Below are 264,146 nucleotides of genomic sequence, written 5' to 3' on the forward strand. Positions count from 1 at the left end.
TTGGCCCGGACGTTTTTGGGCTAGGCTCCCGAAAATGGATGGGCCACCCCTATCGTGTTCCCCGCCACCCGAGAACGACGATTTCAGCGCTTCCGCGTCGAAGACCACGCCAGGAAACCATCCGGATGCGTCGGATACGCCTACCGCCGAAGACGCCAACATGGCTCCACAGCAGCCCCGGCAAGACGCCGCGGCAACATCGCTATGCAGTGGCACAGATAACGCGGCCCAACCTGACGCCGTGCTGGACGCAGACGAAAACATGACGGATCACGAATCCAGCCCAGTGGTTGCGACTATACCTGTCTCCAACCCTTTCTCTGTTCTTTCCACGGAGAACAAGCCGGGAAGCACCCCTGCTCAGGTAGGATCTTGCACTTTTCCGTTTTCGAAATTTGCCAAGCAACCTAGGATGGGGTTAAGCATAGCTCAAGAAAGCACTCGCTTTGTGAACACACGACACGGCTTAAAACAGGGCCACTCGCAGACAGCTACAAACGCTCGCTTCGCGGACGCGCATTATCGAACGCAAGGCGTTGCCTCAGCGCCCATAGTCACCACAATGGGTGGAAACTATCACTTGGCTGATAAGGAACATGCTGAAGATGATTGGCAGTTGGTTAGACGAAAGAACAAAGCCACAGCCGCCGATTCAATCAGTGTTAAATACACTGTGATAATTAAGCCACCTCACCTGGACAACTAGGCACACTCCCCGCACACTGGCTGCACGAAGCTGTTGCCAATGAGCTTCGAAAAATCCATTTTCACTCAGGATTTCAAGTACGGCCACTTGAGCGAAGCAATCAGTTTGCAGTCGACATACCGCATGTACATGCCAGAGACCACCTTATTGGACTGCAGTCTCTCGTCATTGCTGGAAAGGATACACCTATTCAAGCTTATGAAACCATACGTCCCGGCCAGATCCGCGGGGTCATTTATCGCGCCAACGGGTTAACAAGCGAACAGCTCATGGCAAACCTCAAGTGCTACTCGTGCAGGATAATAAACGCCAGGCCTATGGGCAAGAACGGAACAGCTCTAATCACGTTTGAGGGCTCCAGACTTCCCCGCAAAATTCATCTGTACAGCATACTCCTTCCGGTGACACCTTATCACCCGAAGTCTGTCATATGTGAGACCTGTCACAAAATCGGACACAGGGCAAATTCGTGTCCATTAGTCGACCAACGACGATGCTCGTATTGCGGTCGCCTCGCGCATGGAAACCTCGAGGTTTGTCCGACAGAACCACTCTGCCGCAATTGCAGAGGTCCGCATGTAGCCACGGACCCAAGGTGTCCTGCTCGGCAGCAGGCCACAAGAACCTTGAGGAATGACATCTTCCGCCGTATACGAGTGTCGCGACGAAAAGAGCGCAAACAACAAGCCGAGATTCTACGTGGTAACCAAACGGCGGCGACGACGGCGCACAACAGCCCTGTCAGCATACAGCAATCAACCTCGGAGGCAACTGTGCTTGATAATCAGGATTTCCCTCCCCTACAAAGTCAGCCGTTGCCGAAGACACGAGACAATGAACGTAAAACTAAACGGCAAGACGCGCATAAATCCTCTACACAATCTGATAGCAATAGTCAAAGGAACGCCACCTCATCCCTAGCCACAGTTTCTGAGCATACCGCGACGGCACCAAAGCAAGTGCGCGTACATCGGGCTTACGCTGAATCTCCCCGTGATACGCAACGCGGCGCACAAATGAATCTTGCGAAAGAACGTTCGCATACGCTACACTTAGATGAAAACCAGCTCACGCACATTATTGAACTGGTCACCGCCGAGGTGATCAAGCGTATGCTGCCACTCTTGGGAATGTCACAGGTTTCTCCTAATCAAGAGTCCAAAATTGGGCACACATCTTCTCCAGTTCCGCGTACCTTTCAGTTTAAAAATGGCAGGCATTAGCGCGAAACCATATGACATTTTTGCTTCGGACTCTCCTACATGGTTATTGCAATGGAATTGTCGGGGAATCCGTCGCAAACAAGCGGAACTTCAGAGGAGACTGTCCATCACGTCAACGCCTCCTATAGCTATCCTGCTTCAGGAGACCGCCATTAATAAGCCCAATTTAATAGGGTACAATTCTTACTGCACCCCTTCCATAGAGTACCGACGCCCCGGGCCAGGATCGCGAACAGCGGCTCCAATGGCCAATGGGCAGGCATGCGTCCTTGTTCTGTCGCGTACTGCCCATACTGAACTAGATACTTCCGCGTGGTGCACACAGACGCAGGAGGTAGCGGGAGTACGCCTTAGCTTAGATAGCGACCAACAAGCCTTAGTTTTTTCAGTTTATGCGAGATCATTCGGTACTACGACATATCGAGTGGATATGTCTTTTTTAGAGCACTTCTTAAGGATATATCCCCAGGATCGTGTTGTGGTTGGGGGCGATTTTAACGCCATGCACACCAGCTGGGGATATAATCGCTCAGATGCTAGAGGAAGGCACCTTTGGCAGCAAATTGTCAGAGCGAAATTGACCATAGCCAACGACCTCACTCTACCCACTCGCTTTGGCCAGCACAAAGGTCAACAAGACACTTCCCCAGACTTGACACTAGTGTCTCATCCCAGTGAGATCCTATGGTCACGGGCTGATGATGTCATGGGCAGTGATCATTATCCCGTGGTGGTCTCATGGGCTCCTCGAAGGCGAAAGTCATTACAGCGACAACAAGGCTGTCGAATAGAGGAGCACGTCTCATGGGACGATTTCCGTAGGATGCTCGGTGAGATGAACGTTCCCACAGGATTAGACGAGCTCGTCACTCAGATCACCGATGCCAAGAAGAAAGCTACAACGAAGCTTTCAGTCAAATTTGATGCCCCAAAGCCGGACTCTCACCTTTTGCGTCTGTGGAATCGTAGGCTTCGTGCTCTCAAGGCGTATCGCCGATCAGGCCGGACATCCCATCGGAGGCGTGCTCTCGCTCGCATTATCCAAGAAGCTGAGAAGTATACTTTGCACCTCGCTCTCCAAGACTGGCAGCTGCTGTGCCACTCACTCAATGAAAAAGTTAACTTGTCGAAGGCCTGGCACATATTTCGAGCTATCCTTGGACGCAAGAAGCCGATTTCCCCTGCCCAAAGTATGGCCCTGAAATTGAACGTCTCCCCGGCAGAGTTAGCTATACAAGCAGGGAAGGTATTTTTTCCCCAACCTGAAAATGCGGATGCCTTGCCTGCGGACCCCTTATCAGGTACATTAAACGAATACGACGTTCCCTTCACATTAGACGAACTGAAGGCAGCACTTTATGACTCCAATCACAATAGCGCCCCAGGACCGGACGGTATAAGCTACTCAACACTTCTGAACCTTCCCAAGTCACACAAACTTGCCCTGCTGAAAGAGATGAACAAATACTGGGCCGACGGTGATCTTCCTCTTGCTTGGAAGAAGTCAGTGGTAATACCAATTCCAAAACCTGGCAAGCCAAGTCGAACATTACAAGACCTCAGGCCGATATCGCTGACGTCCAACCTATGTAAGGTCATGGAACGTATGGCTCTAAGAAGACTTGAATGGTACTTAGACAAGTACAACGTCCTGTCTCCTATGCAAGTAGGTTTTCGTCGAGGACTCTGCGCCCAAGATATCCTCAGAAGGCTTCATAGCGACGTTCTCGCATACCCTAGCAGCGCACAGCTCCGAGTGGTTGTTGGGGTCGACGTCAAAAAGGCGTTTGATTCCGTGCCCCACTCGACCATACTTCGCCGGCTCCAGGAAGTGGGGGTAGGCGGCAACCTCTACCGCTTCGTAAAAGCCTTTCTTGCAGAAAGAACCTTTTCAGTAATGGTTGGAGATACTCAGGGTGGTTGGCAACGCAACCAAACAGGTGTCCCCCAAGGCGCTGTCTTATCACCGGCTCTCTTCAATATAGCTATGTCAGGTCTCCCGCCAATGCTGTCGTTGATACCCGGTCTCAATTTCGCCGTGTATGCGGACGATATAACGCTGTGGACCAATTCAGGGTCCCCTGCAGAGCAAGAACAAGCCCTACAGACAGGCCTCAATGCCGTCCATGAATACATCGAGAAGTGGGGAATGAAAACCTCTCCGGAAAAAAACGAGTACGTGGTTGTCATAAACGGCCAGCGGGTACGAGCCGAGGCAGAACGCAAACTTATCTCTCTTCATTTAGGGCACTCGGTTATTTGCCGGAAACCAACAATCCGTATACTAGGCATGCTTATTGACGAGGATGGAGGAGCCAAAAGCTGGCTTCATAACACGATGCTTAGCTGTCATCAGGCTTTACACCTAATGCGCCGCGTCTCCGCGCGTGGATGGGGAATCAAGGAGGTGGGGCTCCGTCAGATGGCATTAGCACTCATAACATCGAAAATCCTGTACGCATATCCGTACATGCGACTTAACGCGACCCAACGCCTTCAGCTTGAGCGAATCAATCGCAAGGCCATGCGCTTAGTTACTGGTCTGCCACAGTACTGCCCAGTAGTGAACCTACACGCATGCAGCAATATTAATGCCCTTCAGGATCTGGCAGAGCAGCAATCGCAAGCCCAGCGAGTCCGTCTCTCCACAACGGCGGCTGGCCGACAGATCCTGCGGGCATTAGGCTACAATGTTGACAATTTAGAGCCACTTTCGTCCGCCGCCCCACCATGGGAGTTGATTGACTTAGTAGATGGTATACCATTACCAAAGAATATGAGTTCGGCTAATCCTCAAAGGCGCAAAGCTGCCGCCAAACGTCATAGGAAGATGTCACACAAGCTAGCCCAGGAAGGAGCTATCCAACTATACACAGACGCCGCTCAGTTTCAACACTGCGCAGCTATAGCTTGTCACGACTCTGTGTCAGATACCTCGGTAGTTCAACGGCTTTCCGAGGAACACACTGTTACCAATCTCGAACTCATTGCCATACGACTTGCCATTACTCGAATAGTAGCAAGACAGGATCAGGCTCCGTGCACCTACCATGTTTACACAGATTCACAAGCAGCGTACACTGCATGCCGCGCAGGGGGAGCAGACTATGCCATTCTGAACACTATTCGAACACAAGCCCGTCGCCTGAGAGAGGAGGGCTACACCTTAATTATCAAATGGATTCCTGCACACAAAGGAATCACTGGAAACGAAAAGGCACACCAGGCAGCGCGCGCAGCAGCTCTTTCCGCACCTTTGCCTGGATCCACATTCGTTTCCGCTTCGTGGCCCCCTGAGGACGTTACGCATCCGTCGTCGCCTCATATGGATAGGGCGGAGACATGGCATCGAGCACAACGCTATCGTCGAAGCATACTCCAGCACTTGGCCAACCCTGAGCAACTATATCGCCGCCCCGATAGCTCATTCCGGAGAGTGGAGGCAGTACTCCTTCGCCGAGCCCAGACTGGTCAGCTTCTGTCACCCGCGAAGCTGCACCTCATAAACCCGCAGGTATACCCTTCTCCTCAGTGCCCGACATGCCCGGCCAGAGGCACGGCCGAACATCTCCTGTGGAGCTGCCCTACTTTTGACGCAATACTGGAGAGAGCACTCAAGTCCCTGGGCGGGCTTCGACCTGCAACCCTGCAGGCATGGGTCGATCCCCCATCGCACATCGGGCTATCAGACGCAACCCGGCTCTGGCGAACTTTTCTTTCTTACTTCAAGGAAGAAGAAGGACCAGGCCATTACTTCGCGGAGCCGACCTCGGGAAGACCCTACCTCGAGGAAGAAGTGGACACCGGTCCCTCATATCTATCCCAACCTTCACCCCCACCCCCACCCTTAACCGCTCCCCCACCCCTACATCCATGAAGCAACTTAGTTCTGCCGCAAGGTAAATGCCTACCGCAAGCAGAAATAAAGACGTAATAAAAAAAAAAAAAAAGCTGCTATACACTCGGTATATCAGCACGTGAACAATATATGCGCCCAATGGCCGCGCGTAAACATGCCATAAAATAAAATGTGAATATCCGAAAAACTGTCGCTTAGAGTTTATTGCCCTTTAATGCGGCAAGTTGAGTAAATCGGGCCTTCCAAAGCACCGTCGAGCGGCGCTGCTGCTCCTGACAGGGAGCGCCATCTCTGACAGAAAAATAGAAACTGGGGATAAACGCGGCGGCACCATCTAGGCATCCCGTGCAAGTTTTCTCCTTTCGCTCGCTCGCTTCTGCGTACGTGCAGACGTCTCGCGCTGCTTTGTCGCGCGGGCACTCACTGGACGCCGCCGGCTCGCTCGCTGCCTTCACGGCGTGCGCCGTGCGCTTTCTCTCGCACGAGCACGCGCATTGACGCGCCCCCGCAGGTGCACCGCGACATGCAACCCGCATTCCGTCTTCATTGGGCAACCTGACGCGTACTTCCATGAAGAATACTTTATTATAAGCGGGAAACTTTTTATTCACGTCTGCACTGTAGAGCAGACGACAGACGGGGATGAGTAAATATTGATTGTGAACGCTTCCCACGTTTGCAAAAAGGTATACGAATGCATCTCGAGGTAAGTCCGCTATGTAATTATATTGTCGTACATAATATATCTTTAAAAACTGCTAAAGTATCATCCGTACTGTGGAATAAAGTGGCCCGCTCGTTGACCATCGTTTTGGCCTGTAGCATGCGATCTATATACGGATTTGTTTTTTTCATTATTACGACGTTACCAAAGGAAATTTCGCAGTAGAAGAATAAGTATATAGTCCGAAGGAGGTGTTTCTTCAAAGACAAGAACGCTAGCAATCTCATAAGCACATGCGTGCTCCGTGCGCTACACGCGATATAACCAGCTCGCTGGCTCGGAAGGCAGGTGAAATCCAAGCTTGTACTACACAGTGTTTTATTTTGGTTCTTATTAAATGGTTGTGCTTCATTTATGATAATATTTGGTTTGCACTCACGAACCCTGAGACGCGAATGGGGTGCTCCGTGCGAGTAGTGTAAGCCGAGCCATAGCTAGGATCACTTTTGTACTGCAATTCCGGCATATCTTCGTTAATAATAATAATAATAATAATAATAATAATAATAATAATAATAATAATAATAATAATAATAATAATAATTGGTTGACGTATTGGCCAATTTGCGAAAATCTGTAAAAGCGTCTCAGCAAGGCATGTTTTCCAACGCCGCCCCCACCCCCGAAAAAAAAAAAAAAAAGGCCTCGTTCCTAGATATTTTCTTGGTCAATCTAAAAATGAAAAGGCAGCTGTGGACACTTAGGGCACATTTACACATCAGTCTCGATTGCGGACGTCACATCTGTTGATTTGGTTGCTTTCAGAGCACTCACAAAGCAGGGAGAGAGCACAAAAAATCGGCAAAACTAGACACACGGGGAGCGACGAGCAGGATAATCTTTCATCCTCTTCACTTTTTATGCATGGTGTTTAACCACTGTACTTTTTTGATGGCTCTCCAAGACGTCTTTGTCAACTGTCAACATTTCTGAGTTTACGAAGAAAGGGGAAATTGGCTCTTTTCGTTTCCACAAAGAACGCGAGACTTCTCAGAACGCTGTCATATGGGGTTGGAAAACAGGTTTTACGGACACGCTTCCAAAGGAATCTGCAACGTTTCACACGTGAGCCTCGAATTTTGGTGCTTCGCCTACTATTGTGGCTTCCCATGGCACTATGCTACTTAGTACATCCGTTCCGCATCAGCGGAAGCGTTTTTGTATCGCCAAATAACCGCCAGGCGCAATGCGATCGCCGCGCGTGCACAGGAATCTAGCGGAGCGTCTGCTCCGACGAAGCCCCATCGTTTCACATTTCGCCACCACGCCAGGAATGCGGCGCTGCCGTCGCGCGGCGAAACTTGAGCTTGGGTTCCCTATACTGAGTTTTCTCCAGCGAGCTAGCAAATCCATGCGCACTCATATCGACGAACATTTATTTTGAAACTATAGCCGAACTCATAGATAACTCCGTATTTATGACTGATATATGACATACTGCTGCTCATCAAAACGCCATATCTCACGCGAAGGATGCCACAATATCAAGGCCCGCTTCCTAAATTTAAGCATGTTGGTGATAAGCCCTTGAGGTGGTTTCTAGCGATTTGCACCTTCGGTGTGTCACCCCCAAAACGATTCATGTGTGCTTTTGGTTGATGGGCTTTGCACACTTGTTACTGATAAGCAGGCTTAATGGTGGAGTACCTTCCTGCTTTCACAGAAAGACTAAAACTCAGTTTTATGCAGCTGGACAAGTTTCCAAACGACTCGTGGTAATTTGCAGTAATTGCATCACTTCTATCTCGACAGGCGATTGAAAAGGCTGGGAGGAGATATGCTATGTCACATGAACAGCCCTTTTTTTTTCACATTTCCCTCCAATTGCTTGAGCCTCTTAATCTCATCCGCCAACCTAACTTTCTGCCGCCCCCTGCTACGCTTTCCTTCCCTTGGAATCCAGTTTGTTACACTCAGCGACCATCGGTTATCCTCTCTTCGCACATGTCCTGCCCATGTCCATTCCTTCTTCTTAATTTCTACTAGAATGTCGGTAACTTGAGTTATTTCTCTGACCCACTCTGCACGCTTTCTATCTCTTAATGTTACCCCTACCATTTTTCGTTCCATAGCCCTCTGGGTTGTCCTCAACTTAAGTAGAACTCTCTTGGTTATCCTCCACGTTTCAGCACCATAGGTGATTAGGCACTAGACATAATCTGCGAGTGCTTGCCAAATGTGCTCCATCGCAATCTTATTCTTCTTGTTATTTCCTTTTCATGGTCCGGATCTGCGGTTACTACCTGTCCTAAGTAGACATATTCACCCACTACTTCCAGTATTTCGCTACCTAATGCAAACTGCTGTTCCTTCCCGAGGCTGTTGAACATTACCTTAGTCTTCTGCATATTGATTTTCAAGCCTACCTTTCTACTTTTCCTGTCTAGGTCATCAATTATTTGCAGTTCATTCCCCGAGTTGCTTAGCAAGGCAATGTCATCAGCAAATCGCAGATTACTGAGGTATTCTCCATCTACCCTTGTCCTTAACTGCTCCCATTCCAATTCTCTGAATACTTACTCTAAACAAGCTGTGAATAGTACTGGGGAGATTGTGTCTCCTTGCCTAACACCTTTCTTTATGGGAATTTTGTTACTTTCTTTATGCAGAACTATGGTTGCTGTGCAGCCACTGTATATATATCTTCCAGCACTTTCACGTACGGCTCGTCTACCCCCTGATTTCGCAATGCCTGCATCACCGCCGAGGTTTCAACTGAGTCAAATGCTTTTTCGTAATCAATGAATGCTATGTATAAGGGCTGGTTATATTCCGAGCATTTTTCTATCACTTGATTGATGGTATGGTATGGATATGATCGATAGTAGAGTACCGTTTCCGAAACCTTGCTCGATCCTTTGCCTGATTAGGTTGTCCTGATTCTATTAGCGATTACCTTAGTAAATACCTTATACGTAACAGACAGTAAGCTGATTGGTCTGTAATTTTTAAGGTCCTTAGAGTCCCCTTTCTTGTGAATGAGGATAATGTTTGCATTCTTCCATGGTTCCGGTACCGTCGATGACACCAGGCACTGGATGGATGGTATATAGGAGCGTCCCCTTTGAAACGGGGTGGTAGCAGTAGCTATCATGCTCATTTTTCTCCATATATCTTAATTATTGACTTAGAATGGTTAACTAAACCATCATTCTATTTATTAAATTTTGCTCCTACATTACTAACATTATGTCACTTCTCTGCTTTTAAGCCACCAATCTTCCAGCCGTTTTTTGCTAGTTTCCACCGCCGGTTTATTCACCCGGCCATTGTTATCTCTAAACCCCAGAGCTTCAGGAACAGTGATTGCGCCTGCATCAACTGGCTACCGCACCGGAGCTTCATAATAGATTAGCTGTGCCAAGCTGCCTGCATCAATTGGACACCGAATTCCGTGTTTGTACTTACATCCGATAAAGGCAACGAAAATGGCAAAACAATTGCCCTGCGGATACACTAACCGACCTCTTGAAATCCAGGATAGAGAGGCAATTTTGTCTCCAACCGGCCTTTTTATACTGGTATTTCCAGGTGATTAAAGTTTACCACTGCTACTAAATAGTGGTGTCGAAGTCGAGGACAACGATAAAAATGACAGCGAGATTCCATGTTTTTTCGCATCCCATGTGTTGCGTAACTTGCGCTGTACACCTCAGTCCGATTGTATACGTACTTTCGGATGATCCAAAGGCAGTGACTCGTATAAATTTCGGGAAATGCAAGTAAGTATATGGAATGCTGAATACACCAGTTACTTGCAACATACTGCAGGCATGTATCATCGACAAGGGCGGGCTGACACGCATTGCAGAACTAGCGTCGCAGAGTCCACAGGTCGGAGACGGTGCTATCACAGCATGCCGCTTGACGAACAGCAGTACGCGAGGCCGAAGCTCAAGGAGTATTATCGTATTATAACAAGTGGAAAGGAACACCTGGGAACACGGCCACACACGGCCACTCGGCTACGATATTCAAACTACGATGCCAAGAAACCCGTCCGCCACCATCGCCACAGTCAAGTCCGGCTTGCGAGCGATCACGGACTCGGAGCCGGCGACACATGGCTACCATCTGTCGGCCTATCGCTAGAAACGGCGACGAGAAGCGGCAGACATTTTACAAACAAAACATAAAACAAGTTTTACGTCACGTCCGGCAAGTTATTCCTCCTCACTTCTTTCAGCTGGCGCATGCGCAGAAGCGACGGAGCATTCCAATAAAGAAGGTCTGGTCTGAGCAACGTATCTATAAACGTTGGGACTGCGTATAGGCACGCGCGCCCCTCGCGGCGGGAAGAACAGTTTGGTAGGGAGACTGGGGAGACGTGCGCCCGGCCGTGCAGCGGAGACGCGGCGGATCTGCTGTGCATGGGGCGCATTCGCCGTTCGTTCTTTCGATTCGCGGCATTCTATGGTCACAAATGAATTGCTAGATTGCAGACCTTGGATTGCTGCTGTTGCACACATTTCCACTGGCCTGATCAAATAGTTTTAGCGTCACCGAATAAGCTTTACGAAGCGAAGCGACGCTAAGGCGAATCGCTGCCTTCCAACGTTGGAAGGCAGCAATCATGCCCGGGTATTGCCGCGTCCAGATTTACCGCGAAGCATTTTTCCCGAAAGAGGACAGACTATAGCATCCTTTCTCAACCCGCAAAAAAAAAAAAATAATATTTAAAGAAATTGGGCAACTTGCATCAGCGCTACTGGGCCGCCGTGCGCGCCTGTGGGCCGCGCTCGTGGATGCAGTTGTTCATTGCATAATTTTTATTTATGCTGTCCTGTGGTCTATATTTCCCTGTTTACGATAGCCTGCATAAGCACCAGTACAATGCAGAGAGTAATCAACAGGAATGGAGTGTTTAAATGACGCATTTATATGTCTTGCGCATTAGTTTCGCGAATTTGCCTTGGCAACTTTTTTTGCTTGCTTGCTTTCATTATTTTTTTCCTCCTCTCAGCTCGTTCCTTTTCTTCTTTCCACACCCTTTCCTTCCACGCTTATGCCGCTACTTTCCTTCTCCTCTTGGGCGGCTTCCTTTGTCCGTCCCCCAGCCTGATATTTTTTTTCCTCGCCATCCTTCGCTGTCCACTTTGCCCTCCTCTGTAGATGTGATTCAGGTTGTTGTTGTTGAAAACTTTTATTGTCCAACAGAGAAGGACCACACCGCCTGGACCGCTCTGTCTCACCCCCCCCCCCCCCCCCAGGAGGTGCCATTCCATATGCTTTATTCATTTAGTTGTGTTAACGACATTTCGATGTCTACTGAGTTGTTGAACCTCGAATGATAAGCTGTTTCTCATGCGACACTGCTCAATCAAAACTATAATAAAAAATAAGTAAAAAATTTTTTTTTACTTATTTTAAATCTGCCATCCTGCTCCCAACAAGTTGTCGCGCGGCTGGCTGCCACCTGTTACCTTCCCCTGTCAAAACTTAATTTTGTGGCGGAGGACTTGAAAGTACCGTTAAAGAGGCAGTAAGGATCGTTAAAAAAAAAAAAACAAAAAACGAAAGAAAACTAGCATTCAAGTCGAGATGAGGCAGGACGTTCTTTCAACGAAAAAGAAAATTAAGCATGCTACAATTCTGACATGTGACAGAGAGGAAGACATGAATGTGCATTAGAAACTGTAGATCGTTTGCGTGGTGCTGTAAGGCAGTTTCCATTCTCATAGTTGTGTCACTGTATCAGCGACCGCGTGCCATCTGCCATTCTTTCCTTTATCGTCGAGAAAAGTGGCAACCGTCTCACCAGAAAACAGCTTAAGCTCTTCAAAATCCGTCTGCGTAATGTAAGTGCCTGCGGCATCTTCAGGTCGCGTTCTCGAGTTTTCAGGCTTGTCCCTTTTTTTTAGGCTTTTTTCTCTTCTTCGACTACAGCTTCATTCATTCTTATTCTTCTCCCATACTCGTTCCACCCTTCTCGGCCGCTCCCGCAGCTTTTTTTTTTTTTTTTTTTTTAATCTCTCTCACCCACCCCAGCTTGGGGCGTTCGAGCTGGCCTTTGTGAAGCTGTACCACACTTGGGAGGAGGGGCGTTCGCCACAAATGTTTTTTGTATTTTTTACATTTTTACCGTTTTTTACGCCCCCCCCCCCCCCCCTTCGTTTTTTGCTCGGCCTTTTCTAACTGCGCGCGCTTCTGTCGTCTGCCGTTTTGCGCGTTTCCAGCCTAGAAATAAACGCCCAGCGGGCGGCCAGGGCTCGTCTCTGTCTCTGCGTCTTGTGGTTCTCGCATAGTTTGTGCTTCGCTACGTCGCTCGAGCTGGCTGAAACTGCTACCATTTCGTTGCGCAGGCAGCCTTTTCAAGCGCGCGCCCTGCCTAGGCGGCCGCGCGTCTCCCTATCAAACTGTTCCGGCGCTCACTCGTGGCGCTGCCTGTCCGCCGCGAGTGCTGCCCCCTGGGTTTCTGCACGGTGACTATACAGGGTGGCCAGTTTTTCTAGCACGATATCCCCCCCGTCCTTCAGCAAATCTGTAGTTATCTGATCCTCTCCAGCTGATTTCCCCTTTTCATAGTTTCTAGTGCTTTCTTGACCTCGTCCTTCGTCACTAGTGGAACGTCTGTTTTTCCCTACCGCCAATCTCATTACGGTCCCGACTACTTTGGCTACTGTAGAGATCTGTATAGAACTCCTCGGCTACTTTTACTATCTTTTCCATATTAGTGATTACGTTGCCCGCCTAGTCCCTTATCGCATACATCTGGTTTTTGCCTATGCCCAATTTCTTTACCGGGGGGGGGGGGGGGGGGGGGGGGGGGGAAGTTCTTTACAGCATGCTCAATTTTCTCCATTAATTTAAGTATGCTTCTCTAATTTGAAAATTGTATTCGTATTAGCTCCCAAATCGAGGGCATGCCATCAGCCTGCCGTGCTTCTCCCGGTGTACTGCATTACTGCGGCTGGTTAACTGGATATCTCATTATCTGGTTCACTGGGCAGCAAAAACCAGCCCTCCGCTTAATTCGAGGTTTGGAGCAAATGGAGCAGTGCTTCCACCGTGTGCCTCATTCCCCCAGGCCCTTAATGTCAACTCTGTGGCCGATGGCAGTTGCTAGACAAGAAGAACTTATTTACGCTCAATGTTGGATGTGGTAAATGAGGTATGGCAAGGAGAAGACATTCCACTTGGCTGGAAACAGTGGTGGTCCCAATACCAAAGGCTGGGAAACCTCCAACAAGCCTAGAATCTTTGCGGCCTATCTCGCTAACACCCACAATTTGCAAGATCTATGAAAAAATGATAGCCATCCCGCCTGTCATGGTGGTTGGAAAGTAATAAAAAATCCCATGCTCGACAAATTGGGTTCCAAACAAACTTTGGCACAGAAAATGGACTGGCCATGCTCGCTGAAGAGGTCATACACGTGTCGCCTTAACCTAGTGCGCACTGTAGTGGCTACCGACGTGGCGAAGGCATACAACAACGTGTTACATGCCAAGATTCTTAGCAACATGGAATGTATGGCATTCCCTTGCAGGTCATAAAAGCAGTACATAATCTGCTTAAGGACAGGACATTTTCTATCCGGATAAACGGAAAACAAATTGGCAATTACACCTCGAACAGAGGCGTGCCACAAGGGTCAGTGTTAGCACCTTTGCTATTTAATATCGCACTGATCCCATTGGCATGGAAATTAGCTGAAATACCAGAAGTGCGGCTCATGATATACGCAGATGATGTCACGATTTGGTCTGTTCATAAACAACTTGAGAGACAGAATCGGTATCTGCAAGAGGCTTTAAATACCATTGCTGAGTACGTCCAATATGCAGGTCTGGAATTGTCACCTCGAAAGTCCAGTTACATTCATGTTGCAAACAAGAATGGAAGAAAACAACTGGCAACGCAAAGAGTCACCCTAAAAATTGGAGATCAGACATTGGAAGAGGTGGACAAGTTGAGAGGGCCTAGAAATTCACAAATCCGGCAAAGGAACACAATGGCTCCATAAGGTGAAAAAAGTAGTTGCGACTTCCTTAAACTTGATAAAACGCATTTCGTCTAGGGGAGGAGGAGCTCGAGCGGACATGGCAAGACTTCTTGTACAATCGGTGTTACAGCCGAGGATACTATACCAGGCCCAATTCCAAAGACTCACGAGGCGGCAGTGGGCCAAATTAGAAACAATAAATAGAAACGCAATGCGCACTATCACGGCCTTATCAAAACTTACTCCTATCCCTATTCTGCAAGAGTTTGCACAGATAAATACGTTGACAGAATTGAACGAGAGGCAACAAGGGATATGAAGCGAAAGTATGTTATGCCCATAGCATCTTTGTACAACGAAGTGGCAGTTCAAACACCACCAATGGCTGACCCCCCTCCGTGGGAATTCAGGACTATTACGACAAACAAGACCACTCGGCTTCGTCGCAAAGAAAAGCTGGCATCTCGACCTCTGGTTGATGCACTTCCAGGTGCCTGCATTGCATACACGGACGCATCATTATAGAAAATGGTGGTAGAACAGTACGTTTCGGAATACCCGGACCCACTTGTGATGGAACTCTATGCAATCCGCAATGCTATGGAGGCCATAAATAAAATAGATTCCATAACAGAAGCCCACATCTATACAGACTTCTGAGCCGCCATAAAACAACTGAAGAAAGTGACAAACACGCTATGTGTAACCCAGGAAATCCACGCACTCAATAAAAAAACAGATATGCATCCAGATACATTGGACACAAGACTATGTTGAGAACGCTGAGCAGAGAAAAGTTGACCACCTCACACACGAACTTCCAAACACTAATGCGCCCCCCACCAGGCTCCCTTTTGATGCCCACTCTGCTGTTCCCATCTTAGTATCCTCCTTAAGGAAAAGTACATGTGCCCTCATTCCCCCGTGTAGATTCCCCCTCCCTCATAACTTAACGAGACTGGAGGTGGTTTCCCTTAGAAGGATAAGAGCTGCAGCGGCCCTTACCCCGTCGGTAACCTGCCGATGGGAATCTCAAGCAGACATCGGACCAACCACATGCCCGAAGTATTCCACACCGGATGTAGAAGTGGATGTTCGCCACCTGCTGTGGACTTGTGCAGGGACAAGGGCATCAAGGACAGATTCTACGCGAAGTGAGACTAACCACAACAAGGGAAGAGGACTTCTCTAAATGGCTCACAGATGACAAGAGTGGGAGCCTGCTCCGGTTCCGAACCGAAAATAAGTTACAAGAGTTTCTATAATATGCCTTATGGCAAGCTTGCGTAAAAAAAAAAAGAAAAAAAAAAAAAAAAAAAAAAAAAAACACTCTTCTCGCGGGACTTTTAATTGTCATAGCTGCAGTCGTGTGGTTGTTTCATTGAGAAAAAACAATTATTTGCTATCTTTTTTGCGCTATCCACACTGCTATTTATGCTTAGTAAGGTTGGTTGGTTGGTTTGTGGGGTTTAATGTCACAAAGACTCAAGCTATGAGACACGCCGTAGTGGAGGACTCCGGAAATTTCGACCACCTGGGGTTCTTTAAAGTGGTGGGGCTGCAAACCATTCTAGAAAGTACACAGGAAAATTTAATGTCTGCACTAAGCCTTTATGGCCAAGACACTTCATAAGTGACATCACCAAGTATCTGTGTTCAACACATGCAGCTAATCATAGAAACCCGAAAAACCTGGAAAGGGTGCTGGTATGGCACATGGTATGGTTTTGGGTTTTCACTGCATATGCGAATACCAATTCAGCCCATTTGAAAAACATGCACTTCTTAACAGGTCTTCGATTTTAAGGTGAAAGCCGTTTCCAAGAACATGTCCACAAAACGTCACAAACGCCATAAATTCTTACCCATCAGTCCCTCTCATGAGTGTGAAATCATGTCTCAAGCCAGAAAACAAAACAATAGTTCAGTAATTGTTTATTGGCATACACGTTTATGCCTGCTTATCCAGCAGCATGCATGAGTAGCATTTCTGCCAGCGCCAAACTAAGAATGTCTTTCACACATGGGAACACATCGTTAGGAATGCCACCCTTTTCTTTGCAGTTGCCTATTTAGATAGGAGAAAAAAGTAATCGAGAGGAACAATCACTGAACAGCCACAAGTGCACCAAATTCAGTAGAATTTCTTGAAAATTTGGCTTGTCAGTCGTCAGCATTCCCCTTTCCAACACCCTGCTGTTGCATATGCTGTTGGGCAAGAGATAATGAACAAGCTGAGCAGAGATACTTGAGACACTTGAGGTGTGCCCAGGAGCTTGGCACGCATTCACGCAGACGCACGCACGCGCACACACACACACACACACACAAGCAGCAGCAGCAAATATCTGCTGTCTCGATGGTAGTACTAACGGTCAATTTCTTAAACCTGAAAAACAAAAAACAAAAGGGGGTACAGTGGCCTGAACTAATTATATACGAAAAACAGTTGGCAGAGCCACTACTGTGGCAAAAGATCTGTTCTCTGGCCTTCAGCAATGGCCTGCTGTTGTGCATTTGAGTGAACAAAGGCACCTCAAATGAGGGTAGCCATTTCGAAATATATCAAGTGTTCGGATCTTAACTGAACTGATATTGTGCCTTTATTCAACTGCACTCAGCAAACTGCTCTGCACACAGAATGGTATAAGCTGGGCTCCACACTCTTCTTAAGACGAGGATTTCAGCCACACCCTCTCTAAACCCTTAAATGACTGATGCACAGGCTCAAGAGGCGCACACAATATAATGGATCTGCATGCTCTAACCTGGATGGCCGACAGTTCAAGGCTTCACAGCACAAAAAGGTCCTGCTAAAAATTCTTGAAAACGTCCATGAGAGTGCTTGCCCTGGTCTACTGCTAAGCCTTTCTGAACAAGCTGAACGATACGTTTGGAGAGAGAGTGACAGGTGCAGACAAAGCAGCATGCCAAGACGAGCACCCTTCCCCAACTTGCAACAGAATCAAGCAACTTCATGACAACCAGCATACTTTAAAATGTAAACAGTCTGTGTTTTGTAGGGTTAAGCTGCACAGTTAGGATTATATTGTTATGAGGATAACGAAGCTCACACTTTGAGGATGAAGTCATGCCCCAACTGTGCCTCCTCCGTTCCTTGTTGCAATGAAGGCTCTAATTCCTAAATATATATCATACGTTTGGTTGAAGTTCACTGTAGAGTTGTACATGGACAAGGGGACATGAAAAAAAGTTGACCCTAATTTTTCTTTTTGCTTGTTATTCGCAGGTTTCGTAATAAAAAAGCGAGATCTGCAACAGAAGTCAACAAAAGTTTGTTTTGTTATCGAAAACTGATGGCCATGCATTGTAGCAGATTTTATGAGTAATATCATTAAAAAAAACTGATTAAAAGTAACAGAATATGAAGCAGTAAACGGGGGCAAACGAGTAGCAAACACTGATTTTCTCTGCTTTTGCTAGCCTTTGTAAAAGCGCCAACTTATGTCCTATAGACATGCCTTTAAGAGAATGTAAAATAACTACAAGAGCCAACTTGAAATAAAATACAGCTCTAAAAGCAGCATAGAAAGTTAAGTATATGAAGCATCACCACTTAAGTTATAAACAATTTACCCCAAAAGTCTCCCCCCCATCATAAATACAAGATAACGGCAACAAGTCCAAACCATCCATCTACATGCTTCTATACATGTTCGGTCTGGACCTAATGAATCTGTGAACCTCTGGTTGAAAGAAAGAAAAACCTTTTATACGGTTGCAATTCAGGAATGAATGTCACAAAGATCATTCAACCTGCCATGTTGCAGTGTTACCAAGTGAGTGCAGCCAATGCACATGCTTCCACATTTCTCTAATCTCTGCAGTGCTCACAAAGCTTTTATTGATGCTTAACTAGTGCATGCCACACATTCTTACCCATCAGTGCGAAATCATCATGAAGAGAAAGAAGCAGATAGCACCCTCCTAATATCCAAGGAAAGGTACACCTCAATGCACAGCCCTTCCATAATAAGCCACAGTTCTCAATTCCCATCACATAAATGAAATTCAAACAGCCACAACTTAAAGATAGGGCCATGAAGGAAAATATATTGGTGCCCTCTCCACGCAAACAACGCTGCTCAGCAGTGGACTATGTCTGTAGGTGTACATCATTTTGCTTACTTCAGCATGCGCTTTTTATATACTCAAATGCTATCCTGCAACAATAGGATGCCTTGGCTTTTCTTCATTCATGGTATGCATTTTTATTACATTTTTCCCGCACTTACATGTTTCAATGCTAGAAAAATATTTCCCCAACCAATAAGCATTAGTCGCAAATGCTGCAATACAATTTTTTCAAATCATGCAGCTTGCATGAATGAACCTAATCAATGCCTAAGACAATTCCAAACATTACCTGGTCTTTCCAGATCCATTCACTGGCTGCACTCAAAACTGAGCTAGATGCAGACACAAACTGTCTGAAATGCCAAGACATGCAGGCCAGCCGAATCTCTATAGTGGAGGACTGATTTCGGCCACCTATTCATTCTCCCAACAGTGCACTAACTAACAGTGCCTCCTGTCAAACTTAATCTAAGGAGCATAAAGCCAGATGCTTATTTGATTTTTTTTGTGCTATGCAGTATTCCTGTCTGGGCACACTGAAAACCTGAGAACATTGCAAGGTGACCCACAATCCAACTACATGCCTGCCAAGCCTGACACGAACAGGCCTGAGACCACATGCATCAAATGCACAACACAAATAGATGATATATAGGAAACAACGTCCCAACGAAACATTGGCTTCGTGGAGCACCATACCGGGAGGCTCCAGACTAATACGTGCATATTGAAGTACACCGGTGCCTTCTCCAAAATGTGGGTTGGGAGAGCCATTGGTACAGCTTTCATTGCAGAGACACAGCACAAATGCCTGCCCACACCACAGAGTTGTATGCCGTGCACTCGAAGAAACACTTTCATAGCTGGTTCTTTGTAGCAACAGCCGGAGGCTTACCAAAAGAACTGACCGAGCCATGTGAAACAACAATGCTCAAAATCAAGACAAGTAATCCCAGCTACAGCTCCTTCCTGTGTGGCACTGAGACAACTGAGGAAAGAGATTCCCATCTCTTGCCTCATACAAGTTGTAACCTTTACAGATAATGAAAGAAAAAAAAAAGAAAAAGTGCACCCAAAACTTGGTTTCAGAGGTTGGACATAGTAATCAGACAGGTAGGAGGAGGTAAGCTTCCTTTCACAGTCCGCTTCTGTTTTATCTCATCCTGGTACTTCTGTTTACAAAAGCAGCTACTAGGAGACCAAACTTGGGACAACTCAAGTTTAACTGCCTAACACGGTCAGGGCCAGACAGATTATTTGAAGCCGCATATGACCTCTGGTGGCCTGTGTGAGTGGGCGCCAGTGTCACTGGGTAGCAATGAAGAGAAAGAAGCACTCTAGAAAAGCAGACAGTATAGAACTTTATGCAAAAGCATGGGTTACATACTAAACAAGGGAGGCAAGAGAAAAAAACAAATGCAGGGGGCCTAGTACGACGTGAACTCACAGGCCGTGCTGACTGCGGTGGCAGCAGCAGCAACAACAACAACAAGTAACAAACAAACAGTTAGGAAGGAGACAAGAAAAACACTACACCGGAGACGCGTCAGCAGCAGCAGCAGCACGTAGCAGAAGTCCTGGGCAAAAGAAAATCCCACGACAGTGGTCCCTGGCCTGTGTCGCACGCACCCTATCATCATTGCACGAGGAAGAAGAAGCAGCCGGAGCGTGGCGGAATGGAAAGCACTCCATGCCCAGTCTGGGCGGGCTGGTGGTGTGAGCTCTACTTTTTGTTTGATGACCCCTGTGGGCAGAAGAAGAAGCAAAGTGACCCCTCCATAAACTGTTGTTCTAGAGCAACACCAGCTAGAGCAACGTAAAGAGGGCACAATTCAGGCACAAGATCCAGCCCATGCAGCTCCCTCACATTCAACTGGAAAGCCAAGTCTGCACTGTTTTTTCTCTTTCACTTGCTGTTAAGAGCCTCCTTTTGCACTTTAAGAGAGTTAATTCCTGAGCTAGTTGGTTGTCAGACGGGCAGACATCAGACTCTGCGAGCCTTTTATATGAAAAATGCAGGTTTGAGCTGTGCCAGCGACACCTCTGTTTTCCTTTACGAGGCTGAGAAAACATTAGTCATGCCTTCTTTGGTAAGTTTGGTGCCCCAATGCCTTGTGCACATTAGCCAAGAAGGCTACTGTATATTTCACCTGATTAAACAGTTGGTGTCCTTTTTCTTGTGTGTAGCGCTGAATACCCTCCTTTTAACCAGGGATACTTTAGGTCCCCGTTTGCCAAACCCACCCTTTTTTCACATTACAGCAGTGGTGAGACACAGCAATAGAAAAACATTAACTACCTTTGAAACTACAGTTGGATATGTCCAGCTGAAAGGGGGCAGCATGGCAGTAGATGAGCTCATCTATAACGTCAGACTGCAGCCACATTGACCATTGGCCCTGGAACTAGCTACTGTTTATGCCAATTCTGTTACCGTATATATATATCTATATATATATATATATATATATATATATATATATATATATATATATATATATATATATATATATGAAATAATCGCTCATTAAAGTAGTGGTCTGAAGATAGTCAAGCAGCCCACACATGCAAAGGTCACGCTTCAGTTGGCTTCACTGCACAACAATATTGAGTACCAAGGTAAGAGTAACTGCAACAGTAACTTGCAACAGTGGGCAGTTTTCCCATCCCTTTACACAGGACTTTTCCGAGGGATTGTTCAACTCTAGTTACTCTGTGCACCTTCTCTGACAGTTTAAACCAAGGGATGAATCCAAAGCGTACTGCATTCACAGGCAGGATCTAAGAGATCTTGCCACCCATCGTATAAAAACTGGCACCTCTTAAAAATGAGGTTTTCGGCCATTTCATCAAGTTCGCTAACAAAACAGAATATTCCAAGCTGACAACTCTGTTACTAAGGGCAACGTTTTCAGGTCCCTAGAGTAAATCCTTCACTATTTAGAAGAGACACAACCCAGGTATGCTCATGCAATGCAGCTGAAGCGTACCAACTCGTACATGCTGCACTTCAGATTTCTTTAGCTAAATTATGGTCCATATCAGCATTCTTTTCTTTTTGTAATATGTTAGGAACTGAGAAGGAGTGCTTCCCCATAACTGGAAAGCCAAAACGACCCCGTTTCAGCCACTGGCACTGCATTATTGTCACCTACAAAGCAAACCGAAATGCATGAATGACATCCAGCATTTTTAACTCCTCTCTTAAAATTTGATCACAAGATGAAAGCTCAGAATCCTAATGCCTTTCTCTTTGTGGTAAATGCTTCTAGCAGCATCAAAGTTCTCGTGCTCAAAGCCACCAAAGTTATTTTTTTCCCTCCAAACTCTAGCCAATAGAAAAAGGGATTATGCACTCTGCCAAGTTGCTGTACAAAACAAGGTTGGTAGAATGCCTGTTGTTCAAGAGGCAGCAAGACTGTACAATAGTAATTGAAGCAAAGATTGCTGTTCAGGTGATTTCAGGTGTATGGAATGGCCCGAGAAGTGAAGCTGTGAAAAACTGTTTCAGACAAGCAGGCTTTAAATTATATGATAACTCAAATTTTCGTGCTGCTTTAGCTAACATTGTATACTGACAGGATTTTTTTGCACTGCTTCTTATTGTATATAATGTTTTGTATTTATTGTTGTATTTTAGATATTTTTGAAATTCATATCCTTGTAAACGATACGTTTATGCTTATTTTGTTTTGTTATTAACCCACTCCCCTCTTCAATGACTTTACGGGCCCCGAGGTTATTGTAAATAAATAAATAAATGTGGCGATATGATGTAAGAGGGCCCATATACGGATACTGTGATTGTTTTTTAACCCACTTTGCGGATATCTTTGTATTTGTCCCCCTTTGCACAATGCTTCTCTGGAGGCCTGTAAGATATATGTAAATAAATAAATAAATACTGTGGAAAGCTTCCTTGAGGATGAAGCTGAGGTAGCAGAATTTTTTCGAGGAATTCTTATCTGCAGATGCAGATCTTGTGAGCTCCTGAAGAGCTTACAGATTGTGCAATTCTCACGCAAGTAAATGGCACATGTGCCATAGAGGATGACTACGAGGACATTTCAGAGGAAAAGGTGTCAGCATCTGAGAGTGACGAGCATGTAAGAGTGCTTCAAAGGTACTGTGAGCAACAGGAAGGTTTGCAAAGTGAAGTGCTTTACCTCCAGAATTTGGGGAGGAATACACTCTGCACTCACAAAAAGACACTAGCATGAAGGACATCTTTAAGCTTTCCAGAGCAATTTCCTGTTAATGCTTGTTGGTTTGTGGGGTTTAACGTCCCAAAGCAACTCAGGCTATGAGAGACGCCGTAGTGGAGGACTCCGGAAATTGACCACCTGGGGTTCTTTAACGTGCACTGACATCGCACAGCACACGAGCACCTTGCTTTTCGCCTCCATTGAAAAGTGGCCGCCGAGGCCGGGACTTGATCCCGCGTCTTTGGGAACAGTAGTCGAGCGCCGTAACCACTGCGCCACCCCGGCGGGGTTGTTAATGCATGCGAATGTGAATGAATTTATATGCTGATGTGCAGTCCAGTGATCAACACAATGCTTTTAGAACTTTTGGTTACAAGAGACCTCGCTTATAAGAGATCTTTTTCAGGTCCCTTGAGTGTCACTTGTAACGCGGTTTTACTGTATTACTTGAACACTAATACATCTGTCACAAGAACACTAACTCAATCTGCATCAAGTTTTCAAGAAGGACTGAAGTAAATGGTGCGACACGGCTGTTTTGAATGACCACTGAGAAGTTTCCTTTGGGTGTGTTAGGTGACATCGATGGTGTCAACATCCGCTCTCGAATGTGCTTGAAAACTCGAGAGCACTTGAGGAAGTGGCTTTGAGCCAAGCAGGTTTGGGCTTGATTGCCATGTGACATTCAGTTGAATGCAGATCGAGTTCAATGAGGATCAAAAGTGCCCGTGTGACAAGACACTGAAAAGATGTGCTATAGTTTACGAGGTCCGTTAGAAAAGTATTCGACCTTTGGCCAAAGAAAAAAAACTGGCATAACTGGAGCGTCGGAAACCTAATCACCCAGTAGTCTCCTTGGGACTCCACACACCTCGCCCAGTCCATTGTTGGAAGCCTCTTCAGAATGGAGTTTAGCTCAGCTGTCATTGCAGCCATAATGTCCTCTCTTGTTTGAAGTTGCGCTCCTTTCAATGGCCTCTTAATTTGGGAAACAGCCAGAAGTCGCAGGGGGCCATATCAGGTGAGTAAGGAGCCTTTAGAACTAAAGGAGTCTGGCTTTTCACCCAAAAAGTCTGAATCAAGTGCGAGGAATGTGCACGAGTATTGTCGTGATGGATGTACCAATTCCTGTTGACCACAACTCAGACCTCTTGCGCCGCACAGCATCACGTAGGCGATGAAGGACATCCCGTAGCACACTTTGGTGATTGTTTGATGCTGTGGTGCGTACTCGTGGTGTACCACACCACGGGAGTCAAAGAAAGGAGTCACTGTCGCTTTGATGTCGCTGTGTACTTGGCGCTTTGATCATGGTGACATGAAATGCTTTCAATGTGATGAATCGGATTTGGTTTCCGGGTCGTACCCGTACACCCAAGACTCGTTATTCATGAAGTCGGGGTGACTGTTAGCGGAATCCAGGATGTCTTGGGAGACTTAAACCACAAGGCTGCTTTGCTCCACCGTGAGCAGATCCGGCACGAATTTTGCCGAAACTCTCTTTATGGCCAAACCTTTGGTGATAATGGAATGTGCGAAAAAAGTGCCGATTCCCACCTCTTCTGCAATTTCTCGGATAGTCACACGATGGTCCCGCACCACCACAACATTCACTTCCGCAATGACCTGGCCATTCAGCATGTTGATGGCCAACTGGAGTGTGGCTCGCTCTCCACCAATGTGTGGCCATCTTCAAGTTAAACCGGCTGTACCATTGCTTAATCTGTGTGCTGCTCATAGCATCGTCACCGAAAGCCGCCTGAATCTTTCAAATGGTTTCCGCTTGGTTGTTGCCCAGTTTCTGGCAAAATTTGATGCAGTAGCGCTGCTCCAGTCGCTCCGTCATTTTCCTTGAAATAAAAACCCAACGAAAGCTCTGCGCACTACCTCACTCAGACACTGCATCCCAGCGAAAGACACTATCGGCAGGCGGAAAAAAAAAATGGGCATGCGTATGAAGGTTCAAAGTCGGCTGATGCACTTCTTTCATACCCATAAGATGTTCGCAAAAAAAAAAAGAAAAAAAAAAAAAGTAAGGTCGACTACTTTTTTAACAGACCTTGTACAATACCCCATATGCAACTGAATCTAGGCCAACCATTCTTACTTTAGGAACATGCTATCAAATTATTAGATCAGTTTAAGTATTTAAAAGCACATTTTGTAATACACGATTCACTGAAATTAAAAAGCAGTATGCATGTGAACACCCACCAACTAGGCTTTGTAAACGACAGCATGCCTAAGCTGCAAAACATGGTTTCATGCCTAAGCTGCCAGAGATTAGGAACACTGATAACGTCTGGACGTTGGGTTAGCTGTTCGTAACATGCTTGACAGCTTCCAACTATCATGTGGCAAAAGCTTAAACCTCACAGAACTATTTTCTGCACTTAAAACACAGCACTGCCACTGGCCATGAACACCCAAGACAGCCCAACAAGCAAAACCTTCCAAAGAGGTCAATGGGAAGGGCACTTACCTTTCGTGTCTGGTGTTGTTAGGGGGAAAGAGAAACAGTGGACACAAAATGTCAGCAAACAAAAGAGAGAAATGTGCAGGTTAGTGAAGCTGTCACTTGAGCAGCTTAGTTAGTAGAGCCATACAGAACAGTAAGTGCATTACAGCAGAGACACTCCACCAAAAGTCCCAATCACCTCCACAGCAAGACCGGAGGGTATTCACGGTTGTATGCAATGCAGAGTAAAGGGAGGACATTGCACAAAGCCCACACTTTCGTTAGGTTCAAAACTTTCGCACCCAAACCTTGGACCAGCGCAGAAAAAGAAGAGGTATGTAAGCCTGCTACTGGCTGGCACGGCCAAAATGCAAGTTGCTGCCATACCAAGCCAACACTGTACAGAAACAATGCCGCACGAGTTCCAACTTGGGAGGGGAAAAGAAAGAACAAGGCCATGAGCTACGATGACTTCAGCAAGAAGCCACATTATAGCTGGTACTTGTGTGCCAACACCTGCGGTCCAGGCACAGCTCAACATCTGTCCCGTTCCTTTTTGTTCTTAATTGAAAGCTCTTCGATTTGAACGAGCCCAATTTTTGTGTAAGATTTTCGCTAACTGGGCAGCCCAAAGCATGAAGCTTTAGTTTGCCCCAGGTACCCTGCATGTAGATGATTACCAACAGACAGGAATTACTCATAATCCAGACAAACCAAGAAAAAAAAAAAAAACTGCAACAGCTGCAATCTCCTGGCTTACCTACCCCAGGTGTTTGGAGGCCGATAACTGCAAAGCACTGAAGCTTTGGGCCTTCCATTCAGTGAACAAAGCTTCCGTACAAAAGTCGAAATTGTTGCCATCTCGTCGAGGCTACCTTTCTTTTCAACTCAAGAGACAAAGAAAAAATGCCAAGCCCTCATGCCACAAACCAAAACCGTCCACATTCCAACTGCCACTTGGGATTCGCCTGAACGCTGCACACATTAATCACAATACCATCCTGTAGATGCAATTGGAATGTGCGGATTAGCACTGACACGACTTGCCTACAACACTGAGTCAACCCAAGAATGATGCAAGGAGGTTATACAAAAACTGCTGGAATGGAAGTGGCACCCAGAAGCTGAAGCCACCAAGATAGGAAGGGGCAGAACGGCAGTGCCCAAGGTTGGCTTCATTTAAATGTTGCATATGTGACGTGCCCAATTGTTTTGCATTTGTCTGAATATTATCACACTCTTGTATCTGGTAAAGAAAATATCAGTTTGCCGCAGATATTCTTTGAAGCGACGTTTTTGCCATTTAGCCCAATTCAGAGTTTACAGCTTGGCACTAAGCAATTAAGCAATTGATCAAAGCTCTTTGGGCCAGTTGGTTCATACTAGCTCATACAAAGACCAGCACAAAACACAGGGACAAAGGAACAGAAAAACGAAAGGACGGACACTGATTACTACCAACTGTTTAACTAGCACAACATAAGCCAAAACGCTGACCATGTGACCACTGTGAGGGGTGAAAAGAAAACACAGTAAATCATGTCATATGTGTCCAGCGCTATCTGTTTATAAACCGTATCAAGACTCCTTCCACACCAATCTTCGTGGCACCAGCGCCAGAAAGCAAAAAACAGACGACACCATGGCATCACTGCACGACACATGAAGGATAACCAAGATGAAGTAGGGGGATCAAAAAAGCATCAAGACAAACCAGGTTACGGTTTGATAAATAAGAGGATGGACAGGCAGAAATTTACAACATGCACATTCAAAGAAACTTAAAACAATGAACAAAGGGGTTTAACTATGATCCAGGTAACACATTTCTTTTCCGTGCAATGAAATTGATGGAGTGCTGACACAAGAGTCGCCCACCTTAGCAATGAAACAAGCCTCGATCACCCCCTTTTCAGTTTTGCTTTTAGCCGTCCCCAGGAGCCTCGTGCTCGCTAATATCGGTTCCCATTTGTGGCCAGACTGGTTGCAGGATCTGAAAGGTTTCCCCGCGTCAGTTTTTTACATTGAGGAAGTGCTCCCTGGCTTTAACATTAAAACACCCTACCTTGGGTATATTTTAAGCTTGTACATCCAGCTGGTGCCGCTAATGAAAAAAAATGGCCGTCTTACTCTGGTTAGACGAGCTCTGCTTTACATGGCTTTTGTGTTGTTTAGTTTTGGATTCTATTTGAGAGTATTCAACGATATAGGACTTCCAAGTTGTAGCATAAGGTTCAATTTTAATCACAATTACTAACCATCAGAAGTTAAGACCTCAATGACACTAGCCAAGCAACAATACACGACTTGAAAGTATAGCCTATACTTCAATTTTAGTCAATTAATTAGCACTAATTAATTAGGACGTGCAGTTACGCCAGTGCAATTACACTTGGCATAGGCAATCCAAGGATATAAGACTTGAAGCTATAGCATAATTTTGCATTTACAATAAACTAATTAGCAGTAATTAATTAGGACCTAGAATTACACTAGTACAATTACACTCTACACAAGCTATCTAACGATATATGACTCGATGTCGCATGAAGTGCAAAGTTAAATGGCAGTTATTTAACCACGTTTAAGACCTACAATAATATAGTGCTTTTAAATCTGATAACCTACACAACTATATAACATTTGCATTGATATGGACTGCCTAAAAGGTTTAACATTGAGTTTGAGATGTGACTATTGCAATGAGTAGAGCTAAAAACACCCCACTCAGATATCGTCGACATTTTCGAAAATCCAAATGGTTCCAATAGATTCGGAGACGTCCAGTATGGCGTGCCTGATAGCCCACAGTATTGCAAAAGAACGTGAAAATCTTAAGCAGTCGAAACACGCTGGCAACGCCGACGAACTACGTTCCCAAGTGCATTGGCAGGCCGTTTCTGGACCTTCTCAAACTGGCTGCCACAGGCTTCATCCTGGTTGTGTGCTAGTTGTGTGCACGCGTGTTTATCTTGGATCGCTTTGATATCTGATTTCACATTGTTATATATATTGTGGGTATTGTAGGTAATATGTAGATACAGTTTCTCTAATAAAACCAGTTGGCAGTTTGTGCTCTGTCCTGTCGTCATGCCTCTTTCTTCTTCTACCTACTGCGCAAGTTTATTCCTTTTGCTAATATGAACCAACTCGCCCAGAATAAAGTACTAACTGTATAGGAGACTTCCACTCCAGCAGTTTTTTTTTTTTATAGCCCACTTGGTGACACGTCGAAAGAAGTCTCCGAAAATCTTGTTCTATCCTCCCACATACAAGCAAGTGATGAGTGCAAGCACAGTGAAGCTCTCTCCACGTCACTGTGTTTAGGAAGGAGTCCTCCACCAAAATTCCTGTGGTAAAAAAGTGTGTGCCTCCATCTTGGCCATTATCAAGTGAGACACCCCTTAAGCACAGCACACGCTAATGCTGCAGGGACCAGACACTCACGCCTGTCCAAATGAGTTAACGAGCGCAATTTAATAAGCCCAGACACTAGCGTCAAACAGCATATGCTTCTTTCCAATAGGTGCCACTAGGAACATATTCTTGCTTAGTGCAACTAAGAAAAAAATGGAAGAGCCAAACTGTCCACCGACACTTTGTACACTGTGCTGCAGGCTGGCAGCTCTTACGTCTGTCTCAACCCTAATGTGCCAAAAAATGGAGACACAGTTTGGACCCTCCCCTGTCTCCCATGGAGGCAGACTGAAATGCTGGGCCAAATCGAACCTGCACAATGTGTGCAAGGACAATGGCAACCCCAGAAAAAGAGGTCACGAAAAGGAAGGTGCAGTCAGCTCCAAACATATACCAACACAATGCTGAATGCACTATGACAACCCCTTTTGACATTAGTAGAGACTTCCATGTTTCCCCGGGCAGAACATTGATGAATGTTTGCACTCTCAGAATGAGGCCTTGGAACCTGGGACCACATAACCTATGAAAACCCCTGGAAAGACCTTAAGCAAGACCGAGTAGATTATTGCTATGGTCTGATACAACTGAACTGTGCTGTAACAAACATATACAATTCCTCAGACAGGAAATAAAAAAGCTAACCATCAGAAAAAATTAAAAGCCCATTAAATTAAAATTAAAAGTGGAGTAACACATATGCTGCATACCATCGCTGTTTTTTCAAGTTGTATCCTACCACAGAATCCGTGCAGATGCCGTAATGCAAGTACTAACAGCTCGGTGATTTAAGAGAATCACTACTTGTGAAATGCTACAGCAGCAGATGACTTGCATGGTTGCGAAGTGCCGGCCATGTTCACATCTAGTGCCAAAGTAGAGATTTGAAATAAGGCAGCGCTCACCAGCATACACCCAAGTGCAGCCACCCTACAGTTTGTGCCCCAAAGGACGTTGCAGCGGAGGCTCTGGAGGTTGTAACCACCTGGGGTTCTCTATCGTGCAGTGACATGACAGGGGTTAAGGTTTGTGCAAAAGCTTTCCTTTTTCTGTCCACATTATGGATAAAAAAACCCACTCAAGCTTTGGCCTTAAGGGCGACACCAGGCCACATATAAAGCCTGCTTTAACCGAGCCGTATGAATGCGTGGCCTAGGGATAACGTGAATGCAAGGGTCTTGGCAGGCTGATTCTGCTATCCCACATGACAGGAGAGTTGGCCTGCCAAACACAAGGTCGGTGCTCGGCTATGTCAGCTGCCAGCACCATGATTTCTTGCTCACAATGCCAGCGTCAATAAATGGCTGTAGACTGCCAATGCCAGATTTTCGGTGAACAGGGTTTTCAATCCTATTGTGTTAAAAAAAAAAAACGCTTTTGCACAGCCTTGCCTTATCATCCACACAACTTTCCTTTGGCAGCCAAATGTCTGCACTTGGGTGGACCAATGCCAGGCATGCTGTGCAAACACCACAGGCCAGACCGCAAGCCCCCAAGCGAGCCAAATCCAAAGCAAAAGGCGAAGTTGCATCAGCAGCCCAGTGTTGCCAAAACCACACAGCAAAGCAGTGTGTGGAGCAAACTGATATACTAACATCAGCAGAGAGGGGGGGGCGCACACAGCTGGCATCCCGACGGCGCCTCATTTTTTGCTCTTCTTCCAAAATTTCAGCCGTAACTGAGGGAGAGCAAAAATGAAAAAAAAAGAAAAAAAAAGACAGTGGTGTGTTGTGTGCATGATGCCACCAATGCAAACAGGCAGCCGCGCCTGTCGCAAACAACATATTTGAGGAAGGAATTTAAGAAAGGAAAGAACATTCTCATTAGTTGATCACATATACGTATAGCTTATGAAAAAAAAAAGTTAACCTTCATTGGCTGCCTATTCACAAACCTGAAGGAAGTGGAGGCATCAGCCCCGGCAGACTATAGGCTGAATGAAAGGCATCACCTGTATTTACAAAAAAAGAAAATTGCTGCCACGGACTCAGCACTGTACCAATGATAAACCTGCACTGTGAGCACTACAGATCAACTGTGTGAGCAACATATCTTTAAAAAGTGTGTATATATATATATAATATGTATTTCAGCAAACTAGCAGCACCTGCCCCTACATTTCAATGCACATGCCTGCGCTTCACCTGTGAAGGCAGCAGAGTGAGAACTGCACGACATAATCCTCTATGCAGCCCACAGGAAGACAGTACACCTCCTCTTCCCAATTCATTATCTAAAGTCACTAACACTTTTGGTTCCACCAGTTGGATGACTTGAGGTCTTGCAACAAGATGCAAAATTGGAATAAGGAGCATGCCGACACATTCTAGGTGAGCTGAACTATGTCCCAGTGAAAACTGTACTTCCAAAGTGACCATGCCCTTTAAATGCAGCCAGTACGCAAGGAGGTTTCACAGGCGCCAAAGAAAATGTTGTAAGAGCACAAACTGAGCTCTGCCCAAAACTCTGGCAATGAAGCGAAAGCTGAAACACTCACTCCCTGTCTATGCAGTGCTTCGGCAGAACACAAGGAAGAGTATCTGACACCATTTTGACAACACTGGGCTCCACCATTAGACACCATGACATGCACAGTGCTGCATTTTTCCCAAACATCATGCAGCTCCCATGCAAGGCATCCATTTCAATGACATCAATCTTGAGCCCATTCATGAGAAACCACACACAGGGAGGAGTGCAATGCAATCCTTATGAGCTGGCCTTTCTCTTTCCTCTCCAAGAGCTCGCATTTATTATGTTTGCACTGCACTTGTATTTCATTACTTGCCAAGATGCATAGCAGAGAATGTTCTGTAAAACAGTAATCTGGGTGCTTTGAACAAGAATAAGCACCATTAAGGTTGCTATCATCAGCTGCTTTTCTTTCTTGATGCCATCCCTTTGCAAGCAATAACCAAGCGTATCCTAGAACCAACTGTGAATATCATTCAGAAGGGATGAAAACGAAACCTATCAAGGCATTTTTCTCGTTTCATGGAATGCTGAACATTTTGCAAGAGCTTTGAAGAAAAGTATGTTACACCATTTCAAAGCTATCTTATTAAAATGCAGCCCCAAGGAAAGTGCCTCCAACATGCTGTGTTCAAGCTAGGCAGTTAAACATGAACACAGTAGCAGCTGCTCGTTCAAACCCACAGGTCTGCAACAATGCGCATAATGCTGTTCAGGCAAGCATTGATGACTACATCTGTGAGCAATGTAGCAGGATCGACTAAATGGTAAGCCTGTGTCTTTGGGGCTATGTCCAGAGTCACATCGCACCATTTACAGGTTGCCTTCAATATGACACTGACTTTTGCTCAAACAACTAGCCAAACACTAACAAACGCTGCCTCCATAGTTACCTAGTGAAAGGAGAAAAAAATTATCTCAAAGCTTTGTTACCATGTTTGGTTTTGGTTTGTGGGCTTTAACGTCCCAAAGCGGCTCAGGCTAAGAGAGACGCCGTAGAGGGAGGACTCCGGAAATTTCGACCACCTGGGGTTCTTTAACATGCACTGACATCGCACAGCACACGGGCGTCTTGCTTTTCGCCTCCATCGAAAAGCGGCATGTATTTCTATGGGTTTCACTCCCAGCTTCTAGTCCCTAATGTGGGTAAACCCCACGCATACAAAATAAAACACCTTTTGAAAATACCGTATTTGCATGATTCTAACGCGAACCCTTTTTTTCTCCTGAAAATAAGCTTTCTGCACGTTAAATCAGACTCAAAACCCGAAACGAAGCAGCTCAATAAACCATGGCCAGCCACATTGCCATCAGTATCAGCAAGCATCCGGCATGGGCTCTTCCGGTAAGCCAATTCCGTTTTTTGGTTGTGTTTGTCCAACTACTTGATGTCTGCTTAAATCATGGTATCATGGCTTAAATAAGCCCGTAAAGGATCGCGTGCGTGCAGCGACCGGCTCTGTGAGCAAGCCCTCGCATGATCTCAAGATAGTGATGCTCGAGGACATTGAAAGAGGGATTCAGAGCGTGTTGGTAATGCATGCACAAGATGACCTTTTGTGGTCGATGAACAGCGAGAAAGAGCTGTTTTCTGAGTGATGGCCTACGGTGCCGATTTTGTTCCATTAAATGTTACCAGCGATTTTCAGACGTTTGTTTACTGCATTATTTCTTGTGCGTGGTAGAATCGGCGCCATGTTATTTCCAGGTTTCGAGGTGTTAAATATTGCCGCGCGATTCTATCAGGGGCGTGTTATAATATCCAAATATGGCACACTGCCTTTGAAATCAAGTTTCATATTTTGAGAATCTGGTCCAGTATGCACTTGGTTATTCTACACGAAGGGGGAACATCATAGGCATGCTGCAAAATCAGAAAACTAAGCACTTGGAGAACTTTAGTATACACATATTTTCATGAGTGCAAACCCTACTTCACAACCCCCGTGTTTGCAAACAGGACCCTAGTACCCCAGTTACACAGACAAGGCTAGGCGAAACCGTGGTTAGCCCATGTTACACGGCAGACCAAACCGTGGTAACACCACTAACCGCGGTTATCGCAAACCGAGCTTGGCGACCTTGGTTTGCGTCGTTAACTGAGGTTTTGGCGGCGTCCGTTGACGGAGGCTGCTTGTTGCCGCCCGATTGCGTGAAGCGTACGAGCCGGTCTGCTTCAACAATGCACTCATTTGCCTACTATATCACCGATGTATGGAATAGCTGTTGCCTACTGTGCAACCTGACGTGTTCAGTTAGGGCCGACAGAGCGAAGCAACTGCCTGCTGAAGTTCCGTCCTGTCTCTGCAGAATTGTTTGCGGGGCTTATCGCTGAGCGGAGCATAAAAAAAACAATTTGCGTGGCCTTAGCTGTAAGTACGCAAGTTCGCAACGCTTTCAGCACTGGATGCTGCGAGCAGTCCGAGCTTCGTATTACCGTGGCGGTGGAGCGTGCTAGCACAGCGAACGTCGTCGTCGCTAGGGCTAAATGGTTTCGCTTCAAAGCCGCAGTGGTCGGCGCTTATGAACTGATCGACGTTTCGTAATTGGTCTACTCATGAAAGTACTTTTGTGAATCCTAATCTGCCATAGTAAAAGGATGGTATGCTTAACTTTGGCAAAGCATTAATCGCAGAGCTAGTACAAGCAGGGCGTTTGAGCCCAATTTGCACTGGCGGCAGCTGGCTTAGCTTGAGCAGAAACTTGCTTGTTACGCGGTTATCGTTCTTATCAGCAATCTGTCACTGGTCAGCGATTCTCAAGAGTGATTCATTCTTGATAATCTGCTCAGTATTCCAGACATCAACAAATTTCGCTCGCTTTATTTCAGACATCGGTGCTAGCAATATACCGTGTTGTTCGCGTATGGTTTGCGGGAGGACGGGCTACCAAGGCGGTGTTTACGACGGTCGAGGAGGTGCTGCCATCGTGCGGTGCTTGACAGTGCTGTTGACGCTTTGTCGTTGGACGACACTCCGGGAACCATTTATAAATAAGATATTTGTAAATGCAGCTTCGTTACGCCGATCACCGCATCGCTTCGGCTGTTGTACTTAACGGGCAATGGCCCCGTAACCGAGAACGGCAGTGAGCTGTGTAACAGCAGCGAACCGCGATTGGCGGTTAACCATGGTTAAGTTCGGTAACATCGGTTAAGCGTAACTGTGGTTAAGCCAGCCGTGGAACTAGGTATAAGACAACTCTGGATTACGCTTGATCACTGTCATGCAGCACCAGAACTATTCAGGCTCTAGGCTACTGACAAGAACAAAACAGGGTGTGCATAACAAGAAGAGGCACACACGACAAGGAGTGGTCAAAGCTCATACCAGCTTCAAGGAACTGACTGATTTGGACATCAGTTGCCTATTTTCTTGCTCAAGAAAAAAATTAATGTAAACCTTGGAAGACTAGACTACATACAGAAGGAACGCTACACTCACACATAGTGCAATTCCAGTTGCAATATTTTCTGGCCACGCTACAGATGCACTTCCCCTGCGAGTTCAATAAGTTCAGCTTCTTCATCTTTAAAGCAATCTTTCCTCCCAGAAAAATGTCTGTGTTCCCTTGAAGACTAGTCGAATGACAGCCTGCGTGCAAAATTGGGGCACCGTAACCCAGCGCGAGGTTAGGCACGCAGGAAGCAAACGATTCAGCGCCAGAAGCAGAGATGCAAGCACCCAGATGGACAAGCAAGCAGCGTTCATAATGGTCCTGCCCTCCACCCAAGACAAGGGAGACTGTGTGTGCCAACCAGCAAGAACAAAGGTAATGATGGCATGACAAGGTTTCTTCTAATGCACAATAATATGGACATGTCTCTGGAACATGGCAATTTCAGACTGTAGGTACAACATGTTTTCTAGCACACAGGAGAGAACTGCAGTCAAACTTTGACGGCAACAAGTGTGGTTTGAAGTAATTGACTGATATGAAAGCTATGTAGCTTAAGAGAGCTTCTTGTTGGGCTAGTTGGTGTCTATTCATTATAAATTAAAGGCGTGAAAATATGCACACACAGAAGAACAGAACGGGACAAAGCGCCACTCACAACTGATTTATAGTGCAGAACAAAGTATATATATACATCTCACTGCCGGCGCATGCACAAGGAACACATTCAGCCTCATGTGATATAAGATAAGCTATGTTCAAGAAACGCTTTCTCAGCATTATACAGATTGATCGATGTGTCACTGACGCACAAATTACCTTTCTTTCCGATATAAAACGCTTAAATTAGCTCTCTGGCCATCGTATTGCCACTCCTTGCAAGAATGCGCACATCAGAAAAACATGGTTCACAAGTGCCTGAAGGGCAGGATCTGATATGCTTCGAAATATTGGGACCATCTTTATTTTTATCTACGTTACGTTCATGTTCCTGGATTCGCCCATTAACACATCTCCCGGTTTGTCCGATGTAGGAGCAACCACACGAGAGGGGAACTTCATACACAACCCCTTCAGCACATTTTATGAATTGTCGCCCATGCCTCGTACCACAGCCTCTTTTCTTTTCTTTTTTCTTCCTTGTCGCTATTCGAGGGCAAAGGCTTCCAAGCTTCAGGGGAGCCGAAAAGACTAGTGGCACCTTATGCCTACTCGCAACTTTCTTCAAGTTGTGGGCCAACTTGTGCACATACGGCATGGCCGCCGGTCTCACCTCTTCTCAAGGAACCTTCTCCCTTACTCCCTTTGCCTTCAACTTCTGTAGAAGGCTCTCGGCTACCTGTGCCACGACCGAACCAGGGAACCCGGCTGAAGCCAGCCTAGCCAACTGGTTTTCAAAACTCCGACGCATCTTGTGAACACATGACGCATTGCAAGGAGTGGCAATACGATGGCCAGAGAGCTAATTGAAGCGCTTTATAGTGGAAAGAAAGGTAATCTGTGAGTCAGTGACACGTCGACCAATCTGTATAATGCAGAGAAAGCGTTTCTTGAACACAGCCTATCTTATACTACATGATGCTGAATGTGTTCCTTGCGCATGCACCGGCAGTGAGATATATCTGTACTTTGTTCTGCACAATAAATCAGTTGAGTGGCGCTCTGTCCCATTCTTCTTTTATTGTATGTGTGCATTTTGTTCTGGCGCCTTTAATTTATAATGAAAGCCATGTGCTTTACTTGCAGTTCACATACTCCAGAGACTTTCAACCCTGATGGTGCAGTTGGCTCAACTGGGCCGAGAGAGAGAGAGAGAGAGTGCTCTGCAGCAAGGCATAGTGGCAATGGGTGTGAGGAGAAGAGAAGGTAACTCACCCGCACCCGCTTCTTAGTTCGGTTGCTGTTAGAGTTTTTAGAGCAAGGTGTGTCTGCCGACGGGCGCCCACTCTCGTCAGGCCCACAAGGGTCCAGCTTCAAAGCGGGTTAGGTTAGGTTAGGCGGCAGCGGAGGAGAGAAAGAGGGGCACAAGCAGCCAGGCGTTAGCAACAGCAAGACAGAGCACCCTTAGCAACGATGAAAGGAGATGGAAAAGCACAGGGACATTTCACCCTTTCTTGCCCATGTAACAGAGAAGCCAGTCACGCAAAAAGCTGGTCACACAGCTCATTGACCCCAGTCTGCCCCAGCTTTCTGAGGCTGTTCACACAGGGTTGGAATCGGTTCTCTCTTCCAACAAGACTTTCTGAGAGTCTTTTTCCTTTCTTTCATTAAAACATTAGTGCCTCTCATCTGCTGTGACATCAAGTCACTATCGAAGCTTTCTTGGGTTGGAACTAGAGCACTGCACTGGTCCGGGCTTACCTGAAAGCCCAGGCCTGGCCACGAAAAGCCCTTTCTTGCCAGGCCTGGGCTGGGAATGAAGCATGTACACCGCCTGTCACACAATCTTAAAAATGTGGCAAAACGATACGGCATGAGGAAAAAACTTATGTTGTGTGTTAGTAAGCCATCAATTTATCTACATGAAAGTGAAATTGCGTGCCTGCATCCCACGTAGCTTCACGTTTATTCTTTTTTCCATGTATTGTGTTCCCTCTTTAATAAACTTTCAGTTGTGAGTCAGCGCTCGTCTTGTTTTCCTTTTCTGTCGTGTTTGTCTGTCGCGCTGTTTTTCCATCCAGTATGCTCCACCAACTCGCCCGTTTGGCTATAGGTTTGAAGAGTTGGTGGCAAACTTTTTTTTTTTCCGTTCTGTAACCATTAATTTCTGAGGAGTGTCGCCAGTTATTTCACTGGTTGCTGGCCCTGTTAAATGCGGCGAAAGAGGGTTCAGAAGTAAGCACTCTGGTTTTAACGAGGGCTGAATTCGACTATCAATTGTTTAGTCAAGTTGTAAGTACTGTTATCCTTGCTTGTTATTTGTTGTATTTCTTTTCATGTTGTAAATAAATAGCTAACTTACCTGCCCTCGAATAAAGTGAATGTCTGCAGCTTTGAACCAGCAAGGCATCACAAACCCCAATTGCAACATCAAGATAGTGAAAGCTCGTTAATTGAAACCTCGATAATTCAAACTACACTACTTGGTCCGGCCAAGGTCCATAGAAATCTGTGTACAAAAAAGCCCGTTAATTTGAAACAGAGTCGGTTCCGCAATGGATAATTCGAACTACGTGCTGCCTCGTCTGGGCGGATTGGCGCTCAGCACATGGCAAAAAAATATCGCCCCCAGCAAAAGAGCTGCAGAAGAACGGAAATCTGAGCTAGTTGGTGCATTGCAAGATCAAAAAACAGCGCAGCTAATTGGGACCTCGGCTACTTGGGCTACTTGATCTAGCAAAAGAGCTCTATAGAGGCTGCGCACGTCCAAAACGGGGACAGAAGATGAAACCAGGTAAAACCATGGAAGAGTGAGTGAGGCCTAAATGGCGCGGCGGCGCCAAAGGGTAGGGGTTGGCGGCCACGGCAGCCTGCTCTCTTCTGCTCAACCTCTGAAACTCATCTAAATAGTCGTTAATCGAGCCCTGTTAATTCGGAAATACGGATAAGCACTGTCGGTGTGGTCCCAGCCAACACACATGACAGGCTATGGCCTTCGGACGGGCGCTACGGATTACACGGATTTTTTTTTGTTCTTGCGAGTCATTCATTCTTCCACTCATAGGTCATCAACGAGAGCACGCAGTCAGCCGCGATCATGACGCTGGTTCCAGACAAGCACTGGCACTCTGCCAAGATCAAGATCCCCCTGCTAGAGCCCAAAAGGTAAACACATCCTGATGTTATTGCTGCGGCATCTTGGTGCACTGCCAAGAAATGCGTTGTGGACCATGACGGCGTGAAATGGAGGGACACGCTAACAACCCACGCCTTTTTTTTTTTTTTTCCAGTTCTTAGGCAAAAATTGAGTTCATTACCCGAGTAAATATGAGTAAATGTACCGCAGTGGAAGTGGTCCTTGCCAGTTTTGTTGAGGCCATTCGATAATTCGAACATCGGACAATTTGAATTTCCCCTGGTCCTGTGAAGTTCGAATTAACAAACTTTTACTGTACTTTCTCTCACCGCCACCTGAAGGGAAAAGTCAACTACATAGAATTTTGGTCAGTCAGTGCTCATTTGCTACCACTGCTTTGTAATCACCTCAAATTCTGTACCACTGAAATTATTGCAAACAGCCAGAGGTCTAGACGGCCTTCAGAGACATTATGGGGAAAAACAATACAGTCGAACCCGGTTATATCGAACCCGGATATATCGAATTTTGGTTATATCAACTCACGGAATATCCCCTTGAAAATCCCATGTACAAGTATAGGAAAGCCGCGTCATATATCGAACTTAATTTCACCGGTCGTTCGATATATCGAACTCCGCACCAGGCACTGGAAAGTGTGCCTTCCCCAAAGACGATCGGATTACCCTTGGCTTTTTTCAAGCCACGCGCAGAAGGAATGAGAGGGGACAGTTCGGCGACGGCTGGTCTGGGCAGCGCCGGCCCGCCCATTCCCCGAAGGCGCGCGCATCTGCAGTTATCGTTTCCCGCGCGCCAACACATGACGTTTGCAAGCTGCAAGCCATGTGCGTAGGTGTGCCCATCCTTTTGCCGAGCTATCTCTCCTTCAGCACGCGCTACGCATGCGCCAAGCCAGCTCAGCCCGTTTTCAGACAGGCGCCGGACGCTTTCTCCAGCGTGTGTTGTGAGCTCTCTATGGCGCCTGCGGACATTAAAAAGCGGCAGCTTTTTTTTTTTCTTTTTGCGAGTCATCCTTTCTTATCGTTGTGCTGTTCGGACAATAAGAAACGGCAGCATTTTTTTTTTGTGGGAGTAGTTTATTCTTGCATGCATGAATCAACGAAAGCACGCGGTCAGCTGCTGCAATCATGACGCCCGCCCCAAGCGCGGAGTGATAAATCGAACCAGGCTTGTGCAATCAAGCCATCACGGGCACTTTGCCAAGTTCGCTCCCCGCCACCGCAGGAGCTATCAAAAGATAAACGCGCCGGATGTTATCGCTGCGCAGTATCTTGGCACGCTGCCAAGAAATGAGCTGTGTATGAGACGACCGAAACGGAGTGACGCGCGCCATGGACATGCAAGCGAAAGCGCTCGCGTGATTTTGGCACGGCGACACGGAAATCTGGTTTTTGAGCTGCCGCGGTGGCTCGAGCAGCGAGAGGGACGCAGTTCCAACAAGTTTGAAATCTTTCGCTCTGTCGCTAACCTTAACTCATTTTTTTTTTTTTTCAAATTCTCGGTGCAAATGTGGAGGGTGGGTTCATTATGCGAGTGGGTTGATTACGCGACAAATACGCTACCGTTTTTTCGCATCGTAAGTGCCGTCACAAGCAGATTTCTGTATATCGAATTATCGATATATCGAACTATTTCGCGATCCCCTCAGAGTTCGATATTTTATTTATTATTTATTAATACTGCAATCCCAGGAAGGGATTTTCGCAGGGTGAGCATACAGAAAATAGGTAAGTACAAATATTAAGAAAAAAAAAAGTACAAAGGCCACAAATTAATAATAAGAAACAAAACACAACAGCAAAAATGAAAGGCTCAATGACGTAACACAACAAAAAGTTACACTAAGGTTTGGGGCATATAAATACACTACTATCAAGTCATCAGTGAACATGGTCAACAGGGAATTAATTAAATGAAGAAAGAGCACCAGAACGATCACAATATTAAATTCAGTTCAAAAATGGGAACCGGGAATGCATGACAGAGGACATTATTGTGCACTGAGGTTGCCGATGAATGATGTTACAGATAGCTGTAAGACTTCGTCGTTAGTAAGTTGATTCCACTGATATATCCGGGTTCGACTGTAATGACCTCCATTTTTAAATTAACCTTTTCATAAAATACTATAATGTTTCAAACGGGACACTCCCTATCCATCTCATAGAGTGACACAAAATCCACTGCTGTAGACATCCTACTCTGGCATGACAGTAAGCGTACGAGTACATCCGTAGGCGATTTGAAGGAGAATCTGTATTAATCAATTTAGCATAGATCAGCTGTTAGATCTCCTGAAAGCGAGAACTAGCTCCTATAAAGACAGCAGCAAGATAAAATCTGGAGTATATGAAATTTGAATAACTGTGCCAGAAGAACTAGCCTAGTCTTACCCCAATTAAACAGACAGCCCCTGTGGACCGGATAGCCTTAGGTACTGGTGCTTAGTTGTTGATCAGCGAATATATCTTTTATAACAAGGTGTTCGTAGTGTGTCGCATGACATTGACCTGATGTTTTGACAATGTGAGACCACATTAAATATAGCTGAAATACACTAAGTTGTGCTTTTTGATACATGCTGCTGACTCAAAGAATAATCTAAGCTTATACTATCAGAACAGGGAACTTGCGCAGCACCTATTGGAGTGTATATAGGCCAAAAATAGAGTATTTTGCAACAATTTTTGCTAGATAACAACAGAGCTTGTTAGTACAGTAAAAGCTCGCTAATTCGACTCCCGTTAATTTGGAAAATCGGATAATTCGACCTTCGCGCCTGGTTCCCAGAATTATGTATAGGAGCCTATGGGACGAAACTCTCGTTAATTCGGACAGATTTAACCGCACAACGGATAATTCGGACAACTTTGGGCAACTACCGAGGCTCGAAAACGAAAATAAGACGAACGCGGCGCTATAGCGATACCCAAAAGCAGCATCGCCATGGACATCAATTCTTCAACTTGGCTTGACTTGTGGCCGGATGGGCGCTTTTTTTTGTTTTTTCACGAGTCGACCTTACTGGTGGTGCCATTTTGTTGTTTTGCTGCTGTCGGTGCGCTACGCTGTTGTATTGAAGACTGCTCGCTTTAGTGCGGCTCATTGCTTCTCTGTTGTGCGCTGGTATCACCGCACTCGCCCCCGATGGCAACATCGGCGAAACGGCCGAAGAGCTACGAGGCCATGGACTTGGCTACCAAAGTGGAAATTTTTCGGGCCCTTAAGAACGGGCTCTCCCGACAAGAAGCAATGAAAAAATATGACGTTAAAAGGAGTACTTTAAGCACATTGTTACGTTTCTCCACCGACAAGTGGGACAGCTGATGCGGCCACCGCATAGCAACAGGCAGAACCGCGACCGGATCGGCCACTTCGGCGCTGTTCATTGGCCGCGAAACGCTTCCTCCCGCGGGCAAGTCTCGGCATGATCTTGCCACGCGCCAAATGTGTGTGCGTGCGTGTGTGTGCGAACGCTGGCCAAGCCTGGAGCTCGTGAGAGAATGCGCCGTCTTCGCCCGTCTGTAGGAGGTGGAGGAGATGCGGTCGGACCACCTGCTATTGAGTCATCCCTTCGTGCCCAGACTTGTCGGGCTCTCCATTTCCTGTGAGGGTTTACCCTTTCCCTGTGAACTGGAAAACCTATAAAAAGCAGCGGCCGACTCCGCTGAGAGAGAGACTAGTTTGACGCGCCGTTGAGACAACGCTAGACACCAGCTGTGTGAACGTGTCTGTATTCTCTCCGGGTCAGCTTCTCTGCCCGATCCTTCATGATGTTTTAGTAAAGGTTGTTTCGTTAGTAGACGCCTCGTCTTTGCTGGGACCGTTGATGCCGTCCGCCGTCCACCGAGCCGCCAGGCCAACGCTACTGAGGGGCCGCGCGCCGCATGTAACAACGGGTGTCAGCGGTGGGCTGAGCACGCGAGCAACGCACTTACCGTAAAAACCCGCGTATAATACGAGTTTTTTTTCCAACTTTCAGCGTTCCAAATTTCCGCCTCGTATTATTTGCGGATCCCAACCAAAATGTCAAAGTTTTGCGAGAAGTTTTGGTTTCGTTGTTGCCGCGTGGCTACGGCTTGGCTTTGTTATCGATGTGCGGCTACGGCTTGGCTTCGTTGCCCTAACGTGGCCGCACCCCGCAGTGGCCACGACGTCGAGGTGTCGTCTCTTTGTTGTTGAGTCGTCGAGTGCGCACAGCATCAGCGCATGTGCTCTCGTGCAAACCACGGTTCGCGAAAAAGTGCACGCTTTTTTCTTTAAGTGAACGAGCAGGATGCCAGGGTCTCGGAAACAGTACTCGGCTGCTTTTAAGAGAAAGGTGATTTTAGTTGCTGAAAACATCGGCAACAGTGCGGCCGGGAGGCAGTTTGGCGTCACCGAGGGAAGCATTCGCGGATGGCGACGACAGAAAGAAGCCCTTTTCGCGTGCAAGGGAATGCGAAGAAGCTTTCGCGGGCCAAAGAATGGCGCATTCCCGGAAATTGAACTCGCTCTGACGGAGTTCGTACGAGAACAGCGAGCATCGCATCTAGCTGTGAGCGTAGAGCTTATGCAAGCAAAAGCTAGGGAGCTTGCAAGGGAAAAGGGAATTCCGAGCTCCGCCTTCAAAGCAAGCAAGCACTGGATACATCGCTATATGTGCCGTGCTGGATTCTCGCTACGCCGGCGAACCTCGATTTCACAAAAGCTGCCCGAATCCTTCGAAGAGCTGCTGGTGGCTTTTCAGCGCCACGTGATTTCTTTGCGAAAGACCAAAAACTTTCAGCTGGGGCAAATAGGCAATGCTGACCAGACGCCGGTTTACCTGGACATGCCATCGCCCCTCACCGTCCATGAGAAAGGCTCTAAACAAGTTTGTATCCGGTCTACTGGAAACGAGAAGACGCGGGTTACAGTCATGCTATCGTGCACGGCAGACGGCCGCAAGCTCCCGCCCTATGTCATCTTCAAGCGCAAGACAATGCCGAAAGGTGAGGAGCTGCTGAAGAATGTCATCGTGAGATGCCACGAAAAAGGTTGGATGAACGAGGATCTTGTCCTCGACTGGGTGAAGTCAGTGTGGTGCAAACGGCCCGGTGCACTGTTGTCCTTTCCATCCATCCTCGTGCTGGACGCGTTTCGTTGCCATTTGGCCGACTCGGTGAAAAGGCTGCTAAGCGACTGCCGCACAGAACTTGTTGTGATTCCGGGTGGGATGACCTCACAACTTCAGCCTCTCGACGTTTGTGTCAACAAACCCTTCAAGGACGCAGTCAAGCGATGCTACGCGGAATGGATGCGGTCAGGTGAGCCTGCAGTGACGCCGGCCGGGCGGCTGAAGCGAGCATCGCCAGCCACGCTGTGCAAATGGATTGTGGACGCGTGGGCAAGCATCCCAGAGGAGCTTGTGCGCCGTTCGTTTAAGAAGTGCGGCATCTCAAACGCCCTCGATGGCACAGAAGATGAGTACCTGTGGGATGATTTGTCCGACAAAGAAATTTCCGAGGAAAGCGCTGCTGAAGATGAAAGTGATTGAAGTGTGAGGTCCGATTTCAATAAATGTCTTGTTTTTTCTCTCTCGTATTATATGCGGTAAAAACTTTTTTTTTCCATTTCGCGTCTCCAGAATTTCACCTCGTATTATATTCGGGTTCGTATTATACGCGGGTTTTTACGGTAATAACCGGTGGCAGCGGTACGCTACTCAGGCGCACGCTGCCCCAAACCTAATAACTGGTGGCAGTGGTGCGATACCACAGGCACGCGCGATCCAAAACCTAACAACATAAGTAAAAAATGAAGAACAGATTCTTCAGGCGTTCGAAAGCGAGAAGTTTTAAGCGTCAAGAAAGCGTCTGCGAACAGCAGCTCATCCGGAGTTGGAAGAAGCCTTGCTTCGGTGGGTGGTCAACTCGCGTGATGCAAACCTCCCATTGAGTGGACCCCTCATCATGGCGCAGGCCGAGAGGTTTGCACTGATGATGCATATCGATGGATTCAAAGCGTCAGAAGGATGGTGTGCGCGCTTTAGAGACAGACATGGTCTCGTTTTCAAGACAGTGTGTGGCGAAAGAGGTGCCGTCAACGAAGATGTTGCCAACAACTGGAAGAACGCTCAGCTGCTGGAACATATCGCAGCATATGATCCAAATGACATTTTTAATGCTGATGAATAAGGCATTGCCTGACAAGACTGTGACAATGAAAGGAGATCCCTGCATCGGAGGAAAAAGGAGTAAAGAACGATTCACCGTTCTTTTAGCCGCAAACATGACGGGGACAGAGCGCTTGCCGCTTGTCGTCATTGGAAAGGCACAAAAGCCACGGTGCTTTAAGAACGTGCCTGCTCTTCCGGTGGAGTACCGGGCTAATAAAAAGGCCTGGATGACATCAGAAATTTTTCGCGGCTGGATACAAAAGTTAGACCGACAGTTTTCCGCGAAGAACCGCAAGGTGTTGATTGTTCTTGACAACTGTAGTGCATATAACAGTGCCACCGGACTGAACAACATTGAAGTTGTTTTTTTGCCGCCCAACACTACATCGGTCCTCCAACCGATCGACCAAGGTATACAGTCGAACCTCGTTATAACGAACACGGATACAGCGAATTATCGGATATAACGAAGTAAAAGCAAAGTTTGGTTGGCTGTGCTTTATTTCTATGGGAGTTCTATCTGTATAACGAAATGAAAAACTGAAAATTTGACACTAAATCGGTTATAACGAAGCATATTTCGTATTCATACGACTCAAAATCTGCAAAGAAGCAAAAAAAAAAAAATTTTTCAAAACGCTAAATTTCGGTTTTATCAATCGCTTCCACCTAAAATGTGTTTGAATCACCCGCGCTTTCGCACGCCACGGCATCTAGGGACCGCGAATGAATCTAGCATCAACGGCTGTCTGGCATGTGACCGGCATGTGATCGAACCACCGCCCGCGTCGCCTCCACCTAAAATGTGTTTGAGTCACCCGTGCTTTCGCATGCCACGCCATCTAGGGACCGCGAGTGAATCTAGCATCAACGGCTGCCTGGCATGTGACCTGCACGTGATCGAACCACCGCTCGCGTGCCCCTGCCCCTACTTTTTGCCGACCTGCGCGTGTGCTCACTTTCCTCGAGGTCGTGCCGTCGTCTTGCAGCATGGCGGCGCCGAAACGCAAAGCAATTTCTCTTGAAACAAAGATAAAAATATTCAGGGCGGTCGACAGCGGGCGCAAGAAGAAAGAGATTGCCGCAGACTTCGGCGCTGCGCCTAGCACTCTGTCAACCATACTGAGCACAAGGCAGAAGATAGAAAACGTGCACTCTGCAGGCGCCGTGAAGAACGACAGGAAGCGCGTCAGGTATTGTCACCACCAGGATGTTGAAGATGCCTTGTTCGTGTGGTTCAAGGACGTTAGAGCGCGCAACCTGCCTGTGTCTGGTGCCGTGCTTCAAATGAAGGCAAGAAGTCTCGCTTGCGTCTTAGGCCACGATGACTTCTGTGCAAGCAGTGGCTGGCTGCAGCGATTTAAAGACCGCCACCAGATTGTTTGCCACACCTTGTCGGGCGAAGAAGCAGCCGTCGATGTAGAGAACTGCGAGAAGTGGGCAGAAATCTTCCGCATGCAACTGGATGGCTACGAGATGCGTGATGTCTACAACTTGGGCGAGACTGCGCTTTTTTTTAAGCTGCTCCCAGAAAGGTCACTCGTTGCGAGGAACGAACTGTGCCGAGGAGGCAAGAAAAGCAAAGACTGCGTCACCGTTGTTGTTTGTGTCAACATGGATGGGTCAGATAAAAGGCGACTAACTGTTATTGGTAAATCTGCTCGCCCCAGGTTCCTGCGCAACGCCCGGAATGTCCAAGCGGACTATCGCTCGAACAAAAAGGCGTGGATGACGTCGTCACTCTTTGAAGCATGGCTGAAGGCCTTCGACTAAGACATGGCAGAGCAGCGCAGGAAAGTGCTCCTTATATTGGACAACTGCTCTGCCCATAAGGTGTCTACCACTTGAGGCGGTCCGCCTAGTTTTTTTGCCGCCAAACTCGACCTCAGTGCTGCAGCCATTAGACAGGGGCATCATTCACTCACTAAAATGCTGCTACCGAAAGCGATTGGTTACGCAGCTCGTATTTGACATAGACAGGGGCATATCAATGGCCATAAACCTCAAAACTACGCTGGACATGCTGTATGGTGCATGGAACGAAGTGGCACAGTCGACAATAAGAAATTGCTTTGTTGATGCTGGCCTAGCCCCATCCACCAGCGAGACTGAGCCCAACGACGCCCACGATTCTGAAGGTGAAGCGGACAATTTCGACGAGACGACATGGCGTCAACTGGCGGTTCCGAATGTTACGTTCGAGAACTTTATTGCTGCTGATGACAACTTGGCTGTGGCGCCCGAATTGACCGACCAAGAAATTGTCGATCAGCTGCTTCCTACAGATGATGCTACGAGCAGCGATGAGAGTGAAGAAGAAGGCGAAGAGCGAGCTCTCAGCTGCACCGAGGCCGCCGATATGGCGAGGAAATTGAGAAGGTACCTTGAGAACCTACCTGTGGCCAAATCGGCTGACATTGGGAAAGCACTGCACAGTGTCGATTTCGTTGAGAAATTTATTCTATCGAATAGTATGAAGTGTCGCCAAATGAAGATTACGTCGTTTTTTAAATAAATCAGTTCTGCGTGGCCTAAATCCCGATTTGTGTGCTCATTTTTGCTTAGCAGTGCAAAATGAAAGGTAAGGTTTCGCGTGCTTATATCACGCTTTAAAGAAAAAAAAATGCTTTTTTTCAGCTCTGTGCTTTCCATTTTAGGGTAGTCTTTACTTGGGTTTATGAACAGAATTTTTTTTGTAGGAATTTGTGTGTACTTTTACAACGAATATCGGATATAACGAACGAATTTCCGCGCAAAATGAGACTTCGTTATAACGAGGTTTGACTGTAATTCAGTATGTGAAGACTAAATACCGCAGGCGCGTGCTGGAATGCATGCTACTGTGCACTGAAGTCGGTAAGCAGTACGACGTGGATCTTCTGAGCGCGGTCAACATTCTTGCCTATGTTTGGAAGAACACGCCTGCGCACGTCATCGCTAACTGTTTTCGACACAGTGGCTTCGTTTTGCCTGAGCCCTGCAATGACACAGTGGCAGAAGTGTCGCCAGACGACAATGCAGATGACTGCCCGGATTTCGGAGGTGTGCTGCCAGATGCAGTGACACTCGCCGATTACATCAGCATTGATGACGGCGTTGCTACAGCCGGCTCTCTAACTGAGGAAGAAATTGTCCGGGACGTACTGTACGGCAAAGATTCGGAGGAGGAAGAGGGGCTACGAGAGGAGCAGCCTCGGCCCCCTCGCACTGTGAAGGAAGCAGCAGAGGCCCTCATTGTGTTAGAGGAATTTTGTTGGGGCACTGCAGATGGCATGCGCGCTGCTGAGCACCTGGAAGGACTGAGGAAAATAGCATCCGCGCGGGTTTCAGCGGGAAAGCAGACAAGCATCCGTGATTACTTTAAGTAATAAAGGTATGTTGAGATAAAATCGCGTTTTTTTTTTTGTTCTCTCGATAATTCGGACATTCGGTTAATTTGGACATATCTTACGGTCCCTAGAAGTCCGAATTAACGAGCTTTTACTGTACAATTTTGGTTTCAGCATGCTTTTCTGACGTTTTTAATTACTTCGTTTTTGAGAAGGCTAATTATTAAGAGCGAGAACTTCCTTCAGCTCCCTCCCTCACCCCTTTTCAATGCAGCAATGAGCACGGCTATCGTAGGCTTCTAGGCTCACGCGATAGCGTAATCTTCAGCGGTGAGCCTATTCTGAATCAGAATGTGCTTACATACTCGTTAGGACTTTGATGCCAAAAATAATATACAGTATCGTAAGGAAAACATAAGGTAGCATTACTTTCGAGAAATTTGTATCCATGGAATGTAAGCCACTGTACTAGAGCAAATGGCATTGTACTAAAAACGAGGGCCTTTTATCAGGGAAATTTGAAGTAGCAAGAACATCTACAGTAGTGAAGCGTGCTTAGCTCAAGAATTTTTTTTTTTTTTCGGGCTGGGTCAGGTAGGCCAGAATTTCCTCGGGTGCAGGCCGGGCATCTGTGTATAACAGGAAAGGCAGACGGGCCAATAATTACGGCCCATGCAGTGCTCTAGTTGGAACCTATTTGACAGGCAAGCCACCTGTTCAGACAGGTGCAGCATAATCTAAACCTAGGGCAGAAATGTGACCAGATGGCAAAAGAAGACTTGTAGGAGCCCATTAAGGTCCCACATCACATTCCATCCTGCATGTGTGATAGAGGTGCACAGACAACCCTTCATGACTTGCCTGCTGGGTCATGCTCTCGATTCTTGGCCTGAATGATTTCTGTCACTATGACAGCAGTACACACAGGCAAGCACTTAATGAAGTAACAAAAGCAACATAACCTGGAATGTCTGACCAGTCAGGCGTTAGAATGAAATCATGCGAAATGAGAGCAAAAGTACCAGGGCAACAATGCAGTGGTCACTCCACAACCACATACAAAGCACCCAACTTGCCCTGTTCAGAGGCCCTCCTTTACTTCTAGAGATGGGCGTATTGTATTCGACAGACAAGGAACATGGTGGATGATCTAATCACCTTGTCCTCCTTCTCTGCTGCAGGTGTTGGGGAAGGTGCCATTGCCGAGGGGCCATTGGTGGCGGGTGATGATGTGTCCACCTTGGTGGAATGTGGGGGGCTGTGGTTGGCCACTTCCTCCTGCTGGGCTGCACGAGCGTCTGCCAACTGGGCCTTCACCTCGGCCAGTTCCTGTAAAGAGCCTACATTAAGCCACTTTCATACTGTCACCATCCATTAGACTGATTAGCTAACAGACTTCACCCTTTATCACAACCCTCTGGCATCTCTGCATTAAGCAACTCCATCAACAGACAAGGCTGCAATCAACTGAAGTAGAGCAGAGAAAAGTTGGGCATGTTGGTACTGGTTCATATTGAAGGAAAAATAGTGCAGTGATATGATCGGAAGACCGGGGCCTATAGGGCTTCACCGCAAGGCGTTGAGGAAGGCAGAAGACTGCAGGAGTTGTTAGGAGAGCAAACTGAAGATTTATTTTACATATTTACAATGCAAACGTGCAAGCACGTGAAAGGGAGCGAGGTAGCTCTTAACTAAGAGCACAGCCGAGTCACACTGAAGCAGCCCTCATAGACTGCTTAAATCACTTTTCAGTCCCACTGTGGAACCCGCAGCTTCCCAAACGTCCAATAGGCGCTGCGCCGCTTCTTTTGGCTCCGCCCAGCTGTTCTACCAGCACCTCATGCACAAACACGCACACATACACAGTCCTCCTTGCACTTGAACAGGGAATACTGTAGACCGCTGCAGAAAAGCCAGGCCGTCCCCATTGCTCTCTATGATGCAGCGATGTACCATCTGGCTCCAGGCCTCTTCAATGGCGCCGGCCAGGCGATGAAGCACACATCCTCAGCAGCACAAAGCCTTGTCCAAGCCCATACGTCTTAAAGGCCTTCGAGCGGTGCGTGCATCAGCTCCTTTGAATTCACCGCAGCCTCCCTGAGAGCAATTAAGGAAGCAAGCTTCCGCAGTGAAGTCACAATACGACGAGTGCAGCTGCTCCATTTTGTCCCGCTGACCTGGTCCATTGTCCAGAAGTTTCCAGTCACAAAACAAAGTCTTGCTGCAATGGTGCCAGCCAGGTGATAGGGCACCCATCTCCCCGCCGCCAAACTGGAGCCTGAGAGAACTACACCCTGGCCCAAGCCAGTTTGCCTTAATGATCACGTGTTGACACAAGCAGCATCTTTGAGTCAGCAGTCGCTTCCTTAAGAACGGCTAAGAAAGCCATCTCCCGCTGCTGGGTCACAACACGACGGTGTGCCGCGGCTCCTAGTTCACCCCGCCACTGTGGTCCATTGTACAGAAGAGGGGTGCCGGAGATCAAAGGACGTCCATTTCGGTTGCCGACAAAAGCACTTGACTTCAATTAGCTTGTACAAGACGCGCCTCTCCATGTCGGGAAGATAAGGATCCGTGCTCCTTTGTCCTGATGTCCCCGGTCAACACGCCTCGTTCCGCTGCCGCATTCTCGAAAAACCACATCCGGCTCTCCAGCGGCGCTCTCCAAATGCGCGGACTCTCCGGGACATTTATGGCCGATTGCTCGGGCATAACAGCAGAAAAGGACTAGACACTAGAAGGAACACACCACAAGCACTTACTAACAACAAAGGCGTTTATTCACTCATCAGAATAAATATGAAGGAAGGAAAAAAAAAATCAGAAAATTAGCCATGACAATCTAGAAAAGAAGTTTCTTATCCCTTGCGCTGAGTGAGAAAGAAACTTATGTCATTGCTAATCACCTGATTTTGTTCCTTATTTCTTTGTCTTGTTTTTTCCTCCGTATTTATTCTGATGAGTGAATAAACGCCTTTTTTTGTTAGTAAGCGCTCGTGGTGTGTTCAAGTGTCTCGTCTTTTTCTGCGCTATTTTTCCTTGAAGATGCTGCAATCTAATATCTAGCCCGAGAAAGTATCTATCATCCTTCATCAGCAAATCCGCATTCAATACAAGGTGCAAGAAAGTCTTCGTCTATGTATAATGTGAGCGAGGAAATATCCCCAAAGTATAGATCTGCACTAAATTTCACGGTTGCACGGTTGTTCCCTTTTGACGTTCTTAATCTGATAATTTCGCGCACAGTAAAAAGAGCAGCTGCATGTGGTCCTCCGGTTGTTCTAAAACTAGTAGGTCGCTTCCAGCTTGGACACGGGGCGGCAGCGCATGAGCCATCATGCGCTGCACCTGTTTGCGTCAAACAAGGAAGTGTTCTCATATTCAGGGTTTTCGCGGTCCTCATCATCTGCTGAGATTCCCTTGCTGGACATTGTTTCGCAGAAACTTTTTCTGCTTCATTTTTCAGAACAGACATAGGCTGTAGGGCGTGGCCAGCACGACTGGAGAGGCACGTGAGAGACCTGTCCAACGTGCTATATTAACAAGGCGCAGTTTGTTGTTTATTTCATTGCACCACGAAGTCTGCCATTTTTCTCTGTTTTCTTTGTATAAATTTCGTGACATATTTATGCAGCACATTTACTTTTTCCATTTTTGCATTCCAAGCCGCTGCTGCCCACGCATCAGCTGATTCCAACACTGCTAAGTATCCAGCAGAATTTAATTTTCTTATGCAATTAATTACATTTTCCACTAAAGGTTAAAGCGAAGACAAGGAAGATGAAGGGATGTCTTAATGAGCATTCATTCCTGCATGATCATGACATGCCCAGATACCTTCTTGAGGAGGTCGTAGTCGTCCCGTGTCAACTTGATCTCCTCCAGCTCCCGCACTCTGCTCTCGAGGTGTGTGCGCACATCCTGTGCATTGCGGCTCACCTGCAGCGGGAGAAGAGATCAATGGGCTATAGTGCAGCTAGAGCACCCACTGGACTTTGTGGTTGCAGCAAGCCCACTAAGCTCTCTCCACCATTTCTTTATGGTAGTTCAACAAATTGGGACCCTGGCACAAATAATTAACAAAAGAGAGAGGTAAGGGGACAACGAACAAGTGCCAGTGTGGATGACTGTCTTCCGCAACTGCTGCCATATTTACCATACCTAACTAGCCAGGCGGATTCAGGGCCAACTGGAAGTGATGGTCGACAAGGCTGTCTCAAATGTGTGTGAGGCTTCATCGGCTAATTTGAAAAAAAAAGAGGATATGTCTTCTAGTCTAACTTTCCTGAACAAGCCTTTGGAAACATGCAAGCCGAAAATGCTAAGTTGAAGGCTATCCACAAAAACTTGACCACATAACAAAACACTTGCATGGAATATTGCTCGCATAAAAGCAACGTTGAATTCAAGGCAATTTCATGCACCATGGGCAAAGATTACACGGCCATCCTAAAAACACAAAGACTGGATGCCCTGTTACCACCAAAGATGGTCCACCGGATATCCACAAAGGACTACTATAGGAACCTGATTGCTCAATTCCACTCACGAGCAAAGAAGACTGAATTCATCAAGGTAGCTGGAAAGACATGCTAAAAACTGCTCTTCGAGTCTAATCAGTCAATTGCAATCTTCATCAATGACCACCCGAAACACAAGAAAACAAGCGCTTGTTTGTGCAGGCACCTGAACGAAAAAAAAAAAAAAAGTTAAGAGTAATGGTAGTTTCTCTGCACTGCCGACTGCATGATCAAAGCCAGGAAATTTAATGACAGCCATGCCATTTGAATCCACAAAGAATTTGATACAGAGGTATTTGAATAAGCTATTGCTTTTCACTTATCACAGTGTTTTACACCTTTGTAGCGAGAACTACAGTGGCCAGTCTCGCCATTTCATTGTGCCTGTCCAGAGAGCAAAGAAAGAAGAAGAAAAAAAAATTAGAGGGTCTCTTAGATGCCTCTTAAGAGGAGAATGGCGAAAGCCTACCCTTCCTGTTCTATAATTTACCTCCCATCGTTAGCCTCTTGTCGGCATTCGTTGCAGTGCTACATGTAATTGGTTTACAGGAAAGGATAGGCGCAGTATCTATCACACTTCCTTCGGCAAGTGGGCGTTTGGACGGTACACCATCGCTTCTGTCGCGTGGCATGCCTTGGCGCGTGTTCAAGTGTGGCATTGCAGATGGCAGGGACGCATCTCGCTTCGGCCAATCAGAACGCCGCAAAAGCGGGACACACTTTGTCCACGACAGTATGAGCCATTAAAGGCTTTTGCCTTGAAAGAAGCAAGAAAGAGAAAAAAAAGAAGACAGAGGCTAACGAAAACAGTGAGCTGCTAGGACAGAAGGTTCTTTCGAATGCTGCGACTGCAGTTTGCTCCGGAGTTTGACGTAGAGACAATGTCACACCACTACAAGTCTTCTACATCTGTATGAGAATGGTCAACAACGAGAGGCAAGGGATGCTCATATGTGATGCGATTCCTCTATGGCATAAATAAGCTGAAACCATAGAGTAAACTACTATGTGCAAAAGCCATGTCGTTACTTTCAAGCCGAACCTAAGCATAGCCATGTAGATTGCTTTAACTAACTCCATGCTTAACCACAAGCTAATTTTTTCCAACCAGAGCGACCTCACTTTTGTTTTTGTTTTTTCACAATCTCACCCTTTTGCTATTCATTTCCACTCACGCAGCATCCGCAAACATCACATCGAATTTTAAATGCTCTTATCGTCAGTGCATTTCCATCGTATCCATGTCTGAGAGTTGGCTCAGTGGTTGCGACAGAAATCTAAGCTTTTTCACCATATTCCGCTCAGTATTCACATCGCGCTTCATCATACTATGGTGGTTTGGCATTTTTTTTTTCTAACAGAAATCCCATATATATGAAGAAATGACATTCATTTTACAGTGCCTGACTGCGAATCTGTTTGGATCGAGGTCGATAAATCAGAATTTAACATCAATAATAGAAGTGCCATATTCATACCTGCCAGGTTCATAGAAAAGGCATTAGGGAGATTATTTGGACCAAGGAAGGAAGGGGGGGGGGGGGGGGGGGGGGGGGGGGGATGAAGGAGTTACTGGGCATTTATATTGAATGAGTTGATTTTTTTGGTTCAAAAGAGCGGGAATTGGGTGGTTTTTGTTTGAAAACCACTGACATGCCACATAACTGTTCGGGAATCTTCGATATGGCAGATGCTGCCCTTTTCAGAAATTCCTTTGAGTACTGCCGAGAGTAAAAGTGTTCACCCCTGCGGCATTTAGTCAAAAGAATGTGACCGAGGGTTGTGTCGGACATGGATGATCTGAACTAGGTGCGAATTTTTTTTTACAATACTGAACTGCCTCTCACATTCAGCATTGCTGTGTGGTATACAGAGGGTTCCAAGCATTACTGCTGAGATATGGCTGAATTTCTTGCTGGAAGATGGCGCTCCACTGCCTGTCAGCACGTACCTCTTGCAGCATATCTTGGGGAATGTCAAACGCCTGAAGTTTGACAAAATTCCATTTCCAAAGAATTCAAAGCTTGGTCTTTCGACTCTTGCTGCTTTAGTGGCAGTAAGACCGGAAACCGCTCCACAAAGAAAAGCACATTCTGAAAGGACATAGTGTTGATTGATTTCAGATCTGCGACTCTAGAATTAATTACTGCATTGTCAGCCAAAGAAAATTTGAGGTGAATATAATCGCAGGCAGCGATCATGTACTTCCGAACAGCTTCATAAAATTGTTCTTGCTCACTTGGCTTGAGCTTCTGAACAATGCATTTGGCTTCCAGTCCCACCACAATGTCTTCATCATCCTTCTGTCCATCTTTGTCATGGTAATCAACTGTAAGTAGGTCCTTGTGTTCATTTAGAAGGCGTAGCTGCACAAACCTTGAAAGGAGGTCTTCAAGAAGCCCAAAGCGTAAAAATTGCAATGCGTGTATTTGAGGAGCTTGAGACTGCAGCCAACAGTTCAATGTCTCAAAGACAGGAATGGTGTAATTAAAAAAAAAGGCGGCACACTTTGTTGAGGTCCGAGCTCAAAAACTGAAACAGCCTCTCTTCACGTATTATGCATGGTGGCCTACTCTGGTCCACCATATCAGTGGCCTTAGCCTTTTTCACTGCCACTGGTGCAGCACCTGCTGTCTTCTTTCTCTTCAATTTGCACGGCATGTGTTCCAGTTCTGTACTTTGTGCAGACAATACTAGAGTCTGGAATTTGGTAGTATGACAGAAATTGCGCACTTGCGGCTTCTTTTTTCACCTCATGAAGGAAAGAACTTAACAGAGGTCCCCATTGATTCATTAACCTTTCCAGGCATCTCCCAAGCGACAGCCATCAGGTTGGCACGTGCTTCAGAATTTTTCGGTACTCAACGTTATGCATTTCTTGGAAATGCTTAAGGGCAGCTTTTCTTTCACACTTTTTTTCAAATAAAAAAAAATATCTACGAGGACTTCGTCCACCTTCGCTGGGAGACAACATGCCAGCTTTTTCTGGTGCAATGTTGTTTAAATGGTACGGACAGCCAATTATGATAATGTTTTCATGGGCTTCAGTCAGCGCTACCGCTATGCCATTTTTCTTTCCCAGCATGACATTGGCGATGTCAGAGCGAAAAGCTATGCAGTTAGATAATGGTATGTCCAAGGAATTCAGAGTATCTATCAGCAATTTGGCGATATTACGCCCAGTTGACAGGTTCTCTAAGGTGCTCAGCGCAAGAAGTTTGCTATTGATCATGCCCAATTCTTCAACAAAATATGTAACCACGATCGGGTACAGCTGCACTTTGGCTGTCGTTGCAGCCATCAACGGCAACTGAAAACACACTCTTTTTCAGGGCACTCACCGTGCTCTCTTGTGCGTGACGCGTCATTTCACCAACAATAGCTGTCGCCTTCGTTCTAGAACATGCGTAGCGCTTCGCAACGTCAGACTTTGAAAAAATTTTGCGCAAGAGAGGTCCCACGTGCTCAGAGGCGCTCAGTGGGACGTTATGCTCCAACAAGAAGCACTCCGCTCGGATGACATCACTGTCGTCTTGCGCACCAAAGAAATCTTGGAGACGCTGTTGCTTGTCTTGGCACTGAAGGTTGCTTGAGTGCTTCTTTCACGAAATGTGCGTAGCCAAGTCCGTTCTGCCGCCGTGCGAGATGCTGATGTCACAATTGCAAACTGTACAAAACGCTTGATGCTTGCCTTTCAGAGACGGCACAATACATCCAAACTCAGCAGTATACTGCCTTAGGAAGACGTGAAGATATTTCTTGCGCTCTTCGCTTAGCGTCATGGCCGAAGACTACATTAATGCGGCACTAAACAACACACAACGCACGCCTTTTGGAAACTGCACTAGACCATGCAACTGAGCAGCCAAAGGTAACAAAGAACACAAGTAAACATGGAAGTTGCCTAAGCAAAAACCGGTGTTAGTGTAGAAACATTATAGGCAGAAATTAAGCTACTGGAACTTTAGACAAAACCAGACCTTAGCGCCACGCCTGAACCGCCCCAAGCGGTGGCAGCGCTACAGTCTCGAACAGCAAAATGAAAGTAGTTCTGGCAGTTTTAACTACTGCGCTTGGCCGACTATGCTCTTTAGACATTTCACTGATCACGATGTCAATCGGTGTCAAGCGGTAGATAGCCTTGGAGCTATGTGGTCAGACTAGAAAAAGGGTTTGGCCAAACGTGGGAGCGTTTCCGGGAGATTTCTGTTTTAGCGGTACAATCGCACAAAAGCATCAAGATTCGGGAGTCTGCATATTTATCGGTCTCCAAGATCATTGCTCACTTTTCCAAAGCAATCGATAACGTTCTTAGCATTATTATTAAATAAGATAAATCACATAATACTGGGCGACGTCAGCATAAATTTTCTACACGCCAACCACTCTCAAGTCGCTGCTTATACTAACTGCTTTAAGGGCTATGGCTTTGAATTATTAATTGCTCAGCCTACATGTACTGTTAATAATTCTGGTATTGTAGATCAAACTATATGTAACCTTCTTTCATGCCCAGATGCTTTATTCTTTAAACAAGCATTACTGATCATTTTCCTTTAGCATTGTATTTTAATAACACGTTTCTCTAAATCGATATATTGATCACAATATCTTCGAACGATCGCAGAAGTCAACTGCAGCGTTTTCTTCAACCATTTCTAGCTGCATAGCCTCCTGCACCCAACATGTACAATGCCATAAAAATATGCAGTGCATCTGATAACCTTTGGTTATCTGATGGGTTGTGCTTCAAAGCCTACAAAAAAGTCAACGTATGCCTAAAAATAAGACATACCAGAACACTCAAAATTTTGCTAAACAATGCCAAGAGAAGCTATTATGAGGGCGAAATACTATGTACCGGAAGTGACAGCTCCAAACGCTGGAAATCAATTAATTTGCTTCTTAACAACACAACTGTTATACTTCTATAATGCAAATAGTTTACAAGGACAATACAATGACAATTCTTAAAGACATAGCTAATGCATTCGGCACACTTTTTCTGCTCCCAACCCCGTCCGTTCACGAAGTCCATAGATACCATTCGCAATGCATGCAATCATTTTTTAATTCTCTCTTGGAGGTCATGAATGCCATGGTGCCATGGCCGGACTCAAGCGGCGCCGCCGAAGTGTGTTTAGATCGTCCGTGAATTCACGTGCCGCGTCATCTAGCGGCAGCGGCAAAAACTGGCGCCAACGGCCCACGGCCTCAGAGATCACACCTCCATGCGCGGCGATCTCGGAGGTCATGAACGGTCATGGCCAGACTCGAGCGTCGTTGCCGCTGCCGTCGCTAGAGTCCGGCAATGCAACGGCTGACAGGCATGTGATTGGCATGCCATCCCCTTTGCCTCATCATTGGCGTGAGCCCCTGCCGCACCTCTGGCACTGCGGCTGACCTGTGCGCGCGCGCTACACTCTCCCCCCCCGAGTCCTTTGGCTCCGTTGAGCAAATTTTGCACAGAGGCAACATCCCAAATTAATATTCAATTTTGTTACCGAGATTTCATGCTTATACCCAGTTCAAAATTTTAAGAATTGTGCATTTTCGCACCTTCGTGTTCTCCATATTAGTGCACATTTTGTTTAGTTTTATTAGAAAATGTATTTAGAAGAATTTGGGCGCGCACTTTTATAACAAATGTCTGATATAACAAACAAATTTTCGCGCCCCGTACTACTTCGTTAAAATGAGGTGCGACTGTACGCTCCACTGCCATCATTCTGGTTTTGCTGAAAGACTGTGATCTCAATTGGCATCCATGAGCAAACACCCAAAGTGGCAAACAAAGGGACAAGAAAATTACGATGGACTTTAGCGACTAAAGTAGTGAAAGACGAAAGCTTGAGTGCCGCATTCTGCTGCGCAACTAGCACTAATGAGTAATTACTTTGTTTATTAATTAGTCATTAATAATTATTATGTTATTATTTAGTCCTTAATTATTATTATTATTAGTCATTAATTGGCAATTGCTCATTGATCGAAATATGGCCCATATAAGGCACGCATTCGCGCATACTGTGGTGGTGCTCTTTGATTGCTGGAGACCTCTATGACATCATCCCGTCTCGGCCAGTCAGAGCCGCCGTAAAAGCGGGACACATTTTGTCCACGACAGAGTGAGCCATTAAAGGCTTTCGCCTTAAAATTGCACATGACACATACTGCTACTGAGCTCTGAAAGCAGGAGACCAAACTGATCACTTCTGGTTGCAGGCTGGTGCCATTTAAAAAGGCCATGCAGTTAGACCTAGCCAGCTTAGCACTGCTCTGTCATCCAACTGCACAAAACGAAAAAAAAAAAAAATTAAATTCGAGCGTCGTAATAGCCTAAAAAGAAACAAAGGTAGAGCCAAGAGGCAGTAGTGATGCAGCATCGCGTCTCGTTATCTACAATCAGCGATTCTTGCGTAACCTGCATCATGGTACAGATGAGAAACTGATACCTAAGCCGGTTTCATGCGAGCACCAAAACAAGCACTCGAAAAACTGCATGGCATGGCAGCAGCGGCGGTTGCAAAATGGTATCAAGTGTGGCATGTGGAATCACAAACCTTCTTGAAATAAACTTGCTTCTGAGTTGCAGGGGCAATTATTTCACCCACACCACTAGAAACCAGTCGGAACTCACTTGAACGAGTTGCCGTTAACCTTGGCGATTAAAAAGTATGGAAAAAACATTTCTCTACAATTTATTACATTTTGGGCACAGCATATCAGCTATCTCTGGGATTCTTAAATAAACTCATAAGCTCTGCAATAACACTAATTTTTAAACACTGCATGTTTACTGAAATTATCAAAATAGTTTTTTCCTTGGCAAGTTTGACAAGCCGTACTGTTCGTTCTAATCATCCTAGAATGTTCATTTAGGCCTTACTACAGTACACTGATTCTGGGTCACTTGAAGACAAATTTCCACAAGGCCCGACGTTTACAAACCGTGCTTCCTCCAAACACAAGACTAGCTTTCCTTAATATATTTAAAACTACCAGGTGTAGGTGAAAACAGTCTGCCCTTTGGAATCAAGTGTGGTGCAAATTTGCCTTTAATGCACCACCAGTCTCCTCCTCCTAAAGCTTTCTGCATTTGGTAAAAATGGCCCTGCACTAGAGCTCCTCCGTAGTTATTTATGCATTGTGAAAACTATTAGTATATCAGGAATTTTATGTAACACTGAAATAAAATTACGAGAGCACTGCAGAAATGCAAAAGCCTGAGCGCTGCTGCTGCACACTGTGTATCCCTTGTATAGCCTTTGCTAGCAAGGCCAGGGCTGGTGCCACACAGTGGAAATTTTATTTGCCTGTCCCGACCGCTGGTGGTTGAGTATCGGCTGCAGCCCTGCACCATGGCACCCCTTTCCCTCTTTCCGCTTTCACTCCCACCTTCCTCCCTTCCCTTATGGCATGGTTCAGGTGTCTACAGAAAGTGCGACAGATAATGCGCCTTTTCCTTTCCTGACAACCAATAATTAACCACATCCACTTCCAGTTGGCGTGTCATCACATCCACTGGATGTCGAGATTGGTTGGTTGATGAGGTCCCAAAGCAACTCAGGGACGCTGTAGTGGAGGACTGCCTCCTGGGGTTCTTTAACATGCACTGACATCCCACCTCTGTATTTTGCTGCCACTGAAAAGCGGCCGGGATTCCATCCCATGTCTTATGGCACAGTAGTCGAGCGCGTTAACCACTGCACCGCTACGGCAGGTGGACACAGAGATTAGTCTAAGGATTGTCGATGTCTGGTTTTACTTTTACTTTTGTGGCTATAATTAATGAACTAACTGACCTATCATTATAATTTTCTTATGCAGAATCCTCATATCATCCTCTTTCGATCAAAGCCATTTGTTTGGTCTTATCCCTTCTGACAAAGACACAGCAGCAGCAAAACAACTTAATAAACATATGGTGCCTGAAGACTCCCATTCTAGGACCCCTAAAATTTCTAATCTATATTGAAGACTTCACATATTGCCTTCAGTCTTCTGAATCTTTCTTATATGCTGATGATATGACTATACTAATTCCTACCTTCATACCATTACATCGAATCTCAATGACAACATTGAGAAAACGCAATTCATAATCTTTTTGTTTGCACCCCTCTGCTTATGGCAGTAATGCTGCTATCATCTTCATTGAACCTCATCATATTATTCCTGCAAAACAGTGTTTTCGAAAATACTAATTTATGTCTCCCTAACATTTCACCTTTATGTTGCTGTTAAAAAAAAACTGCTTATAGCATCAGGCTGCTCTTATAGGCTCTTATAACTCTGCCCAGGATGCGCGATCGAATCCCGGCCTTTGCGGCTGCTTTACGATGGAAGCGAAAAGCGAGGCACTCGTATGCTGTGCGATGCCAGCTAGTGCACATTAAAGAACCAGGTGGTCGAAATTGCCGGCATTCTCCACTACGCCGCCTCTCATAGCCCGAGCCGCTTTGGGGCGTTAAACTCCAGAAACCAAACCATTACTTCCATCTGTCTCAATTACTGCATTACAGCCTGGGCTGTTTTGCAGCCTCACATATTCACAAATCGCCCCACTACAACATGTGCAAAACCAGTTACATAAAGTCCATACAGTGCAAATACAGGTTGTCGACCAAGTTTATGTTTCCAAATCCCAAGAATTCTCCAGGTTTTCCCCGAGTGCATTTGTAAAATTTCCTGGGTGATACTGTACTTAACGGGCTGACGCAATTTCACCTGATGGCATCGCTCTCCAGTAAGCATGTTAAATAATAAAAACCAAAATATAATCTGTTTTGAAAGGTAAAGAGTAGAGTATTTAATTTAAAAACAAAGCAGAAGGCAGACATTAGTAAAATGCATAACAAATTGACTACCTTCAAATAAATGCAATACCTGACTGCAAATCAAATCGGGCATAGCTGACCGATTTCTCGCCAATTATTTGGACTTGTACAATACTTCAGACTTTATTCAGGTACTGTCATCACATACCCAATAGAAACGTGTATATTTTCACAACTGATATTTCGGACTCTATAATGTCCAAAAGTTCAATTTTTTTGGACCAAATTTGGTGCCATCATTACTATGGAGGATGTGAAAAAACCAGCGCAAATGAAATAGCCCGAAGGCAAAAAATCTCCCTTTCGCCTTCAGGCTATCTCATTTGCGCTGAAGTTTTTTCACATCGTTATGGACCAACTAACTAGCCCAACAAAAAGTTTTACCTAATTACTATGGAGATAACCTTTTTTGGCCGAAGCCTCGTTTTTGCGGCATGACACAGATGCGAGCGGGCATCCTTGCTGCAAACAACAGATTTTGCACATTCGGATGGACTAGCTTGGCTCTCTGCTCATCACTGCCTTTGAGGTAATGGCAATAAGGGAACGCTTGTCATCACGGTGGTCTACGAACGAGCGTAATCAGAAAATGAAACGTGACCACTGTTTGCCATGGCTTCACTCCGACGCTTCACTCCGAGCCGCCGCTCGTGGAGACACTTGGGGATGGGGGAATTTACAGAGGATCCTATTCCGCTGGCTTTTTCCCCTGAGAGTCATCTTGCACTATTTGCTACTCTCGTTAAACATGGCAACTGACTGCTATCGCATCGTGTGGCGTGTGCATCCAGTCGCGGCATAAGCATGACCTGCAGCTGCGTCACAGTACGTCGTGAAATGACACGGACATGAAACAGTGGGCAGAGATATTCTAACCAGAGTAATATAACATCTTAGCAGTTTAGTATGATCCGCTTCTGCGGGGCACCACTGCAGTGATTGTCTTGATCATGAGTTGCATGCTTGCGCACACGCCTGCCACATTAACAGCAATCAACGCGCATGCACTGGAGCCTGCGTGTGCACATGGACGGTGCGCGGAAGCTGATCACCGTAGCAGATTGCGCTATGCTACAACTCCCATTTATCGGCATACAGACAAAACATGTCTCAAAATTCATCTTGTTTAGCGCAAAAGGACAGGACACACAGTAAGAAGACATGTACACCACAGGTGCTACTCACAACTGATTTATTGAAGTCTAAAATACGCATATATATACTCGCAGGCCTGCGCGCGCACAGCCTAGCAAGTAATCTGAGTACAGCACTCAGAAAGTGGTTGCACGCGGCGCGAAAGAAATTCCATCTCTGCATTGTACAGAGCAACTGAGGTGTCACTAACGCAATCTTGACTCGCTTTTCTGATAAATAATGCCTCCAAAGTTTCACGGGCGGTTTTTTGCATACTTCTGTGTTGATCGCGTTCCGTATCACGCCCTGTTCCACAGTTTGCAAACACTCAACAAGGGCAAACCCACTGCCCTCAACAGCACCGCAGTGGCGGCACAGTAAATCCAATGCAGCAAGCGCTTCTTGTGAAGTCGGAATGTTCTCATCGTCTGCAGGGTCAGCCTGAGCTTCGTCTGCGGGATGTTCAGAAACTTCCACAGCGATTTCGGCATCCGTCAGTACAGCAGTGGTCGCCACGATGTCGTCGCCGTCTGCAAAGTCCTATACAGTCATTGTTGCTGGCATGTCACCAACAAAACGCGAAAAATCGTTCCAGGCTCATCGAGCTTGCGGAGCTCTGCTTCTGCTTCGTCGGGATCGTCCCCATCGTCACTTGATGCACGGGCCTCTGCTGGAACAAAACCTGTGTGCCGAATGTAGCTGGCAATCGTTTCGCTTTCACGCTGTCCGATGCCGCTTCAATGCTCTCAGCAAGTCTATATTCAAGTCCTGCTTCATAAGAAGCTTCACGAGAAGAGTGTCAATCAGTCTCCTCTTGTAAACTGCCTTGAAGGCCCCGATTTTATCTTGAGTGCTGCTCCTTTCGTCAGTGCTGCTCCTTTTTTCACGTTCACCGCCATCACAGCACTACGCACACCCGCGGACCACACTCGACGCCGTGACGCCGCTGCTAATCTGCTAACACTAAAAACGCGAAAGACGCAAAAACCAAAAAAGCAAAAGCAACCTTCGATCGCGCCGCTGCCGCCGCTGCTGAAGCAGCGCTGTCACCGATTGTGAGATGCGAACGATTTCTTATCGCCTCAGAGATCACGGGAGGTAATCTCGGAGGCCATAGATTACTTTGGCTGTCAACTCCCAATGCCGTCGTGGCATCTGTGGCGCTGTCAGCGCCTGCAAGGTAGTCTTGAACGTTTGCTGCGCCGCACAACACACATGTAGTGCAACGAAACCTGCCTCCTGCTACTAAAGTGAGGTAGTACTTGGCGTTGCGAAGTTCAAAATATCCGTTTTATGCCAAACCACGTTCGCTATGGGAAGTTAAAAATACATGCGTTTGACAAAATAATTTCGGAAAAGTTCGATATATTCAATAATTCGTAATATGCGTGTTCGTTATATCGAGGTTTGACTGTACTTGATCCAAGGGGCTCTCTATTGTTGAGTACAGGACACAGTCGTCTGCATATAATCTTATTTTTACAGAAATACCTTTTACAACATCGCTGATATAAAGGAGAAAAAGAAGAAGCCCAACAACCGAGCCCTGGGCAACGCCAGAGTCAACGAAAGTTTTTCAGAGTCGTTTTAAAACTAACGAACTGCTTGCTTGCAGTAAGGTAAACCGTTATCCAGTTACAGTAAGATGTGTTGTCGGCCTAGTTGGTGCAGTACTTCAGACATCTTATAATAGCGCGAAGAAAACACACACATGACAGGGTACAGGACAAGCGCTACTTGTACCCTGTCCAGGATAGCGCTTGTCCTGTACCCTGTCCTGTGTGGGTTTTGTTCGCGCTATTATAAGATGTCTGAAGTTATCCAGTTAATGAGCTGAAAATTTTTAGAATTTTGTTTAATTTATGCATTAGTTTATAATGATGACAGACTTTGCCAAAAGCTTTAGAAAAATCCATAAAAATACAGTTGTGTACGGTATTTGCAAAATCATGTATTGTTTGAACCAATTGAGTTATTGCCTTTCCGAAATCCATGCTGGTGAGTTATTAGATGTTCCTCAAGAAATACCAAAATATGTTTGTAAATTGTGCTCCAAGATTTTATGAGCAGTTGAGGCTAATGAAATGGGGTGGTAGTTATGAATGCGCTGCTTAATTCCTGCTTTATGGAGTGGCTTGACTCTGGCGGTCCTCCAGTCGTCCGGCACCTGACCAAGGCGCAAGGATTCTACATACTGTTGGGCCTTCGGTCCTCGGCCGCGGCAATGCAATCACTTAAAACTCGCGCCAACAGCAGGCGTGGCAGCACATGCGCGTGAGAGCAAATCCGCGCGTTGGAAGCCGGGATAGTGGTTTCCCGATAAGAAGGCCGCGCGACAGGGGGGCAGGACTTTTTTGCTTCGTCCGGCGTGGACTGCGTTTGGCGAGGCGTTCCTGGACGGAGCGCTTTTTCGTCGTTGCAGTGTTTGGACGCTGATTCCGGACATTCGGCGTGAGTGCCTGATTGTGCTTTTGTTCCTTGCAACTTTTCTGTTTGGTGAAGATTGCTAACTTCACACTTTCGCGGTCTTTATTGTTTCTGTTTATCGCGAAAGTAGCGACTTTGTTATTCTCCTAGTGTTTGCCCAAAGTAAAATCGATTCGTCCAATTTGGTCTGTGGTTGTCCGTCGTACGGATTGCGCCTTGCGGACCCTCCTCCTTTCCGAGGCGAAGGCAGTGGCCTTCAATACAAAACATGTAAATATTTTGATACCCATTCAGCACATTGTTTAAGAAATCCATTCGGAATATCATCTGGGCCGCAAGTTTTCGGACGTCGAGGTTGAGGAGCATATTGAAAATGCCCTCTTTAGTTATCTTAACATCAGGTATAGGAGGCAGGTATGTATCGTCGTACCACTACCTTGAGTAAATACAGACTTAAAAGTGTGCATTAAAAAGATTTGCTATTTTTTTGCAGTCATGAACCATCGTGCCATTCACATCAAACACTCACACTGTTCTGTAATGGGGCTAATGCTTCTCCAAAATTTCTCTTACATTACACCTACCATTTTTCATTCCATAGCCCTCTGCGTTGTCCTCAACTTAAGTAGAAACCTCTTTGATAGCCTCCAGTCTTCATCCCCATAGGTGAGTACAGGTAAAATGCAACTTATTATACTTTCGTCTTGAGCAATACCAGTAAGCTGCTAGTCAGAGTACTTGCCAAATGCGCTCCATCCCAATCTTTTACTCTCCTAGCTATTTTCCTTTCATGACCTGTATCTGCGGTTACTACCTGTTTTAAGTAGACATATTCACCTACCACTTCCACTGCTTTGCTACCTATTGTGAACTGCTGTTTGTTCAAAAGGCTGCATATTGATTGAAAGTGTTCTGCATATTGATTTTCAAAACTATCTTTCTGTAGGCCACCAATTATTCTTTGCAGTGCATGAGTTATTTAGCAAGGCAAGGCAATGTTATCAGTGACAAAACACCATAATACTGTATTTACTCTAATTTAACACCAGGGGCGACTCTGCATATCATATAACGAGAAAAAATAAAACCACGAACGTAATGCGAGATCGGAAACAAGAATTTTGAATGCCCTGGACACAACTGAAGACCACCTGGTGTGGGACGACAATGAGGCGTCAGAAAAAGCTGAATGTGGAGCGGAGACTGCAGTGTCGACACGAACTCTGATCAAGAGTACAACCGTATGGTCTGCTGTGAACATTATACCATGAAACACATGGAGTTATGATGAGGCTGCGTGCAGCAAGTAAGGTGATTTAGTAAGTTGTGCTTTTGGTGACCCTGTACTTTGTAGCAACGTTCTGCTTGAAAGTAATGTTTTGGTTATATTTACATTACCTGGCCTAACAATCCCGATTCAAACCTATTTAAATTAGCTTTTAGTGTTCAACAAAACATTTGCTCAAAAGTTTTCTCCGCAGAGTTATTGCACCCCCTAGCTTCGCAACACTTTTCCGTGAAAAGAAGTGCGAGCATTACGCCAGTACAAACTGGTATGTATGCATGTTCAATATGTGCACAATAAACCTGAATGAATGGAAGCCGAAAAAGGACTCAAGTAGGTCCCCACTCTTACGGCCCAACTGGAGCAAAATTTGTGCTCGGAATACGAAATGCCCAGTGAGTCCAGAGTGCATTCCACAGGACAATGGGGATGCACAAAACCACCACACAAAGAAGTGTTGCTACCTCAACCATGAGTTAAATGGCTATTTTGGCACACAGCCCAAACGAACTTTATTCTGAAGATGAACCAGAATACTTTTGAGCCTTGAATAGCCTTAACTCATGCATTTTTCCATCTGCAGCAGTCCTCATTTGAAATCAGAATAGTGTGAAAAGAGTAAGACCGAAGAACATGAGCGCTATTCCTCAACACTGACAACTAAGTTTCATTTCAAGCTTCTGTCGTGGACATAGGTATGCTTGCATAGGGCTAAACAGTGCAGCTGAAATGCTGAAAACACTCAGTGGCATTTATTTCTTATAGGTTGCTAAAAAAATCCTGTTACAATCATTGCATTCTCACCAAAGGCTTCAAAGCGGTGAAGCCAAAATACTACATCCATTCTGCCCTCAGGTTGCACTATGTGCTCCACAAAATCCACACAAAACAGTCTGCCTACACCAATGACCTCTAAAGCTGAAAATTGTGACATGCCTGATTATTCCTAATTTTTCGCAGCACAGCGACATGCTGCTGCACAGAGCTAAAGTATGTGTTGCCTTATACAGTGAAAGCTCGTTAATTCAAACCTCGATAATTTGAATTTTCGAAGAATTCGAACTGCACTACTTGGTCCGGCCAAGCTCCAAGAGATCTGTGTATAAAAGCCCGTTAATTCGAACGCGAGTTGGTTCCGCTACGGATAATTCGAACGATGCGCCACCGTGTCTGGGTGGCTTGACGCACATCAAGCGGAAACAAAATAAGTAGAGAAACACCTTTGCGATCGGAAGGCATAATTAGAGGCTGCGCACGTCCAAAACCAGTACAAACCAGGTAAAACTAAACGGCGCCATGACTGGCGCGGCGGCCGGCGGCATTGCAGGGAGGGGATGGCGGCCACGACAAGGTCAGTGCGTGGCCATGGCGGCGTCTGCCTGCTCTCTTCTGCGCAACCTCCGTAGCTAGCAACTAAATACTCGTTAATTCCAACCCTGTTAATTTGGAAATACGGATATAAGTCCTGTCGGCACGGACCCAGCCAACGCTCATGAAAGGCTATGATCTCAGAAGGGCACTATGAGTTAAACTTTTTTCTTTTTTTTTTGCAATAGCCATCCATCCTTCCACCCATTAGTTGTCAACGGAAGCACGCGAGTCAGCCACGATCATACTGCCGGCTTTTAGCACCATTCGCTGATATCGCGCATTCAGATGATTGGAGTGGCATTAGATGGTGCCCGTCCCAGTCGTTCATAGCATGATAAAGCAAACATACTGAAAAGGAGGCTTGCACAACCGGACAAGCGCTGGAACTTTGCCAAGTTCACTTCCCCCCTCCCCCCTGTTGGAGCTAAAGTAAAAAAATAAACACGCCGTTATCGCTGCGCAGCATATTGGCGCACTGTCAAGAAATGTGTTGTGGACCATGGCGGCGCGAAACGGAGGGACACGCTAAAGACTGACGCCTTCATTTTTTTTTTTTCCAGATTCATAGGCACGAATCTGGGCTGGGTGGGTTCATTATGCCAACGAGTTCGTTATGCTACTGTAATACAAATGGTTCGTGTCAGTTTTTCTGAGGCCATTCGATAATTCGAACATCAAAAAATTCGAACCTTTTTCCTGGTCCCGTAAAGTTCGAATTAACGAGCTTTTACTGTACACCCAAGGTGAAAACTGTGTCTAGACATTTTTTTTTTGTAGTTTTGTAAAATGCACACTACCTGGAAAGCCCAAGAAGTGATGATGCAACCTCAAAATTGAATCTGCAGAAGCAGGTCCACTTTTGCGCCTGAATTTCGTCTAAGCCGTGCAGAGTACAGCCATACAGCGTCAAGAATTGGCACAAAACTGCTAATCCCCTTCTCCACCACATCACAACTTGATATAATGTAATTTTTGCTATAGAAAAAACGTTTTCGTAGTTCCTAGAAAGTCTGAAAAATTGGTTTCTAGTCACAATTCTAGTCACAAAGCCATGCCAGAGAATCATAGCAGGCAAAAGAGGCAGAGCAGGGGTTACCTTTTCAAGAAACTCCCCATAAAGATTGGCCTACAGTGGTGCAGGGAATGGGTAGGGGGTGAGGAAGAAAGTGTCTTAGTGCAAGCCCCAATACCAACACGCACTCCACTGTAAACCCAAAAAGAGGTAAAGAAAAGCACACGAGCATTGCTCCGGAGGGGCTCCGATACTTCTAACAAATGCCACAACGTGGTGAAATCATGGTGGCAGCAGTTATCCAACAGGGTTACCCATTATAGAGAAGGGTGCACAGGTTGCAGCCAACGTAAAAACCAAAGAAACAGCAGGGCAATGCAGTCGAAATTTGATGATCATCAGATTCCATTGTTTTTTCTTCCACTTTTTAATCATTTCCACGGCTACATTATTTCACATTTGATCAACACTTTGGGCTTTCCGCGGCTGTCTTTTGCGCAGCAGTCGCTCGCTCCCCTGTTGTTCTCTTTCCCTTTCTCCTGCCTTAGGTGGCAAAAAGATGTCCGGACAACTTGTCACTGTCGTTCGGCCACAGCTCCGCCCTGGCGTCCCAGTGGCTGTTCTCATCCGCCTTTTGCGCGAGTTTTCTGCGCATGCGCGAAGTCGTAGCGGCGACCGATGGAAACACATTGGACGGCGTCGACGGCGTTTCTCGGCGCCGCCAGTGCACGGGGGCTGGCGGCACCGGGCGGCACGGTGACCGTCACAGGCTTGGCCAAGCGATGCCAACCACATTTGCTGTGTACGGTTGCCACTCTCTAGGCGTGCAGAGGTGCAAGACGCGGTTTTTCAGGTCTCCTTCGAAGAGCCGCGACCAACAACGACGTGATGAAGCTTGAATTAGGGCCACCAAGCATCAAGATGTGAATGGCTGACCTTAGCAACCGACTGCGTACTGTCGACTGTGCGAAAAACACTTCGTTGCAGGTACGCATGCATCTAAAGGAAATGTGCATGATGAAAAGAATCTACCGGAGTTTGCACCAAGCCTGTAACCCACCAGTGATAGCCGCAATGAGCATTTGTTCGGCGCGTCTTTACTTTTTGTGCGACGAAGCCTGATGGCGATGTATTTTGTCGTTTGTTTTCTTTATGTGCGAAGGGGCCGGGTAGCGCAGATATCACAGGTGGCTGTGTGCGCTAGAACGTAATATTTAGCATGTTTTATCGCGACTGCCGCCCGACTAAAAAGAAAAACAAAATTGAACGTCTGCTGTGATGCACCGCCGTTCGCGAGCCGAGTGGTTGAGCTGGTCATGAGGCTCGCGAACGGCAGTGCATTAAAACTGTGTATTTTTTTCTTGTTAGTCAGGTGGCAATCACGATAAAACATGCTAAATATTACGACCTAGCGCACACACCCATCCATGATATCTACACTACCTAGCCCTTTCGCACATAAAGAAAAGACAAAATACATCTCTTTGAGGCCCCGGCGCAACTAAAGCAAACACGCACCGAAGAAATCCTCATTGCAGCTATCACTGGTGCATTACAGGCTGGGTGCAAATTCCAGTAGGTACTTTTCATCATGCATATTTCCTTTAGATGCCTACATACCTGTAGTATCTGCCGCTCGGAGCATATGACTCACTTGACACACTTGCACGACGCACAGTATTTTTTTTTTACCTTAAAGGCTCGCCTTCATGCACGCCAAAGCATTCGGATTTTGTTCCTTCGGTGTACGCAATCAGATGCACTTCGTTAGGGAGCTTGATAATCGTCGTCTACGTCCAACCGTTTCCAACGGCAAGGAAACCGCCCGGCACAATAAATGAGTCTCCTGGAGGGTTCATGCTCGTTCACTTGCAGAGTGGATCGCTCTGGACGTAGAACAGTGTTGGTTCCTGACCGAGATGCGCATCCGATATGTAGGAGATGCACATGTGTAACCAAATCGTTAATTCCACAGAAATCGCAGCGGAGGCAGAAAGGTAGTGGATCTTTTCACAACAGAATGACCATTCTCTGTGCACCGAGAATATTTTCACCACTGCAACCACATCCGTTCTGACTCCTGAGGGCAGAAACCAGCTAAAGCGCTGAATCATCCATTGCATCCATTGCCAGAAAAATGCCGCTCGTTTCCTGCAGGTGTGCATGCCGGCCGGGACAATGCCCTTTTCAGGGGGGGGTGTGTATAAGCGCCTCTCTGCAGAGCTTCGTAGATGAAATCCTATAGCTGCACGCTTGAAGATGACGCGAGGAGGAAGCGACGCCCATTGCACCATGCCGACGCCGCGGTGACTGCATTGTGCTCGTAACTCGACACCCCGCGCATATGCGCCGCTCGTCACAGGAGACGATTCCACCTAGCTCTGCAGCATCAACAAACCCTTTGCCCTTTGAGATCCCTCTCTCTCTCTGCCTCCGCGCTCTCCTGTCTACCAAGAACCTGCACGGTGAGAGCGTCTCATTCTGTCATGTCCACACGGCCCGCGCTACACGCTCTTACAATACGAAGATAGTATATGCGTGTGTTATGAGTGGATTGTGAAAACGCTGTAACATTCCCCCATACTGCGTGAACATGATATACTGCAATCACTGTCACTACTTTCTGCCCCAAGGTCAAAAAAGGGGGGAGCTTTCGCTTTATAACTGCGTTGGCATGGCCATTTCGTACGGCGCGCTTTCGAGTCTGCTACACTGCCGTCCAAGGTGTTTCTCGCCTGCTCCTGCATGATGGCGCCACATCCTCTTGCAAAAGGCGGATTGGCGTCTTTTGGCAGGAACACGGCACCGCTTCGACGGCCGCGCTCATGCGACTGTCCGAGCGGGGCTGAGAGAGAGACCACTCCGAGAAGTAAACAAACAAGTAGGCGGCGACACCACTCAAAATGTGTGGCAGTTCACCTGGCTGACGCTTGAAATGTCCGAAAAATCGAATAGCCCTCCCTAGAGTGTGAAATTTTGAGCCGCGTAATACATTGACTTTATAAGACATGTCCTCGGGCCAGCAAAAAGTCAGAATAATCAAGCGTGTCCGAAAAATTGTTCGTCGACCGTACTTGTACTGAGCGGGCGCAGGGGGGGGTATGAACCAGCATGTGTCGCGGCGTGCCCCGGGGATTCATATTTGCTAGACCATGACGGGCTCTCGCTGAAATACATAGCCACGGATCCACGAACCATTTGAAGTCGCTATGCCCCCAACGTCCGAGCGGTGCTATGTTGAGTTTTTCTCGCGACAAATCATTGGCTGGTCATCTGAGTGGCTCTAACGTTTTAAGAAACTGAGTCAATCGGTGACAAGCCTGGCATGAAGTGCGACATTTTCCGCTGTTGCCGTTCCTGCCATCTGTCAAATGGGGAAGTTGAGGGGTGGCAAACCACCGGGCATGACGAAACCAACTGACAGTGTGTGTTCGTGGCAGATGGCCACCTGCGATTGCATGGGGCATTTCCCCAGTAACAAGCAGGGGCTCATTGGTGGAGATGGGGAAAGCCAGCCGTGCCTACATCGCAGGCCTGAAGGCCTATGCGTAACGGTCTGACGAGCTTGCGCTGGTGCCCACTGTCACCACAGGCAAACGCCGAGGCTCACCCGATGCGGTGGAATGCAAGCGTGCCCCCTACCGGTACAAGGTGAGGCGACATTCACCTGTGTGATTGATGCCGGACGGCGAGCGTTTTCTGCAACCGAAGGTAGACCGCCTCAGCTGGTGAGCTTTCTCATCAGATCCTACCCGGAGGCAAGGTTGGTCCCCCCCTTTTCTGGCTCCCTCAGTGCCGGCCTCCGTGTGTTATTTTATTTTTGTCTTTTGTTGTTTGTCTCTTCTAGCATCTTTCGCTTTCTTCTGTTTCCGTTCTTGCTTCCTGTCTTGTAAATATTGTAAAGTGAGTGTCTTCTTTTGTACAGCACGTCTCTCCTCTTTCTTCTTGAAATTGCGAGGGCTGCTTATTAGGCGGCCCTGCTGCGTGGCTGTTCCGGCGTGCGTGGAGGGGAAGTTGGGCTCGTTTGGGGAGTGTGGACGATGACCCCTTTCATCCAAGGCCGCCGCGGCTGCGAAGGTGTCAATCCTTGTCACTTCGTGCACGCAGGGCAACCTTGCTCCTCGCGCGCTTCCGGGGCACTGTGACTGAGTATGTGTATGTGTGCGTGTGCATATACCGGGTGTCCCAGCTAACTTGAGCCAAGGGTTACAAAATAATATATTTGGTCAGTGAAACCAGTTGCATACAATTGCCAGCCTCCTTGTGCACCACAGGCAATTTTTTGTTTAGCAATAACTTAATTAGCCAATTACATTACTTTTTCAAACTTACTAAATATTCAACTTAGACCAAAAATGTGAATTAGAAAGTTGTAGAGCACCTTCAGCAACCCTCATTCTATTATATGCGATAAAGAAATTCCCACATGTACCTTTTTTGCCAAGCTCAAAAGAAAGCCCGCGAAATACAAATAATACCACGTGACTAGCGCATTTGAGCGCTATGATTGTGATGCTCTCGGTCATGGTTTGAGCGAACGAAATCAGCTGCGGCTGTGACCCGATGGTCCCGTTGCAGCGGCAGGCTGAAATGTTGGCGATGGTTGGAGCGAGCTCGAGCTCACCCGTCACCGAGATCGTAGCCTGCGCACCCCAGCAGCCTACGTCACGACAGGCGGATGGCGATTAAGTACCAGCAAATGTAGGTGCGAGCGTGAATCTGAGTCGAGTCACATGCATGATGATGCTGATGGGAGAGGTGATGCATAGGCCTTGTTAGAATCTCGGTCGTGACGGCTCGCAGCGTTCGCTGCTACATGCACCATTACGTGCGCCGGCTGGCTGACGCAGGCGAAGGAACCATCACAAGCATATCAGCCTACCACTGCAACATGGCCGATGAGGCCCGGTCGCAGGTGATTTCGTTCACTCAAACCACGACTGAGGGCACCACAATCGCTGCGCGCAAATGTGCTAGTCACGTGATTTTATTTGTATTTTGCGGGCTTTCTTTTGAGCCTGGAAAAAAAGATACACCTGACGCCTTCTTTATCGCAGTTAATGGAATGGGAGTTTCTGAAGGTGCTCTCCAATTTTGCAATTAACATTTACGGTCTAAAGTCATAATTTAGTAAATTAGAAAAAGTAACATTTAGTTAATTAGGTAATTGCAAAACAAAAAAATGCCTGTGGTGCGTAAAGTGGCTGGCAGTTTCATGCAACTGGTTTCCCTGGCCTACCTCGCATATTTTATTTTTTATCCCTTGGTTCTAGTTAGCTGGGACACCCGGTATATGTGTGTGTGTGCATGTGTATGCATGTGTGTGCCGCTGGAGGATGGCGTTTCAATAAATGTCTCCTTTGTGAACTTGGAGGCTTGTCTCCTTGCAGCGAAGTGCTCTCCTCCCTGTGGAGGTTGAGTGCACCCGGTGACAGCTGATCGGGGCTTTGGCTCGCACTACGCTCGAACCCGTGGTGGTTGGTGGCCTATGACCACGTAGAAACCACAACTATGCTGCTTGCATTGGTCAGCTTGCTTCAATGTACAGCTGTTGCACCGCATCTTGTTTCATTCAGTTGCAAAAACAAGCATGCCTTTAGCATTGTTCTGCATCCAATCCTCCTATGCTTACAAGCATACTTTCAAAGTGAACTCTTTTTGCTTCAAACCCTGCATCAACCCTTTCGGAGCCTTACTCGCATCTCCGTAATGGCAGCACCACCTTCATAATTCGAGGCCCCTTACCACTACAGGCAAATCAACCAAGAGTTTCCTCATAGTCTTGGACTGAAGGCCATCATCATGAATTCTCTGGTTTGAAGACAGCCTGAATTCAACCACCATGCACTGTTAGTGTTGTTACTAACCAACCGTGGAACTGAGCAAGCAGAACACGCACCTCGTCGTACTTCTGCTCCAGCACCTTCTTTTCGCCCTCCTCGTCTTGCAGCTTCTCCTGCAGCTCCTTCAGCTTGGCCTGCATCTGAAAGGGAGCACAGGACAGCCGCTGACTCAAGGCAGCAAAGCACAATCCCATAGGCCCAACACATGCTGTCACCTTTTCAGTCTTGCACAAATTTAATGAGACCAGACTGTTACCTCAATTTCTGTGCCGCTGGGTTAGTAATGCTGGAATCCTGAATGCAGCCAATTACCAGACCCACTAGCAGGCCTCTCTCAAGTGCAACTGAGACCAACCTTTACAAATAAGAAAAATACCCTCCCACTTGAGAGCACAGTTTCCTCCCCTATAACTGCACACAGAGCCCAAACAGCCCAGTGTACCCAACACATGAGGCTCAAGGGCAGTTCATAAGAGAGGAGTGAAAGAGTGCACCATAGCACCAAAGATGAGACACTGTTATGCTGCGCAGAAAGAAACTGACATAACCCACTCCACATGTGCAAGCATGCCACCAGCTAGGCCACACCACCAGACCAGATCGCCACTCATTTCACTGGTGCGGGTACCCAGCAAGATGCCCCCAACAACATGCCACACGACGACGCAGAATCCTTCCGACCACAGACCAGCAAGACGCAGATACCTCCTTTAGTGAACATGGCCCAGCCACGCTTATTATTTCTAAGGGTTGAACTTTTCAGTTTAAACAGAAAAAAAAAAAAAAAAAAAAAAAGTCTGCTTAAAGAGGTCATGCCATGGTCATCCAATATATTACAGTTTTGCAGTCTGGTATATACACTTATAACAAGACCGGTCTTCACAATATATCGAATATAACATGGGCAGCCGCTGCGCCATCAGGTTTGCCATGTTTTCTATGGTAAAATAAACCGCTTATTACAATAATGTCATATTGTGGTTCGTGGGGTTTAACGTCCCAAAGTGAATAAGGCTATGAGAGACGCGTAGTGGAGGACTCCGGAAATTTCAATCACCTGGGGTTCTTTAACGTGCACTGACATCGCACATATTATATTATTATATTATAATGTCATTATATATTATTGGTTATAACAATGAAATATGGTCACCAAAAGTCAACAAAAACGCAGAAATGCGGCGAATACAAAACTGCATGTGAACGTGGAGACGCCGACAACGCTGATGCAATGAAAAAAATGATAAAAAAAAAGGAAGTCGGGACAGAGCGCGTCGAGCCATTGCATTGGTCAGGTGAGCTGGGGAAGCTTCCATGCCACTGAGACGCAGGGGAGGACGGAGCACTTCCTTGTGCGGAGGAGGAAAGGCGCTGCTAGGCACGGCCGTTATGAGGGACAGCTTCCCCTCGCATTCCGACGGTGGAGCAGTCCATTCAGAGGGTGCGCTGCACTATCCTCCCCTATCTGCTTTCTCCTCGCTTGGCAGTTGCACGTTTTGTGGCAGGTGTGCAGCAGCGTTCATGCACACGTCTTTCTAGCGTGGTTCTCCCAGTGTGCCATCATGCTGGCTATGAATTTTTCATTAACAGCAATGGAGGATCCTCCTTCAAGAAGCGTGACACAACCGGGGCAGAAGACTAACCGAAGGGCAATACCGCTAGAAGTTAAGCCAAACATTGCATGTGAGCACAAGGATGGTGTAAAAGTGTGCAACTTGGTGCGCAAGTACGGCCTGACGCAACCAACAGTATCGACAATCGTCCGCAGAGCACAAGATTGAGAACGAAAGCGATGCCACTGCAATGGACGACGGTCAGAAAAGGGTTCAACCCAGGGCCTACAAAGAATAGGAACTTAGAAAAAGTGGTTCTTGAATACCTGTGCAGCGAACCTGCCGATTAGTGGCCCGATTTTAGTGGAGAAGGCAAAGCAATTTGCATACCTCCTGCGCAATACTTATTTCCAGACTGGTGGTGGTTGGATTCAACGGTTCAAGGAGAGACATGGAATCGTCTACAAGGCAGTCGTGGGCGAGGCAGGATCGCTCGACGTCGACACTAGGCAGAAGTGGCTTAAGGAAACACTGCCCTGCACCCGAAAAGCATATGCAGATCAGGACTTGTACAATGGGAACGAGACTGGGTTGTTTTTCCAGATGCTAGTCAAAAATGCACGCTGTCAAAGGCGATTCCTGTAAGGGCAGCAAGCAAAGGAAATTGCACATATTTTCTTCTGTGCTAACATGGATGGCAGCGACAAGTGCCTCGCCGTTCTTATGGTGCTGCGAGGATCCCGGTTCACTACAGTCATAACGGGAAAGCATGGATGACTTTTCCGCAAGTGGCTGGTCGAGTTTGAAAGCATGGAAGACGCGCAAACTGTTCCGTATGTGGCTGGTCGAGTTTGATCAGCGAATGCAATTCGAAGGCAGGAAGGTGGCATTGGTGCTCGACAATTGCGCTGCGCACTAAACAGCCCAGAAGCTCTCGCATGTGGAAGTTTTTTTCCTCCCACTTAACACCACTGCAGGGTCTATGGATGCAGGCGTGATTGCTTGCTTCAAGGCACTGTATCGCAGGCTTGCACTGAATCTCGACATTTTTGTCAAAGAACTCCGACCAGCACCAGACTTGAGATCTCGCTCCTGATGGCAGTGCAGTTAATTTTTGGAACATGGGCAAAACAAAGCTCCTCCACCATCATGATCTGCTTCAGGAAGGCGGGCTTCGCTGGGGATGCCGACAACACAGCAGGTTGTAAAGCTCCTGCCGACACAGCAATGGCCGAACTTTGGTTCACAGTGATCGGTAGCGATGGCGGTGCGTTGGGACTTGAGAATTTTTACATACCGTCGATACAGTTGCGACAGATGAAGAGCTAGCTGACAGACAAGGCTATCGTCGCAGCAATCACTGACGCGGATGACAGTGGCAGTAGCGACGACAATGAATTGGAACCTGTGCAGGTCGTGTCTCACCAGCAGGCTTTGAGAATGATCAACTCCCTGTGGAACTTTCGCCCGTATTCACAAACGTGCCTCGACTCGACGCTCCACCTCCACTCGTTGGAGCGGAGAATACAGCCGCTACTCCACTCCAGGGCCGATTCGGATTCATGAACGACCCTCGGTGTTTCCTCCGACAAGTTCTCCTCGAAAATACCTCCTCCACTCGGAGCAGCGCATATGGGGCATATGGGGACGAGATTAAGATGAACTTTTCGCCCGAGAACTGCGTGCTGAACTGCGCAACATACTCAGTTTTTCATGTCAAGTCTTCTAAACAACTTTCGCAACCGACCTCGACGTTAACAGCATAGTGTAACTTGTTTTGTGGGCTGGATGAAAAGGGTGGCTGTAAAAAATGGCTGAAAATGTTTTCGCATCTGGCAACAGTCGTTGCTGGTGACGTAAGCTTCGAGAAATGGTGTGAATACTTCGGTTTATTTTTTGGTGTGAGATCTACGCTCGGCCTTTGCCGCTCTGCCTTTTTTTTTATTGACAGGCTTGACCGACTTTTTTTTTTTTTTACCAGGCTTTTTTTTTATTGCCGGGCGTCAAAATACATTGCAGGAAAAAAAAGAGTACAAGCCGCGAACTCCTACGAGCATGGCTCTGGCCTGTTCAGAGGCGAGCTAAACATGCGTGCTGCTTCGCAGCGCATTGCAGCTCATGCACGCTGAATTCGACCCTCCACAAGAAAATGCCGCGTGCGGTTTCCAAACAAGTACGGAGCCCTAATTGAAAACGTGCTTGAAAAGCCATGCTCTTCGTCGGCCGCGAATATCCCTCCGTAGGAAGAGCACACCAACGCGCTCCCTCGACAGGCCGCGCCGGCCACGCATCCGCAGACGTACTACGTACCCTCGGGCGACGGGCAAGCCATTTATGTCCGCACAGTCCCACCGCTCCTCTGGTGCTCGCCAGCTTACTGGATACAACACGCTGTTCCCCCACAAGTTCGGCGCCGTCTGCGGAAGCGCGCGGGGCGAGCCACGGAAAGTGCACCGCCACAGCTCGACTCCGGCCGCGGGCGAGCTCACCATTTGGCCAAATCGCGCCCCAACTCTGCACTCGGTGGGCTCCGAAAAGGTTATCCATTTATCCAGTGACGACTTGTGCCCACGCCACACACGCACAATGTGACGATCAAACAACACAGACGTCGGTGGCTGATCACGGTTATCCATGTTCGGCGTGAGCGGCAGGGACGGCCGGAGGCTGGCCATGACCACATTCGTAAAACGATAGCGTGCCAGAAGTCCCGGGTCACAGCTGATGCTTTAGAGAAAGGTTCGGTGCATCCTTGTCGTATCTTCTTTTGTGAAACTTTTGGTATAATGGTAGAACGAATTCCACACAGCGAGCGAGCGATGCAATGTCGGCCATGTTTACAAGCGGAGTGGCGATCGAGGAGCAGCCAAGGTAGCGTCGTCGCAGACTCGAGATTCTTGAGAAAACTCAAGTTTTCTCCGCCACTGGAGGAGCGATTCGAGTGGAGATTGCTTTGTGAAACGAAAAACAGGCCTCGAGGGCCGCTTGGAGTAGAAGTTCGAGTGAAGGCGTGTTTGTGAATACGGCGGTTTGTTTTTGCTAAGAACCTTCCACTGCACTGTGTTCAAAAGTTGGATGCTATGCAGAAAGATGATGGCTAGATTGCTGTGAAACGGAAAACGCTTACATACTACGGGTTTCTTCCCGCTAGGAAATAATAAGTGCAAGCTACCTTGTTCTCATTAAATGTGCAGTTTATATATATATTTTAATTTGCTTAACCCGGTTATAACAATTATTGGTTATACAGTCAAACCTGGATATATCGAACTCGAAAGAGATCGCAAAATAGTTTGATATATTGATAATTCGATATACAAAAATCGGCTTGTGACGGCACTTATGATGCGAAAAAACGATACCATATTTGTCGCGTAATCAACCCACTCGCATAATGAACCCACCATCCACCTTTGCACCTGAGAATTAAAAAAAAAAAAAAAGAACCCGTCAAGGCCAGCTTGTTCACATGCAAGATATTGAGCGATCTTAGCGACGAGCGGCAGCGACAGAACGAAAAATTTAAAACTTGTTGGAACTGCGTCCCTCTCACCGCTCGAGCCACCGCAGCAGCTCAAAACAAGGTTTCTGTGTAGCCGCGGCAGAAATCGAGAGTGTTTCCGCTTGCATGTCGATGGCGCGCGTCACTCCGTTTCGGTCGTCTCATCTGCAGCTCATTCCTAGGCAGCATGCCAAGATGCTGCACAGCGATTACGTCATGGCGTGTTTATCTTTTGATAGCTCCTGTGGTGGCGGGGAGAAAACTTGCAGGAGTGCCCGTGATGGCTTGATTACACAAGCCTGGTTCGATTTATCACGCCGCGCTTGGGGCGGGCGTCATGGTCGCAGCAGCTGACCACGTGATTCATACTTGCAAGAATAAACGACTCCTCCCTCCGCCCCAAAACCCCCAAAAAGAAAAAAAAAGCAACCTTCCGCTTCTTAACGTCCGCAGCCGCTATAATGCGCAATCTTATGCTACGCCGCGCGTATAGCACAACAATAATGGACTGAAAAAAAAAATAGACAAATAGGGAGAGAGAGATCAGCAGCTTCTTAACGTCCGCAGGCGCCATAGCCACGTCAGCCGCCGCGAGCAGAGGTTCGCAACACACGCTGGAGAAAGCGTCAGACGTCTGTCTGAAAACGGGCCGAGCTGGCATGGCGCATGTGTAGCGCGTGTTGAAGGAGAGAGCTAGCTCGTCAAAAGAATGGGCACACCCACGCACATGGCTTGCAAACGTCATGTGCTAGTGCGCGGGAAACGATAACTGCAGATGCGCGCACCTTTGGGGAATGGGCGCGGCGCTTCCCAGACCAGCCGTCGTCGAACTGCCCTTCTCATTCCTTCCGCGCGTGGCTTGAAACATCCCGCGGGAAACGGCCAAGGGTAATGCAATCGTCTTTGGGGAAGGCCCACTTTCCAGTGCGTGTTGCGGAGTTTGATATATCGAACGACCGGTGAAATTGAGTTCGATATATGATGCGGCTTTCCTATAATTTTACATGGGATTTTCAAGGGAATATTCCATAAGTTCGCTATAGCCAAAATTCGATTATCCGGGTTTGATATAACAGGGTTCGACTGTAACTGATATTTCCATGGCACTTCAATATTGTTATAAATGGGTTTGCCTGTATAAAGGGGTTCTACTATATGCACCATGTTATGCGGCTATGAGTGCTAAATTGTCTCCGACCGATATTTCGGACGCCCAATTTTACGGACATGCCTGAAAATCCAGACCTTGCCATGACACTGCCACGCACTCCATAGAGTCATGCATAACACCAACCAAAATTTCGGACGTTTGAAATCCTTCTCGTTCGATTTTTCGGACCTATTCGTTCGATTCGCGACTTGAGAGCTATCGAAAACGCAAACAACGCCGGTTGCCATTTTGCTTTTCTGCAACCTCGAACCCACGTGCCATAACGTTTGCTGATCACGCCCGGTATAGCCTTGACAGCAGGCACCGCTTGCTGCACTGTCCCACCAGCTCTGCCGTGTTGCCGTTGTGCGCAGTCATCAGTCGCATGTGTGGTGTGTTGTGCTGTACGATGTCCCTACTACAACCCATGGACCAAGGCATTATCCGGACACTCAAGCACCTCTATCGATCATGCGTGCTCAGTCGCATGGTGTTATGCGTGGACAGCGGCAAAACCTAGTGTCGACTTGTCTGCAATGCTTTCCGATGCATGGAAGGCGGTGACCGAGGAGACACTGCAAAATTGCTTCCGTCACGCGGGTTTCACGATCAGAGATGAAGTGCCGTCGTCATTCGATGACAGCGCCAGTGAATCCCACAGCCGTCTTCATGTGCTGACCTCATCGAGCACTTGCGCGCTGCAGGAGCCGTCCCCATGGAAGTGACGCTGGAGCAGTTTGCTAACACACTGACAGCGAGCTCTGCGCTGCACTCACCGACGACGAAATTGCTTGCCATGTGCTGGAAGGTGATGACTCGGGCTCCGACACTGAGGAGCCAGAGGCTGTGCTGCCAACTAGCAGTGAACTAACCCGAGCTCTGATGGTGCTTTTGGCTGTGTGCAGCGAGAACGTCACCCTTGTTGAAGTGCAAGCCAACTTACTTGTACGGCAACGCAGTGCCCCGCAGTGGCATACTGACCACTTTTTCAAGCCGCTCACTAAATGAAGTGGCTTTTTTTGAGTGAATTCGTTTTTTCGAACTGCCCAATTTTCCGGACGCTATCTCGGCCCCTTGAGGGTGTGAAAAATCTGTCGGCGACTGTATAATAGCATATCTTCCTTTACCTGTTTTGGTTTCAACAGCCAAACAATGTCTGCAATGTAGATGTGAAGTTTATGTCACGTCAGGGATGGAAATAACTGCTATCTACTATATTTACTCGCATAATGCTAAAAAATTTCCCCCTCATATTTATCGCACCCCCCCCCCCCCTTCACATCCATATTCCGTGAAGAAAGTGAGAGCATTATGCGAGTAAATACGGTAATTGCTGCTCCTTCACTCACTGGAGTTTCTCCTCTTGGGTCACTGGCTTCGCAGTGAAACCGAGAAGTGAATATCAACCTGCACATGACCTAACTCTGACATCATAGCCACTGCTTAGGCAAGGGAAGAAATTGGATCATAAATTATTTGACAGTCATAGAAAAAAAGTCACATAGTCTATAGTAGCCTTTTACACATCATTACAAAGAATGAAACACGAACCCCAGAAATCTGGTGTCGGATGGAGCTTTGGCATGGCTAGACAGTGCCTGTTAGATTAAAAAACACATGTCCGATATTTCTCTGTAGCAAAAACAGGATAACCTTAGTTTGTGTCTAATAGTTCCATCATTTCCACTGGCTTCTTTAAATGCAGATATCTAACAGCGCATGCGTCTGTTGTTCATGTGTTTCGTCTCCCCTAGCGCTGTTTTACTCGATTCTTAAGCATGTACCAACCAGCCCGTATTTGCCCTCTTCTGGATATCTTCATCACCCCTTCATGTATGACTACTAGTGCTGTCAAAAAAAGCTACTGTCAGAAACTTGACTGTACATGAGTGTTACATTATACCAATGTAAAAAACGAAAGAAAAAAAAAGAAAGACATTACCTCGGTTATGCAAAACAACTTGCTAAAAAAAAAAAAAAAAAAAGAAAGATGTTCTGAAATGAACATAGCAAAAAATACTGTAAAGTCCAACCCCTAGTTGCATGCCAACGTAAAAAAATGAAAGATGGGCCAGACCAGATTGTTAATAGACAGTTTAACAGAGTGCCAATTAGTATGATTTGTGGGGAGTCCCCTTTAACCCATTCCTTTGCCTTACACAGTAACGGAGGCAGTGCACAATCAACATGCACAATTGATGGTTGTTTGTGCACGTTGTCTCGCCCCTTTCAATATGGCACATACACTTTCAACATCTGCACCCACTTTTCATTGCCTTCCCTCTGTGTCCAGTGGTTTCCTTTAGGTTATACTGACAGTGCTTGCCAGGTTACTTTGGCCTGCAAAAAATATTACACACTGTCTCTGTGAGAGCCCAAATTGAGCCAAAATAAAGAAAAGGCAACAATTGGCAGCAGCTGCTACCAGTGACACCACTGCCAATTCGGTGCCTCTGCCTAGATGTTTGTCTGGCAAGCACAGCGAGGAAATGTCTTTTCCCGTCCTGCATGTGTTGTGGTGAATGCAGTGCGGTGGCCCCCATCCGTGTGATGACCAGCAGGCACCCTCTGTGCTGGAAAGCCCAACCATGGTGGCACAGCAGAGGCTGCTACTACCTCGTTCACTATGCTGGGCAACGTCCGCTCAATGCAGGAGAAGGCAAACCGCATGCCACATACCTCCGACGTCGTCTGCACACAGAGAGAGAGAGAGAGAACAAGCCACCCGTCAATATGCAGCTCAGCAAGCCAGCCAACATGTGGCACACACTCGCCAAAGAGAGTTCCGACACTTTGCAGGGCACCACAGCTGGGGCCATCTCTGCCAAATTTCATTATTCTAGAATAGGTATGAAGGGCATTATGACCATGCTTGCTCAGAAAAATTATTCAACAAAAAAAAAAAAAATTCAGCTGTCGAATTATTTGCTTAGTTTTTCTATATGGTAAAGAAATGCTACCATATAAATAATGGCACTGATTTTTTCATTACCCCCATTCTTTAAGGTTTTTCAGGAAGAAAAAGAAAATACATTGAACATCCAGCTGTCACAAAATTTTCCACCAGAAAGCCCGCCATGATAATATTACCAAGTATTGATGGATGGAGAGTATGAGAAAACTGCATTGACCCCACTATAATTATCCAGTGCTCAAGAAACCCTCCCAGCAGCAGTGGCTTTAGCTTTTCTTCTAATATATCAAGATGGTCTTGCAAGAGTGGTGTTCCCTTGGTAAATTGCTACAGCTGTGCACACAGTTATTCTCGTGAAGTGGCTTCACCTACCTAAACGTGGCCCGCATGGAGCGTTTTTTGCACGCGAAAACGCGTCGCACGCCCGACGCCTGCGCCGATGATTTTACTCCCGCATGGTCAGCAGCCGAGCGGCGTTTTTTTTTTGCTGCCCAGTTGCGCGACGCACGCGCCCCCGTGCATCGAGGTCGCGCACATCATGTTTTCCCTGTCGCCACGAGCTTCAAGTTGTGGTTTTCTCTCTTTCTTGTGGGTCAGGTGTGTCAAGAAAACAGGCACAGGCATCACTTCCAACAGCTATGGATTTAAATACAGAAGCCATAGCACAAGGGAGGTATCTGAGGGCAAGGCTAGCAGCTCATAAACCTCCGAGCTCAGCGTAGACACTCGTGGCCCCAGCGGCCAGCCCACCTTCACCCAACTCTTCCTCCTGCAACAAACTTATGCGACTGAGACTTCAAAATGCCATAGAACTGACCCATCGACAATGCGTCGAGGATGCGATGCACTGTTCTCCGGAAGGGAAAAAAGGGCACAATATCACACACCAACAAAACTGCTCGTCGCTTTGGCTAGCTAACCTAAAAAAAAAAAAAAAAGGAAATGCACGGTGCCCGATGCCCGGACCTTGCTGTTGTCTAGTGCTCGGAACGAATCCGAAAGACAACATTGCTGCTCGGCCGTTTCGGCCGAGAAACCCTAAACCCTCGGTGCCGTCGGAGCGCCAAACCCCCGTCTTTCCGCTCTCGCGAGGTTGCTCGCGAGAGTCTTTCTCGGCCGCGTGGGCGTGGCTCCGACCGGAATCATGCGACAGCTGCTCCAGCTCTCATTGGTCCTCTGCCGCTGTCCACTTCCGATGTCGGCGCATCGTTGGTGTTTTTATCTGTTCAGCCAGATCCCGACGATTTGGCAAAATCGTCCTCTCCGGCGGCAAAAAAACGCTCCGCTGCCGTCGACGCCGGCGAATCGCCCGGAAAAACGCTCCATGCGGGTCACGCTTAAGGCTTGATGTGGCTCCCAACAAGAAACCAGAATAGCAAGGCAACTGGAATCAAACATGGCCTGACAAAGTGAGCCCCCTTGCATCTCAAGTTTCTGTTGTGTAGCCAATCCATTTTTGTTCTTCAATTTTCAGCAACTTGGGCGAGTGGGGCCCCTCATGAAGTTAAGAAATTCTGCCCCAAATGCAGCGTTCAAGACAACACACAGCGTCCCATCCTTTGTGGGCCAAGGAAAACTTTTCTTTGCATGCACTTCTACCCTGCTCGCTTCTTCCCCTGGACACATGGCTACATCATACAATCTGGCATGACATCCGATCCAATACCACAAAAAGGGAAGCAATAAAGTCTGAAATTAGATTATCTGGACCATTTTTTAGATGCGACAGCACAAGCCCACATATAAAGCCCTGCTGTAACCAAGGGTCCTGATATCCCATGTAGAGAGAGCTCCTGCCGCCATCCAGTCACATGTCAGTTACCACCTGCCAGATACCACGCTGTTGCCAGCTCAGACCTTGTGGGGTCCTCAAAATGTGCCCTCAGCAGCAGGGTTCACAAACAGATCCTGCATCATCTGTTGCCAAAGCCAGCGAGCAAGTAAGAGTGAACAGTGCCAGGAATGCTCAACAGATATTTTATGCAAAATGTGCATAAAAAAAGAAAACATGTCTCCTTTTCTCCCTGTCCGCTTTATGCCTGCTTGAACATTCTGCACTCACGTAGCCTCCCTTTTTCCAAACTGCTGCTCAGAAAGAAGGTCTTGAAATTAACATTTTAACAGAAATTAACAAAATCTCTCCCCCACCAGAAAAGACAAGCACAGTAGAGTTGAATCTACATTAAGCCTCTCATATGAATTGGTTTGCTTCATTCAAGCAGCAGCCTATCTCTGGGTTTAACATTACACCGACATTCTACAGCTTCTTGGCAGCACCTCAGTATTCCCCAAGGTAAACCTCAATGTAACAAAATTCACTGGAACGAAATCCTCAATGTAACATAGTATTTTGGTTTTCAGTGTCCATAGAACAGCATGTATTTTAAGCCACAGTATAATGAAGCAAACTTTACTGCACTTTCAATACAGCAAAACTCCGTTGCTGCTTCAAAATGAACCAGCAGCAAAATTGTGCTGCGAGCGGTTGAGCGCGTATCGAAGCACGTGCGTGAAGGTTTGTTGCCTGGAAGACTGATAAGGAGTGAGTGCCAACAGAGCCATCTGGGGCAGCAGAGGTAAGATTCCTGAACGCAGGAAAGCACTAGGCAGCACAAGCATCCAGGAAGAGTGGAGACATTCCTGGCACAATGTTGCAATCTGTCGCAAGCTTGCCCAAACTGGGCGCCAAATGCAGTGCAGAGCTTGTACTCAAAGGGACCTGTGCTGTGATTATTGAGTTTACCAATAAAGCTCGGTTAAAACAACGAAAGGTGCCCTCCATTCGGTCACTGTGCGTGCACGCGAGCAAAGATGAGCATGTTCTCGCTTGTGGCGCAAAGCTACCATCAATCTGAAATGGGTTGATCAGGTGTGATGAAGGAACGAAATGTGGAACAAATGAATGAAGCCATCCATTTGCCAAAGAACATTACAAAGTGCTTGTCTTGTGATTGACAGCCATGCTATTCTGACGCGAGAATTCTTGGTAAAAGAGAACTGATTGAAGCATTCTACAGTAAAAGCTCGTTAGTTCGAATTACACGGGACCACTAAGCCAGTTCAAATTACCCAAAATTCAAATTAATGAAAATGAGCAAAAATGAACGCGCTTGAAATGCGGAAGATACGAAAAACATTTGCCAAAAAAATCAGTTATTACCTTCTGCCTCTTTTCTTTGAGGGCAACCGTCGCCACTCTATCTTCCAGGATGCGAATGCAACGCAGGGAGTCTTCTTCCCCCTCTTCAAAATTGAAGAAAAGCACTTCCACTGCTTCCGCCACAGACGGCCGCATGAGCGCACGAGCGCCTCTTCTTCTTCGTCTTCCGCATCTTCTGGGACAGACCACTCACCAACAACTGCAGCAATAATGCCCTCATCAGATAGGGCACCGCACACTGCTGCATCGCAGTCGACTTCAACGTAGTCATCAAAACTGAAGCGCAGCACGCATCGCCGCAGGCAGGGGTTCCTGACTCTTGTCGTCGCCACTTTCCTCCATTCCAGCAACAAAGCCACAGTGGTGGAAGCAGTTCGACATCTTAGACGGCGTTACCTGCTCCCATGCACGTACCAACATGTGCATTGCTGAGAGCAATGTGATGCTGTGGCTTCTTTGGTTGCTGCGCACAAAATCATGCTTTCGAGCATATGGCGCCTGTAGAAACACTTAATGTTTCTAATGACGCCCTGATCCATCAGCTGCAGGGTTGGCGGGCAGAAACACCAATCTGGTAGCTTTCCGCTCGGCGTTGACCTTGTGCGCCGAGCAATTATCTACGATGAGCAAAACATTTTGGTTGCTTAGCTCCATCTTCCAGTCAAATTTCAGCAGCCACTTCTTGAACAACTCGCCCGTCATCCATGCCTTGCTGTTGGCGGTGTATTCGGTTGACAGTGTTCGAATGTTTTTGGAACACCGGGGCTTATGCGACTTCCCAATCACAAAAAGTGGAACATTCTCCGTCCCGGTCATATTCGCAGCGACCAAAACGATAATCCGATCTTTGCTGCACTTACTTCTGTCCGGTTGAAGCTTGCAGAACAAAGCTGTTTCATCGGCATTAAATATGTCCTCTGCCGAGAAACTGTCCATTACCGCCGCAGGGAACCGCATCGCCATGTCACGCAAGTCTCCGCATCTACTTCTTTTGCTTCATCGGACAGCACCCGGAAGACGGTGGAACCATCCTTTGGAGGCAACAAAATCTTGCATATTCATGCGCAGGGCGAAATCAGCTGCCTTTGCCAAGATGATTGGGTCACCACTCAGGGGTATATTATTGCTTCTCATTTCCTTCACCCATGTGATGACGGCGGTCTCAACCTCGGGGTACTTTGCTGATTGTAGCCTTTTTCTGTTGCTGGATAAATCTGATTCGTATGCATCCTCGATGGCCTTTCTATTGCGTACATCGAAACCGTGCTTGGCGGAATACCATGCTTTTTCCCAATTTGCACTTTGCTGATCTTTCCTTGGTCCATTTAATGCAAAATATCCACTTTCTCCTGCACCGTTTTCGCGCAGTATTTTCCGCACCAACACATCTCACGGACACAAGCTCAAGGCAAGCAGCGTGCAAAACTAGCACTCCCAACACCAAGCGTCTCTTAGAGTCGCTCGCTGCATAAAGGCCTAGCCTGCCCAGTCTCCCAGCTATGCCAGTGTGTCTACGGTTCTGCCACCTGTCATTCAGCCGTGAAAGCTTCGAATGGTGGTTTTCAACAATGACGCTTGGCGGCGCCCAGTTCGAATTATCGGTGGCAGCGCCAATCCTTGATTTAATTAACGAGCTGTTATACGCATTGACTTCTATACAGTGCGGACCGGACCAGGACGACTAGTTCAAATTATACAAAATTTAGAATTAACGAGTTGTGAATTAACGAGCTTTTACTGTATATCAAAAAGAAAGCCAGCTCGTGCATGAGTGATACATCAATTTTTCTGTATACAGCGGAAAAGGAATTTCTTGAGCGTGGGTAATGACATTAAGGGGAGATGCTACTCGAAAACATTTTTTTTAAATATTGATGCTAGGTGAATACAAATTGCACCACTTATAGGTATTGATCTCTTCCAAATACCATTTTAGTTTTAAGATAGCATGGTGCCTTCATGTTCTAAATGCCATGCATAAGTGAAAAACAATACATGTTTGTGCAGCTGCTGTACATAACTGCATGCACGATAGGGCAGTGCCAACTTCCGTATATTGCCGCATATAAGTCGACCTTTTTTTTTAAAATGTCCTTCCAAAAGTTGGAGGGTCGACTTATAATCGGGGTCGACGTATGTACGGAGTCGTAAAGTTGGCTTATATGCGGGGTCAAAAGTAATTTCGATCGAGTCTCGGATAATATCACGTCCCATGCGCTCGTAATTCCATAAAAGTTGTTAGACACAATGCGAAAGTGGATCTGCTTTAAAAAAAAAAACTAATTTCAATCGAGATTTGCACCAAAGGTTTGTTTTAATGTGATAACTTGTTATCGACAAACCGTGGGCGTTCCATTGAAAAACGGCCAAAGCCGGGCAAGCTGGCAATGTCTGATACAAATGGGACAGCTACTAATCCAATCCAATCCAAAATAACTACACGCGACCAGCCACATGAGCCGAGAAGCATTTTCGCATGTTGTGCATTTTGCCATTTCTTCTCGTCGCACCACCTGGACTCAAGCCGACGTGACAGCTAACAGCAGTGTATGTCACTCGACGGACGCCTCGCAAGACGCCGCCACAACCTCGGCAACAGTACAGCGCTTCTTTCAAGTGGCAAGTCACCCTCTACGCAGAGTCGGAAAACAACGTCGAAGCAGGGCAGAAGTTCGACGTTTCAGAAAAGTGCACGAGAGGCTGGAGAAAACAAAGAAGTCAGCTTTTTGCGTGTGCTGCTAACGCCGTTCCTTTCGCGGGCCGAAGTCCGAACAATACCCTGCCGTTGAGGAGGCGGTTCGAGATTGGGTTCACGACCAGAGAAGCAAGAGCCTGAATGTTTGCTACAATGACATTGAAACAAAGGCACGCGCTGTCGCGGAGGAGATGTGCAACCCGCGTACCGAGTTTAAGGGGGGACGCGGGTCTTAAACTGGTCAAAAATGGGCGAAAAATGGATTTTGAGAAAAATGCATTTTCGGAATGTCTGTACCTTTGAGCACTAGCCTTCAAAATATCAACACTGAATTCAATCGGGAAATACGGTAAAATCGACTTTAAAACGCCACGGGAGCCTCGAAATGGCCAAAAAAGGGGTGAAAATTGTTCGAACTTCCCGCGCGCGCCGCGGGTGAAGCAGCCGGCTGACCGCCGCCATCTTGGACTTGTTTTCAAGCTTGTTTCTTTGTGCGCATTTTGCGACATCTCCAAATGACGTCGCTCAAACAGAACGACCACCGTCGCGGGTTTTCCGAAAGCCGTTTCCGGTCCGCTGATTGGCTGGAGCGCGCGCTCGCGAAGCGAGCCCCTTGTCTCGCGCTTCCCATTGGCCAGCGCGACTGACGCCATTTTTTTTTTTTTTTAACGTTCTTCGTCGCGGCTGCTGCTTCGCTCGTTTATGATGCGCTTTCGCGATCGTTATCAGTCGTTCCCGCAGCCGGTGCTGGTCTTTAAACGTAGCTCGGTAGACTATCAGGAGTGTATTGAAAACGGAAGCGCCTAGCGAGTGCGCGTCGAAGAACGAGTGCGGCGGCGCGCTGCCAGCGTCGCGCGGCGTGTTCTCGACCTAGCTGCAGCACGTCCGGCGGCATATAATCGTTTGCGAGCGGTTCAGAGGCATCAAAGATAGCATCGATAGATTGAACTGTTCAGCTGATACTCATGGTCCTCACCGACGCTACCACTTCGTTGCGTTTTTATCGCGTCGCTTCAGACGACAGGCGAGCCTGACATCGCGCCGTTGCCCGCGTTCATTTTCCGCGGACGGTTTCGCTTTTTTTTTTTTTCTTTTCGCTTTTTTTTTTTTTTTCAAATTGTCTAAGCAATTGCGTCGCTGCGCTCAAGGGGTGTGAAAGCAAGTTTGAGCTTTAGCTCCAGCAAGGGACTCCGCGTGCGGCCCTGCATGCGCTGTACAGCAAAGTAGCAAAGTTTCATTCTGCAACATTAGCCAATTTATTAGGTCATTCCAGTATGCCGCTGTGCTTTAGCCTTAAACTTTGTGCAGGTTTATTAATATTGCAAGACCGTTTTATCGTAATTTTGAGTATCTGTTTGCCTTGAAGGGCACTGCCACAGGCATATGAAGTTGTAAATAACGCTTCTCCCGCTGGTTCTAGTGGCGGTATATTTAGACTTTGTGGCAAGCTTTTACCAGTATTTGGGGAGGGTACTGTTATATGTTTAGTATATAGCCTTCCTCATAAAGAACAAAGCCTCACAACGATTCCATTTATATTACCATAGCTGCAGTGTAGCAAAAGTTAAAAGTTGTCTCAAAATGCAAATACGTTTTTCTCAGTGCTGTTTCTGGACACTGCACTCAGCCTTACTGTGCTTTTTCTCTACATTGTCGCCGAGTGACACTGACAAATTTAGCACCACTGCAGTCATATTGAAAAGATCAGGGGGTGATCCAACACTTACATCACTCTATCGAGATTTTTTCAAATTGCCATTAAAATAATATTGCATGTCAAAAAATTTTGCTGATTTCCTAATGGCATACACTACCTTGGCCATGGGTAATGGTGATAGTTTCAGTTTTATTTGACATAATCAAAATCCAAAGACAGTTTTGGAAATGGGAAGAGCACGACATTTTTGGTGAGAAATATCACTGTGAGGCTACTGATTGTTCAAGTTATAACATGTGGTCAAACTTCAAATGCCGTTTTCTCAGTTTCATATTTTTGGTCGATCTCTACAGTCTTACGCAGGGTTTTGATAACTTCTTTTTAGTTCACACAAATAACTTTGGTACCATTTTCTTCAGAGAGAAATGAAGTACCCGATGACATTTTTAGTTTTTTAGTTTAGGCAATGGATAAATGTCAATTTGAGATTAGCTTAATGAGTTCGTTTCAAATAATGCAGCCTTTTACTCTCACCATAGTATGTGAGAATGACATGCCTTTTTGAGGAAAACGAAGGATGTCATCGGGCATGGGAAGACTTTGGCTATCAATCTATGTAATTAAAAGCAACGAAATGCAATGAGAAAGTTCATTAAAGCTGCGTAAGAAATTCACTAATTATGCTCTGGACTTTGTTAGATAACTTTTGATCTAATACCACCAGCTCAATTATAATTACATTTTTGAAATCAGGAGAGAAAACCACATCTGTGTGCAAAGTTTCGTGAGATTCTAGCCATAACTAAAAAAGTTAGTTTTAAGACCCTCGTCCCCCCTTAAAGTGTCTAAGAAATGGGTGACGAATTTCATGAAGAGGAATGGCCTAAGCCTAAGGCGACGAACAACCGTATGCGAACGGTGGCACGAAGCCTATGAAGAAAAACGGAACGCCTTTCTGCGCTACGTGAATGACCTGCGAGCAACACATTCATTCCTGCTAGGTCAAATAGGCAACGGTGATCAGACTCCAGTCTGGTTTGATATGCCTAGCAATAGGGCCGTGTTCGCAAAAGGGGAGCGCCAGGTCCGCCTGCTGACGACAGGCAACACGCACAACAGTTTCACGGTTATGTTATGCTGTACGGCAGACGGGCACAAGTTACCGCCATTCCTTCTGTTCAAGAGGAAAACGATCCCGACGAAAGAAAAGTTCTCGCCAAAAGTCATCATGCGGGTGAATGAGAAGGGATTTTTTGATGATGAAATGGTCCTCAAATGGTTTCCTCTCGTGTGGTGCAGGCATCCGCGGGCACTGCTGAAGCCGCGCAGCATGCTCATCCTGGACTCTTTCCGCAGCCACATATCCGACCATGTGAAAAAAGTGGTAGCGGACGCGGGATGCGACCTGGTCATTATTCCGGGCGGATTGATACCACCTATTCTTCAGCGACTGGATGTGGCACTGAACAAGCCATTCAAAGACCGCATCGGTGAATTCTACGAGTGGCTCCAGCAAGAGAACCCAAAGACACCAACAGGACGGCTGAAGAGAGCTTCTTTGGGCGAAGTGGCTCAGTGGGTCAACGATGCCTGGTATGGACTACCAATAGACATGGTCTCTGCGGCATTCTTCACGCGCGGCATCTCGGCACTGCTTCCGACGACCAGCTGCAGCAGTGGCTCATAAGACGATGATTGCGACTGTGCCCTCACAAGCGACGACAGATGTCTCGTGAATGAATAAATGTTTCTTTGACTCGGCCTTCTGAAATACGTTTTGGGTGAGCTAGGACCGCAGGGTGCGGCAGCGTCGACCTAAATTCGGAGTGTAACTTTTTTTGCCCAAAGGGGGTCGCGAGTTGGGGGTTCGACTTATAATCGGCAATATACGGTAGTCCTTCTTGTCCCCAACACTCCACTGAGTACAAGTAAGCAACATAGCAACATTCCCTTGGTATGCAATGTTTTGAGACAATTTTATATCTGGTGCCTGTTTTTTAGTGGCTAGAGCCAGAGAATTTCCTTAATTTTCATGCCCAAAAATACTGCTGATTGCATTTGAACCCAGATACAGCCGAACCCGGATATATCGAACTCGAAGGGGATCGCGAAATAGTTCGATATATAGATAATTCGATACACAGAAATCGGCTTGTGACGGCACTTACGATGCGAAAAAACGATACCGTATTTATCACGTAATCAACCCACTCGCATAATGAACCCACCCTCCACTTTTGCACCCGAGAATTTGAAAAAAAAAAAAAAAAAAAAAAGCGTTAAGGGGGCTCGCTCACATGCAAGCGACTGAGCGATCTCAGCGACGAGCGGCAACGACAGAGCGAAAATTTTCAAACTTGTTGGAACTGCGTCCCTCTCGTCGCTCGAGCCACCGCGGCAGCTCAAAACTCAAAACAAGGTTTCTGTGTCACCGCGGCGGCAGAACAGAAATCAACAGAAATCACGAGCATTTTCGCTTGCATGTCGATGGCGCGCGTCAGTCCGCTTCGGTCGTCTCATCCACAGTTCATTGGCAGCGTGCCAAGATGCTGCGCAGCGATAACGTCGGGGCGCGTTTATCTTTTGACAGCTCCTGCGGTGGCGGGGAGCGAACTTGGCAGAGTGCCCGTGATGGCTTGATTGCGCAAGCCTGGTTCGATTTATCACGTCGCGCTTGGGGCAGGCGTCATGATCGCAGCAGCTGACCGCGTGCTTTCGCTGATTCATACATGCAAGGATAAACGATAAAAAAAATAAAATAAACATCCCCGCAAAAAAAAAAAAAAAACCTGCCGCTTCTTAACGTCTGCAGTCGCCATACCTTGCGCTACGCCGCGCATACAGCACAACGATAAGAAAAAATGACTCTCACAAAAAAAAAAAAAAAAAAAAAAAAAACTGCTGCTTCTTAACATCCGCAGGCGCCATAGCCACGTCCGCCGCCGCGCCGCCGCACGCAGAGGGTTCGCAACACACGCTGGAGAAAGCGTCCGACGTCTGTCTGAAAACGGCTGAGCTGGCTTGGCGCATGCGTTGCGCGTGCTGAAGGAGAGAGATAGCTCAGCAAAAGAATGGGCACACCCACGCACATGGCTTGCAAACGTCATGTGTTGGCGCGCAGGAAACGACAACTGCAGATGCGCGCGCCTTTGGGGAATGGGCGCGGCGCTGCCCAGGCCAGCCGTCGCCGAACTGTTCCTTCTCATTCCTTCCGCGCGTGGCTTGAAAACGTCACGCGGCAAACGGCCACGGGTAATGCGATCGACTTTGGGGAAGGCACACTTTCCAGTGCGTGGTGTGGAGTTCGATATATCGAACGACCGGTGAATTTGAGTTCGATATACGACGCGGCTTTCCTATACTTTTACATGGGATTTTCAAGGGGATATTTCGTGAGTTCGATATAACCAAAATTCGATATATCCGGGTTTGATATAACCGGGTTCGACTGTACTTGCATTCTCCCCTTCATGGATCACTGCCTTGTTGTGGCGGAGGGGGCTTGTGAAACTCAATGAAGTCGTGAGCTCTGCTGTGTAGGGCCACCCAAGATAGACAGGTCACGGCAGAGTTCTTGGTTTAGTTTTTGGTTTTGTGGGATTTAACGTCCCTATGTGACTCAGGCTATGAGAGACTCCATAGTGGAGGACTCCGGAAATTTCGACCCCCTGGGGTTCTTTAACGTGTACTGGCATTGCACAGCACACGGACGCCTCTTCGTTTCGCCTCCATCAAAAGAGAGTTCTGACAAAATGTGATTCACTGGAGAAGGTAATAGCAACCTACTCCCGTATTTCCTGCCAAGAAAACCCTATGGCCAGTCACAATAGCATTAGCGGATTAATACCGTTTCTTGGGCTAGTTGGTTCATACTTGTACTGTGAAAAAACTGCGCCGAACTTAACGCCTTTAACAACAAGCGCCTTTGTCTCGTCTTCTTTCTTGTGGTGTGTTAAGTTCGGCACAGTTTTTCACAGTACAAGCATTAGCGAATGATACTACTTTAATAGCAGAAAGTGAAGTGGAACTCAAGAGACTTCCGACGCGCGTACAAGAAGAGAGTGATAAGTTTGGGCTTAAACTGAACATTAAAAAGACAAAGATCATGGTGTCTTGCCTTATCAAGTCCTGGAGCATCAAGGGACAAGAAGTGGAAGCTGTGACAGATTTTCTCTTCTTGGGCTCCAAGATTACCCCGGAAGGAGACTGCAGCCATGAAATTAGGAGACGCCTGCTTCTGGGAAAGAGAGCCATGGCTAGCCTTGACCGCCTAGTAAAGAGCAGAGACATTAGTCTGCCAACCAAGATCCGTATAACTCGTGCTATGGTCTTTCCAGTTGTGATGTATGGATGACCGCCGAAGAATTGACGCGTTTGAATTGTGGTGCTGGCGGAGACTCTTGAGAGTTCCTTGGACTGCCAGAAGATCAAATCAGTCTATATTATCGACCATAAACCCTGACTGCTCACTGAAGGGTCAAATTCTAAAGTTAAAGCTCAGCTACTTTGGTCATCTGATGAGAAGAGAGGTGTCGCTGGAGAAAGATTTGATGTTGGGAAAGGTTGAGGGTCAACGGAGAAGGGGTAGGCAGTGAACGCCATGGTTAGATGGCATCCTCGAGGGGCTGCAGATGAAGTTATGTGATGTTAGGAAGATAGTGAGAGACCGGAAAGCATGGCGTGGTATGGTCCATAGGGTCACGAAGAGTCGGACACGACTGAACGACTGGAGTGAACTGAACTTGCATTCTACACACCCTAAAGATTATGCATGCCAAATTTGGTGTTGATTGGACTAAAATAAAGACATAAAATTTTGTGCACAAAAGCCATTTTCGGCTGAATATAAGAATTAGAGAAAAATGCTATTGAAAGTTACAAAAGCTGTTTATTGCTGTTGTAGCAGCACTATCTGCATGAAAATTGCACACAATGCAGGCCAGGCTATCAAGATACAGTGCACAATTTTAGAATTCCCCAGCACCATATGTTGCTCCCTCAGACACCTTGTGAGCAACATTCTCAAGACGTGCTTTCTTGGCTAGTCAGCGATGCTGAGACCTTACTTCTGCTGTCAGCCACTGCTTTTGTAACCACAAGGTGCACTTTCTTTGTTATGTTATTAAACTCCTTATGGTGCACTTATTTCGGCAAACCAAAAACCGCACAAAATCGGGCAAGTCGATAGTATCCAGCACCAATAACGCATGCCGCAACCACTGCCTTGACATTCACGGCGAAACTCTCCCTCCGGCTGGCTGAAGGGCATCATCCACCATAGCTGCGCACCGTGACGACTATGACACAACGGATGCGGGACACGGTTCACTGCTGCAACACAGCTTCAGAAACAACGAGAGTCCTTTTCGCTTCTCGGCCAACTCGCAACGGAAAGTTAGCACCATCCACGCTCCCTACATGCTGCCCCGCTTCCCAGTACGTTCGCAGCACCGATCTAGCCGATAAAGGTACTCGCCATCTCCTCAACGTTGCCATCTCCATTCTCGAAGACCCTTATTTTATCCGAAGCACTGACGAAATCGTCTAAGCTGTCAATGAAACTTGCGCGCCCGACCGGCTCCAATCCATCGAAAGTGTCGCCTCCGCCGAGGTTTGACCTAGCTGCCGCGGATGCCTCCACAGCACGCAGTTTAACCTTGGTGGTGGCTTCCCTTGAACGCATGGTTTGACCGGTACTTTCGTCACCGAAAATCAAGCTTCTTCTCGGCTTCCATGCGTGAAATCTTTAAAACACGCGGAGAGAAAACTAGCGGGGAAGCGTGACCGTCAGCTGCGTATCGCATGAAGAGCAGACAAGCTATGGCTGCTTCCCGCGCTGACCGCCAATGACGTGGCCGAAATCGTACCACGTGATTTAAATGACAGGTGAGAACACTAGGTTTGGGCGGCGAAACTTTTTTTATTACCTGCTGGGCATTTGTGAAGCGGCAAAGGCGGCTTTAGGGAGAAAAAGCATAGGCCTACCGCCTTGCAAAATTCCAATGGCATGCGAAGCCGCGATTTGACGTGTCACATGCTTAAAAATGGGCCATATCTGCCCCTTCTCTAGCCACCTTGAGTGCTTTAACAGTTTTTAAATAATTTCGCAAATTGTTTTCGGCTCCGATTTTTTTATATGTGAGAGAGGAAGGATCAATGTTGCTCAAACAGTCAAAAACACAAAAGTGACTTTTAGTTTTTCGACCCGCGTCTCCCCTTAAATTTTATCTTTGGTGACGTGTCTGTGAGTGCCAATAAAGCCAACCGTATAAACGCATCTAAGGGCTGAATCTGTGTATGGGCTGCACCCCTTATTTCCTGAAACAAATATTTAAAAAAGAAAAATCCGCGTAAGGGCCGCACCCAAGCTTTCCATGACCCACACTTCAAAATGCAAGCACACAGGAGCTTCCAGATGCTGCCCACAAATGGTGCCCGAAGTCGCGGGTCGTCATTACTATATTTTCCTTCTGCCACGAGCTTCCGCAATCCATATCAGCATCGCAAGCACCGGCCACCCCAGCTTTGTTTTGCCGACTGTCAAAAGGCACGTGAGTAGTGGTAGCGTGGTTGGCGTGGTCACGTGACATAGTTGCGGCTCTTGTGTGCCCTCTGCTTTATTTTTTGTGAATTGCCGTTCGTCAATTGCCGCTCGTGAGTGTGCCTGTGGCCAAGGACATTGTACTCCGTAGCTAGTTTCAAGATGACCGGAATTTCAAACAGTTTAGACAGGACTGAAGACGACTTGTGGGGAGAATGTGCACAAGAGCACAGCAGCAGCTCAGAGTTTGAAGACTCTGCGAGCGACAACTGAAAGGTAAATAAACGCCACATTTACTGATAGTGTGCTTTTACTCGAAATTTTTTTTTTATTGCATGTCACATGTATGGGCCACACCCCGAAAATCGGCCCTAAAATCTGAGGAAAAAAATGCGGCCCTTACACACTTTTATCGTTATGTACAGTGCGGTCCACTTATAACGATACCAGATATAACGATATATCGCTTATAGCGATCAAATTCTTGTGATTTATCGTTTTTTTCCATTGCGACTATGTAAAAATAAACCAGATACAGTAGAATCTCGGTGATACAAACTCTGCTGATACGAAATTCGGTGTGATACGAATTCATAAAATTCCCCGGCCGAATTACATTGCGTTCAGTGGGCAAAAAAGTCGGATGTTCCGAACACTTTTTCTTTTCTCTACGGGTGATACGAACTTCGGTATCACGACCGGTCAAGGCCCACGCACACACGCACAGTGAGAAAAGAGTGCACAGCGGCGCAGCACTGATAGCACGGATCACGCACACGCACGCGAAAGAAGAAAAAAAAATACAGCAGGAAAAAACCGGCTTGGCAACCTGTGTCAGCAGCGAAGTTGGCGAAGGAAGGCGGCGATATATTATCGGTGGTACATCGGATACAATGAAAGATTTATCGCTGCCCGGTAGGTGTTTACCATGAAAATTTGACTGAATATTCAATAAAATATAAAATATTTAGAAGACAATGACGTGAGAACTCTGCATATGCGGCAAACGGTGATATGCGACGAAAACGGAATAAAATGAGCCCTATCATCATCGCAATCGCAGCCGTGCAAAAGATGCTGCTGCGGCTGTATCGTCATCGCCATCACCGATTCCGTGTCCGTGGAAGATGGCGACAACCACATAGACGGACGGCGCGATAGCTCACGAGATGAAATGGCAGATTCATCAGGATTTTTGGCATGGTTTCAAGGTTGGAAGCCTCGTGAAAAAATACGGACATTTGCACTTAACGATTTTAACGATCATCAAGGCTAGAGATGTCCTTCAGTTCATTCAGCCGCTAATCTGTTTCGTGCAAGCAAAAGGACTGCCGCCAGCGTACATGCTACTGGATGCTCAAAGCGATTGTCAAGCTTCAGCTGCTGCTCAAGCGAGTGTGAATTTCAGACTGCTTTAGATATGCTTAAGTTACTTTATGGCTACTATGTATTCTGTAACAAAGTGTTTAGTGCTCTTTATGATGATTAGCATTGTTCAACCTAATTACTCATCGTTAGTAAGTAGGCAAGCCTACAGCATGGAAAAATACGTGGGAGTGACTTTTTTTTTCGCCGGTCCAGATATAACGATCGGATTTTCAGGTTTTTCTCAATATCGTTATAAGTGGACTGCATTGTATGCATGTTTCATCTACAGTCGACGACTGATTTTTCGGACACCCAATTTTTCGGACATACAGTCTCCGACCGATTACAGTGGAGACCACTTATAACGTAACCGCTTTTAGCGCGGAACCGGTTATAACGCGGGTTTTTCTGACTCCCGGTATTCGTACCATAGAACTCAATGTATAGGCAGACCGCATAATACGCAGGCGCGCGAACCAGAATACCGGTTATAGCGCGGTATTTGGGAGGTTGAAGGGCGCACTCCGCGCCCTTCGAGGGAGCGCAGTCCGCGGTGGAGAGCAGTGGCCACAGTGGCTGTTGGGCGGAGGCGCGCGACGAAAACAGAGGGAGAAGGCAACCCCGAAGCACCCGACGAAAGGCAGGCGCCTACATCACCATGGTAACCATGGAGCATGTACGTATCCGAGCGTGCGCGGCACGGAGTGCGGGGTAGAAGCAGTAGCGCAGCCTTTTTTTTTTTTCCGGCCCGCCAGTCTTTTCGTTGTGTCCGTCGTCGTGACTTGTGCTACTTGTGCTGTTGATTCTGCTGTCATGGCGTCGGCGTCTGCGGCTTCAAGCGACGTGAAAAAGCGGCATGCTTTATCGCTCGAAACGAAGGAATGCATTATAAAGGACGTCGAGAGCGGGTTGAAGAAAGTGTCGGTTGCGGCAAAGTATGGCATATCCGACACAACCGTGTCGACTATTTACAAGAATCGGGAGAAGGTGCGGCAGCAACTGCAGCAAGATTCTTCTTCGCTGTCGCGAAAGAGAATTCGTGCGTCGAAGTATGAGGACGTGGACGCAGCACTTTTCAGATGCTTTCGAGAAGTGAGGGCTCAGAGCATACCAGTAAGTGGCCCCCTGCTCCAGCAAAAAGCTAGGTGCCTCGGTGCTCTTCTAGGCCATGACGACTTTAATCCACTTAATCGGTGGATCCAACGTTTCAAAGACTGCCATGGCATCAGCTGCAAAGTTGTTTGCGGCGAAAGCGGCGAAGTGAACGACGAGTCCATCGCAGCCTGGCTCCGTTTAAATTTGGAACCTATGTTCTCGTCGTATGCGGACAGGGACATCTACAATGCTGACGAAGCTGGCTTATTTTACAACCTCCTGCCCAACCGCAGTCTCGCGCTGAGAGGCGAACCCTGCTCTGGCCTCAAGGCTTCGAAGGAGCGCATCACAGTGTTGTTTTGCGCAAATATGGACGGCACCGATAAGCGTCGCTTGTTCGTAATTGGCAAATCGGCGAGGCCGCGTTGCTTCAAAAAGAGTGAGTACCTGCCAGTGACATATAAAGCGAACAAAAAAGCGTGGATGACGCAAGAGCTTTTTACAAGCTGGCTTTGTAAGTTTGATGAAGATATGGTGGCAGAGAAGCGGCGGGTTGTGCTTATCCTTGACAATTGCACAGCTCATAACATCCAGCCAAAGTTGACTGCAGTCAACTTGAAAATTTTGCCTGCTAACACTACCGCTAAAAGTCAGCCCCTTGACCAGGGCGTCATCGCCACTGTAAAGGCACTGTACAAGAAACGCCTTTGCGAGAGAGTTCTGCTGAACATACAGCAGCAGCATAAGGGGCGCAATTGACATGGTTGCTGCTTCGTGGTGGCAGTTGAAGGCCACAACGATAAGCAAATGCTTTCAGAAGGCTGGCTTCATGTGCAATGCCGAGGCTCTTGAAGCTGAGGAGCAGGGCGACGTTGTCGATGAGGCAGTCGACGCTGACGACGTGTGGTCCGGCCTCATTGAGAGCAACTTTGTTTCCGCGACAGAAACTTTTAAAGAATATGTCGATGCTGACGAAAATGAACTGGCTGTCTGCGAGGAAGTGAGCACGGACGATGCGATTGTCGAAGCGGTGCGCAGTGGCGCGGAGCTTGCGACCGAAGATGAATCTGACGACGACGATGTAGGCCCGATGCCTGATGTGCCTTGCAAGGACGCGCTCGATTGCCTGAACAAAGTTAAAATTTACTGCGCGAAAAACAGCTTGAGCGATAAGGCGCTTCAGTGCTTAAGCTTTGTTGAAGACGAGATCGTTCGGAGTGCAGTGAAAAAACGCCACCAGACGAAGATCACCGCATTTTTCTGCAGATAATTCACTTGTGACAAACATCGTTCCTGCTGAGTTGCAATTGTTTTGTGTGTGTGTGTGTGTGTGTGTATGTGAAATGTGCAATAAATTGTGTTTAAAAGGTAAGCTGCTCGATTTCACATGCGTAACAGCCTAAAAACGCGATGTTTTGGTTACAACGCGGTACCGCTTATAGCGCAGATTTTCGCAACTCCCGCGAGTTGCGTTATAAGCGGTCTACACTGTATTTGGACCTCACGGGGACTGCCGAAAAATCTGAATAAACAGGAGTTAAAAAAAAAAAAAAAAAAGAATCAGAAAAAAAAAAAGGGAAACTTTATTTCTATGCACTGGCATGCCTTATGCCGTTATTCAGGCCCCGCAATTGGCTGGAAAAAATCGTGAATACGCCGCTGGACGCTCCTACGTTCGCGAGCAATCAGATCAGCTTGAATCTCTGAAAGGGTCGTGCTGTCACTGTAGGCAGCTGCAAGCATCATCGCTTTCACAAGGTCCGCGTGCGATGACAGTGGAACAGGTAGTGCGTCATCCTCTTACTCAGATTCGTCGTCAGGTGGGACAGCAGACACCTGGCAAATTATCTCGTCATCGTCCAGCTCCGTGCATGTGAGTGCTGCACTGTCGGCATTTAAAAAGTTCTCAAAGATGACTGCGTCTGGGATCACCCTACCGCCACTGCGCAAGTCTTGCAGCACATGCTCGCCATCTGTGGGAAGCATGTCAGACGGGAGATCCTGGGCCGCGGCATCCACTTCACCAACTCCAACAAATTCAGCATGAAGAAAGCAGTTTCGGAGTATGGCTGCCGTCACTGCCTTCCAGGCGTCAGCAAGCATGCTAATCGCCAACAGCAGAGTTACAGCATACTGCTTCCCGGCGTCAATGCACAGAACCATGCGGCTCAGCAAGCGTGCTCTGTATAGCACCTTCAAATTTTTTATCACATCTTGGTCAATGGGTTGAAGGACGCTTGTTGTGCTTGGTGGCAGGAATTCCAACTGAATGGATTCCAGGTCATCAATGTGGCCATGTGCACCGCAATTCTCCACAAAGAGTAACACCTTGCGATTTTGGGCCTTGAATTTCCGGTCCAGCTTGCGTACATAGGCAGCGAAAAGATGCTGCGTAATCCAAGCCTTCGAGTTGGCTTCATACCACACAGGCAATGTTTTTACTCCCTTGAAGCATCTCGGGCTCTTTGATTTTCCAATCACAAGAATCGGGAGCTTTTAGTTTCCTGGCATGTTGCTTCCAACCATCACTGTGACCCGGTCTTTGCTATGCCTTCCGCCATGGCAGGGGTTGCCAGACACGGACAGTGTCTTTTCAGGTGACAGCTTATAAAAAAGACCTGTTTCATCACAATTTAAGACATCATCAGGCGAAAATCAGTCCAGCAGCGACTCCACTCTGTCGGAACGGTAATTTGTTACAAGAGTCTGGTCCATGGCCCCACTCTCGCCGCACATCTTCTTGAAAGAGAGGTCGTACCTCTTCTTAAAATTACGGAGGTAGCCATCGCTAAACTTAAAGCCTTCGATGTTCATTTGCAGTGTGAGGGCCTCCGCCTTTTGTTTCAGAAGATCGCCCAACACTGGGATCCACTTTGCAACTGTCGCACACAGCCATATGTGGAGCGCTTCTTCGAACTTCGGGTGGCTGCCCTCTCTGAAATTTTTTTTTTCCAGCACTGGAAGAAGACTTCAATGATTCGTTCAAAATCTTGATTTTGTTCTTCATATAGTCCAACACAGTCTGCTTCGAGATGCCCAACTCCCGGGCAACTTTGCTGTGCAGGCGGCCATTCTGCACTTGATGGATCATGGCGATCTTCTTCGCCATTGTCAACGTTGCGTATCTGCCGTGCTTCTTAGCTGAATTCCCCGGCGCTGACTGCCCCGATGTTGGCGCCATTCCCGTATGCTTCGTTGGTCCCACTGCTAGGCGTACACAACACGCAAGCAACACAAGTAGAATGAACACTGCACACTATAACTGCACCGCAAGCTGTCACAAAGAACAAAGAAGAGACGACCGGGCCAGCAGCTACTGGATTTGACCTGGATTTGGATAGGCGAGACCGAAACTAGCCATTGCGCCGGAACACAAAAACGATGATGAGCGCACTCCGCCCCTACTGCCACCTCGTGGGGCGGTAAGCAGGCTCATTCCAAAACAGAAATGGCGTTTCATGCTTCAGTCAGCGTCAGTGTGGGTAGCTGCTGTCGATCGAGTTGGCTCGAGTAGGGTCCGAAAAATCAAATGAGAGGTTGCAGGTGTCCGAAATTTTGGTATTTGTTATGCATTACAGCCTATGGGAAGGGTGACGGTGCTGCGAAGCAGTTTGAATAATTGAGTATGTCTAAAGTTTTGGAGTCTGAAAAATCAGTCGGCGACTGTGTTTGATTGTTCGGACTTTTTCCCAGCCCCGGGACAAACCTTATAAAGTCAATGTATTATGCGGCACAAAATTTCGGACACTCTAGGGAGGGCTATTCGATTTTTTGAACATTCCACGCGTCAGACGGGCCAACTGCAGCACATTTTGAGCGGTGTCGCCGCCATCTTGTTTGTTTACTTTTTCCTTCGATAGCCTCGAAACCGGTGTCGGCCTTGCGTGCCACTCCTCAGGTAAACAGACGCTGGATCGAGACTATATTATTTGCTTAGTAGCTTCCATTCCCGTAACAACCTCGCTGCTCGCTGTTGGAGTGTTTTTTTTTTCCTTTTAGCTTGATCGCTTTGACTGCTTGTTCCTCTGTGTGTTTGCCGTGCATTCTCGTGTGCGTTGCTGAGCATAGAGAGAGGCCTAGCTGTGGTCGTGCTGATGCGGGAACTATGTTTATGTCGCTACTGTGGCTCGCATTTAATTGAATCTGCTTCAGTTCAAGAAGCAAGAAGCGGCAGCGAGAAGGCACTCAACGGAGCCTGTGCCGTGATCCAGTGGTTGGTGGTGGTGGTGTGCCTCGACAGTGGAAAAACCTACGCTGCACAATTGCTTCCGCTACGCGGGATTTGTGCTGAATGACGAGTCTGCTGTCTTGGACGAGGAGAGCGTCATTAAGCAGCTATCAGGCAGTGAGCAGCTCACTGACGGCCTTCGCACTGCAGGTGTCGAAATTTTATCGACCATCAGAGTTCACCATGAGTTCACCAGAGTGGACCAAGAGTTGGAACTGTGCGCTGCGCTCACAGATGCACAAATTATTCACCAAGTGCTTGCGGAATCTGAGAGCGATGACGACGATGACTCATCTGCAGCAGCGCAGCCAACGCAAACTAAGCTGATGCAAGCGGTCGCAACCCTTTCGTCAGCTTATGGTGACACTACGACTCTCGCCGAAATTCAGGTGGACCTGTTAGCATGGAAGCGGAGCGTGGTGCAGAAAAGCATTCATAACTTTTTCCGGCCTCAAAGTCAATAATAGGCAATAAATTGAGCTTTTTTGGTGCACATTTGTTTTTTCGTACTGCGCGATTTTTCGGACATTTTCGCCATCCGTTGAGAGTCTGAAAAATCTATCGCCGACTCTACTTGGGGCAGGTATTGACCGCAGATCCGGACCACAAAAGGGAAATGACTAAGAGAATAAGATTGGGATGGAGCGTATTTTGAAGGTACTCAAACATTCCGACTAGCAGCTTACTAGTATCCCTCAAGAGGAAAGTGTATATTACAGTAAAACCTCGTTAATTCGAACTCGGATAATTCGACATGGCCCTATGTATTTCAATAGGAGAAAACGCCCGATAACTCGAACATGCCAGTATCCACAACGGTTAATTCGAACTAGGAGCCCGTGGCTCACACAGCTCCTCGCAGACAGAAGTCGGCCCATACCGTGTACAATGCACAGAAAGATTACTAAAGACGCAAAAAAACAAAATCTTTCAAATCTGCCCGCGCGCGCGAGACGAGGTGCGCACTCGACAGTCACAGCGAGCATTCCGGTGTATGCCGTAGCAGGTTTTCGCTGCCGGGTGCCGCCAGGCTCCATCACACCAACGGTCCGGCGCAAGCCGTTGCAGGTTTTGGCTGCACCGCGGTTGCTGGGTGCGCTTTTGACAAGCCTTTCTTATTGTCCTGCGATCACGTTGTGTGCACAATGCAGTTGTCGGTGTCGTGCATTTGTTCGTGCCGCGGTGGTCCAAGTTTTACCGTTTTCGTTGCCTCACCGCTTTGCCAGCGACGACTCATCGATTGTGACAGCCATGGCAAACCGCGGTAAATACACGGCAAAGGACCTCAAGACGAAAATGGAGATTTTGAGTGAGGTGGAACGTGGTGTCCTATCGAAGACTGATATAGCCAAAAAGTACGACATCAAGAAGAGCACGCTGTCAACGTATCTCAGGAACAAGGAATCGATCAGTGCTGCCTTTCGTAAAAACGTTATGGAGCCCTCTCGCAAAAGGCTACGGACGTCGGCCCATCCCGAAGTGGAGAGTGCCGTAATGGCATGAATAAAAGAAGTTCCCAGCCGGAACATTTCGTTAAGCGGCCCATAATTGCTGCGAAGGCTGCAGTCTTTGCCAGCCAAATGGGCATCAACGAGTTCGGCGCGTCGGAAGGCTGGCTGTCGCGTTTCAAGGCGCGTCACAGGCTGACATTTAGAAACGTTTGTGGGGAGTCAGCTGAAGTCTACAAGGAAACGTGTGAACAGTGGGTCTCCAGTGAACTGAAGGAACTCCTCACTGATTATGCGCTCAGCGGTGTATTTAATGCTGACGAGACGGCGCTGTATTTCAAATTACTCCCCAACAAGACAGTCACTTACAAAGGCGACACTTGTGCTGGCGGAAGGAGAAGCAAAGAAAGAATCACCGTCATGATGTGCGAAAATGCGACGGGCACGTAACGGTGCTGTTTGCTGGTGATCGGCAAGGCAGAGAAGCCTCGCTGTTTTAAAGGCATCAAGACGCTTCCTGTTGATTACACCGCAAACAAAGAGTCGTGGATGACACGGGAAATTTTCACCGACTGGCTGGGCAAGCTAGACAGGAAATTTGCTGCACAGAACAGGAATGTTCTCATGTTCGTGGACAACTGTACAGCTCATTGTGACGTGAGTGGACTGACAGCAATCCGCTTGGCATCTTTGCCTAAAAACACGACTTCTGTGCTCCAGCCTAGATCTTGGAGTTATTCAGAACTTAAAAACGCTTTACAGGCGCCACCTCCTAGAGAGACTTTTTTGTTTGGACAGTGGCAAGTCGTACGACATCGATTTGCTTGGAGCTGTCCACATGCTGGCATCATCGTGGAATACCGTCAAGCCGGAAACTACCAAAAATTGTTTCCGCAAGTGTGGCTTCGGTGACGCCCCAGAAGCATGCAGCACGGAGGTAGCGGAGGCTTCGTCTGATGATGACTCCGTCGTGCTCGACCGTGGCTACGCGGCTTTGTCGGAGGGTGTCGCCTTTGAAGCCTACGTTGACGTTGACAACGGTGTGGAGACGTCTGGGCCCTTGAGTGATGAGGATATAATCGCGGCTGCATGTGCTCCACAGGGCTCATGGGTGGCGAACACGGCTGAAAGCGATGAAGAGTCCGACGAAGGCGACGATCCGGTGCCACCCCCTAGTGCATGTGAAGTAGCGTCAGCCCTCGATCTCGCTGCACGATACTTCTCCGCCGATGAGAATTCGGATCCTGCGCTGGAACTCTTGGGCAAGCTGCAGTCGATGCTTGTGGAGTCGCGGCACAAGAAACGCAAGCAAACGCACATTACCGATTATTTTTCCGTGTAAATAAACATGTTTTGAAGCTCGCTACTCACACGAATGCATTCCGGTTCTTGTTTGCGGCGCATGACTGACCGATTAGTCCCGTTCATTCGCCGTTGCGGCTAGATTGCAAAAATTATCGGAATCGCCCTCTGTAAACGTGCAGTAGCGCCTAGCCCTCTTTACCCATGGTAATGAGTCAACATGTGGGCTCGGCCAGCACGGTGGGCCACGATGGCGCTCATTCCAGTGCCCGACTGTTAATTCGAACAATTTTCTCGGCCCCTTCGAGTTTGAATTAACGAGCTTTTACTGTAGTTGCATCCTACGGGTACTCACCTATGGGGCTGAAACATGGAGGTTAACGAAAAGGGTTCTAATTAAGTTGAGGACAACGCAGAGGGCCATGAAACGATAAATGGCAGGTGTAACGTTAAGAGATAGGAAGTGGGTTAGGGAAACAACTCAAGTTACTGACATTCTAGTCGAAAATGAGAACCGGAAATCAGCATGGACAGGACACGTAGTTCGAAGAGAAGATGACCGATGGTCTCCAAGAGTAACCAATTGGATTCAGAGCGCAGAAAATTAGGTGGGTGGATGAGATTAAGAAATTCGCAGGGGTTAAGTGGATGCAGCTAGCGCAGGACCGGGTTAATTGGAATATAATGGGACAGGCCTTCGCCTTGCAGTGGATATAGTGCGGCTGATGATTATGATGCATGTTTCGTGTGTTTAATAAAGTAGTTGGAAGTGGAACTTCGTCCTATGTATTTTGTGCCTTAAAATATTAAGAATCCACTGTAACCAACTTGCGGGTCTTTGGAGCCGAAAATCGGCCATAAAATCGGATTTCCTATTTCTATTTCATTTTCGCGACCCTGAGATTTTTCCGCAGCTATCTCCAAAGTTTCGTTGAAAAATTTCGCCTAATTTGCGTGTTACAGCATTCCAAAGACGAGAATCTGCGCGTGCGGCCCTTTAAGGGGAGACACTGCTCTATTAACTAATTTTGTTAGTTTTTGTCGCACATAGATGAAAAATGTATGCCTGATGTATTTTTGTATGCTGAACACAAATATGCAATCTGTTTTTATCTATCTTGTGTCAATTTAGAAATATTCGTTAATTAATGACTAATCAATGTGCCCAAGTTTTTAATAAGTTCCTGATCAAAAAAATGATTAAAATTTGATATCTGTGTGTTCTGCAAGAGCCAGAGTGTGCAACCATACCATTCTTGTAATTTTGGCCTCCCTGGCATAGAAGTTATAGCCATGCCAAATACATCCATCAAAAATTGAGAAAATTTCAACAAATAACTTACTAATTTAATTAAATTTCAAAGAGGAATTGTTATGCTTTTTAGATCTTATTGCAGAGAACAATTCATAAGCTTCAAAATACAACAAGAATTGTTCCAATCTGACCACCACATCTGGAGATATCTTGGGCAACAGTATGTGGAGTGGTTAAAAAATCCATTTTGAGAAAACAAGAAAAGAAGTTTGATAACAAGGCCGGAGTTTATTTGCTCCAAATCAAGGCTTGGACTTCATTGCAAACTGTGTTAGAAGCCTCCAGGAACATAATCATTATCAACAGTTTTCCCTTGCTTTCTTTTCATGGCACTCCGGAAGTTTTCAGCACCTGCATGCTTCCTGTCCGATGCAGCCAGCCGGCGCTGGTCCTTCTCAGCACATCTTTGTACAGTAGAATTTCGGTGATACGAAATTCAAACGGAGACGAAAATTTTCGTATCACCCGAAATTTCGTATCACCAAAAAACGAGCAAAATCCGTTTTCAAGCCTTCCAACAGGTACAAAATATTTATTTTCGTTGAAAGAAATCGCGTATATCCTTCTGCACCTTTTTTTCCGCGAGATCTGATAACAGAGAGTTTTGAAAACTGAAAAATTGGGCCGCTGTCTTCTCCCGCACAGACTCTGAGGTCACGGCGCGCCGCAGAACATCGATGGCGTGCATCGTTTCTGCTGCCGTCGGCGGTGGGTCATCAACGCTTTGGCCGTCGTCATCTTTGTCACTGCATGGAATGCCAGGCTGTGATGACGCTCCCTCCGCAATATCTTCAACCGTGCGGAGACCACAGGTGGCGAGGTCGTCGTCCGCGGTGACGAAATCGTCGACGCAACAGTCGACGTCAAGTTGATTCCAGACATTGATAGGAATCGGGTCTGGCACTTGCGAGGCAGTAGCCACAGCGGATTTGAAAACCCCACACTTCGCGAAACAATTGGCGATGGTCGTAGGAACGACGCGATCCCAGGCAATTGCAAGAAAATGCATAGCGTCCAGAAGAGTGATCTGGAGATTAGAGTCCTTCCTTTTTGATCTTCGTGAGGAGGCGGCGCACCAACAAAGCTTTAAAATGGTGCTTAACATTCCTTATAATCCCAGCATCCAGTGGTAGCAAATGACTTGTTGCGTTCGGGGGCAGAAACAACACCTTAACACTCTGTAGTGTCATTTGTTTTGGATGGGCGGTGCACTGGTCCACCAGCAAAACTGTTTTTCTGTTGTGGCAAGACATCTTGCGGTCGAGGTACGTGAAAAATTCCATAAACAAAGAAGTCGCCATCCATGCTTTTTTGTTCGCCTTGTAGACGCAAGGCAATCGACCGGCTGCCTTAAGGCATCGGGGCTTTTGATATTTGCCAATGACTAACTTTTCCGATCCGTCGGCGTTGCAACAAAACAAAACTAATGCGCTGCTTGCTCTTTTGTCCGCCTCGGCAGGCATCGCCTTTAATACAAAGTGTGCTATTTTATGCCCAAGTTTGCAGTAAATAAGTTCAGGCTATGTTTTGAAACTTCTTTCCTCAGAAGTGTTTTTCTTATGACATACGGTGTTGACCAAGGTATCTCTTGATGTAGTGGTCGGATTTCAAACATTCTTGATGTACATGAAAGCTTATACATCCTTCAGTGAAACTAAAAAAAAAAAAAAAAAAAAAAAGACTACTAGTTTTTTTTTTGGCAAAATTGAATTAACTTAGCACTTCCATAGAATAAAAATATGACAAATTTATGCGCGCTCATGACAGGTTACAGCCCTTGAACTGCTGCTGCTAAAATTATGCTGATGGTATAGTTGCACTCTGGGGTTACAGTAGAACAATTAGACAAAAATTTTGCCAGTCATTAACTTATGAATTATTAAAACTTGGGCTGATTAATAAAAAAATTGAAATCTTAGAATCTATCAGAGAGGCAAATATGGATTGCATATTTATTTTTAGGATGCCAAAATACACTAGCCACGAAGGTTCATCTTTTTAAGTTAAATATTAACAAAATTTGGTCAAAGACCAGGGTTTCCCCTTAATAAAGTAAACGGCGTTTCTTTGCCAGCTTAATGATACTGAGGTTTAATTCCGCACCGTGAGTGGGCAGTCCAAATGACACTGACTGCTCCCTCATGCAGCGGCTTCTTCCTACACAGAACTCACCTCTTGCAGCCCCTGCAGCTGCCTCAGGTCTGCCTCAAGCGCTGCGCAGCGGGCCTCAAGCTGCCGCTCCCGTTCCGTGGGGCCCGACTCCTTCGGCACAGATGCTGCCTGGGCCTGCCCAACAACATGCGGAGAGAGGTCACACTGACTGTCCGTCACAGCCAGATCCCCAGTTGCATCCCGGCAAAAAGCACCCTGGTTTCTGCTGTGGGCAACAATGGGCGTGAGCTTTGCGAATGCACTTTGCTGGCCACATTCACAGTGCTCTGCTGTTGGTGAACCATTGCTGGCACCACAAACGACTGCCCTCATCACCACCCAGACCACTGCCAGAATCCTCCCTTCCACCGACCTGTTGCAGCTGCTCCTGCCAGTGCAGGCGTTCTTTCTGGTGGTTCTCCTCCCGCGTGCGCCACTTCTTCTCCTCCTGCTCCACCGACCGTTGGAGGTTCTGCAGAATCTCCTCTGTCTGCGAGAGCACCTGCTGGTAGTGGGCAACCTGCACGTGCCGTCAGACCTTACTCTGGCTGCACTGTTACCATCCCTAAAACATTTCGTATAACCACAAATCCAGAAGTACAGTATGAAGTGTTCAAAGGGATGCTCTACCCCTGATAGCCAACAGAGCCGGAAACGTAAGGGCATAGTGTATGCTTCAATGCCAATCAGCAAATGACACAAGTGACTGCAAGCCCAACCTATACCACACTGCTTGCACACACCCCACTCATTAGAGAGAAAAAAAGTAACAACCAAAATGAGCTTTTCCTTTGTCAACAAGCCATGCCATAACTCATGTACATCGTGCTAGAATCCCTAAATGCCTTTAGCAGTCCATTGTAGCCCTAAACCATTTAAAAATAAAAATCCTCTCTTCAAGAATGTTATCTTTACTAACCATGCCTTTTCAAGCTGCAGATGAAAAATGTTTGAAGTTTTGGAACACGAAAACACAGAACAGTGAAAATTTGTCGCATATCTCCAATTTAAATAAAAGAAGCTGTGCCTCGCATTCACACTTTTCAAGAGTGAAGAGACCTCTTTGTCCAGCCGTGCGTTGGTCTTGGTGAGCTGCTGCAGGCGCTCGACATCCGCAGCAGAGGAACCGTTGCTCTGCTGTGTGAGGTGGTCGCCCGTGCCATGTTGCAGCTGCTGCTCCTGCTGCTTCTTGAGGCAGTGCCGCAGCTCCCGCTCAAAGCACACCAGCCACTCCGAGTGGCCCAGACCCCCATCCACCTGAAAGTGCCATAGTCCACTCTGTCCCATTTGCACTACCAATAATGCCATTCGGGACTAAGTGGTTTTTCTACCATCCAACTCGCCCAGCCATGCACTCACCTTGACCGTGGGTAGCAAGCGCTCCAGCAGCTCCCGTTCCTTCTGCTCACATTCAGACAGCAACCGCTGCTCCAGGCTCTGCAAAACACACCACTGCTGTACTGGCCACAGTGAGGGACAGAACCAAAAAGCATGGCATGCACTTCCCTCACTGCTTTTCCCACCACCTGCCCAACCACATGGTCTCGACCACCCTAATGTCTGACCGAAGCCACCATGAAGCACCCAAGCAAATCTTTTGGCCCTGACCTAGTTCTCCGATGAGGGGTTGTCTGGCCCATCCTCTTCGCTGTGGTATGGTGGGGGCCAAAATGACATCACAATACGACACAATGCTCGCACCAGTGAGCTTACCTGGATCTCTTTCGCGTGGCTGGCTTTGAGCGCCTCCAGCTCCTTGCTGAGCTCCTTCGCTTGGGCTTCAGCCTTGCGTTCATATGCCTGCATCACAAAAACATCAGAGAGGGTACCCTGTTGGGAATCGGACCAGCCTCAAAGTCCATACTGAGATAGGAACCGTTTCGCCAGGCCTGGGCTTACATTTGCACAGGGGAGTAAAGCACGGCAAAGAGCATGTACTACACTCGTGCAGTACCATCTTGGTACTTCCACGGTCGCCTGTACCCCTTAATGGGACTTTCCTAATAAAATTAGCCCATTATTTCCACTTTACTCACACTACAGACGCTAAAAAGTGAACCCATAAAACCCACCTTTATCGGCCTATAAAGGCCGATAAAGGTGTTCAGTTCAGTTCAGTCCTGTCCGACTCTTCGTGACCCCTATGGACCATATCACACCACGCTTTCCAGTCTCTCACCATCATCATAGGGTTTTCTTGGCAGGAAATACCGGAGTGGGTTGCCATTACCTTCTCCAGTGAATCGCATTTTGTCAGAACTCTCCACCATGACCTGTCTATCTTGGGTGGCCCTACACAGCAGACCTCACGACTTCACACCTACACCTTCGTGTAGGCGTGAAGTCGCGAGCTCTGCTGTGTAAGACCAACATAACCGAAACTGAAGTGGGCACCTGTGGCGCCTCCAAGTATATTTTTGTATTTGCCTTACAACGTTTACGTTTACGCCGTCATTTACGCATGATAAAAGAGTATTGTCATATCTGAGACAAAACCTACGACCACATTCAAACGGGCAACGCAATTCGCATTTGTCAGCCTCTGGGATCCCTAGAGCGTCACGTGATTTGTAGTTGAGAGTTTCAGGATTTGGAGTTGCGAGAAAGCAGCATGCTCAATGTGCACGCTCCAAATGTCATTTGAGACTGAGCCTTTGTAGGCATCTTATGTGTACATTGCGAAGCTCTGTATGCATTTGATGTACCGTATACATGCGTGTAATGGCCGCACTTTTTTTTCAGAGATTGGAGTGAAAATCAGGGGGTGCGGCGATTACATAAGAAAAAAAGACAGCGAAAAAATTATTTGCAGTGGTACCTGCCTTTATTGTCAAAAAACTCCTCGTCCTCCTCCGCTAAACTCGTCGGGATTTCAGGCTCGTCCCGTGTCCAAAACATCACTCCTCGTCGTCGTCCTCCTCCTCCTCCGAACTCATCGGGACTTCAGGCTCGTCCTTATCCCAGATGAGGTCATCCTCCGTACCGTCCAGACTGTTTGAAATCCCTGTCGCCCTGAAACTTTTTTCCACAGTCTCGAACGAAACCGTGGCCCACACTTCGAGTATCCAGTGGCAAACGGCCACAAGCGATGCCCGTTTCAGTCGGCCGGTTGGAGTCTTCTGGTGGAGGGCCGTTGCCATCCACTCACTGTACGCACGGCGAAATCCACACTTAAAAGGACGGTTTACGGAGACGTCCAGCGGCTGAAGCATGCCGGTCATGCCTCCAGGTATGACGGCCAAGTCCATGTTAGATGCGCGGAGCTGTTGCCGCACGCTCTCCGTCAGGTGCCCCCTGAAGCTGTCTAGGACGAGTAGAGAACGCGTCGCAAAATTCGCCCCTGGTCGCTTCTCCCAAACACACTTCAACCAGTCTGTCACCAGCTCATCCGTCATCCATCCTTCGTCCTGCGCACGAACAAAGATGCCATCACGGAATTTCTGCGCAGGTAGACGTTTCCGCTTAAAAACTACGTAAGGCGGTAGTTTTCATCCATCCGCTGTGATGCAAAGCATGACCGTGCATCGCTGCCTTTCGCGCCCCAATGTAAGCACACTCAAGCTCTTCTTCCCCTTCGTCTCGACTGTCACATTCTGGGGTGCGTCAAACCAAATCGGGGTTTGATCGGCGTTACCAATCTGAGAGAGAAGGTGCGCGTGTTCTCTGCGCTTGTTGATAACAAACTTGTGGAGTTGCAGAAGCTTTTCACCCTACTCCTCGGGTAGACGTTGACACATTGTCGTGCGACGGCGAATGGACAGGTTTTTTCGCTTCATAAAGCGCGAAATCCACCCTTAAACACGGTAGCCGCAATCCCCTTGCTGCGTGCAATGTCTAGTGCTTTCATGCGCAACATCTCAGTCGAAACAGCAAAGCCGTTGCGCCGCGTCTCCGTCACGTACTCGAGAAGTGAGTCTTCAACTTCCGGAAACATGCTCTGCTTCCCTCGGAAAGCGCGCCTCTGAACATTTGTTTTCCTGAGGGCATCTTCTTGGGTGCACCATCGCTGTACACATTTTTCGTCAACGCCGAACTTTCATCCAGCCGCTCTTTTTCCTTCTTTCGCGTAGTGAATCACTTTCAGCTTAAAGTGAGCGGTACAACTAATATATTTTCCCATCGAGGAACATCTTCAGCTCACAAGCGCAGAACAAATCAGGGCAGCGAAGCGTTCCGATTGCAAGATGGCACGTGATATGCCTCGGGCGATCGAGGAAATTGCTGTAAAACGGAGGAGTAAACAGACTTGGATTGGATTGGATTGGATTTGCTGGCCTCACCCTTTGTAACGTGCGGGCATCGCTGCGGCAAGGAGCGCCCCCTTTGTAACGGAGGTGGTGGCCGCTGCCCCCATGCTCGACTTTTTTTTTTCCTCAAATATTTTGTTCTTAATTCTTAGTGGCAATTCTACTTCTAACCTTACGCTTCATTTTGGCTTTCACTTGATTTTTGGGCCCCACCTGGTGGCAGTAACCACAAAACGTTCCTTATTTCTTGCACCACACAGTACACGGCACTGCCCAACTTCCTGAAACTCATGGTGCGGCTTTTATTCGGGAAATTTTTTAAAAGTTTTTTTTCCCAATTTTCTTTTAAAGTTCGGGGTGCGGCCATTACAGTAGACTCCCGTTAAGACGAACTCGCTTAAGATGAACAGTCGTTTGTTTGGTTCCCCATAGAGTCAATGCAAAAAAATCCGCTTAAGATGAACACTCTGCAATCGCTAATCGGTTAAGATGAATTTTCACGGCCGGCCGCACCTCACCCGCGCAGCTTACTCGACCGTCCGAGCAGCGCTTCAGCGGAAAGAAAAACAAAAATATTTTCAGTGCCACGACCATCCGTGCCGCCGACGCACGCAGACCCAAGCACGTCGGCGTCAGAAATTCGATTCTACGAAGGCGGAAGAGTGCTGCTGCTCGTCCTCTCCCACCGTTCCCCCGCTCACTCCTTTTGTCCCCGCAGTAGGAGTAGGCTCGCATTTCGCGTCGCGCCGGCTGTCTTGGTACGATCTCGGGCAAGGACGAAACAGAGCGCAGAGAGGAAGAGAGAGAGAAAAAACAAAAGAGCATGCACGGCTCGGCCAGCAAAACTAGCGAAACGCGGGAAAAAAAAACGGTGAGAAGAAAAAGCAGCCAATGACGTTACCCAATGGTGATCACGTGATAGTGTCATGCCAGTGCTACTGAGCTCCGTGCCTTTGCTGACCGCCAACGACGCCTACTACGCAGTGCACAGATCCATTGTTCGTGGCGGGTGTGCGCGTCGTGTCCCGCAATTTTCTACCAGGCTGTACACTGTCACCTCGTGGTGTGCGCTGTTTGTTTTCGTGCGCGCCGTGTTCGCCATGTTGCTACTATGGCTAGTCGGCCAACAACTCGAAAAAAGCCGCTTGAGCTTCGGGAGAAGGCCGAAGTTTTGATCGAAGTTCGCGCCGGCCGGCTTTCAAAGACTGAAATAGCGCACAAGTTCGGCATCGTGACAAGTACCGTGAGCGGTATCGTGAAGGACGAAGTGCGGATTACCAGTGCTTTGGAAGATGGTGAGTTTGCGCCGAAGTGGAAGAGGATGCGCACAGCTATGCACAAAGACCTTGAAGACGCTCTGCTTGCCTGGGTGAAGAGAGCGTGCAGTGCGAATTTGCCAGTGAATGGAGTGCTACTGAAAGCTAAGGCAGAAGAAATTGCCCTGTGACTGAATGTCGAGTTTGCGTGCAGCGATGGGTGGCTCGACCGTTTTCGGAAAAGGCATGGACTGGCCTTTAGTTGTGTTGTCGGCGAGGCCGCTGCAGTGGATGAAGCGGTCTGCAGCGATTGGAGGCAGAACAAGATGAATGAACTCATGGACGAATATGACCCTCAAGACATATACAATGTGGACGAAACTGCGCTTTTCTACCAGCTACTCCCAAATAAAACGCTCGCATTTGCTGGTGATGACTGCGTGCAGAATGACTGCGATACTACGAATGAGGACCACACTGCGAACTTGGAGGATAGAAGCACTGTTTCTGCGCTGAGCAGTAAGGGTGTGTTTATTGACATCAGTGCGTATGTCAGCATTGACGAAAGTGTGGAAACGTGTAGGGCTGACACACTAGACACTCTGATTGAAGAAAGGCTTGACCTACCATCGGAAACTGCTGCTGAAAATGACAGCTTGAATGTTATGCCTGAATCTGCACTAGTTACCTGTGATGCAGCTGATGCCTGCCTAGACACTTTAGTGCAGCTTTTTGAACAGTGTGAGAGCACTGTAGGGTATCTTCAAAAGTTAAGCGAGATGTCTGCTTTTGTAGCAGGCCATCGATTTTCACGACAGACAAAAAAAAAAAATAACAGACTGGGTAACAGTCAACAATGCCTGATGCCTTACCACTGCAAAGTGCAGTAGACAATCATTAGTCCAATAAATGCTTGTATTGCAGTTTATTTTCCTGAAAGGCCATTTTATTCATTTGTTCTCATATACGAGGTATTTGGATACACTCTGCATGCTCAAACATCATTTTTGGAAGCACTCCTAATTAGACGAACTTCTGATAAGACGAACAACTTTCATGGTCCCTTGCAGTTCGTCTTAAAGGGAGTCTACTGTACATGCGTGCAGCCATTACACGCGTGTATACGGTATTTCTCTGACTCACGCTGCACGCTTCCTATCTCTTAATGTTACCCCTACCATTTTTCGTTCCATAGCCCTCTGGGTTGTCCTCAACTTCAGTAGAACTCTCTTGGTTAGCCTCCACGTTTCAGCCCCATAGGTGAGTACAGGTAAGATGCACTAGTAAATATACTGCAATATTGAACTGCACCCCAGCACCATTCCACGCACCGCACTGAATGTACTACGTAAAAAGTGCTGGCTACCATGCGTGAAGTACCATGATGGTTACGAGCATGATTAGCAAAAGAGAGGATTAACATGGGAGCACCGCTTTCGCTCTATACTCCGTTTCATACATCAAATGCAACACTGCCAAAGCTACAGCTCTTGTTTGCATGCTTCGAATCCGCACTGAAAAATAGTGCCTGCTCTTTACGAGAGGAAATAATAGTTATTTTGTCTGCAAGCTTAATAAATCTTACATTTGCCATCAACTTCATAAAGAGCACCTTTTTTAGGGAGAAAGGATCAGATTCGGTGAATTCGTATGTTTTTTATGTCGTTTTTGTTCGTGTCGCGTTTTCGCTGCCCCGCAACCTTGCCAGCTGTGCCACTAGATGGCACTGGCTGCGCCCTCCGTGCTGTGCATCTTTTTTTGAGAAAATGGTTCTTCGGTGCGCATTTTTTCTATAAGATCCGCACTGCGCAGATGTCTAGGCATGCGAACCAAGTTATTGCAAACGTGTATGTTCGGAACAGAGCCCGTTTCCGCAGGAACCACTTGGCCACAAAACGAGTGCGTAGTGATACGCCTCTTTTTTTTTTCTTGCGGACTACTTGCGTAGCTTTCGCTGCGTTGCACCTGATGTATGAAACGGAGTATAGTCTTGGGCCCAGGTCGGGCTTCGACTGATGTGCGGCTTACGATCCCCTATTGTAGAGTGAACAGAGAGCTTGCTGGAGACGTGCTGATGTAGACGTATACCGCTTTGCTACTGGACCTCCCCTGCGTATGTGCATTGACAGAGGTGAGTACAATCACGGCCACTGCACCTGCGCTATGGTAAACGTGCATATGTTTACGTCAGTACGTCTCTAACTACACTTTGGGCGTTACAGCGGCAACACATATGAAATACCGTATGAGCATGTGTAAAGGCACCTATTTCCTGCAGCAAATATTAAAAAAAAAAATTCGGGAATAACTTTCAAAATGCAAGCGCACAGGAGCTTCCAGGTGCCACCTACGGATGGCGGCAAAAGTCGCAGGTAATCGTCACCATACTTAAAAAAGGGAATTGCGCTAAAAAAAGACACGGACGAGGAGAGGACATGGACGGGCGCAAGCTTGATAAGCTCCATTGTGTCTGCGACCTGCCGTGCCCGATTTTTTGGCTATTGCCTCAAGAAGAATCTAGTGCCGATAGAATTCACAGCTCTTTTTGGCCACGTTTTGCCGTCTGTTGGTCATTTGAAGCGCCTCTGCAAGATATTTTGCGCCCGTCCATGTCCTCTCCTCGTCCGTGTCTTTTTTTAGCGCAATTCCCTTTTTTAAGTATGTATGACCGACTAGCCCAACAACGTGCTCTCTTAAATTACGTTTCTTCTGCAGTGGGCCCTTTCTTTTGTGTTTCTCCGTCAAGCTGTAATGTACCTACTTTGATAAGCTCCATTGTGTCTGCGACCTGCCGTGCCCGATTTTTTGGCTATTGCCTCAAGAAGAATCTAGTGCCGATAGAATTCACAGCTCTTTTTGGCCACGTTTTGCCGTCTGTTGGTCATTTGAAGCGCCTCTGCAAGATATTTTGCGCCCGTCCATGTCCTCTCCTCGTCCGTGTCTTTTTTTAGCGCAATTCCCTTTTTTAAGTACCGTAAAAACCCGCGTATAATACGAACCCGAATATAATACGAGGTGAAATTCTGGAGACGCGAAATGGAAAAAAAAAGTTTTTACCGCATATAATACGAGAGAGAAAAAACAAGACATTTATTGAAATCGGACCTCACACTTCAATCACTTTCATCTTCAGCAGCGCTTTCCTCGGAAATTTCTTTGTCGGACAAATCATCCCACAGGTACTCATCTTCTGTGCCATCGAGGGCGTTTGAGATGCCGCACTTCTTAAACGAACGGCGCACAAGCTCCTCTGGGATGCTTGCCCACGCGTCCACAATCCATTTGCACAGCGTGGCTGGCGATGCTCGCTTCAGCCGCCCGGCCGGCGTCACTGCAGGCTCACCTGACCGCATCCATTCCGCGTAGCATCGCTTGACTGCGTCCTTGAAGGGTTTGTTGACACAAACGTCGAGAGGCTGAAGTTGTGAGGTCATCCCACCCGGAATCACAACAAGTTCTGTGCGGCAGTCGCTTAGCAGCCTTTTCACCGAGTCGGCCAAATGGCAACGAAACGCGTCCAGCACGAGGATGGATGGAAAGGACAACAGTGCACCGGGCCGTTTGCACCACACTGACTTCACCCAGTCGAGGACAAGATCCTCGTTCATCCAACCTTTTTCGTGGCATCTCACGATGACATTCTTCGGCAGCTCCTCACCTTTCGGCATTGTCTTGCGCTTGAAGATGACATAGGGCGGGAGCTTGCGGCCGTCTGCCGTGCACGATAGCATGACTGTAACCCGCGTCTTCTCGTTTCCAGTAGACCGGATACAAACTTGTTTAGAGCCTTTCTCATGGACGGTGAGGGGCGATGGCATGTCCAGGTAAACCGGCGTCTGGTCAGCATTGCCTATTTGCCCCAGCTGAAAGTTTTTGGTCTTTCGCAAAGAAATCACGTGGCGCTGAAAAGCCACCAGCAGCTCTTCGAAGGATTCGGGCAGCTTTTGTGAAATCGAGGTTCGCCGGCGTAGCGAGAATCCAGCACGGCACATATAGCGATGTATCCAGTGCTTGCTTGCTTTGAAGGCGGAGCTCGGAATTCCCTTTTCCCTTGCAAGCTCCCTAGCTTTTGCTTGCATAAGCTCTACGCTCACAGCTAGATGCGATGCTCGCTGTTCTCGTACGAACTCCGTCAGAGCGAGTTCAATTTCCGGGAATGCGCCATTCTTTGGCCCGCGAAAGCTTCTTCGCATTCCCTTGCACGCGAAAAGGGCTTCTTTCTGTCGTCGCCATCCGCGAATGCTTCCCTCGGTGACGCCAAACTGCCTCCCGGCCGCACTGTTGCCGATGTTTTCAGCAACTAAAATCACCTTTCTCTTAAAAGCAGCCGAGTACTGTTTCCGAGACCCTGGCATCCTGCTCGTTCACTTAAAGAAAAAAGCGTGCACTTTTTCGCGAACCGTGGTTTGCACGAGAGCACATGCGCTGATGCTGTGCGCACTCGACGACTCAACAACAAAGAGACGACACCTCGACGTCGTGGCCACTGCGGGGTGCGGCCACGTTAGGGCAACGAAGCCAAGCCGTAGCCGCACATCGATAACAAAGCCAAGCCGTAGCCACGCGGCAACAACGAAACCAAAACTTCTCGCAAAACTTTGACATTTTGGTTGGGATCCGCAAATAATACGAGGCGGAAATTTGGAACGCTGAAAGTTGGAAAAAAAACTCGTATTATACGCGGGTTTTTACGGTATGTATGACCGACTAGCCCAACAACGTGCTCTCTTAAATTACGTTTCTTCTGCAGTGGGCCCTTTCTTTTGTGTTTCTCCGTCAAGCTGTAATGTACCTACTTTGATAAGCTCCATTGTGTCTGCGACCTGCCGTGCCCGATTTTTTGGCTATTGCCTCAAGAAGAATCTAGTGCCGATAGAATTCACAGCTCTTTTTGGCCACGTTTTGCCGTCTGTTGGTCATTTGAAGCGCCTCTGCAAGATATTTTGCGCCCGTCCATGTCCTCTCCTCGTCCGTGTCTTTTTTTTGCGCAATTCCCTTTTTTAAGTATGTATGACCGACTAGCCCAACAACGTGCTCTCTTAAAATCGTCACCATATTATTCCCTCTGCCGCGAGCTTCCACAATCCATATCAGCATTGGTATCGCCAGCCCCAGCCGTCCCAGCTTTGTTTTACCGACTGTCAAAGGCACGAGTAACGGTAGCAGTAGCGTGGTTGGCGTGGTCACACACTGCAGTTGCAGCTCGTATGTCTCTGCTTTATTTTTCGTGAATTGCCGTCCAGTGTCGCCGTTCTAGCACGATGGGCAAGCATATTGGTTGCTACACGGAAGGTTCTAAACTGAAAGTAATGGAGTTTGCCCTTGAACACAGCAAGCTTGCGGCTGGCGGGAAACTTGACGTGCACGAGAAATGTGTCGGATAGCGCAACCAGAAGGATGCAACCAGTTACAAAAGGCATTTTGAGGCAAGCCGTGCAAGTATCCCGAGCTGGAAGAAGAGCTGTTCTGCTATGCAATTGAAGTGCGGAACAATGGCTATGCATTAACAACTAACATGCTGTGCATGGAGACACAAGCCTTGGCCCATGCGAGCAGTATACCGCACGAGGACTTCAAGGCTAGTGTTGGCTGGTTACTAAGATTTCGAAAGAGGAAGGGCCTATCTTTTCGGCAAGGGACCATGCTGTGCCAACAGCTTCTATTATAGCACTGAATGCGTCCTCAGTCTTCTGGGGCATTGAAGTTGTCCCCGCTGTTATGCTGTCAATGGAAGCTGATCGTTGCACAGACAACCTGCGTTTTGGTATGTGCGCATGACCTTATTACTTATTGTGTTTGCACTAACCCCTGTGTAAACCACCTAGCAGCTCACCCGCATGGCCTCCACCACCTCCCAGTTCTTGGTGCGCAGGTCGTTGTTCTTGGCCCGCTGGTCGTCCAGCTCACGTCGCAGCTCCTCCACAGCAGCCTCGTGTGCCTGGGCAAGCCGCTGCTCAGCCCCCTCGGCCGCGGCCTCCGCCTCTGCCTTCTTGCGCGACAGCTCGCTCACCTGCCAGAAAGACACAAGTGATACTCTTCACCTTTCGAAAGCCCCCTTCAAGCACAGGGGTTTAACTCTTTGTGTGAAAAAATCACAAAAAATTACATTCTTGACCTCTTTATTTTGTTAACAAAATTCGCAATGCAAAGAATTTTGTTATTTCCGAATCTGCCCCATTGAAAACCATAATATATTTTTGTGATTTAACGAAGTAATTTTATACCGCACTCTTGATTTCACGAAGTCCTCGCACATCGCATGCATGTACCAGTAGCCACCTTGACAATTGGATGAGAACTTCACACCACATTTTGCATCTGCCCTTTTCCGAGCCAATTTTGCCGGCAGCCTGGAAATTGCAAGCGAAACAAAATCCGTTGTGTGCATACAAAACCCACGGTGCGGAAGTTTTAGGACACGTCATGCCATGGCGTAACTGGCCAGTTAATGAAAAAGCGCTAACCGGAAATACTGTATTTACTCGCGTAATGAACCCATTTCTTTTTTTCAGGAAAAATTCACGAGAGCTTGAGGAGAGGGCTAACGAGTCCATCCCAGCCATCAATCATCAAAGAAAGCATGCGGTCAGCCACAATCATGACGCTGGCTCTTTGCATTTTTCCCATCAAAAGGTGCGTGCGCAACGCAACGAGCAGAGCAGGCCACCGCAGGCACTCCTCTCAAGGCTGATGGCACTCTGCCAAGTTTGCACCCCTCCCCCCTTGCCCCACCACTAAAGGTAAGGACCCACCGGCGCAGCGCACTGCCAAGAAATAGAAAGGAATGGGCTGATGGTTTTTTTTTTTCCTTATTTTGCCAAGTTCTCAGTGGCAAAGTGAGAGGTGGGCTCTTATGCAAGTAAATATGGTACGTGCACATGAAGCCTGAACGAAGATTGCCTCACCCAAGGTGCGATACATACATACGACTAAATCTAGTTCACTATAATAGGGCAATGTCCCGTTAAACAAAACATCCGGTGCACTTGTTAGCTATTATTGATAGAATTTCTTATTTTCTGAATTCGTAATTTACATGTTCCCATAAGTGTTCCACAAACATGTTGTACTTCAATTGGGCAGCTAAAACATAGCGGCCTCGACGTAATGAAGTTCGCAATTTAACGGAATTTTCAGCTGGATGTAGGACTTCGTTATAGCGAAGTTCAACTGTACCTATACATAGCTACATCCAAAGTTTCCCTGAAAAATACTGCCTAATTTGCTCATTACAGCATTCAAAAGACTCGAATCTGTGCATGTGACCCGTTAATTTAAAGAGAAATCATGCCAAACTTTGAAGGCTTTAAGTTCGAGAAATATTGGCTCCGTAGACAGTCTTGATCTCATTTGAAACATTGCGATTCAGGTTATTACTATATTTCAGCTCACAATCGAGAATAAGCCCATCAGAGCATAAAACAAAACAAGAGAACAGCGCAAAACATGAGCTGCTATTGGTTTCCCGACACACATGACCAAAATGGCAAACTGACTTGTTCGCGACGTGGACTGCTTGTGGTTAGGCACCATTTTGAGAAAGTCACGCCGCTAGACCTCATTGGCCTAGTGCCGCTCCCTAGCCGTGAAAATGTTGCCAGAGATAAGAAAGAAAGTTGCATCACCACATCCTGTCATCTATTTACGGGCATCATAATCGTGGCAGCATATGAAAAAATTATGTCTAAGCAACAGTAGGATGTGTTGTCTGGCAATATTTCAGACATGACAGTTGTGCGAAAAAGACATGCACAAGACGGTACGGGTCATCCCGTACCCTGTCTTTTTCGAGTCTTTTTCGGGCAACTATCATGTCTGAAAGGTGCCCAAGCAACATTTAATGCCACAATAGATGTCATGCAGAATTGGTGGCACAGTGGCAGTCGTGAAACGGCATCCCACGACACACGAAATCCCAAACCTTGCCTAAATAAACTTGCTTCTGAATGTTACACGGTGCAAGATATCACTAGTTATGCGCTGACAGCGATTACAGTGTGACCGTCAGAATGACAATCCCATGCCACGACTTCAGCGCCAACTACACGGAGGTTGCAAAGCGAATGCACTCATTTTGGTATCAGTATATCAGGACCACACATTATGTTCACTGACATATTTGTTCTTGCAAGGACAATTGCAGTAAATGCTCGTTACAGTCCAGCCCACTTATAACAGCCACAGATATAACGAACACTCACTTAGTAAGAACGAGGGCGGTGCTACCGTCAAAATATATATTGGGGCAATGGCACAGTGTCTCACATAGAATGAACTGTTGCGGCCTTAACACTCGGTTAGAGCGAACGCGAAGCTGTCGGGCCCCCATAGTTGCCGCGGGTGAATTTCGCGCACTTTGTGTTCCCCTGACACGACGCGAACACAGAGTGCACAAAGCGTCCCCCAGCGCTCCTTTGCGGGTAAAATAAAGTAAAAAAAAAAGAAAAAGCGCGCGTTGAGAAATGAAAACGAAAAAGCGCGCACGGTGACGAAAGAGAAAGTGGCGCCGCCCGCGTTACTGTGATGCATCCACGTGATCTGCGTCGCCCAATTCGGAAAGTGAGGCGCCTGCTCTACCGGCTCGAACCGGTTCTCCATTTGTTGCTCCATTGCCACCCCGCGCTGAGGGCATTGCGCCGTCGATTCTTTCTGTGCGATGGCACTGCGTTGACATCGTTGCCGCATCCGTGCCTTTCCCGGATCGGGGAGTTGAAGGCTGCCTCAACGCGCGAGCCCAAGGGCTTGACTTGCGCCTGGTGCGATGGAGGACTGTACGCCGACCCCTTCAGGTGCTAAAAGGAAAGCTGTCGACATCGCAACGAAGATGGCCATTGTTAATGAACTTGCTCAAGGTGCAAAAAACTGCGAACTGGTCAAGAAGTACGGACTGTCGAAATCGACCATTTCAACCATTGCTAAGGGCAAGGAAAAGATTCTTGCTGCTACCGTGAATGCCGACCCGACGACTAGAAAGCGCCTTCGGAAGGCGACCTACGCGGACGAGGACGCACTGCTGAAGTGGTTCGCTGTCTCGCAACGTTCCGATCAGTGGACCGCTGATGCTCTCCAAGGCTAAAGACTTCGCCTTCCTTTTGGACTTTCCCGATTTCCGCCCAGGCAATGGATGGCTCCACCGGTTTAAGGCTCGCCACGGAATTGTTTTCAAGGCGGTCGTCGGCGAGGCCGCGTCTGTGAGCAACGAGGGCGTCGATGCGTGGCTTTCCGACAACCTCCCAACAATCACGAGCTATGCTCCACGGGACGTTTACAACGCTGCCATCGCATAGCGACTCATCAAGCCTACTCTCATCACTTCGAGGTGAGAGGCATTGCAGGCGCTTACGACTGCATCGGTGTATCTTGCCGTTGAGCAGTTTCAAGAAAGCGGTGCTGCCGCCTAGCCACGATGGTATCTCAAATGGCGGTCGTCGTGATTCTCGATTGAAAAATAACTTCTAATTAAGAGTTACTCTAAGCTTTTCAACTTCGAATTACTGAGTGATATTTCTACTGGATTGAATACAAAACAGCCAGGACCATATCATCACTTCTAATTAATCGAAAATTCCAATTAAGCGACTTCTAATTATCGGGAGCGGACTATATCATGATGGTTTACATAGGTCCCTTGGGGCAGGCCTGAAGAATTTGCAAAACGTGCTGGCACTATGAAATTCATTATGGTCATTCCTGGATAGTTACCCCAGGGCAAGACAATTCTTTTTTTCCAAATTTCCTCACAGAGACATTTTAGCAGTCTCAAAATCAATGTTATTAATCAGACGTGCACCAACCAAATTTTCATTGTTTCTAGACACAATATTTTGAAAAACGAAAACTGTCTTGCCCTCGGAAAATTATTGAGGTATGGAATGAAAGAAACCTCATGAAAATCTGATCCGTGGTTCCCGAGATACGGCTGTCCTACGCAGCTACACTAGGCAAAAAAGTGATTCTGAGAAAATGGCCTTAGAGGTTGAGAGAACACTAGCTTTTTGTTTGTCAAGATATCGCAATGAAATTCTTAGGAAAGGCTCATAGCATGGACATTTCAATAACTATTAAGTTTCATAAAACTGTGTTTGCTGGTTCTCAAGTTAGAGAAGTATATGCAGTAGAACCCCGTTGTTACGTTCCTCACTGCTGCGTTTTCCCGGCTGTTACGTCGCTTTCATCCGGTCCCGGCATTGCTACCGTAGGATCCAATGTATTGGGATCCTCGTTATGTTATAGCTGTGAAAACGTTCCCGCATGATACGTCGCAACTGGTCACCGCGAGCCCGCCTGAGGCAACGCACGCCGACCACCATTTTGACTTTTGAAGAGTCTTGGCTAGGCTTGGCTATGGAACTAACTTCAAGAAGCCGTACGCGAGTTGGAGAGGCCGCCAAAGATGGCCATCTGCATCGTGAACGTCAGCTAGGTGGCATGCACTGCCACCGCCCGATTCAAAGGGTTCAGCTTCATTCATCCATTCTTCCGTCGAACCAGTCCACGACAAAGCCGGTCATGAACCGGTCGAACTAACCCTTGTCCTTTGTATCAGACGATCGTGATCTGACGTTCTTCGATGGCGTCGCGCAAGCGGAAGGCCGGCATTGCTACAGTAGGATCCAATGTATTGGGATCCTCGTTATGTTGTAGCTGTGAAAACGTTCCCGCATGATACGTCGCAACTGGTCACCGCGAGCCCGCCTGAGGCAACGCACGCCGACCACCATTTTGACTTTTGAAGAGTCTTGGCTAGGCTTGGCTATGGAACTAACTTCAAGAAGCCGTACGCGAGTTGGAGAGGCCGCCAAAGATGGCCATCTGCCTCGTGAACGTCAGCTAGGTGGCATGCACCGCCACCGCCCGATTCAAAGGGTTCAGCTTCATTCATCCATTCTTCCGTCGAACCAGTCCACGACAAAGCCGGTTATGAACCGGTCGAACTAACCCTTGTCCTTTGTATCAGACGATCGTGATCTGACGTTCTTCGATGGCGTCGCGCAAGCGGAAGGCGCTTTCCCTCCAGGAAAAGCTGGACGCACTCAACGCTGTCAACAGGCAGCCAGCGCGGAAAAGAATTGATATTGCCAAAGATCTTGGTCTGCCACCATCGACGCTTAACAGCATCGTCTCAAAGCGTCCCGAGATTGAAGGCAATGCAGCGCTTTTCGGCCCGAAAGCTAAGCAGGCTCGTGGGGCCAAGTATGGAAACCTCGACAAGGCTCTTCTGACCTGATTCAAGCAAGCTCGCGCTGCCAGCGTCAACTTTGATGGCAGCATTTTGCGCAAGAAGGCAGTGGACATCACCGACAGACTGGGCATCACGAACTTTGCGGCGTCGAATGGCTGGTTCGACCGTTTCCGGAAGAGGCACGGCATCGCGTACAAGACAGTAAGCGGTGAATCAGCAAGTGTGAACTTGGCAACAGTTGACGATTGGAAGGCCACACTATCTGCTATACTAATTAAGGACTATGCGCCTCGTGACATCTACAACGCCGATGAAACAGGCTTTTTTTTTTCGGGTGCAGCCGTCGAAGTCCCTAAGCCTGAAAGGAGAAGAGTGTCACGGAGGCAAAAACAGCAAAGAGCGATTGACGGTGCTCCTTTGCTGCAACATGGATGGTTCCGTAATAAGCAAATATCGGAACCCGCAGTGCTTGAAGAACACTCGCCTGCTGCCATGTCACTACAGAAGTAACAGTCGCGCGTGGATGACGTGTTCGTTGTTCGAAGAATTTCTTCGCTACTTCGACAACAAGATGGGATCCCAGTGCAGGAGTGTTCTCCTTTTTCTAGACAATTGTGCTGCCCACCCAAGAGATCCGCAGTTTCTTCGGAACGTCAAGCTTGTGTTCTTCCCACCGAACACTACAAGCCATCTGCAGCCGCTAGATGCCGGCATCATAAAGAACCTGAAGCATTCCTACCGGAAGTGTGTTGTGAAGCGCTGTCTTGCGCGTATTGATCATGGACAGCAGCCTACGACCATTTCGGTGCTTGACGCTATGCACTATGTCGCTTCAGCGTGGGCTGCAGTGGCCGCATCAACTGCACACCACTGCTTCGCGCAGTGTGGCTTTCGCACTGACGGCAAAGGAGAATTTCCTGGCACAGATGCTGGGGAGTTGGAAGCAGCCTCTTGCGATCAAGAGCTCACTGAGGCGATGGATGCGCTGGGTGCCACGGGACTCACATACGATGACTATGTCATAGTGGATGCTGCCATCGTGACATCGGATTGCCAGAGTATCGGTGATATTGTTGCGAGCTCGGTCGCGAGTGAAGCCGCAGATTCTGATGATGAGCTCGAGCCACACGATTCCGAGCATTTGTCGGATCCGAGCTTTGGAGAAGCGGTCGCGGCTCTGGACCTCCTCTGTAGGTATGTCGCACCTCAAAGCGACGCGGACAGCAATGCGGCTTTCCAGGCTATTGAGAAGCGCCTGGTGTTTTCTAGCGAGCAAAAGAAACGTCACTTTGCGGAAATAAATTGTTTGTAAGTGAAAGCTGCACAGTTCTCGTTCCTTTTCGGGGCCTTCCTCACTGTTGCGTTTTCCCGGCTGTTACGTTTTTTGTTTTCTCGGACCAGTGAAAAACGTATGAACGGGGTTCTACTGTAATATGGGTCGCATGAATCCAGGCCTGTAGAATTTGCGGAATGTATTGGCATTGCGAAATTCATTGAGGTAATTTATGGATATGTGTCATGGGGCAAGACTAGGGCATTTTTTTTATTTTCTTGCTTTCCAAGTTCCACTGTAACAGATGCTAGGACACTGCAGGTGTCGATGCAGTAGTCGTCGTCGGCACGCCTAGCCAGGAGGATGGCCTTCACTTCTGTGCACTGAACGCGCGTTGTATCTCGAGGCATCGTGAGCGACCACGCAACGTTTAACACGTTGCTCGAAACTGTTCAGAGGGCACGACTAGAGATCTTAAATCCGGCGATCGCAGAAATGGCAAAGGCGAAGAAGTACAAAGATAGCCAACAACGGCAGCAAAGAGCCAGAGCAGGCGATGCGGGGAGGTAGCCGGCGCAGACCGACGTGTCAGTGGGTACATTCGATTATCAATCCCGGACTGTCCAGGACTGCTTGCCGACAGCTGTTTGTGTTCGTTTTTCCTCGGGCAGCCCAGAAGCCCTGCCCACAAGTAAAGCTCCTGAGTCGGCGGCCATATTCAGTTAGACTCCAAGTGCATTCTGGGTACTTTTCGTGATCCTGCAGACGATATTGCGCGCTAAATAATGATATAAGCTCCAGCTTCACATCTTCGCTTTGAAGCGTCCAGAGCCCCAGAACACTGATTTTTGTTCGCGCTGTGAAGTTCTTCTCAACGCACAGGTCTGAAAGCGTCGCAAGCAAAACGCCGAGTACTAAAGCAGCTAATGCTAATTGTAAATGTCGTTTCAAATGCAATAAGCTGGGAGGAACTTCGCTAATGTATGGCAAACCATTGCAAAAATCACCATCTTTATAGTGTTACACAGAAGATAAACGTGTGTGCGACGTTACTGGCGTTACTGCGAAAGAACCGAGTCCTGTGACATGATCGTCCGCTGAAAGCAAACGCTGGAAGGAGTTTGCAAGGTCATGTGACCATAACGCTGCGTCAGCAAGTAATCAGAGACTGGAAAATCTAATGTACTGTGGGGATACACGTATATCGCACTGTCCTTTCTAACCAGCCCGTTACACCTAGTGGCACGGGCAGAGGCATATTATTTTCTGGTTTTTTTTTTGGTAGCCTCACCATAATATACCGTAAAAACCCGCGTATAATACGAGTTTTTTTTCCAACTTTCAGCGTTCCAAATTTCCGCCTCGTATTATTTGCGGATCCCAACCAAAATGTCAAAGTTTTGCGAGAAGTTTTGGTTTCGTTGTTGCCGCGTGGCTACGGCTTGGCTTTGTTATCGATGTGCGGCTACGGCTTGGCTTCGTTGCCCTAACGTGGCCGCACCCCGCAGTGGCCACGACGTCGAGGTGTCGTCTCTTTGTTGTTGAGTCGTCGAGTGCGCACAGCATCAGCGCATGTGCTCTCGTGCAAACCACGGTTCGCGAAAAAGTGCACGCTTTTTTCTTTAAGTGAACGAGCAGGATGCCAGGGTCTCGGAAACAGTACTCGGCTGCTTTTAAGAGAAAGGTGATTTTAGTTGCTGAAAACATCGGCAACAGTGCGGCCGGGAGGCAGTTTGGCGTCACCGAGGGAAGCATTCGCGGATGGCGACGACAGAAAGAAGCCCTTTTCGCGTGCAAGGGAATGCGAAGAAGCTTTCGCGGGCCAAAGAATGGCGCATTCCCGGAAATTGAACTCGCTCTGACGGAGTTCGTACGAGAACAGCGAGCATCGCATCTAGCTGTGAGCGTAGAGCTTATGCAAGCAAAAGCTAGGGAGCTTGCAAGGGAAAAGGGAATTCCGAGCTCCGCCTTCAAAGCAAGCAAGCACTGGATACATCGCTATATGTGCCGTGCTGGATTCTCGCTACGCCGGCGAACCTCGATTTCACAAAAGCTGCCCGAATCCTTCGAAGAGCTGCTGGTGGCTTTTCAGCGCCACGTGATTTCTTTGCGAAAGACCAAAAACTTTCAGCTGGGGCAAATAGGCAATGCTGACCAGACGCCGGTTTACCTGGACATGCCATCGCCCCTCACCGTCCATGAGAAAGGCTCTAAACAAGTTTGTATCCGGTCTACTGGAAACGAGAAGACGCGGGTTACAGTCATGCTATCGTGCACGGCAGACGGCCGCAAGCTCCCGCCCTATGTCATCTTCAAGCGCAAGACAATGCCGAAAGGTGAGGAGCTGCCGAAGAATGTCATCGTGAGATGCCACGAAAAAGGTTGGATGAACGAGGATCTTGTCCTCGACTGGGTGAAGTCAGTGTGGTGCAAACGGCCCGGTGCACTGTTGTCCTTTCCATCCATCCTCGTGCTGGACGCGTTTCGTTGCCATTTGGCCGACTCGGTGAAAAGGCTGCTAAGCGACTGCCGCACAGAACTTGTTGTGATTCCGGGTGGGATGACCTCACAACTTCAGCCTCTCGACGTTTGTGTCAACAAACCCTTCAAGGACGCAGTCAAGCGATGCTACGCGGAATGGATGCGGTCAGGTGAGCCTGCAGTGACGCCGGCCGGGCGGCTGAAGCGAGCATCGCCAGCCACGCTGTGCAAATGGATTGTGGACGCGTGGGCAAGCATCCCAGAGGAGCTTGTGCGCCGTTCGTTTAAGAAGTGCGGCATCTCAAACGCCCTCGATGGCACAGAAGATGAGTACCTGTGGGATGATTTGTCCGACAAAGAAATTTCCGAGGAAAGCGCTGCTGAAGATGAAAGTGATTGGAGTGTGAGGTCCGATTTCAATAAATGTCTTGTTTTTTCTCTCTCGTATTATATGCGGTAAAAACTTTTTTTTTTCCATTTCGCGTCTCCAGAATTTCACCTCGTATTATATTCGGGTTCGTATTATACGCGGGTTTTTACGGTATGTCCTTTCTAACAAGCGACGAGCACGGCTGAGTCAAGAGACGACGGACGCTCGCCAGGAGAGGGTGGGAGAGAAGGCACTTAGCGTTTCCCTCACTGCCCATAAAATGCTGCGACACCACAGCATCGCGCTGGTAACCTAGGGAAGGGTAACATTCCAAACACGAGGAGGAACGACTTGCTTCTCGAGACCAGTTCTCTCGTCTGGTCTCGAGAAGCAACCGATTACTTCTCGGTATGAAATACCGAGAAGGATAAAACCGCGGTGCCCGGGAGAGGAAGGGCTTTTGCCTCGCTTGCACCCGGAGACCCTGGTCAGATCTTGACCTTCCCAACCAGCGGACGACTACGACAAACCGGTGAGCGCCCCCCGAACTCTTATGTTATCGGATAGAACATTCTTCCACAGTGTGTGTTGTTGCCTTGCGTTAGGGTTAATAAACTGTTACCTAGCATGCCCAGTTCGTTGCCTATTTCGTCCGGACCTGCCGTGGCTGCGACTTTGCGTCACGAGTTGGGGACACGTGTCGCGTACGAGTAACGCCTGTGTGCAGTTGGTACGAGAGCTCGCCTACCACGCCGGCTGTGCGTAGGTGTGATCCCATAAGTACCCAGTGAGCACTGCAGCCAATAGCAATCGCCCGATGCTCCGCGTTCTCGCGGAGCGTGCGCTTTGCCCAAACGCAGCCCTGAATTTGAGCGCGGGAAACTCGAAAGCCGCTGCCGCCGCAAGCCTCCCAATCGGAAGCAAGCCACGCCTATTCGAACCAATTTGATATGCTTCTGTAACTTGAGAACTAGCATGCACAATTCTATGAAACTTGGTGGTTTTTCATTTGTTAATGTCATGAGCCCGTCCTGAAAAACAAAAAGTTATTGTTCTCTCAACCTTTAAGAGAAGTTTTCTCAGAATCAATTTTTGCACGGTGTGGCTGCTAGGGCAAGTCATATCTCAAGAACCGCTTATTGGATTCTCATGAGTTTTTTTTTGTTACATACCTAAGTAAATTTCTGAAGGCAAGACAATTTGTTTTTTTCAAAATCTTTCATGTGTAATTAGGGGCAGTCAATTAAAATATTGTTAAGTCAGGTGTAAATTTTAACGCTAAATTTGGGGCTGTACTAAAATTTTTCAGAGAGGAAATTTGGAAAAAGGGAATTGCCTTGCCCTGGGGAAACTATCCAGGAATGACCATAACAAATTTCACACTGCTAGCACATTTTGCAAATTCTCCAGGCCTGCCCCTAGGGACCCATGTAAACTATCTTGATATACTCCTCTAATTTGAGAACCGATTACCCAACTCCATGAAACTTGGTAGTTCTTCAAATGTGTGTACTATGAGCATACCCTGAAAATTTCATTCAAATATCCCAAGAAATTAAAGGGCCAAGCATTCAGATGCGCAACTTTGGAATGCTATAACATGCGAAATGGGTGGTATTTTTCCACGAACATTTGCAGATAAACGTCTCAGGATATCAAAAATGAACGAATTTTAGACAGGTTTTAGTGTTCCACCTTAACACCATCCCTCAAAGGGGAAAGGTTTGATTTTTACTTATGAATTGCATCCAGATTTTGGACCTAGAACAACAGTTTGCCGGTGCCCACATTTGTTGACCGTACGACCCAAGGTCTAACAAAAGCCTTTTACCCTATAAAACTAGGTATCATGTTCACATGCAGCATCATCCAGTTTCCAAAGTCGGCCGACTACTGTCTGCTGGCTACCCGCATGTGACAGCATGCTTCCAAAGCTCACTGCAACTTCTCATGGCATATTTTCATTGCCGCCCCCCCCCCCCCCCCCCCTCCTTTGAACTGTAAGGTTATATTTGCATTAGATATCATGGGACCGCCGAAATTCAATCATTTTGAACTGTGTGAGTTTGAACGATTGAGGTTTTACTGTAGCTGGAAGCCTGTGCTCCGTCTTCTTGGTGCGGCTTAAATCTGTACATGAAATGACCATAGAAAAAGAGACCTACCTCACGGCTGTGGGTCTGGACGGCCTCGGACAGGCGGGCCCGCAGCTCCTCGGCCAGGTGGGCCTGCTCCTGGCAGCGCTGCTCCAGAGCATCCAGGCGGCGCTGGTGCTCCGCCCGCTCCGCCTCCAGCTCCAGCTGGTGCACCTTGCTCAGCTCCTTGACCTTGCCCTCGGAGGCATTGCGCTGGGCCGCCAGGCTCTGGGCTTCCTGGTCCAGCCGCTGACGCAGCTGGGCGCACACCGCCTCCAGGGCATCGGCCTGCTCCCGGGCCTGGGAGAGGCGGGCCTCGGCCTCCTGCCGCTCCCGGTCCAGAGCCTCCCGATGGGCTTGCTCCAGCTCCTCTTCCCGTGAGCGCACACGCTCGCAAACAGACGCCGAGGCCTGCTGCAGCTCCGCCTCCAGCTGGTGCACCCGCTGCTGCAGCAGCCGAGACTCATCGCGAAACCGCTGCAGCTGGGCCGCCTGCTCTTCACCGAGCTTCTGCTGGGCCTGCATATGGTTACATTTCAAAGTTAGTCTCATTGGTCAGGGCTCCTCCCAAAACCACCACCCATCCTCAATTCCGTTGCCCCACACAATCCGCCTTTTGCGCGAGTTTTCTGCGCATGCGCGAAGTCGTAGCGGCGACCGATGGAAACACATTGAGCGGCGTCGACGGCGTTTCTCGGCGCCGCCAGTGCACGGGGGCTGGCGGCACCGGGCGGCACGGTGGCCGTCACAGGCTTGGCAAAGCGATGCCAACCACATCTGCCGCGTACGGTTGCCACTCTCTAAGCGCGCCAAGATGCAAGACGCGGTTTTTCAGGTTTCCTTTGCAGAGCCGCGGCCAACAACGACGTGAAGCTACAATTAGGGCCACCAAGCGTCAAGATGTGAATGGCCGACCTTAGCTACCTACTGCGTACTTTCGACTGTGCGAAAAACACTTCGTTACAGGTATGTATGCATCTAAAGGAAATGTGCATAATGGAAAGTATCTACCGGAGTTTGCACCAAGCCTGTAACCCACCAGTGATAGCCGCAATGAGCATTTGTTCGGCGCGTTTGATGGCGATGTATTTTGTCGTTTGTTTTCTTTATGTGCGAAGGGGCCGGGTAGCGCAGATATCACAGGTGGCTGTGTGCGCTAGACCGTAATATTTAGCATGTTTTATCGCGACTGCCGCTTGACTAAAAAGAAAAGAAAAATTGGGCGTTTGTTGTGATGCACCGCCGTTAGCGAGCCGAGTGGTTGAGCTGGTCATGAGGCTCGCGAACGGCCGTGCATTAAAACGCCGTATTTTTTTTCTTGTTAGGCAGACACGATAAAACATGCTAAATATTACGGCCTAGCGCACAGAGCCGCCTGTGATATCTAAGCTACCTAGCCCTTTCGCACATAAAGAAAAGAAAGGACAAAATACATCGCCTCCAGGCCCCGGCGCAACTAAAGCAATCACGCACCGAAAAAATCCTCATTGCAGCTATCCCTGGTGCGCTACAGCCTGGGTGAAAATTCCAGTAGGTACTTTTCATCATGCATATTTCGTTTAGATGCATACATACCTGTAGTATCTGTGTTTTTGCCGCTCGGAGCATATGACGCACTTGACACTCTTGCACAACGCACAGTATTTTTTTTTAATTAAAGGCTCGCCTTCGTGCACGCCAAAGCATCCGGATTTTGTTCCTTTGGCGTACGCAATCAGATGCACTTAGTTAGGGAGCTTGATACTCGTCGTCTACGTCCAACCGTTTGCAACGGCAAGGAAACCGCCCGGCACAATAAATGAGTCTCCTGGAGGGTTCATGCTCGTTCACTTGCAGAGTGGATCGCTCTGGACGTAGAACAGGGTTGGTTCCTGACCGAGATGCGCATCCGATATGTAGGAGATTCACACGTGTCACCAAGTTGTTGATTCCGCAGAAATCGCGGCGGAGGCAGAAATGAACGTTGGAGATCCTTTCACAACAGAATGACCATTCCCTGCGCACCGAGAACCTTTCCACCACTGCGACCACATCCGTTCTGACTCCTGAGGCCAGAAACCGGCTACAGCTCTGAATCATCCATTGCCAGAAAAATGCAGCGCGTTTCCTGCAGGTGTGCATTCCGGCCGGGACAATGCCCTTTTCACAGGGTGTGCATACGTGCCTCTCTGCCGATCTTCGTGGATGAAATCCTATAGCTGCACGGTTGTAGATGACGCGAGGAGGAAGCGACGCCCATTGCGCCATGCCGGCGCCGCGGTGACCGCATTGTGCTCGGTAACTCAAGATATGCGCCGCTCAAAGTCACAGGAGACTATTCCACCTAGCTCTGCAGCATCAACAAACCCCTGGCTGCTTTGCCCTTTGAGATCCCTCTCTCTCTCTCTGCCCCCACGCTCTCCTGTCTGCCGAAAACCTGCACGCTGAGAGCGTCTCATTCTGTCACGTCGAACACAGCCCACGCTACACGCTCTTACAATACGAAGATAGTATATGCGTACGTGCGTTATGAGTGGATTGTGAAAACGCTCTACCTTCCCCCATACTGCGTGAACATGATATGCTGCAATCACTGTCACTACTTTCCGCTCCGAGGCCAAAAAAGGGGGGAAGCTTTCGCTTTCTACCAGCGTTGGCGTGGCCATTTCGTATGGTGGGCCTTCGCGTCGTCTGCTACACTGCCGCTCAATGTGTTTCCCGCCCGCTCCCGCATGATGGCGCCACATCCTCGCGCAAAAGGCGGATTGAAGAGTGAAGCAATGAATGCTTTGTCAGAAAAACATACTTCAATTATACCTTGAACCCACCAGCCTCAAGGCAAGGGGATGGTTTCATTTCTTTTCTAGAGTTTAACGTCCCCAAGTGACTCAGGCTTTTCAATCACCAGGGGTGGTCGTGCACAGATATCGCACAGCCCACAGGCCCCACCCCGTTTCACCTATATCGAAATGCAGCCGCCGGCAGTTGGCTTCAAACCAGGGTACTCCGGCACAGTAGTAAGAATCTTAACCATTGCGGGGCGGTTTGGCCGTGATGTCATGGCAATCATGAAAGGAGACCAAGCTGCCAGGCTAGTTGGTGTTGCATGATGTAGAGAAGTACGGACAAAAGACAAAAGAGCATGGGATGTTCACGGTTGCAGAGTTGGGTGAGATGGTAGTAATTCATTTTAGATAAAAAACAAGGGGTGAGTGTTTCCTGTTCCTTTGTCCTTCGTCCCTTACGCTATTACCAACTGTTTGTTACAGCTAACAAGTACAGTCTGACCTCAAAATAAAGAACCTCAAAGTACAACAAATTCACGATGTAATGCATTTTTATTTCCCAACTTGTGTCTATTGAAAACCACAGATTGAACATTTAATGCCGCACTTTCGATTTAATGAAGTCCTCTCGCATTCCATGCATCAACAGCCACCTTGACAATCAGATGAGAACTAAAACTTGGGCCAAGACAAGCCACATTTTGCAGTTGCCCTTTTACGTGCCAATTTAGATGGCAATAGCGAAACAAAATGTGCGATGTCAGTGCATGTTGAAGAACCCCAGGTGGTCGAAAATTCGGAGTCTTCCACTACGATGCCTCTCATAGTCTGAGTCGCTTTGGGAAGTTAAACCACACAAACCAAACCAAAATGATGATAGGGCCGCACCGCCACGCCATGTGATTTATGCATACAAAAACCATGGTGCGGAAGTTTCAGGATTCATCACGCCACATCACTAGCCAGCCGGAAATGCAAGGGCTAGCTGGAAATACCGCATTTACTCAGCACTTCTTTCAAGAAAAATATAAGTCACTTTGAAAGGAGGGTCTAATATATAAGAAAAAGTTGAGATTTTTCTTTTTTTTTTCGAAAGTCGTCCATCTTTCCACCCATCAAATCATCAAAGAAAGCAGCTGTAATCATGGCGTTGGCTTTTAGTATCGTCCGCTTCAAAAGGTGCTTGCTGCTATCACACATTCCAATGATTTTGTGGCAGCGGACGGCGCCCACCCCAATTGTGTGATAAAGCAAAACTACACAAATGACATACTACACCATACGTCATCAGTGGTATAGTATGTCGTACTTTGAAATTATTGATGACGTCATCAGTGGTTTAGTATGTCATGCCTTGAAACTAATGATGACGTAATCAGTGATGTAGTATGCTGCACCTTGAAATAAATGTCATCGGTGGTGCAGGATGTCGTACCTTGAAATTGATGATGTCATCAGTGGTGTAGTACCGTATTTACTCGCATAATCCTCGCACTTTTTTTCGCAGAAAATCGGTGCGAAGTTAGGGGGTGCGATAATTACGCGGGGAAAATTTTTGAACAATGGTTTGGAGTGCTGAAAGCAAATGTAAATAGGCTGTGAACCGGGGTTCTCAAGCCAGCTATTGTAAATTTAACCAAAACTTTAATTGCAAGCAGGACTTACGTTTGTAATAAAACCACAGAGACGACAAACACTAGCTGCAGAAACACTTTATTTGCGAAGGCTGGCCGCCCGCAACATCACCATCACTCAGAGTCCGCGGAGTCCACGTCGACATTGCCATCGCTATCGCTGGTCGCTGCTTCGTCGGCTTCCTCAGCTTCACCCTCTTCATCTTCGTCCCACACCAAGTGGTCTTCTGTCGCTTCCAGGGCGTTGGAAATGCCAGTTTTCTTGAAACTCCTCACGACCACATCAGCGCCAATCATGCTCCATGCATCTGCTACCCAGCTGCACAGCAGCTCCACAGATGAACCGCGTGGCCCACCCGTTACTTGCCCGGAAATCTTGCGCCGAGATGCCTTCTTTCCTTGCAATTACGCGCGCCTGGTTCCGCATCTATTGACACGGCGCAACCATCCGCCCGTAGAGCCTTAATGTAGTCCAGAAGTGCAGTTTCAACCCCAGGAAACTTTCCCGTCTTCGGACCACGGAAGGCACGCCGTCTTGCTGGTTGCCTTGAGCTTGTCGTGCTGCCGTCTCCAGTAGCGGACACAAAACTCGTTGACTCCGAAGTGTCTGCTGGCAGCGCGGTTGCCGTGCTCCAAAGCGTACTCGACAGCTTTTAGCTTAAAGGCAGCGGTGTAGCTTGCGTATCGCCCCATGGCGAAGCGGCACAGAGAGCACGGTGACAAAAGTAACACGCACTGAGCGAGGCCTACGAAAGTCTTCGCAAAATGGCAGAACTATGCGCGGAACTCTGGAGAACGTGCGGCGGTACCAGCGGAACAAAACTGACGAAACACCTTGACGTTTCCTTCTCGAGGCGCTCGGAGTGGTCGGAGCTGGTGATGATGATCGTCGGTTGGGTGGGGTAGCGCCTCCTGGTAGCGCACGCACCTAACGGGGCCAGCTAGTTTCAGTAGCACTTGAAAGATGGCGCTCGCTACGCGTAGTTGACTGCCGCGGTGCAACATGTCGACTCTCGCGGCAGTGATGTTGGGGATGCGATGATTATGCGAGGAAAAAAAAAAATTCCAATTTTCGATAGGCAATGTGGAAGGTGCGAGCATTATGCGAGTGCGAGCATTATGCGAGTAAATACGGTATGTCATACCTTGACTAGTCACTAACCTGTACCAATGACTTACTAGTCACTGACTAGTACTAATTACCGTATATTGCCACGTATAAGTCGACATTTTTTTATAAAATGTCCTTCCAAAGTTGGGGGGTCGACTTATAATCGAAGTCGACTAAAGTCTGCCTATATGCAGGGTCAGAAGTAAATTCGACCGATTTGTGGATAATATCACGACCCGTGCGTTTGTAATTCCATAATAGTTGTCAGACACAGTGCGAAAGTAGATCTGCTTAAAAAAACTTTAATTGAGATATGCACCAAAGGTTTGTTTTCATACGATGGCAACGTATCGACAAACTGTGGGAGTTTTACGAAAAAACAGCCAAAGCCGGGCGGGCTATTTGATACAAATGGGACAGCTACAAATCCAATCCAAAAATAGACTACACGTGACCAGTCACATGTGCTGAGAAGCATTTTCGCGTGTTGTGCATGGTTGTGCAACCGTGCAACGTTCAACGTTGTTGTGTGTGCGTTTCGCCATTTCTGCACGTCGCACCGCTACGTGACAGCTAACAGTGGTGTATGTGGTTTGTGTCGCTGCCCGATGGACGCCTTGCAAGATGCCGCTGCAACCTCTGCAACAGCGTGGCTTTCAAGCGGCAAGTCATCCTCTACGCCGAGTCTGAAAACAATGTCGCAGCGGGGCGGAAGTTTGATGTCTCAGAAAAGTGCGCGAGAGGCTGGAGAAAACAAAGAAGCAAGCTTTATGCTTGCGCTGCTACACGCCGTTCTTTTCGCTGGCCGAAGTTTGGACAATACCCTGTCGTTGAGGAGGCGGTTCGAGATTGGGTTCACGACCAGAGAGCTTCTTTGGGTGAAGTGGCGCATGGGTCAACGATGCCTACTATGGACTACCAACCGACATGGTCTCAGCGGCGTTTTCCACGTGCGGCATCTCGGCACTGCTTCCGACGACCAGCGGCAGAAGTGGCTCATAAGATGATGATCGCGACTGTGTCCTCACAAGCAACGACGGTCAGACATGTCTCGTGAACGAATAAATGTTTCTTTATGACTCTGCCTTCCGAAAAACTTTTTGGCCGAGCTAGAACCGCAGGGTGCGGCAGCGTCGACCTTAATTCGGAGTCTAAATTAACTTTTCTAACTTTTTTTGCCCAAAGGGGGTCGAGAGTTGGGGGGTCGACTTATAATCGGTAATATATGGTAGTCATGAGTAATGACAGAGATGACTGTGACTATGATGTAATTGTATAGTGATGTCACTGGCCCTGACGCCATGACAGGATGCAACGTCATTATGACGGATGATGTCACATCCGGCCATCAGGAAGTGACGTCATAATGTTACATCAGATCATGACGTCACGACTGGTGATGGTGTCACCAGGCAACTCACGCTTATTCGAAGCTAACCTCGCTGGGCGTTCGATCCTGGCGTCTATGCGGCACCTTTGGCGCTTCCTCGAACGCCATACCACAAAGCATATAGAAATAAACGCAGTACAGCAGGCATCAGCAGTGTTTCAAATCGGTTTACAGGAAAGAAAAGGCACAGTATGTCACAATGCTCTGCGGACACTTTAACCGAGCCATAAGGAAAAGGAGGAAGTGAAAAAAATTACGGGAGACTTTAGCGACTAAAGTAGTGAAAGGCGAAAGCCTGATTGCCGCATTCTGCTAGGCAACTTGCGCATGTAGCGATAAATGCTGCTACAAGTGAGCGACTGCTGTTTCACATTCTGCTAGTGCACTAAGCTGTCAAGTGGTGCCATGTTTTTAGAAGGTTCCAAGCATTGTCTGCACAACGTCTAGAAATGTAAGTTTAGATTATTAACGAGTCATTGATTAGGCATTCATTAAAATAATTAGTCATTAGTAATTGAGCATTAGTCAATGGTAATTGATGATTGGTCATTAATAATAATTTATTAGGTTTTACATTATTTACACATTGATTAGTCAGTAATGTATAATTAAACCATTAATTGGCCATTAATGAATTTATTAACCATTAATTAGTAATCAATCATAAGTCATTGACAATTTATAATTAGTCGTTAATTATTTCAATCAATCAGTCAAATTAGTAACTGATCATTGATTGGCATATGACCATATAAAGACTCATTTGTGCATACTGTAGTGGTGCTCTGATTGGTTGAGACCTCCATGACGTCATCCCATCTCGACCAATCACAGTCGCCGCAAAAACGGGACACTTTGTCCACGACAGTATGAGCCATCAAAAGGCTTTCGCCTTAAAAAGAGTAAATATGGTACTTGTGAGATTAATGGCTCCCACAGATTGGCTTACTGCTACAATGAATCCAATCCTTTTCAAAAACAATGCCATTAGGACAGCTGCTTTCTTAACAAGAGACAAATGATCGCCATCAGCTGGATTATACCCACTGCAGGGCGAAGGCCTCTCCCATATTCCTCCAATTAGCCTGGTCCTGTGCTAGCTGCATCCACTTGTTCTTAACCTCATCATCCACCCAATTTTCTGCCCCTCCCTGCTAAGCTTTCCTTCCCTTGGTAACCAATTGGTTACTCTTAGGGACTATCGATTATCTTGTCTTTGCACTCAAGTCCTGCCCATTTCTTCTTGATTTCCACTAGACTGTCAGTAACTCAAGTAATTTCTCTGACCCACTCTGTATCTCCAAACGTTACACCTACCATTTTTCATTCCATAGCCCTCCGTGCTCTCAACTTAAGTAGAGCCCTTTTCGTTAGCCACCATGTTTCAGCCCCACAGGCGAATACCAGTAAGATGCAACTATTATACTTTCCTCTTGAGGGATACCAGTAAGCTGCTAGGCATGATGTTTGAGTACCTTCAAAATGCACTCGATCGCAACCTTATTCTCCTAGTTATTTTCCTTTTGGGGTCCGGATCTGCACTCACTACTTGTCCTAAGTAGACATATTCGCCTACCACTTCCAACACTTCGTTACCCATTTCAACACTTTCCTGTCTGCGCCTACCCCACATTGACAGCCCGCTATCGATAATTTCAAGATTCAAATTTTCCGCTTTCAAAGCACTCCTTGACAAGTGTGGTCATCCAGTGGGAAATAGAGGAACCCTTCTTTCAATTTCGCTTTTGGTTTTATTTTTCCACTGCGCTGCGCCCGTCCAGATGGTCTCCGGAGTCAGGTGATTGGCGCTCCTTGTTTACATCATCGCGTCGACATCACGCGCTCCTGCTGCTCGGAAACGGTGCATTTCCTCAGAAGTTGATGCATCAGAGAACTTGTTTTTGGATGCGAACAGCAGCAGTGATGACTCTGAAGACGAATTCAGCTCTTCAGACTTTAGCACTGACTGCGAAACTATGTAAAACCAACCCGGAACATCAACAGCCATGCCCCAATAAGTTCCACTTTTGCTGCGTGATGATCGAAAAAAATCACTGTTCTGAAGGTTAGAACTGTTATCTGCAGGGTGACGTCTTTTGGGTGGTATTACTTGCTGCCGGCAGTGCAGGGAGTCGTGCTTTCCGCTAGAGGACAGCCAGGGGCCGACCTCTACTACTGCTTTCCTTCCCAACTCGGCGAATACTGTACACAGAAAGCTAGAACTTGCTGCAATGTTGCATTAGTCCCTGTTGTAAAAAATGTATATTTTGAAAATTGTTTATGTTTTATACGTATCAAGAAACTGACAATTTTGTGCGTTTTTTAACTACCAATTTTTCACTGATAGTTCTTTTTTACATCACTTATAAAATAAATATGTGAATTGTCACTAATACTATTGTGAAGAGGAATTCCTTCTCTACAATTTGATACTACGCTCCTGTACCAAGCACGTTTAATTAAAGAAAAAAAATATTAATGATACCACCCAAAAGCCACCCTTTTTCCTGCTGACAGGAAAGTGCTAAACTGCTGTTCCTTTCCCAGGCTGTTAGAGAGAGAAAGCTAGAGACAGAAAGAAGTGAGGCTCACCTTGAGGCTCTTCTCTTGCTGCTGTACCCTGGTCAGCTGCAGATTTAGCTCCTGCCTCAACTCCTTCACCTGCACACAGGAGCACCTCTCTTACAATCCCGGGCACAGAACATCTTGTGTCTGGGACTGCTCAGCAATAAAAGAGTTTTAGGAGTGGCTTTCCACGAGTCTAGCTACTTAACCTGTACAGTCTCACAATTCTTGGCTTCAAAAGATTTTACCTACAACTAGAACATGCCACAGCATGTTCCTGCTGTCACTGCAAAGAAAAAAAAAAAAAAAAAGAGTGAGCGAACTAGAACGTGCATCCATTACACAAACCCTAAAAAGTAAGGAAGCAAAGCTTGATCTTCAAGTTGGAAAGACCACCTGCACACAGGTCCCCAGCGAGCCAAGGAAACACATTGCCCTCCCTGCAAGTCAGGTTGGCAAGCCAATTAAATTCTTAGGTGTAGCCCGTGAGGGTTTCATCATTATCATCATCAGCCTGACTATACCCACTGCAGTGCGAAGGCCTCTCCCATATTTCTCCACTTAACCCGGTTCTGTGCTAGCTGCATCCACTTTACCCATGCGAACTTCTTAATCTCATCCGCCCACCTAACTTTCTGCCGCCCCCTGCTACGCTTTCCTTCCCTTGGAAAACAGTTTGTTACCCTAAGCGACCATCGGTTATCCTCTCTTCGCACTACGTGTCCTGCCCATGTCCATTTCTTCTTAATTTCCACTAGAATGTTGGTAACTTGAGTTATTTCTCTGACCCACTCTGCACGCTTCCTATTTATCTCTTAATGTGAGGGTTTGGTACCAGCTAGCTAGGATACTTTCTAGAATGTCAGTAACTTGAGTTATTTCTCTGACCCACTCTGCACGCTTCCTATATCTTAATGTGAGGGTTTGGTACCAGCTAGCTAGGATACTTTCCTCTTGCCCTAGATTACCAGAGTGAAATGCTTTGCGAGGCCCACATTGCAGCCCCGTCTCTTGGCCACAGCTGTGTTGCTCCTGGTGCTAAATGGCTTCCATCACTGTAACCGGGATGCTGCACTATAAGGCATGTTTACTACTTGATCTCAGATCGTGGAATGCAGGCCCTCACCTGCATTCTGAGTCGTGCCATAAATGCATCGCTCAGACTCTTGAAGACCGGCTCCAAAGCTTCGCAGACAAAGTTTCGCAGACTGTCTTTGTTGGGTGAGAGCTTACCACCTTTTGCCATAAGTTCAACATGATTCTGGCCCCTCAGGGCACAGGGTCATCATCAGTTGATGAGATGCCTCACATAACCTCAGGTTATCTTCTTGACCCTGTCTTGCAAAAGCCACCCACTTACTTTGGGACTTTCATTTTGTCAAAAAGCTCACATAAAGGCTGGTTCCATGAGCATATGTACATAAATATGTACCCAACACAGTGACACCAACACAATTTTTTCTGTCAAGGTCCTCCTGTCTCTATCGAAAAACATCACAGTGTTACGCAGCTTCCATTTCCATTTGCTAGGTCTACAGCACTAAGGGCAGACCGAGGACACTTGCACTCTATGTCACACAGGCATGCTTAACCCTTTTGCTGGTTGTGACGCACCCCCAGTGTCGGCTTGGTTTCAGGTAACGAGCATGGCGATTCAGGTTTGATTATGATTGCTATACGAATAACATAGTCAATGGAATATGCACATTTCAGAGTTCTGCTAGTGTCATTAATAAACATCATTATCAGCCTGTTTATAAATTTGATAAATGAGGACGTAAGAAAAAAAACTGGTCGATACTTCTTAAGAGACCAAATCCGAGCAACTTATAATCAAAAGAGCTACTGCTCCAGTCGAAGCAGTCCAGTTTAGCAGTCAAAGGTCCCACGCGGTCAGCCATCCGAAAGTAACTGCGTGCACGGAGGGCGCACTTTCGGTGATCCGCACAGCGAAGATAAATCCTACGTGAAATCAAGATGAGAGAGGGAGATGGAAAGAGGCTAAAACAACCTCGTTTGCTGCTGCTAGCCGCAAGCAAGGGCGCGGCAAGAGAGAGCGAAAGCAGCAATCGGGTCATGTGTCAACCTACTGCAGAGACAACTGCGCGAGCCCCTGAACGTGACGCGGCGTAGAAGACACGCCAACAGAATAAAAATAAAAGCCTGCAAACCTGCGGCAGATGGCAGAACAACCCTTGAACCCGTAACTGCACGCACACACCGCAAGGTCGCTAAGCGCGATAGAGTTTGTAGAGTATGAAAACGTCATCTGGTGATGCCTGGTTTGCAGACTTCCGGTTGTCGCGCAGATTTTCCTGAGCGTACAATTTCTCCTTCCCACACCGCCCACACATTCATCGATCTCTGCCTTTCCCTTCTCGTCTGCTCTTGCAATGCTTACAACCTGGTTTTCCTCGACCACTGGCTTCTGCAGTTTCTTGACCTCTCCAAATTGTGTGCAAAAGCAGCCTGAACAACCCGGATTGATTGCGAGCGCAAGCATGCAGGTGGGCAGGCTGGTGCAGGCCGTGGAGAAGCACTTCCCTGCATATCTCTGCCCCACTGAGCGCAAATTAGCATGCACTCCTGGAGAGCAGGGCTTTCCAAAAGACCCCTTTCTTCTCTCTTACTTACTGTCCCGTGTCTGTAGCGTTGGTAGTCTTCTGTGGTTGGACCAATGGTGGCCGGTACCTTCGCGGAGTTGGCGCAATGGCCAGCAACGACTCTGCATGGATGCTAGCAGACGAGCGTGCCAGTTGCACGCATGCAACCATGCCATCGTTGTTTTTAGCCAGAGTGAGCACTTTCAGGATGGTCGGCAAGAGCTGCCTCTCTTGTGGTGCATAACGAATGGAAAGTACAGTATACAGTCGAGCCCACTTATAACGGCGCCACTTAAGACGAACTTTCGCTTATAACGAACGAGACCGGAGCGACCGCCAAAATATACATTACTTCAATGGCACAAGATCGCACGTATAACGAACGTCCATGAGCGCTGCCGATCGGTTACAGCAAACGAACGGCGTAAACCCGGCGCCCCGATACGAGATAACGATGGGCTCCCATCCCTTTTGGTCTGTTTTCGCAATCCTCCTCGCAAGCGAGCTACCCTTTGCTCGCCGACGCGCGCTGCCTACGAGTGTCGGCACGTGGTGTGGCCTCCAAGGCCACGCTGCCGCCCCTCCTCGCAACTCCGCTCCCCTCTCCTCTCGCCATTTCCTCGTCTTCACCTGTCTCCACGGCGCCGGCCGCCGGCATAGTCTTCAAAGTTTCGTCGTTTCGTTTCCTGGCTGTTCCATTGAGCGGCCGTGCCAGGGGCGCGAGGCGCCAGGAGGCAGGCCTCTCCATACGCTAGCGGTTGTACTGTTTGCACGGGCAAACTGAATGCGCAGCGGCGCGCGCGCGCCGCTGCATTCAGTATGGCGGTGACGGTTCGTGGCCTCCGAGATTTGCGGAGGTAATCTCTGAGGCCATGGGCAGTTGAAAGCAACTACGGCTGGAGCCAACAGGTGGCAGCACTTACGCTCAGGGATGCCTCTCATTGGTCTCCCCGCTGCATACCATGCCCCGCTGTGTGTCCGTTCCGTTCCGTTCCATTCCTTAGGCACTTCCTCGCTTGCCTCGCGTGATTGTCGCACGTGCGCACGTGCTCCGTCAGTTGCGGCGCTTTGTTGTCATTTTCGTGTGTGTGGTGTGAGCGCTTCGTCTGTCGGGCCTGAGTCGTATAATTCGGGATGGCGGACGGGAATTGCCTGCAAAAAAAAACATGGCAACGAAGCGAGCAATTGTGACGGAACTGTCTCAAGGTGCTAAAAATTGCGAGCTGGTGAAAAAGTACAACGTGTCGAAATCAACCATCTCGACAATTCTGAAGAATAAGGAAAAGATCGCCAGCTCCGACGCCAGCACAGCGGACAGAAAGCGCCTGCGGAAGGCCACCTATGCGGACGTAGAGGATGTGCTGCTGAAGTGGTTCGTCGACACACGGGCTCGCAACATTCCGATAAGTGGACCAATGATGCTGGGCAAAGCCAAAGACTTCGCATTCCTACTAGATTTTCCCGACTTCTGCCCAGGCAATGGCTGGCTACATCGGTTCAAAGTGCGGCATGGGATTGTTTTTAAATCGATTGTCGGTGAGGCGCGTTCGGTAAGTGACCAGGACGTTGCCAATTGGCTTGCAACAAACCGAGCCATTATTGCAAGCTATGCGGAGCAGGATGTGTATAACGCAGATGAAACTGCATTATTTTATCAGATGCTTCCAGACAAGACGCACTCCATGAAAGGGGAGTCATGCGCTGGTGGTAAACACAGTAAAGTGCGCGTTACAGTTCTTCTGTGTACTAATATGAATGGCAGCGACCGGCACATGCCGTTTGTAATCTGAAAACCCAAGAAGCCACGTTGCTTTCGGAGCCATGTACCCGTGCGCTACAGGCACAATACTAAGTCCTGGATGACACGGGATTTATTCGCAGAGTGGCTGGGCGAGTTTGACCGCGACATGCAGAGGCAAAGCAGGCGGTGCCGCTGTTGCTCGACAATTGCTCAGCGCACCACGTGCAAACGTCTCTGACGGCAGTGACTGTACTTTTCCTGCCGCCCAATACCACTTCTAAAGTGCAGCCTCTTGATTTGGGCATAATAGGCTCCTTTAAGGCATCGTATAGGCGCCGCATTGTGCAGCGCTTGCTCATCGCCGTTGACCGTCTGGCTGCTAACTTGCCGCTCCGAGTTTCATTGTATTCAGCCCTTGAGATGGTGAAGGCGGGCTGGGCGGAGGTGACGACCGCTTGCGTGCGAAACTGTTTCCGCAAGGCCGGCTTTGTCGACGCTATAGTGCCTAGAATATACTGACTAGTGTGTTGAGCGCGCCGGCTGGGATGGCTCGGGCAGCAATGAAAGCCGCCCGCGGCCGCCTAGCGGCGCTGTGGTGCGAGAGGGTGCGAGCCGGTTTCTCGCGCACATTGCGCCGCGCTGCTGAGAGTTGGAAAGGGAGCTGCGCGTTGCTTTGGCTCACGTTTAATACTTTGTTTTAGAGCTCTTTCAGGAGCTTAGGATTGATATAACGTTTTAACATGCTAATGTTAATATCGAATTGCTTTGTGCAGATTGCTCGAACTTGAAAGCTCAATCGGTACGGGAGCCACACGCTAACCCGGTAAACGCACATGAGAGCTTTCGCGTTTGGAGGAATTCAAACTCAAAGAATACAAGTCACAAAACACAGATTCGGTTTAATGGCAGCATGTTTAATCAAAGGTGACAATGCGAGTGGAAGGCAATGCTGGCATGTTCTTCCCACTTGTCCAGATATCCTAAAAAGGCTTCCCAGAAACGCATGTCTGGGCTACCCGGCTTAAGTGCACGCTTGGTTATCCTGGAGGTCATTACTCGTATAAGGCGATTGATTAGCTTGACGAAGTCTTCTGTTGGTTGCACCCGAGTGTATATAGTCTCCACATGCCGCCGGTGCAAAAAAAAGTCCTTTAATAACCTCATCTCCAAAAAGTTGGAATGCAAGGTCAACCTTCATCTTTTCAAAGTTATTGGGTCTTAAGCATAAGCTAGGCTGTCATCCACGGAAGGTATCCGCATCCATGTAACCGGAATGAGAATGTCCTCAAACGGATGACGGCCTCCGTGGTGGTTAGGTGTCTGCAGTGTAGTCTGGCTGCCACTCTGTTCACCCACAATGCCCGCTTCACTGGAGCCGGAGGAGTCGTTGCAGTCTTGAAAGCCAGCTTCGAGAAAACAGGAGCCATCGTTGATTTCCGAGCCCGAATCGCCGGGTCCAGTCCCTGCGTCCCGCTTATGGCGTTTACGAGCTGGTTGCTGCTCGCATATGTTTCTTTCCTTCCTTTTTGGTGCCGTTTTGGGCACAAGGTGTGGAGGGTATAATGTTAACGTTTTGAAAATAACGATGTTAAAATAACCATCTTCTACATGCTTCTGTTTCGCACCCCAGTTATGTAACCCCACTCACATAATACTCCAATCGGAGCCCATGAGGTATTTGAATAAAAAAAAATAAAAAAAACAGCAGAACACAAACGAGGAACCTTTACTTACAGCGGCTAATTAAGGTACATCGCGGCCTGCGATTGCACAAGGTTTTGCCGAAGTCACCATCTTTTGAATGAAGAAGCTGACGAAGCTTTTTTTTTTTTTCTCAGATACACAATATGCACGAGACACGGCCGGTTAATCGCGATGAAGCTCGTTGGTAATGCCGCGCTTACGGTGAAACATGCGCCTAATATATAACTGCATCCATATGACATATGTGTAGCGCAAAAAGACAATCGAGGGACACAGAAAAGGTACGCAACACAGGTGCTGTCTGTAGCGCCTGATTGTGTGCACTCTTTGTGCTACACACTGCCATGGAGCACCGTTACCGACTCGCCCAGGTTTGCATCCTTGTGAATATAACTGCATGCTCTAAAAATGTTTCTCGCCAACAAAAGCAGTTGCCGTTTACCTTCCGTCATTTCTATCGATGCTTCGTTCCCATTGTACAGAATGCGTACTTACGTAGCATCAGATAGCGCAGTAATACGTACGCTCCTTGTTCTAGCGGTAGCCCCGTTTGCCAAAAAAGCAAGTCTTCTCTGTGCACCACCGCTTTCTCTTTGGCATTTTTCTCTGCAGTCTAGTGAGAGGCACTTGGGAAACAACAATCGGGAACCGCGCTTCACCACTGGCGACACAGTAAAAAAAGAAGGGATACAGGCGAGCACAGAACGCGCGCACAAAACGAGAAAAATAAACCGATGCAATCGTCGCCGAGCAGGTAGAAGTGCGGAACGACTCGCATGAGCGAACACCTACATCGTAAATAAACTACTGCACCTTCGTGAAAGCAAAAGACGCGCAGAAGCAGGTTTAACACGCACGCACAACAGATTGCCATATTCTGAAGAGAGAAAACTGCGTCGTCTGCTCAGGTGGCACCCTCCCGACAAGCAGCGCTCTCTGCCGCTAACGATTGGCTTTCATTGCAAATAGCGCCATCCTCGCCCATAGGGAAGCGCGGGCGCTTGTCACACTAGCCAGTATATTCTAGGCACTATATCGACGCAGTACCGGACGTCGGGCCTGATGCCTCCGATGATGATGATTTTGGCGGCGATTTGTGGCAGCGCGTAGTCGACTCCGACATGGGAGGCCCTGGCATTGGTTGGCAGGATTTTATTTCTGCGGATGAAGACGCGGATATTGCGAAACCGTGCACGGACGAAGGCATCGTTTCTGAAGTGCGGGCCGAGAGCGACGCGGAAGAATCAGATGAAGATGAAACGTCTGAGCCAGCACCCATAAGCACATCTGTAGCAATGGGCTATATAGAGGGCCTCAGACAACTTGTCTATGCCAAGGGACTCTGCGAAGAGCACGCTAGTGCTTTAAATAAACTGGAGACCGCCCTCATCGCATCTGCACTGCAGAAACAGACGAGCATCACAGACTTTTTTGCTAAGAAATAAATTTCGTGTTTTGACCGCCAATTTTTCTTTTTTCTCTTCTTTAGTTTGTGGTCCAGTTACTACGAACTTCGGGATATAACGAACGGACGCCGCGTGACGCTCGGGTTCGTTATAAGCGGGCTCGACTGTAGCCCGGTTTATAGCGAAGCCACCTACAGCGAAATAGCGGTTATAACGAAGGACATTCAATTTCCCATTTTTGCATTTTGAATACAATTTGGGTACAGTTTTAACGAAGGAAATAAGCGCATGTCAGCGGATATAGCAAAGTGATTTTGTATGAAATGAAAAAAATAATGTATCGATCAGGAGATTTTTACGCTTTCAGGCACATTTTTGTGCGAAAATAAGGACAACATTTGGCTGACGCCGCATTTGCAGCGTTGTCTGCTCTCTCGCGAAGTGAAAGGTTGCGTCATTGAATCACTTGGCTTGTAGACTTCGCAATGCGGCGTCCAGTCGTGCCGTTGAGCCAGTTGCGCGGGAGGTAAAAAAAGTAAGAAAATAAAAGGCAATTTCTGGTGACGTCACGGAGCAGCGGTAGACTTGGCTAATCGCGGTTCTTGAATGTCTCTCTGGGGCTTCTCTCCTCTCCGTTCTGGGCCCGGGAAAGAGAGAGTCGGGGAGAAAGTGTCGGGGGAGTGAGAGAGGGAGAGAGAAGCAAGAGTGTTTCCTCCGCTTTCGTGGATCTTTGCATTCGCTTCTTTCACCCCATTACGCCTTCCTGCTTCATTTCGCTGCTTACCTTTGATATCTCGTGACCCCCGACATTGCCTGGACAATTTCTAGACAACGGACCTACTCAGTTATCCCCTTTCTCGGACCCGACCCTTCGATTTCTCGGCAATATTGAGTCTCGCGAGCCCCAGCACCTCAACGGGAAAGAGAAAAGTTGTTTTTGAATTTTGAAGACGACGTGCGCCGAAATGTGAAGAAAAGTGATATTGCACAGAAGTATGACATCGCACAGTCCACACTCAACGATAATCAAGAACGGCAGCAAGATTGACGCCGTTCTCAACGATGACGTTGGCAGCAGGGACCGAAAGAGGATCCGGTGTGCCAGGTACACTGATATAGAAGCGCACTTTACAGGTGGTTCTTGGATGCCCGATCAAAGTACATCCCGCTCAGTGGACCCATCATGCTAGTTAAGGCTAAGGACTTGGGCTTTGCACTCGGTCACGATGACTTCCAGCCGGGAAATGGGTGGTTCCAGAGGTCCAAGGAAACGCACAACATTACATGTAAAAACATTGTTGGGGAGGCCGCATCCGTTGACGAGGGAACGCTCCAGTAGTGGATGGCCAAGCATCGCGATCAGAGTCTTGCGTATTCCGACAGGGACATATACAACGCAGACGAAATGGGTCTGTTCTTCCAACTGCTGCCATCAAAGACTCTCGCGGCCAAGACGGACAAATGCGTGGGAGGAAGAGCCAGCAAAAACCGAATCAAAGTGCTGATCTGCTCTAATATGAATAGTTCAGACAAGTGAGACTTGTTGGCAAAGCTAAGAAACCATGCGGCTTCGCCAAGGTGCTCTCTACGCCGGTCACTTGAGTAAGCAACAAGAAAGCATGGATGACGACAGCCGTTTTCGGCAAGTAGCTCGCAGACTTCGACAAAGAGATGGTCCGGAGGAAGTGCAAAGTGCTGATGTTGATTGACAACTGCACTGCACATCACGTCAATGCACACTTGAGAGCTGCCGAGATTTTGTTCCTGCCGCCAACTACTACTCCCAAGCTGAAACCCATGGACCGCAGGTTTTTGCTAACTTCAAGGTCAACTACCGGCGCCGAGTGATCGGGCGCCTTCTGATCGATGCTCGCTTTGCCAGCAACGTGGCAGAGATGAAGGTCCCTACGATGAAGGCCATCTATTTTGCAAGCGGAGCCTGGAGGGACGTGAAGCACCTGACTATCGCTCATTGCTTTAAGAAAGCTGGCTTCTCCCGAAGCAGCAGCGTGGACACACTGAGGATGAAGCTGCCGCGGTTAACATCGCTTCTGCAGCTGATAGTGCCGCCACGACAGCCTGCTTGGGGCTGCTATGGGAGTCCGCTAATGAGTTGAACCTTGCGCCTCCAGGTCTGTCCCACATAGATTTCATTTCCGCCGCTGCCAAACTTGTTGCCATGGAGGACTTCACAATTGGGTTGGTTTGTGGGGTTTAACGTCCCAAAGCGACTCATTAACGAAGTTGACGGGAACATCATGGAAGGGACGGATAGCGCCTCCGAGAGTGACTGCGACGACACTGGTTGTGCCCCTAAGCCGGTGACCTCCGCAGCAGCCATCGCAGCTGTTGACATATTACGGATGTACCTTGAGAGTTCGAAGCAGAACTTCGGCTCGCAGTTGGACGGTGCAAAACGTGTTCAGGTAACACTGGACCACTTCGTCCAGCGACGATAAAACAATTCACTCAAATTTGTCTTTTTTTCACAGTCCAGATACAACGAAATAGCGAATATAGTGAAGCGATTTCCCATTCCCGCCGACTTCGTTATAACCGGGCTAGACTATACATATGATTGGCGTGAGCATAGATTTATCATTTCGAGAAATCCTATAAAGTATTTGCATATCGGATTACAGCTGAGCACAAATTATTCGTCCGCGAGTTTTAAGAATCGAGATTAACAAAAAGGTAGTATTGCTTTTTTTTTCTTGAATTTTTTTCACGTGATGAATTCAGCGTTTAGGAAGTGCTAAGCCGTAACGTATGTGCACACGTGTTATCTCGCGTGTATGCATCGTCAGAGCCAGAATTGAGAGCGCAAAACATCAGCAAAGCAGCTCAATCGGTACATGCAGTTCGGCAGCGCAGGGTGTCGCCTATTTCCATGGCTTCATACAAGAATCGCACACAAAAGAGCACGTGAGCACCTTTAAATGTGCAGTGGAGGAGCTTTGCCAAAATGCTTTTCCGGCATAGCAAGGAGTTCACCAACTGTTCGTGCAGAAGCTTACATAATGCCGGAAGAAAGAGAAATGTTTCCAGAGAGTTTGTTCATACTTGTTCATCCATATGTTATGGCCAGCCTACATGCCTACATTTTTTGGTGAATGAGGAATGTTACAGAAGTATGTTTACATTGTTGCCACGTGTTGTTTCTTTCTGCCAATGCTGTAAATATGTTGTTAAAAATTTTCCTCCCAAGAGCATGTCACTCCGTCTTTATGCCTTGCTAAGACGTGCTAACATTACTGATGGCTCCGCTTCACTGGCATCCGTCAAAATATATCATGTGCATGTCAGACTGTGCCACTTGCCTAATATCCTCTGCGTGGCATAATAGCAGCTTGTCTGCCTTCACACAAGTGCCAGCCTAAAATAAAAATAGTTTAGGTTGATGAAAAATATGAAAATACAACAGTTGCATCTTGCCTGTACTCACTTATGGGGCTGAAACGTGGAGGCTAACCAAGGGAGTTCTACTTAAGTTGAGGACAACCCAGAGGGCTATGGAACGAAAAATGGTAGGGGTAACATTAAGAGATAGAAAGCGTGCAGAGTGGGTCAGAGAAATAACTCAAGTTACCGACATTCTAGTGGAAATTAAGAAGAAGAAATGGACATGGGCAGGACATGTAGTGCGAAGAGAGGATAACCGATGGTCACTGAGAGTAACAAATTGGATTCCAAGGGAAGGAAAGCGTAGCAGGGGGCGGCAGAAAGTTAGGTGGGCGGATGAGATTAAGAAGTTCGCAGGGGTCAAGTGGATGCAGCTAGCACAGGACCGGGTTAAGTGGAGAAATATGGGAGAGGCCTTCGCCCTGCAGTGGGTATAATCAGGCTGATGATGATGATGATGATTTTAGCCTCATGAAACTGAGTGGGAGGCACTGGGCAGTCACGATGCACCACCCCTGCAGCATATGATCGTGCCGGCTTCGCGTTTAAATCTGCCAACATCTTTTGCCATGCAAACCAAGGTGTCAGTAATGATATCATTGCCATGTAGCGGTAAGTAAATCAGCACCGCAGCTCCAGAATTCACAGGAATAGTGTTTCAACATATGCCTAAGATGTAAAAGTCCGGCCGAGTAAAGTGCTGAACACAGTTTTTATTAAGCGGCTTTGTTCAGCAGACTGGCGGGCAAGTGAGAGAGCGCCTGCTTCCTTCAGGAAGACACAGAAAAACAAAAAAGTTAGGGGCAAATATTTCTCACGTATCACCTCACATGCTGTTTGTCTTCTCACGCTGTGCGCACTGCCGAACACATGCACACAATCCATGAAACACATAGGACACAATGTCAGCGGGCACAGTTGGCCCAATTCCCGCTAGAGCTATTTCGAGGCGGACAAGGGAAGTTGTGGCAAATGTGTCTCCTGTGGAGGCGTCGTATCACCTACTCTACTCCCACGAGTCATTGCCATTATCATATTTTCCCTCTACTGCGAGCTTCCGCAATCCATATCAGCATCGGTATCACCAGCCCCGGTCACCACGGCTTTGTTTTGAGACTTCTGCAGTCACTTGCCGAATACGGTTAAAAAACATCTGTGCAGAACCCATACTGACATGGCCATTATTCTGGGCGGCCTCATCAGCATGCTGCAACCTCAGGGCGTCAGCATCAACCGGCCTTTTAAGGTTGAATTCCGAAGAGAGTACACAGAATAGATAGTAAACGGCAATCAGGACTAGTTGCTGACCAGCGGCTCAAGAGGGCACTGCTCGCAACTGTGCTTGGCTGGATTTTCTCTGCATGGAACTCCGTGTCTAGGGATATTGTATCCCGTAACTTCAAGATGACCGGGATTTCAAACAGTTTAGATCAGACTGAAGACTACTTGTGGGGTGAACGTGCACCAGAGCACAGCACCAGCTCTGAGTCTGAAGACTCCGCGAGTGACGAATGAAAGGTAAATAGTCACTGATTGCTCTGTTTTCATTTGGAATGTTTTTTTTTTTTTTTTTTTTTGCACGTCGCATGTACGGGTCGCACACAGAAAATTGGCCCTCTATTCTAGAAGAAGAGCGGCCCTTACAGGCCGGTATTTGAGACATTATAGCCCTTCAAAGGTGCAGTAGATAAGTACTGCACATGATCACTGTATGAGCTGACACAATTAGCACACACTGATGGGTCAGTGATTCATTTCACCATCCCACTGCCTAATGCGGCTGAAGCCCATATGAGGCCTCCCCCTTCCTTCTTGGTCAATGACCTTTTCCGAAGCATTTTACCCCAGAAGAGCTAAGCAACAGGCAGGGGGAAGCTTTTACCCACTGGAAACCACCAAATGATGCAGCGGCTGTTGCCAACATTTTTTTCTGATGCTGCGGCGGCTGTGCACACTGTTTACAGTGAGATGGACCTTGCATTTAACAATAACAAATAACATAACATAACCCCCTCATAAGTACCAGCTTGCAAGGCATGTTGCAAATGCATTGCTACCTGCGTACCAGCGGCGTTCCGATGTCCAGCTCTTCAGCAACTGTCTTGGGAAAAAAACGCAAAATGCTGCTGAGAGCCTGCATCGAGTTCATCTGGTCTCTGCTGCCAGAAAATGAAAACATGTACTTGATTGTAATAGAGACTGCCGTCAACGTGGCAGTATGCAAATATAATGCAGGGACCCGCCGTGCTTATGCAGAATACTGTGCCACACTTTGTCTTCAAACTGGCCAGCATGCTCTTCACAGAGCAGCGGAAAAGAAAGGCAGCAAAAGCACTTCAATCCCGAGGCAAGGCATCCAAGAAACCCCGTGTTGAAAAGGACAACCCTGTGCCTTTTGATAAAGTGCAATAAGAGGCAAAACTTTGGAAGCTATTTTCTCAGAATTGCTTTTTGTCACCTGGTCTGACCATTCCGATGGTCGTGCAGAAATCATTGGGTCTATCTAAATGTAGTTTTTCTTGCTGCATTCCTTGAGAAAGGCTGCGGGTCATAAATACTTGCTTTCTTGATTCAGTGTTTGCAGACTTTTTGATTCAACTGGTTGTTCCGAGTCTAGATGCCTGTTGTACGGTCACCTTGCAAAAAATGAAAACTGAAAACCCTTATGTTGTAAAGAAAGAAATCTGAGAATGTCACGACCTTCTTCATGCATATTGGAATGCAAAGAAAAAGAATTGGAAGAGAAATTCTAGAGGGCACTTCAGACTACTAAAGTGAGTGAGGCGAAAGCCATTATAGTGCGGTGGATCATAGCCCTCCACTATAGCACCTCTATCTCCTCTTTCACTCCCACCTTCCTCCCTTCCTTTACGGCGTGGTATGTGTGTCCGTGGAGAATTGCGACAGATACCGCCGTTTCTAACCTGCAAATCAATTTCAAATGCAGCTGATGCCTTCTGTACTAACGCCTCCTAGACATCTGAGTCTGTGTGGTGCGGCGTTCCATTGCTGTGTGGTGCGGCGTTCGAGGAAGCGGCAAATGAAAGGCGCCACACGGACACCTGAATCGGACGCCAGGCGGGGTGTCAGCTTCGCATATGCACGATCACCTGGTGACGTCATGACCTGCTGCGACGGTACACTGCGCGCCCCTTGTCAAACGCAACAGCATTTCATTGAATACATCAAATTTCACCGGCGTTCCTATAAATTGTTTACAGGAAAGGAAAGGCGCAGTTATCTATCCCTCGATGAATCCCGCTATCATCGTCACGGCAGATAAAGGGAATTATGAAGAGCGTTTCACAATCCGGGGCATGGCGCAGTTGGTAAAGCACTGGGCTGGGGATTCTCAGTGGAGACTAGGTTTATTCATTTATTTTTAACTCTTGTTCTCGAAAGTATGACACCTCTGCTGCAAAATTCTGTCGACAACAATGAGGCATTAAAGGTTTTCGCCTTAAAAAGCTTACAATCCACCGACAAGAGCAATGCCCCGCCGGTGACTCGCTAAATGTCAGATTTCAGGCGTGGCCCCCTGGAAGCGGAGGTTCTCTATCTGGGCAAACGCTAGCTTTGCGGGCTGTGCCCCGACGTGCCTGTCCCAATTGATCAGTGCGATGTCCAACACTAGAGACATACATGGCACTTAGTCCTAGTTCGAATTCTCCAAATTAATGGGTTTGAATTAACGACACTTCACTGTGCCTACAAAAAATGTGTCACGTGACGCTGTATACATTTACTTCTCAATGAAAAATAAAGTCAGAATTGAAGCACCCGCCTGTGTGGACTTTCTGCTGTACCATCTTCATCAGCCGCACTATGTCCACTGCAGGGCAAAGGCCTATCCCACCCACCTGACCCGGCAAACGTCCCAATCTCATTCCTAGCAGCCCCCTGCCACACTTGCCTTCCCTTGGAATCCAGTATCTGTCACGTGTTCTTGATCCAACCAAAGCAAAAGGCCTCACCTTGGTAGCGTGCGAGAGAGTATCCTGGCGCTCTGCCTCCAGGTCGCGTTCCCGCTCGGCCAGCTGCCGCCGCAGGTGCGCCTCCGGGTCGGGACCCCGCTTGCGCCATTCCCCAGCCGCACCTGGCTGCCCTGCACGGTTGAGCAGCTCCTCCACGAGCTGCTGCTGCAACTCCTCTTCCTCTGCCGAGAAGCGGGCACCTCGCACCAGGGCCAGCAGCTCCCGCACACCAATCTCCCCCATCCGCACGTCACCTGCTGCGAATGAAGCTGCTGTTTTCTTAACCAAGTCCAGTCAGTCCACTTGTCCAGAATTTTTCAACGATGTAGCGTAAAGAAGTTCCATTGTTAATCACAATGATTATCATATAAGGCCTGCAATCCTTGTGCTGCAATTATACTCTGCATAAGCTATCTGACGATATGACTCAATGAGGAGATAAAAAATTTAAATTTATGCCACAATTATTATTTATTTGTGCCTCACAGGCCTCAAAAAGCATTGGGTGTGAGGGGACATATAAAAAAAATGAACATAAAGAAATAATAATCCAGTACAACGGTACATCGGACGCGGTACACAGCAAGCACAAGATAGGAGCATAGTAGTATAGATCCAAAACAGGATAAGAATGAAAACGATCACAAAAAATGTAAAGAACGAAACGAAAGAAAGAAGAACAGGTATAAGGGCCATTCCATGCGAAACGTCCCAGGCCCCAAAACCGACCATTCCCAATTCTCTTGAAAAAAAATTGGGGCAATTGTAGATCGTGTGAATACAGTTTTGGTAAAATATTTTGGCAAAGAAAAAATTTTGTTTTAACGTAAGCAAGTTTCGGGTGAGAATGCAGACAAATACAAATTCTATTTTATATTATCAAATCTTCGTCGTCTATGAATGGCATGTGTCAATATTATATTAATCTGAAATGAAACAGATGAGAGGATAAGAAAACAGAAGGCAGAGAAGACGAATGTAGTGAAATTTCCTGTTTGTAGATTGGCCCTTGTTCTATATGTGTTCATGAGCAAGTTCGAGCCATCATTTCGCTCTGCTGTGAAACAGGAAAAAAAAAATGTCCACATGATTCTTCTGCCTCTGCAAAGTTGACTGTCACACAATGGGCGCCAAAATGAATGTCTAGATGAATTTTTGCTGGCATCAGATAATTTAATCCCAAAAAGCACAAGTGTTACCCAGACAAAGGTTCTAAGTTTGTGTGTTTAATCAGCAATGTCTTTATCTCGAGGGCCTTTAGGCCTAATTTACGTCTCAATTTAGCAAAAGTTGCTTTTTGCCAACTTTGGGACTGATTTTCTCAAAAAGTGCTTGTTAAAGAAAGTTTTTATTTTTTGGCATCAACTCCACCAAAGGGCGAACGCTGTAAAAATTTATTGCGACCGAACAAAGTTTACGATAAAAAAATACTGAAAACGCACAATTTTTCACTTCTTTATTAAATCAAGGAGACACAGAATAGCCTTATATGGAGGCAGTAATGATGTTACATTAAGGAACAACCTATATGCGATAATATAAAATAGAATTTGTTATTTTATCTGCTTTCTCACCTAATTTTAAAATATTTAACTGCAAACGACTTTTGCGTGTTTGCAAAAACTTCGAAAGTCACTTACGTAAAAACAAAATTTTTTCTTCGCCAAAATATTTTACCAAAACTGTATTCACACGATCGACAATTTCAAGAGAATTGGGAATGGTCGGTTTTGGTGCCTGGAGCGTTTCGCATGGAATGACCCATAACTGAAACAGTGGTACAGCATTAGGAACAACTGAAACTGATGCATTATTTCGAACAATACTATTACCAAGATACTTTGTTGGTAAACATCCATGGTTAATTTAAACAGCGCGAACAGGAAGCTACAGGACAAGCGTATGTCCTGTGGCTTCCTTTTACCTTGTCCTGTGTCTTCCTGTTCGCGCTGTTTAAATTAACTGAAGTGATAAATGCATACACAAGTGCTTTTTAAATTATCCAGGGTCAGATATTCAAACTGTTGTCGGGAAGATCATTCCAGAGCCTAATTGCTCTGGAATGTAAAGCAGATTAATTAAATGAACGAGTTTTGTCATATATGCGGTTCAAGCTAAGATGCTTACGCAAGCGCTGTGAAGAGCGGGAACATATTTATGAAATAAACACAGAAGGGAAACTGAACGAAAAATTTCAAGTAGCTGAATATCCTTATGGCTTTTAAGCTGGGAGGTACTGGCGAGGGGACTATGAACGCCACAGATGTACAGCCTTTGCCAAAAGCTTTTGAGCCATATAGCAGCGCTGACTGAGCGTTAATGGAGGTTTTTACCATTGGAGAGGGTAGGACAAAAAATCTTACTATCAAGAGATTCGGCGGCTCAGAAGCAGACCCCCTGGGCTCTACACTGCAGCTCTGTTTTGAATGGATTCAAAGCATTTCTATGAGGTATTTTTGACCATACAGATGAGACGAATTCCAACTGTATGTTAGATAGGAGAGTCCGCGAATGGAGCTGGGGAAGTTTCACAGGTTTCCTTGATGCTTTGCTGCCGACTGGTGAAATGTGAGAAGACCATGAAAGATTGGATGTGAACTAAGACATAACCTTGGACAGGAAAGTGTTATTTATAGAGTAGTCCAAGTTAGAAATAACATGCTTACTGCTGAAGCTCATAGATTTACATTTAGTAATGTTTAGAATCATGCGCCTGCTTTTACACCAACCAACAATGGTATGAAGATCAGTTTGAAGGATAAGGTGGTCAGTCTCTGAAGTGATCTTACGGTACACAACACAGCCATCTGCGAAAAGACGTAAACGAGATGAAATGTTATTGGGAAGGTCATTAGTGCAAACGAGAAAAAGTAAGGGTACACTTCCTTGTGGTACGCCTGAGGTTATGTCACATAGCGGTGAAGAAGAGCCGTTGACAACTGTGAACTGTTGATAAAGTTACGAACCCAAGATAATGTTAGTGAACCAAGGCAATGTAGGAATTATTACAGTGCAATTTAATTCGACATAAGCTGGCTAACAACATAACACTATTATACTGCGCATCAGCTACACAGCCACTGCGCAGAGCATTGCATGCATAAAAAATAAATGACAGGTCAGAAAGAAGGCCCTGCAGTTCTTTTTCAGCGCTGCACATTCACTCCCGGGCCTTCTGCAGCGGACTCTAACCTTGGGTGCAACGGTGAGCCCAACAAGCTTTTTGCGTTGGTTTGCTGGCAACTGCTCTGATGCATGTTTAAGCAACAGCACAAAAGGACAGAGACGAGTGGAAGGAGGTACACAACCACGGCGCTGAACTTACAACTGTCTTTATTGGGAAAAGCACACATCAATTTATACTCTACTCAATCAGCGCACGTGCGCAATGTCGAAAACATGCGTCAAACCCAGATGTACTTATCAGGATAAAAACAATTACAAATCCCATGTGTGTGCACTGAGCCTTTCTTCTCTGTGAAGTAGGCTCATTTCTCTGGCTGATGTCAAGGATGGTGTGCTGACACTACCGTCTGCTTTTCTGATGATATGGAAAGCCTCTCTTGTGTGCCGGTCATTATGCACAAAGAATGAAACACATTTACATGAAAAGCAATGTTTGGCTAGGTTTGTGGTTTGTTTGTCTAATGCATTACAATGCTCCATAAGCCTAACATTGATACATCGGCCTGTTTGGCCGAAGTACGTGCGGCCACAAGAGAGCGGAATTCGGTACACTACACCCTTGTGGCACAGAACGTACCCACTTACGTGCTTAATGCCTTTGCGTCCTTTACTCCTCCTTTGAACGTCAGCCCCCAATTTTTCTAGTTTATTAAGGGCTGAGAATAAAGCATGCACTCCATGCCTAGCCCCCACTTTTTCTAATCTGTGAGATAAGGCATGTACATATGGAATAACCGCCACCTTCCTGCATTCTTTAGGAGTCTTTTGCATTTCCGAATCGCGTTCTAAATATTTATCAATCAAATAACTGTCTAGTCTGTGTCCTTTTGCACTGTTGCTTAAACATGAATGATCACCATTTAGGCCAAACCTCCGTGCTCCGTGATACAGTGGCACTGTATACTGAATTACAGTAGGAACTGAAGTTAAAAAAATACGTATTGTGAATGTGGCACAGTGAAAAGCCCGGCATTCTATCCAGGTTTCTCGTACTAATTACCACAGAATTCAATGAAGAGAGAAAAGATGTCATTGTTAGTGGTAACAGTACCTCCTGGGGTCAACATTATTAGATAGGCAGGACTTTTAATCCACTTCTGCTGCTCATTTCAGTATGAAATTTTAAAGATACATTGTTGAGATGTACTAGTTTTTGATGGCAAAATTAAAAATTAAAAAAAAAAAAAGGAATTCAGGACGTATTTGCATTGTCCTAAGGGAATAGAATTAGCAATAGACCTGGTTCGTAGAAGGAATGACGGGCCAGGATCGCTTCTTCAATTGGTTCAGGATTCTTTGCTCCCTTACACCAGTGATAGATGGAAAACCCATTGTGATGGCTTACAGTCCCTGCAATTTTTCTCATGCTGCTTCCCCCAGACCCCGCCTGCTCGTATGCAAGCAAATACAGTAAAAGCTCGTTAACTTGAACTTCAGGGGACCAGGAAAAAAGTTTGAATTATCGACTGGCCTCAAAAATTGACAAGAACCATCTGCATTATGGTAAATTTACTGCATTTACTCCCACAACAACCTCCTCGCATAATGACCCCCCTCCCCACTTTTGGCACTGAGAGTTCAAAACAAACAAGTGTTCGCGTCACCATCGCATTCCGCCATGCATTTCTTAGCAGTGTGCCAAGCAATAACATCACAGTGTGTTTCCCTTTTCATGCTTTGGGGAAAATGGGGGCGACAGGGGGAGGGGGGGAAACTTGGCAGTGTGCCAGTACTCGTACGGTTGTGTAGGCGCAGTCCTCACTTTCTCGCGTCATGTCCGGTTGTGCACCGTCCATTGTCTGCAACACAATCATTGGAAGTGGAAGGATCATCATCATCATCAGCCTGATTATACCCACTGCAGGGCGAAGGCCTCTCCCATATTTCTCCACTTAACCCGGTTCTGTGCTAGCTGCATCCACTTGACCCCTGCGAACTTCTTAATCTCATCCGCCCACCTAACTTTCTGCCGCCCCCTGCTACGCTTTCCTTCCCTTGGAATCCAGTTTGTTACCCTCAGCGACCATCGGTTATCCTCTCTTCGCACTACATGTCCTGCCCATGTCCATTTCTTCTTCTTAATTTCTACTAGAATGTCGGTAACTTGAGTTATTTCTCTGACCCACTCTGCACGCTTTCTATCTCAATGTTACCCCTACCATTTTTCGTTCCATAGCCCTCTGGGTTGTCCTCAACTTAAGTAGAACTCTCTTGGTTAGCCTCCACGTTTCAGCCCCATAGGTGAGTACAGGCAAGATGCAACTGTTGTATACTTTCCTCTTGAGCGATACCGGTAAGCTGCTAGTCATAATCTGCGAGTGCTTGCCAAATGCGCTCCATCCCAATCGTATTGTCGCGTCTCGGTAGAAGACCAAGGAGAACCTAGCGATAGATGGTTTGAATGGTCGACCAGAACAAGTCTTGTGTTCAAGCTTCTTTCACTTCCAGGCTCGCGCTTGTCGTCATCTTTTGCGTCGTCTTCTATGCGGCATTTGCCCCCCTCCTTAGGAAGCATCGTCCCGATGAGAACAAAAGGAAGTAGGAGGTTGAGGTCAGACTGAGTGGTATGGCTTCATACGCACGACGTGGACGACGTCAGCTTGGTGCTGGCGTCGCTTTGATGTCGACACCCCGTCTGGCATCACCTCATAAGTGACGTCGGTTAAACGTCGCTGAACAACATAGGGTCCAAAGTATCGTCGCAATAGTTTTTCGGAGAGTCCACGGCGGCGAATAGGTGTCCAGACCCACACTTTGTCGCCAGGTTCGTACATTACATGCCGGTGTCTCTGATTGTAGCGTTGTGCATCGTGCTCCTGCTGATTTTGAATCCGCACACGAGCTAGTTGGCGAGCTTCCTCTGCACGCTGAGCGAATTCCTCGGCGTCCTGGTCGAGATCATCGGTGTCGGCATTCGGGAGCAACATTGCATCCAGCATAGTTGTTACTGGTCGCCCGTGAAGGAGGCTGAATGGTGTCATGCGAGTGGTGTCTTGGCGGGCCGTATTGTAGGCGAACGTAACGTAGGGAAGTATTTCGTCCCAATTCTTGTGGTTTACGTCGACGTACATGCAAAGCATGTCTGCGAGGGTCTTATTGAGGCGTTCCGTCAACCCATTGGTTTGAGGGTGATAGGCAGTACTTTTACGGTGACTGGTACCACTGAGGCGAAGAACGATTTCCAAAAGTTCGGCCGTAAATGTAGTTCCTCGGTCAGTTATAATAAGTGCCGGAGCGCCATGCCTCAGGACAATGTTCTCAACGAAGAACCTAGCTGCTTCGGCGGCGGTACCCCTTGGCAGAGCCTTGGTCTCCGCGTAGCGGGTCAGATAATCAGTGGCGACAATTATCCATTTATTCCCGGCTGTAGACGTCGGAAATGGTCCCAGGAGGTCCATGCCAATTTGCTTAAAAGGTGTCGCTGGCACTTGAAGAGGGTGGAGTAGGCCAGCTGGTTTTACAGGGGGTGATTTACGGCGCTGGCAGTCAATGCACGTACGTACATAGCGTTTCACTGTCGCCGGCAGTTTTGGCCAGTAGTATCCGTGCTGTACTCTAGCCAACGTGCGGGTGTAGCCTAGGTGACCGGCGGTTGGCTCGTCGTGGCACGCTTGCAAAACTTCAGTGCGGAGAACCGATGGGACGACGAGCAGAAGACTGTTTCCCCCAGGACGGAAGTTCTTCTTGTAAAGGACGTTGTTGCGAATAAAAAATGAAGAGATTACTCGGGCGAAAATCTTCGGCACAACCGTAGTTCGCTTCTCCAAGAAATCAATAAGAGGGAGCAATTCCTGATCCTCTCGCTGCTGTTGGGAAAGCGTTGCGTCATCTATGACACCTAAAAACGCAGTGTCTTCATCGGTCATAGTGGAAGGTTCGACCGGCGCTCGCGAAAGGCAATCTGCATCTGTGTGCTTCTTTCCAGATTTGTAAATAACTGCCATGTCAAATTCTTGCAATCGAAGGCTCCAACGCGCGAGTCTCCCTGAAGGGTCCTTTAAGTTCGTCAGCCAACAGAGAGAGTGATGGTCGCTGACGACTTGAAAAGGGCGAGCGTACAAATAAGGGCGGAATTTCATAACCGCCCATACCACTGCAAGACATTCTTTTTCGGTTGCCGAGTAGTTCGCTTCTGCTTTAGATAGGGTCCTGCTGGCGTAAGCAATTACCTTTTCCACACCATCCTGGCGCTGCACTAACACAGCACCTAAGCCCACGTTGCTGGCATCCGTATGAAGCAGTGTAGGGGCGTCGTCATCAAAGTGCGCCAGGACAGGTGGTGTCTGTAGACGCCTCCTCAGCTCATTGAAAGCTTGTTGCTGTTCTTCACCCCAGCGAAAGACAGCGTTGTCACGAGTCAGTGAAGTTAATGGCCAGGCTATTCGTGAGAAGCCAGCAATAAACCGACGGTAATAGGCGCAAAGACCCAAGAAGCGCCGCAATGTCTTTTTGTCCGTAGGTGTTGGGAACTTGGCGACTGCGGAGAGCTTTTCAGGATCCGGCCGAACACCTTCTTGGCTGACGACGTGGCCTAAGAACTGCAGCTCCTCGTAACCGAAGTGGCACTTCTCGGGTTTTAATGTGAGGCCCGCAGATTGTATGGCCTGAAACACAGCTAGCAAACGGAGTAGATGCTCTTCAAATGTAGCCGAAAACACTATCACGTCGTCAAGATACACCAAGCATGTTTGCCACTTAAGTCCCGAAAGCACAGTGTCCATCAGTCTCTGAAATGTTGCTGGCGCCGAGCATAAACCGAACGGAAGGACTTTAAACTCATACAATCCGTCGGGAGTGATGAATGCTGTCTTCTCCCGATCCCTCTCATCCACTTCGATTTGCCAATATCCACTTTTCAAGTCCATCGACGAGAAGTAACGTGCATTTCGTAGGCGATCCAAGGAGTCGTCGATGCGAGGGAGAGGGTACACGTCTTTTTTGGTCACTTGGTTGAGCTTGCGATAGTCTATGCAAAATCGTAAGCTGCCGTCTTTCTTTTTAACAAGTACCACGGGGGAAGCCCAGGGACTCTGTGACGGCTGGATAACGTCGTCTCTAAGCATTTCGGCCACTTGGCGCTGAATGGCTTCACGTTCTTTCGGAGCCACACGGTAAGGATTTTGTCGAATCGGGCGAATCGAGTCATCCGTGATAATTCGATGTTTTGTCAAAGGCGTTTGGCCGATCCGCGATTCTGAAGCAAAACAGTCTCGAAATTGATCTATGAGATCCAAAAGGCGGTCCCGCTCTGAAGAAGACAGATTTGGGCTCACATCAACGATGGTTACGGGTGTCTTGCACACTGATCCTCTCTGTTGCAGTAAGCAACAGTGCTGCGCATTTGGGAGGCTGTCGAAAAAGGCCACAGTTGTGCCTTTCGGAATTTGCTGACGCTCGTCGCTGAAGTTTGTCAGCAGCAGTTCGGTATGCCCATTGGTCAAGTTGACCAGCCCTCGAGCTATAGAAACGCCTCGGCTGAGTACCAGGGTAACTGCCCGTTCGGCGACGCCATCGCCTGTATGCGCCACGTCGCATTTCACTTCAACAAGAGAACATGATCTCGGAGGTAATGTCACCGTCTCATTGGCGACGCGTAAGGGCAATAGTGGTACTTGCGCATAACCAAGGTCTTCATGGTTATTGGTGAAGGCAACGATGCTGTCACGGATGCTGATTACAGCCCCATGAAGACGCAGAAAGTCCATGCCCAAGATGAGGTCTTTGCAGCAGTCAGGGAGAATAACGAAGCTGCCAACAAACACCGCGTTTCCTATTCCTATCCGGGCAGTGCATTTCCCTGTCGGTGCCAGTAGCTGACCCCCAGCACTTCTTATTACTGGCCCAGTCCATTCAGTTTTTACTTTGCGCAGGGTGTCGGCCAGTTTCTGGCTAATAATTGAAAAATCTGCCCCGGTATCCACCAGAGCATGTACCGCCAGCCCATCAATGGAAACGGCGAGGTCAGCGCTAACAAAATTATCTGGGTTGATCGTCCCTTTCGGCATTTGCGGCGGAAGCGCGGCAAGGTCGGCGCTGTCTGCTTCGTCGTCATGGCTGATCATCTGGTACGGCATTTTCGGCGGTAGTGCGGAAATGTCAATGTTAGCGGCGGAGTCAGAAGCCCGGGTTGTCGGCAATTGCGGCGGTGGTGAGGGTTTCGACACTTTTAGACTGGTTGCAACCTCCCCTCGCGAGGTTGCAGCTCTTAGTTTCCCCGGTGAGGGCTAGGAGACCGCCGTCCGCTAACGCCATTAGTGGTGCGACGCGTCGGCGAATAACGCTGTGGCGATGGGGAGGAGCGGCGGCGGAAGCCCGGGGATTCGGTTTCCCTGCTGACCGGAGGGACGTCGTCGATTTGGGCAGAATCAGTGTCGAAGCGGCGGCGAGCAGAAGCAAGCGGAAAGGACTGCCCCTCTTCGCGGTGGCGGCAGTACCGATACACATGGCCAGGTTGTCCGCAGTAGAAACAAAGTGGTCGGCTGTCATAACTGCGCCACCTGTCAGTTCGGCGCAGTTGAGAGCGCCTGGGAGGCGCCCACTGAGGCCCCTGGAGGAACCGAATCTCCTGACGGTTCGGTGAGCTCGGTGGGGCGTGGTCTGGAGGTGGGCGACGAAGGACCGCAGCATAGCTCTCGGGCTGCGGCTCGAGGTAAGCTGCAGGAATGTTGGCCGTGCAGGTGATCGGTTTTGGAGCGTGGTATGGGTCGGAAAGGGGTGCCGCGTTGTCGACTGGATGAGACTCGTTGCATGGTGTAGACGGTGATAGGGCGTATCGAATTTCATTCCTCACTGTTTCCATGAGGGCCCCTGACGACTGAGCCTTCGTAGTCGTAATTCGCTGCAGCTCCTCAAGGACAATGCCTCTAATGATGTCTCGAAGAGTGGTCGTATCTGTTGCAGTCAGCGCCGCCGCAGTCGTCGGGGCACAGTTGACCGGTCGGTTGTACTGGCGGCACCGGTCTTGGAGGGCTCGTTCGATAGCCGTGGCGTCCTTAACGAACTCACTCACGGTTTTAGGGGGGTTGCGGACCAAGCCTGCAAACACCTGTTCTTTGACGCCATGCATGAGATGCCGTAGCTTTTTTGGTTCACTCATATCAGGGTCGGCACGGCGAAAAAGGCGAGCCATGTCTTCCGCAAACATAGCCACGCTCTCATTTGGCTTCTGGATGCGCACTTCAAGCAGGCGCAGCGCATTGTCCCGTCGGTCAGTTCTCGCGAAAGTGTCGACCAGCTGGCAGCGGAAGTCATCCCATGTGGATAAGCTGGCCTCATGGTTTTCAAACCACGTTCTAGCATTATCCTGAAGGGCAAAATAAACATTACAAAGCTTCTGGTCTGCGCTCCACTGGTTGATCTTTGACACTCGCTCAAACTGGTCGAGCCAGTCTTCCACATCTTCAAACGCTTCCCCGCGAAAGCACTCTGGCACCTTGGTGTTCTGTAGAGTCACCGGTGTAGGATTGGTATGTGCCATGGCTTGAGAGGTCTTAGGAACTTGGGCGTTTGAGGAGTCGTTCGGCAGATGACTGTACTCCGGCGCTAGGCCTAGAAGGCGGCGGCTAGCACGATGGACAGGCGTGTCGATGTTTGGGATCCGCTGTGGACTGCCGGAAGGAGTCCTATGCATACCCCAGCGCGCTCCACCAGTGTCGCGTCTCGGTAGAAGACCAAGGAGAACCTAGCGATAGATGGTTTGAATGGTCGACCAGAACAAGTCTTGTGTTCAAGCTTCTTTCACTTCCAGGCTTTCACTTCTATGCGGCAGTATTCTTCTTGTTATTTCCTTTTCGTGGTCCGGGTCTGCGGTTACTACCTGTCCTAAGTAGACATATTCGCCTACTACTTCCAGTATTTCGCTACCTAATGTAAACTGCTGTTCCTTCCCGAGGCTGTTGAACATTACCTTAGTCTTCTGCATATTGATTTTCAAGCCTACCTTTCTACTTTTCCTGTCTAGGTCATCAATCATTATTTGCAGTCATTTCCCGAGTTGCTTAGCAAGGCAATGTCATCAGCAAATCGCAGATTACTGAGGTATTCTCCATCTACCCTTATCCCTAACTGCTCCCATTCCAAGTCTCTGAATACTTCCTCTAAACAAGCTGTGAATAGTACTGGGGAGATTGTGTCTCCTTGCCTAACACCTCTCTTTATGGGAATTTTGTTACTTTCTTTATGCAGAACTATTGTTGCTGTGCAGCCGCTATATATATCTTCCTTGGAAGGTGGAAGGATGGGCTGTTGCAAAAAAAGTTTTCTCCGTGTAATGATTTGGTTTATTATGTGGAAACCCGGAGCACCTGTAGCCACTGGCTGGGACAGTATACTTATCTGTATTTCCTAATTAACGAGGGTAGAATTATTGAGTATTGAAAGTTTTTGAGGTTGCGCAGAAGAGAAGGGTTGGAACCCATAACCAGGTTGGAACCCCTAACCTCCGGTCATGGCATCATTTCGAATTAAAGGGCCCCCGAAATGTTACTTGTGGTAATATTCTAGTGCAAGAAATTCATGGAGGTGGTCCTTATGGGTATTCGAGACAAATTTGAAACCTTTGTGTGGAGCATATAATTTGGAAATAATTTTAAAGAGTGCTTCTGGGGACCGCTCGCGAGCGACTGGGGCGACTCACCTCCACACGCAAACCTCCCATATGACGTCTCATGGGCTTACTGGGGGGTCGCCCGCCTTTTCGACGCTCCTAAGATATACGCGGGCATGGCGAGGCACCGTGGCCACCTGTTTACTTCTCTTCTTGGGCGTCGGCTGAATTGAGGGGGAAAGGAGAAACACCATTTTCGATCACTCAAATCTTAAGTGCTAATAAAGTTAGCGTAAAAATTGTGTTGCTGTGAAGATTGATGGGATACATATTGCTTGTGCACGTTTTATGATTTTAGTAAATAACTTTGGGCCCTTTAATGCACTTTCACTGTAGCTGCTATCAAATGGTTCATCCCTAAGGCACCACAAAAAAAGCCACCACGTTTCTCCTCATGAGGTCATGTTTCCGAGCAAACAGGTGCCTCATAGGTTGGCTCGCTGGCTTTCTTTGACGCTTTGCCCCGTTGTACCTAGGCACTGCAGGAAAGCAACTGTAGCCAGTGATTGCTGCCGATCAACTTTTCAAGTCACGAGCACTCGTTAGCATATGTCCAGTTAATCACAAAAACTTATACGACCACAGTCTGCCAAAAATTCGAACGCAGTAACCCGGAAATCGTGTTATCCAGGAACGTATCAACCGGGAGAAAAATGGTGTAACTATATGGGAAATGTTTTACTGCCTGCAATTTTGAACGTATCAAATTGGAAAATGTATGAACCGGAAACGTACCAATGATGTTCTACTTGCACACTAGGGACTGAAAAAAATTCCAGCAATTGCAGGATGTCCATTTGCGAGCAGGCACACCACATCTTGCAAGACTGTGCCTCAAATTCTGCTAAAGACTGCTACATAGCACAAGGGGCGACTTTAGCTACCTTTCTCAAAGAAAAAATCTCTACCTATATTCAGTTTATATGGTACCATCCCCCTTGAATTCAAAAATATTTCCAGCCATTTAATGTTTTTACTTTGCAATAGATGGTGCCGTCAGGGTTACGTTTCTATTGCATATGATTTAAGCTGCCGATGCCTTGCTTGGACATTTTGACAGTGGAAATGAATGTCATTATGTAATAACTGGCTCTAAACGACTCTGATGTATATTAGTTTTTCATCTCAGTAGCTCTAAACCACTAGTAAAGGGTATTTTGCCTTCATGAAAAGGAAATCGCATTTAACTGTTTCTCTCTGGAGATAGGTTGCTAACAGCACTTCTATCATGCTAACCATATGCTAAATCTTTTTACTAATCAAATGTTCCTCTCAAACATTCCATAATGTTCAAAGGAACAATTTAATCGAAGACAGGAGTCATAAATGCAAAAAAAAGTGAGAAAGTATTTTCAAAAAGCAAATTTCTGGCACTCTTATACATTTCCATTTTCTCCATTCAAAATATCACAGCCGGAATAAAACTACAAATATCATAAAATTTATTTAAGTTTTACGAGTCTGCATGGCCAAAAGCAATCTCAAATGATAGACAAAGCTTAAGTTTGCTCCTCTCGCTCTGTTGCTTGTGGAAAACCAGTTTCCTCCCCCTTAGCCTCGACCGACCACCACCACCCCAACGAGCTTCATGGCAGCGCCGGCTGGGAGAGGAGGTAAATACCTCCCCTTGGGGGAAGGAGACCAGCGATGGGAGCGCCACCAAGACGTCTACGCGGGTTCCCGCGAGAAGACAAGAGGAGATTCTGGATCCAGCCGGCAACGAGAACGGTCGTCTCCCGCCGCCTCTCCCGGCAAATGCCGGGGGATAGCGGGCACGGAGTACGCTGCGCACACGGGAGGACCCGTCGTGCACGACCGCCCATCTTCTGGTTCCCAACGGCGAAGCGACCGGTAAATACCGCACGCTCTCGCCGCCTCCCGCGGCAAACGCCGTGGTATGGCTTTGTCCGAAGAATGCGGCGCGCACGGGAGAACCCGGCCGCCATATTCACGGCGCGTGCAAATGTCTGCCGCCGAAGTCGCACCCCCATTCCCCAGCCGGTGAGTCAAAAGTCCTTCTTACGTAGCCTTGCCCTTCCAAGGAATACCTTGTTGATGTATAGCTAGCCGGCATGCTCTGTATTATTTGCAAGTGCAATAAATAGCATTCGAGTATTGACTAAGTGTCCTCCCCGTCCTTTGTCCCCTTTGTGCCCCTCCGCGGGTCGCTAGCGAGGACGCAGCACCTGCGGAGTAGGAGCGGGGCGGAAGACCGTTCCCCCTTATCCCCACAATGGCGCCTCAACGTGGTTCTCTCGTGCAGAAGCACTTGAGCTACTTACCCCTCCCTAGGGACAAAGGACGATAGTCAGTTCGCGGCGTGGAGTGCCTGCCCGGACTTTTAACATTAGGCCTGACCCGACATCGCTATGCTAGCAAGGCTAATATGCTTTCTTGACGGCGAGGTGGGAGGAGTTGCAGCGAGAACAAATGGTCGTGCGTGTATTTGTGTGTGTGCGTGTGTTTATGTGTGTGGAGCATTTTTTATTTGTGAGTGTGTGTGTGCGTGTGTTTTTGTGTGTGCCGACTTCCGAGGCCTTTGAGAGGTACAGCCACGAGGTCCGTACATGGAGCACGAGACCGAGCCGGCCACGGAGAACAGCACGCCGGAAGCGAGTGAGTGCCTCAGCCGGGACGGTGGCCCTACTTTTCTTGTATATAGTTGTAAATATTTCCTCTTCTGTCTCTTTGGCTCTGGGAGCCAGGTGCCGCAATCGGCTGACTGGTATTGCAGCCGTGATTGCCGGAAAGCACCGGGGTGCTCCGACACCGCTGGACGCGGTGGGCGCCGTTCGCTCAGAAGTTGCCTTTGGATGGCAGCGAGCGAGTAGGGCCACCCTGGGTTCCTTGGCGGAGATGCACATCCTCGCGGCGCTGCGTTCTAGCTATTGTCCTTAGCGCTAGAGCGAGTAGGCTTAAGGCTCTTTTTGGGAGCTGCCTGTCGCACATCGGAGGACAGGCTAACCGTGGCATACAGCATGCGCAAAAGCGTTTTGCTTGTTTTATATTGACCTCGCTGTAGCCGAATATCTCGCTGAATTAGAGAAAGCTAACTTCGTTCAAATGAACTTGGTATTTTTGGACTGAGAAGGAGAATCGGAAATTTCGTGGAACCAGATTATTATGCCGGCAAACGAACCGCGGATGCCCGGGCTTCGTTCGGATTAACGGAACGCAGTGCGGTGCCGGATAAAATTGTTTGGCACTCGCATTGGCCCGCATTTTACCAAATGGTCATTTTGCTGAATTTATTCAACCTTTTTGGAGATCCGGAGGGTTGTGCAGATATCAAGTGAAGCCGCCTGGACCTGCTGCCAATGTTTACGTTCCTGCCTGTTGCCCTGCGGCCGTGAATCACCGAAGCTCGGAGTCTCACGGAACCAGTCCGGCTTGACGGGAGAGGAGGCCAACCCCTACCTGCCAACAAAGGCGCGCCAGCGGGAACAACACCCTCCAGTCACGCTGACTTCTGGGACCTGCCGATGGACAGCGGGGGCCCCTTCACCTTGCTGCTCGTCGGATGACACCTACGTTTGGATCGCCCTGCTAAGCCTGGTGTTTACCTCGCAGCTCTCGACAACCATAGGTGAACATTTAAGGAGGGAGGGATGTGGAAAACCAGTTTCCTCCCCCTTAGCCTCGACCGACCACCACCACCCCAACGAGCTTCATGGCAGCGCCGGCTGGGAGAGGAGGTAAATACCTCCCCTTGGGGGAAGGAGACCAGCGATGGGAGCGCCACCAAGACGTCTACGCGGGTTCCCGCGAGAAGACAAGAGGAGATTCTGGATCCAGCCGGCAACGAGAACGGTCGTCTCCCGCCGCCTCTCCCGGCAAATGCCGGGGGATAGCGGGCACGGAGTACGCTGCGCACACGGGAGGACCCGTCGTGCACGACCGCCCATCTTCTGGTTCCCAACGGCGAAGCGACCGGTAAATACCGCACGCTCTCGCCGCCTCCCGCGGCAAACGCCGTGGTATGGCTTTGTCCGAAGAATGCGGCGCGCACGGGAGAGCCCGGCCGCCATATTCACGGCGCGTGCAAATGTCTGCCGCCGAAGTCGCACCCCCATTCCCCAGCCGGTGAGTCAAAAGTCCTTCTTACGTAGCCTTGCCCTTCCAAGGAATACCTTGTTGATGTATAGCTAGCCGGCATGCTCTGTATTAGTTGCAAGTGCAATAAATAGCATTCGAGTAGTAACTATGTGCTGTCCCCGTCCTTTGTCTCTTTGTTCCCCTCCGCGGGTCGCTAGCGAGGACGCAGCACCTGCGGAGTAGGAGCGGGGCGGAAGACCGTCCCCCTCATATTACCACATGCTTCATAAGATAACGGCCATTTCGGTGCTTGTTGGAAAGCTCGCTTCCTCTATCGCATTTGAATGCTCAAGGACACCAAACAACCATGTACAACTGACTATTTTGTGCCTTTTTCATTTGGCAGAGCAGCAGCAGATACCTTTCATGGCAGCAGATGCCTTCCCTGCCAGGTTCTCCGTTGTCCACGCCATTAGAAATGCTTAAAGCTTTTGGCTAAGTTTAGGTAAGCCTATAAAAACGTTATAAAAATGAGAAATTACTCATAGGAATTTACAGAATTACAGTAATTGCCTCATCCTTCCTGGTGATATATTTGAAATCTAAACGCGTATGCAAATCGGCATTCTATGCTACACCTAGCTAATTTTCAGTAAGATATGCTGACAAAAAGGAAAATACAGTTGAACCCCTTTATAAGAGAGACGTACGGGAGAGCAGTTTTTGTCTCTTATATGAGAGATCTCTTATAAGCAGGGTACCATTTTTTTATTCTCTGATCAGCCCTTATTTCAAAGTAGGTACCTTACGACTAAAAGAAGCACAAAAGACTGGTATAGCCTGTTGCAAAAAGTTTATTATCATTTGGATTCATATTATGACCTGCTAGGTCGACAGCCACACACTGAATGCAATCCACATTCCTTCCAACAGAACTTTCTCAGACTGCTTTGCGGGTGAAATAGCTCTCAATCTTGCTCTGTTCCATGGCTGCATTTACAGTGTTTTTTAGCACAGCTTATTCCAGCTTTGTGACAAGGCCAAGAGCTTCATACCCACTGGGCCAAAGCTGTATGTGATGGCGCACTTGCCCGAGTACTGACATGAACTCACCAGAAGTCAGCGGTGGTGCAGAATCAGTTTCATAGTCGGACTCATCCGTTGCACTATTCTCTTGATCCTCTTCCTGCACCATTCTGACTATGTTCTCATCTGCGAGGTCTTCTTCAACAAGAATAATGTCATCGGCTTCAACAAAGCTTTGGAATGTGCCGCACTCTTCAAATTTACTTTGAATGACTGGCCAAGTTTCCTCATCTCCACATTCCATGTCTTCATCTTCGGTGTCCCCTTCCTGCTGCAGATTAAAACCCGCTTTTTGGAAGCACCCTCTCACTGTGCTCGTTTTGATGTCACTCCAAGAGCCAGTCAGCATTTCAATTGCTGTCCTCACATTGATAGTTGTTTCCCGCTTCTGCAGCATGTTAAAGAGCAGTCGTTCAACCTTTAACAGCTCTTATGACCCCCTGGTCCAGAGGCTGTAGTAGATAGGTGCAGGCTGGAGGGAAATAGCTGAGCTGAACAGCTTTCAACGGCGGGGTTTTCATATGTGCCGAACAGCTGTCCAAAAACATCAAGATCTTCCTGTTTTTTCTCGCCATCTTCTCATCAAAGCTTGTCAGCCATTTATTGAAAATGTCTGCCGTCATCCATGCAGCCTTATTAGCTGTGTACTCCACATTGATGGAGTAGTTTTTTTAAGCATCTTGGGTTTTTAGCTTTGCCAATATCCAAAATTCTTTCTTTCTCAGTTCCGTCCATGTTAGTGCAGAACATAGCAGTAAGGCGCTCTTTGGATTTTTTGCCTCTCATGCAGTTTCGGTTTGCGAAGGCAAATGTTTTGCCGGGGAGCATTTTGAAAAATATTCCCGACTAGTCAAGACTGTACCCATCACAAGCCTTCCATCCGCTTAATAAAGACGGCAACGTCTCATTCTTCCATTGCCTTACGGTGTTTTCGTCAGCAGCATTGCTCTGACCGCAAATAGTTTTGTAGCTGATACTATGATGACGCTTGAATCTGTCAAACCATCCTTGACTCAATGCCAGGACCGAATGCAAGCTGCCTGGCTCTGGCTTGAATTAAAGGCCCGCTGAGTGGAATGTTTCTGCTCCGTGCGTCTTGAATCCAGAGAAGAAGCGCTTCTAGTACGGGATGGGACGACAGCTTGGACCTGCTTGCCGCTGATAGTGTTGCGTGACAACCCAAACTTCCTGGCGACATCTGCTTGCTTCATCCCGCAGTTGAGGTCCGCTATGATGTCCAACTTTTTCGCGACCGTAAGGCTAGTACGGCGCTTGACTGAGCAGTCCGCCATGCTGACTAGGCGCCCATGGATGTGGTAACAGCGAAGCAGCCAGGTGGCGATGGTGAACGTTGCACAACGGTAACAATGACAGATAAGCCCAGTTCAAGATGTTCCTAAAAAGCAGCGTCGGGTTGTGGCGGCGCAGTTAGGGTTAAGCGCAGTAGCGGGAAAGTTTCATTGATGCTAACTGCGATGCTGCTGTCTAAAAAAGCATGTGTGCGGCCGCTTTCGCGCTGCTTGTCTGGGCTTGGCTTGGCGATTGCCTCGCTTTCATGGCTTGTTCGCGCCAACTAAGACGCTATGGTGGCTACAGCCACCATACGCTAGCTGATCGCCTCGCTCGCGTTTGGCAGGTATATTGGTCATTAACGAAATGCAGCGCGAGAGATAGCACCTGCTGTGCGCTTTGCCAGGCTTGCGGACGCGACACCTGTGATTCTTGATTGGGAGTTGTGCGAGCGAGAGTGCCCACCTCGCACTCCCAGTACTGCTGCCTCGGGCAGACGCCTACATGCGCGGTCGCACTCGTACCCTTGGTGGTAAGTTTAAGGGGGGACGCGGGTCTTAAACTGGTCAAAAATGGGCGAAAAATTGCTAACTGCGATGGCATTTTTGGAATGTTTGTACCTTTGAGCACTAGCCTTCAAAATATCAACACTGAATTCGGTCGGGAAATACAGTAAAATCGATTTTTAAAACGCCACGGGAGCCTCAAAATGGCCAAAAAGGGGTAAAAATTGGTCGAACTTCCCGCGCGCGCCGTGGGTGAAGCAGCCAGCTGGCTGCCGCCATCTTGGACTTGTTTTCAAGCTTGTTTCTTTGTGCGTATTTTGCGGCATCTCCAAATGACGTCGCTCAAACAGAACGACCACTGTCGCGGGTTTTCCGAAAGCAGTTTCCGGTCCGCTGATTGGCTGGAGCGCGCGCTCGCGAAGTGAGCCCCTCGTCTCGCGCTTCCCATTGGCCAGCGCGACTGACTTGCCATTTTGTTTTTGTTTTTGTTTTTTAACGTTCTTCGTCGCGGCTGCTGCTTCGCTCGTTTATGATGCGCTTTCGCGATCGTTATCAGTCGTTCCCGCAGCCGGTGCTGGTCTTTAGACGTAGCTTGGTAGACGTAGCCGTATAAGGAGTGTACTGAAAACTGAAGCGCCTAGCTGCAGCACGTCCGGCGGCATATAATCGTTTGCGAGCGGTTCAGAGCCATCAAAGATAGCATCGATAGATTTAACTGTTCAGCTGATTGATACTCATGGCCCCCACCGACGCTACCACTTAGTTGCTTTTATATCGCATCGCTTCAGACGACAGGCGAGCCTGACATTGCGCCGTTGCCCGCGTTCCTTTTCCGCGGACGGTTTCGTTTTTTTTTTTTTTTTCCCGCAGGTTGTCTAAGTAATCGCGTCGCTGCGCTCAAAGGGTGTGAAAGTTCTAGCTTTAGCTCCAGCAAGGGACCCCGCATGCGGCCCTGCATGTGCTGTACAGCAAAGTAGCAAAGTTTCATTCTGGAACATTAGCCAATTTATTAGGTCATTCCAGTATGCCGCTGTGCTTTAGCATTAAACTTTGTGCAGGTTTATTATTATTGCAAGACCGTTTTATGGTAATTTTGAGTATTTGTTTGCCTTGAAGGGCACTGCCACAGGCATATGAAGTGGTAAATGAAGCTTCTCATGCTGGTTCTAGTGGCGGTATATTTAGACTTTGTGGCAAGCTTTTACCAGTATTTGGGGAGGGTACTGTTATATGTTTAGTATATAGCCTTTCTCATAAAGAACAAAGCCTCACAACGATTCCATTTATATTACCATAGCTGCAGTGCAGCAAAAGTTAAAGGTCTCAAAATGCAAATATGTTTTTCTCAGTGCTGTTTCTGGACACTGCACTCAGCCTTACTGTGCTTTTTCTCTACATTGTCGCTGAGTGACAATGACAAATTTAGCATCACTGCAGTCATATTGAAAAGATCAGGGGGTGATCCAACACTTACATCACTCTATCGAGATTTTTTTCAAATTGCCATTAAAATAATATTGCATGTCAAAATATTTTGCCGATTTCCTAATGGCATACACTACCTTGGCCATGGGTAATGGTGATAGCTTCAGTTTTAGTTGACATATTCAAAATCCAAAGACAGTTTTGGAAATGGGAAGAGCACGACATTTTTGGTGAGAAATATCACTGTGAGGCTACTGATTGTTCAAGTTATAACATGTGGTCAAACTTCAAATGCCGTTTTCTCAGTTTCATATTTTTGGTCGATCTCTACAGTCTTACGCAGGGTTTTGATAACTTCTTTTTAGTTCACACCAATAACTTTGGTACCATTTTCTTCAGAGAGAAATGAAGTACCCGATGACATTTTTAATATTTTAGTTTAGGTAATGGATAAATGTCAATTTGAGATTAGCTTAATGAGTTCGTGTCAAATAATGCAGCCTTTTACTCTCACCATAATATGTGAAGATGATGTGCCTTTTTGAGAAAAACGAAGGATGTCATCGGGTATGGGAAGACTTTGGCTATCAATCTATGTAATTAAAGGCAACGAAATGCAATGAGAAAGTTCATTAAAGCTGCATAAGAAATTCACTAATTATGCTCTGAACTTTGTTAGATAACTTTTGATCTACGACCACCAGCTCAATTATTACATTTTTGAAATTAGGAGAGAAAACCACATCTGTGTGCAAAGTTTCGCGAGATTCCAGCCATAACTAAAAAAGTTAGTTTAAGACCCTCATCCCCCCTTAAGTGCTTTCCTATGTTGCAATCCAATTGCAGGGGCTTCTCGTCGGTATTTTATAGCTGACCGACCCACTCTGGCTTTGCTGAAGTTATAATAGTGACTGCGCACTTCTGTCGTCCCCTTTTGCTTCCACAATGGGCGCAACTGCGATTAGAGACCGATGGCACTGCATCGAAAGTTAAAATGTCTGCTACAAGAGAGATTGTTGACCAGAATGCAAGGATAATTTGTCCTTTATAACCGATTGTCTTCTATGTCCGATGTCTGTTACAAAAGAGGTCCAATTAATGGGAGAGATAGGGCAACCAACCAAGTGGGTGAAGAGTGTCTCTTACATCCGTGCCTCTTATAACGGGATTCAACTGTATAAGCGAAAGTATAGCCTCTAGTTTTCGGTGGACACCTACATTTAATTAAATCAAGGTAACAACGAGGCGAAATCCGAAGTTGCACATTCCGAGTAGCAGAGCTAAGATTTTCCCCATAGAGCACGCTATAAACGAGGACTGACCAGTAGGTGCTGTGGAGGCACCGTCCTGGCTGCCCTTGGACCGGCGGCTGCGCGGAGGCTTCTCGCGGAGTGGAGAGCCCTTGGCAGCCGCAGGGGGCGGTACAGCCCACGACCCATCCCCCAGCTCCGGCGGCGGCGGCTGCTGCTGCTGCTGCTGCTGCTGCTGCTGCTGCTGCTGCTGCTGCTGCTGCTGCTGCTGCTCCTGCAGGTGCTTCAGCTCAATTTCATCCTGCACACACAAAAAATATCAGTCAGGGGGCAAATAGTGCACCATGCAAGTGAACTGTGCCTGATATCAGGGGTTGAGCAAATGTTTGGAATACTGAAGCGAATAAATGCAGTATTCAATTCGCGTGTCAAAGTGAATAGAAGTATTCAAATTTTCCAAGTTCTACAAGTCAGGTTTTGGAGGAAGCAGTTCATGGTCTTGTGTTTGCTCTGACACTGCCATATGATCGCACTGCATCTAAATATCGACATGCATCACAAAAACGGTGCGGCGACCACATCCTGAACTCACGTCCTTCGCTGGCTGGAAGGTTTGGCATGTCATCCACGAGCACAAGTGATGGGGCAAAGCTCAGATGCAAAAGCAAGCAAGTCGAGGACTTCACTGCACAGGAGGCCCAAAGGTGAAGATGACAAAATAAATAGTGCAGAACTATCGCTATAACCGAGGCAAGCATGCCATCAGCAATGCAAGGGAGAAAAAGCTGAAATAGTATTTGTAGCAATTTTTGGAGCAGCTCACAGGGAAAAAGAAAACTGCACTTTAGTATGAATTCAAATTTTGGAGCCCTTAAACAGGGAAGAAACTTTACTTTTGGCACAAAAAAATGGAGATGTGAATATCAGACCATATAAATGTGATCCAAAGAAAATTTAGCAAGGGCCACCTATCACCAGCATTTAGTATATTTCCTTTAGGACTCCAGCATGTACTATCATGCACAAAAGTGGGGAGACCAAGGCTTTGGTGGCTGGAGTGGCTGCGGGGATGCTATCTCGGGCGGCTCGATTGTTGCGAGAGTGCCCGGCGTGACACTCAACTTTCCCTTCTACTCGTGCTGGCGCTTATCGTGACTGACAAACTTCCAGTGCGACGTTCTACTCTGCTGTTGACTGTCGCATTAAAGGGGAGCGCGCATTGCAAGGTGTTCACAGAGTAACTCTAGGTTTTTCAGAAATAGCGCTGTCCCGCTTTAGTGAAGGAAGCGAATGGTAGTGATACGTCCACTCACTTGATTTTGCAGAGGGCAGAAGGCATTTCACTCTTAGTTGCACCGACGTTTCATATTTTCTCCACAAAGAAGGGATAGCAATTTATTTTAAAGTGATAGTGTTGTTAAACCAAGGTCGAAAAATAATGTCCGTCAGCGTTGACGGCCGTTTGAATACTTGAAAAATTGAACAATCTTGAACTCCTCCGCCCTCCCTTTCGAGGCATGGCAGCCTATTAACATCACGAGCATGCTTTGAGAGATGGCATGAAAGTCTGCACTTCTCTTACAATAAGACTATGATGATCCCATCGAGTTCAAAACCTTCCCCTGAAAGAAACGATGCTGACAGGATATGTCACGTCCTCTACGTCACTGAAAGAAATTCCACGACACATTAAATGATTAAAAAACAAGCATTCATCTCACTGTCATTTCATTACATAGATGATAACAATCATGTAGCATGCTGTAGAAAAGCAACGCTATCATGTATATGTTGCCTGCTTGTCATTGATAACCTGATCATTTTTCTTTAAAGTTGAGAACTCGTCTGCGCTCAAAGGGGGGGGGGGAGCTAATAGCTTATTCCAATCGAAGAATCGCAGCATGCTTTTTTGCTCCCCAAACCAGAGAGCCCAATAAAAAGGATGATTTGGATTAAGATCCAGAGTATCTAAGTGACTACCGTGACGCCGTGAAATATTTCGTGCTGTATCATTAGGTCACAGAGTTCCTCCACATCGCAGGCACGGAAAAGTGCAGTGACGATATGAAAATATGGTTGACTGTTGCGGCGCGATATGACTGTGCGCACCTGAATATGCTGAGTGCTCTTCTTAATGATGCTGATTTGTTCACCCAAGCGTTTATATAAGACACGCAATTTTGGCTACAGCAGCGGCAAGGGGGCAATCCTTTATTTTCACTTTGCTTTAATATCCAATAGGTTTATGAGCTTCGCTATGACAGCGGCTCACGCTAAAGATCGATTTACAAAACAGCTGGCACGCTCTAACTAGCTCGCCCTACCAGCGTGTCGCAGCAAAAACAGAGCAGCTTTCTGCATCTTTCGTATACAAAACCCAGTGTCTTACAAAAACGCGTTGGTGAACAGGCTAGCAATTTTAGGGCGGTTGCACTGTACAGTCAAGCACATGCTGTTTTATGGCGATGACAAACAGCTCATCACACCTCGTGTGGTCTCAACACTTTTCCGCATCTCCGCTCTGGCGTAACTCATGACAGCAACCAAATGATACAGCACAAGAAGTCACCCATTCAGGAATACATATCATCTTATATGCGCTTCCCGGTTCATGGAACAAGAACGCTTGTTCCGAATCACCGATTGGATTAAGTTTTATTAGCTGAACTAAAAATGAAAAATATCGCATCAGCTAACCAGGATAAAAACACACCACGATTCTTTCTGTGGGGAGAAAATATGAAGCGCTGGCGCAAGTGGCCTTTGCTGCTATGGAGTCAAGTGAATCAAGGTAGCACGTTACCATTCACTTCAGTAATGCGGGACTGCACTATTTTTGAACACCTAGCGATGCCGCTCCTATTCATGTGACCGTCAGCAGCAGAGTAGAAGAATGCCACACTGGAAGTTTGTAAGTCACGACGAGAACAGCCCGAGAGCGAGGGAAAGTTGTGAGTCACGCCAGGCACTCTCGCAGCAAGCGAGCCGCATGAGAGAGCAGTGCCGCAGTGCGCCCCTGCAGCTGCTCAGGCCGCCGAAGCAGTGATCTCCACACTCTTGCGCACGATAGCATCTATTTTTGTAACTACGTGCTCCGGCATGTACCTATATTTGTAACCAAGTGCTTTGTTCGGCAAGGCATGCTATCACACTAAAAAAGAAAAGAAATCGAGGAGGTAAATTTTTCCAACTTCGGGGACCGAAACAAAATGAAAAAAGATGGAGACCATGCCTTTCACTCTCCTTTTTTGCATCTTGTGCGGTTTCTTCCTCGCAAGACTCACAAGACAACGTTTTGAAGTGAAAGCTTCACTATGCCAGGTAGTTCGAGCTGTTTTCAGTTTCAAGTGGCCTAGACAGATACTGTGCCTTTCCTTTCTTATAAACCAATTTACAATGGAAGCGAAACCTTCACTTAACCAGGTATAGCCGGCCTCCGTGTGACACTAAATTTGCCCTTCAAATGACCTTGACCTAATTAAGTGTAGCTGTCCACGATTTCGTGGTGTTCACCGAACTCAAATGGAGAGGCAGCCCTGTGTTGTGTGATGACACCTTAAACAACATTGGCCTTTCTTTCCCCAAAACCTAACTCAAATGGAGAGGCAGCCGTGTTGTGTGATGACACCTTAAACAACCTTGAAGGTCAAAGACATACAACATATTTCGTTTCTTATAAACCAAATATAAAAGAAAAAATATTAAAACATGATCTTGACCTGGTTAGGTGTAGGTGTCCACAATTCCGTGGCATCCACTCAAAAGTATAAGGCTCCTTTTTTTCCCCAAAACCTAATTTAAAGAAAAATTATGAAAAAAAATGCAGATTGAAAAGTGGGTGTTAAAGAGGCTATCGCTGCACACTCGCAGCTTTCGCTCTATCACTAGGTTCAAGCCATGCTTAAACCCCCACAATTAAACCCCTCCCCACGCTTAAACCCCCACAGCTTGTGCGAGGGTAACCCCAGAAGATCCTAATTTGAAGCCGTGACTGCAATCAGTCTGTGCCCGAAAGCAAGCGCAATACAAGAACAAAATAATTTAAAAGCAAACAAAAAAAATGACAAAAAAATAACCAAAGTGGCTACTGTCATCACTTCATCCACGAAATTCAAAGCACTATGATGCCATCTAGTGGCAAAAGTTGAAAGCATGCCTCTCAAGCTGGTTTTTATTTAAGGACTCACTAGAGAGAGCCCAAAATATAATCAATTATGACAAGCACTCGAAGAAGAAAAAAGAACAGTATACACTTACGAAAATCAGCAATATTTTACAGAGATGTACTCAAGTGGGGTACTACAATCAAAGTAATGGGTTTCCTCCGCAAGGTAGGCCTCAGTTGTTTTAATGCGAATTCCAATGGCAAATTAAAATGCTAATCTTTTCTTTGATATTGTAGCGCTCAATCTGTACTATAACAGGCAATGTCTTTTCATTTCCACCATAATCTCATGACATATTTTGGTCGGTGTTCTGTCCCTTAAAAAACTTAAATAATTTAAGGCATGGATGATCCAAGTGTCGTCTTCTCCCATTTTCAATTGCAGCATGTTCAGTTGTCTCTCCGGCTACGCGTCATATGCAAGCATCAACTTTTTTCATGTCGTTTTGCCACACGTTTTCGCATCAAGACCGCAATGAGAAATGGTCATTGTGGAAAAAAAAAAAAAGCCATCTGGAGCTGTTCACTGCTTCCAGTGCTCCGCATTGCATGGGAAGCAAGCGCATTCACTATGAATGCGATCCAATCGGCACATACGCATGGCAAGCTCTACAAAGACGACGTGGCCCCACACTTTATGCACTGGAGAATGTTTGATGGAGACTTCTTATTCACACTCACTTTTTTCAACGCGAATATCGCGGCCGTATGTTTTACACTTAGCCAGTCTCTGCAAACTGTTTACACATTCCAGGCAGACGATCGTGGACTCCAACTCTCCAAGCGGACTGTCAGTCGCGCTGCCGTCATCACAAAAACAATCTGACTACCGCTTCATTGATGGAGTTGCCGCGAGTTCAAGCCGTTTCTTCTGCTCTGAGCTTGTCTTGGTGCCCATCCGAGGAGGCTGACGATATCATTGTGTCGTGGCAATGTGCGACCACTGGCAGTAGCAGTCCCCCGTACTGGGGAACACACTAGGCCTACTTCAGGCTTGTCCGCTCAATAATTCTTGCCATTAATGCACCTTGCGGGTGCCCTGTCTCCGCCGTCTCTCCACTGCGCCCGAGCAGACGCCGCTAGCCAGCTCCAATGTGATTGACGCCGTCACATACGTCCCGAAAGCCAATGGGATTGGATTGAGTGTGTCACGCTTTCTTTTTTGCTATTTTTTATGCTACCAATGGGCGAATGGAAGCAGCAGAGGTGGCTTTTTTGAATGAGACCAAGATGGCTACGGTGCCATGCAGGAAATGGAATCTAAGCATAGCGAAATACGGCTGCTTTGGGGCCGTTCTCAGCCCTAATTTGGGCCATTTGTGTCAGCACACAATCAGGAAAACTGACAGAGCACACTGCGAGTGCTGCTGATACAAATGGATCGCAACCAACTAGCTCGACAGATTGTGCTACCCAAATTGGGTGACGTCAATTATATAAATTGGCATTGTGACTAAAATACTAATCTTAGAGGTAAGAAACTTTGCAAGTAGGTAGATAAAGAGCTACTGATTTCAAAAATCATACTTTCTAAAAGGTGATTTCTTCTCGATTTGACCCGTGTCGTCTCCCTTAAGGGGATGTGGGCGATTACTCCGGATATTACCATATTCACACGGTTGTAAGTTGACCCCTTTCTTAAATTCCAAAATCCAAAGTTGGGAGGCTAATTTACAATCGAAACCAAAGCACAAAACCATATCAGAGAGGCTACAGCGAGCTTGTTTGCTCTACGGCTTTGTGTGCGTGCTGTGGATGCTTCTCACGAAGAATTTTTCTTTTTTAACTTTTATTGCGCAGTGGCAAGCTGCAGCTGAGGGAGTGTTGATATCTTACGGAAGAGTTGCTGTTCGAACTGCGGAGACGCTCCCTTTTTGCATGTCAGTCGCATCGGGTAACGTGACCCTGCGGCACTTCCAGGGAGTGTCGATGGTTGATGGAAGAGCTGACACCGATGAGTTCGCACTCATTGCACGTTTGCACTTTTGAGGTTATGACCGGCTACGTGTTTCGTCGCGAGCTCTCCGGTCCAAAAACATTCGGCGCTTGTTCTGTGCAGCGAAGCAGGCAGCTACCATTTATGCCGAAAAAAACACTGCTCTGTGGGCCACAAGTTCGAAGCTTCTAGACTAGTTATCCGCATAACCCGTGGCGGTGGCAGTGAGGCAAAAGTTTCAACCGAGATGCCAAGCAAAGCGGCTTCCAAGGGATACAGATGCTATGCTATCCAGAGCTGGAGGCCAAGCTTGCCCCTTATATCGCCGAAATACGCGATTTCAAGTGGAGACTAGTAGTACAGCCAGGCAAATAAAATTTCATTGTCGAGAGCATCCACCGTGGTATTTCTTTTTTTTTTTGTGGGGAGGACATGCGATTTGGAGAGGTCGATTTGGAGAGTTCGTCTTACATTTTTGTCGACTTACAATTGTGTAAGTACAGTGGGTTATATATTCAGTGCACAGAGTAGATTTTAAAGTTATTTCAATTCCAGCAACCGTAAATGATAATTTTGGCAGTCCTGGGCTCCACTGCGGCATTATGGAATTAAAATCTAGATCGAAACGGCAGCTGCGTTTCAATGGAGGCAAAAAGAGGCGTCCATGCGCTGTGCGCTGTCAGTGCACGTTAATGATCCTCAGGTGATCGAAATTACTCCGGAGTCCTCCACTAAGGTACCCCTTTCCCTCCCTCTGCTTTCACTCTGAACTTCCTCCCTTGCCTTAGAGTGGTTCAGGCATCCACAAAACAAGTACTAAAGATAATGTGCCTTTCCTTTCCTGAGAACCAATTATTATTATTGTTATTATTAAGACTGCTGTGCATCCCCCGACCTGCTGACAACCGAAATAAATTTCACGTATACCACCTTAAGCTATATTAGCACAAACACAGAAGCCATAACTGATGCACCTCCTACATTTTTTAAAAACACAGCGCTACAAACGAAGGACAAGCGAGTAGACGGGAACAGCACTGACTATCAACTGCATGATTTCTTTAAAGAACACACACACACACACACACACACACACACACACACACACACACACACACACACACACACACACACACACACATATATATATATATATATATATTGTAGCGTGTGCAACAGCAGCCGCTAGGCGGCTGCTCATCGAGAGTCATGCGCGGACTCGAAGTGGCCCCGTGGCATTCAAGAAGAAGCTGAAGTCTGCTGCTGTCACTCAGTGCTCTCTGAACCTGCTCTTCGGTGCCTACTAGGTCAACCCCCTATTAAAACCAACCTTCTGGTTACGGGCCCTAAACGGCTACGTGACACTGATGGAGGTGAGGCCTTGAATTACATGTCTCGCAGCCGCTCATCGAGTCCCAACCGGCTTCCGCTCGTGTCGACACCCGTTCATCGCTGCAGCCGTCGCCTCCGAGGTCTGGTGCCGGAATTCGCTCCTCTACCTGAACCAACGCAAGCTGACCAGCAGTACGAGACTGCTGTAATGGCACAGGCAAGTCAGCATCAGTTGCTGCTTCAGCAGCCTCGTACGCCCCCCAGTTTCCATGGCGCTACTGTGGAAGATGTCGACGACTGGATCGACCAGTTCGAGCGAGTGGCGTAATTCAATCAGTGGAGCCCTGCTCAGAAGTTGCGCAATGTATATTTCGCCCCTGAGGACTGCGTAAAATCGTGGTATGAGAATAGGGAGGCCAGTCTTCAAAGCTGGGATTCCTTTCGCCAGCAGCTGCGGGACACTTTTGCCAGCCATGACCGCAGTGATCGCGCACGCTGCCTCCTAGAAGCTTGTGTGCAACTACCTAACGAGAGCGTGGCCATGTTCGCTGAGGACGTGACCCGTCTCTGCCGACGGGCTGATCCAGACATGACGGAATCAGCGAAGTTGCGCCACCTGATGCAGGGCGTAAAAGAACCCCTCTTCGCTGGTCTGGTTCGCAGTCCACCTCAAATCGTCGCGGACTTCATCGATGAAGCTACCCTCATTGAGCGAGCTCTGCAGCAACGATGCCGGCGCACTGAGTCTAACTGTGGTCAGCCCTTCAAGCAGTGTGGTGTGGCCACATTGTACGGATTTTAGGAAACGTATCGCAAAGACAAGGACAAAAAAGAAGGAAACACACACGCTTGTCCTTGTCTTCTTTGCGCTACGTTTCCTAAAATGCGAATGCACCAACTCGCCCAATTTAGCATTCTTGTGCACATTGTACGGGTCAGCTGAAAATCACTCTCTGCGTGAGCTGATCCGCGAGGTAGTTCGCGAGGAGCTCCTTAAGCTTAATCTTGGATCGCCTAACCCGACTGCCGCTGCTGTCAGCGAAGCCGTACGTGAAGAAATCCGTCAAACATTTTCACCGCCTGAGTCGCTGTCGGAGCCACGTTCTATGAACTATGCAGCGGCTCTTCGTCGGCCTGCCGTGCCTCCAGCGCAAGAGCTTAGTTTCGAATCACAGCCGCCGCCTCCTCCTCTGCAGCCACCATTCCACCAATGCTCCTACCAACCACCATCCCACCAGAGCATCGTCATGCAGCCGTCCGCTCCTCAGCCACTATACTACCAGCCTTCCTACCAGCCGCCATCCCAGCAGAGCCCTGTCATGCAGCCACCGGTTCGGAAGGCAGATGTCTGGCGCACTCCTCGCCAACGGCCGCTGTGCTACCACTGTGGAGAACCCGGCCACTTGTACTGTCGTTGTCCATACCGTGAACTCTGTCTTCAGGGTTTTTCTCGTGATTCCCCGCGTCCCCGGGTCGGCGAACGCCCTCCAGAAATCAAGGAATACCTCGCAACCCGTGCAACCTCTTCGAGAAAACGTACACAGTCGAACGACCGTGACAATATATATACAATAATGCTCTGACAACCAAGTGCGCATGTTCACAGATAAAACAACAATTCACTTCAACCAGTTTCGTCAAGATGAGATTTCTCGGGGACGAATGATAACAGATGCGTGCTTATGCACGTGTCAATTCTTGTGAATGAGATAGGGCTCTTAATTCTCGTGGTAATTTCTCTGTGTTTGTACAACACTAGTTTCTTTGAACAGGGGAGTGCAAGGAGGGTGCAAAAGGGGCTTTTGGCTACACTCCTTGTGGTGTAGTGCCAGGTTCGATGACTGCACTTTTTCTAGGAAGTCGTCATGTTCTTGTAGCCTTATGTTAAGACACCTTGTTGACTGACCAAAGTAATTGTTGCCACAAGTAAAAGGCACTCTGTACACCACTCCTTCTGTACACGGAAGAAAAACTACAATATGTTTTACCTGGAATCCTCCACGGCCTGCACATCGTTTTTTGTAATTTGTTTTTCGGTCTACCATAGCGCAAATGCTTCCTTGTTTTATGGGCGCAGAAAACATGACCTGTATTCTATACCTATGTCCAACTTGCCACAGGCGATGCGAAATTCCATGCACGTTCGGTACGACGGCAATATTTTTCTCTTTACGGGGTGTCTCTGGATCCTGTCGTATTCTAGAGGCCCTTACTTTTCTCAGAACGAACCTTGTTGCATGCAAGCAAGAGGACTGCTCAGTAACTGTAAAGCTTTTGTCTTATTCCTTTTTACCATGGCATTTAAAAGCTTGAAATTCTTGTTGATGGCTAGTCTCGATTTTCTTACGACCATACCATCATCACAAGCCTGACTATACCCATTGCAGGGCAAAGGCCTCTCCCATATTTCTCCAATTAACCCGGTTCTGTGCTAGCTGCATCCACTTGACCCCTGCGAACTTCTTAACCTAATCCACCCACCTAACTTTCTGCCGCCCCCTGCTACGCTTTTCTTCCCTTGGAATCCAGTTTGTTACCCTCAGCGACCATCGGTTATCCTCTCTTCGCCCTACATGTCCCGCCCATGCCCATTTCTTCTTAATTTCCACTAGAATGTCGGTAACTTTTCTCTTTCTCTGACCCACTCTGCACGCTTGCTATCTCTTAATGTTACCCCTACCATTTTTGTTCCATAGCCCTCTGGGTTGTCCTCAACTTAAGTAGAACTCTTTTGGTTAGCCTCCACGTTTCAGCCCCATAGGTGAGTACAGGTAAGATGCAACTGTTGTATACTTTCCTCTTGAGCGATACCGGTAAGCTGCTAGTCATAATCTGCGAGTGCTTGCCAAATGCGCTCCATCCCAATCTTATTCTTCTTGTTATTTCCTTTTCATGGTCCGGATCTGCGGTTACTACCTGTCCTAAGTAGACATATTCGTTCACTACTTCCAGTATTTCTAAGTAAGGGGGGGCAGACATCGGCTAAAATACTCTCCACAGTATTTTGCGGGCATGTTGCCACGTCACTCAATTCTGACATACTCTTCAAATTTCATGGCCATCGCAGCACAATTTTCCACCAGATCTTCTTCGGCTGCATCACAGACATCAACATCAGGCTTGTCCTGTGTGCAGAGTCTTTCTGCCGTTGAGGCAAACCCAGCGTGTCTGAAGCAGTTGGCAATGGTCGTCGCGCCAACCTGCCGCCAAGCGTCATCAAGAATATAAATGGCATGCAAGACATCCACCTTGTAGACCTTCCCTCGGTCCATACATAACACCATCCTCCGGAGAAGGTTTTTGCGGAAGCGCGACTTCAGTGCTTGAATTACACCCTGATCCATAGGCTGTAGTAGTGCTATGGTGTTGACTGGCAGGAATTCCAATGTGATGGACTTCAGTTCCAGCACAGTGCCATGTCCAGGGCAATTGTCCACAAGGAATAAAACTTTCCTTTTCTCTCGCAAGAAGCGTACGTCCTCGCGACAAATCCATTCTCTGAAGATGATCTGCGTCATCCACGCCTTACCGTTGGCCTGGTAGGAAACGGGCAAGGTGGCGACATTTTTGAAGTGGTGAGGATGCCTGGATTTTTCGATCACTAGCGGCTTCAGTTTGTCGCTTCTAGTCATGTTCGCACCGATGAGGATGGTCAATCTGTCCTTACTCAGCTTCCCGCCAGTGCACTTCTCTCCTTTGAATGAGAGGGATTTTGAAGGCAGTAGCTTGAAAAATAATGCCGTTTCATCCACGTTGTAGACGTTTTCAGGGTCATACTCCTTTAGAATTTCGGGCAGCTGTCTTGCTTTCCACTCTCCACATGCCATCGTATCGGCAGCAGCAGCTTCCCCTAAAATGGCACAGAACACTACACCGTTCCGGTCTTTAAGCCTAGTCAGCCACCCGTCGCTACATGAAAAGCCCTCAATGCCGAGCTGGAGAGCGAATTCTTCTCCTTTAGCGCGAATGAGTGGCCCGCTGATGGGGATGTTTTCGCTGCGGGCCCTTCGCAGCCAAAGCACGAGGCACTTCTCCAGATCCTCGTGGTCAGCCGCTCGTAGTCTTTTTCGCTGGGGACCAAAGCGTGACGTTTCGAATGCCGCCTGCAGCTTGTCCTTGTCTTGGAGGATTCTCGTCAGGCTGCTCTTCGGGGCACCGTACTTCGTCGCATGCTCCGTTTTAGTAAAGCGACCACTCTCGAAGTCATTGATAATATCCACCTTTTCCAGTGCAAGCGCATTGTATTGTCATTTCTGCGTAGCCATCGAATCCCGACTTCGCGACGAAATGTCGCTACGACACCGAACAAAGGTTCTAAGGCTTAGGCCTAACTGAATACGGAATGGCAAGCACGACGCGACAGCAAGCAGCGACGCGGCGCACTGCAAACTCCGCAAGGCGCACTGTGCGAGAAAACTCGAAACTGCCAGGAGGTCGGGGAGGTTGAGGGGGAACTGTGATGCACACCGCGATGGCGCTGCACTTGCTCAACTAGTTTTGGTTTCGAGTTTGTTTTCGGTTCCGTTTATGCGATGGTCGAAAAACTTGAGTTCCGATTAATGAGATTTTTTTTAATTGCGTAGATAGAAAACCAAACAACTCTGATGAGTTTGTTCCGCTTAAGGGGAGACACTCCTTGAAGAACTTTTTTTTTAATAAAGAAGTTAGAGAGCTGAAATTTGCACAGCTGGTATAAAGTGAACTTCTGTTATGAAATATGCAATCAGATTTTTTATATCTATAGTAGGTAAATTTTTATATCAATGAATGCATAATTAACACCTTTTTGTGCACACAATTTTATTAATTATTATGGCTGAGCATTTTAAAACAGCCTGGGTAGTTCATCATAGACCACAGAGTGGGCAAATCTAACTGAAATTACTTTGTGCATTTTGTTCAAGAAAAATTTTTTAAATAGTGTTAATCTATATTGTGTGTTAGTTTTTGTTATGAAACTCTCAGAAAAATATGACGAGACTAATTGTAAGGACAAGATTTGCCCACTCTGCACCCCAAGGAACATCTGTGCAAAATTTCATGGTGATTCAACAAGTGCAAGGGGGAATAATTGTATGCACAAACTATAAAAATGGGCAAAAACACCAATTTGAGAAAAAATGTGGTGAACTGCATCTGCGTGTCGTAAGACTCTATCCTGCTCCAGATGCGTAGCGCTGCTTCCGTCTCCATAGCATGCGATGAGCACTGCACATTTTTTTCGCACACAGGAGAATGAAATGCCTGCCATAATTCATCTTCTTTCTCATCAAGCACTTTGTGGCTGCTACAGGCTTGGCAGTAATTTGACAGTACTTCGAAGTCTAGGCACAGGCCAGTGTCCACAGAAATGGCAGTGCCAATACCATTGTGGCTCTTGTGCCCTCGCTTCTCCCCTCATACATGACAGCAACGTCAGTTTGACCCACTTCCAATGAAGTTACTCGCCTCGCTTCAGCAAGATTGTAGGAGACTGCTTCGGTGGCCGCAATGTGCACTTTCTTGGCTATGTTGAAGAATGTCTTGTGGTGAAGTGGTTTCGATAGACCAAGAATGCCACAAAACCTCAATAGCTGATCGTGGCCAACACCAATCGAACGCGCAGCAAGCACTGCTTTCATGTTGATCGCAAAACTATCACGGGGGCTACCACTGCACTGCTCCGGGTCGCAGCTTTCACGCGCGGCAGTAGCAGTGCGAAGTGATGAATAAGCAGCAGAAACAACTGCTGCCGGACATGCTCCGTTCACACACCTGAGCTCCACGAGAGAAGCTAGGCCCTTGCACTTGTTGATGACCTCTACACATTTCCCGCATGTCGCGCACATGGCACCACTCACAAGTCTGGTCAGCGCGTCAACTTCACAGATAACGGCGCTTGCGCCGCTTCCACTATCAGCTGCTTCATCATCTTGGAACATTGCCAGCTTCTCCGACGCGCTCACGAAGTCGAAAGTGTCGCTTGATTGCATAGCACTCGCAGCGCTTGAAGGCGTGCTGCCTTTCCGCTGGCGTATGGGGCTTGTAGCGTCCGCCGCGTTCGTTGCATACCTGCGCTTCTGTTTGCGCTTTCCCCTGTACGGGCCGCACAGTCCTTTTCTTGCGGAGACGAAAGTTGCGCTTTTTCTGGTCGTCCATCGCGTCAAACTTTTGATGAGAATAGAAACGCTGGCTGGCCCAGAGACGAGATGAAATGCAGCCGGATACGAAACTGCGCATCGCTGGCTGCATCGCACGGCGCCAGCCAATGGCGGTTCCACGTTCGTGTCACGTGTTCAGTGGGAGCGCTTGGAAGACGCGGGAATAATGCTTTTTAGTACGTAGCACTACTAGCCGCAATCACGGATTTCGCTGGGGCCTATCCGAAGCCGCTCACTCTCTCTCTCTCTCTTCGTCAACTTGAAGCGGAGAAAGAAGGTGGCTACGCGCGCGTCTCGGCACTGAGGAGGTGGAGCAGCCACGGAGCTGTAGTAGAAGCTTCTCTCTTTCTCTGTCCATCCATCTCTCCGTGAACTTGAGAGGAGGAAGGGAAAGTGGCGACGCCTACATCCCGCGATCTAACACTGAGGGGGCGGAGCGACAGCATGATGTACCCAGTTAGAGAGTAAGACAGTGAGAGGGGCGTGTCAGTTGCGGACGTGGCGGCCGTCCCAGAGCAGCGTTGCACAAGCGTGTGTGCGTTTGCTTCGCGTCGCAATGGACGAAGCCGGTCCATCTGGCATTGCGGCGCAGGTTCGCCGGGCTCGACGTGCTGAAGCACGATTACGAAGGCAGCGGGAACGCGAGTCTACTGAATCTGGTGTTGCAGCTAAACGGTGCAAGAATTTAGAAGCATAACGAAGGAGGAAACGTGCCGAGCGTGCTTACGAAACGGCTCAAGACACTGAGTGTCGGCGTGAAATGGATGCCAAAGCAAAGAGGAAGAAACGTGCGGTAGAAACTCCAAGGCAACAGGATGCTCGACTGCAAGCGAAGGCTGCTGCCAGAAAGGTACACGCCGCTGAGAGTCTCGCGAAAAATCAAGCTGCGACATGGATATTTGAACCAGATTTTCTTGGCAACCCGTTTGGATACGCCTGCTCAGTGTGTGACAGACTGTGGCATATGAAGGACTTGACTTGTGCGACAAACAGTAAGTGTGCAGTTTGAACTTAATTTTCCCAGATGTTGACACAAGTAGTTTTAAACTGTGTCGGACGTGTTGTGTGTTTTGGAAGCGCAACTGCCGGCGCTGTTTGTCTTCGTGACTGCTGGCCACCTCTTGCGTGAGCTAAGGGAAGATTTTGGAGAGAGTGTAAATCGCTGAAGTATATGCATGAAAGGTATAGCGGGGATAAGCGGTGCTACGCACCTACTTCGTATTTGATTAACTATTCAAATCGGCCAAATTCTTTTTTTTTAATTTTCCTGTGAGGATACGAAACCGACAGATGGTCCTATCAAAAGCAGAAGGCTTGGACTATTTTTTGCAAATGGCCGCGATGCCAGCCGGCGCCGTTGCAGCGTGGGGCGACCGCTCAAAGATTGCCAAAATTTGGCAGAATTCGCGATTTTTTCAGTCACCGCGAGTCATTCAGGCACGTTTTTAACTACCTTCTCATCGATAACTTGTTTTCATATTTTGCTGCATAAAAGTAGAATGTTGAAAGATGCTAAAACAATTTAAAATAATGGTAAATTAAAAAATAATGACGATTTTCGACCCACATCAGATTGCGAAAATCGCGTAAAAAATCATTTTTGGAAACCACGCGTTTCGGTATCTACAACACCTAATATACGTTGTATCAAAATGGTTTGGCTGAAAACGCAACAAAAGTGCCTGAAAAAAAACTGTCAGTGCACAGGGCGAAAAAGCTGCTTTAAATTGCGCAAAATCACCGAAGTTTGTGGAGCCATATCTCGTCTTTCCCGCGACCGAGCGCCGCCATCTTGGTATCGTTCGAAGGCTTAGCGTCTTGCCGTGCCATTTGTGAATTCTTCGGTCATCGCCATCTTGTAACAATCGCACAAACACAAAAGAAGCATGGGTCTGCCGTGGGTGGATCACGCGGGCCCTTCGATGAAAGCGCGCCTCCGATTGGCTGCCGTGTTGAAAGGCGCCTTCCCATTGGCTGCTGCTGCGGCAGTGGGCAAGTTGGCAACCGCAGCGGAACGCTGCTGTCTGCTTCACGAATCACGCCCGCGTCTTCATTTCTTGCAGCTCCCATGATAGAGATGGATCGCCGCTCGTTTGAGAAGAAATTTTTGATGAAGCACGCCTTCAGAAAACGGAAGCGCAAGCCTCCTACGGCGAGAAAAATACGACGGCCAGCACAAGACGCGGAGCCGGCGGAGCACCCGACTGAACATGCGGATAGCGTAGCGTGCTATCTTGCACCGTTCGACAGCAGCAGCGAAGCTGGTAATCGCCCTATGCTATCAACGCCGATCACCCAGACGACGAATGACGCACCAGCAGAGGCTCTCGCACCGCGGTGAGCGGCCGCGATAATCAGCAGTCAAGATCGCGTCGTTGCGACGCTGGTCGAAGGTCACCATCGCCAGCAGAGACGGCGTACTCTGTCTCGGGCGCATCGCGTGACTTGGACATCCAGCCTGCGGATGAGCCCCAACTGTCGACGAGCTGCAGTGGGGTGCCTGAAAATCCACCGGATGATTTGTCACCCGACCATCGCACCATTCAGGCGCGCCACGAGCCGCGTTTAGTGTTTGCGATGACAGCAGAAGCGCAGGAATGCGGCGTTCGCGACTCCCTTCGTGCAGTGTCCGCAACTCAACGGAAGTTGAGCTTGATGAAACAGCAAGGCGAGGAACAACTTTTGGCTCCTTCTGACAGTGAGTTTATTCTTGTTCAAGTTTTAACAGTCAACTCTTTGCTCGCTAAAACTTTGTGCCCAAGCTGTCAACAGTGTTCTGTGAGTGTATTCTGCAGTACAAGACTCTGTTTGGCCGTGAAAATGGTGCTGTCATGCACTGCTTGTGGCCCAATTGAGTCCCAGTGGTCATCTCAAAGGAAGGAAGGTGCACCGGTGTTTGATGTGAACATTCGTTCAATGCAAGCTGTTAAAACAATAGGGAAATGGCGAACAGCTCTGAACAATTTCTGGGCCATTATGAATGTGTCCCATCGTGGATTACAACACAAGACTTTCCAAGGTCACTTGAAGGAGTTATTCAAGCCTGCTGCAGAGGAGGCTGCCGACAGCGTCTTTAGGGATGCCGCAGCTGCTGTGAAAAGTGTTTACAGAGAGATGGAGGTTGGCTTCACAAAAAATGTGACCGTTGTTTATGATGGCACGTGGTTGATGCGCGGTCATAGCTCCCATATTGGGGTAGGGAGCATTACAGAGTTTTATACAGGGCTTGTGTTGGACAGCATTGCTCTTTCAAACTTCTGCCTTGGGTGCAGCTTAGAGCCAGCAGAGAGTGACCCAACACACCTTCAGTGGAAACAGCAACATCGGTGCCAAAGAAACACGGAAGTTGGCTCTGGCAGAATGGAAGTGGAGGCCGCATTGCAGCTTTTTGGCCGCTCATTGGCCAAGAACGACCTGCGATATACGGCAGTTGTCTGTGATGGAGACAGCAGTGTTTTCCAGGCATTGCAAGATGAACAGCCCTATGGGTTTATACCAGTCACAAAAGAAGACTGCATAAATCATGTCAAAAAAAGAATGGGCACAGGCCTTCGCTCCATAGTGAGTAAGGCCAAGAAAGGGGAACCACTCGGTGGCAGAGGTGCGCTCACGCTACAGCTGATAAAAAAGCTCACCAACTACTATGGCCTGGCCATCAGCAGGAACACCAATGATGTTGCTGCAATGCACAGAGCTGTCATGGCTACATACTGGCACATAACATCTACTGACAGTGACCCCCACCATGAACTGTGCCCCCCTGGTCCACTCAGCTGGTGTGAGCAGAGAGCAGCAGAAGCAAAAAATGCAGCCTGCTCATAAATATAAGCTTATAAGCAGAGTTGCCCGTTTTCACGTTTTATTTCCCATGATTACAGCCGCCATACCAGCGTGACTAACATCAAGTTGTCCTTATCACTCACAAGTTTACAATCACGTCAGGATATCGCGCTTATCTGTTTGCTACATAAACTAATCTACAGTCACCATGCATCAACAGTGCCACTTACTAGACCGACTCGCACCTCCCACCGCCTGAATAATAATATAAGTTTTCAATGTCTATTCAGCCGAACACATGCATTTAACTTCTCTGCCTTGCCACGGGCTATAAAGGGTTGGAATGGTCTTCCCGAACGCATCGCTAACATATCTGACCCACTAAAATTCAACAACGAATTGAGTACCTTTTTGCAGTCAGAATAACTTTTTTATATTGCGTTCACTGTGTGCAGGTTGATTCCGTCCAATGCCGCTAACTATTGTATAATGTCATAATCCTCGGTTTATCACTTCCCATGTATGCTCTAATACTTATTTGCAGTTCTAGTCCTGTATTACTGTTAACTTTTGTATTTTAAACTATGTACCATTGTTTCTTTTGATACACTGTAACCCCTCCCCCTCACGCAATGTTCCATGTTTAGAACCTGTGAGGTATTTGTATAAATAAATAAATAAATAAATAAAAGCCATGCTGCCCTTGTATCGGCGCCTTTCAGACATCCGCTTGCTAGAGCGCTGCAAGGATGGAAGGACACAGAATGCAGCTGAGAGTTTGCATTCTGTTATTTGGTCCACATTGTCGAAGGACAAGCATGCCTCACTTTTTGCAGTCGAGACAGCTGTAAATGAGGCAGTCATAAAGTACAATTCAGGGAACCAAAGAGCGTACTCTGAAATGTGCGCCAAGTTGGGTGTACATCCTGGTGCCCTTGCCGTCCGGAGGGCTCAAGAAAAGAACTATGAACGCTCAAAGAAAGCTTCAAAAGCTCACCAAACAAAGAGGCAAAGGTGTAAGAAGATGCCTGACAGCAGTGATTTAAAATATTACAGCCCTGGTGCGTTTTAATAAATGTGCAGTGCTTGCAAAACTTTGCAGGCCATTTTCTCAATTTAGTTTTTTTTGTCGATCACCTTGCTCGTGGAAAGCATAGCACTACAATGGATGAACCCATTTTGATCTAGATTGTTTTGCTGTGATCCTTAAACTGTGCTGTATTTAAAGACAGTCTTGAAATGTTTATCTTTTCATTATTTTATTATTTCACAATAAGTACATGGCTCTATGCAGTGACGCACAGTCGTGTGCATGTAATGTTTGATCAAAAATTATTAACGCTTGAAAAAAAAAAAAAAAAATCTAGCACTGTCTTGCTGTAGATTAGACATTTGGGCAAGCATGCAAAGTATTCTTGGCTCTCTACCATGTTTTGTTACTGTGCCAGGCTTTCCACGAGCAGCGAACATATAAATTGCTATAAAACGAAAACTAATGAAGATATCTTCATGAAACTTTATATCTGTCTTTTTATTGCAATCTGCAGTATGTGTGCCAAATTTCAGCCCACTCTGTCAAGAAATAAAGTTAGTTCTGATCCCCTCCTCCCCCCTTAAGCGTCTATTCCATTTAACCGATTTCTGTTTATCGAGAGTCTACTGTACATCAATTCTTAATCTCGTTTTCGTTTTACATTGTCCTTTTGGGTCTTCACGTGAAAAGGCTTGTAACGAAAACCTCGATGTAATGAAAAATCACCGACATTTTGCAATTTCGTTACAACCAGGTTTAACTGTATTTTTCAATGAGTGTCTGCACTACCAATTTTACAGATATCTTTGACTGTTTTGTTTTCCACTCCTGTGCAAGCCCCTCAGGGCAGGTAATGCGCAGAGGGATCCCAGACATCACCTTGGGCACGATGTCCTTGAAAGAGTTGCGCCGCACTGGCTTAGGCGATGGCTCCAGCGGAGCAGCCACAGCTGGCTGAGCAGCCAACTCCTCAGGCTCTGGCTGTGGCTTGTGCACTAGAATTGGCTTCTGTGGGCGCCGGTTGCGAAGCGCAGGTGACGAACGCATGCTGGCCTCACAAGGTGGTTCATCGTCCTCCTTGGGAATCAGCACCACCTGTGGCCGGAACAATTCGCCACAAATGAAATAAAGAAGCTGACAACATAGTTACATGTCAAACTGCCTCTGCTTGACCACAAGAAGCACAATTGCTTGATAATGTAACCGCTGTAAAAATAAACCCGCTTCAAGTCTTCGTCTGTTCAGTTATTTCAAAACTGCATGAATACTAGATCTTACACATCCAATCTCCTTCGGCACAACGGAAGGCTTGCTGCCTAAAATAACTGATTCCATTGTTCACAAAGCTTCTGGAAATTTTTAACGATCGTTTTGCTACCAGTGCACGCACCTACTTTTGTGCAGGAAACAGTGATTGGCAAGCGTGATGGGTAACTGCGTCTGTGAAAGGGATATACCAAAATCAGACAGACTAGTAGAAATCTTAATGCAGTAGAGCGGTAACCTCAGCTAGTTGGTTAACGTTCATCTTTTCCACGAAGGGGTACATCATCATCCTGACTACACCCACTGCAGGGCGAAGGCCTCTCCCATGATCCTCCAATTAACCCGGTCCTGTGCTAGCTGCATCCGCTTGACCCTTGCAAACTTCTTGACCTCATCCGGCCACCTAACTTTCTACCGGCCCCTGCTATGCTTTCCCTCCTTCAGAATCCAATTTGTTACCCTAAGCGACCATCGGTTATCCTTTCTTTGCGCTACATGTCCTGCCTATGCCCATTTCTTCTTCTTGATTTCCACTAGAATGTCAGTGACGAGTTTTTTCTCAGACCCACTCTGCACGTTTCCTGTCTCTTAATGTTACACCTACCATTTTTCTTTCCATAACCCTCTGCGTTGTCCTCAACTTAAGTAGAACCCTCTTCAATAGCCTCCACGTTTCAGTTCAGTAATGTCAAAATTTGGGCTAGTTGGTAGTGATCCATGTAAAACAACACACATAAAACACGAAAACACAGAAGAGCAGGACAGACAAGAGCGCACTAGCAACTGATGCGTGGTCGAAGAAACACCTCTTACTCTGTGAGCATGCGTCAGGAAATTCAGCAAGTGTCAAACATAAAACCAAATCCAAAACATGACGTACAGTCGACTACAGATTTTTCGGACACCCAATTTTTCGGACATGCTTGATTATTCGGACTTTTTCTCGGCCCCAGGACATACCTTATAAAGGCCATGTATTAAGCTGCTCAAAATTTCGGACACTATAAGGAGGGGTATTCAATTTTTCGGACATTCCAAGCGTCAGCTGGACCAACTGCCACACGTTTTGAGCAGTGTTGCCGCCATCTTGTTTGTTTACTTTTTCCTTCGAAAGCCTCGAAACCGGTGCCGGCCTTGCGTGCTGCTCCTCAGCTAAACTGACGCTGGATTGAGGCTATATTGTTTGCTTAGCAGTTTCCATTTCCGGGACAACATCGCTGCTGTCGCTGCTCGCTGCCGGAGTGCCTTTTTTTTTTTTTTTTAGCCTGATCCCTTCGGCTGCCTGTGTGTTTCACGTGCATTGCCAAGCGGAGCGAGTAAACTTAACTGTGGTCGTGCTGATGCGAGAACTATGTTGTGTCGCTACTCTGGCTCGTATTTAATTGAATCGACTTCCATTCATCAAAAAGCTGTTTCCGAATTTTATAAGGAGATTTTTTTTTTTTTTGCGTGCAAAGCGGCAGAGAGAAGGCACTCAACGGAGTCGGTGTTGTGATCCAGTGGTTGGTGGTGGTGATGTGCCTCGACAGTGGTAAAACCTACTGTCGATTTGCTTGGAGCACTTGGTATGCTCGCTGATGCGTGGAAGACTGTAGCACCCACAATGCTGTGCAATTACTTCCGCCATCGGGATTTGTGCTGAATGACGAGTCGGCTGCCTTGGACGAGGAGAGCGCCGTCGAGCAGCTGTCAGGCAGTCAGCAGCTCATTCCCGACCTTTGCACTGCTGGTGTCGAAATTCCATCGGCCGTCTCGTTTTCAGAGTTCACAGACGTGGACCACGAGTTGAAACTGTGCGCTGGGCTCACAGATGCAGAAATTATTTGCCAAGTGCTTGTGGAGTCTGAGAGCGACGACGACAATGACTCACCTGCAGCAGCGCAGCCGACGCAAGCTGAGCTGATGCAAGCGAAATTCAGGCGGACCTGTTAGCAGGGAAGCGGAGCGTGGTGCAAGAAAGCATTCATGACTTTTTCTGGCCTCAAAGTGAATAATAGGCAATAAATTGAGCTTTTAGCAATAATACCGATGCAGAACTAACGCGCAAGTCGTTACCTGCGACGATTATGTTCCAGGCCTCCAATATCCGTCAATTCTTTGCCTTCCGCGCCCGATGATGCTTGTCGCTCCCTAGTTGGGCACACACCCGCCTTCGCAGTCCTTGCATTTATTGCAGTGCAGAGGAAGGTTCGCACCATGACCTGTCAATGCTGTAGCCTGGTCGCGCAGCCTGTCATTCACGCATTTCCCCGTCTGTCCCACGTAAATACGGCCGCTGCCTTTTGCACAGGGAACAAACCTATTCTGGAGGTTTACCCCACAGGAAGCTTTCTTTGTGTGCCCTTCATCAACGAGCCTGCACAGCTTGGAAAGCTTATGCGGAGCGGAAAACACAAGACGAACACCCGCCTTCTCAGCTACCTTCTTAAGATTATGTGACACCCTGTGCATGTAGGGCATCACCTCAAACGACTGTCTGGAAAGATTCTGTTCCTGAGTGCACGGTTCACTCACTCACTTTTTCCTCTTTCGGTAGCCCTTCAGTAACGACTCGGACACTGCACTAATTAGGTCCAACAGGAAACCCGACTGCTCCAGTCTACTAACTTGTAGGGAAAAACTCATCACCCTGTGTGCACACGACTTACACAAGGCCGACCCAAGGCCGACCGAAGGCACGAAGACGCCAAGCCCCTTTTAACTAACTTGGAATGGGAAGAAGCAAAAGGCATAATTGCCTTCAACCTCTGCATGTAGCCCCATAGGTAAGTACAGGTAAGATGCAACTGCTGTATCATTTCCTCTTGAGCGATACTGCACTAAAAAATACAAACAAAAGAAGGCGCACGTCCTGTCCACTTTTGTCCGTGCATTTTTTAGCACAGTAACCCCTTCGTGGAACAGAAATCTTAAGGGGAGATGCGGGTCGAAAAAATGCGTTTTTTTTTTTAATTTTCAGTTTTACGATTTTTATTTGTTCGGAATCTTTGGGCATTCAACCAACTTGTGTCGAAAAATAAAACCGCCATTCGCACTAGAAGTTTATAAATAATGCATATGAATGAGTCAAGGTCGGTGAAATAACCAATAATGTTGATGAAAGTCACCAATTTTTGCGCGCCTGCTGTGCAAAGCGGCTTCACTACACGCCATGACAATCAGTTTGTGGAGATAGGCAGAGGCTTATTTTCGCCCGTAGAGCTGCTGTCAGTTTCGTATTTTCACTAGAAATAAAAAAAAGTTTTGTCGCCTAGTTCAAGCGTCTCTCTGATCACGTGGTGCAATTCCGACGCCGCCATTGGCTATGGACAGACGGTTTGTGTGACGAAGCCTAAGCACAGGTTCAGGATGGGTTCTCTTTTGCTGTTGTGCTTCGCGAGCTAGCCACGGTCTTCCATGGTCACTTCTGTGCAATTCATGTTCGTTTATCATGGTCAGCCCTGAAAAGCGTAATCTTCGTGTTCAGAAGTTTCACACTAAGTTAAAATTCAAAAAAAGGGTCGCAAGTCAGCATCGAGAACGTCGTGCGAGAAAACGGCCAGAGGCCTGTTAGGCCTATCGACGGCAACGGATCCGACAATATCGATTCTGTGTTGAACTTCATCAGCGCGTCCGAAAAGAAGATTGGACTTTTCGCAAAAAACGAAGAAAGAAGCTGCGATACATCTGCCAGTGTGGTAATGTGCGACGTTGATGCGATAACGTCACTCGTGAAAGGCGCGGCGTGCCCTGCTTGTCGCGAGTGCCAACTCTAAGTCCGGGAGTCGTCGCGAAAGCGTAAGGGGCTTTCATCGTTTCTTGAAGGAAAAGCCCTGCTCCCCATACATAAGCGGCTAACAGAAGAAAAGCTGCTGGCTCGTTGCTTGCGAGAAAAGACTCAAAACACAGTGGAATCACTGACAGCAAAATTTGGTTGCTATGTCCGAAAACGAAGTTTGCTGCTCGGACTGCTGTAAAGACTGCCACAGCCCTTGCGGCTTTGTGGTTCAACAAAGAGCTTGAAAGTTTTGAGCAGGTGCTGGAAGAGCTTGGTGTTCTTCCTCCTATGGGACTACTTGTGCTGAGTGGCTTTAAGAACAAGGTTCGCTCCAAAAGATGTTAGGACGGCAGACTGCTGAGGCGCGAGCTCATCGCCGGAGCGCAGCAAAGAAGGCTTGCATTGAGGACTCTGCTCGCAAAGACAATGAGGGAACTACCTATGGTGCTGGAGAGTTCTAGTAATTTCGTGCAATTTCACCTGCATCTTGCCGAGTAAAAAGGTTTCAAACTTTGAAATGCATTTTTCTCCTTTTCAAATTTTGAGCAAATTTTCAAGTTTGCACACAGGACTTTTTGTACTTCTACTTTTCATATCACAACGAAACTTAGCACATGTGTTCTTTACAATGTTTAGCTTGCAGATATCTATTCAGAACTGCAGTACCTCTAATGGAAGTTTAAAAAAATTTGATAGAACAGTAATGAGCCCCTAATATAGAAGGGTCACATCTTTACAATTTTTGTTTTCATATTAGGAACATCCATAACAAAATTTGAGCTAGTTATCTGCATTCTACAGTTAGTAAGCTACAAAATGAGCTATAGCTTTTCATTCTCTGTGGCAATTTTCAATGTGAAAGCATGCGCTCAAAAGGCCTTTGCTTTATGCTTGTTAGCATCATCGAGCAAAAAGTATGCATGCTAGAAGAAAACTAATTAGTGTCCTGAAAAGAGCAGAAAAAACACTAAAGACTCAAAGTTTCCCTGCTTTAGGCAGCTTATTAAGAAATTTTTTATTTCAAGTAGCATCTCCCCTTAACCACCAGACTGTAATAAGACATTTGCAATGTAGAGTGGCATAAACTTTAGACACTCGTCCCTGTTATAAAGCAGAGACGTAGGCCTTTTTTTATGAATGTTTGAAGGACCGCAGTTACCATTTCAAGAAATTGGAAACACTCTGGCACCATCTCGTGGCGAAAGCTAAAAGCACATCATTGGCAATGCAAAGGAAGCATTTTTTCATGAAGGGCACAGTGGAAACAGTGCAAAGTATAAAACCAAAAAAGTGCTAAAAAAAAAAAAACATCTGCACGTGGAAAATTCAACTATATTTTCCTGAAACGTGGTCACGGTGTGGAGTACACAGATAACAGCAAAATTTAACGGCAATACTACAGTTGTTTGTTCCAGAAGATTTTCAACGCCAAGTGAGATAAATCCTCGTTACCTAGGGTACTGAGGTGCTCAAATTATACAATATATACAATATAAGGATTGTTAATTGCCTTGTAAAAGACGCACGCTGTCAAAATATCACCGAAGGACATGAAGACACCACAAAGGCAGTCTCACCTCGGCTTCCTCCTTGAACTCTACGTGCTCGGGACTATGCTGGGCTGGCCCATGAGTTGGCGAGGGGGGGCTGGCGGCCAGTGTTTCACTGCTCAGTGTTGGGGCACTGACTGAGGTCTCGGCCTCTGTGGAACTTTCCTTGACCTTGGTTCGACCCCAGCGACCTTTGACCTTCTTGCTGCCACCATCCCTGCAGTGAAATGTGCACATTCTGGCTGTAGTCAAAACAAGAAGTGTGCCACAAGATGCAGCTGCTGGACACTCCCTCCCATGCACGCACGACTGCTGCAGAGGAACCAAATCCCAGTAGCCACGTTGGGAGGAGACCTCATTACACTTCCTACCAACTTGCATGAGCAAGTCATGACTTCACTTGGAATGCCATTCCAGTCTGTGCAGGTAAAGGCACAGGTTATGAGAGTGGACTGACCCAGAACAGCTTTATTACTATGCGACCTATTCAACCGCGCCACCCTTGTAGCCACCGATTTCTACTTGGCTCTGTCGTCACTGCTCTCTGTGGCACCACAAGTTACCTCCAGCCCCCGTGCACTCGTCTACACCTTGCTTCCTGTCAGCTGATAATTTAATTACTGCTGATAGTCTTTCTGTAGGGCATGCGTCCCGCTCTGTCAATCTAGTGGGCATCTCAATCCCGTGACACAACTGCAGAACAATTTCTTGGCAAGCAAAAGATAACATCTTTACGTCGCTGCAAGGATTAGAAATACACCTCCAAAATGCTAATGCTTCACATGAAATGCGTCCCAGGCAACGGACCTTTGCCTGAATTGACATCTGCATTGATATTCTCAACTGCAAAACTGCATACTATATATAGTATACAGTTTTGCAGTCTGCACACTATAGGTCTTTTCAATTTGTCTACACCAGCTGCAGAAGTAGTGCAGCACCGCCGTCCTCGTTGCACCGCTTCTCTCCTCGTTTTTTCAAAGTGCAGGACTAGTTCTGCACGAGTTCTCGCCCATCCTGCACTCGCTCCAGAGGAGGTGCAAAAAAGTGCAGCACGATGTACAGTGCAGAGCAGATGACGCTGCGGCCTGCTTTTTTTTTTTTTGAGCCTGCCAGCGGGAGTTGAGTTGAAGGTAGAGAGGAAGAGCATTTTCAATAGCCCATTCATTTGTGGGCCTGTCTGTCCAGCAATGCTTCCGCAATAGCAGGCATGGACCGGGGAGGGCTGTCCTACCCTTCTTTGGCCTTTGTGACGTTCTCCAGCCACCAGGAAGGTGCTGTGCCAAGAGTGGCTCCCGTTATTATAAGAGGGCCAAAACCACTCAAGAAGTTCGCAGACCGCGTGTGGCAATCACTTGAAAAAAAAAAAAATCCACAGAGCCTCACAACATCGCCTTGCTAAGGCAGATTGTAAAGTTCATGAGGCCATTTTTGTCAAATTTCACTCTGCAGGAGTGTGCACCGAACTACAGTGCCTAGAAGGGGGCAGTGGGCCAGCAGATGCTAAGCAGAGCACCAATATGAGCTTCTCCGATAGGCTGCACTGGTGTCTGCTTCAATGAATGTGGGAGCGGCTGCGTGTTAGTTTGCTGTGGATGTTGTTTCGTGGGTGTTTTTTGCTTCAGTGTTTGTTGCACACAGCATGCAAAAGATAAGTTTGATAAGAGAGACCAATAAAAAAAAACAAAAGAAACACTGTTACGTGGGAGGTCTATTATATGAAGGACGGGCACTTCCAAGCATGGAAATAGACCGAAAGAGAACCAGTGCTTGGATGACATGAGTGCAGTATGTGAGCTCTATTTCAGTGTTTAGGTGAGCATCTTCCAAAAAAAGGTGAGGCTACTGAGGAGGCCTCTCTTATCCATTCAGTCAGTTCATGAAAAAGCTTGAATGCTTCTGTCAATGCAATTCTGTTCAAGGCAGACTTTCCCTCGAAATTGCTCCTACCCGCACAGCTGAAATTCGTTTTGTGATGTCATCATTTCAACATGAAGGGACTTTACTGACTTAACAGTGATTAGGTCAAGCTTCTCAAGTTGAGCAGTTGCACACGAGGTACTGCATGAATCAATGGCAGGATGTTGCACTTCAGTTCTCGGAAATAAAAGCTGCACGTAAGTAACAATTATCTTTTTTTTTTTCACTTCATTACTGTAGTACGAAAGCATGACACGCATAAATGCAGGAAATACTTAAGCCATACATGCAATATTCCACTTTGGCTAAGCTAATTCCTAAACTTCACTAGCTTTCTTAGCTCTGCTAGGAAGTATGGGCACTCTGTTTTCTGACTAACTCACTGGCAGACTACCGGATTTTGATACAAAATTGACAAAATGAAACAGTATATTTGGCCAGCGATTCTCCAATTCAACATTTTTGTATATATTGCTAGATAATTTGGAAAATTTTAAAAGCCCCTTCCACATGAGCATTCGAATAAAATATCCCGTGGTTAGGATGGGCAGCAAATTGCCAGAGTTGCCGTTGTCCTTTTACATAAGGTACTATGGAGCAAAATATAATGTGGCCTAAACTATTGCTTGCTAAAGAAGAATTTCAAGTGTTTCAAAAATTAAAAGCAAATAAGACTGAACAGCTTCGAACTGAAATCAACAGAAGCATCAGGAAAACTAAAGCTGCAAGAGTGAAACATGGGCTAATTGGTTAATCACACTTGGTAAGAAGCCAGCACGAAAAAGACAACAAAGACAGTGAAACAAGACAAGCTTGCGAACTTAGTGAAGCATGTTATGGCATGCAAGTGCATAACTGGCTTTAAAGAAGCAAAGGTTCTGGGCAGGAGTTTTAAAACAAAAGCAAGAGTCTTGCTCGAAGCTTTCCACATCAAAAAGAAAGCAAGGCATAGCATTAGCGATCCCTCTACAGTCTAACCTCGATATATCGAACACACATATAACGAATTATTGAATATATCGAACTCTTCCGAAATATTTTTGTATGCATTTTTACACATGCATTTTTAACTTCCCACTGCGAACGCGGTTCGGCATAAAACGGATATAATGAATTTCGCGATGTCAAGCACTACCTCACTTTAATAGCAGGAAGCAGGCTTCATTACCCTACAAGTGTATTGTGCGACACTGCAAACATTCAGGACTACCTCGCAAGCGATGACAGCACCACAGATGCCACGTCGGCATTGAGAGTTGACAGCCAAAGAAATTGTTTGCATCTCACAATCGCTGACAGCACCCCTTCACCAGCAGCGCAATCGAATGTTGCTTTTGCCCTTTTGCATCTTTTGCTTTTTTCTGTTAGTAACGGCGTCCGGCGTGGCCATCGTAGCATTCTGTGGAGGCTGCGTTGGTGGTAGTGTCAAGTGTGCTGCGCGGGTGTGCGTAGTGCTGTGACGACGGTGAACTTGAAAAGAAGAGCAGCACTGATCCTAAAGGCCAAGCTCGAGATAAAATCAGGCCTTCAAGGCAGTTTACAAGACTAGACTGATTGACACTATTCTCATAAAGCTTTGCATGAAGCAGGACTTGAAGATCGACTTGCTGGGAGCAATCCAAATGCTTAAAGTGGCATGGGACAGCGTGAAAGACGAAACGATTGCAAACTGCTTTCGGCACGCAGGTTTTGTTCCAGCAGAGGCCCGTGCATCAACCCTTTGAGGGTAGAATTTTTTTGAAAAAAACTTTCCCCAGATGGTGAAATTACTTTATTGCAGATTTTGAAAGTTCAATATGAGTAAAGTCAAGGAAAAGTTTTAGAAAAGTATTAGGAACCATATTTTGGTGTCAATGTTGCTCCACACTGCAAACTCAAGAACCTCAGGAATACTTTGCGAGCCTCGATGATAAACAGCAGCCCCAATAAAGATGGAAATCGGTTTCTGCGGCACCTGCACTGGGGTGGCCATACAGATAAGTTTTGCGCGGCTCCATTTCGATCACAGGGGAGGGGGGGGCAACCGAATCCATGCAAGGGCGTTGTTGCAGACCGAGCCACAAGCTGCAGCTAGGTATCAGTTCTCTTTATCCCCTGCACGGAAGCACCCATAAAGATAGAAAATAGTTAGAACTGATGCTTGGGCGAGTTGGTATGCCATTTTTAAAAAGAACAGCGTGACTTGGACATGGCTTCCTTCCGTCCTTGTTCAAGTCACGCTGTTCTTCAAAAAGATAGAAAAGTTTCGCGCCTCCGTTGCGATCACATGGCGAAACCGCAATAGGGCGGGGGCATTGCCGCAGACCGGTTAACACGCTGCAGCTAGGAATCACTGCTGTTTATCTTCGCAAGAAGGCAGCGCAATAAATTTCAAGCGATTCTTGCAAGTCCTAGGAGGTGGCAGCACGTCCCAGAGAACATGGATCGTTATTAGGGCGCAGAATTTAAAACAGAGGACTGAAACAGTACCGGTACGGCAAAAGCCTTGCGGGACGGGAAACCCCCACCGTACATTTACGGAAAAAACCCTCAAAGGGTTAACTGACGATGGGGACAATCCCGACGAAGCAGAAGCGGAGCTCCACGCGCTCGATGAGGCCTAGACGATTTTTCGAGTCTTGTTGGTGACATGCCCGCAACAATGACTGTAGAAGGCTTTGCAGATGGCAACGACATCGCAGTGACCATAGCTGTACAGATGAACACTGAAATCGCTGCGGAAGTCTCTGAACATCCCGCAGATGAAGCTCAGGCTGACCCTGCAGACGATGAGAACATTCCGACTTCACAAGAAGCGCTTGCTGCCTTGGATTTACTGTGCCGCACCTGCGGTGCTATTGAGAGCAGTGGGTTTGCCCTTGTTGAGTGTTTGCAAACTGTGGAACAGGGCGTGATACGGAACGCGATCAACACAAAAAAGCAGGCAGTGATAATGTAGTTCTTTGCACGTAAATAAATGAATGTGACCCAAGTAAGTCACATATGTCAGGTGCGGTTCTTTTATATCTATTTTCCTCCTTTGTTGTAACCTGTCTCTGACAATAGCTGCCTTTAAGGACTGAGAGGCGATAAAACCATTCATATCTGTTATATTAGTCAAAGATAGCTGGCGCCGCCCAAGTGTGACATGTGACATGACTACTTATATAAATGGAGATCAATTAAGGGGAAATGAGGGTGCTCATTATAATACATGAAGCAAAGAAGCCAACAGTCGGCGAGGCCAAGGAAAGTGTTGGGGATGGTACTTTGTTGTTTTTTTTTTTTTTTTTTTTTAATGTTTCTTTCCCCTAAACAGATTACATTACTAATCTCTGTGATTATCCAAGTAAACATTTAAAAAAAAAAAAAAAAAAAGTACCATCCCCAACGCTTTCCTTGGCCTCGCCGACTGTTGGCTTCTTTCCTTCATGTACTTATATAAATGTGGCTAGCAGAAAAAATAAAATCAGTTGATAGTAGCTTTCTTTGTATCGTGTCCTCTTCTGTGGTTGTCTTTTTTGCGCTGTCTTCTTACCAAGTACCACTGAAGTTGCCTATGGTGCCATCTTTTGGATGGGACGAGGACTGCATCAAGAGGAGCAGATGAGTAAGCCCACTGCCCCCCTTCAAGGGCAGTGGGTGGGGTGTAGAAAGTGAAGCACAATTCCGGTCGATATGGTATAAATTATGTCGTGCAAGCAAACTTTTTGAGTGCTGTCATAGTCTATTTAAAGTTTTTGTAGAATGTCTCTTGAAATAATCAGCAATCAGTTGTGCGTTCCTGAATAAAGAAGCGTACCAAGAGCACTTTTTATTTTCAATTGGTGGGAAGTAGCACAGCTTCGCACTGTGATGCTACTAGGTACATTACAGAAAAAATCGTGCTAAGTTACACAGCTGGCAGAAGAGAAAAAATAAAACTACATGCCAGAAGAGCCACTCTGGGATTCTGCATGAATTGCATAAATCTAAAAACTGCTGCTCTGAGAAAACGTATTAGTGTTAATAGCCTCAAGTCGGATACAGCTTTGCGGTGGAAGTTACGCGCACGAGACGCCAGCTTCCACACTGTTCTCATGCGCTCATAAGCAAAAGATGCAGGCCTCTTGGCTAGCGGCTCACGCTCATAGCTTCCACTGTATAACACAAAGCTGTCCCGGGTATAGAATCTTTTAACTATATTGATGTAACATATTTACGGTGGGTGCGCAGAAAGTGCCATGGTTTTAACTCGACCTGGAATGCGGAATACCAGCTCAAGCGTACGACACAGAGGTGAGGGGCGCTGTCCCTCCAGAGCCGCACGTGCCCTCATAGGAGTCAGCATATCGAGCAGGTTGCGAAGTGCCAGTCATGGGATGGACAATGTGCAGCCAATGACAGGGTGTGGAGGGATGAGAATCCTGGGGCTCTTAGAAGAATAGAGGCACACTGTATGGAATGAAGACTGGCTGGAAGTGCAATAATAGCGGAGTGACAAACCGGACACCTTTTAGGGCTGAGACGCTCACGTCATAGCAGAAATACAATGCAGGGAGGACAGTGTGATATTGAATGCAGTAAAATCAATTGTCGCCGATATGAACTGCTTAATACGGCCAACCAACTGCAGAAGTAATGCAGTTAATGCCGTGCTGATAAAGAGCAGGAAGCAGCACCCTCACCGGCGATGGTGCTGCCGGGCCTGCTGGAGGGCGGCATCCTCCTCGAGGGAGCGCTGGCGAGCCTCGGCGAGGGCCTCCTCGTACGTCTTCTGGCGGGTGCCCACTAGGGAGACCAGCAGCACCGTCACCGCCGACACCACAAAGATGGCCGCCGCACACAGGGCCAGCTCCATCCCCCCACCACACCACCTACGCAGAGTAAAATGCAGGCTCATCTGATGCAAGTGCAATTTATAGGGATATTCACACAATGCTGAACAAATGTTTCACAGGTTTCGCTCTTCCGCTGCCCAGACAGATTGCTATGCAGTTGCAAAGCAGCTGCTGACACTCCATAAAGATTTCACTAGGAGCCCAACCCAGTCTCCCCATTACGGGTATGGCACAGTAGCACTGGAGCCTCCTTGCTAGTGAGGAGACCACATAACCAACTTGTTATATGCAAGGAGAGTGCACATACAATTGCACCAGAAAGAAAAAAAAAACATCCAATGCGCCAATAAGAGCACAAGACGCAGCGTGACTTAGATTGCCGATGAGCTGCTGACAGCTGCTACTGCCAAGAGCAGAAAATGAAACTATGGTACCTGTGATTGCTCTGGGTGCCACTCGGACCTAGAACCCCCTCCCTGCTTCAAGTCAGTGGTAACCGATTGGATGGCACTGCAAACTTGGCATATCTGGCCTTCGCTGCCACTCTTGCATGTCGGCAGCGTAATGTTGGAGCGAGTTTGAATTAGGAAAGTTAAAGAGAAACCGTGTTACAAACAGGCTTAAAATACAGCAAAATATATCTGACCCCGTCTGAATCAACTGAAAGTACGAGTTACCAGAGTCAATTACTGTGAGCCTGCTGAGAGGCACATACTCTGCATGTACTGCATAGCAGCTCAAATGTGCTGATATATGTGCGAAGCGTGGGCTTTTCTGAACTGCCTTCGCATTCAAAACTCCCCAATGTTCCATTTATGTCACCCAGCTCTATCACATCTTATGCCGCACACTTATGCTTCCTTCACGAGTAAATGTTGAGGCCCGGTCACCTTCACTATTTTGGTATGCCAGGCCAGTCTTGATCTTGTGCTCGCATAAAGCTACACGGCCATGACTGTTATAAGTGGGCTTCAACGGACATTAACATTATCAAAAGGCAGCTGCAACCAAGGTTCCATCTCGCTTCGCGCAGCCCAATTACAGAGCACCGAGTTTGTTGTACGAGGGTTTTGTTGTGGGGGCTAGTTGAGTTTGTTTGGCACTATTTTCGTAGTTGATATCAAGACAGCATTTCTGGTTTGGTGCAAGTGTGGCCCACTGTACGAGATGAGAAACACGTTTCCCTATAATTTCCCCTTTTTATACAGATACTTTGGGGGGTGGGGAGGCAAAGCCAGCTAACAGCCCTTGCTTCTGCATTTCTGCAATGCATTTTTCCTATTTGTGTCAACTGTGCAGCTTATCCGGAAGTTTGGGACACTGAACTTGCTAGCCAATTCAAATATTTCTTTAACAGAGAACATAAGAGAGGAATGCTGCAGAAAGCCACAGCGTAAGTACTTAAGTACTGCAGAATGGCAGCGAGCGTCCTCAGCAAAGCTGGTGACACCAAGCTTGGCTTTGGTACTAACAGCTGCAACTTGCGCACCTTCAAGGATTCGTCCACATCGACAAGGTAAACAAGCAGGACAGAGCTCACTGGTGCTAAAAGACACTGCGCATGGCAATGATGCAAGATATGCCAAGCAGAGGGCAGGTGAAGATGTTGCAATAAAACCCCTGAGCGAACAAGTGCCTCAAACATACTTTGCAACCAATCCATAGAAGTTTTGATTTAGGCAGGACTCCATGTGCCTAGAACCAGGATCAGATGCAGGAAGTTCCTGGTGTGTTGCAAGCACTCATTTTCACAGTAGATAACAGCAGAGTGCCAGCACAAACACATCTAAAAGACAGCTGCGACACAGATAAGGAATTGAAACTTGGCATCTTCGGGCTTTATGTTCCAACTGCTGACATCAAATGGGACACCCTGTATATCAAGGGGGTACGGCAGAGCAATTCTAATGTGAAAGCACTAAGCTATGATGTGTAGCCTAAATGAGTCTTCAAAAACTGAAGCCAGGGCTCGCATTCAGAGTTTGCATCGTTATCAATAGCGTCGCTATCTCCCCGGCCTCGAGTCATCTCATGCGTGAAAATGCCGGAACATGATGCTTCCCCCTCTTGTGGTTTCGTAGTGGCAACGACCGGTTCCGCCGTTTCAACCAATGAGATGGCTCGAGGTCAAGTGAGATAGTGACAGTTCGATTACGACACTAACTCTGAATACAGGCCCAGAAGTGTGTGTGCAATGAAAGTCTGGTGCTGCGCCTGCCCTCTCTGTAAACCAATTTACAGATTAGGCGTCGGGGTCTGGTTCAAGTGTCCACAAAGAAAGTGAGACTGATATTGCACCTTTCCTTCCCTACAAGGCCATTAGGCTGTGTTGTGTCTGCAAAATCCGCACTGAAAACGGGGACAATGGACAAGTGTACTGCAAGGAAATAGAAGGGATCTGAAAAAAAAAAAAGAAGAAGAAGAAGAAATGTTACACTCGAAGTCGCAACACCTGCTCTTGCCTGACCCTGTCTTGCTCAATCAACGGACTTCTAAAAACCAACCGGCTAAAACAGTCACCAATTATTTCCCCAATTATTTTTTCTATTCCGATTCAGTCAACCAAGCCAGTAGTTCCAAGAATTTGAGACACCGAGATGTGGCCAAAGCAAGTCCCTAGTCTCGACTTGATAAGCACGAAGGCAACGTACCCCAAGCCCTTCTTGCCAACGCATAATCTTTCCACTGCAAAACAAAAAAAAAAGGAAGGAAAACGCAAATCTAGACCAGGCACACAGGAATCAGGATAAGGCTCACCGCTACTCAGAATGTGCCCTTATCTGACTCAAAGGATATCATGATGCAACACTTGAACGGCTGCGAGAGCAACCCTGCTCCACAAGCCTGCTTCCAAGCTCTCCTGATCCCCAGAGAGCGTCACTGCCAACTGAAATACCGTGCAGTGGTGCTGTGTTCTTCTGGGGTGAAATGCTTGGGAAAGGGGTCATAGACGCAGTAACACATGTGCAAGGGACAGCCACCACAGCGTCAAGACTAGGCTGGCGAATCACAACAAGGTCGTCAGTTCCAAAAAGATTTACCACCCCAACAAACGTCAAAAAGCAGACAGCATATGATTAGGCCAGCTTGGCTTTTCCTATCAAAGGAGGACCAGATGGCAAGCCAGAGAGTGGTGTGGCATATGTCACAAAACAGAAAAAAAAACGCACCTGCAGCCGAGACAGGAAATGTTCCTTTGCAGGCATCCGGATCAAGAATGCGAGCAAGAATAAGAAGAAATGAGATGCCAACATGTCTCCAGGGGTACGCAGCTGAGTGGCGCTAATCAATGGATAGATGATTACAGAAGAGGGAAATGCAGTGTTTAGCAACAGTCATAGATGACGTAACATACTCAGCAGAGTTCAACCTCACCAGCTGCGTCACCTAAAACCCGAAGCCCGGAACCTGCACACACTCAAGGAGAGAAGAGGAAAACAACAGAGGGAAGCACATCGTGATCCATACAAATGTAGATGAGACCAGTCCTGTTCTAACAGTGCCATCCTTACGGATTCAACCCCAACACACCACACTTGGCAAAAGATTAAATTGGCTTGCGTAAAAAAAAAACACTTCATTACAAAAATTACACTGAACAAATGTACATATCAGATTTCAACAGCTGCAGCCAGATATTCTTCTCAGCAATTATTTCTGTTTAGTTGCATTGTTTCTGGGCCTCTTGTGACCAGCCATGCAACCACTTCATAAAGCACAGACATCTCCGGTTCACCTCAGACCACCACTGCATCATGGTGATGCACCAAATGACATGAAAAGTCTGCTTTGGCAATGCTGCCAAATTCACAAGGGCTAGTCGGTAACAGTGATCCATGACATGAGTGTGTAGCGCAAAAGGACGACGGACACAGAGAAGGTACACAACACAGACGCTAACTTGCAACTGATAGAACCTAAGGCGACCAAGGCGAAATGTGAGATTATAGAAGCTGCACTGATTGCTGCTTTGGATGATAAATGTGTCAGCAAGCCGTCTATCTCCGTGCCCAAACGTGAGTTGGCATTGCTAAGGAACATTCATCACTGAGCGGTTTTCGTTATTTTTTTCACTGGTTTTCTGGATGCATGTGCCTGTTAGTCTTTGTCATGTTTCGCCTTGGTAGCCTTAGTTTCTTTCAGTTGGAAGTTAACGCCAGTGTTGTGTACCTTCTCTTCATGTCATGGCTGCCAAATTAACAGCGGGCACGGCATCGATCCTATATGTTTCCACCATTTACACACTAAAAGAAAGACCTCCACTGAACCACTCGCAAGAATGCGCCACGGGGGCTAGACGCTACAGTCGCCTTCTAGCCCTAACAGACAGAGCTGTGACCCCCAACCCGCGGTGCGAGAAGTCGCTACTGCGGCGGGTTCGAGCCAGAGGGGACAGACACCGAGTTACGTACTCAAACAGTTTATTGTGCTCGAGTAACGGCAAGGAAAATACACTCGAGAACATTCACCGTGTAGCGAGCGAACGCCGCGTACGGGGGTGAAATCAAACCACCTAAGGGAGAAGCACGCACAAGGAGCGAGAGGTAGTCTGCTCACCTGCGTGCGGCTTCGTGCTCACGGCCCGCGGCAGTAAGTGCACGCTGAACCGGGAGCAGAGGGTGAAGGCGGCGGTCACCCGACGGGAATGCTGATCCGTGCGCGTGCACGCCCAACAGTCAAAAGACACCGAGGGAGCTGCAACAGACGCACTTCTCACCTCGGCTCGGGGAGAGGAGGCTTCCCGGGTATGCCGGTAGGAGAGAAGGAAACCCGTGCGGTGTCGCCGCGGGAGCCTGGGAGGGTGGCCAGTGTGCCCTCTCCTCGCGGTCCTCCCCAAGAGCGCACGTAATCACGAGTGTCAACTACGCGCGGCCCGTTATAATGGGGGCATGGGATTACGAGTCCCCACAAAATTTATGATCAGTTTCAGTTCTCATGGCAGTATTTCCTCTTCTCCCCCACCAACACACTATAACCATACCTTTTGCTTGTCTGTGCATGCTGCCAGCGGTGAAAATTATGAAGAATAAAAGATTTTCAAAGATCTTAACTATCATGTAAAAATGGCACTCTGCATTGGAAGAATTCGACAAAATGACGGCCAGCATAGATTCAACCTTTCCGGAACCACATCTTCAAGTATTAGTAATTTCAATAACAGGTTTTGAGTAAAACCATACTGGAGCAGCACAACAGTAAACAGTACATTTCAAGAACTGCGCAGTGTTCATTCCCGAAAAGAAAAAAAAAGAAAAAATCAGGAGAAAATGTTTTACGTGATGGCGCATGAGATCATTCAAGCTCTTTACAAAAGCAGTAACTGTACCCCAAAACTGCGAACAGTGTTTGAAAAAATATGCATTTCAATAAAATAATATTGTCACCACTGGAATTCGATCACAGGTGGGCACGCATCGGCCATGAAGGGTAGTTGGTTCCAAACTTGTTAAAGGGAGACAGGGCTCTTAAGGAACAAAACATCACGAAGAAATCACTTTTTAGAAAATGTGATTTTCGAAATCAGTAGCTCCATCTACCTAAGCCCTGCCAGGGTGGTGCAGTGGTAAGACATCCGACTACTGTGCCGGAGGAGTACCCGGGTTCGATCCCGACCACGGCGGCTGTGTTTCGATGGAGGTGAAACGAAGCGGCGTCTATGTGCTGTGCGATGTCAGCGCACGTTAACCCTTTGCGGTCCGTTGTCGGGGTGCCCGACAGGGGTGTTCGTGGTTTAAATTTCGCGGCTTTTCTTACTGCAATCCATCTGAATTTTTTTCTACATGATGCGCCATCTCTTGAGTGTCAATAAAACTATGTTTTTTGAAGTTTACTTTTTTTGCACCAGGGTGCAGCACAATGTTCAGCACTGCTCCTGGATACCAGAGCTTTCCTCCGCGCGACACCGCATGTTCGGTCGGTTCGCTGAGAAGCATGGCCACGTTTTCACCGCGTGCGTTTTACGGTGGTGCATTTAGTGACAGTGACGATGATTTCAGCGAAGAAGAGAACTACGTGCCTCCATCAGATAGTGATGACAGCAATTCGACAGAAGAGAGTGATGAAGACGACGGCGGCAGTGGAGACAGTCCGTCTGTTGACACACGAGGGAACAGTGCGCGACCACGTGCTGCAGGCTGGAAGGAGTATGCGGATAATGTGCCTGACTTCTCCAAGTTTCCCTTCACTGTCACAAACGCAGGATCACAAGTAAGCGCTCAGAATCTGAACTGTGAGCTAATCCAATAATCCTATCACCTTAACTTGTACTATCTTTGTACTATCACATCCAAAATTTGTACCCACCCCTTATGTAATGCCCCTCAAAAGGGGTCTTTAAGAAAATAAAAATTAAAACCTAGAAGGAACCAATATCATGCATGCGAGGGATATAAAATTAAACTGCACAGAAAATCTAGGCACACACGTGCTTATCTAAAAACACCCTTTCGTTACTATACATTGCAATAGATGGTGTGCTTACACAATCACTGCTTTTTTCACTAATATAAAATGCTTCCTGCAGTTCCCGGGCTATCTTATCCCTACTCCTATCTAGGATTTTTGTCTCCTTCAGCTTTGCTTGGCACAAGTTCTAGTCTTTTCCAACGCAGGCTTTACAGTGGTGTGGTAGATGGGATGTGAAACTATGCACAACTGAACAAGGAAGGGCCATCGTCTATGCAGCGACACACTTTCACCAGTACATTGCCGGCAATTCGGGGCCACGAAAACCTATGCCACCGATGTCCCCGCAAATGACACTGTGCATCAAGCTCTCAGCGAACGACTACGATCAGGTCTACCGAAATGGGACTACGCGCACAAGCTATGTCTCATCCACACCGGACACAGGGGCGTCGTTGCCATGAAAACTTGGGCAAGAACTTACATGTGGTGGCCTGACATTGACCATAACATTGAAACGACAGTCCGAAATTGCAAGCCTTGCCAAAGCAGCCGAAGCAATCCACCGAAAGCTCCTCTCCCAGAATGGGAAAAGCCACACACACTTTGGCACATCCTGCACATTGATTTTGCAGGCCCAATTGAAGGCCTTTGTGGTCTTAGATGCCTACACAAAGTGCCTCGAGATAAGGGAAATGAGACAGACGACTTCGGCATCAGTCATTGACAACCTCCAATCACTGTTCGCAACGTTCGGAATTCCTTGCAAAGTAGTGTCAGACAACGGAACACCTTTTCTGTCTGCAGAGATTCTCAAGTTTTATCACGACAATAGGATCTCAGTCACGTCAGCCCCCTACCACCCAGCGACAAACGGACAAGTCAAGCAATATGTGGCCGAGATAAAACATGCCCTTGAAAGAGACCAGACAGGGTCTCTGCAGAGTCGCCTCGCGCGTTTTCTCTTCAAGCAGCACACAACGGTTCACAACACAACAGGTCAGACAACCGAGATGATGTTTGAGCGCGAAATGCGAACAGTTCACAGCTATCCTTCCCGAGCCAGAAACCACCAGGGAAGAAAAGCAGATTCCGCGCTACAGGAAGCTTGTTGAAGGGCAGCGTGTCCTCGACCGCCAGTTTCTCAGAAAGACACGCTGGGAAGAAGCTACGATTGTGACACGCATAGGCCTGCGCTCTTGGCTCGTCAACATACATAGAACAGTGACACACCGACACCTCAAGTAGCTGCGTGAATTTACGGTGCCTTCCGAGAGCAGTCCGGCAGCAGTGAAGACATCTGCACATAGCCTGCGATCTCTCCTCAGAAAAAAAGACTGGGCCAGGGCAGACCTAGAAAGTACAGCGGACAACCAGCCTACAAGTGGTCCTTCCCTGTGCGCAACAGAGCCAGCGCGTTTCCACACGTCTTTGCCGATGATGATAAACTTTATTTACTCCCAAAAATAGGGGAACCAGCCAAAAGACTGGTTGTACTAATTAGAGGAGGTCAGCAGGGATCCCTTGGGACTCTGCAGCCTCTAATGCGCGCAAAATGAGCTGGCACAATTGGGCGAGCTCGGGGTACGAAGGAGGGACTCCCACGCATCCATTGTAGCTGAATTGTCTGTGTTGTGTACATATCCACATCATGTGAATGAATGTGGCCGGTTGTGAGCAATGTTTGCATGTAAGTGCAATAAGATTTGGGAAAAGTTTGTTATATGGCCATGGGTTTGGAAAAGTTCCTGCTTGTATTTTGCGCCAATGGACGGCCTCTCGCCAGGATAGTTCCCGATGTGCTGGGGGGTATAGAAACCGTTCGAACCGATAATGTTGGAGGATGTCAGTGTACGTAACAAGGCAAGAATGACTGCCTTGGGGGGGTGTCAGATGAAGCAGCAGGCTGAGGAGGGCGCTCTGCCCAGTAGCTGAGTTCTCGGGCTAGAGCATGCGCCTGTGCGTTCCTGCTGAATGCCTCATGGGCTGGGGCCCATATGAGAAGACTAGGTGTAGACTGTAAGGGGAGAGATCAGAGGATAGTGTGCACCTGTCTGGATACACGACCTGCACCGAAGTTGCAAATTGCTTGTTGAGAATCGCTAACGACTACTTTGGTGAAGGGGTTGGTCAGAGCTATCACGATGACAACCTCTTCCATGGCGGTAACAGTTGCGGCATTGAGAACGCTGCAGGCATTGTGCCAGTTTCGGTGCGATGCCAATGCAACCATAGCGGGGCGAACCCCCTGCACACTATCAGGCAATTTTTTAAGGGGGAAGGAAGTATGAAGTGCTGTGTCCTCCAGTGGGACTAAAGCAGTGCGCCTTACTTGACGGACCCTTGCTCCCCTCTCTGAGCGTCACCTCGAGAACCTGCCCCGTCTGCGCCCAGCGGGACACCCCCCAAGATGGGCTCCCTTGCCCTCCTTTAGTTCTGGGAAGCAAGTCCCATCCCCATTCTTCGGCCTCCATTCTTCGACCGACCAGTTCGGCTTTCGCCTCGGCCGACGCTGGTTGCACCCTCTTGAGTGTTTAAAACAGTTAACAGTACCGCATACGTCTTTGCTACATTGACGACGCGCAAACACAACAGAAAGGAAAAGATTTTTGTCTGTCAATGAGCATGCAGGCACTTGAGCTACGGTGACAAAGTAAATAAAGCGATAAACAGGCTAGGGCCCAATAATAAAAAGAATGGTGCCTGCATGCGACTGTCAATGCAAAAAGGGTTCGCACTACAGTTGATTGCACAGTGCTCTAATAGGACAATCTGTCGGGCTAGTTGATGTTGATCCATGGTTGACAGCCCCAATCACATGGACAGAGCACTGAAAACAAAAAATGATGACACAGGTGCTGAAATTCATTCTAGAATCACCAATACTCTGCTTATGTACCCATAAACAGCACCGACTAGTGGCGATTGCTGACGCTCGTGGCAGCAAAAAAGTAACATGACAAGAGAAAAAGCAAAAACCAAAAATATAAAACTGGAAGAGACAAAACCCAGACAAGGTGAGAGCAAGATAGGCAAGTCATTTTGAAGCCGCTAACATGTGGACCAGCGGAGTAATTTGAACTAAAGAACTCCTACGAACTGGTCTGACCATACCTACACACAAGCACAGTGAATAAAGGAAGACGTAGTGGCAGGAAAAAAATGAGCAATAGAAGCAAAAAAAAGACGGGCAACAGAGGCGAAGGTAACAACATGGATAAACGCACAAGGCAAAGCGCACCAAAAAGCAAAGAAAAGGCACATGATCAACAAAGACGAAGCCAACAATTAACATAACTCAACGCAGAAGGTGAGTAGCACTTGCAGGGTGAGATTGTTCAGTTTCTGCATTTTCCACAAAATATTGCCCCCAGAACTCCTGACATTGTTTGGCGGCTTCCAGCCCAGTGCTGGCCATGCCGCCCCTTCAAGATTGCAGTTTCAGAATGGCGGAATCAAGCTTGTCTGACCCAGAACACCTGCAGCTGCTCGTGCTCTGCTTTTTCCAACATCTATCAAGATGTGACGTGAACTTTCTGCCATGGCTGACCAGACCTCCGAATTCCTGCAGCAGCAAATACTACTAAGTCTACGTGAACTTGTGCCTCCTATACTCAGTTTCATACATCAAGTGCAACACTGCCAAAGCTAGAGCTCTTGTTTGCGCTCCGCGCATCCGCGATGAAAAATAGTGCCTGCTCTTGACGAGAGGAAATAGTTGCTTTGTCTGCAAGCTTAATACATCTTAAATTTGCCATCAACTCCATAAAAAGCACCCTTTTTTAGGGAGAAAAGATCAGATTCAGTGAATTTGTATGTTTTGTTTGTCATTTTCATTCGTGTCGAGTTTTTGCTCCTCCGCAACCCTCCCATTTTTTTTTTCTCCCAGACTACTTGCGTAGCTTTCACTGTGTTGCACCTGATGTATGAAACGGAGTGTAGGAAGAACACCGCCAGGAACTCCGTGCGCCTTGTTGAACATGCAACATCAATCCCCGAGGATGTTGCCCAATTTCTTGGTCACGGACCAAAGTTCGCTGTGGAGCCTAAGAGGTCCGTGCCAGACCTGCTGACCATGGTCAGGCAAGTCTCTAGGCTTGCCCCTCTGGGGGAAGCAGATGTAATATGGACAGTGTAGATGTATTGTGATGCAATATTGAAAGACCAACATTTCCATTAAAAAAATAAAAGCTTTCACTTGAAAGAGAATCATTTGTCTCTGCTAACTTCCGAATTTTATCTGAACAAGTGTCCAAGGCTGCCGAAGCAATTCAGTCAGCCTTTAAAAGACGTCCTAACATCTCTAACAAGCAAAGAAGTTTAGCTAAAAATCTGTGTCAAAGATTCAACTTCGAAAAATTGTCTCATGCAATAGAAGGCAAAAAGAACACATGTTTGGAAATGTTCTTCATGGCAAAAACAAGATCAGGTGCCCTCTGTGCATTATTTCGGAGAAAAGTACCTGGCTGAAAGACGCCGCTATGCATTGGCAAAGCAACCTGAAAGTGATTTCTACTGATGGTCCCTTTCTGGTAACTAGCACTGATGAAGTGATTAGGTTTCTGAATGCGAATAGAAACAAAGCTTACTGTGCCTTTTTATAAATTTGAGACTTATTTTATTCTACACCCCAAGATGCCCTCTTGAATTGTGCTCGCTACGCTATTGACAAACAGAGGCATGACCTTCCAGAATGAGTGTGGCGTCTGTGGATGGTTCCTTGGAATTACTTTCTGTGCACCTAAAATCAATGTTTGCAAAATGGAATGGTTCACGCTGCATCCCAAAGCACGGGACCTGCATCATCATAGCTATGCATGACAGATGTGTCATGCATGAGAGAACTCACACGTTTAAAAACTTTTCACTTCATTATTGATTTCTTAGACAAAAAGCCTTCCCTTAGGAAGTCCCAGCAGTTGAATGTTGTTAGGAGCACCCTGGCTCCACTCGCACAAAATGCCAGACAATGATTCCTTGCGCTACCTGGAACTAAGAATCCTCTTTACACACAGTCACGTGTGCTGGGCATTTGAACCAAGGGGCAACAAGCCCTTTCTACCATACGACTCTGCTCACTCGAAGCTGCTCAAAAGAAACATCCAATCTGCCCTTGTTAATGCCTTGCACAAGCCATGCGAGCATAAACTGCAAGAAAGCTTGTCAAACAAGGTTTGCCAGCTCATGCAATTAGAGTACCCGTTACAACTCCTCTCTCCTGTCACAGAAAAAGTGCTAAACAGCACCAAGCTCAAAAAAAAAAAAGAAATCACTGCCTAAAGCATGCAGGCAATACAAATGGTTGCAGTTATTTACACGAACCAAATTTCCCACAACCTTAACTTTGGTAAGAAAGTAGGAGTAGATGCATTCCTGTACCCCAATGTCCAACATAGCTTTGTCGCATCACAAAAGAAACAGAGGCTGCACAATGCGGCACAGAAAAACCCTTAGCAGCATGCACGGAGGGAGTTTACTCTATCCCTTTGCCTTGCCGTAGGGTATACAGTGGTCCAACAGGCCGGGCCAACGCATCAATGAAAGGCTAATGAAACATAAAAATGACTTATCAGGTACCTTCCTCAGGAATCTGCCAGTCCGCTGTCGCAACTGACACAAAGAAGTTGAAAAAAAACCAATGTTGAAAAAAAGCCAAGTGTTAAAAACGCACCGGATAAGCTGACATGTGAAATAGTGGAAGCCACAGAGATTTTGAGGCTCAAGGATGAATGCATAAGCACTCCATTTCATCCTCGGAAAAAGAGACTGCCTTTTTTTCTGGATTTGTTTGACCTAGTGCGGTTTTTTTCGCTTTTTGTTTTAGCATTCTTACTTTTGCTGAATTCATAGTTTTATGCACCTCATCTTCATCCTTTAGCTATGCTAACTGTTGACTTATCTTTGCTGCTCATGCGCCTTTTCTTTCAGTTCTTTAGTGTGCTTCACCTTATGCATTTAGTTGCCTTCACCTCTGTAGCTTCCAGCCACTACGTCTTCCTTCATGCAGCGTGCTTGATCTTTGTGTGTGCATGATTTTAGTGCTCAGATCAATTCATGGAAATCAAATTACTAAGCTGTTCCACGTGATGGCGGCTTAAAAATGACGACTTTCTTGTTCTCACCTCGTTTGGGTTTCGTCTTTCTATCTTGGTTTTTACTTTCACTTGTCATGTTACTCTTTGTTACCCCAAGTTCAAAAATCATTGCTAGTCGGTGCTGTTTTTATGTATATAAGCAATGTACCGGTGATTCTAGAATAAATAAAGTTCAAGTTCAGCACCGTCGTCTGTTCTGTTTTCTGAGCTCTGTCTATGTTTAAGCGCTGTAAACCATGGATGTAAAACTTTGCGACTGTTACAAAGCTATGCTGATAGCCCATAAAGCTATGAAATTGCTGTTCATCCATCTTTTCTCTGCATTGCGTCCTTAACACAATGCTATCTGTCTACCGTTGCTCCATTACTTGTGTTTGTCAATTCCACTGTGGGGCCATTCCATTTATGTCAGGCCTCTGTAGTTCAGTCTCGCCCCCCCCCACCCCCCCAACTGCATTATCTGCAAATAACCTGCTATGCCCATATTTTCTCAATTACCAAGGTGCCAGTTCATGTTATTGAACTGCACCACCTCACTCCCAGCCACAGCGTTAGCCCGGCATAATAATCTCTTTCGCTGCCGTCACAAGGAGACAATATTTGAAAAACGCCTACACGAGATAATGATGGAGAACACCAAACTGAAACATACTATATGGCCCAGATGCAAGAAGCAATGTTGCAGGCAAAGGAACAAGGAGCCCCTGCATGGATTGCACTTTGCAAACAAGCATTCTCTATATAGTGTTTGTTTTTTGTTGCAAATAGAAACACATGCTGCTCTTTCACCTGCTAACAACCTTTACCAGTCCACCGCAATTGGAAACAACATGGGGCTGCTTTCGAGCAAAACAGCATTGTCAAGCATAGTCCCGCCAAGTCTCTCAAGCACAGCTGTAAAATACCAAGTGCACGTAGAACGGACAAAAAGCATTCCTTACAGACTTCAAGCCATTCTACTTTAAAGCTGGAATATGATAAACAGTTGTGGTGCTTTTAAAAGCACTGTTCCCAAGAATACAAACTGCGAAGAGGTCCAGAGTTGGTCGAGTCAGTGTCAAGTAATCGAGGTCACCTCTGCTCGACCTGCTTGGTGTCTACATGAGCTCGCTTCGAGCAAGTAAGTACAGCAGCGACACCTAGCATCGAAATTCGAAGTTAATGTGCAAGCCTCTGCAGCTGTGTTCGATTTCGTTACCTTTTACTATTAAGAGCTTCGATTATCATTTTTTATTGTTCACGAAAGTTAGAAAACATTCAACTTTGCAACTCCGAAGACCTCTGGCGCTGCATGGTTATACACAAACAATACATATGCACAAGAGAATTAAATCAAGACACTCACACCGATGATGCGCTCACTACCAACTGGCTGTTATTTGTGATATGAAGAAGAATGCATCACAAAAAACGTAGGGTTACAATAAGAAGAAGAAAACAAAAGATTCAGAAAAAATGCGAAGAAATTCAGAAGGAAGGATTAGCAAACAAGCCCGCTCGCAAGTACTACTGAACTTTGCAAAGCTCTCGGCCGCAATGGAAACTTTTTGATCCCAGAGGTATCCATAACTCGACTCCGAGTCGGCAGCGTCTACATGCTTTTAATAAGCAGGTCAAGCGAGTTAACTCAACGCTCTCCGCCTCCTATTTTACTCTATCCGAATGCATAGACGTGAACTCAACAATTGACTTTTTACTAGACAGACTGACTCGACCTGACTCTGTCGAGTTGATGTATACAGGGCTCCTTTGGAGGGCCTTTAGGGGTAACCTGAATGAATAAATAAATAAATAATGACAGTGAAAAATTGGGCTACCAAATCAGCGTTCACAACTTCAAATTTGCTGCTAAAAACAGCAAGGTCATACACTTCATTCCCACAGAATGCATGAAAGCAGCTCAGTAAAGGAATTTTCACCATGCAGGCACAGATCTCATGGTTACTTCACCACATATCAATTTTTGTACCACTGGTAGCAGTGACATATTGCAACCTCTAACCAGCGATTTCTGGTTCCACCACAGACAATACTGCAGCTGACATTCCAGCTGTAGCAATGTTTTTACTTTTGACTCATGGTGCTGGTAAGAGCTTTTGAAAAGCTGATAACAGCAAGCCCTCCTTACTGAAGAGATAAACTGTTTATGGTTCATGCCCTCCACAAGGAAACAATCATCCACAAGACAAAAGAGGGAGAAAAAAAACATGGGACAGCCCCAAATAGCAGCTGAAGCTAAGCAGGAATTCGTAATGCGTTTACTTCTTATTTTCGGAAAATTAAATTATATATATATATATATATATATATATATATATATATATTTTTTTTTTTTTAGCAGCATTTTCTGAGTTCAAACACAAGTCGTGTCCTGCCCACACTGTCAACCGCGCACACGTGCCGCCGTTGACGTGGCGGCCAACCAGGGCACAAAACAGCGGGGCAACCATAGTACACGCGGTGACCGAACAGGATGGACGGAAGTTCACTCGGATAGCAAAATGCGCCCGCAATTATGGCCCTACCCCGTAATTTGAAAGCCGCTCGTCATGCCGGCGTGCGCGGACAGTAGTAAGACCACTGCAGTACGCCCTCGAACAATGTTTTCTTTTGCGTACTGCTGCTGCGTTTGCTCGGCGATTTCGTAAGCCCCACACACCTTAATTCCCAGCTCGGAAAACGTCCGATGTTGGCCAATTAAACGAGCCCGTTCCTATTCAATGTTTTATGCAATTTTAAAGGCAGCAGACGCATGCGCCAGGAAACGCAAGAGCGCTCCTCAAAGTGGCGAGGTGGGAGGGGAAGAGCCGGCTTGCAGTAATAGTCTCCATCCGTTGCAGACGTCAGTCCCACGCGGTGCGCCACTACTGCTGCTGAAAACAGCGCTGAAACACGGGAAAAACGTCCGAAACCACCAACGAACGCCTGCCAATTGGGAAGCGAAAATACGGGCGTTCGTTCCACAACAGCTGACGAAGGCAAGCCCGCAAAACACTGCGCCCAGCACTCGAGGGCTATCTGACCGTCAAAAACGGGGCGAAAACCAGAAGGCCTTCGAAACTAGAATGGGCGCAGCGATGGATAAGTTGTCAAGTCGCCACGCCAACACCGTAGCAGCGCACAAGCCGAAACATCAGTCTTACCAGCACATACGAAGCTACTACGACGTCGCTGTGTTTGCACTTAACCGCGAAGTTGTCAGCACCACCCGTTAACAGCTCGCAATGAGAAAAGGGGCGTCCCACACACTGGTCCCCGTTACGAAGACGAGGCACGGGGGCTGCTCTGCCAGTTAAGCTCATCGGCTCTCGTTGATCGCACCTCAATCGGCCCATCCGCAATACATGTCTAGGCCTAAGCGCTCCAAGTGACCCGTCACTGACATTTGGGCCGCCAACGTGGAGCTAGAAATGCATGTCGCACGCACTCGGTGGCCGTGAGGCAAAGCAAGAACGCGACAACAGCTCACCTTGACTATGCAGCGCCAAGCGTATCTGCTGTCGTTGAATAACAGGTGCAACACCGGCTCACCACACGCACGCTCGCACACCGTCCAGAGAACTGACACTGCAAGGCAGGCCGCAGCGAGCCACATAAGACGTGATTGGGTTATTTCATCCCACGTGATTCAAAGCGCATTTTGCCATTGGCCGATGCGTGCTTTGAGCGCTGTTCCCATTCGGCAACATGTGCCACGTTGCGAGGCGGAGCTGAATTTTGAGCAGTGTGATGACCGCGGCCGCTTTTGCGATGACAGCCACTGACTTCCGCGAGAGGACGCGACGTGCAACAGGGATGTAAGCAATAAGCAAATTCCGGACAGCTGGCGGCAGAGTAAAATGAATTTGATTTATAAAGGGAAAGGAGAAAGGATGCACATAAAATCATACAGGCCGATTACCATAACATCTGTAATGTACAGGTTAGCCATGCAGGCGGTGAAATTAAAGGTGCAAGCATGGGTTGAAAGTAACAAGATACTCGGAGAACTTCAGAACGGCTTTAGAAATGGTAGGCGCTTAGATGATAGCCTGTTCGTGCTTACCCAATGCATCGAAATATCTAGAGTGGAAAATAGACCTTTGTATTTGGCCTTCCTGGACATAAACGGGGCGTACGACAACGTAAGCAGGGAACTCCTGTGGAACATATTAAAAGAAGAAGGTATCGGTTATGAGATAATAGAGTTCCTACAGGAAATATACCGGGATAACAAAGTAGAAATTAAGTGGGAAGGGATAAGAAGTACGGAGGATGTCAAAGTATGCAAAGGATTAAGACAAGGCTGTCCTCTATCACCGGTGCTGTTCATGCTTTATATGATAAACCTGGAACGGAGGATACAAGACAGTAACCTAGGTTTTAACCTGTCATATAGATTAGGTGGAAAGGCGGTAGAGCAGCGCCTCCCCGGTTTGATGTATGCACGGAGGATACAAGACAGTAACCTAGGTTTTAACCTGTCATATAGATTAGGTGGAAAGGCGGTAGAGCAGCGCCTCCCCGGTTTGATGTATGCAGACGATATTGTGCTCCTAGCTGAGAGTCTGGAAGAATTGCAAACTCTAGTTAACTATATTGCGGAGACGAAGGGGACGCTCTGGCTTCAGTTTCAGCGCAGTTAAGTCGGGTCTGATGATTTTCAACGGCTCAACTGATCAGGGTCTTAAAATACAAGGCCTTGAAATACCTAGAGTAGCAATATAAATATCTGGGGCTATGGGTAAACGAAGGATTGGCATACATTGGAAAGCATGAGCAATCACTTAAGGTGGCGGTTCCACGGTCGCCATCTTGGAAGTAGTTCAGATTCTGCCACCAGGCTACGCCACTAATCCATGACTGAGGAATTGAGTACCCAACCACCCAGCCCTGTCGACTTGCGCTGCCTGAAGGCTTTTCTTATGTTGCTGCGCCGACTTTCAAAGGTTTTTGTGGCTCCACAGCAGTGTCCAGGCACAGAAGGGGAGGGCTTTTGTCCCCGTCCTGCGCAGCATGGGCTGCCCCATTGAACTCCCCTCTTCACCCCACTGCACCACTACTTCGAACAATACGCGCCCCGACATTGGGACAAGAGCCTTCCCTCTCTTGTCTATACTTGGTCTCACAAGATGCAGCACAGCGAAAGGCAGAGGCACCCCAACCGGTCCAACCAGGATCACGCGTACAATAGGCAATTGTGCTCCTAGGCGCCTCTCGCCCCCCCAAATTGGCGGGGGTGACCGCAGGAGCACAGTTCTCTATTATAGTGCGCACGGGCGAGAGGCACTTAGGAGCACAATTGAAAGGGCTCCTCTGCTTTTCGCAGTGCTGCAGATATCTTGTGAGACGAAGTATAGTTTCTGGTGTAGAGCCACGAATTCCTACCCGCCGAGCGTGAGGGGGTTGGACTGGACTGCAGTAGGCTAGCTTGACTGAACACAAAACAGGGTGTCAACATGATTGCACAGTGCAAACTTAGTACGAGTGAAAAGGAAAAGCGAATGGCATTATTTCTGCAGACTTCGTCAATGAACCTTAGTTGAATTCGGCGCCTGTCTTGTGTTCTTTTGATCCTCGTCTTTTGGGCTGTGCAATCGAGTGATCATTAGCGAGCTATAGAATACGGCGACCCTATCCGTAAGTGGGATAGAGTAATAGCGGAGCGTGCGCACTATAATAGAGAATTGTGCTCCTACTGTTCCCCTAAGCGGTAGGGGTCCCATATTCTAAACCTCCCTATTGTAGATGCCATAGATATAGTAGGGATCGGAACACTCCTTGACTGGAGTGGAAGCTGCCAGCTCTTGCGGTCAACAGAAATTTGCTTTATCAAACGGGATTACAAATATGATAATGTAGCTATAATTAGCTGAACTTCAGTCAACCGTCGCCCTTGTTTATTTTTTGTTCGTGCTTGTCCAATCTTGGAAACTAGAGCTGGTAAGTTACAATGTGCAAATAAGTGAATGATTGCCAATTTTTTTCCTTTTGAGATGAATCGATATTTCGAAATAGATGTGAAATCCACCAAGAGGCTATGTATCGCGCAGGAGGCCGGCATGTATTCATGTTCTCTTCGGCACTGAGGAGGCGCATTCACACTAAACTATGTGGGAAATGGGGGAAGGGGAGAGGGGGTTCTAAAGGAATGTTGCTAGAAGAAAGGAGCTAACAGGGACAGTTTTGTAGGCGCTTATGGCGGCCACTTCCCTACTCCCAATTGGATGCGCCACAGGTCCTCATTTTATTTATTCGCTCGCGCGTACGTACGCGCGCGCCCGTGTGTGTGTGTGTGTACATGTGTGTGTGTGTGTGTGTGTGTGTGTGTGTGTGTGTGTGTGTGTGTGTGTGTGTGTGTGTGTGTGTGTGTGTGTGTGTGTGTGTGTGTGTGTGTGTGTGTGTGTGTGTGTGTGTGTGTGTGTGTGTGTGTGTGTGTGTGTGTGTGTGTGTGTGTGCCATTAAAGGAACACAGTATTTTCAGGCAATTAGAATAAAAGTTTAACAATCAGTCTTCTAGAAACATTTTTCTCCTGCAGAATTTCACTCGACACTGAAATCTGATGTGAAAAGTAGCATGCATGGAAGACGCTGACCTGTCCTGCTGCAGCTTCCCGTGATGATTCATGCACCTTCTGAACCAATATATTGGCTGGACTACTGTTCATTATTAGCTTGGAGCCTACTTTATTGTACTCATTTCACAGGGCACACACACGTATGCAGCAAGTATACTTTAGTGTTGAGCCCGCCTTTCGGATTCATGTGTTGGTAGTAAATAATTTCGTGATGTAACACTTACTTGTACATTCACACATTTGCAACATAATAATCAGAGCCCAATTTTTACTCCATGCAAGAGCGCCCATGCTTACCAAATGTTTTCCTGCAAATGCCAAACGATTAGACGCATCAATCAGATCGCGTTCTGTCAGATTTGGCATGTGCTATAATTTGTGAATTTTTCCATACCAATGCAGTACGGTGGTTTTGCTTCATGTGGTCAAACGGAAGCACGTTCTTTGTATGCTTCGAAATTCTCACGTTCTTCTATGTACTTTATGATCGGATGTCTTTCAGAGCACAGGAAGTCGAGTTGCTTCAAAACAAGGTTTAGATATAAACTCAACAAATTGGGCGTTGAGACGGCGAGTGAGGGGACGCCTGGGTGACACGGTATCTACCTTACTCGAGAGCCCCATTCTTTTTGGAAACGTTCTGCCTGCCGACGAGGTTTTAGAGCGTTAGCTCTGTTGCTCACTTGCGCGAGTGGCGCGTTTTTCTAAGAATCGTAAACAGTGCCATCACCATAGCAACATCGCCGTCTTTATTGTGCCCGGGCAAGCTAGACCGAACGCTCCACGCCCCCGGCCACAGCGGCAAAGCGCGGTAGCGGGCGATGCTAGGCAGGTATAGCATTATAGCAAAATGGACGCCGAACCAGCTTCCCTACCGAATGCATCAACGGTTTACCGTAGACGCCGTAATGCTTCGGACAATCCGCGATATATCCCCCTTCACGAAGCGGAATTAGCTGGGAAGAGGACGGGACATCATGCACGTATAAAATAAATAAAATAAGCGCAAATAAAAGCATCAAACGGGAAACCAATTCAGTGTTTTCTCTCATAATATATATATATATATATATATATATATATATATATATATATATATATATATATATATATATATATATATATATATATATATATATAGGGCCACTGATCAAGTCAAAGTATTTGAAGAAGATATAAACGAATGCTTTTTGTCTGGTTCCTCCATTGTGAACAACGAAGCTGTAGGGCTGTCGAAACGATAGTACGTTTTTATGAAACTTTGACTTGGTCAGTGACCCTGTATATTTTTTTATGCCACCACCTGATCAGACTGAATTTCGTCGAACTCTTGATTACAGTGGTTTCTCTCATTTGAGCTAAAGCTCGACATTCGGTTCAGCAGCGTTGAGCCTCATCATTTTTTTTTTAATATTTAGTGAGGGGAATGACGGAAATGCAGTGGCAAAACCCGATTCAACATCACATTTTTGTATTGGAGAAGCTTCACATGGCTGTTTCCTACTTGCCCATTCACCGAAAACATCCCCGGCAGCTACTCCGGCACGTTATCTTTACTATCATCACCGGAACACAACATTCGGAAAAAAACAAAAAAAAAACATGACTGTAACGCTGGTGATTATCTTGGGCCGCCCACTATATCATTTTTTCTCCTTTTCTTTGGAGCCTGCACTGCTTGTGCTATATACGAACTTCAGTGGGAAGGTTGAAGAGGCATGCTTGTGCATGTTCAGGTTTTCAAGTTGTACTTGGCAGACTGTCGAAACATTTTATCTGTACCAGTAAAGTGGCAGAGGGACAAGTATTCGTGCAATTTCTCCTAGGGAGACGCTCTTTGAAATTATATTATATTAATTTATGCAGTGTTATAGTTCCGTGCCCTACTCATTTTATCGTAGAAAGGGGAAGATATTTTTTCTTCTTGCCACTGAAAAAAAAAAAGTCTAAATTCCACACCCTCACAATATATGCTAACACCGCGAACATCTGAAGATAGTTTTGTGGCGGAGCTAAAACGAGGAATAACCAGCTCCGACAGCGTTCGGGTTCGAACTGTTTTTTTTTTTTTCGCTGCTTGCACTGAGATGCTTAGTGCCAAATTCTTCTTCGTCCAGCGCTGTGCCGTTGTTTGTGATAAAAGCGCGGCGCGAGGGGCGCTACAAGACTACAAAACAAAACCAGAAAAAAATGTTCAATGTCTCCGGCACGATTATATCTTGCTGAGTAAGTAGAGTAAGTAAGTAGCGCGAGAGCCTTAGCTGGCAACGTTTCGGCACACAAACAGTTTGACATACTTAATTCGAGGCGATAAATAAATCTCAAAGCAAGCAAGCGTACATTTGTCAAGGGACCATTTTCAAGTAGCGCTACTGCGCATGCGCGAAGCACCTGCACCTCAGTTCGACCCGACCACTCGACCCGACTCGCCAGTGTTTACCTCTCTCTACAGTGGCTACTGTACCTCTCTCGCCCGATGGAAAGGAAAGGGCAGAGGGAAAACGTTGTAGAAGCACAATACCCTCTCGTAAACACCCCTCGATTAAGGGTGTTTGTGGTGCCATCCTCGTAATTTTTTCTGAACTGCGACATTTTAGTGCACATGCAATTTCATAGATGGCGCTACCTACTACAATTATTATACGTGGCTCTGTTATTTCACTATTATTTGCTTTTTGTACACTTTGTAGTTTATAATTGTTACCGGTTGAATAAAGGAACGAAAGCCCGAACCTTTAAGTTATATTCGCCAAAAACAAACAAGCCATGGAGCATTTCAATCATGCTTAAAATATTTCATGAAGAGCTCGCGCGCTTCAAGTGAACCACGAAAAAATTAGCTGAAATCAACCTGACCGTGCACATTCCTCGAGAGTCGTAGAACAAAACCGATGCTTATCCTCTGATAGCGAGGTGTAAAGTTTTTCCACGCGAAATTTCAGCACAGATAAAAGCTTATTACTTGAACAGTTTAGCATTTACGTTTAGCCATTTTACAAAAAACGCTAAGTTTGATCACAAATAACTTTTACACTAAATGATATGATATTTTCAGGAAAAAGCGAACTATGTACGACCTCCAACTGCGCAAAAAATCTCCGCAGCAGAATGCATATCTTGAACGTTATTGTATGTATAATTACCGGTTTTATACACTTTTCACAGGCACGTGGCTAATAAACTATGCGATACACAGTAATAAAAATGCTTAACTTTGTTCATTAACATCTAATCTCAAAATATCTCGAACGGTTTTTTTCTAGGTGCAAAAGATTTTGCACAATTTTGCTTTTCCTGAGACATGTAGAGCTGAAAAGCCGTTTCTTACCTTTGTGTTTTCCTTTACAGCTTAAACATCGTTGCAGCTATTTATAAACCAAATGCACCATTAGAAAGGAGAGGAAATAAACTTCACAAATATATTAAAGTCACATTTATAAACTAAACGAGTGAGGCGCAGTAGGCGTATGAATATCACCAAAAAGGTCGTCTCTTCACCGCTGGAGTGGGACCGCCACCTTAAGGCCAAAGGGCGAAGGAATGCCGGGATAATGAAGCATTGTGGGGATACAATAGGTATGAGGTTTTGAGGGGTATTTGGAAAGGAAATATGGTGCCCGGACTTACTTTCGGAAATGCGGTTTTGTGCCTAAAGTCAGACGTACAGTCGACATTAGAAATGAATCAGAGATCCGTTGGACGATTAGCTCTAGGTGCCCACGGCAAAACTACAAATGGGGCGGTACAGGGAGATATGGGCTGGGCATCTTTCGAAGTACGGGAAGCTCAGAGTAAAATATTATGAGGAACGCCTGAGGAAATTGGACAGTAACAGATGGGCAGCTAAGGTATTTAAATCATCATCATCAGCCTGATTATACCCACTGCAGGGCGAAGGCCTCTCCCATATCTCTCCACTTAACCCGGTTCTGTGCTAGCTGCATCCACTTGACCCCTGCGAACTTCTTAATCTCATCCGCCCACCTAACTTTCTGCCGCCCCCTGCTACGCTTTCCTTCCCTTGGAATCCAGTTTGTTACCCTCAGCGACCATCGGTTATCCTCTCTTCGCACTACATGTCCTGCCCATGCCCATTTCTTCTTCTTAATTTCCACTAGAATGTCGTTAACTTGAGTTATTTCTCTGACCCACTCTGCACGCTTTCTATCTCTTAATGTTACCCCTACCATTTTTCGTTCCATAGCCCTCTGGGTTGTCCTCAACTTAAGTAGAACTCTCTTGGTTAGCCTCCACGTTTCAGCCCCATAGGTGAGTACAGGCAAGATGCAACTGTTGTATACTTTCCTCTTGAGCGATACCGGTAAGCCGCGGCTGAGCGGCTTACCGGTATCGCTCGGTACAGGTATATGCAAAATACCTGTACTTAAAAAGCGTTGACTCACAATGGAGGAAAAGAACATAGGAAACTATCTAGTAAGTATGCTAGTCACAAGGAGGGAGAAATAAAGAGCATTAAGCAATAGGTGAAAAACACAGAAGGGAAAAGAAACAGAGTGTGGAATTATACCGAAAGTGGAAAATGCAGATCAGGAAGCAAGATTTCTTTGATAACTGAAGAGGCAGTGCCCTACTTTTTGAAGCTAGATCAGGGTGCCTAAGAACACGGAGCTACAAAAAGAAATTTAACAATGTGCTGTATGTGGTACCTCCAGTGAAACAATGACCATATTATACTGGAATGTAATGGTATCCATCCGGTGGTTTATGCAGGCGCAATCACTGTTCCTGAAGTATAGTGCCTAGAATATACTAGGCACTATGCCCAGTATATTCTAGGCACTACCTGAAGCTCTGGGGCACGGTGGAAGAAAGCGAGGTGCTACGTGCTACTACTACGACGGCGCGGCCGCGCTGCAGCGAGCGCGCGGCCGCTAGTGTGACCGGAAGAGAGGGCAGCCGCCAGGGGCAGCACGTGTTCTGGAGGCCATCCTCTCCGCCGGTTCTGCTGGCGTGCTTATGAAGCACCGGCGCGCGCGCTTATAATTTCACACCTAAATCAGCATTAAAATGTCCTAACTCTTAGATATTTATTTTGCGATATTTACACCCCAACTTCTGAGCAGATAGAAACTTTCGTAACGCTGACTAAACAAATAACTCTATTTCCGAGCAAACAGAGACGCGTCGTCTGCTTGAGCGGACGACACGCTGCGCTCACCGCTCCGGACCACGCATCAGACCAACACCCATGCCAACACCTTCTCGACTTTTACAAGGCCTGCTCACATCCTCCTCTCCCCAGCGTCTACGTCACGCTAGTTGTCCTTTTCTGCTATAGTGAACTAGAATACTTTCTAGTGGCGCGAACGACGACGCTCGGGCACGCCAATTTTCATTGACGCCGCCAGATGGCGCCACTGCAACATCTACTAGTCGACTTTTCAATGCTTTCTTGCAATAGTGCGACATAGTACCGATGCTTTTGTGCGCCTATTCAGTAAAAGTGGTGATTTTTTCCCTATGCCCACGTGTTGTGGACCTCCACCCATGATAGAAGGCGTTTCATTCGACATTATTCGGGTTTTCGCCGTTGCACTAGGGTGAAAGCGCTCTTATTTCGCTGGCGTCTGCTACAGCTCATGCGGGACGAGTTATCGCGCACTGTAAATCGTTACGGCACATTCATTTGTATGGGACTGGTATTTTTCTGAGTCCTGCAGAGCCCGCTTTATTACAGAGCCAACTCAACTGTCAGCAGCAGACTGGTAGCAGAGTGGCCAGGCATCGTGCGCACGTACGGGTTCTCGCATCTCTCCAACCACGCCGCAGTAACTCTCCTTTAGCCAATAATAATGATTATATTACACTGCGCTATTCGGTATCCACTGGTAACCAGGAATGCTCATTTTAGCTTGATATCTGCTTAGCGTTAGGAAATTTGCCAACATGGTAAAGTGAGGAGCAGCTTCAGGCTGTTATATTTTTTTTTTTTTTTTTTGACAAAGTGGTCATGAAAAAAAAAAAGAAATCCTAGGCTTTGAAACGAATCATCCAGCGATATTCTGTGGCGTCACCATTATTCTCTGTTCACAGCAACAATATCTGTTATAAATCGTCGCTGTAAACCAGGTGCTAATTAAAATCCTTTCATCATCTCATATGCAACATATATGCCAAAAATACATACATGAGGAGGGCAGAGCAGTTTTGTTTAGGTACTTCACAAGGCTTATCCACTGCTGTTTTATTTTATTTGAGTGCATGGGACAAAGGCCATCAACAATGAGTTGTTTTGTGAAATTATTGACTACACAAACAGTCCTAAGAGCATCCACCTGCTCATCTTCAGGTGCTTTGAAGCTTGACATATCGCTGGTTAATGTATTTTGTGAAAAAGTGCATGCGGGTACTTAAGCAGTGATTTCAGCTGCACCAATTTGACAGTGGTCAGAGCACCCAAGTTAGCAGGTTTGCTTGACCAGTAGCATACTGAGTACAAGCTGTCTGCTTGAATTTAGACTGAAGCAGGTTGTAAACACATTCTCAAGGTCAGCCACAAACTGGTATCACTTGAAGGGTACAAAAGGCCTCTGTTGTCCTTAAAATTAGTAAAATTAGCCAAGTTTAATACATGTGACATCTTTTTCTTTTCAGAAAAATATTAAAGCCTTTCTCACAGTTAGCTTGAGGTAGGATAGAGAGACCACAATTGTATACAGCTGCCAGCCAACTGGCTCACCCCAGGCAATATTTTATTTTGAAGTTAAGTAATTAGTAATTAGTTTTTTCAATTGACCAACTATTGCCTTTAGACAATAACTGGGTTTGCAGAATTTGAGGGCGCCTTCTAAAACCTCCATTCCATTTATTTCCAATAAAGAAAGCCTCATCGTTTTTCCAAGCTCTAAAGAAAGCCCGCGAAATACAAAAATTATCAGCCTGTATAGCGCTGAGACTGGGCTGTTGAGTCACGGCCGCAGCTAATTTCTGTCTCTCAAACCATGCACGGTTGGGAGAACAATAATATCGTAGCGCATGAATGCGTCAGTCACGTGATTTTTTTTTTTTTTTTTTGCGGACTTTCTATAGAGGTGGGAAAAACTATGCACATGATCGAGGTTTTCTTTATCGGGAATAAATGAAATGGGGGTTTCGAAAGGTCCTTCCCAACTTTGCAAATCACATTTATTTGAACGCATTACTATAGTAAATTAGAATTGCAAAATGAAAAATTGCCTGCACCGGTTTTTTTTATCGATATTTATTGTCTTAGGGCATCAGTAGGGTATGATATGAAGGATGAATAAATGATTAAATAAATGTGCCAGCTAGAGATCCAAGGACATATCATGACTACGCGTAATTGAATTTAATTTAATCTCAGCTGTCTGTTTTATTGAGCCAGTGGTAGTATTCGAGATCACGCAAACAGTCGAAGCTTTCTTCCCCAAAGACTTCCTTTTGTTCCGACTTGGTGCGCCAGGTGGCTGTCAGCAAGTGGTTTCTTTGGCCTATCTCAAATGGTTTATTTTTAACCCTTGGCTGAAGTTAGCTTGGACACGGGGTATAAAATATGTCGAAAATATGTCGGCTATCGTTTGGTGCCACAGGCTTAATAGCAAGAATTTCTGCACTGAGCACAACTCTCTGCAACATCAGTATTGCCCACATGCAGCCTTGGCTTCACGGGTTTGACGGTAATATATGCCGGACAACCCGGCAAGAGTGTATAGGCATCGCATCAGGTGCCAGTGATGGCTTTTCACGCGGTATATCCTCACTTCTGCCGTTGATCATATATATGCATAGTCACGCAGCAGGATGAGATGCGGCTTGAAATGATGCTCACACACTACCAATGTTTCTGTGAGAGGCTTTTCCTGCCTCCACAAGCTTCGTTTCCACTTTGTGCGATGTTTATTGTCCCTCGGAGCAGCAAACAAAGGTGACTGGAGCATCCGGATAGCCGCGCTTCGGCATCTCGAAGCAAAACAGTGCGATTTGGTCTTTTTCCTGGCCATTTCGAACATCGTATGGTACTTTTGAAGAGCTGAGATGTCTTAGTTGCTGTGATGGAAGGCAGAACTGAAAGTTCGAGGGCAAAATCGCAAGAATGTGCAGACTGCACGGCGCGCCAAGCATTGACTTCCCTTTGCGGACGTGCACGCGGTCCTAGGATGGATGGATGGATGGAATATAGGAGCGTCCCCTTTGAATCGGGGTGGTAGCAGTAGCTATCATGCTCATTTTTCTCCCTATATCTTAATTATTGATTTAGAATGGTTAACTAAACCACCATTCTATTTATTAAATTTTGCTCCTACATTACTAACATTATGTCACTTCTCTGCTTTTAAGCCACCAATCTTCCAGCCGTTTTTTGCTAGTTTCCACCGCCAGTTTATTCACCCGGCCACTGTTATCTCTAAAGCCAAGAGCTTCAGGAACAGTGATTGCGCCTGCATCAACTTCCGGATGGATACCATTGCATTCGAGTATAATATGGTCAATTGTTTCCCTGCAGTTTCCACATACAGCACATGCGTCATCTCCATTGTTAAATTTCTTTTTGTAGCTGCGTGTTCTAAGGCACCCTGATCTAGCTTCAAAAAGTAGGGCACTGCCTCTTGAGTTATCAAAGAAATCTTCCTTCCTGATCTGCATTTTCCACTTTCGGTATAATTCCACACTCTGTTTCTTTTCCATCGAATTTATCCAATTTTTACCTTCTGTGTTTTTCACCTGTTGCTTAATGCTCTTTATTTCTCCGTCCTTGTTACTAGCATACTTACTAGTTAGTTTCCTAGTTCTTTTCCTCCATTGTGAGTCAACGCTTTTTAGGTACAGGTATTTAAATACCTTAGCTGCCCATCTGTTACTGTCCAATTTCCTCAGGCGTTCCTCATATAATATTTTACTCTGAGCTTCCCGTACTTCGAAAGATGCCCAGCCCATATCTCCCTGTACCGCCTCGTTTGTAGTTTTGCCGTGGGCACCTAGTGCTAATCGTCCAACGGATCTCTGATTTGTTTCTAATGTCGACTGTACCTCTGATTTTAGGCACAAAACCGCATTTCCGAAAGTAAGTCCGGGCACCATAATTCCTTTCCAAATACCCCTCAATACCTCATACCTATTGTATCCCCACAATGCCTTATGCTTCATTATCCCGGCATTCCTTCGCCCTTTGGCCTTAAGTGATTGCTCTTGTTTTCCAATGTATGCCAATCCTTCGTTTACCCATACCCCCAAATATTTATATTCTGCTACTCTAGGTATTTCAAGGCCTTGAATTTTAAGACCCTGATCAGTTGAGCCGTTGAAAATCATCAGACCCGACTTAACTGCGCTGAAACTGAAGCCTAGAGCGTCCCCTTCGTCTCCGCAATACTTAACTAGAGTTTGCAATTCTTCCAGACTCTCAGCTAGCAGCACAATATCGTCTGCATACATCAAACCGGGGAGGCGCTGCTCTACCGCCTTTCCACCTAATCTGTATGACAGGTTAAAACCTAGGTTACTGTCTTGTATCCTCCGTTCCAGGTTTATCATATAAAGCATGAACAGCACCGGTGATAGAGGACAGCCTTGTCTTAATCCTTTGCATACTTTGACATCCTCCGTACTTCTTATCCCTTCCCACGTAATTTCTACTTTGTTATCCCGGTATATTTCCTGTAGGAACTCTATTATCTCATAACCGATACCTTCTTCTTTTAATATGTTCCACAGGAGTTCCCTGCTTACGTTGTCGTACGCCCCGTTTATGTCCAGGAAGGCCAAATACAAAGGTCTATTTTCCACTCTAGATATTTCGATGCATTGGGTAAGCACGAACAGGCAATCATCTAAGCGCCTACCATTTCTAAAGCCGTTCTGAAGTTCTCCGAGTATCTTGTTACTTTCAACCCATGCTTGAACCTTTAATTTCACCGCCTGCATGGCTAACCTGTACATTACAGATGTTATGGTAATCGGCCTGTAGGATTTTATGTGCATCCTTTCTCCTTTCCCTTTATAAATCAAATTCATTTTACTCTGCCGCCAGCTGTCCGGAATTTGCTTATTCGCTATGACTGTTTCCAAAACTTTTAACAACGTTTCCTTACTTTTTGGACCGAGTTCATTAATCAGCTTGATCGGAATTCCATCTATTCCTGTAGATGTGTTTTTAGGAATATTTTTTTCTGCCTTTTTCCAGTTTAGATTGCTCAGTTCTAAGCTGCTTTGTATTCTGCTACCTTGTGTTGCTTCCTGATTTGCGGAGATTACCCTATCGTCGTTCTTAAATGACTCGGCTATAACTGATGTAATGTAGTTCACTGCATTTTCTCCCTTTAAACAATTTCCCTCGTTATCTTGAATCCGATCTTGCTTTCTTTGATTCTTCTTCCCTAGCCAGCTTATATGGTTCCAGAATTTTCTTGCTCCGCCTCTAGAGGCATCGTGTATATCAGCCATCCTGCGATCGGTGGACTGTCTTATTTTACTTTGCACGAGGGCCTGCACTTGAAGTTTCTTTTGTCGATATGATTCCCATTTTTGGTCGATTTCCTCCTGAGAAGCCTGTGCTTTCTTTGCCATTCGGTGTTCCCTTGAAGCAGCCCGTCGTTGTTCAATAGCTTCCCTGATTTCCTTATTCCACCAGCTCCGTGGCTTCCTCTTTCCATTCCAGCGGTTTGCTACTTTAACCTCCTGAATTTTACTCCTTATGAGTAGTTCTACCTGTTCATAATCCCAGTCTTCCATGGGGCTTTTCTCTATTGCTTCCTCTATGTCTGCAGCTATCTGCGCTATTTGATCGTCGTTTAATTTTGCGTTTACGTTTTGTCTAAGTTCCATTTCTCTTTTCATCAAGGGCCCCATCTGCAGACTAATACGTTTATGATCACTTCCCAGACTACACTCCCCTTCTTCGTCTATATATTTCCATTTTTGTGACCTTGCTATAAATTTCCTGCGACATTAGGCAATAGTCAATGGTCGTCTGCCTGTTGCGGAATTCCCACGTGATTTGGCCTTCACATTTTGTTTCTCTATTTACTATAACTAGATCGTGTCGCTCGCAGAAATCTAGCATTAGCTTCCCGTTACAATCCGTGTATCCATCCAGATCGTCGATGTGGCCGTTCATGTCCCCCATCAGAATGATATTGGCCCCGTTTCCAAACTGGCTTATATCGTCACTGAGACATTCAACAAGATCCCTGTTTTCTTGCCTGCATTGATGTCCTGTTCCTAAATAAACTACCCCTAGCCATGTCCTTATGCCGGCAATGGTTCCTGAAACCCAGATATGTTCTTTACAAGATGATTTAATTCTTTGCCAATTTGTTCCCTGGTGTATCAACATACCTACCCCTCCACCCTTTCTTTCCGTTCTCGTTCTGTTGCATCCTTCCCAGACGTAGCCTTCTATAAACGGCGGATCTTCTAGATCCCTGAGATGAGTCTCGCAAAGAGCGTACACACCTATTTTGTCATCCTTCAACTGCTGTTCTATCTCTAGCCATTTCGCTCTTTTTCTACCTCCTTGCATGTTTATGTAGCTGATCCTAGTGTTAAATTTCTTTTTTGTACTCTTCTTTCTCGACCTACTCTTTGCCATTTTTGGGGGCTCAGCCTCCATTATTACACTTTCTTCTGCTTCACTTCTAACTACCTCTGTGCACGGAGCCCTCGCGGACCCCCTAAAAAAGCTACAGCCCTGCCTGCCAGGCGCCAGCCGATCTCTGCTCCCACCCTTCTGTTAAAATGGATGCCATCTCGCTGAAAAGCCCCACCAAAACCTGCTTTATGTACCTCCCTGTTTACCTCAACCACTTCGAAACGCTTCTCCAGGCTTAACTTTCTTATGTCCTGATTAACTGTCACCACGTCCTTTTCCATCTTTCCGTTCAATCCTAGCACCTCTGGTACTGTGCATACAACTATCTGCGTCTGATGTGCTATCTCCCTGATCTCGTCAACTCCCTTAGCTAAACTTTCCACCACTCCTGCAGCGTCACCATTTAGGACATCGTTTAGACCCGCGGCTACTATTACCATACTGCGCTCTGCGGAATCCTTCAACAGCCTATTTTTACTCTCTTTTAGTACAGCCCTCATTGTTCTCCCTGGGAAGGCACCAACCAACACTCTCTTATCACCCCTTACACGTTCCAAGATATCTCGCTTGCACCTGTTCATGTTAGAATCTCCGGCGATAAGCACCTGGGCCTTCTCTCTCCCTCTCCCAACTGTTGGCTCCTGCTTTCGGTTATCTGTGTCCTTATCTCTGGGATTTTCATTCTTCCTTACTTCTTCCTTTTTTTCTGGCGTCTTAGCTGCTTCTAAATAACTCTGACGGTTCGGATCCGCCTGACCTACTTTGCTGATGCCTTCCATGCCAGTGCTGGCCCCAGCCACGTGGCCCGCATTGGAATGTTCGTCCTTGTTGGTTCCAAGGACTAAGTCGGCCCCTTTCTTTTCAATCTGAGTAAGCTGTCCAAGCAGTTTCTGATTTTCCGTCCTTAGCAAACGTACCTCATTTTCTAAATCCTCCACACGAGACACTAAACTGCCCCTTTCTTGATCAAATTTATCTAGACGTGCATTCAGTACGCAACATCGACACAAAAAGTCGCTGCCTTCCGCTTCCCCTACAGAATCAAAACGCGTTTCTTTGAGATTAACCTGCGCCTCACACTGAGTACACTTTACCTTCTTTTGATTGCACATCTTAAGCGCTCATCGACTGAACTATAACTGTTACGAATTCTTAGAATATACAAATTGCCAAAATAAGACACAAGAAACGACTAGCAAACACGCGTTAAAAACCAAATCTGCGAATGCCAATAGCCTAGAAAGAAAAATATTTATCTAAACAAGATAGCTAAACACTGAACGCCAAGAAAACCTAGCTGCCGGCACGAAAAACCAGGCCGCTAGGACCAAGAGCTAAAATCTATTCTTTAGGCTGCACCTAACCTAACTAGCTGAAAAAGAAATAAAGTTAATAAAAGAAAGAACTCATCTTTTTGACGCCAAAAGAAGACACAAGAAACGACTAGCAAACACGCGTTAAAAACCAAATCTGCGAATGCCAATAGCCTAGAAAGAAAAATATTTATCTAAACAAGATAGCTAAACACTGAACGCCAAGAAAACCTAGCTGCCGGCACGAAAAACCAGGCCGCTAGGACCAAGAACTAAAATCTATTCTTTAGGCTGCACCTAACCTAACTAGCTGAAAAAGAAATAAAGTTAATAAAAGAAAGAACTCATCTATTTGACGCTTCGGAAGCTCCCGCTGTCGCTAGTCCGTCCGTTTCCGGTAGCCACGTGCAATCGGAGGAGCGATGGAACACGCGTCCGCACTACACGGCTGTCAACTGTCAACTAGTAAACGTAACTGCAGCGCCACCAGCGGCGGTCAGTGGCGTCCGGCGTGCAAGAGCACGGCCGGTCTCGAGGGAGAGAGCGCGCACTCTTTCTTACGGCCTTCTCAATCGCCGCGTGAACAATGCGAATTTTTCTCCTTGAGTCACGCTCTCCGCCGCCGCAAGGGGCGCGACCTGCTCACTGTTCGCTCCGCATCTGCTTCAGTGGCGGCGGGTGGCTTTTGGCTGGTTTCGCGCTGTCGCCCGCGGGTTTCGTGGTGAGTGCAGCCCCTAAATGAAAGATTACAGAAGGTAGATGCTGCAGCGGCATCCTGTCAGCGTGCTACACACGTGAATCGAGTCTTTATATTAAAAAACACTGTCGCTCAGCAAACGCTCGACAAGCATATGACATATATTGCGGCATGGTATCTACTTTTGTTCATTTTAATCTGTACAAGAAGCCTGTACAAGAAGATGAATAAAAAAAGTGAATGAGCAGTGATCACATCGAAGCTTCTTCAAGGCAAACATAACAGCAACAATGGCAAAACCGTCTTTCAGCGCTAGATGAGAAACCATCGAGGTAACACCGAAGATGAAAATAATTTTATAAAAATGTAATGGTAAGTTGCACAATGCTTACATGACATAAAGTATTAGTAGTATAACGTCAGAGTTAACGTTTTTAAGTTTTGTTTTCAATTTTGCTATAATTTATAGACCAGCAAATGTTTTATGTTGTATTATAAACATTATTTTAATTTTTCAAATAAACGTTGGTTTAATGAAATGTTTACATGATATGATTATTTCATAAAAAAACAGGAAATCTATTTCAAGCACTAATTACTAGCAATATTCTCTTTCTTTTTCTAGTATGTTTTTGAACTAATAGTTCCTTGTAACTATCTGTGCAGTAATGCCTGCCTTAGAGAGCAATCGCTGCCCCATTATTTTGGTAGAATGCTTTGCTTATTACACATTCGCCAGTGTTAGTCGAGGGACACTCCCCAATAATGGATATAAAAGCTTTTCTCTGTGCTATTTATTCAGAGGTGACTATAGTTGTATGTCGCGCTGTATTGCGCGCCTAGGCACCTAGTGTCGACACCGACGAAATCATTTCAGTTCTGCCGCAATCAGTAACCGAGGAACTGAAAGAAGTGATGGTATCTCCTGTCATCCCGTTACCCACTGCCACGTATTCTGGTTTAGCTTACGTCACTGGATACATTGTGAAGTTAATCAGTGACTTCGGGTGTGACGCTTGTGCTATTCTTCTTGAAACCAGCGAAAGAAGCAGCCCCATGTACACTATTCTGCGAGGACAAGATTCTAGCGGACTGCATTATCCAAAAAGAGAGTTTGTAGCTCTCTTGGACAAGGTTGTGTCTTTTTTTGAAAAAGCTGTCGTGCACCTACCACACACAAATGTCCTTGAAGTCCTTGAAATCTTAATCCAGCCAGCACTTGAGAACTCACCTTTGCTGAGTTGCCTGGAAGGCATTGACAATAGCCATGCAATAAGGTCCGCTTCTTTAACATGTGAGAAATTTCTCAGAATCCTTATTGTCTATGCTAAGAAGGTGACAGACAGGAACGAAAGGCCAGCTCCTTATGTGCACAAACCGTCCAGAAAGATTTTGAGACTAATTTTCTAGCCGCATGTACCGCTTTGATGAATGAGTGCAACGTGTTAACTTTGAAGGACATTTTTTTTATTGCTTGCTGCTCTTTTCAATTATGCATATCTGTTTATGCCCATTTCCTTGATTAAATGTTTTTTTTTATCACTGAATTAATCTGACTACGACTGTCTACGTATGCGTCAGTCGCGAGACTACGTATACATCTGCTGTCTTTCAACCTACTGATTTGTTTTAAACGAAGCTAGAACAGCCCACTTCACTGGACAACTGAAATTTTAACTGTATGCGTAAATTTTTGTTCCTTACTCTGAATCTGAGACGTGGTATGAATTTTCGTCAGTGCCTCTTTTGCTCTAAACGAAAACGGCAGCGGTTGACAGAATATCCACTGAACAGTTTGCCATGCACTAGCGTCAGGTCGCGCTGTACCTGCTTACAGCTTTCAAAGGCACACTGCATAAAATGGTACATATAGTTTTGTGAAAAATTTAGGGGCAAAAAGTGTTGATGTAAGTGCACCCGAAACTTCATTCGACCGTGCGCGACAGCACTGACGAAGGCGCGCGCGCTCTCGCGCGCACGCGCATTATTGACTATTGTATTGCTCATACACGATAAATCAGACGCTGATTACGGCTTCTTCCTATAAGCCATAAGGGGTGAAACATCAGGACCTGCCGGTTGCAACCGATGCGGGCGGAGCGAAGAGAGAGCGCGCGTTTCCCTTGCGCGTGAACGGCTGTAGCGGAGGAGCAGCAGTGGGGCGGTGGCGACCCCACCGAGGCGCGGAGGGCGGTGGAAACAGACCCCATTGGAGAGGCCGTAAGAGAAAAGAAACGCGCTCTCCCTCGAGACCGGCCGTGGCAAGAGCACGGCCGCTCTCGAGGGAGAGCGCGTTTCTCTCTTCTCTTACGGCCTCTCCAATGGGGTCTGTTTCCACCGCCCGCCGCGCCTCGGTGGGGTCGCCACCGCCCCACTGCTGCTCCTCCGCTACAGCCGTTCACGCGCAAGGGAAACGCGCGCTCGCTCTTCGCTTCGCCCGCATCGGTTGCAACCGGCAGGTCCTGATGTTTCACCCCTTATGACTTATAGGAAGAAGCCGTAATCAGCGTCTGATTTATCGTGTATGAGCAATAAAATAGTCAATAATGCGCGTGCCCGCGAGAGCGCGCGCGCCTTCGTCAGTGCTGTCGCGCACGGTCGAATGAAGTTTCGGGTGCACTTACATCAACACTTTTTGCCCCTAAATTTTTCACAAAACTATATGTACTATTTTATGCAGTGTGCCTTTGAAAGCTATAAGCAGGTATCGCGCGACCTGACGCTAGCATGGCAAACTGTTCGGTGGATATTCCAAGTATTCTGTCAACCGCTGCCGTTTTCGTTTAGAGCAAAAGAGGCACTGACGAAAATTCATAGCACGTCTCAGATTTAGAGTATAAGGAACAAAAGTTTATGCATACAGTTAAAATTTCAGTTGTCTAGTGATGTGGGCTGTTCTAGCTTCGTTTAAAACAAATCAGTAGGTTGAAAGACAGCAGATGTATACGTATAGTCTCGCGACTGGCGCACACGTAGACAGATCAAAGAAATGGGCATAAACAGATATGCATAATTGAAAAGAGTAGGTTGAAAGACAGCAGATGTATACGTAGTCTCGCGACTGACGCACACGTAGACAGTCGTAGTCAGTTTAATACCAGTGATAAAAAAAAACATTTAATCAAGGAAATGGGCATAAACAGATATGCATAATTGAAAAGAGCAGCAAGCAATAAAAAAAAAATGTCCTTCAAAGTTAACACATTGCCCTCATTCATCAAAACGGTACATGCGGCTAGAAAATTAAAGTCTCAAAATCTTTCTGGACGGTTTGTGCACATAATTAAGGAGCTGGCCTTTCGTTCCTGTCTGTCACCTTCTTAGCATAATTGACAAGGAGTTTGAGAAATTTCTCACATATTAAAGAAGCGGACCTTGGCTATTGTCAATGCCTTCCGGGCAACTCAGCAAAGGTGAGTTCTCAAGTGCTGGCTGGATTAAGATTTGAAGGACTTCAAGGACATTTGTGTGTGGTAATTGTGCACGACAGCTTTTTCAAAAAAAGACACAACCTTGTCCAAGAGAGCTACAAACTCTGGTTTTGGATAATGCAGTCCGCTAGAATCTTGTCCTCGCAGAATAGTGTATATGAGGCTGCTTCTTTCGCTGGTTTCAAGAAGGATAGCACAAGCGTCACACCCGAAGTCACTGATTAACTTCACAATGTATCCAGTGACGTAAGCTAAACCAGAATACGTGACAGTGCGTAATGGGATGACAGGAGATACCATCACTTCTTTCAGTTCCTCGGTTACTGAACTGAAATGATTTCGTCGGTGTCGATAGGTGCCTAGGCGCGCAATGCAGCGTGACATACAACTTATAGTCACCTCTGAATAAATAGCACAGAGAAAAGCTTTTATATCCATTATTGAGGAGTGTCCCTTGAGTAACAGTGGCGAATGTGTAATAAGCAAAGCATTCTACCAAAATAATGGGGCAGCGATTGCTCTCTAAGGCAGGCACAGATAGTTACAAGGAACAATTAGTTCAAAAACATACTACAAAAAGAAAGCAAATATTGCTAGGAATTAGTGCTTGAAATAGATTTCCTGTTTTTTCATGAAATAATCATGATATCATGTAAACATTTCATAAACCAACGTTTATTTGCAAAATTAAAATAATGTTTATAATACAACATATAAAACATTTGCTGGTCTATAAATTATAGCAAAATTGAAAACAAAACTTAAAAGCGTTAACTCTGACGTTATACTACTAATACTTTATGTCATGTAAGCATTGTACAACTTACCATTACATTTTTATAAAATTACTTTCATCTTCGGTGTTACCTCGATGGTTTCTCATCTAGCGCTGAAAGACGGTTTTGCCATTGTTGCTGTTATGTTTGCCTTGAAGAAGCTTCAATGTGATCACTGCTCATTCACTTTTTTTATTCATCTTCTTGTACAGGCTTGGGCAAAAATTCAGATTAAAATGGACAAAAGTAGATACCATGCCGCAATACATGTCATATGCTTGTCGAGCGTTTGCTGAGCGACAGTGTTTTTTAATATAAAGACTCCATTCACGTGTGTAGCACGCTGACAGGATGCCGCTGCAGCATCTACCTTCTGTAATCTTTCATTTAGGGGCTGAACTCACCACGAAACCCGCGGGCGACAGCGCGAAACCAGGCAAAAGCCACCCGCCGCCACTGAAGCAGATGCGGAGCGAACAGTGAGCAGGTCGCGCCCCTTGCGGCGGCGGAGAGCGTGACTCAAGGAGAAAAGTTCCCATTGTTCACGCGGCGATTGAGAAGGCCGTAAGAAAGAGCGCGCGCTCTCTCCCTCGAGACCGGCCGTGGCATAACCTTCCTATAAATATTTTAACAACATATATCTAATATATGTGCAGCATTATACTAGCGTTCTTGAAAATGATAAAACAACCCAGCACGAGCATGTAGCCTACGTACCATTGGTGACGGTACACAGCTACGCAATACAGCGCGACATACAACTCCTATAGTCACCTCTGAATAAATAGCACAGAGAAAAGTTTTTATATCCATTATTGAGGAGTGTCCCTTGAGTAACAGTGCCGAATGTGTAATAAGCAAAGCATTCTACCAAAATAATGGGACAGCGATTGCTCTCTAAGGCAGGCATTACTGCACAGATAGTTACAAGGAATTATTAGTTCAAAAACATACTAGAAAAAGAAAGAAAATATTGCTAGGAATTAGTGCTTGCAATAGATTTCCTGTTCTTTTTTTTTCATGAAATAGTTATGATATCATGCAAACATTTCATTAAACCAACGTTTATTTGCAAAATTAAAATAATGTTTATAATACAACATAAAACATTTGCTGGTCTATAAATTATAGCAAAATTGATAACAAAACTTAAAAGCGTTTTATGTCATGTAAGCATTGTGCAACTTACATTACATTTTTATAAAATTATTTTCATCTTCGGTGCTACATCAATGGTTTCTCATCTAGCGCTGAAAGACGGTTTTGCTATTGTCGCTGTTATGTTTGCCTTGAAGAAGCTTCGATGTGATCACTGCTCATTCATTTTTTTTTATTCATCTTCTTGTACAGGCTTGGGAAAAAACTCAGATTAAAATGAACAAAAGTAGATACCATGCCGCAATACATGTCATATGCTTGTCGAACGTTTGCTGAGTGACAGTGTTTTTTTAATATAAAGACTCCATTCACGTGTGTAGCACGTTGACAGGATGCCGCTGCAGCATCTACCTTCTGTAATCTTTCATTTAGGGGCTGCACTCACCACGAAACCCGCGGGCGACAGCGCGAAATCAGGCAAAAGCTACCCGCCGCCACTGAAGCAGATGCGGAGCAAACGGTGAGCAGGTCGCGCCCCTTGCGGCGGCGGAGAGCGTGACTCAAGGAGAAAAATTCCCATTGTTCACGCGGCGATTGAGAAGGCCGTAAGAAAGAGCGCGCGCCCTCTCCCTCGAGACCGGCCATGGCAAGAGCACGGCCGGTCTCGAGGGAGAGCGCGTTTCTCTCTTCTCTTACGGCCTCTCCAATGGGGTCTGTTTCCACCGCCCGCCGCGCCTCGGTGGGGTCGCCACCGCCCCACTGCTGCTCCTCCGCTACAGCCGTTCACGCGCAAGGGAAACGCGCGCTCGCTCTTCGCTCCGCCCGCATCGGTTGCAACCGGCAGGTCCTGATATTTCACCCCTTATGGCTTATAGGAAGAAGCCGTAATCAGCGTCTGATTTATCGTGTATGAGCAATAAAATTGTCAATAATGCGCGTGCGCGCGAGAGCGCGCGCGCCTTCGTCAGTGCTGTCGCGCACGGTCGAATGAAGTTTTGGGTGCACTTACATAAACACTTTTTGCCCCTAAATTTTTCACAAACCTATATGTACCATTTTATGCAGTGTGCCTTTGAAAGCTGTAAGCAGGTATAGCCCTACCTGACGCTAGTGCATGGCAAACTGTTTGGTGGATATTCTGTCACCTGCTGCCATTTTCGTTTAGAGCAAAAGAGGCACTGACGAAAATTCATAGTACGTCTCAGATTCAGAGTAAGGAACAAAAATTTACGCATACAGCTAAATTTCAGTTGTCTGGTGAAGTGGGCTGTTCTAGCTTCGTTTAAAACAAATCAGTAGGTTGAAAGACAGCAGATGTATACGTAGTCTCGCTTCAGACGCACACGTAAACAGTCGTAGTCAGTTTAATACAGTGATAAAAAAACATTTAATCAAGGAAATGGGCATAAACAGATATGCAAAATTGAAAAGAGCGGCAATCAATAAAAAAAATGTCCTTCGAAGTTAACACATTGCACTCATTCATCAAAACGGTACATCCGGCTAGAAAATTAGTCTCAAAATCTTTCTGGACGGTTTGTGCACATAAGGAGCTGGCCTTTCGTTCCTGTCTGTCACTTTCTTAGCATAATTGACAAAACTATTTTCATCTTCGGTGTTACCTCGATGGTTTCTCATCTAGCGCTGAAAGACGGTTTTGCTATTGTTGCTGTTATGTTTGCCTTGAAGAAGCTTCGATGTGCTCACTGCTCATTCATTTTTTTTATTCATCTTCTTGTACAGGCTTGGGAAAAAATTCAGATTAAAATGAACAAAAGTAGATACCATGCCGCAATACATGTCATATATGCTTGTTGAACGTTTGCTGAGCGACAGTGTTTGTTTTTTTTTTTAATATAAAGACTCCATTCACGTGTGTAGCACGTTGACAGGATGCCGCTGCAGCATCTACCTTCTGTAATCTTTCATTTAGGGGCTGCACTCACCACGAAACCCGCGGGCGACAGCGCGAAACCAGGCAAAAGCCACCCGCCGCCACTGAAGCAGATGCGGAGCGAACAGTGAGCAGGTCGCGCCCCTTGCGGCGGCGGAGAGCGTGACTCAAGGAGAAAAATTCCCATTGTTCACGCGGCGATTGAGAAGGCCGTAAGAAAGAGCGCGCGCTCTCTCCCTCGAGACCGGCCGGGGCAAGAGGCGCCCATTTTCCTTCCGTTCGCGCCACTAGAAAGTATTCTAGTTCACTATATTTTCTGCCAACACCTCTGGCGTTCGGACAAGACTCTCGCGAACGCTGCTGGAGGAGACGGACGCCACTTTGTTTCGCTCCGCAAAAGTTCATCTGCGAATGCGGTATTTGACTTCTCACCTTCTATCCTGTGTTACCAACGGATGCCTGAACCTTGAAACACCACGGGGACACCGGACTTTCGACGGTAGGCCCAATTTTCTGGATTTTATGAGTCTTTAAAAATTTCTGACCGAGGCCTAGGCCTAGCTCGACTCCGAAGCCTCGCTGGGCGCTAGGCGTTCCCCGAAGAGGCTGGGAGCAGCGTCGCGACTTGAGACGATCAAGATGATGGAAACCGTGGAGGGAAGAGACGCTTCCGCCAGCGATATTTTGAACGGACAATGGTTCATCAGAAAGAGAACCGAAACGCCCAAGCCGATAACGTTGGAACGCTGAGCCTACCCAAGCCCAAGCCCCCTCAAGGGAGGAAGCTGGCTGAAAAATCGATTGAGCGACAGCAGGAGCGAATTCCCAGCACCGCTAACAAGATCATCATTCGCCCCAGAGGCGGAATTAACAGTATTATGAACATTGTAGGAAGATTGAACTTGTCGCGAGTTATCATCCAAGCCGCCGGCCTGGATCTGACGACCACGAAGGGTGACATCATCTCCCCAAACTGTACTCAGCAATCAATACTGGTTGCTACCACGGATACCGAGAGAACATACAAGTACGCAGCAATTCAAGCTCTGAAGATTGGACCCAACATAATTGAAGCCAAGTCATACATCGCCATGCCGGAAGACGGAGGCAAAGGCGTCGTTCACGACGTGCCACTCGAATATTCAACGGAGGAAATTAAAGAAATGATAGAATGGAGTGGGACTAATCCGCAAATCTCCGGTATTAGAAGATTGGGAGCGGGATCCAAAACCATTCTGATACTTTTCGAAGACTGGTTTGTGCCGAAATGGCTCAATTTCCAAGGAATCAATATGAGGTGCTACTTGTATAAGAAGAAGTACGAAGTCTGCACAACATGCGGCAGACTGGGACACAGAGCCGATGTATGCCCAGACCCAACCAACGTGAAGTGTCGCGGCTGTGGCTTGGAACATCCAGGCGCTGAACACACATGTGAACCTAAGTGTCAACTCTGCGGCAAAGACCATGTCCTAGGAGACAACAAATGCCGCGAAATATACAGGATGCCCTACCTCTCAAAGAAGAAAATGTGGGAGAAAAGGCTAGAAAAACAACAACTGCAATCAACTTCAGGAAGCCAGGGATCCAACCTCTACTCTTCGGAACAAGAGCACCGGGGACGAGAACCCCGAGGAAGGAACCGGGCAAACACGGACTCACGGTCGGGGACCCGATCGAGATCAAGATCAAGCTCGAGAACCAGAGAGACCTCGAAATCCCGGGACACGAGCCAGGGACGAGGACCTGGCCTGCCTCCCAGAGATCCTAAGAATCCATGGGGCCAACTCAAGTCAGCAGACAACAAGACGGTAAGCTTCGTTAGCAAAACCTCCCAGGCTGAAAATAGAGAGATGGAAAAACTCAGAGGGGAAAACGCAGAACTTAGAGAGATGATCAAACAAATGAGTCGCGAAATTCAAGAACTTAAATCTAAATTCACCGAAAAGCCCACGGCTAACAGCCCGCCTGCAAATCAATCACATGAGGTACCAAAAACCACAAATTCAATTACTACTAATTCTACTTCAGAGGAATCAAACTGTATGAACTTGGAATTCACCCGGCCGCCACCCCAGAAGCGTAAAGGGGGAGAGACCGATCCATTTATAACCCTTAATAGAAAATTTGAACAACGTAATGACAAATTTGATAAGCAACTCGAGAATATTAACACGCTAATCCAGCAACTTCTAGGGGCTCAGGGACAGATGCAAGTGCAGATTCAAAATCTCACTAAACAAATGCAGGAAGCATCACTAGCCTTCTCTGAATCCAGTAACAGAATCGCAAAACTAGAAGAAACAATGGGTAACAATCATGGGCAAAAGCCATAATCAGAAAGACAACTCCACGATCTGGCAGTGGAACTGCCGAGGGTACCAGAGAAAGCGAGCGCTATTGCAACAATACATAGAACAAACTGCCGACAAACCCATAGCTATCATGATACAGGAGACTGGGAAAAACCCAACCAAATTGTTTGGATATCAAAGCCACTGCAGCGATAGGGGCGAAAAATCCAAAGTCACGACTTTTATCCAGAGAAACATAGCCGCTACTAATCACGAGATCACATCTCGGGATATAGAAGCAGTTTTAACTGAAATCATCACCGGAAAAAAAGACCGAAAGAGTATTTTTCTCTTGAACATATACAGCACTCCGAAGCAAAAGAAAGTTAGGTTTCAAGCCCTATTCCGAAAAGCCCTAAAGATCGCAGGAAATAACCCGCTTATCATAGCCGGTGACTTTAATGCAGCCCATCAGGAATGGGGGTACAATCGGCAGGATCCTAAGGGCAGACAATTATGGGAAGACATGCAAACACTAGGACTCACCCTGCACACTGATCCAAATGCACCCACACGCACGGGTAATAGCGTCAGCAGGGACACCACCCCCGACCTCACCTTAAGCAAGAATGTAAGTACAGCGGACTGGAAAAACACCGAGCAAAACTTAGGTAGTGACCACTTCATTATTGCACTCACATTAGGAAAAGGAATAAAAATTAGAAAACCCAAACAACCCAAAATCACGGAATGGGAAAGATTTAGGCAAATACGAGAGACCGAGGGAATTGAGAAAATCGACGATATCGATAAGTGGTCACAAACGCTAAAGAAACATGAGGAGGAAGCAACAATCACTCTAGAAGACGAAGATGCACCGCCGAATATCGATAGCAAACTCCTAAACATGTGGAACAAGAAACAGGACCTAGAGAAAAGCCTAAAAACACAAAGATGGAACCGTAACATTAGGAGAGCACTAGCTCGACATAATAAAGAGATGGAGACATACGCCATCAAACTAAATGAACAAAACTGGTGTAGCAGATGTGATGAAATGGAACAAGGCATGAGCCTCTCCAAAACATGGAACATTCTACGACACATGCTCGATCCGGAAAAATCTAAAGCACAAGCCAACGTAAATCAAACTAAAGTTAAGCATGCCTTCGAAGGCTCGGACGAACAATTGATGAGTAAATTAATCGAAATCTACATTGGACAAACGGAAACCGAAACGTTACCAGCATATGAGGGGAAACCTAACCTAGACTTAGACGCCCCCATTACCAGGGCTGAAGTCCGAGCTGAGATTATTGGATTAAAGACAAGATCAGCCCCAGGACCTGACGGTATCACGAACACTATTATCAGAAATCTAGACGACGATTCAATCACAGCCCTGACAGGATACATGAATAAGGTATGGGAGACTGGACAACTACCGCAGGCATGGAAAAATGCCAGTATAATCCTCATACCCAAACCGGGGAAGCCGCCAAAGCTAGAAAACCTAAGACCCATATCACTGACCTCGTGCGTGGGAAAGCTAATGGAACGTGTTATTCAGACGAGACTTACCAAATACATGGAGCAAGAGAACCTCTGGCCACACGAAATGGTGGGCTTCAGGCCGGGGCTAAGCACACAGGACGTCATGCTCAGACTTAGATACGATATCATAACACATGAATCTTCAGATACAAAGACTATTCTCGGCCTTGACCTAACCAAAGCCTTCGACAATGTCAAGCATAAGGCAGTGCTCGAAGGTCTCCAAGAAGTTGGGGTTGGAACCAGAACCTATAACTATATTAAAGATTTTCTCACTAACAGAGAGGTCACCATGAGCTTTCAAAGCGCCAAATCACACACAATCACCTTGGGTAGCAAGGGAACGCCACAAGGCTCTGTCTTGTCTCCCTTTCTATTTAACATAGCTATGAGGGAGCTACCAGCACAACTAAAGCAAATACCGGACTTAAAATTTAGCATGTACGCAGATGACATAAATCTCTGGATAAATAAAGGTAGCGACGCAGAAATAGAGAGCAAACTCCAGGCTGCCGCAAATAAGGTGGTTGAGTACGCTGCGAAACGCGGTCTATCCTGCTCGCCGCAAAAGTCAGAACTATTCATCTACAACCCCAAATATAAGAAGAATAAAGCAGACATAAATATAAATGTTGAAAACTACCCGGTTCCACAAGTAGAGGAAATTAGAATCCTAGGAATGATCCTCCAAGCAAGAGGGCAGAACACAAACACCATCAAAAAATTGGAGAACTACGCAGCCCAAGTTACGGGCATATTCAGAAGAGTAGCGCTTAGAGGACACGGTCTCAAGGAACGTAGTCTACTCAAAATGACACAGGCCTACATCATCAGTCGCATATGTTATGCCACACCTTTTCTCAATCTCAAAAAGACAGAACGTGAAAAAATCGACGTCATAATTCGAAAATGCGTCAAACGCGCACTAGGCCTCCCTGTCTCCACATCAACAGAGAAGCTGGAGAAAATGGGGATTCATAATACATGGCAAGAGCTCACTGAAGCTGTCAGAATCTCTCAACTGGAAAGACTAAGTCAGACGGAGACAGGCAGAGCCATCCTAGACTGGGTCGGACTCCAATCAGACAGAGGCCCACAGACGAAAACATCTATCCCACCCAACATAAGGGAACACATACTGGTACCACCCTTACCTCGAAACATGCACCCAGACTACAACAAAGAACGCAGAGAACACAGAGCCAAAGCCATCGCTAAAAGGATGAAACGCAAAGCAGTCGATGAAGTTGCTTATGTAGACGCATCATGCGGACGACATGGAGCAGCTGTCTCGGCAGTAGTAAATGGAGAAGGTGCACCTAAAATTGCGGCCTCAACACGCACCCGTGACATTAGTACAGCTGAAGAGGTCGCAATAGCGCTCGCATGCACTGGTACACAGGCCAAAACTATAATCAGCGACAGCAAAACGGCTGTCTGGAATTTTGCAAAAGGACGGATCTCAGAGGAGGCCAAAAAGATTCTTCTCACAAATCCCATTACTAGAACCATATCCATCATATGGATACCAGCACACGAATCTGTCCCTGGCAACGAAGCTGCGCACCTGCTGGCCCGAGATCTCTACCACCGGGCAGCGGTAGAACAGCCCGAATGCAAGGGAATTAAAGATTGCGCTATCACATACAATGAGATCACAGAATCTTACAAATTAGATCGAAAAGTATACCCTCCCCCAGATCGGTCTCTCACTAACAATGAAGCACGCATCTGGAGGCGATTACAAGCCGATAACTACATCTGCCCTGTCTGGGTTTTCTTAACACAGACCGGGGAGGAAGAAGATTCTAAATGTAAAAATTGCGGACAAAAAGGCACGCTAGATCATATAATATGGCAATGCGCCGATTCCCCAGGCGCCGGCATTAACATTGATAGTAGAGAAGCCTGGGAGGTTTGGCTGCGGAGCGGAGATCCCACCGTTCAGCGGCACGCGACCCGCCTGGCGGCTGAGGCCGTGAAGAGTGCTTGTAACCTCACCTGACCTCAGCCTGCGGGGCCCTGCTGACCCGCTACCCGGCCTGCGTGCCGGGGGCGGGAGATGAAGGGCTCCTTTTCGGTGGAAATAAAGTTTTCATTCATTCATTCATTCTTTCGGACGGTACACCATCGCTCCTGTCGCGTGGCGTTCTTTGGCACGCGTTCGTGTGGGATTGCAGATGGCAGGAACGCTAGACAAAATGAGACTTCTGGTAGGTCGCTTCGATTTTGGTGGCTGGTGATGTCACTTCTCTGTCGACTAACCAGGTGCGCCGCTCGCCCGGATAGCTTTGTTCGACGACAGTATGAGCCAATAAAAGCTTTCTCCGAACGTTCCCGGAAACAGGTTCGAGCGAAAATGTTTGAGCAACTGAATATCAGCTTTTTAGTCGTCGCTGCCTACTCTTTTGATTAGGTTTGGTGCTGCACAGCTCCGCGTTGACGTTATTTTTGGGTTGCTTTCCCACGCTCAAGTGTGCTTTCAATCGTGTGCATGCATTTTTGCATGTACCAGTACGTGCAAAATATTGAAGTGTGACCAGCATCACCGGTGCTTGAAACGAGGATATGGCGTTGCGCAGAAGACTACACTTGACGTGGCGTAACATGGGGTGGTGTTGTGTTCCTGTGTGTCGCGGGAACTATGACACTGGTCCCAAGGTGCGTGTTATCGCGTTTCCAAGGGATGCCAGCAGGAATGGAGCGTTGTCCTCGTGTTTGTGTGTGCTTCTTATGTTGTGTGTTGTTACCTGCTCCGCTGCCTTCTTCTAAGAAATGAATCGTGGATTAGAGTCATCCCGCGGAAGTATATCACACCCAGCGTGCATTCAATGGTGAGAAACTGAAGTTTATGCCGTACTCCATGTCCCATGTGCTCGACCAGAAGGTCATGTAGTGCATAATGTTTGACGTGAAAAGACTGGCATCTTAGTGAATTTGACCAGGCCAGGGTTAATGAACAGAAGTATGCAGTAGTGTGCTGGACTGCTTAATAACAAGCAAATTATGTAATAGTGTGTCCATGTACCGGCAATAAGTGACTACATATTTTTCATACATTGCGCAAGTTTGTGAACTTCGCTTCCAAGGGAAAGATCTAATGAAGAGCATATTGATGCAGCAACAGGAAAGACTTTGACAATTGTCAGTGACAGGTTTCATCTGGTGTCCAATGCCGTACCACCTATTTACCCGAACTGCGCAGCTTACTTGAACCAGTCCCAGCCCCGGAGGGCCATGTCGTTGTCCGCCACCGAAGCGGTGGCGGGTAAAACGACGGCCTACAAGATACATATCCGGTGGCAGGCTAGCCCCGTAGGCATTTCATTTCAGCGAGATGCCGCCTTGGAAACCTGTAAAAATGGTCACACACTAGAAACTCTAGTGCGGCATGTAGTGCGTGCCGCAACATACGTTACTTTGAACAACTTTTGTAAAATGAGAAACGATCATATTCAAAGTGCAGCGCAAAAAAAAAAGCTGCGGACAGAAAAATGAAGACGTCAAGCAAGAAATGAAATTGGCCGCTTCCAACCTTTTTTCTCAATAAAACTATTTGTATAAAAGCATTTGCGACTCTATTTCAGAACGTTGTATACAAGTCTAAAAGCTACCTTAGACATTGGCGGTGCATGCCTCGGTGGTGCGAAAAAAAATGAACTTGAGTGTTTGTCAAGCTCCCCTAATAATTACCAAACGCGAAAAACCTGCAACAAACGCGCACTTGGGCAAGCAGCCGCGAGACTCGACGCGAACGCCAGGCGGCCGAACGCAGCGTCCGGAGTGGCGAGGGCAACTGGCGTGACGTCACGGCCTCCGTGGAAGGGTCAAGAGGGTGTTGATCAGACACGCTTCTAGCGGATTGTTGCCACGTCTGGCCAATTAAAGAGAAGCTTCATGACATCATGCCGCCGGTGCAACACCTCTTGGGTAGCTGTTCAACGCATGTGAAATGAAGGTTCGCTATTCTATCCGCCCCTTGTTCGCATCGCAACCAGACGCCGATTGCATGGCGGTGAAGGAAGCAAGATTAAAGCGCTGTCGGGGAGGTTTGAGCGCCCGCTTTATCCCCGCGGCCGCGACAACCGTTGCCACACGAGAAACAGCGCAGCGCTGTTTGAACGTGGCGCTCCAGTGGCAAAGTGAAGCAAAGCTATCTGTAGCTGGATGCGCGTGTCTATCTCAGACGACGGCCACCACACTGTCAAACTGGGGCTTTTGTCGCGCGTTCGATCTGCCGTTCGCACTTCAGGCATGCATAGCCTGGACTGCATGAAAGAAACAAAGAAACTGTGCACAGGAATGAAGGAATGTGCGTCGTCGAATGATTAAAGTAAACGACTGCAGCTAAGAAACATTCTATTTTAATGAGGGAATTCTCCATGACCTTAACAATTTCTTCATTTCACTAGTAATATTTGGAATACGTTGCTTGCTCATTGAACTTTATCGTATTTTTGCGCAATCTGTGTTTTGGTGAAGGTAAGACTCAAAAAACATCTCTGTGCTGCCCGATGCCACAAGCGCATCAGGAACACCACGCGTACGAATTTCCGAATCATTCACTACGCTGTCTGCCAGATAATTTGCAACGCCAAGACATAAATGACAAAATACAATATTATGCCACATTGAAAAACGGTGTACGATTCACAAATGTCGTAGAATCTTGAATCCTGCGTCGTGCACTGAGACTTGTGCAAGGGCGTTATTGGAGTGGCCGTAATTACTAGCGCAACTAAATTATGCAATATCTTTTCAATGAATTTGAAAGCTGAAGCAAAGGAGAATAGGGGACAAAGTTTAAGAAATATAAGAAAAATTATTTGCCTTAAGAAATTTTCATTGCTCGCTGTTTTCTTGAAATTAGCGCGATCGTACGTCTGTATATTGAAACATTATGTAAATATAAGCTTTCGCAGTTTGATACATAAGTATGCTGAGAACAGTGTGTGGAAGATTGCCGCTCTATCGCAAACGTTTTTTGAGACAAAGGCCTGCAAAATAGGCAAAATTTCATTTCCAGGCCCGATTTTGCCCCGCCGCGTGGTGCAGTTGATAAGATGCCCGACTACTCTGCCGGAGCACCCTGGTTCGAACCCGACCGCCGACGGCTGCGTTTCGATGGAGGCGAAAAGAAGAGGCGTCCGTGTACTGTGCGATGTCAGATACCCGGGTGGTCGAAATTACTCCTTAGCCCTCCACTGCGGCACCTTTTTCTCTCTTTCCGCTTTCACTCCCACACTCCTCCCTTACCTAAAGGCACGGGTCAGGTGTCCACAGAACATTTGTGACAGATACTATGCCTTTCCTTTCCTGTGAAAACTAATTATTTTATTTTAGGAGATTTCATAAAAAATGACCGACGATTACGTTACTTCCTAATGCGAAATTTGAGCGCAGCAAATAAGCTGTTTCACCTTTTCGATAGATTGAGGGAAAGAAATCGAGCAACACATGTATGCGCTATCACAGAATTTTTTTCTCTGGCAGCTCGTTTAGCAGCAGCAGCAGCAGACGGAGGACTTCCACTGGTCGTCTCGCTCATGGCTCAGAAAGAACTGGCAGATAATTTAGCAGTGGCGAACGGCAGCGGCAATTTCGGCTCGGGCGGTGCACATATACAGATCCGCCGCCACCGATCTGGCTCTCTGATTGCCACCGCACAGGGGTTGCATTGGAGGAGGAGCGAAGAAAGGAATTAAGTTCGAGCCGGCGCTTTGACAACTGGAGACTCGCAGGAAGAGGGGGGAGGGGGGCGGCGTGTACACCCAGCGGCAAACGATGGGGGCAGAAGCGCGCGCAGCAAGCGGACAACGCGATAAAGGGAGGAGGGAAGAGATAGCAGCGACTGACTGATGCTGCTGACGCCGATAGTGAGTCAACCCCAACTGCGGTGTTGGTTTCAGGGACAACGCCGCCGATGCCGACGCAAACAATATGATACCCTCGCTTCCGCAGCGCCAAGAACCAGGTCTAGCCATGGGAAGGTGGTCACGTATTCGTCGACGTGCCAGGGCCTACGTGAAATAACCCAATAACCGGCGCGTCGGCAACTGAAGTGCACCCTATCCGCCACACAGGAACAGGGGGGGGGGGGGGGGGACCCTCCCCTCCTCTTTCTGTATGGCGGCGACGGTGTTCTATGCAGTCACGTTATCTTGACTCTCTAGCGGCGTCAGCGGCATCCAGCGGTATCAGTCGGTCGCTGCTAGCGCTGGGGGGATGAAAGGGGGGCGGAGCTGGTTACGAGGCCGACGACGACGCCGACGCGAAACCCAGGAACGGACGCCAAAGAGCTGCGCTCTAAAACAGACTAGGTGATTCTACAAATCTGGTGAAAAGGAGTAGCCGGAACCGCTATGCGCCACCAAATTCTCCTTTATTGTTCACATAGGTAAATAAAAAAATCTACACTCCCCCCCCCCCCCTAAAAAAATTATCTGAATACAAACAAAAGCGTGCATATTTTTAGTGAGACCATTTCCAGCTACCTAGCTTTATTATAATTTCTGTAATCAGTCTAATCAATAACCAAAGTTGGCAAAAACAACAGAGAACATAAGCGCGGCACTCCACTTCGTTATTATTAATTTCCTATGCCCCCCCCCCCCCCAAAAAAAAAAAAATGGCAGCACAACCAATTGCAGATATCTTCTTTCCAGTCATCGGGCAATAGTATATCAAAATTTTAAAATCAATTCATAAGGTCGGCCGACCATCCTTTGTTTGATCGTACATGGAATCGCCTTATAGCATCCTACCTTCAAATTGGGCGGTAATGCACGACAGGCACGTGTAATGGCAATAAAAAGAAATGCGAGCAAAGGCACGCCTACGGGTTCCGCTGTTTAAATTTCTTGCGTCATGTTTACATTTGGGTTGCAGCAAAAGCCTTCTACAATTGTCCACAATGCAATAAATCAGGACATTAGCGTGTCTTTGCTATCAACCGGAAAAAAAAGAACGGCGAGAAAAAAATCAAATCGTGGAGTGCGCGAACGTAACTCTGTTCGTTTTTTTTTTTTTTTTTTTTTCAGCGCGACAGTATCTGGAACTTCGCACATGTTGGCAGCTGTGAAGGCTCACATAGTCCTCTTGCACTCCTTTGGATGCTCTTTACGCATCGCTCACTGGAGTGCTTTAAGGAAATATTGTATTACTCGCGTTTGTCGTAAACAGCAGATCTGCATATCAATTAAGAAATTATTCATGCAATCCCCAGTCGAATTATAACCTAGAAAATGGGCAGAAATATAGAGGTACATAATTCCAACAAAAAAAAAATTGTTTCAAGCAGGCGAACGCCCCTATGTGTCAAAAACAAGCGCCCGTCCTAGACGCGCCCATTGAAACGCCAGCGAAACGAGCGACGAGACAGGCTGGATGGATGGAGGGAATATAGGAGCGTCCCCTTTGAAACGGGGTGGTAGCAGTAGCTATCATGCTCATTTTTCTCCCTATATCTTAATTATTGATTTAGAATGGTTAACTAAACCACCATTCTATTTATTAAATTTTGTTCCTACATTACTAACATTATGTCACATGCCACCAATCTTCCAGTCGTTTTTTGCTAGTTTCCACCGCCGGTTTATTCACCCGGCCACTGTTATCTCTAAACCCCAGAGCTTCAGGAACACTGATTGCGCCTGCACCAACTTCCGGATGGATACCATTACATTCGAGTATAATATGGTGAATTGTTTCATTGGAGTTTCCACATACAGCACATGCGTCATCTCCATTGTTAAATTTCTTTTTTTAGCTGCGTGTTCTAAGGCACCCTGATCTAGCTTCAGAAAGTAGGGCACTGCCTCTTGAGTTATCAAAGAAACCTTCCTTCCTGATCTGCATTTTCCACTTTCGATATAATTCCACACTCTGTTTCTTTTCCATCGAGTTTCTCCAGTTTTTACCTTGTGTGTTTTTCACCTGTTGCTTAATGCTCTTTACTTCTCCGTCCTTGTTACTAGCATACTTACTAGTTAATTTCCTAGTTCTTTTCCTCCATTGTGAATCAACGCTTTTTAGGTACAGGTATTTAAATACTTTAACTGCCCATCTGTTACTGTCCAATTTCCTCAGGCGTTCCTCATATAATATTTTACTCTGAGCTTCCCGTACTTCGAAAGATGCCCAGCCCATATCTCCCTGTACCGCGTCATTTGTAGTTTTGGCGTGGGTACCTATAGTGCTAATCGTCCAACGGATCTCTGATTTGTTTCTAATGTCGACTGTACCTCTGATTTTAGGCACAAAACCGCATTTCCGAAAGTAAGTCCGGGCACCATAATTCCTTTCCAAATACCCCTCAAAACCTCATACCTATTGTATCCCCACAATGCCTTATGCTTCATTATCCCGGCATTCCTTCGCCCTTTGGATTGCTCATGCTTTCCAATGTATGCTTTACTCATACCCCCAGATATTTATATTCTGCTACTCTAGGTATTTCAAGTACGTGTATTTTAGGACCCTGATCAGTTGAGCCGTGGAAAATCATCAGACCCGACTTAACTGCGCTGAAACTGAAGCCTAGAGCGTCCCCTTCGAGTCTTTGTATTAACTCTATGTCCCTTCGTCTCCGCAATACTTAACTAGAGTTTGCAACTCTTCCAGACTCTCAGCTAGCAGCACAATATCATCTGCATACATCAAACCGGGGAGGCGCTGCTCTACCGCCTTTCCACCTAATCTATATGACAGGTTAAAACCTAGGTTACTGTCTTGTATCCCCCAGTACCCGTGCTGCCCCTGGCGGCCGCGTCATGCGTAAAAGTCATACTAAGCGGCCGCTCCTCGCGGCGCCGTCGGAGCATCTCTCTTTCTTCCACCGTGCTCTGGGGTTTAGAGATAACAGTGGCTTAATGAATAAACCGGCGGTGGAAACTAGCAAAAAACGACTGGGAGATTGGTGGCTTAAAAGCAGAGAAGTGACATAATGTTAGTAATGTAGAAACAAAAATGTAATAAATAGAATGATGATTTAGTTAACCAATCTAAAGCAACAATTAAGATATAGGGAGAAAAATGAGCATGATATAGCTACTGCTACCACCCGTTTCAAAGGGGACGCTCCTATATTCTATCCATCCATCCATCCACCCATGCCACGTTCGCCACTCCGCGCGTAGCGGCCGCGGGGATAACGGAGGTACAGAGGAGGGCGCGGTTCTCTTGGGAGCTATTTTCACATGCTACGCAATTGGTGCGATATTTAACAAAGAGGCAACTTATTCCAGGTGCGTAAACCGATCCCTGCAATTCCTTTACTATAGTCCTTCACGTCCCTCTGGAGACGCCATGCACGCTTGGGCATTCATTTGGAGCAGCGCGCTATGCTGGAATCGCTATATGAAACTCTTTCAAGGTTTCAAAGGGAAGCTGAAGCGGTTTTCAAATTGCATGAAATTGGGAAGAAAAGACCTCGAAAATCATATGTGGAAATTTTTTCTCGATTCTGTCCGTTAGAACAGACGCAATCGCCTTTTAAAAACCCGCCGCGGACGCGCCCCCGTCGCCTCCGGAAGCGACGGGTTGGGGGATGGCAAAATTGGAGAGCTGGCGGAAGTGACGCCATTCACGGGGAGCCGCGAGCCGGCCGGCCGTCCTGCCTGTCCCGCATTGCTTGCTCCGCTGCTTCTCGCGCTTTGGCGTGGCGAACGACGATTCAACGTAATCGTAAGGAAATACAAAACTGCGCAAAAAAAGACGGGACAAGAAGAACAGAGAGGCACACACGCACACACGCCCCTCTCTGTTCTTCTTGTCCCGTCTTTTTTGCGCAGTTTTGTATTTCCTTACGACATGGACCGACTAGCCCAACATCACATTTTACTTCAACGTAATCCTTTGCTAGTGCCTTTTGTTTTTTCTAGTTCGAGCGTTCTGTGTGGAGTGGGTGTAGCGACAAGTGACCAT

The 264,146-nt window shown here is 47.1% G+C and overlaps 1 protein-coding gene and 1 pseudogene across 5 annotated transcripts; both read right to left on the reverse strand.

Annotated features, from left to right (window-relative positions):
• Positions 1 to 19,895: 19,895 nt before the first annotated feature.
• Positions 19,896 to 226,698, reverse strand: LOC146177893 (uncharacterized). 5 transcript variants are annotated; one of them, XM_084580636.1, is made up of 19 exons: positions 226,509 to 226,694; positions 210,387 to 210,575; positions 203,848 to 204,037; positions 198,127 to 198,342; positions 178,934 to 179,162; positions 157,479 to 157,735; positions 142,676 to 142,744; positions 133,214 to 133,702; positions 121,576 to 121,752; positions 111,953 to 112,039; positions 111,599 to 111,676; positions 111,299 to 111,496; positions 110,613 to 110,759; positions 110,261 to 110,374; positions 82,982 to 83,056; positions 74,217 to 74,300; positions 51,566 to 51,667; positions 48,887 to 49,057; positions 19,896 to 20,299 (listed from the first exon to the last, which is right to left on the reverse strand). In XM_084580636.1, exons 2-19 carry the CDS (start codon positions 210,557 to 210,559, stop codon positions 20,279 to 20,281), a joined length of 2,877 nt encoding a protein of 958 aa, XP_084436762.1. In that variant the 5' UTR covers positions 210,560 to 210,575; positions 226,509 to 226,694; the 3' UTR covers positions 19,896 to 20,278. The 5 variants fall into 5 exon arrangements, with proteins under 5 accessions (XP_084436762.1, XP_084436761.1, XP_084436760.1 ...); XM_084580635.1 differs by lacking the exon at positions 19,896 to 20,299 and adding an exon at positions 30,243 to 30,313 and having other exon boundaries at positions 157,479 to 157,732; positions 226,509 to 226,698; XM_084580634.1 differs by lacking the exon at positions 19,896 to 20,299 and adding an exon at positions 30,243 to 30,313 and having other exon boundaries at positions 226,509 to 226,698.
• LOC146177894 (protein GVQW3-like) lies at positions 23,577 to 24,623 on the reverse strand (annotated as a pseudogene).
• Positions 226,699 to 264,146: the final 37,448 nt, after the last annotated feature.

This window comes from Amblyomma maculatum, chromosome 10, assembly GCF_055883805.1.
Source record: "Amblyomma maculatum isolate TAMU_Amacu chromosome 10, ASM5588380v1, whole genome shotgun sequence".
Lineage (NCBI taxonomy): Eukaryota > Metazoa > Arthropoda > Arachnida > Ixodida > Ixodidae > Amblyomma > Amblyomma maculatum.

Bases quoted from the DNA above. Each gene is read 5' to 3' on its own strand.
- LOC146177893 (XM_084580634.1), bottom strand. From the start codon at position 210,559: ATGGAGCTGGCCCTGTGTGCGGCGGCCATCTTTGTGGTGTCGGCGGTG. The intron at 157,736-178,933 runs GTCAGTCCTCGT...CTTCATTCGCAG, and splicing joins TGCCTCCACAGCACCTACTG to CAGGTGACGTGCGGATGGGG. The intron at 49,058-51,565 runs GTATCTGGGCAT...GGCTCTTTACAG, and splicing joins ACTACGACCTCCTCAAGAAG to GAACTGGCCGAGGTGAAGGC.